General features: G+C 49.9%; 11 protein-coding genes and 1 long non-coding RNA gene across 27 annotated transcripts in view; 6 read left to right on the top strand and 6 right to left on the bottom strand.

The window, feature by feature from the left end:
* SCAMP4 (secretory carrier membrane protein 4) overlaps positions 1-8711 on the top strand; it is an 18534-nt gene extending 9823 nt beyond the window's left edge. For all 3 annotated transcript variants that reach the window (XM_068661363.1, XM_068661364.1, XM_068661365.1), the window contains 4 exons: positions 1-149; positions 3285-3386; positions 4419-4536; positions 5462-8711. The exon at positions 1-149 is cut by the window's left edge and continues 8 nt beyond it. In XM_068661363.1, the coding sequence (XP_068517464.1) occupies positions 1-149; positions 3285-3386; positions 4419-4536; positions 5462-5638 (546 nt within the window). In that variant the 3' untranslated portion in view covers positions 5639-8711. The remainder of the gene's footprint in view (positions 150-3284; positions 3387-4418; positions 4537-5461) is intronic.
* Positions 8712-12074: 3363 nt separating this feature from the next.
* Positions 12075-49054, top strand: CSNK1G2 (casein kinase 1 gamma 2). Of its 7 annotated transcripts, none has more exons than XM_068661373.1 (13): positions 12192-12352; positions 35960-36454; positions 41970-42010; positions 42553-42622; positions 43048-43196; positions 43599-43833; positions 44051-44136; positions 44526-44610; positions 44710-44858; positions 45200-45283; positions 46760-46864; positions 48319-48425; positions 48858-49054. In XM_068661373.1, the coding sequence occupies exons 2-13, from the start codon at positions 36268-36270 to the stop codon at positions 48910-48912; spliced, it is 1353 nt and encodes a 450-aa protein (XP_068517474.1). In that variant the 5' UTR covers positions 12192-12352; positions 35960-36267; the 3' UTR covers positions 48913-49054. The 7 variants fall into 7 exon arrangements, with proteins under 7 accessions (XP_068517471.1, XP_068517474.1, XP_068517468.1 ...); XM_068661369.1 differs by lacking the exon at positions 46760-46864 and adding an exon at positions 25312-25398 and having other exon boundaries at positions 12201-12352; XM_068661370.1 differs by lacking the exons at positions 12192-12352; positions 46760-46864 and adding an exon at positions 12075-12182.
* Positions 49055-51857: 2803 nt separating this feature from the next.
* BTBD2 (BTB domain containing 2) lies at positions 51858-77184 on the bottom strand. 2 transcript variants are annotated; one of them, XM_068661916.1, is made up of 9 exons: positions 76501-77183; positions 69951-70070; positions 66230-66386; positions 62369-62474; positions 61371-61568; positions 58347-58539; positions 56530-56617; positions 55341-55487; positions 51858-54781 (listed from the first exon to the last, which is right to left on the bottom strand). In XM_068661916.1, the coding sequence occupies exons 1-9, from the start codon at positions 77166-77168 to the stop codon at positions 54620-54622; spliced, it is 1839 nt and encodes a 612-aa protein (XP_068518017.1). In that variant the 5' UTR covers positions 77169-77183; the 3' UTR covers positions 51858-54619. The 2 variants fall into 2 exon arrangements, 1 of the variants encoding a protein (XP_068518017.1); XR_011090087.1 differs by having other exon boundaries at positions 54642-54781; positions 58391-58539; positions 76501-77184.
* Positions 76673-82751, top strand: LOC137845074 (uncharacterized). The gene is made up of 2 exons (XR_011090088.1): positions 76673-76809; positions 77731-82751. It is a non-coding gene; the product is annotated as an uncharacterized lncRNA (long non-coding RNA).
* Positions 82398-92712, bottom strand: MKNK2 (MAPK interacting serine/threonine kinase 2). Its single transcript, XM_068661917.1, has 14 exons — positions 92597-92712; positions 92290-92470; positions 90609-90690; positions 90384-90485; positions 90138-90235; positions 89252-89331; positions 88757-88830; positions 88561-88665; positions 88177-88232; positions 87991-88086; positions 86464-86658; positions 86194-86358; positions 86036-86079; positions 82398-85552 (listed from the first exon to the last, which is right to left on the bottom strand). The coding sequence occupies exons 2-14, from the start codon at positions 92335-92337 to the stop codon at positions 85291-85293; spliced, it is 1407 nt and encodes a 468-aa protein (XP_068518018.1). The 5' UTR covers positions 92338-92470; positions 92597-92712; the 3' UTR covers positions 82398-85290.
* A 5524-nt stretch (positions 92713-98236) lies between these two features.
* On the bottom strand, positions 98237-112734 carry MOB3A (MOB kinase activator 3A). The gene is made up of 5 exons (XM_068661970.1): positions 112643-112734; positions 106665-106747; positions 102577-103133; positions 100308-100510; positions 98237-99657 (listed from the first exon to the last, which is right to left on the bottom strand). Exons 3-5 carry the CDS (start codon positions 102992-102994, stop codon positions 99628-99630), a joined length of 651 nt encoding a protein of 216 aa, XP_068518071.1. The 5' UTR covers positions 102995-103133; positions 106665-106747; positions 112643-112734; the 3' UTR covers positions 98237-99627.
* A 4410-nt stretch (positions 112735-117144) lies between these two features.
* On the bottom strand, positions 117145-160983 carry AP3D1 (adaptor related protein complex 3 subunit delta 1). Of its 2 annotated transcripts, none has more exons than XM_068661967.1 (32): positions 160630-160983; positions 146918-147013; positions 146193-146273; positions 145377-145457; positions 144035-144142; positions 143538-143667; positions 142220-142359; positions 141882-141955; positions 140089-140138; positions 138158-138207; positions 137669-137717; positions 136695-136840; positions 135755-135903; positions 135433-135663; positions 134057-134288; positions 132715-132860; positions 132432-132573; positions 131428-131499; positions 130378-130492; positions 129456-129655; positions 128755-128828; positions 126242-126443; positions 125490-125552; positions 124766-124858; positions 124101-124247; positions 123916-123963; positions 123347-123536; positions 122140-122228; positions 121006-121091; positions 120447-120568; positions 119630-119709; positions 117145-119259 (listed from the first exon to the last, which is right to left on the bottom strand). In XM_068661967.1, the coding sequence occupies exons 1-32, from the start codon at positions 160723-160725 to the stop codon at positions 119164-119166; spliced, it is 3678 nt and encodes a 1225-aa protein (XP_068518068.1). In that variant the 5' UTR covers positions 160726-160983; the 3' UTR covers positions 117145-119163. The 2 variants fall into 2 exon arrangements, with proteins under 2 accessions (XP_068518068.1, XP_068518069.1); XM_068661968.1 differs by having other exon boundaries at positions 130378-130453.
* Positions 160984-167469: 6486 nt separating this feature from the next.
* DOT1L (DOT1 like histone lysine methyltransferase) lies at positions 167470-239331 on the top strand. 6 transcript variants are annotated; one of them, XM_068661520.1, is made up of 29 exons: positions 167470-167689; positions 183482-183525; positions 186020-186094; positions 188718-188781; positions 190313-190541; positions 193877-193971; positions 196550-196612; positions 204404-204459; positions 207113-207192; positions 208532-208600; positions 211372-211478; positions 212283-212324; positions 213666-213749; positions 214447-214681; positions 215074-215187; positions 216502-216593; positions 219536-219637; positions 220156-220293; positions 220947-221072; positions 221883-222364; positions 222616-222739; positions 223533-223679; positions 224760-224886; positions 226313-226926; positions 227633-227838; positions 228611-228675; positions 229167-230138; positions 231244-231868; positions 234011-239331. In XM_068661520.1, exons 1-28 carry the CDS (start codon positions 167609-167611, stop codon positions 231831-231833), a joined length of 5223 nt encoding a protein of 1740 aa, XP_068517621.1. In that variant the 5' UTR covers positions 167470-167608; the 3' UTR covers positions 231834-231868; positions 234011-239331. The 6 variants fall into 6 exon arrangements, with proteins under 6 accessions (XP_068517621.1, XP_068517623.1, XP_068517622.1 ...); XM_068661522.1 differs by having other exon boundaries at positions 226697-226926; positions 231244-239331; XM_068661521.1 differs by having other exon boundaries at positions 227717-227838; positions 231244-239331.
* A 3162-nt stretch (positions 239332-242493) lies between these two features.
* PLEKHJ1 (pleckstrin homology domain containing J1) lies at positions 242494-251141 on the bottom strand. Its single transcript, XM_068661528.1, has 6 exons — positions 250961-251141; positions 250088-250155; positions 248360-248426; positions 246512-246602; positions 246240-246303; positions 242494-245556 (listed from the first exon to the last, which is right to left on the bottom strand). The coding sequence occupies exons 1-6, from the start codon at positions 251052-251054 to the stop codon at positions 245491-245493; spliced, it is 450 nt and encodes a 149-aa protein (XP_068517629.1). The 5' UTR covers positions 251055-251141; the 3' UTR covers positions 242494-245490.
* Positions 251047-256145, top strand: SF3A2 (splicing factor 3a subunit 2). The gene is made up of 9 exons (XM_068661526.1): positions 251047-251201; positions 251563-251733; positions 252226-252297; positions 252602-252648; positions 253101-253210; positions 253859-253908; positions 254304-254444; positions 254952-255020; positions 255663-256145. The coding sequence occupies exons 2-9, from the start codon at positions 251608-251610 to the stop codon at positions 255993-255995; spliced, it is 948 nt and encodes a 315-aa protein (XP_068517627.1). The 5' UTR covers positions 251047-251201; positions 251563-251607; the 3' UTR covers positions 255996-256145.
* Positions 256146-258382: 2237 nt separating this feature from the next.
* AMH (anti-Mullerian hormone) lies at positions 258383-263619 on the top strand. Its single transcript, XM_068661525.1, has 5 exons — positions 258383-259136; positions 259731-259909; positions 260672-260795; positions 260891-261074; positions 261275-263619. The coding sequence occupies exons 1-5, from the start codon at positions 258527-258529 to the stop codon at positions 262188-262190; spliced, it is 2013 nt and encodes a 670-aa protein (XP_068517626.1). The 5' UTR covers positions 258383-258526; the 3' UTR covers positions 262191-263619.
* JSRP1 (junctional sarcoplasmic reticulum protein 1) lies at positions 263233-268670 on the bottom strand. Its single transcript, XM_068661527.1, has 6 exons — positions 268646-268670; positions 265889-266048; positions 265063-265215; positions 264890-264955; positions 264678-264811; positions 263233-264546 (listed from the first exon to the last, which is right to left on the bottom strand). The coding sequence occupies exons 2-6, from the start codon at positions 265980-265982 to the stop codon at positions 264052-264054; spliced, it is 942 nt and encodes a 313-aa protein (XP_068517628.1). The 5' UTR covers positions 265983-266048; positions 268646-268670; the 3' UTR covers positions 263233-264051.
* Between the last annotated feature and the right edge of the window lie 8840 nt (positions 268671-277510).

Raw genomic sequence — 277510 nt, 5'->3', positions numbered from 1 at the left:
ATCACGCTAGTAGTGAATATAATTGCGTGCCTGGCCTGGTGGATCGGAGGAGGCTCTGGGGTCAATTTTGGCTTGGCCATCCTCTGGCTTATTCTCTTCAGTCCCTGCGGTTACGTCTGCTGGTTCCGCCCGGCGTACAAAGCCTTTCGGTAAGTGAGAGCACACGAGGCAGTTTGCTTCCTCTGGGAGAGAGATGTGTTGTTGCTGAGGAGTGCCCCTCTGGAGAGCTGGATAAAGATGAAGGGTTTGATACCTGAACATCTCATTGTCTTCGGAATTGTTTTCAGCGAAGAATGTGGCGACTTTTAAGTAGTAGATGAAGGGCTGAGGGTCACCTGCCTCCTCGGATTGGAGGTGAGCAGCACCGAGTAGTCTGCCACTTCTGTGAGGATGAAATTCATATCTCACCCAAATATCTCAGGCTTAGCAGCACCCTCCTAGCAGTATAACATCAGGGTGGGTATTGATTTGGTAAAGCTTTGCTGTGGGCTGTTTTGGTGGAAGACTATTAAGTTATCAGGAGCCAAGTACTCTTCTGGATTTTGTCTCTAGACACCTGAGAACGTGGCTGCTTTGCTTTTTATAAAGAAGTGGTTCACTAGGGCGAGTCCTTCTGAAACTCCACAGGTCTTTAAAGCCATCCTGCATTTTTACTTTAATTAATAATTGTTTGCATTTGCTCGTGCTTCTCGTGTATCACAAGGCATTATTCAGACATTAATGCATAAAGCTCATCAGAGCTGTGAAGGTCCCAAGCATTTTCCAGTCTCGTGTAGGGAGGGGTGGCACAGAGGGGAGGTGACACGCAGTCTGACCACACTGTGGTCGTCAGCAGACCCCACACTGGAGTCAGGGATTTGGACTCTGAAGGGGAAGCTCCTTCTGGTTCCCCACTACCAGAATCCTCTGGATTTTGATCATTTACCAGATTCTGTGATGAGTTACTTTAGATAGCAGCAAAAGCAGCTGACAGATACGAGAGTTGGCAAACGGGGTCCTGTCTGTTTAACACATGCTAGGTTAGTTGCTTAAATGCTCTTCTGAATTTACACTTCGTGTACTAACAACACTGGGCAGCTAATGCACCCGAGGTGCTTAAATATCGGTGACTACATGGGGGAGTACAGGGGAGGATTATTTCTGACTGAAAGGGAAGGCCACTGCGTTGGATTCATCTGAAAGTTTTAAAAGATGTGGAAATACCAGCTCTGAACTCTTGCCCTCTGGGTCTGGGGTTTTGTCCCCATCTCTAGTTCAGAAGCCCGAGAGCCTCCAAGTGCCGACTGGAGCTCTGTTCAAAGAGCATTTTCCGTTCTGAAGTCTGGGAAAAATTACTCTTCTTCATTGACCTCCTCTGGGCTTACAAGGACCGTTTCTAATTATTTCTTTAATGTTGTTTGTATGTGTTTATGCAACTGAATACGGAAAGGTCCCTGAGGTTACTCTGTATAAAGACTTCCACAGTTTAAAAAAAGAATAAGCCCTAGAGACAGACTGGCAAGCCCAGAGATCGTCAACTTTGATGTCCGTCGTAGAAGAGGCTTGAAAAACACCGCAATGGGGCAGTGCGGGTAGTTTTGGGGCTGCAGGTAGTCCTGGTTCTGGAAAGCCAGGTCAGGTCTACTCGCTGTGGCGTTTGGGAAGACGCAGCCCTTCCACACTGGCATCGTGTGCTCTGAGGATGCTTTCGTAAAACCTTCGTCATACAGCTGCATCCAAAATTAAATTAGCTGCAGAGCTTTGGCGCTAGGGCAAAGCTGTTGCAAATCTGCACCAGAAAGCTGGATCAGAAATCACCTTTTCTGTGTATCCTCACTAATTCCCAGAGATCCTTTCAAGTGAAGACTCCTCCAGCCCTTTCAGGTCTTAGTTGCAAGAATCTGCTTGAAGGCTCAGCCTGGAGCCTAATCCTTTGTTAATTGGATTATGACAGGCACTACTGTGAACAGGCCATGTTTGAAGTATTTCTTCCACATTGCTGTACTCTGAGGTGCTGCTGTTTGAAAGGTAGGATCACGAGGATTCTCAGGGATGGTTTCATTCTCTCACAGCGTCTCTCTAGCCATCTCTTTGGGAGATGGAAGATAATGTTATCAGCACATGAGGAGCAGCCGGGCTCTGGCTGGAGGTTTTCCCACTTGTGTCAGAGTAGGCAGGGTTCGTGGCTTTGGCTTGGCCGGAGCCTGTTGTCCTGCCTCCCTCAGCTTTTGACATTATGGGCTAGAACTACGGAGACCATTATAATAGATGTACTTCCAGTGTTTGAGCAGGGGCTGGGAATGACTGAAGCTCTTTTGTCAAGTCCCTACTGCACCAAATTGCTGCTTTAGCTCCTGAAATGTTTTTGTAAACCTGTTCTGTAGATCATGGGCCCTTTGGGTTCCTGAGAGAGTGGGAATAGCTCATATCATAAAAAATGATAGGTCAGCTGGCTTGGAGGGTTTCAGAGCTGTGCCTGGGCTTACAGTGGAAGGCAGGCTCATCGACACAGCTGATTTAATAGGACAAAGATGTCCTGTGGCAGAACAGCGCTGTGCTCCAGTGTGCCCAGAGACCATGAACAGATCTGGGACCATTTTCCTATTTGGAATTATACTCACACTGCCTATTTCACCTGCATAAATCAAAAGGACCTCACATAGTCAGAACCCTCTCAGTGTACACATTCTGAAGATGTGGAGTCTGTGCAGATGCCAAAGCAAAGCACACTTCTGTGTTTCCCTAAGCAGCGTACCACCCTCTTCTCGTGTGGCTATTTTTCCTCCTGTTCTGTCCCAGTGCTGGGTTAGTAACTGTAGGCGTGTAAGCTTCACAACAAGCAGGCACTGAGACTTTCCCAGCTGGGCTCTCGTGCTCAGGGGTCACTTTTAGCACATGGGCAAACTGCCTCTGGTGTCTGGGCTCTCTTGTGCCTGCTTGCTGGTGGCCGAGCTGCGCAGGTATCCGGTAGCACTGACTTCAGACATTCGGTCAGAGAAATGATTTGGGCACTCTGTGTTCCGCAGGAGACTGCCTTTCCTCGTGTGTCATCATATATGTAATTACTTCGGTAGAGCAATTGCAGGAGCCAGGCTTATTGGAAGAGATTAGGCACTGATGATTCATGGATCTGTGCGCTTTCACTGCCAGGGAAAGAGGAGTTGTCCTCAAAGTTCATCGCTGTTGAGGGACTTTTCTGAGATAGCACGCTTGAACGTGTGTGTGTGTGATGGGGTCAAACGTTAACAAGAAGCAATGCAGGGTTCCGGTGTCCTCCTAACTGCCTCTTTCTCCTTCCTTTGCAGGTCAGACAGCTCGTTTAATTTTATGGCTTTTTTCTTCATCTTCGGCGCACAGTTTGTTCTCACGGTCCTGCAGGCAATCGGTTTCTCTGGATGGGGAGCTTGGTAAGCAGGACACACCTGGAGCCTTACAGCTGAGCCCTCAGCTCCAGTGCCTGAGAGTTTCAGCCTACGGGCTGTTTCCCTGAGCATTAGAGGAGCTGGTGGGAGTCTGTACAGGGTGGGGTGGAAGAAGCTTTCTGATTTCCTCTGTGGCATAATTATATCTGCTCTTGGAGTACACAATTCTGTCTATTCCCATTGCTGGCTATCGCAAAAGTTCCTGTATTGGCAGAAGTCAGATATCTTCACCTGCCTGTTTGTTGTTTGTTTGTTTTTTAGCACCTTCCTGTAACGTCCTTCCTTTCTGCTGTTTAACCAGAGAGTTTCAAGATTGATCTGATCCTCTCTTAGCATTGCCCTCAAAGTATTTGCAGCACATGTTGAACAGTGCGTGATGACTCACTGTTGGCCTATAGAGCAAGTATTGTGAGAGCTGTCCTAAAATAAATGGAAGCATTTTAGTGTCTGTCCCTGGTTATGTTATAATTATTTGGCATTTTAACTTTCTGTCTCTGGAGACTTGAGAGCAATTCCTGCTGAAGCTGCAAATAATAGAAAGTCCTAGACTCTGCACAGCATTTAGTTTTAACTGCTGATGCTCTCAAGTTGCCCTGTCTGGTTGTTGCCATCAAAGGGAATGGAGATGCATTACAGATGGGAGGACCCTGATGTTCCATGTTCCCAGGTCTGTTCTCTGGTTGCACAACCTCTGCACTGTCAAAAGCATCCTGGGAATAAATCTTCTCTCCCTGAAGCCTCACTGTGCAGCTGGCTGTCCCCTAAAGGTCTGAGACTGGATTAGCAAGGGATGCTGGCGAGTCAGATTTGAGATCTAGGGGAAATACCTGTCTGAGCTGCATTTAGCTCTGACCATCCTCTTCACTGTTTTTTTTTTTGTTTGTTTTTGTTTTTTTCTTCAATTTCGGAAGCTTTAAGGCTGCCTTGTAACTTCTGTGTGTGCGTAAACCATCTTTCTGGTAACAATTGTGCTTAAAAAAGAGAGCAGTAATGATACTGTTTCTTTGTTTCTTGCAGCGGGTGGTTGGCAGCAATTACTTTCTTTAGCACCAACGTTGCATCTGCTGTGTTCATGCTGTTTCCTGCCATTATGTTTACAATGTCAGCGGTCACAATGCTCATCTGCATTTTAAGGGTAGGTGCTTCAGGTGTCTCTCGGACTTGGAATATCGGTGTTTCGTATTGCAGTAACATGAACAGACAGCCACTGCGAACCATCACTGCCTCTAAAGGTTTTGTAGTGTAGTCGGTGTATCTCAGACTATTTAGAGGACTGGTGCAGATAATGCAGGACAGCTTGAGCTGGATGTGTTCCCCGTTCCATGTTCCTTTATGTCACTTAAGCCAAGGGACTGTAAAGGTGAAGCATCTCAAGACGTCTGCAGCAGGGACAGGGTGGCAGGATGGCAAGCGGTCCTCGGTTGTCTGCAGAACACTGGATTTGGATATAAGACCTTCTGGAAAGCTTCAGAAGACTGATGGCATAGGAGGACAGAAGATAGAAGGGAAAGAGGACAGGCAATTAGCCCAACAAAACCCTGTCTCAGAGTAGTTGCCATCATGGAGATTGCCACAGGTTCATGGCAGCGTTTTGCCCCCTGTCACCATGTTTAGTGCCACTGCCCTGTGCCGTCAGGCATTGCCTGGTGGTGTGACATTTAAACCAGGTCTTTAGTGCCCCTGGATTCCTGGTGTAGGTTTTTTCATGTGCCGCAGCTGAGTCCTTCAGCCTCAGCCCCACTGAAGCAGCAGTGACAGTTTTATGGGGTTTTCAGCCCACTAACCCGGGCTAACTGCCTTGCTGCATGGACTGTTGCTGTGGGATCCCCAGCCTAAATCCCAGGTGTATGGCTAAGACAAGTTCAAGCCTTGCATTGATACTATCCGTTTGCACCTCTTTTCATTATGTGATTATATTTTTTTGTGTTTTTTTTTTTTTCCCTTGGAAAAACAGCTGTTTGCAGAGAGAGAGAAACAAACAGTACCAAATGACAACAGGACTTCTCAGGAAGAGGTGTAGGTATCCACTGCTGATTTTTCCTCTTGTTTTACTCCGTTAGGTTCACAAGATCTACCGAGGGGCTGGTGGAAGCTTTCAGAAAGCTCAGGACGAGTGGAACAGCGGTGCATGGAGGAACCCCCCCAGCAGGGAGGCCCAGTACAGCAATTTTTCTGGGAACAGCCTGCCGGAGTATCCCACAGTGCCCAACTATCCCCCGGGAAACCAATGGCCTTAAGCAGCAACAGCTGCAAATTGCCTGGATTCTCTTCTTTTTTGGTCCTTTTATGATTGTTATTTGAAAAGATCATTTGCATTCCCCTACACGTACCCCAGTCTTCATGGGGACTTTCTTGTTTTTTTGTCTCCTCATCACTGCAGAAGATGTGTGCTGTCAGCCCACGCCACCTCAGGAGCTCTGCACGGCCTTATCAGGATAGTTTTTGTTTGTTTCTGTTGTTACCAGTATTTGCCTTGTTGCAGACTGAGGAACCAACCGTTCACTGCCCTTGCTTAAGGACTGCTCTCATGACCATATGTGCAGAAGGCTGGCTTCCCCGTGACGGTGAACACTACCAGAACTGCTCCTTCTCCTGCCTCCCCGCTTGGTTTTCATCACATGCACAGCACACCGCCAAATCGTCTGTAGTTGTAACAAACACAATCAGAGCATTAGTAGCACCTGGTGTTTGCTCTCCCGGATGAATGATCTGGAATTTTTCACTCTAAGGGAAATGCAACACCTGAATTATCTGGTACTAGTGATATTGAAGGTATTTGTAAAATCTACAGCTTCATTTGCTTGCGCTCTCTGGTGAAGAATCCTTTAGATAACAGCGCTTGCTGCGGGTGAGTGCTGTTCAGATACTAAGTCCATAAGAGTCCTCATTTGCCTGGCTATAGAACTATTGTTATGATAGAAGTCTTGCTTTCCCTGCCTCCAAAAGTTTTTGCTAGATCCGTGTGCTGCAGAGATGCAAATTCATCTCATTTTGTGAAACTGACTGCTCACTAAAAGCCTGATTCAAAGCCCACTGGAAACTATTGAAAAGCTGACTGCTGTTGGGCTTTGGACCTGGCTGCCTGGGTGACGTTCACCCCTTTCCAGGCAGGCAGCGCAAGATCTCTGTGCCATCTAAATTCCAGGTACGTGGCGTCAGGATTTTTGTGCTGACCCAATACATGCCGTACTGGACACGCCTTGTCCTGTTGGGACACCTTTTTTTTCTGGGCTCCTGGCCAGTAGCTGGGTGCCAGCTAACTATTGATCTCAGTGCTGGGGCCCCAGCGTGGTTTGGGAGTAATTCCATTACAACTGATAAATTGAATTCTGCCTTCTACCGACGCAGTTAAAATCCAACCGCTCTGCAGTGAGTTGTCTCAGAAAGCTCGTTAGTCCTCATAGCTGACGCTAGCTGTGCAGAGCTGGTACGTGGCTGCGTCGCCAGCAGTGATTTCCTTCCCTGTACGAGCAGGGGGAGAGAGGTTCTTGCCTTTCCCCAGGAATCAGCTGAAGAGAGGATAAAGCTGTTGGGAGGGGTTGTTTCCCCTGAGAGCTAGCATTAGTCTCATCGCTCATCTTCATCTCATGCATGTACATCAGGACTCCTGGAGCCTGAGCCATCCAATTCCCCTGTGTCCTAAAACGATCCAAGCAGCAAAGGCTGCAGTCTTTTCCTTTCCTTCAACAGCCTGCTATGAACTTTCTCAAACCTGTTAGAACTGGGAGCTCAGTTCCCAATATTTTAATAGGGAGTTGAGTGTTCAATGTTTGCAGCTCTGGGAATTTCAACGGACAGAGAAGGGCAGAGTGCTCCAGTTTGGAGACTTGAGAGGTGTGGGGCACCCTGAGAGTCAGGCCCAGAGCCTGGCCAGTTGTAGAAAGTGACGCCAGAGGTGTTACACTGGAAGTGGAGTCACTCCATGTCCACACTAAATAACTGGAAAGCAAAATTGGCTCCTGGAAAGGGGCAGGGAGGTTGTCCTTGGCTAGGTGGAACTGATTTGCAAGTGATCTTTTGAAAACTGTCTCTACATGTGCCTTATCTAATAAAATGTTAGTTCATGAAGGAGAACTTTTCCTTCCCCATCCCCCAGGCAAAACTTCCCATTCACTCTATTAACTTTTCCCGTGTCCTACTGTAAATACTAAGTGAAGTACAGCTTGGAGTCTGCATGACACCTTTGTTACTAGGGCCAAAGCAAAAGCAAACATTAATGGGAGGTCAGAGCCTCCTCGAACTTCAGTTTACAAGCAGCACTGACCCCCTGCTGCAGAGCCAGCCTTTTGCTGGCTCTGGCTCATGCTCCAAACACAAGGTTGTTTTTTTCTTGCGAGTGTGCAATGTGCTTGTAAGTACAAATGCTCGATGCCTTCATTAATAGAATACAACCCGGTCGTGTTGTCAAGCTTTTAGGTGCCTTTGTCTTGTGTCAAGTGAAATGTTAAGTGTTCTTTGTCGCTTGCCATCAGAGAGTGATAAAAGAACTGCCTGTCGAAGAACTCCCTGGAAATACGATTTCACTGCAGGGGAGCAAGGTGAGGTGAATGGGGCCGCACTCGAGGGTGGCCATGCTGGGGGCCCAGACATGGGGTGCCCGTGCAACGCGCTCCTCTGGCTCTGACCCCTGCCATCCTCAGCCTTTTGCCAAATTTTTTTCAGCAGTAGTTGTGGTCTTTTTTTTTTTTTTTTTTTTTTTTTTTTTTTTTTTTTTAGTGTTTCAGGTTGAAGATTTCAATTGAACCAAGAGGAGAAGCGTTGCCAGGGGGCTCTTGAGTCCAGCTTCTCTTTCTCCCCTTGGATAACCCGGGGGTCTCTTTTAAAGCACCCATCCTCACATCTCCAACCTTCTTGATGCAGTGAGGGGTGCGTACTTAGGAGCCTGCAAACCAAAATGGTTGGAGGCAGACACCAATGTCATGATCCATTAGCAAGCACTGCCTGAGATTTCTAAAGAGCTTAAATGAAACCTCCCAGGACGGGAGCTGCCATCTCCAAGCACATCGCCCCCCTCCATCCTCTTCGATGCCAGAAACTGTAATTCCAGAAAGTTGACTCAACACACTGCCTGAACTGCTGTGGCTTTTTTTTTTTTTCCAACTCCTCTGTATGTTTTTTAATGTTTACATTAGATTTCTAAGACTCTTTAACACCATTAACCTGGACCTGGCTCCTGGTTTCATTCGGCATCATGCGGCACGTACGTGTGTGATGTTTCGTGTCACTTGTGGGGCTCTGGTTTTTGTTTGTGTTTTTCTTCTGATCACAAGACAATAAATGCTCATCCTGTGCTTGATGAGAAGAACTGGCTGCATTAGAGAAGTGTGTCTGTTCCTAGGTAACCAGAGTTATCTGGCAGAGGGAAATGGCGAAATCTCTATTTTCTTCCAGTCTCCCACCACTTTTTTTTTTCCCCTTAAAAGAACAGCACGTTTATGGATGAGGCTTACCCTCGTGCTGGGGACCACCACAAGAGTTGGCGTGCTGTAGTTTGTGTTCTTGCAGATGCCTGACAAGTGTTTTACACCGATGTTACCATTGTTCTCATTTCCTAGCTATGGAGAAGTGCAGGTGATGGGGTGCGCCGGGGTTGAACCCTCCTTCCTGGCCTCTCCTTAGCAGCACACGTTCACGTTGGCCTTTTGCAGTGCTGGCCTCTGCCTTGTCTGGTTTGCTGCCTGGAAAGATCCTGTCATCCCTGGGGCAAACAAGCTGTCTGACAGCAAAGGTGAGTTGCATCGCTCTATTTAGTGTGCAGTTGGATTTACTGCCCCAAATTATGCTATCCTGGCTTCATACCCCAGCTCTGCTCCATAGCGGATTTGTAACCCTAGGAGAGCTGTTTTCATCTCAGCTGCTTGATCACGTATCTGCTAATCTCAATGTTTTCTTCATCTCCAAAGCCTTGTACCCCCTCTGCAGCCATTAGTATCTCACCTTCGCTGGCAGGAGACGGTGTAGTCCTCATGTTCACAAAAATCTCACAGCAGCACCTTTTCCCAGAGCTGTTTTGCTCCAAGCATTCCCGGGACAGGCAGGCATCACCTCCTGCAAATACCACCTGCTCTGCCCACGGCCAGGCTGTGCTGGGCTCTCAGAAAATTGATGGCATCTTTGTTGTATTGTCCTGAGCACGATTCAGCAAGGCAGCAGGGTCAGATGGAAAGCCCCAGGCACTGGTTTAGGTATTCAGTAGCATTTGGGGGGCTGCTGGTTGTCTGCACCCTGAATGTCTGTCTCTCCACTCCTGGCTGTGTTATGGAAGTATGAAATCAGGGATTTCCAACAGCTGCTTGCTGCTGTGTCCATCACGTGGTGAGTATGAGGATGAAACAGCTCTTACTCAAATTCTTGCTCCAAGCCCTCAAAATCTTTGCAGGAGGTGCAGGTTTGACCTCCTGCTGCTGCCACGAGTGGGGCAGGTCCCTGGTGCTTGGGTTTTCCTCTGCCGCACATCTTGGGCGAGAGCTGGAGCTCAGGGGCTTGGCAGGAGCAGGGGGCAAGGTTCAGCGGGGATGGGGCAGTGGCTGCACCACTGAGCTTGGGTGCACAAAAAGAGCTCCCCAAATGTCCCACAGACCCCTGCATTGGCGTGGGGGCTCTTCCCTTTGCACTCCTGCTCCTCCAGCTGGAGCCCTGTGGTTGTGTGGGATGGGATGCTGTGAATGGCCTATGGCTTTTTTTTTTTTTTTGTCTGATTCTTAATGGATTTCTATCGCTTTGGTGCCATTTCCTGGACCCTGAATGCAAATGCTTCGGGAGAAACACTACATTGCCTGCTCCGAGCAGCTTTTTCCTCTGTATGAGTTACAGCAGTGCTTTTTTTTTTGTGTTGCCTGCTTGTGAATTAGCCCTAATTAACTCGTGCCCTGGGGAAGAGGGCAGGGTTCAGAGCTGGATCCTTTCCCAACAGAAATTCCCTGGCTTTTCTCACTAACTCGCTGTGCTGAGCCGGTTCCATAGCATGAGTTGTAGAGGTCTCTGCAGACCACGCCTGGCACACTGTGTATTCCCTGCCAAGTTAAGGCATGCTGGAGATCCAACTTTGAATAAAATCAGAGCTATTTACTTTCTTGTTTCCTGCTCCAGAGGATGGATAAATTATCGAGCCAAATGTCTGGACAAATCCTGTAGTCTCAAAGTGCTGGAAATCACCTTGTTCCCCCCTTCCCTCCCACCCCCAGCACAGAGGGGTGCAGTATTAAAAGCCCCCAGACACTGTAGGATCACAGGCCAGGGCCACAGCAGGCTGGGAACCCGTCAGCTTCACCCCATGCTCAGCTCCTCGGGGCTGAGCCCAGGCTGCTCTCGACACACACACACCGTGTGCTGAGCGGTGCCAGGGCCCATCAGCACCGCTGCGGGGTGACGAGGTGAAGCGGGGCCGTGCTGGGCAGAGCTGTGTGTGACTGACACGGGCTCTCACGGTGTCACCAAAAGGGGCACAGAGGGGGAAAAAGGGGGATGCAGCGGTCTGGGATGGTGCAAAAGGAAAAGGGGAGGGCGGCTCTGCTGCTGGGGCACAGATAACGGCCCTGCTGTGCCCTCCTGTGACAGTCGGAATCCCTGCACTGGGGACGGAGCTGCCAAAGGGCAGGGCCCAGGGGTGGCAGGATCCCTGCCTGGCTCGTGGTGTAGCTTGTTCCCTGGTCCTAATTCCCTGATGTCACCGTTCTTCTAGAATCAAACACATGCAGGGAAAAAAATACTTCAGAGGAGTGGTTCGAGGCAGGAGGGGGGTTCATCGGCAGGAGCGCTCCCGTACAGCTGGGAGAGAATTGATTCAAGCAGCTGGGGCCGCTGAGCTGGGCCTTTGGGGTGACGGGGGAGCCTGAGGACCGGGTTCTCCCCAAACTGCCCCAATTCCTTCGCCAACTGTTTGGGGGTGAGGCTGCCCCGCGCCGTGACGCCGATGAGAGCAGCAGGACCCTGCGGGGAACCTGCTCCCCCTCAGCACCGGGGGCTCTCACAGAGGCTCCAGCAGGGACGGTGGCTGCGCTTTGTGGGGCGGCAGCGGCTCTGGCTGTGGGAGCAGTGTCCTGGGGCTGAATTATTTGAATAAACCCAAAATGGAGCAAAGTGACGGGCTGGGGGGGGGGGGGGGGGGGGGCAGTGGGGCTGAGCCCCCGCCTGTCCCTGCGTGTCCCTGAAGCACGGCCATGCCCTACAGCTGTGCACAACACCTTGGTTGAGATATATATGTGTGTGTGTATGTGTATATATGTATATATCTCCCTGGTATATGTATGTGTGTATATATCTCCCTCATATATGTCTGTTTTTATCTCCCTGTTCCTTAGCGTCCCTGAACTGGGGCCATCCCCTACAGCTGTGCCCTGCACCTTGATATCTGTTTATACCTATATCTATCCCTATATCTACACCTATACCTATATGCACGTATCTCCCTGGTGGCTGTACCCTATAGCTGACTGTGCCACAGGGGGGTTATGGGCAGCGGGGCCGCGTCCCCTATAGCGGGGCCTGTGCCCTCCAGGGGGCCGCGCCCCTCACGCAGCGCCGTGGGCAACAAGGGGTTAAAGGGAAGCCCCCGCCGGGAGCCGCCCGGCGCGGCGCTGCCGTAAAGCGCCGCGCACCGCTGTAAAGCGGCCGGAGCTCTCCGCAAGCCTCGCTATTCTCGATCTCGATTTACGCCAACGCAGCAGCGCTCCCCAACCTCCCTGCCGCTGCGCGTGCGCCGAGCTGCGCCGGGCCTCCCCGCTCCGGAGTTTGGTATTCACGAAAGGCGTTTGCGCCGGCGGCCTGGCGGGGGGCGCATGGGTGCGTGCGGAGCCTACGCCGGCGGCGTAGCCGTGTGGCTGGCTGGGCGCTGCTGAGGGAGGCGAGAGGCGGCGTGAGGGGAGCCGGGCAGGGCCGGGCCGGGGGCGCCGCCATGGGGAGGCGGCCGCGGGGCAGCGGCTGCGGGGCCCGGCGCTGAGGGAGCCGCCGAGGTAACGGCCGCCGAGGGGCGCCGGGGCCGGGCCGGGGCTGCCCCGGGGCTGCGGCACGGCCCGGGCGGGAGCGGGGCGCTGAGGAGGCCGAGGTGGGGGGCCGGGGGGGGTGGGGAGGGGCTGAAGGGGGGTTAAGGGGGCTAAAGGGGGGCTGGGGAGGGGTAAGGGGGGCTCTTGGGGGGCTGCGAGGGAATAAGGGGGGTTAAGGGGGTCGGGAGGGGGGACTCGGGGGGGCTGAGGGGGCTCTGAGGGCCCCAGGGGGCTCTGAGGGGCCTGGGGGGGTCCTGAGGGGCCCGGGGAGCTCCGAGGGCCCGGGGCCGCCTCGCTGCGGTTCCTCCCCGCGCCGCCTCCTTGGGAGCTGTGGGGAAGGGGCCTGGGTCCCCCCCGGCGTCGTGTGTCCATCCGCCTGTCTGTCCGTCTGTCTGTTCTCCCCCCCCAGATCAGCGCCGTGTGGGGCTGGGGCCGGTAGCGGGGCACCCCCGGGTGTGTCCCCCTGCCCCGCAGCCGGGGCCTCGCAGGATGTTGGCTCCTTTGTATGTGGCTTCCCTCCCTCCGGAGGGGCTGGGAGGTGTTTATTTGGGGAAGGGCCTGTGCCGAGGCTGGTATTTAAAATAGCTCCTTTCCTTTGGCAAAGCGGGTGCGGAGGGATGTGAGAAACAGGGAAAATAACCTGCCCTCCTTCTGCCCCGCCACAGCCGGGCTGACTCGGGCTGTGCCTACAGCACCCGGGGGAGGTTTGCAGCCAGGGAGCTGCTCTCCCCTGCCAGCCTGGCAAGCAGGGAGCTGCCACCAGAGGCCTGCGGCTCCTGGCTGGTGGCTGGCAGAGGGAACCCAGGGGTCCTCGGGCCGAGAGGGCAATAAGGAGGTGTCTGGGGGTTGTTGGGGAACGAGCCTTTGCTAAGGAGGCATGGCTTGTGATCTGAGCAGCACGGGGATCAGCCGTGTTAAGTGTGTTTCTGAAGTTAAAAATGAAGTTTGGTAAAGCTCTTTCAAGCTGCTGTGAAATTAGCTTGTTTTAAACAAGGTGGGGGTAACCGGGACCCCGGCCACGTTCTGTACAAACTGACTGCTGGCTGGGAAGTTGCCTCGTTGACTAATCCATTTGTTTTCCTGCCGTACAACAAGTGGTTGGGTAGCTGGGAATACGTTCTGAGGCGTGTGGAAGTTCACCTGGGCTGTCCTGTCGGCGTGCCCCCACCTCACCGCTGCCAGGTTTAAAAATCAGGCCTTATGTAACAGCGTGGAGGAGACGTTTGGTGTTTGCCAGTGCGTCTGACAAAGAATCGCTGTGAATTAGGGCAGGAGGCCTCCGTGGGGATCGTGTGGAGAGGCCTCCCGCGTGGCCGCTGTCACTTGCCAAAGCTTTGTTTGGTTTTGGTTGAATTTGGGGTGTCGCATTGAGGAGCAGTGTTCTGTGGTGGTTTACTCGCCGCTTGGTACCTTTGGGCCTCCGGACGGGTTGCAGTGTTGTGGTGTGGGCGGGATGCTCTGCCCCAAACGCGGCTCCCTCGGGTCTGTGGTGGCACAGTGCTGGGGTATCGTCTCGCCAGCTTGTAGGGACTGCCGCCCTCGTGTGCCAGTCTGCCCTGGGATTTGCCCTCCTGGTCACAGGGCAAAACCTGCAAGGCCTCAGGGATCCCTTCAGTGGTTTCTCTGTAAAACCAGCTGCCGCCCCGCGCCTGCACCGACATGGCCGGGGTGCAGTGGGTAGCAGCTTGCAGGGGAGAAGGCTCTCCTGTCAGCAGCAGCTTCTCAGGAGGCACTGGATGGAGCTCGGTGTCGCTGCCCTGGCAGCGTGGCTCGTGTTTGGGTTTCTTGTTGCAGCTCTCCTTGGAGCGAGCGGGGAGGAGGAAGTTGGCGCTGGCAGTTCAGCAGGTTTCCGAATTGTGCCCTGCGAGTGCTCCTCCGTGCCGCCGCCGGTACGGCGAGAGGCTTCGCATCGCCTCTTGCTTTGTATTCTGCTTCTGAGCTCCTGTGCAGCCCGAGTGTTGTCAAAACTGCTAATACGGGAGTGACTCAGCGGATCAATGGGAACGACAGGAGGGCTGCGCTTATGGACAGTCAGGATTTTCCCCCCACCCCCTCCAGCCCCACTGGGCTGGAAGAGATGATGTCCGAGAGAGCCACTGCCAATAAACATGTTTACTGGCCTCGGGCCTGATTGCCTTCTCTTCCCCCCCGTGGCTTTTCTAGCTCCCCTGGTGAGGAGAAGCCATGTGTGGGGAGCAGCGGTGCTTGGCTGCGCCCCCCCCATCAGTCTGAGGGCATCCGAGCGGCCGCAGGGACTGGCCCTGGGGTGTGTGAGCCGGGGAAGGGAGCAGCAGGGGACCTGCAGCCCCGCGGGCACCCAGAGGTGTCTGGGGTCACAGGGAAGCCTCGGCCAGCATCACCTCCTGCTGGAAGTCTGGAGGAAAGAGAGGGGCAGCCCTCGGGGCTGGAGGGGAGAGGAGAGGTGTCCCTTCTCTCCCAGCAGCGTGCTCAGCACCCTGCGGTGCCTCGCGCTGCCCCTGTCCTTTCCAGCTGCCTCTGGAGTTCCCCCCCCTTCCCTTGTGCTGCTGAGGGGCAGGGGACTTGTGCTGACGAGGAGCTTCCTCCGGGTGCTCTTTTCGGGGAGCAGCTCTGCCCTCAGCTCTGTGGGTGTAGCGAGGAGCCGCTGGGGCTGCTTGGTCCTGCTGTGCCTGGTGCCCTGGGAGGGGACGAAGGGGAAGGAGCCGCCTTGGTTCTGGAGTTCTGCCGGAGAACAAGTTCTCTTCCCGCTAGAAAAGCTGTGTGCTTATAAATAGTTTTGGTTTTTATTGGAATGGATGTTTGTACTTCCTACTGGCAGGCAGCATCTCCGGTAGGACCGTCGCTGCTGAGAAGCAGCAGGGCTCGGTTGTGGGGAAAGTAAAAGGTGACTTTCTGCTGGAGCAGCCCAACACCAAGCATTTGGGCTCCCCTCCTGGCTCCCAGGTCCCCACTGGCTGCTCTCCATCTCCTGGGGGATTCTCCTGAATCCCTGTTCTGGCTGCAGCACCTCCTGTTGCACAGCCCCCCGGCTGTTTCAGTGCTGCATTGCTCCTAGGAAGTGGTTTTAAAAAAAAAAACACACCGTGGAGCCCAGCACCCAGCTGGCTGAGGTGGTCCAGGGTTCCTCCTGCCAGCTGCTGGGCAGCTTTGGCAGCTGGGGTGAAACCTGGGCCAGCCCTTCCAAGGCTCGCCTCCACCCCGAGCTGTTCCCAGCTGGGATTTTCCCCCCTCACCCCCTCGCGGGTTCTGAGGGTGCTGCTGTGCTGGGGATGAAAAGTGGTGCAGCGAGAGCTGGGGGAAAGGCAGCCCGTGGAAAACCACACGTCTGTCTGTCTTCCGTTGGCTGCAGTGGCAGCGTTGCAGCAGAGCGGTGAGCTCGAGAAGCATCGAGGTGATCCCACGCCTTGTGATTTAGGAGATGGTTCCTCAGGGAGGCTGCAACTCAGAGGCAAAACTTCGCAGGGCGTTGGAAAATGCTGCACAGACCGAGATGCGCGTGCTTGCTTTCATGGCCCACGGAGAGGAGAGTTTGTTGGGCTCTCCTTGGCCTCCTGGGCCACGAGAGAGGCTGCGAGGCTGGAGGAAAGGAGCAGTAATTTTTTTTTGGTCATTCATTTTTACCCAGCTCCTAACCAGAGAGTGTCCTGCAGCCCTTTGTTATTTAATGTTATGCAATGCTTCGTGAGGGAGGCCTGGCTTTCACTTGCCAAATGGCAAATGAGATGCTTGGCAGGCGATGTGCAGGCTCTGCCCTCCTGAGGGGGATGTTAAGTTCATTAACACAGGTTAACGTTGGGCTTGGCCTCGGGTTCTGTGACGCTTCCTTCTGGAGGAGCTGCTCAGTCCCTGTGCACCGGGACCGGGGCCGGAGGGGGCCCTGCAAGCACCGGGGCTGGAAGGTGCCGGGAGCAGCGGCCGTGTCCCCGGTGCGCTGGGCAGGGCAAGGGGCTGGCTGCTGGGCTCCGGTGGCTGCGGCCGTGCAACCTGAAAGCAGAAGGCAGCGAAATGGCTCCGTGCTGCTCACAGCTCTGTGCTCCCAGCACCCGGCGGCTCCAGGTAGGAGATATCACTGCTGTTGGCTTTTGGGGTAGTGCGAGGTATAAACAACAATGCAAAAGAACCTTTTTCTCCTTTTTCTTCTCCTTTTTTTCTTGTGGACTGTTGGAAGTGACGAAGTTCGTGCTCTTGGTGCAGGGGAGGAAGGTGCTTTCCGGTACCTTCCGCGTGGAGTGCTTGCCTGGAGCACCCCCGGTCCGGCCAAGTTCACTGCTCTTCTCTTTGGTTTTTACTCAAAGCCTTGTTTTTGTGTTGCCCAGCACAGAGAACATCGAGGGTGCTGCTCAGAGCAAGCACTGGTGCTGCAGCCACGTTTTGCCTGCTGGAGGAGGCTGCAGCTGAGCAGCGCTCGCCTCTGGTGGGCGCAGGGTCAGCGGCGCTGACAGGTGCGGGCTCATCCCTGCCATGGGCTGTGGCGATTGCTGCACAAACCTGATCACCGGGGCTGATTGCTCCGTGGGTTTCCGTGGCTGGGGAAGGAAAAGCAAGTGCTCGGAGGGCTGCAGGGTCACTGCTTCCTCCAGGGTACCCTGCAGGTGGTTTGGTTTGAATCGTGTGCTGTTCCCATGGGGGTGTCTGCCTGGCCTGGGGATCCGGGGAGAGGAGCCCGCAGCAGGTTCCTGCAGTGCTGCAGGAGGAGTCTGAGCACGGGAAGACGAATTCCAGCCCAGCCAACCTCCACGGCTCCGTGCTGCCATGCTTGGGGCTGGGTGCGTGGCGGGGCCATGCCGAGGGGTGCCACAGGAGCAGTTCCCTCCCTGTCTGTCTGCCTGCAGTGGGGCAGCAGAGCCGGGTACCCCTTGCAGGCACCGAGTTCAGGAGAGTGAAAGGAGCTCGGATATCCCGCTAACATCGGCGAGCTGTAGGACACGAGTTGTTCTGCAGCACGCTGTCCGGGCACACCTGAGCTGTGTGCCAGCAAATGTCTCCAGCGACAGCTTTCTCTTGGGGAATTGGCCACAATTTTGACCGGGCATCGTGGGGCTGCTGTGGGAGAGGTGAGGCTGGCTCAGCAGTCCCGTCTGCTCCTGCCATCTCACTGACTTAGGCTTCTACCTTGCTGAGGGGTTTTCCTGCGAGAGCCTGTGCGGCTGGCAGGGAGCTGAGCTGCGCTGCGTGGTCTCAGCCCGGAGCACCTCCTGCAGCGGTGGGCTGGAAGGTGGCAGCCTTTGAGAAGAGGCAGCGCAGGCCGAGCAGGGGAACCAGCGTGTGTGAGCAGCTGGCTGTAGTCCTGGTGGCACCCGCAGCTCCCAGCAGGTTCCTCGGCTATCTCCATCTCAAAACAACGTGTGCGTGGCGTGGGGACACGCTGCAGCGGGCTCGGTGAGAGCAGACACCTGAAGCGTGCTAGTGCACAAGCAGGGCACGGTTCCTGCTGTGGCCCTGGTGGGGACAGCCCCAATTCCGCCTGCTCCTGGGACAGGAGTGCAGCGCTTGGTGCTTTGCTCCTCTTTCTGTTCAGAGCCAGAAACCAAAGTCCAGAGCGACGCTTCTCCAGCCAGAAGCGTTTAAAGGCACTTGCTGTTGTTTTCGGGCCAATGTTTAACTTGCTCCTGTGATGAGGAATGCCTGCTAGACTCTAAATATTTGCCTTGAGGAAGAAGTTGGAGAGAAGAACATCCGCTGCGGCGGCTCGAGGGGGGCAGGGGGCCGACAGGAAATGTGCTCACGTCTCCGCGCTCACAGGTCTGTAAAACCGCCCGCCTTCCCCACAGCCCAGCCGGGCAGGTACGGGGCGGCCCTGGCTGAGCTGCGGCGCAGGAGCAGCGGGGAGGAAATGTTTGTGTGCTCGGGCACGCGGCGCTGGGTGTGTCTGCGTGCACGGCCCCGCTCACGCTGCCGGGGGATTTCAAGGCGAGCATTCGGAGCTGCCTTCCAACGGGGCAGCGTCCGGCAGCGTGGGCAGCCAGGCTGAAGCGTGCGTAAACTTCCTGATAGAAGAATCTGAGCAGAAAAGAAACGCTCTGCTGCTTTTGCCGTAGTCTTTGGCAGCTGTGAAACCCTCCGCAGCGGATCCTGCTCACGGCAGGACTTCCTGTGCCCTGGACCCGCTCGATGAGGTGCTTGTGGCTTCTGCCCTCGCTCACCTCGCTGTGATCCCTCTTGCAGCACACCACGAGTGCACGGCTCCGGTAAGGCTGTAAGGGCGCTCGCTGCCGCTCGTCTGTGTGCAGTTTGTCCCCGTTTCTGGGCAGGGAGCAGCTCTGCAGAGATGCGCTGGGTGCCGGGGATGTACGTCAGGATCAGGCGGGGCGGTGCTGGCCTGCACACGAAGGAAAGCGTGGATTCACCGTGAGGAAGTGGGGGCGGGGAGGAACCTGCGGCTCTTCTCCCACCTTGCCATGGCTCAGGTGCCTCTGCAGGCAGGCCGAGTGGTGCTGGGGCTGGGCGTGAAGTCCGGCCTTCAGGGGCACGGCGAGTCTCTGCCCCAGCCGCACGTTCACTGCTCTTGGTTGTTCCTTTGTCCATCCCTGGCTGCTTTAGTGGAGCTTTGCATAGATGAAGAAGAGTGCGTTTACTCCTGAAGCAAAATCAAAGGCGCATGGTGTTAGCCAGGAGGGCTTTGCCCAGTTGGGAACTTCCTCCTTCCCATGGAGCAAAGGACCTGCAGGCAGCCCTGAATCACCACCTGAAGCTGCGATCCAGAGAGCAGAGTCCAGCTGGGGCAGCTCTGAGCGTGGCTTCAGCTTTTCCTGATGGGTTTGTCACTGGGGAGGCAAATGTTCTTCTCAGAGTGAATCTGAGCCCTGTCCAGCCTGGAAGCCGGCAGGGTGCTGGTGTTGGGAGGGGAGTGGGGATCGGGTGACTCTATAGGATGGTGGCAAACTGACTTTTTTCCTCGTTTTGCATGCTCTGCAAGCACCTGATAGCGTCTGGTGGTAACTGAGCTGTGTCCGGGCAGCCCAAGTGGCTGCGGCAGCGTGGAGCCCCTCGGGTGGAGCAGCCCAGGTGTAAAAGGTTTTGGAGGGGCTCGTGGTCCCGAGCAGGGCAAGCAAGCCCTGCTGAGCGTGCTGTAGGGCTGACCGCAGGTGGGCACTCAGCAGCACTGTGCTGCTCTGGGACATCTCGGTCTTCTGCTGTAATGTGTGGGTGGGTTTGGGGCCACAGATGGGCTGCATAAAGAATGGAGAGGCCAGGGGAGCTGAGTGCACTTTGCGGGGGCTGGAAGAGGTGACAGGAGCAAGAAACCTGAGTAATGGACTCACGGAAAGAGAAGAAAAGGTTTGGGTTTCAGGTTTGGGTTTCCCTTTTTTGGGAAGTGTGCTCTGGAGAAGGGCGAGCGTGTGTTGGCTGGGGTGTCTGGGACAAGTCGGGGAATTGCGAGCCCAGAACAGAGGGCGAAGGCTCGGGCTGTGCACACAAACAGTGCTGAGGGTGCTGAGAGCAGCGGGATGGACTGGGTGCTCCTGGGGGCGTCCTGTCTGCTGCTGCTTGCAGGTGATCCTCTGACGTTATGAATTAAGCCCTTTATTAGGGTCCAGAGAAGCAAATTGTGAGCAGGGAAGGCAAAGGGAGGAACCAGCAAGCTTGTACCAGCTGTACCTGCTGGAGGGACGGGTGGGTTTTGGCTGAACCCCTTGGGAAGTCTCCTCACGTAGCGGTTTGTACCCCGCCAGCAGCGGCTCTGGGAGCACCTTCCTGGCTGTAGCCACCCGGGTGGTGTTCCTGCTTCAGCCCTGGCCTTGGGATCTCGTAAAATGCTCCCAGATGGGGAGGGAGGGAAGGTGAGAAGCAGCCTTTGGAACATGCCCTTCTGATGTGGAGGTTGGTGGCAAACCACAGTGGGGCCTTCATCCACGGAGCTGTCAGGGCGCTCAGTACGGGGTTGTGAATCCGATTCCCTGGGTGAGAAACTGCGGGATGGAGGAGTGAAAAGATGCTGAACCATCTGCGGCACGTCCAGGAATGGGGTGCGGGTCTCTGACCCCTCTGCTTATCCCTCCCTGCGAGGCAGCAGCCGGGGGTGTCTGTCTGGGACTGAGGGCGATGCGCTGAAGGTTGGGGATCATCCTTCGCTGCCCCCTTTTTCTCGGCGAGATCAGCAACGCGTCAGAGTTTCGCACTGCTTCCCTTCCCCATCTGTGAAATAAGCAGGTCACTTGTGTACCTCAGAGAGAGGTTGCAAGGAAAAATGTGCAATGCACTGAGCTGCTTGGGCTTGTACCAGAGGGGGTGGGGAGAGAAATGCCTCCTGCACTGCTCCTCTGCAGACACCGTCAACGCTGGTGTGTGAGCTGGGGGTATTGTGCCAATTGTGCCACCGCGCACCCTTCTGCCCCCGGTACTTTGCAGTACAGGTGAATTGCACGGCTCCTCCTTGCTGCTCCTCCTTGCTGCTCCTTCTGCCCCTGGCCTGGGCTCTGGGCCCTGTTTGTGGCTGTCCCCATAGGGGCGGAGAGCTGGGAGCAGCACACGTAAGGCAGGGTGGCTCGTTTCCAGTGAGGAAGCGCTGCTGGCATCCCAGCGCGGGGAGCTCGACAGCTCAGGGGAGAGGTTTCCCTGTGAAACCACCCCCGACGCTTTCCCTTCCACCCTCCTGGCTCTTAAGGCTTGGCAGTAATTGGGGAGGAAATGTGTGGGGCTTCGAGCGGCCCGAGGAAGAGCACAGAGGGAGAAGCGGCGCCTGCTCGAATGTGGGACAGCTCCGCCCGACAGAGCCGCAGCTCTGCAGCCCAGGGATGGAAGCGGCCTTGTCACCGGTGAGTGACACCCCCTGTACCCTGCCTCCGGGGGTGACAGGGCTGGTTCCATTGCCTGTGCCATCCCCTCCTTCTGTGTGACCTCAGGGGAGCTGGGGAAGTTGCGATTAGCTGCACGTTGGTGACGGAAGAGCCTGGGCACCCCTTCGTCCCTGCCTCGTGTTGCACAAGGCCACCCCAGAGCTGCCGCTGCAGCTGCTTCCTAACCTGGTTCTGTCAAAAGGATGTGGGTGATGGGAAAAAATCCCAAACCTTTACCATTCAAAGTGCTTCTGCCACCCCAGCTCCTGCTGACAGCGGGGGTTTGGGAGCGATACGCACGACACCGGAGAGACGGTCCCAGATGGGCCGAGGAAGCCTCCTGGCACACATCTTGCTGTGCCCCAGCCTTTGGCAGTTGGCACACGGAGCCTGGCCGTACGTTTCCCGTCCACCCTCGGGGATCCCTTTTGCCATGGTGAAACATGGCTGGGGGTGACCCCTCTGGAAAGCCCTTCCCGCTGCAGGCCCCGCAGGGCTCAGCGTGCTCCTGTGCCCCATGGGATGAGAAACCATCCCGAATCGTGGAGGCAGCAGGCGCAGGGGGCTGTGGCCATCCTTCCCCCGGGGCTGCCTGGCTCTCATCGCTGCTGCTTGCCCCCCAGTCCTGTGAGTGGCCGGGGAGCCCTGCTGTTCACTGTGCCTCTGAGAAATGTTGGAGAAGGCTTTTGGAAAAAATCTGCCCGTTTTCTCCCCAGTTTCCAGGGCTGTCCCGTGCAGGGAAGGTCCCTGTGGCAGGGCCACGTGTGCAGGTGAGGTTAGGGGGCACGGCAGTGCTCAGGACCCGGCTTTCCTCCCGCTTGTGCTGCTGTTTCTGTGCAGCACCCAGCAGCTGCGTGCCTCGGTTCCCTCTTCTGTACCCACACTTCCCCAGCGAAGTACCTCAAGCTGCCTGCTGCAAAGAGTCGTGCAAGAGCCAAGGGACATCGAACGGCTGCGTCAGCCATCTGGAAAACCCCTGGAGCTTGTGTCTGGGAACACCGGGAAGACCCAAGGGGCGATGCTGCTGCTCTGATCCCTGCTCAGCTGGGAGGGGAGCTGCTGTGTGCCCAGCCCCTGGAGCTGCACGGTGTGGAAGCCAGCCTGGTGGAGAGGATGTCCCGTGGAGCGTCCCACGTGGTGCGATGGATCCGGGCCTTTGTACGTGTTTGGGGTGGTAAGGGCACGCTTGGAAAGAGCAGCGTCCCAGCCTGGGATTGTCTGCAGCTCCCCAGCGAGCTGGGCTCTGGTCAGACAGTTCTGGCAGTGTGGAGGGAACCATCAGAGGGGTTCTCTCACGTGTGGCCACTTGGGAAATTGGGGTCACAGACATGAAGAAAGCCTACCGTAGGCTCGGTGCTCAAATGTAGCGTGGGCAGCAGGGATGTCCTGGACTCCAGAGATGGTGGCTTTGAAGAGAAGCGAGCGTCACCTGCAGAGTGGGGTTGTGCCCTGGCACGTCAGCTGCAGGCTGCTGCTCAGGCTCCTGACTGCCCTGCACTGTCCCACCTTTCCCCTGCTTGCTCCCAGGGCTTGATCTCAGCGATGTGCTGCTGGATGTTGGTTTCCTGGTCCCTGGAAGCTGGGAGCAAGTGGAGAAGCCCTGAGCTGTTCAGTGATCCTGAGCCTGCTCCAGCTGTTTTTAAGCTCGCTGTGCTGCGGGACATCCATGGTGTGAGTGTCAGAGGGCTGCAGCTTCCAGCCTCCTCTGCCTGTGGGCTCCTGAGGTTATCTGGGAGCCTGTCCGAGTGCTGTGGGAAGGAGAAAGTGCCATGTTTGGGAGCCTGATGGCCCTTCCCTGCACTGTGTTCAGTCCTGCCAGGAAGAAATCTCCCCCGGGTGGATGAGAGGGCTGGAGCCTGCACCCAGCTTGGGCCTTAGGCCAGGAAAGGAAGGGAAGGGAGCTGTGCGCATCCAGGAATCGGCTTCTGTGATAGGAAAGGGTTTGGGAAATGCCTGCTCCTTTGGAGAACAGCTGTGGAGCTCTCATCCTGGTTGTAGCTGATCCCTCAGTGCCTGCAGGAAGCATGTGTGGGATCCGAGGCTGCAGGATCCAAGGGCATGATGTGGAGAGTGGGCTGGGGCCATGGGATATGCTCCCCTCGCCCTGCTTTGGTGGCAAGAGCAGACTGGGGCTCTGAGATCCTCAGGAGTTCGCTGCGCATCCATCTGACCTCACGCTGAGGCTTCAGCACACGTGTGCATTTAAAACCGCCTATCTTGAGGTCTCTTCCAACCTAGAAATTCTGTGATTCTGTGTGATTCTGTGTTTGGAGGAGCGAGGGGAGAACCCAAAGTTCTCAGCAGCCAGCAGCACGAAGCCCACGCCTCTGGGTGCGCTGGTGAAGTCTTTGTGTGCCCCACAGCCGTTGCCTTGTGCTGGGCAGGCACTGCAGCCTCTGCTGCCTGGCACGAGGCAGGGCAGCTCACTGCTGCCGCAGCACAAAGGTGCGGCACGTCTCTGGCTGCGGAGGAGGAGGGGAGGAAAGCCTTCCTCTCGTCTGGCTGCCTGTGAAACCGACGGCAACTTTGCTTTCACATCTGTTCCTGTCCGTGCTGCCTGATGCGCGCTAAGATGCCTTGTCAAGAGAAAGGCAAGCAGTGCTTGATATTGCTCTTATTTAAAAAAAGAAAAAGTGTTAGCTTTTGAGGACACGGGAGTATTCGGGGACAGTGCTGGGGAAGCAGCGTGCTGGTAGAGATGGTCTTAACCTTATTTCAGGCTGCAGTGGCACAGGAGGAGGTGTTCTGGCCTCAGACGTGAGATGTGAAATGGAAGCGGTTGTTCCAGGCTGCCGGGTGAGAACTGTGTATTTATCTAGAAACCTTCTTTTCGCCGCTGCTTGGTGACTGCTAAGCAGGCTGCGAGCCCCAGGAGTGGGCGGGAAGGCACTGGAAGGGGAATTTGCCTTGCTCGCAAACCTGCCATCAGAGCAAAATGGCAGAAAAAGTGACTCCTGCGCTGCTGGGAAGGGCAGCGAGGGCACGGTCGTGCCTGGGGCCGACTCTTATGCGGCTCACGTCCCGTGCCTGCGGGCACTTGTCTTCTGTGTCATGAGCCCAGGCAGCAGGAAGGGTGGCAGAGCCTTCAGGGTGGGTTTTGCCCTGCAGGTGAAGCAGAGGGGGTTAAAAAAGATCTGTGTCCAGCAGCAGGGGCTGACGTATGGAATAGGACTGCCCACCTTGAGCACGTTTCAGGCCCTGGCTCTGGAGTCATCTTCAGAGGCCTGTGCTTGGCAGCTGCTCGAGCAGTGGCTCTCCTTGCGCTTCTCCCTGCCTGGGGTACAGAAACACCGTGGTGGTTGGGGTGCAGACAGTTCTAGAGCTGATTTTGCGAGGGGATGACCAGGCTTGAATGCAAACCTCGGGCATCGCTCTAGGCGAGTGCTGGGGCCTGCAGCACGGGGCTGGGCCGAGGCAGATCCCCCGGGGTTGTTGGGCACTGGGGCTCCCTGGGGCAGACTCTGTCTCAAGGTGAGTGTGCTTGTGACAGCGAAACCAACGGGAGAGCTGGGCAGGAGGGGACTGCTCGGAGAAGCAGCAGGATCTGCTCTTTCCCCAGTCCCTGTGGATGTGGGGAGCGGGCGTGCAGGGTGCGGGGCTGGTGAGCAGCTCTTTGCTGGCCAATTGCTGCAGACTTGGGAAAGCAGCTGCTTCCTCTGCAGCTCTGCCTTCTAGCAGCAGCACGGATTTAATTAGCGTCTGGTGTCGAACCGGAGCTCGCCATGCTGGGGAGGCATTGTCTGGTTTCAATAAATACCCGCCGGCAGAGCCACAAAAGCCAGCGCATGCGAGGGACTCGCCGGCTGAGACCACTTGTTGGAGTGAGCGGCTGGGGTGTGAAGTGCCCCAGTGAATCCCGCGCTTGTGCTGAGCGGGAGCTTGAAAGGCATCGGCAGCGTCTTGGCCGGGGCGCCCGCGTGTGTCCCGTGGAGATGAAGAGCCGGGCGCTGGGCTCTGGCTGCTGTCCTTTGAGCCCCCCCAGTCAGAGGCTCCGTGCCGGCGGTAGTGAACTTCCTTTCTTCTAGCACTACCAAGTCTGCATGAGTAAAACCGAAACCACTTCAACGTCCTAATCAGTGGTTTTTTTTTTTTTTTTTTTTTTTTTTTGTGCTGAACGGCTAAGATGCGATAGATTCTGCAGAATTACAGCCTTGTGTAATTTACCTCCTGCAGGGGCAGAGGACGAGCCCGTGTCTTTTCCGCTGCTGTTCCGAAGAAGGGGTACGGCTCTGGTTACCCGCCTGCAGCCTCCTCCTTACGGTAACGGCGGAGCGAGTTGCACTTTCTAAGACAGAAATTGCTCCATCTGTGCACGGAACACCAGAGCCACGCTGTGCAGGTAGCGGAGCATCGGGCTGGAGCTGGTCCCTTGCTCTGCAGCCTTCCAGCAGCACAGCAAAACCTCTGCGGGCCCAGCAGCCGAGAGCAGAGCTGTCTGCAGGTGTAGGGAACAAGGAGATGCTGGCAGCATCTCAGAGCAGGGCTGTAGGGAAAGGTGGGCAGCCCCATGGACCTGTCTTGATTTTGGCTTCTCTCAGCACCTCGGTTTTGGTGTCCCCGATCCCCGCGGAGGTTTGGTGTTGCTGCTGTTCCCACACGCTGTGGTTCTGGCACTGGGACCATGCTCCAGGGGCCTGTGGGGTGTGTGTGGCTCGAGACCCAGGGGGTGCCTGCCCTGGGACTCGCTTGGGCCAATTGCTCATTCTTTTTGTGGGGTTTGTAAGAGTCAGCCACAGCGTTGTCACCATTCAGGCCTCTCTGATGAAGTTTCAGTGCTTTTTCTGCTAGATTTCATGAATTCTGTAGTTGGAAGCTAAGTTTGTGGCTGATGTGCCCAAAGAGATGGATGGACTTGACTGGGCACTTGGCTCTTGGGTGGATTTGTCTGAGTCGTGCTGTGTTTGATCTCTCCTGGTCTAGTTTTCAGATTTGATCTTATTTTAGCATGTGTATATTTACTGTTATTACTATTACTATATTTCCTAGAGAAGTATTTTTAGCTTTTTGCTTGGTTCCTGTGCTGCTGCTGAAATTTCAATCATGGTATTTCCGTCTCTTTGGTCAAGCACTGTTCATATTTTCCATCCAGGTGTAACTGCTTTGGATGGGGATCCAACGAAAAGAGTGAAATTCTATATTCAGCTGGAAGCAAACTGCAGAGCAGCGGAGAGATGCTGCAGGGAGTTTGCTTTGTTGCTGATTTTATTGAGGCACTCAGGTGTTGCCCTCGAAGAGCTGTTGCCTCTGCAAGCTTCTTTGTGTTTAAAAACATGAAGGATCCGTGTTCTGGATTCTGACTGTCCGAAGCACATCGATTTCCATTTCTGCTTCTGCAAGTGGGGAGCAAACAGGAATCAAAACTGTCCCACTTGTGTTGGTTAAAGACGGACCAGTTCCCTCATTGGATATTGTTAGGTGCCAGGTAGTTGCTGCCGAATGGACGTCAGAAAGCTGACTTCTGGTAAAGCTGCCGATACACACGCACATCCTCGCTTCGGGAGCTTGTGTCACCTGCCAGGGCTGTGCTCTGGCACAAGCTTTGTGCTCACCTCAGAGAGGAGCAGATGTCTTAAAGCCGTGGTAGCACAAGGAGCTCACGCTTTCGTGTGAGGCTGTATCACCCCTATTACCTTCAGAGCGTTGCCTTTGCACCCACCTGGGCTCTGTCACGAACTGAAAAATCCTATTTGGTGTTTTTCTCCAGTTTTGCCGCTCGTTCAATTCCGTTCTGTCTGGGCAGCAGCTAACGGGCTTCACTTGTGCCTCTCCGTTGAGTCGGGGTCTGTGCGGAGGGGACGCTGCGTGTGCAGCGAGAGCCTTGGGTGGTCGAGCCTCTTCTCCCCCGACCGCATCGTTAGCGGTGCTGCTTCTGCTGGAATGTGCAGAACAGCTGAGATTGGGCTTCTGAAGCAGTCGGATGGTTTTGAATGTCAGCTCGTAACCTCTACAGATCTCAATGAAATCATGCGTGAGTCATTATTGGTTTTGCATTGTGAGAACTCGGGGTAGCTGAGCGTTTGTCAGGCCGCCGAGCTGTGAAGCAGGACTCCCCGTCAATAGAGACCTTCTCTGCTGCGGTGTCGGGGCTCAACTTCCCTTGTTGTTTTCGAGGGAAAGATGTATTGCGCACCTCTTAAAGAAAAAACATTGGAGAGTTTGCTGTAACCCATTAAAAAAGATGTGAATGTTTGGAGGCTGGGAGAAAGTAAATGGGGAGAGATTTGGAGCGGGAGGTGAAGAAGTGACCAGAGCACAGTGCCGAAATGTCTGCCAGGGAAGGGAATGGCCAGCGAGGAGAGAGCTCCTCGGGCTCGGAGAGCAGCCTAGGTGTGGTGGCTGGAGGAGGAAGCCAGGCACTGCAAGGCAGGAAGAAAAACCCATCTTTTTCACAGCTCAGGAGGCTGGGGGGGAGGGGGTTAAAACATCAAATGCTTTATTATTCACTTCTTTAATCCTGATATTTTCATGGCTTGGATGTTCCTGGGATGTGGTTGGGAGCCACAGAGGGTTGCAGGGGTGGTACGCCAACAGAGCCCCGCGTGATAAATGCTTTAATCTCTAACACAAGCTCAAAGCATTCCTCCTCGGTCTTTTTTTATTATTGGTATTATTTATTCTGGGTTATACTCTGTAGCTGGAGGTGCTGGTCACTTGCTCTGCTGGTGGTTTTTTTCTGGAGCTGCCGTGAGTGCCCGGTGCTGCGGGGCTGAGCGCGTGCGGGTGGAGCCCTGTGTCCTCCTGCAGACACACCATGTCCTCACAGGGAGCTGGGAAGCCAGGAAGGGAGGGGAGGTTTGGAACGAGGATGCTCGGATCATGTTGGATTAAAAGCTTTGCTTCTACAGTTTAGGCTTTTTTTTTTTTTTTCCCCTTAAGACTAGAAGAAATTCTGGTAGAAACATTAGCCTTGGCTTTATTCCTGTTTTTTTTTCTTGTCGAGAAACAACCTGGATAAAGGGGGATTAAAAAAAAAAAAGGTTTTGGATAAAATTCCCTTGCAAATGTCCTCGTTGTACAAACATGGTGGGGCCAAAAGGGAAACCACGCTGCGCCAGCGGGCTGTGGGGGACCAGCTGTGGCTGATCGGTGTCGAGAGGGGACCGGAGCTGGGACCGGTGCTTGGGGCACTCCTGGCACAGTGACCGCGGTGTTGGGGCTGTGCCTCCCGGGCAGTGGGTGACACGGTCCTGCAGCAGCCTGCAGATGTGGACCGGTGTCGGTGTTTGTGCCCCCAGGGATGGAACCACCTGCGAGGAAGCCACCCGAAGGCCGGCTGTGGGCCTTCAGCTCCGGGCTGCTCGTGGGCACGGGCTGGCTGCTGACCTGGCAGCTACTGCAGCAGCTTTCGTGGCACGGTGCTGCTGGCCGAGGCAGGAGGTCTTCAGCCGGTTCTGGGGCTGTTCCCTGAAGGATGCTCTGAAGCAGGGGGAGGGAGAAAGTTGCTGAGGTCTCAGCGCTGCTCAAAAGTTGAGAAAGAGCCAAGCGTCTCCCCAGGGAGCTGGAATGGCCAAAGCAGATGCAGGGGGTTGTTATCCCAGCGTAACGGCTGGGATGTGGAGGGGCCGGGAAGCCGGAGCTGCGATCCCTGACATCCCAGCCCTGAGCCGGAGCTGCCAGGCTGCCCCATCTCCCGAAACACACTGCACTACGCCCGGCTTCCCCGACAGCTCTGTGTCGGCAGTGAAGTAATGAAGTATTTAACAAGAGCTTCCTGTTGTGCTGACACCACCGTGAACGCACAGAGGAGGAAACGGAGTAAACAGCGCTGCGCTGGTCCCGCCTGGCTGTGAGCAGGGAGAAGCCTCGGCAATTGCGAGGAGGCCCCAAGGCTGTCTCTGCTTAACCTGACCCCGCTGGGGCTGGGGGTGACGTTCTTGTGGCTGCAGAAACCACAAAGTGTCTCGCCTTGCTGGGAAAGCAGCTGCTTTCAGGACTTCCTGATTTTCAGGGATTCCCCCCCAAAAAGCCCTCCGCAGGGGCTGTCACCACGCAGCAGCCCTCTGGCACCGCTGGGCTGGCCCCGCTCTCCTGGGCAGGGTGCTCGCGCCTCAAGCTGGGTGCCCCGAGTTCCTCTCTCAAAGCACCACTCTTGCCTTGAGGAAGAAGGAGGAAATTGGGCCAGAGCACACTGATCTGCTGCTGAGTGGGTTTGTTCGAGCTGACTGGAGCAGGAGCTGGTGGAGATGTGGTGTGGGGCAGCTCGCGGTGCCGCACCATCCCCCTGGCTCCTCAGCCCACGTCGGAGCCTTCCCTAGAATGAGGAATGGGGACGGGTTTTCTCCCAGCTGCAAACTTCCCCTCCTCCTCGTGGGGAAGCAGCAGATGACAGCCCACGCTGCGGACCCACGTCTGCGCCGATCGCGCTCCTGCGGTGGGAAGGAGCGAGGCGCTGTGCGGCCCAGGGCTGCAGGAAGCTCAGCGGGTCCCTCGGGAGCATCGCTGAGCCTGGCAGCACAAGGCGGGGAGAGGAGCCTGCGCTTCCAGCTTACGACTTTCCTGTTGCCCAAGCCAAAGGTCAGCGTGAACTGCCCGAGTCCAAGTCTCGGAAGGACTCTCCACATAACAAAAGAACCTCCTACCAATTGTCTTGTTTCCTCGAAAATCCACTCGGCGCCCATCAGCACGAAGCCTTTGCGTTGCGGGGAGCTTGGCAGCACGCGATGCAGCGCGGTGCCACCCCGAGGCGAGGGCAGGAGCCTGCTCCTTGTGCCCTGTGCGCGGGCGGCTGTGCTTGGAGTCGTGCTGTGTGGGGCTGTCTCACTGGTGTGAGGGCAGAGGGGGAAGAGGGGGGTCTTAAACCCACATGGTGAAGTTGATGCTGAAGCTGTGGGAGCGCTCCTGTCCCTCTGTGAAGGTGCCTGTGCGTGTTCCTGACCGTCAGCTCACTGACGGGGCTGGGTTTGTGCGCAGGCAGGCTCCTGCCATGGCTCTGGGTGTGCCAAGCACCTTGGCTGTCCTGCAGGATGTGCTGGCGTTGGGCTCGGACAACCTTGGATTGCCTGTTGAATTCCCAGGGTATGAGAAGTGGGGTTTGCACCTTAAACTCCGCTGGATTTCCCTCTTGTGGCAGCTGTACAGGGTTTTTCTCGGAGCTCTCAGAGTACCGAAGTGAGGAGCTGCAGCCCAGGGGGTGACTCCTTGCGTCAGCCCTGGGGAGCGAGCACGGGGTGCTGCAGACCCAGCAGGAAGGATTTAGGACTTCAGAAGGTTTTCCTTTCCTCTTGGTCCAGGGCTGGGGTTCACAGACGGTGGCTTTGTGGCCAGCTCCCACCCTCTGAAGTAGCCGGTGTGGTCTGCGGCAAGCTGCAGCCTGGTGCCCTCTGTGCTCCTTGCCCCCATCAGCGCGTGGTGCTTGTGGCCGTGTGGCGAGCCTGCGTCTCAGGAGGGCCTTTTGTACCACTGCAGTTCCCAGCACCGGGTTGGAAACCTTTTTTTGCCCCTTTTCAGCTTCTGTTTTCATCCTGCAGCTCCGTGCACTCCCGGATGAGTTCTCCCCGTGAGTGCAGAGAGCTGCCCTTGCTGTGGGCGCCCTCGCTAGCCTGATGGGGAGATGGAGAGGTCGCAGCTCGATGGTTGGAGGTTGCCGTCACCCTCTTGCTGTTTATGTCACTCTCTTTGCTGCTTCAGTTTAAACTTCTTAATTTTATGAGCACACTTGGCTCCATTTGCAGCACCGGGGGCCTTTCCTGCTTTCTCAGACCCAGGAGATTCCCCAGCTGCTGTCCCCAGCATTTAACAAATCGGCCTCGTCTCCAGCCGGGGGCTTCCTACCCTCTGCCCCGCCACCGGCAGCGCTGCTTCCCTCAGGGGCAGCTGGGGAGCAGCGTCCCTGTGCTGAGAAGTGGCTGGCAGAGGGGATGAGCTCGCGGGGTGGTTTTGTGCTGGCACTGGACTGCAACCCAAGCGTCAGCCGACGCCAAAGAGCAGAGCTGCTGTGCAGGTGACAGCATGTCCTGGGGAAGCTCCGCAGGCCTTCCAGCTGCAGGTAGGTCACCGAAACGCGGTCTCGGGAGCCACTTTCCCAGGTCCCAGCCGCACGGTATCCCCACAGCACGCGACTGCGAGCCTCTGCAACTCTCTCCCCCTTCCGCTTGCCCTCTGTTTATTTTTGGCAGGGTGCAATTTCAGCCGACCGCACGGCTTTTCAGATTGCCAGGGGGCCCCAGCGAAGGAGCAGCGGGGGCTGGCAGCGCCGCGGTCGTGCCTGGAGGCTGGGTCTTGGTGTTCGCGCCTCTGCCGACTGCTCCAAAGCTGGAGGTGTCTGGCAGCACCTCATGGCTCGCTGTGCTTCTGGGTTGCTTCTGCTCAGAGCTGCCCCCAGTCCCTCTCTCACCTCCGCCTCTATCCTGCCCACTCACTGCGGGCTCCTGGGGGACAGATCGAGCTCTGGGGAAACCTGGTGGGGCTTTTTGAGAGCTCCGGGAAACCTCCCTATCGTGGTACAGCTCTTCCCCGTTCCGTCATGACCGGGGTTGGCTGCCGGCACCAAAGACTGGAACGCATTTTAACTACAAACCTTCCCAGACATCATCTGGGACTGTCTGCAGCTTATTTTAAACGCTCTGGATCTTCCTTTGTTTTAAGACTTTTGATCTCCATGTAAGCTAAGACTTCATCTGCTTCTTAAACTTTTAAGATTTATTGGGTTTTGGTTTCAGCTGTGTAAGGCCACCGGTTGCTTCTTGGTCTGGATTTCTATCTTGGAGCCAGCTGATGGGTTGTCCTTTGGGACATCAGGGTATTTGTGATTATTTTTAGCTTTTAATTGGCAGGGATCTGTGCTTTGAGCTGCGCAGTGTCAAGGGCTTTTCTTCCTTGTGCTCTCAAGAAGCTTTTCTCTCCCTTTCATCTGGAGGCAGCTGTGTTTCTCTGCCGCTCGCAAGGCGCAGAGTGCACGGGGAGACCGGCTCCGAGCCATGGTCCTGAGGACTTGCAGGGACCGGGGCTCATCTTGGCCGGGTCTCGGTGGCGAGGTGGCAGCGCCGCAGCGAGTGCCCAGCGGGACGTGGCCGGGCCGGGCCGCCCGTGCTGTGCCCCGAGGAGAGCTGCGGGCTCGCTCGGGGTGACCTTGGGCATCGCTTCCCTGCGCTGGGCCGCTATTTTTTCCCCTCCTCTTCCCCTCTTTTGTCTTGCCCTGCTTAATTGTAACCTCTTTGGGCCAGGAGCTCTGTGTGTATAAAGGGCCCAGAACAATATGCCCCAGATGTTATTGTACAAACCCTTCCTCATCAGCCACGAGGTTTCACAGGAAAGAAATTTTAAAAAAGACTTTTTCCAGCGTTTTCGTCTTGCATATGTGGTCGGGAGCCTCACTCTGAGTCCTGGGTCTCAGAGACAAGGGATAGCACCGGAAAATGCAGGGGGTTGTTTTGGGTTTTCTCTACGGAAGAAAAGAACCCCCCAGCCTCTTTTTCTCACCCTCGTGACTGCAGGGAATAGCTTGTAAATGTGACTGGGGCAGTCCTGGCAAGCTGAAATCCAGATGGCAAGTAAAAGAGAACCCAATACTTAAACAAAAGACCACCAACCCCTCCTCTGCCTTTCCGATGATCTCTGGGTGTTGTTTTGCCCCCTTTATGGTACTTTCAGTGTTTCTGCGGTTCTGCTCTGGGGAGGTGCTCAACTCACTTGCACTTGTCTGCAGCTTGTTTCAGTTTCAGGTTCCCTGGGTTGGAGCACTTTACATTGCAAACACTGCAGGGGAGTGCTTATTTGTTTTAAGACCACAGCTTGCTTTGGAATTTCTCCCATCAAACTTTAGGACATTTTTTTACTCTCCCCCCCCACCCCCAAAGAAAGAAAGAAGTTTTCTTAGTCTCATCTTGCGTCAGATTTGACACCAGGCCAACAAATGCGGCCTGGAAGGTGCTTCTCTGAGGCTTCTTGTCTGAGTGAGACCTGGGTGAGGATTCGTGGTGGAAATGCAAAAATGCCTGTTGGTTTTACCAGGACATGTTTTCCCCATGACGCAGCTACCCCTGGGGGACAGCGTGGGGCAGATCCCGATCCCTGTTTCTCATCCAGAGGTGGCTGTGCTGGACCAGTGCAGGTTTGGCTCTCTCAGGTCCGGCGGGGCTGTTTGCTCCAAAGCAACCAGAGTCCTGGGATTTTACCAAATGTTTCTAATTAGGTTATTCTCAATTCAAAGAGCCAGAGCTGGCTGTGCGGCACACAGTGGAAAGCCTGACCAGTCGCTGAAACCATGCAGAGAGGTGGGTCCTGCTTTCACGCTGAGGTGCGGGGAGGCCTCGCCTCTCCTCGGCGCTTCTCAGAGGCAAAAATAGATTCCCAACGCGGGGAGAAGCTGCGGGCCCTGCCCTCACTCACACGTCCGCCCTGCTTTGGGAACGGGGGGATCAGAGCATGGCAACCCGCTGGCACAGCCGGCCCCACAGCCCAAAATTGAGGCTCTGAGCTGGGCTCTTTTTGGAGGCTGCTCCCGGGGCCACGGTCGCGCTGCGCTGCTGCGGATGTTTGCCTCGGCCGGGGGAGGCAGCGCAGTTTCCACAAGTGCTCACAGGAAGCAGTATTTATTAAGGCTCGAAATGTATTTTTTCCCTTCTGTTAGGGCCCTGTCTCGCTCCATTGTCTGAAATTCCCATGCAAAGACTGGCCCGTAACGCAAAAAAAAATATAATAAAAAATCCTGAAAGCGGGGGCTGGAGCTCCCAGGGCTCTGGCTGTCGGCTGCCTGACTCTGTGCAAACAGTCTGGGCCTGAAATCCCCCAGGACTGAGCATAAAGGTCTGATTCAAACCGAAAACGGTGTGCGAAGCAGCTCGGCCCGCACGTTGCCGTCTGCCTCTCCTTTGCCAGGGCTGGGGGCTCCCGAAACGCCCTGCGGAGGAATCGCCTCCCTGGGGCCTGGAAGAGGTGGGAGACGGGCGGCAGGGCCGTGCCGTGCGCCGAACCGGGGCGGAAATTATCAGGGGAGCGAAGAATGAGCAGGATATCACGTGCCGGCCGTGTGCGCGCGGGGCTGGGGGAGAACAAAGCGCGGGGAAGCCCTGCTCCAACGCCGCTCCCACCCCGCTTCCTGCCCGCACGGGACGGAGCGGCCGGGGCAGGGAGCGTGGGGGCAGGAGGCAGCCCCCTGCTGCCTGCCAGGGCTCGGGGGGCTGCTGGGCTCTGCCTGCCTCAGTTTCCCCTGTCTGAGAGGTGCCGGGTGCCAGGGCACGGTGTGGCAGGGCTGTCTTTGCCCGTTGTAGGGTGTCCCTGTGGCAGTTGTGGGGTGGATGAAGCCTTGGGCATGCCTGCAGTCTGCAGCTGACGAAGGTGGTTGAAGGAAGGTCTGGGATGGGTGGGGAGAAGTGGGCTGGCACCGGGCGGGGGGGCCTGGCTGGGTGCCTGCTGTCGGTCTCCACTGGAGGTCTCAGCCCAGAGGTCGGAGCCTGCAGGGGAGGGGGCTCCCAGCCCGCAAGGAAGCCTTGCGGCCCCATGGGTGCACCCACAGCAGCCCCTGAGGCTCAGCGTGGGCCGGGGGCTGAGCACGGGGCAGTCCCGGGGCTCCACCACTGCTGCCCCTCGCTGAGCTCAGGCTGGCCTCCCTTCTTTCTCTTTTCCTCCATTCCTCTTAGACTCTGCCCTGCTTCCCCCTGTGCACCCTTTTAGCACAAGAACCCCCTTTTTTTAAAAAATTATTATTATTAATAGCTATTGAGAGCCAATAAAAAGCTTTATGGGCTTTGGCCGAGCCTCAGGGCTTGCAGTGTGCTCATTTCCTGGAGTCGGAGCGCTGAGGGGTGTGGGTTTGCTTGTTTAACCCTAGGTAATAGGGCCGCGGCCGTCGGTGGTGGCAACTGGAGCTGGAGAGGAGCAGGGGAAGGGGGGGGGCTGCCTCCCAGCGGGGCCTGGGAACAAAAGCCGGGGTGATTAGCACTGGTGGGGAGCGGGCTGTGCATGCGCGTGGCCGTCTGTCCGGCCGGCTCTCACGTGGCTTCCCGGCGTGCTCTCGGTCCTGCCTGGCCCTCTGCACGCTCAGCCCCGTGTTGAACAGCCCCGTGCCGCCGGGAGGGAACGCTGCAGCTCAGGGCAGGCAGGGAGCACCACTGCGCTCAGAGCTGAGCAGGGGGAGTTGTTGTCCCACCCCCCAAAAGGGGAGCAAGGGGTCGGTTTGGCTGTGAAGCTGGGCTGCCCGCAGGTCAGCAGCACGGTGGGGCTGTGCCGAACCCATGCCAGGTAGGCACGGGGCAAGGAGCTGGGGCAAGGAGCTGGCCCAAGGGCTGAGCCCTGCCATCCCTCAGAGCTTGCTGCACAAGCTCTGGTTTCGTGCTCTGGCTTCCTCTGCCCCGTGGTTTCCTCGCCCTCCGTGCCAGAGAGCGAGCAGGGGGCGGCTGCGATCCTTCAGAATCGCGGGTCTGACGGCTCTGCCTCCTGGCTGGCAGCACCCTGCTTGGAGCAGGACCTGGCTTCGTGTCCCACCTGGGCAGGGCGACAGCACAGTGTGCGCGTGTGCCCGGCTCTCAGTGAGGGTAACGGGGCCCAGCTGCAGCTGGCCTCGTGGCTGCTGTGCCCAGAGAAAGCCCCTCCTCACCCGCCAGCAGCCTGCTCCCTGGGGACGTCGTTCTCCCAAAGGAACTCTCCTGGCTCCGACTCACTGTTTTGCCTCCTGCTGTGGCCAGGCTTTATTCATTCATTTATGGCAGCATTTCCACAGCTGGACCCGCTGCACTGCTCCTGTTCCCCCAGCCCTCCGTTGCCGTGCCCTTGGTCATCACTAGTGGGCCGTGCTCCCTGGGAGATGGGATCGTGGCGCTGGGACTCCCTCTTGGCAGCTCCCTCCCCATCGCCTCGTGCTCATTTTCTCCCTCTCTTTCCGCAGCTCGCCGAGCAAGGAGCCGCGCCGGGAAGACCATCTCCGCAGGATGTTCTCTCCACCAAAGAGCTCCCTGTAACTGGCGACGATGACAATCCCGGCGGGACCTCGGAAAGCACTAACGTTTCCGTAGCCCAGCACCCGTGGGTGGCCGCTTCTCCCTCCTTCTCCACGCCCCTCCCTCCCATCGCACCGGGATGGTGTATTAACCAAGGAGAGCCCCGCTTCTTTTCTCCTCGCCCCTCAACTTTCGGCAGCTCTGGGATTTGTATGGCAGCAGCGTAACCGTGGAGAGGCCGGGGTATCACAAACTTATGGATTTTGATAAGAGAGGAGGGAAAGGGGAGCTGGAGGAAGGTAAAAGGATGTCCAAGACGGGTGGAGGAAGGAGCAGTCATGGAAGCCGGAGTGCTGGAACCAACTCGGGAGTCTTAATGGTGGGTCCCAACTTCCGCGTCGGCAAGAAGATTGGATGCGGCAATTTCGGGGAGCTCCGTCTAGGTGAGAAGGGCTTCTTCTGTCCTCGCTATGCCTGCTTGTGCCGTGATCGCTGCGTCGTCCTCCTGCAGCAGGAGGAGCTGGTGTGGGCACTAAGGATGCTGACCAGCCCCGCGGGTGCGGAGGCATCGTGTGCTGGGGTAACTCGCGCCCCCCTCGCGGGGTTTTCTTTCCCTCGGCACCTCCCCGCTGTGCTTCATCTCCCAAACCCCCTCTCAGAATTGACGGACCGATCGCGGAGACGTTTCTGTCTCTTTCCCATCCCTGTTGCTCTGGGGGTTCCTCATGGATCACGCTAAAGCTCAGTCCTGGTGGTCCTGGTGCAGGATCCCTCGGAGGATGACGTGTGCCAAGGTACCGCTGTGCTCCCAGAGCTCCCCATGCTGCCCTCCTGCTGCGCCCTCTGCCTCGGGAGGGCTGCGTGGTGCTGGGCTGCTGGGGAAGGGGCAGCGTGTCATTCTGGGGAAGTTCCCTGGTTGGTAAAACCGGCTCATTTCACATACCCTCCTGAAACTTTATGGAGGGGAGAGAAAAAGGGCTGAACAAAACCCCCAGATTCTCGCGGTCACTTTCAATTCTGAACCACATTTATCAGGGAAGGTTCAAAAGGAAACTCTTCCTCAGAGCGGGGTAAGGGGTGGGAGGTTGTTCTTTCCCAAGGAGGCAAAGTGCCCTAGGAGGTTTTCAGCAGGCTTTTAACTCCCCAGTGGGCATCGGGCAGCCGGGAGAGGCCGGGCAGGGCCGTGGTGCAGGCTGGCTGCCTCCAGGAATGCGCGCTGGATGCGTCGGCAGAGCCGGTGCCAGGCAGGGCGTCAGCCTTGGCTGCGCTGCGAGCGCTTTGGGAAAAGGGCTGTGCCGGAGGGAGCTGGCAGAGAGCCGCTCCCCAGAGAGGTTGGGGCTTCGTGCTGCCGTGGGACTCGTTGCGCCGTGTTCCAACCAGCGCCTTGTCGAGCCAAGTTCCGAGCAAAGCCTGCAGTCGGCGGGGTCTTGGTGGGCTCTTGGGGTTTGAAAGGAGCAGAGGTGGAGGCTGCCCCGAGCCGCCGGCAGCCCTTGCCCTGTTTCCTCACCTCGGCAAGCCGGCCCTGTGTGCGGGGAGGTAACGGTAGCTTGGTGTCAGCTCTTCCCAGCCCCACAGGCTGCCTGCTGCCAGCCTCAACCATCCTGCCCCCAACCTCCATGCTGGGATCACTGCTAAATTGCAGGACCCGTGGCTGAGGGTCCGTCCCTGGCAGCGGGCAGAGCTCTGCTCCTTCCTGCCTGTTCCAGGGGAGGGAGGCTCCCAGCAGTGTTGGGGTTTGGGCCCAGCAGCTGCTCCTTTCACCCATGCCTGGGACCGGGTCCCTCGGAGCCTGCGCCACCTCTTCCAGCCCTGCACGTCCTCTTAAGGTCCTGTTCTTGTGCCCTGCTTTATTTCGGACTTCTCCCCGAACTCTTGTAGTTGGAGGAGAACTGTGCAGAAAGCCAAAACAGCTGGGGCTGATCCTGCTGCTCAGCACCAAGGCCTGATTTGAGCTCCTTGTGTTCTGGGAATGGCAGCAGGGCAGTGCAGGACAGCTTCTGGGCCTTCTGTGCACTTTTCCTACCCCGTCCCACCCCACAGTGCCTACCCCTAATGCCGTCAGGGGCTGAGCACAAGACCTCACTGCAGCAGCATGAGCCACAGCTACGTGGCTCTTCTCCTAAAATCGCATCGCTCTTCCTTAGGTGTGCCTCTGAGCTGCCTCGGGGCCCAGGAATGCCCTTCAAACCTGACATTAAGTAGGGATTCCTCAAGAGGAGCTGCAGGGGTCAGGAGGGGTCCCTCTGTGCCATGGTGGTGGAAACAGGGATGCTCCCTGGCGTGCTGGGCACCCAGGCTTCCCCTGGGAAGGAAGCGTTCAGTCCTCAAAGCAGGCAGGTTGTGGAGGCCAAAGTGTAGCTCAGCACTTTAAAAAAAAGAAAAAAGAAAAAATTCTTTGTGCTTTTTCCTTAAAAAAAAAAAAAAAAGCCCAGAGATCTTGCAGAAACACGTTTGGAGGTAACTCCTCCATTCCCAGCAGCGGAGGATGGAGGGGGATGAAGTTGTCCTCCAGCAGGTGCCGCGTTGCCCGACTCCTCTGCGCCGGGAGGCAGGCACCGCACAGCCCCTGGCTGGGGACACACGTCCTCCGAGGTTTGGAGGTGTGCAAACTCAGGGGCTATTTGTTAAACATAATAAATAATTAATAAAAATAAACTTTTATTGGAGGTGTGGGGTGCTTGCGGGCAGCCAGAAGGGGAAGGACTTGGCCAGGGGTTCCTGCCTGCTGGAGCTATACGTGGATCTCCCCTTGGTGCCCACGCTGCCCTTGGCATCCTGCTCACCGCGCCTGGTGTAACGGTGCTGCTGGAGGAAGGAAACTCCAGAAGGGTCTGAGATTGGAGCCTGGAGCACCTGGGTGCTGTGCAGGCCTTCCGCCAGTGCCGGACTGCCCCAGAGCTGCCTCGGAGGCAGGAGCAGCCGTTTGTCCGTGCTGCCTTGGGGAGGTGGGGTGAGGATCTGGGGATCCGGCAGGAGCTGCTGCTTTTGGTCTTCTTACGCTCAACTTGTGGACGTTCGTTGTTTGCGGGGTTTTGTGCTTGCCTCTCTCCACCACCCCAGAGTGGAAATATGGCAGCTGTCTTTCTTCAAAGTTAGAAGATGGGAGTTAACTTCTCTTTACAAATTAAAACAGCATTGGGGAGGGAGAGGAAGACAGCAGTGGGTCCTCATGCAGCATGTGAGCCAGCAGCAGGTCGCTGGGGACATGTCCCTGCCCAGGGAACGCGTGAGCTGCTGGGGACGTTCCCAAGCCTGAGCTGTGGCTTTCACCCTCGGCCCGCAGGCTCCTGCTTGCCCATGGGCTGCTGCTGGGGGCACAAACGGTAACCTAGGAAAATCCAGGCAGTGGTCAGCGCTGCTATGGCTTCGGCTCTGCGGAGATGCACTCGCCCATCACGAAGGGCTCAGAGCAACCTCAGCTGGGTGCCACAACGGGTCCGAGCTGCAGCGCTGCCGGGCAGCTCCTGGGCAGCTGCGGGAGAGGAAAGGAAAGGAAAGGAAAGGAAAGGGAAGGAAAGGAAAGGAAAGGAAAGGGAAGGAAAGGGAAGGGAAGGAAAGGGAAGGGAAGGGAAGGGAAGGGAAGGGAAGGGAAGGGAAGGGAAGGGAAGGGAAGGGAAGGGAAGGGAAGGGAAGGGAAGGGAAGGGAAGGGAAGGGAAGGGAAGGGAAGGGAAGGGAAAGGGAAGGGAAAGGGAAGGGAAAGGGAAAGGAAAGGGAAAGGAAAGGAAAGCCCCCGGCCTGCTGCTGGGCAGCCGCTGGCCTCCCTCGCGGACAGCTCACGCTGGTTTTTCCCCTTGGTCTTTCGCAGCCTCCTGCAGAGGAAGGTCAGACTCTAAAATAACCTTTTTTTTTTTTTTTTTTCTTCCTTCCCTCTGATCTATTAAAAAGCACCACTCCGAGGAGCCTGTGCCGAGGCAGCTCGTGGCCACTGCTGGGAGCTTCTGTGCCATGGGGCTGCCTCGTACGGGGGCCACAGGAGCCCAGCGAGCCCCGGCGGTGCCGTTGCGCTGCTGCTGAGGGCAGGAGCTCGGTCTGGGGGCACGGCGCGGAGCCCAGCCCCTCTCTGGGCCGTGATGTGCAGGAGCAGGTGCCTGATCCCACCGCTGCCAAATCTGCCCTCGGGAGGGGGGCATGGGGGTGTTAAGAGAAAGCCAGAGCTGGCTTTTAAACGCGACGCGGTGCAGCCAGGCCCCCCCGGCTGCCCCCAACCCCGCGGCGTGGCGGTGAGCTGACGGGCAGCCCCGTGCAGGTGCTCGCAGCCCCATTTGGAGGTGCTGCCAGAGCTGAGCGGGGCAAAGGCCTCTGCAAGGGCAAATATTTGCTTGCTGCCTCCCGGCCTGCCACTTTTTTTTTTTTTCTTTTTTCCCCCCTTCCAAGCCCCCTTTGGTTCTGTGAGGCCAGCGGTGCTGCCTGCTCATGGGGCAGCCCCAGGACTCAGCAATTTTGGGGCATCCAAGCTGCCAGTGCTTTGCCCTGCTCCTCATTCCTAGCAGCTTTGTCCCAGCCCTCTGAGCACCATAGGAGGAGACAAACCACGGGGGTATGAAGTGATTTGGGGGCATCAAGTGATTTGGACTCGTTTCTTGGCCAGCTCCCTTACAGGCTGGTTTTAGTGTCCCACCAGCAGGGCTGCAGCTCTCCTGCCGTGTATTTGTTGATTTTTTTGCCCTATTAAGGCCCAGCCCAGCCTCAGGGAAAACCCTGCCATGGTTTTAGGGCTGCGTGTTACTGCCCCGAAGGCAGCAGTGAGTTTTTGGACCCAGCAGCGAGGCCCTGTGGCTAGGGCACGCGGGGGCCCAGCACCGTCCTGCCTCCCCCCATCCTAGCGGGAGCCGCTCTGTTAATGCCTCCCATTCATCCCTCCTCCCGTAATCCTGCCGCTGACTCTGGCGCTCAGCAGCTGGCTCTGATGTCACCCGGCGAGGATTTATTGCTGCTTCAGGTGGAGAGCAGCAGTCGGAGCAGATGAAATCTTATGCCAGGAGGAGCCTGTGCCCTGAGCAAATTGCTGCGAGGAAATCCGAGGAGACAGAGGCGGCTCCGAGCCTCAGCGGGGCGGCTGCTGGCCCTCGTGCTGTGGGAGGGGGCTGCCTGCGTGGCCCTGGTGGCCCGGGGAGCTCTGGCAGCAGGGGCTCTGAGCCATGTGCAAACCTCTCACCTTTTTCTTTGTGGACCTCGGGCAGAGGTGGTGCTGACGCTCCCCAGGTGCAGCACCTTCCTCCTGCCCTCCTGGCTGTGGCGCAGACGCCGTTGCTGAACCTTTCCGTAGCTGGGGGTGTGAATACCCTGCAGTGAAGGTGCTGAGCTCTGTAGGAAGCCATCAGTGGGGCTTTGGGGCAGTGGGGGAGCTCTTTCAGCTCTCCTGGACCCCCGAAGGCATTCCAGCCCTCCCGCAGCACATCGGTGCCTTCAGCTCCTCGCACAGCGCGGGGCCATGCGGGGCTGCTCCCAGCCAGGGGCACCTGAGGGCCTAAATCCCCCCTGCTGCAGGGCTCAGCACCGTTCCTCAGCTCCTCCCAGCCCCGCTGCCTCGCCTCCACCTAACGGAGGGACCCAAGGGGGGAGGTTGGGTGCTGGGTCCTGCAGCCGCGCTGCCCCTGCACCCCCGGGGGCCTCCCCTTCCTCCCGGCCCCGTCCCGGAGCAGGGCAGCTGCAGCAGCCCCCCGGGGAGGAACGGCGCGCGCAGGGAAGCTGCCCCCTCCCAGCCAGCTTGGCAGCGGCCCCCAGCAGCCGGGGGAGGAATGCGGGTGCCCCATCTGGGGGTAATTAGCAGGCGTGTTGCAACGCAGCGCAGTGGGCTCCGGCTCCTGCTCACGCCTCCAGGCCTGGTTCTGGGTTTGGGAGCTGCCGAACCTGTTGGGGATGTTGTGCAGTCCCCTGGGGACTGCAGCGGGTGTGTTGGGGGGGTAATGCAAAGGCTCGCTCACTTCCAATGCTTTTTTTTCTGTCTTTCCCTGCAGGAAAGAACCTCTACACCAACGAATACGTAGCTATCAAATTGGTGAGTCTTTTTGTGGTCCGAGGTGGTGGTGGGGAACGTTTGGGCAGCCTCAGAGAGCAATTGTTCTCCCTGCCCAGCCTGTTAAAGTGGGTCGGGACAGGCTGCGTAGGGGAGCTGCGCTCGCTGCTAGGAATCGAGGGCATGCAGGCAGCCAGCGTCACTCCAGGTGGGGTGATGCAGCCCTGGGGAGAACAGCTGGGGCTTTGCTTCACCAGGAGCTGGCTGTGGCCTGCTCTCAGCACCCCTTCAGCTGGTACCAGCGCAGAGAGCTCCTGGAGAGTGTGGTGCCACCAACACCAGCTCTGTGAACGCCTCCCCCAGCCCCTGGCTCTCTCTGGAGGGGTCGGATCAGGCTCCCGTGTGGGCTGGTTTCCTCTCCCCGTCCCCTGGGTCTTTGTCTTCGTTTTGCACTGTTGTTTCTCACCTCTGAATGCTGCCAGCCCCTGCTGCTGCCAACCTGTGAAGGAGGGGTCTGCCAGCCAGACCTCCTGAGCATCCCGCTCTGTGCCACAGCCTCACCTCTTCTCCTTCTCTCCTCCAAGGAACCCATAAAGTCCCGGGCCCCCCAGCTGCACCTGGAGTATCGGTTCTACAAGCAGCTTGGCAATGCAGGTACGGGGCTGGGGCTGAGCTGCTGCGGGCAGCCAGTGTCTGGGCGATGGGACCAGGGCAGGGAGAGGCTTCTCTAGAGGTGGCTGCAACTCCTGCAGCTTCGCTCCCCAGCCCGAGCCACTCCGTCCATCTGCTCAGCTGGGAGAGGCTGTCCTTACACAGCCACGTCTGATCTTTGATCCCTTTTTATTTAGTTCTTCTCCCCCGCCTCCCCTGCAACCGTCAGGGGTGCAGATGGAGCTGTCTCCCTCGTCCTTCTGCCAGGAGCAGAGCTGGGCTGCCTGCAGCCCGGGGGGAGGGCGTTGCGGTGACCCCCCACCAGCAGCCCCCGTGCTGGCTGCGGGAGCGGCGTGGCCGTGGCATCGTGGCCGCGTGCTGCTCGGCCCTGCTGCGACCACTGACAGCCCCCGCTCTGTCTCTTGCAGAAGGAATTCCTCAGGTTTACTACTTTGGCCCCTGCGGGAAGTACAACGCCATGGTGTTGGAGCTGCTCGGCCCCAGCCTGGAAGATCTCTTTGATCTGTGTGATCGCACCTTCACGCTCAAGACCGTCCTGATGATCGCAATCCAGCTGGTGAGCACCGCACCTCCCCGGGGGCTGCGTGGGGCCCCCAGCGCCGGGTGGGCCTCTCCCCATCCCTCGTGCTCTCCCTGATCCAGGAGGGACGAGGCACGGGGCCGTTCCCTGTGCCCAGCAGGGTGGGTCGTGCCGGGGGGCCCTGGCTGACCTGTGCTCTCCCTCGCCCTGCTCCAGGCACGGCCAGGTGTCTGTGACTGTGTCGGAGGTGCGGTTGGACCAGAGCTAAGGACTGACTCCGCCTGTCCTTTCGATGCAGTGTGAGGGGAGCCGGGCTGCTGGCTGGGTTGAGGCAGTCTGAGCAGATTAGGGCCCGAGGGAGGAGGGCACGGGGCGCTGTGTCCGTGGCTGCGGTTGGCGCGTCTCCACCGCGGTGCTGACCTCCCCTCCTGCCCCCAGATCACGCGGATGGAGTACGTCCACACCAAAAGCCTGATCTACAGAGACGTCAAGCCAGAGAACTTCCTGGTGGGGCGGCCGGGCAGCAAGCGGCAGCACACCATCCACATCATCGATTTTGGCCTGGCCAAAGAGTATATAGACCCCGAGACCAAAAAACACATCCCCTACCGAGAGCACAAGAGCCTGACGGGGACAGCACGCTACATGAGCATCAACACCCACCTGGGGAAAGGTGCGCGCTGTGCCGCCAGCCCTGCCTTGGCCAAAAGGGGGAGGGAAGGGGGCTGCGGGGCACGAGCTCCCCCCTGCTGGTGGTGGGGCTGGGGACAAACAGCCTCTGCTGCAGCCTTGGGGGTTGGCAGGGGACGTGGGGTGCTGTGGGAGCTGGTGGGGACGGGGAAGGGGGCTGTGGTGGGAATGTGCTTATGACTGCTTCTTGCCCCGCTCAGAACAAAGCCGCAGGGACGACTTGGAAGCGTTAGGACACATGTTTATGTACTTCCTCCGCGGGAGCCTTCCTTGGCAAGGCCTCAAGGTAATCGCCAGCTCCTGCTGTCCCCACGCGTGGCTGCCACGTGGCTCTGGCTCTGCCCCGGGCAGCAGCCAGGAATGGGGGAAGAAAGCTTTGGCCCCTGGGGTTGGTGCCTTGGTGGAGTCCAGGGCTGTTGCTCTGAGCTCTGTGCCTGACCCTGGCTGTGCTGAGTGTCTGCAGGGGCCCCCTCTTGGAGCCCCCCCTCTGTGGGTATCCCAGCCACCGTCCCAGTGGCTGTCCGGGTGCTGCGCTCACCCCCAGCCTGCCCCGGGCAGGTTCCCAGCAGTGAGCTCTCACTGCCACCGGGGCCAGGGGCACCAAGACCCCGCTGCCTGTCTGACAGCGCCCAGTGCCTCCCCCTCTCCTCCTCACCTGCTCCTTGTCCCTGCCAGGCCGACACGCTAAAGGAGAGGTATCAGAAGATCGGCGACACCAAAAGAGCCACTCCCGTGGAGGTGCTCTGTGAGAACTTCCCAGGTGAGGGCTCTGCGTGGCCTGTCCTTGTCCCCAGCCTGGCCCCTTGCTGGCCTGGCACCTTGTCCCCCTGCCCCAACTGAGCCCGCTCTGTCCCCGCAGAGGAGATGGCCACGTACTTGCGCTACGTGCGGCGGCTGGATTTCTTCGAGAAGCCCGACTATGACTACCTGCGGAAGCTCTTCACAGACTTGTTCGAGAGGAACGGTTACGTGTTCGACTACGAATACGACTGGGCAGGGAAACCGCTGGTGAGTGGGGAGGGAGCCGGGGGTGGTGCGGGGCACTGGCATGAAGGAGGGCCCCAAATCCAGCTCCGAGGGGCCCCAAATCCAGCTCCGAGCTGGGGAATTGGAGTTGTCACACAGGAGCTGGAGGCTCCTGGAGCTAAGGGGAACCCAGCGGCTGAGCTGGCGACTCGATTTCTGCCACGGGCACCCTCCGTGGGCTCAGTGCAGCCGCACACTGGGCGGGGTGGTGAAGGGGCTGGGGTCTGGCCCCGATTCCGAGCTGCTCTGTACGTTTGGAGCAGGCGGTGGTGGGTGGCGGGAGGGCCTCTGGGGCGCAGCTGACGTTGTGCTTGTGTCCCCAGCCCACCCCCATCGGCACGATGCACAGCGAGGTGCAGGTGCAGCCCCCGAACAGAGACAAAGCACAGCCACACACCAAACACCAGGTGAGCAGCGGCACGGCCCCGTCTGGGGCACAGCACTGAGGTCGCGTGTGACTCGGGCTTCTGATCCATGCAGCGCCCAGCAGGGGCTCTTCATGGAGCAGGGACAACGGCGTCCTTTTTCCCTGTGCTGGCTGTAGGAGGGTTTCCTCCCTGTGGGTCTGAGCTTGAGGCTTGTGGAGGACCCTGGGCAGTGTCTCCGGGTCCAGGTGGCTGGCAGAAGCCGGGGGGAAGCAGCTGCAGGAGGCTGGAGCACAGCTGGGAAATGCCAGGGCTGGGCTCCAGCTCCAGCTCCAGCTCCAGCTCCAGCTCCAGCGGGGTGTAGCACTGCTGGCTGTGAGCATGGGACACGCCGAGCCTCCGTGGTGCTAAGGGCGATGCCCCCGGTGCTGCATCCCCCCCAGGGCAACGCGCTGCTCTGTTTGCTGTGCCACTTCTCTTCACTGGGACAGAGACACGGGACGAGGGAGGGGCATTCTGGGAGGCTGTGTGGGGTGGCTCAGCAGCCTGTGGCCCCACACCGGGCACGTGGGGCCAAGCTGGGGGCAGCGCAGGGCAGAGCGATGGGCAGAGCTGCCAGCCATACTCTGGTGCTGTGGCTGTGCAGGGAGCATGGTCTGGGGACTGCTGCCAGCAAGAGCAAACCTCACACGTTTCCCCCAGCTCTCCTGTACGGACCCTGGTCTTGGTTTGAGCATCCAAGGGGAGCAGGTGGGCTGGAGCCGAGCACACAGCGCCCGTCCTCCCACAGCCACGCGTCAGCCCCGGGTGGCCGGTGACTGGGCAGCGTCCCTGGGGAGGCGCAACGTCTCCAGAGCGCATCTGGCTCCTTCCTGGGAACTTGCCCCCAGTGAGCTCTGCCCTCTGCCTCCAGCACCTGAGAAGGGCCGTGCTTGACTTCTCTCCTCGAGGGCTGTGGGGAAACCAGAGCATGAAACTCCCACAGCACTGAAGCAGTTTGGGACCTGGGGATCCGATGACCCCCAGCAGTGGTGCTGAGGGTTTGGCAGCGCGGTGCTGCATCGCTGGGGGAGCCCTTGAGGCACGGCACAGCTCGGTTCCTCGTGCTGTCACCACGAGGAGCTGCACCCGCCTCGGCAGAGTGGCTGCCAGCCCCACGCAGGGCGGCTGAGCTCCGTGGGGCAGGGTGGCCCCAGCTGCCCCATGCGGAGGGAAGAGCCCAGTTCTTTGTGGGGGCTGTGGTGTGAGCGTGGCAGGGAGGGTGCAGAGCCCCCCGTGTCCCAGCAGCGGTTTCAGGGAGGAGCCACCGGGACAGCGCAGGGCGAGCGCCCTCCACAACCACAAACTCGAGCTGCTCCGGTCATGGTTTTGCTTTTGCATGTCTTATTTTCTCGACTCCTTTTGCCACTCTTCTCCCCGCCCTTTCCCTCCACCTCTTCCCTTCTCTCCCCCATTCTTCTTCCTCTTTTCTTTTCTTTTGTTTCTTTTCATTCTGTTCCTCCTGCCTGGCGCGAGCAGCCGCCCGAGGGGACGGAGTTGTGGGATCCTCAGGCCGGTGGGCAGCCTGCCGAGGAGCCTTTGGGAGCTCACCTGGCAGCCGGCAGGCTCGGGGGGTCCGTCCAGGTACACGCAACCACGCGCCGAGGGCATGGGCGGGCTTGGGGGAAAGCAGAGCCAACCCGCGCCAGGCCCCAGGGTGCCTGCCGGCCGTGCCAGGCAGCAGCCCCAGGGCTGCGCACGCCGGGCTCTTGGCCAGGCTGCGACACGCCGGCACAGGGCTGTCCCCGTGTGATGCCCGGGGCCCTGCTCCCGGCTCGCAGCCGAGGCTGGCGCTGCTTCCCGGGGCTGCCGCTGGGACTCGGAGGGCAGCTGGAGACGGGCACAGCGCCGGCTCTGCTCCGTGTCTGTGCCGGACACGGCTGTACCCCCGGTGGGGACTTCCCTTCGCCTCCATCGCTCGAATGGAGCGGCGGCTTTGAGCCCGGCTTCTCCTCCCTTTCCCTGGGCAGCCCTCAGCCTCGGCTCCCTGCCTTGGTCCCATTCCTGCGCCGCCAGCCCCCTGCTCGCCGCCTCCTGCCCCTGCCTCGGGCTGGCCGGCTCCAGTCCGCACGGTTTGGGTGGGGGGCACCTGCACCAGGGGCCCCTCAGCCCCCCCCAGCCAGGCCTGTGCTGCTTACTCCGTCTCTGCTGCCGTCCCCGCCGCCGCTGCTCGTTCCTGCTGCTCCGTGACGATCTCCACAGCCGCTGGGTCCTGGGCTTTCGCTCAGCTCCCATCGTGAGGGCCAGGGCAGGCCGTGGGGACAGCTCAGCCTGCCCCGCTCCTCCAGCGTCCCCTCCCTGCCCCTGCGGCTGCTCCCTGCTCCTGCTCTGCCGGCCTCCCTCCCATCTCCGCCCGCGCCCGGCGCTGCAGGGGGTGCTGGTGGCTCACGGGTCCCCGGGCTGGTTTCAGGGGGCTGTCGCTTGAAGGAGCCCCGCTGGCTGGGCACGGTGGCTGTCGGCCGGCAGCTCTGTGAGCCAGCAAAGGGCCAAATGTCCTCATGGGACAAGCAGCTTGGCGATGCCTGCGCATCCCCCAGGGTACTCCTGGCTTTGCAGGAGCAGCAGAGGGGTTTTCAGGCAAGTCCCCGTTGCCTGTGCCAACCCCATCCCTGCCTCGGTGACCGGGTTTTCCTCTCGGCCCTGCTGCCTGTGAGCGGGCAGGGGCCCTGGGTGCTGGCAGGGCCCAGCAGTGCCAGGGCTTGGGGTCCAACGACGAGAGCTGTGTCTGGGTGCTTGGCTTGGCAGAAGGATGATGTGGGGCAGCGAGCAGCGTCACGGGGCCGCCAGCAACCCCTGTCCTGTGGGGGTGTGCAGGGGACCCGGGGTCATTGCAATCGGCTGTGCTCAGCACCGAGGCAGAGCAGTGCTGGCTGGGCGAGGGCACCGTCCTCTTGCCCCATGTGGGGACGCTGGTGCTCCTGGCTCTTGCAGGGCAGGGCTGGGGGGGGCAGGGGTCTGTGCCATGGGGCCGGGGACGAGGCTGAGGACCAGCCGGTGCCCCGCAGGATGCCCCCGCACTGACAGTCACTTCCCTGCAGGTGATGAGCTCCACCAACGGAGAGCTGAACACAGATGACCCGACTGCAGGACATTCGAACGCCCCCATCACAGCCCCCACCGAGGTGGAGGTGACAGACGATACAAAGTAAGGATGCGTCCCGGCCCTGTCCCCTGGGGCTGCTCAGGGCTGTGGTGCCTTGCCTTGCCCCCCTGAGGGAGGAACAGCCCAGCAAACATCTGCAGCTCCTCACAGGGACCCAACGAGTGGTGTCCCTGCAGGGCCACCACCCCCAGCCCCTTCCCAAACCCGGCACAGAGCCCATGCACACAGCTGGGGCCAGTCCCTCTCGGGGAGCCCCTGGCTCCAGCGGGGTGTTTGCCGTGGCTGTCATTGCGTGCCAGGGCCAGTGCCACCACGGTGAGCATCACTTGCTGCGGCCATCGCTGCGCTCTGCACCCGACCCAGGCCATGTGCTGGGGAAACTCTGCCCCGGGCGGGGCCCTCCAGGCTGCCAAAGGCTTTGTGTCCCCTGATCCCATCTGGGCCCGGACACTGACACGTCCCCTCTGTCCCCAGGTGCTGCTGTTTCTTCAAGAGAAGGAAGAGGAAAACCACCAAGCGTCGCAAGTGAGCTGCCGGGGCCGGGTGGAGCGGCGTGCGCGAGGGCTCCTCTCCCTCTGGCCGTGGCTGGATCTTGACCCGTGGAGCCGGCGGCGGCGGCCCCTCGGTTTGGACGGGGCTGGGGCCGAGCCAGCTGGCCTCCCCCGGCGCCCCACGCGCAGGCGGGGAGCGGGGCCTCCCCAAACTGCTTGTCCTTTCCTCCGCCACTCGCCCAGTGCGTGGCCGTTTACTCGAACCAAGCCCGACTTCGCTGAAGTTCCTGCGTCCGTCTAAAAGAAAAAAAGAAAAAAGAAACGGAAACAAATCCACAGCGTCACTTGCTTCTGAGTCTATACCTAGTTTGAAACGGGGATCAACTCTACAGACTCTAAAACGTCGCTGTCTTAGAAGAAGCAGAAGACAATTTCGAGAGCAGTGGGCTAAGGAGGAATTTTTTTTTTCTGTTGCTTCTTTGTCTCTTAAGTTAATTTAAAGTGAGTCTCGGTGCAGAGTGCTGAGTTGTCAGTCTTTGACCGTCATCTTCAGTGTTACCGAATTCTGCTCTTTCGTTAGGGCCCCTTGCCCCTGTCCCCCGTTAGGTTTCCCCTCCCCTTTCGTTAATGCCTGTGGTGACGAGCGCTGTGGTCTCTGGTACGGCGAGAAGTGCTGGGTGCGTGCGGGGCGGGGAGGGGGGAAAAATGCGTTTACACTTCTTTTTACGATGCACTTTTGCTAGCAATACAAGTGATGTTTGGTCTTGCCATGAACAGCCAGTGACTCCCGGGGGCAGGGGGCACCGGGACAGGACCGAGCCGGTGTCAGGCAGCACCAGAGGGACCCGTGAGAGCACATTTCAGAGCTTGGAAGGAAAAGCATCTCCTCTCTGACGCTGTGATGTCTTAGGGCTGGATTTGTTTCCTCAGCAGCTTTAGGTCTGTCAGGCAGCACAGGGCAGGTCCTGTGGCAGCGTTTTATTGGCCTTGATTTTACAGCCCCCGTGCCGTGTGTCCGAGCCTCTCGGGGTGACGGCAGGCACAGGGTGAGGGCGCAGGGCCTCATGCCAAGGTGGGCAGGGAGGCACTTGGCAACGGTGACTGGGTGGCGAAGGGCACCGGGACGGCCAGCGCTGCCACAGCCACCGGCCCGGCAGCCTCTGCCCGCTCCCCGCTGCCTCCCACAGTGGGGCCGGGTCCGATTCTGCCAGGGGAGTGGGGGGTAACGAGGGAGGGAGGGAGGGGACCGGGTTTTTTTTAGCCATCGTCTCACCCACACACGCAGACCCCCAGACACCCTGTTCCTCACCACCCCAGGGCCACTGCAGCTTTCCCACGTGAGTGACCCCGCGCTGTTGTGTGTATTGATCACCACACATTGGAGGGGGGGAGGGAGGGGCACGCTTATCTTTACCAAAACCCTGTTGTTCTACCCCGAGAGCGGGGCTGAGGCTGTGCTGAGGCTTCTGGGGAGGGTGGGGGTGGGGGAAAATGGGAACATCTGTGGCTGCTTTGAAGCATTTGTCCAAACCGAGCATCTCGGGAGGGAGGGGAGGCCCCAAATAGCACGAGGGGCTGCACCAGCCCACGGGGGTGCTCACCCTTCCTGCCCCAGCACCCATCAGGCACCTGCGGCCCCAAGGGAGGGCGCAGCACCACAGCCCCGCTTCTGCCTGAATTCAGGATTGAACCCAGCTTTGGCTTCTGGGCTGCAGCAGCCAGGGCAGCCCCAGCTGCTGCCGCATCCCCTGGCCGCGGTGGGGAACAATGTGCGGTGTTTGCCCTCACCTCCCCACCAAGGCAAAGAATCAAAACAAAACAAAACAAAAAAATCGCCTTAAATCTTCACTGGAAGCGGACCCTTCTCAGAGCATCGGCTCAGACAAACCCAAGCAGAGGCTGAAGAGGAGCCGCGGAGGGGCAGGGACACGGCCGAGGGTGTTTGCCTGACTCCAGCTGCTCACCCGCTGCCGCCAGCAGCTGCGAGGGGGGGCCAGGGCTGCAGCCCCCAGGACTCCCTGTCCTTCCAGCACGGAGTCCAAATACTGAGATTGTACGTGAGGGCGTTTGTTCCATTGCAAGTTTAGTTACTGCTTTAAAACAAAGTGTACAGAAATGGCATTTAAATTTCTCTGATGCTTCTTTGAAGCCATAGAACTTAGGGGCTTTTGTTTTTTTTTAATAAAAAATATAAAATAAAAATAATAATAAAAAAAATCTTTAAAACCCTCCACCTTTGTCTGTGTGTCAATGCGTGGCCCCAAGGGTGGGACAGGGATCTGCAGCCCCTTTTCCTCTGCAGCTCAACCAGCAGCATTTGCCCCATGCGGGAGCTGCCACGACCCCTCAGCCCCCAATATTCAGGTGCCGTTCCTGCCTCAGCCCCCAATATTCAGGTGCCGTTCCTGCTGCTAAACACTGCTGAGCTGCAGCCGCAGCCCCTTGGTTCTTTTTCATGTGAGCAGCAGGAGCAAAGGCACAGGGGGGTGCTCAGGGGAGCAGCAGTGATGTGATGGCTCCAGACAGGTCCCTGCGCAGCCCAGCTCTCCCGCAGGCTCCCCGGAGGTGGTTTAGGGCTGAGGCTGGAAGTCAATAGACACAGCTATCCCAGGACAGAGCTGTAGCTCAAGAAAGGAAAAGAGCAGGAAAGAAAAAAGCAGAAAAGAAAGAGCAAGAAAAGCCAGGATGGGGCCTCGTGCCTCCTCAAGGGCGGTGCTGCTTCAGTTGCAGGGTGGGAAGAGGCCAGGGGCCAGGCTGAGGGTTCCTGTGGGAGAGCAGCAGTGAGAGGTCTTGTGATTCTGGTTCATCCATCCCAACAAAGATGGGTTTGCCTGCACCATGCTCCGCCCAGGGCTGCAGCCTGGCTCAGGGCAGCCCCAGTGCAGGGCATCACCAGCACCAGGCTTTGGCACAGCCCCGAGGCGCTGAGCAAGGCGCAGCCGCTGCCTGCCCATAGCTCTCTTCAAATCAGGAAGGAACTCTGTAAAGACAACCTGAATGTCTTTATTGATTTCCTATTTACAAATCACAAAGCTGGCCAAAAGCAGAGTGTGAACACTGAACGAGAGCATTGGATACATTCATCAATATAGCACTGGAGTCAAGACAGTCCCAGCTCTGCTTGGAAGGTGACATGGTACAACAGAACATCTCATACTTTTGGAAACAGGCAAGTCCAACAATGAATTACATTCATCTATCTACAAAAGCCAGAATTGCATCAAACTGCATAAAAGCCGTAAGAACAGAAGTTGCTCGGGTGTAGTTCAGAGTCTGACTCCTCTCCCTCCCCAACAGGACAAGCAAACAGACCTACCTTGTGGCTTGAAAGCAGGAAAGGTGAATTTGGGAAAAGAAATTGCATAACAAAAGAGCAGTAAAAACAGATGCTTCAGGGACAAGCCAGCTAGGGCCCATCCTCCTCAGCTGAGCTAGGTTACAGCAAGGCCTGCCTTCAAGTCCTGCTCTTTCGATAGCCAAGTGTGCAGCTTTGCTTCTTTCAAATTCCAATTATTTCCACTATTGCCACCTATATACAGAAGTGCCCGAGGTGCCGCACCCACCGCAGCCAGCCCGGCGCGGGGCTCACGCAGGCCCCGAGGTGGCTCCGGGCAGGGAAGTGAAGCTGCTGCTGCCTGAGGGGAGCAGCGGAGGCAGAGCGCAAGCAGGGGTGCGTGCCCCAAAGGGCTGCCCCTCAGAGGGCAGAGCTCACCCGTCCTGCCGATCCGCCTCACGACACCGCTTGCATTGCACAGAGTCAGGTTCAATAACTAAGTCATGGACCCATCAGATTATTTTTTTTTTAAAGTACTGGCCATATTAAAAACATCCTACCTTGAAGCAGGCTTACAATATACACATCTTACAACGTCTTCCTAGAGAACGTAACACACTATCGACATCTCTAAAAGCTACTGGTTACGAGGTGTGGGGTGTTCCTGACCGTATTACTGCTGCGTGGCTGGCAAGGAGACACCCGGCCAGCCACAGGCTGAAGACAGAGCCCAACCAGAGAGAGCAAGGGGAAGAGATGCACCTTCCCCCGCAAGTGAGCAGGCATTCAGCCATCCGCATCAGCGAAGGGTGACCGGGTTTCAACTTCCAGCAGCTGAACAAGGTGGCAACTGCCGCCGGGCCAGTCTGGGCAGCCTCGTGCGCCCAGGGCAGAGCGAGAGGTTTGCAAAAGAGAACCTCAGTTTTGAGGCAGCACCACAACGTGCCAGCAAGTCCCACGCAGACTTTGGAGGGCTCTGGACACCCTGCCAAGATGTCCTTTAGTTACGGCTTCCTCTGCAGAGGAAGGGGAGGGAAAAACCCAGCCTCCAGTGGGCAGCGCCTCCCACCTCCTCCCCGCAGGGCACCTTTACCTACTGACTATGGCTGAACCTGCTGACGGTGAAAACAACCAGTCCTGAACAGGTAAGAAGGGAGCTTATTCATGAGTACTGAACTAACCAGCCCAAAGCCAGGTGATGTCTGGAAATATCGTATCTTCCTCCTGCACTTGTCCAAACAGGCAGACTGCAAATATACACTGGCAAACAGAAAATCTTTAATGTTTTCCTAAACTGTTCCATAAATCCTCGTCCATCTGCTGCATTATTAAGTAACAGGCGGTTGCACATCAAGCCTCTTCCTATTTTGCATCAGGGCAGCAGTGCTCTGAAGCAGCCTAGGAGTAGGTTAGCAATGCACAGAAACAAACAAAAAAATAGAAAATGCATTGAAACGTGCATGAGAACAGCAGCAATACACAGGAACACAGGGGCCAGGTGAGGCAAGTTCCCTTGCTTGCTCCAACTGACAAATCCCAGCACTATCTGCAAACAAAGGATTTGATTAGCACAGTAACAACTAGTACAGATTTCCCTGCTGCTAAATGCTGCACGGGGTTATCCGAGTATCACCCATCATTTTGAACACCATACGGAGTTTGGAAGAAGCACCACGGGACTCAGCACAGCAGCTGCCCCCAGGAGAGGGCAGAGCCTGCCCTGCCAGAGCCGCTGCCCCTTCCCAGCCCCGCAGGGGAGCTCACCTCACTGTCGCCAACTGCCCAAGGTAAAGGATTGTCACAAATTAGTGAGAGTAGCATGAAAACGCTGTAGTCTCTAGAGGCGCTCTAGTTTTGAGGTCTCCCTCAAGACCGTGTAGTGCTGAAACAGCAAGCCTCAGGGAAAAGGCCACTTTCTGTCACTTTTTGAAGGCGGCTGCACGTGCTGCAGCCAGCACGAGGGGATGCGCCAAGCGCAGGCTGGTCGAGCTCTGCCTTTGCAGTGGTGTTGCCGGCCAAGCACTGCAAACCGCTTCGCCTCAACTGCTGTGCTAGAGCAGAGGAGGAGGGGCCATACAGCCCCGGACTTTGTCTTTTTTCTTTTTGCAGGATTTGCTCCTCACAGCAAGTGTAACCACAACCAGAGCCACTCGTTTCCATGCTTCTGACTGGTGGAAAAGCATCTACATTCATTACAGTCAAAAAAATGCATGTTGTTAGATAGGATTAATCAGTAAAGTGAAAAATGACTAGCCACAGACAACCTACAAATGATACTGGTAAACCAGTTAGTCTGGTATGGGATAGCAGCAGAATCACTAGCACAAGGCAAAACATGAGCTTTGAAATGGTTTTACTGAGACCTTTGGCTAGTGTGGCTCCAATTGGTGTGGTCAAACTCAGCCAGAAATTTAGTTTGGAAGGTCACGGGGAAGAGAACAGAAAAGTCCAGAGCCAGCTCCACAGCTGCACTATGTGTAGAAGATGATCTCTGGGATTTGTCCATCCTCCACAGAAGTGCCGTTGTTATTCCCAGCCGCGTAGCAGAACGTAAAGCAGGTTTTGGCTCCTGTTGTTGGTGATTCATGGATCACTTTGCGCAGTCCTTTGGTTCCATAGTGGGAATCTGGACCCTGCAATGGTTACAGAAGACAAGAAGAACAGATCAAGACAGAGATCGCAGCCCTGCTGGACCCTGCAGCCCAGGTACGCTCCACCCAAAGCAATGAACTTTGGAAGTCTCAGCACCTCCCATTTCTTTCTGCTTCTTTAGGTATTTTGAGCAAAGTTCTCATTGCTATCAGAGCTCAACACTGCATTTAACCAGATCTCAACAGTTCAATAACAACTTTTTTTAAGCCAGTCCAGACGGGCGCTGTATTACAAGCATACAGAGCTGACAGTTTATCTGTGTGCACCAAGAAAAAAATCCCCTCACCTCATCACACATACAGCCTGTTAATTACAGTACACTTAATTACAGTACACTTGCTAGAGAAGTTAAAAACCAACTCTGAATGCTGATGGTCAGTGTGTACATTGTACCACCAGGTGAAGGTCTCCAAAGGAAGCCTTCAAAACTAAACTCACCTCACTGAAACACAGAGAGTAAGAACCACATTGCACTGAAAAAGCCTGCTTTCACCTCTACTTATAAGCCTCTCTTCTATCCATGCTGTCCCACTACAGTACCTTTAGAGTAGCACATGCTGTATAGTTGACGTTGGGTAAAATCTCAACAGGTTCCTTGAACATGACCCGGAAAGTGTTTGAAGATCCATCACAGCTGAACCCTGTGTCGTTTTGCCCCAGGACCGTGTTACTGTCTGTGTGGATGATCTGCAAGAGATGTGTTAAATTTTAATCCATACAGTTAGTCAGAAGCTGCCCTGCACATCAGAATTGGCACTAGTGCAGGCATGTCCCCTCTGAACCGCACTGGATCTGAGGGACTCGGTAGTTTGCCCAGTTCCACCACAGCTTCAGAGCCCTGTTGCAACTGCAACATCGTGTTGCTTGTGCCATCACATACTGAAAAACAGCACGCTTCCATCCCAGAAAGCCCAAGACAAAGACATTCCCCTCTTTACCCTGAAGCCTGGCGCAGCACTACAGGTGGCTGCTTGCTTAAACCTTCGCTTCCTTTTAGCCTCCAAGAGCTCAGAGGCACTAGACAGTGACCCTGGCTGTTCAGGAAGCACAAGACAGACTGTGCTTATCACATCAGCTGTGTTGGGGTAACTTTCCTGGGGGCAGTTGCTCAAGGGGTGCAGACTCAGGCAGGTTACTTATGTACATCCAGAACAATGTGCACAAGACTTTTATAAGACAAAGTCTTTCAAACAGCTGTTAATGGACTTCAGACAGGTGTGTCAAAAAACAAGCTCCCTAAGTCCTACTCGCCATCTCCAACAGGTGCACACTGGCACTGCACAGGCCCAGCGCACTCACAGCAATCGTTTTCTTCTCTTCCCTTGCTGAACTGTGACTGCTCCACTGCATTTGTACAGCCTGGAGCAAAAGTACCAATGGTAATGCAATACCTGACCACTGCTGCAGAATCAGCCTGCCTGCCTGATGTAGGAAAACATGCATGGCTTTTCTCAACCTGTTTCACTACTCTCCTGGATGTATTTTCAAAGGCTGTGAATAGACTTGGGGAGATACGGCATTGATGCGTGTAATGGGAGGCTGCATCAAATTGAGAGCAATAATCCCTCTTATCCCCAGTGCCCCATCTGGCCCACACTACATCTGCCAACCACCCTATCTATAAAACAAATGCAGTCTCTTCCAAGTTAAGATTCTGTTGCATACTCACTAAAACGTGTAAAGTAGTCCCTACAGTAGCAACTATTTTTGATGTAGTGCAGAGAATTACCTGTATATTTACTTGGTAATCCGTTGGCCCATGTATGGATCCGTATAATCCAAACCCAACTACAAATATCCTTTTGTTTACTGAGAACCTGCAGGAATAGATGACGAAAGTCAGATCAACTTACCACTCCTGTACTGAAACAGTACGATGATGAAGCGCAAGTATCTTCACTTACTTTAATTTCAGATCTACTATTTAATCAAGCACATACTGCAGTTTCAAGCGCAACTCATACTAATAACTGAAATCCTTCACAGAAACCCTAACTTGTAAGCTTACAAGTTAAGCTTGGTCCTAATGGGCCAGCAAGTAAATTTGTTTGCTCATGTAAAATGCAAAGCTGCATCAACCCATCATCGGGCTTCAGAGTCCAGCTCAGAAGCACCTTGAGGTTGCAGTATGATGTCAGCATCCAAAAACGCCAGCCAGGCAAAGGCAGGGTAGCCTGCAGAGAGTGGAATAGTGCCCACCTCACAGCAGCAACAGTCTTTCAAGCAAGGTAACAGCAAAGACCACTTAAAGTGTCATTAGGTATTTCACTGCTAAGCACTGGAGGAGAATTGTTAATGTGCTTTTGAGCATTGGCTGGGTATAGCTGCAGGGTAGCAGCTAGCTGCACTCAAGATTTACCCGAGAGTAGAAAATAAGAGTCAATAGCTCCTGAATGCAGGAATCCCTGCTGCCTAAGACATTAAGGGCAACGATATTCACCCCCCTGTTCAGCTCTATCTTCTCAGCTAGCAGAAAGCCTCAGTGGCTGCCAAACCGCCAGCATTATTTCTTCACCTGCCCACCAATTCTTTCAGCCCTGTGCATTCCAAGGACAAACACTGTGGCAAGCCAGAAGCCACTGTACTGCCCCCCCGCCCCCCAAATATTCAGTACTGACCCACACACAGGCCTGGCTGAAGATGGACCCTGATGCTGTCAGCAGCTGGACACAAAGCCAAATACAAGACCTCTGAATGCTAGATCTCAGAGCAGTACATGTTTGGAGGCAGCAGCTCTTCCAACTGGATCTCTGGGCCCATCTGGACCCTTCCAGAAAGCTGACAGCACTATTGATATGCAAGGGAACCACCAATGAAGAACCTTGAGGTTTTTAAAGAACTGTATTCATGCAAGTTCCCTTTTCCCCCAAGACAAGGAACAACCTGGAAACACCCAAGGCTTTCTGGATACTTCCTGTCTTGCTCTAACCACTTGGACACTCAAAGCTTGCAAACCACCACCACTTGCCATGCCATGCCACGTCTCTGTCACCACGGCTGGACTTCGCTATTTGTCTCCCAGCTTAGGTATAAACAAACTAGATGTCAGCAGAAAGGCAGGCACAGCAAGCATTTTCATTCTAATCCCTCCCTCAAACAGGCAAGATTAAGGGGCTCCACCAAACCACGTTTACACTTAGGATACAGCAAGGAACTGACCTGATGGAGCACTGGTTAGTCAACACACCCAGGCACAGGAGGAGGCTGTGAGCTGCCTGGTGACCAACTGCTATGTGCCCATACAGCTGCAGGAAGCCATTTGAAAAGGAGACAGATAAATCCACCAAGAGACCTGTGCTCAAGGGCCACAATTGCTGCAAACCTTTGCCAATACAGAAGCAAAGTGGCAGCCTGCAGCTGCACATGCAGGTTAATGCATCTGGTGAGGCTTCTGCCCAGCAAAACGCTTTCCCTTTGTGGTTTGGCATGAGGGTTCATGTGGCAGAGTTAGGGTCTAGCACGTAACCTTGCAGGTTTAGGTCTAGAGTAGGCTGAAAGCTCAGTAAACATCAATCTATCAGCAGCAGAATTAGCAGAGAAGCTGACCTTATCCTGTCACTAGTCCCACTGTACCCCCAGCGGCTCTCCACCTGCTGGAAACGGCTGATGCTGCACTCCTTCCCCCGCAGGCAGCAGCGTGGTCGGTCGATGAACTCCACCCGTGGCTTTGGGTTCACTGTGAAGTGGAGGAACAGGCTCACCACCTCCCGGTCCGTGAGGATTCCTGACTGGGCAGGCCCTGCAGAAGAGCAAGAAAACCATGAGGTGGTCAGCCCTCACAAGCTGAAAGGGATACTCGCGAGAGTTCAGGGGCAGGAGGCACATGTGACTTGCAAACGAGAGCATCGGAAACAGGATTTCAATGGCATATCCAGAAATTAAGCCTCAGACAGAAAGCACTGCCTGCCTTTTATTTGCAGGGTAGTTGTGGGCTGCGGAGCCTCTCTGCAGAGCACATACGTGACATAGCAATTAAGAGCACGACTCCACGGAGCCAATAGGCATTTGGCTAAAAGGGATGGTTTAAAAACAATCATTCAGCTAATCCTTCCTCCATACCCTCAGGATATGATAATACAGATAAGAGGGATTTTCATACATCTACACTGGTATTTTAGAATATTAATGTTAAGACACCATGGGATCCCATGAGGGGTAATGGGAAGGAACATCAGCTGGCCACCATCAACTTAGAAAGAGGAATATTTTTCAGTTGAGACAAAGGTGGTTCAGTTCCTGCACTGCTTTGACTCCCTCCCTTCCTGGGGCATTTGAACTCCATTTTTTTTTTTTTTTTTAAAAAGAAGATTCTTTGTCTGCTTTTGTAGAACCAAGAAAAAACACTAGGGATTTTTAGCATGAATTGAGACAGTCTCATCTTTGCTTCAGCAACTAGATGTTTATTCCAAAGAGATATTAGACTCAAGCTTTGGAAACAACTTCAAATACTTTCAGAAGTGGAAATGGGTAAAAATCAGTCAATATCTCAATTCCTGTAGCAAATAGTAAAAAGTTGCTCTGCACCTCTATTTGTGAGAGGCTTTCAACACAAAGACCACTGGTGCATGGTGAAGAACTGAGAGTTCTGTAACATGGAAAGCAAAGTCTAGCTACTTTTTGGTCCAATGTGATTTGTAGTTGATTAAATTCAGCCAGATGTTAAAACTGCCCAGCTGCATACTCCTGGATGGTAGACATAATGTGGTCCAAGACTGCAATAGGTACAGATGAAAAAATTTAAGGAAGTAGGCTGTTAACAGATGAATGAGCTTGTGGATACCTTGCTCAGCAAAAATTAACCATCACTGATCAAGTCTAAACGTATCCTGTGCTGCTGCAATGCAATTCTCAAATGTTTCAAATTACTTGCTTAAAGGGGGAGCGACACATTTGCAGTTAGAATGTCTTCATGCAGAACTCCACATTCAGTGCAGATTATACCATAAGTGGGTGAAACCACCACCCACACCATGCCTTTCCCTTCACCTCCCCTCTTGGGAGCGGGCGGCAGAGAGGAGCTGTTTCCCTCTCCTTCCTCTGCTGGGGTCACCAAGGAAGTCCCTCAAACACTAAGGATGAAGCTGAAGCAATCCCAAGGTAGGAACTTATTGAAGGGACAGCTGACCTGTGCAAGCACTCAGGTTTGGTGTATTGGAGTTTTGTTTGTTCATCTTTCAGATTAAAGTGGATGGAGAACACTTGAAAAGTTTCTCTCAAAGCAAGAAGACGGATCAAAGATCCCAGTCCAACAAACAGCTGTGACAGCCAGTATGGGGTGGGGGCATTGCCCACTCCAAGGCTTCAACCCAAATATGCCAGAACTAACACATTCCTCCCACTGAGAGGGATTTATGCAAGATCTGAAGGGAGGATTGAAACACAAAAATTCAGAGCTCAGTACACGTAGTTACCCTGCTTTAACACCATCCAGGAGGATGCTCTCTTCCATCAAGCCAGACTGCGAGGCTCTGACCCTGCTGTAAGCTGCTGTTTGGCACAACATGCAATTCAGGAACAGAACCTGCTATGTTTCACTGAGAGCCAACACAAAGGAAAAAGCTACTAACTTTGGATGAGCAGATCCCTATCTCCCTGGCCAAGCTGTTTCTGAAGAGATTCATGTCCCTAAATCCACACCACTGCTGTGACAGGCAAATAAAGTGGAGGCCAAGTTTTAATCACAAATTTACTAATATCCCTATTCATCTAGATGGATGAACATTAACTATCAATCAGCTGATGTCGTCTGCCTAAGGAAGAAATTCACAAAGAAAATGGCTTCACTGACTCCTTCTGCTTCTTTGTACAGGTAACTGTAGCATAAAAGAAGTTTCAGCTTTGAAAATGGTTCCATGGCGTCTTTTAGCATGAAAAAATGCTCGAGCCAATTGCCAGTTTTCAATCCCTAAAGAACCACCAGGGTATGAACAAGCAATGAAAACAAAACTCAAAAAAATCTTTAGTCAAAATTATTAAATGCTTTAGACATCTTTTAGACCAAGACCTTACCGTAAACCTGAAAAACAATTTGAGAAAAACTAAATACCACCACCCCTTCAGCTCAATGAACATTTAAAAAGTTTTTCTTGTTATGAGGCTCTGCTCTGAATGGTATCAGTAAAACATGGTCAACATCACCACTGGATTAGAGGCAACAGCAAACAGGTGAGGAAACATCCTCTTCTCTCTTGGGGAACAGGCTACAATCAACAACTATTTGCAACACCATTTGCTTTGTGTAGGTTATATGGTTGGAAACGAATGCATGTGAACGCATTTATATCTCAGCTGAATGAGAAAGCAACCATGTGAACATACTATGAAAACACATGAGGAGGTATGATCCTACTTGCACCTGAGGGAGCACCGTAGCCTTTTAAAAACCAGAGGATCATGGATGGAAACAGCATTTACACAGCAGATTCTGTAGGTCAGTGTGAATGGGGAATAATCTCAAGTTTGTAAGTTACTACAGAACACACAGCAAAAAATCCACTTTCATGTACTTAGTCCTCTGTAGTTCAGAGAAAGCAAAGACCAGGGCTGCCAGAAACGCCTTTGTTCAGTTACCTGCTGCAAACTCCTCAATAGTCATCAATGGGAAGCGGATAAGAGAAAGCGCTTTGCCCAGTACTTTCCGCTTGTTCTCTGGAATCACCTGAAGTTGCTGCCGTTGACACTCAGCCTCCGACCAGCGAACCACTGCATTAAACAAACGAACCTCCCGGATCCCCAAGGTATCCCTCTCCAGCACCGCGACCAGGGTGTCTGCAAGGCAGGACAGACAGGGACAACTTTAGGCACTAACCCAAATGATCCCATTTTACCTAGCCACAACTACCGCATGTACAGCCAAAACAAGTGAAAGAGAAGCAATTGAAAAAACAGCATCTCCCCAAAGTGCTGCCTGCAACCTATAAGGAAGATATATCTGCATATTCCATAAGCAAGGAACTCACCAGAGCAGCAAATAGTGCCCATTTATTTTGTATGTTAATGCAAGTGCAGTAGAATAAATTGCAACTTACTTGATGTGAAATTTGGATGAAGCAAGCAGCACACAAGCCAGAAGGTTACCTGTGTCTTACCTCCATATTCCATTTCATTAGAAGAAGGTTAAAGTCTGAATTTTAATGTCTATTAACTGTGCCCAGCAAGTTTGGCTACTGCATACGATAATTAAAATAACCAGTTCTTGCTTCCAAAAGCGCAACACCTTTTTAACTCCAAAACCTGACGAAGACTCAGGGAACACGGCCAACTCCACAAAAGAGGGCAAGTTACACCCACCCAAAACCTGCCAACATCAACAGAGGAAACAGGCTTTGTATCATGCCCAGAAAAATCAAGTTGCACCAAAGTAAGCAGATTCCAGGATATTTCTGCAAGTGAGCATGCTCTTTTGCAAATGCTTAGTCTCTAGCCACTTAGTGCCAGGGACTGTTCATTCAACAGATTAATCCAGAACAGCAAAGCTACAAAAGAAAAGCATCAAGTATTAACCTGTAATAACTTTAGAGCTTAGCTTTTTATGAAAGCCTGCAGAAGACAGAGGAAAAAACGCTTACCTAGATCAATGTCTGTAAATCCCTCTGCATTGATGGCATCTGATGTGTTCTTGTCTATGTTCTCTAGGCAAAGGCTGGCCAGCTGAGGCTCATCAAAAAGTCTTGCCTAGTAATGAAGAAGTAATCATTAACACAAAAGGCATTTTAAAATTTACACTGGTTAAGGACACTCCCCACTCCCCCAGAGCCCATCTTCATTAGCAGTACTTTGCCTGATTACATCACAATTTCACTGGGCTGCAGCAGTCTTTCACAAGCATTTAAGCATGACAAGGCAAACACTAGAAAAAAAAAATCTGCATTTGGCATCTGTTCTATTTTAGCCGTGCATGTCTTCAGGCACGTCTTTGTTTCAGTATCACATCAGTTAACATGACTGTAGTGCTTTCTAGCACCGTACTGGCCATGTCAGCTAACACGGGTAATTTTTACTACATCATTTTTATATTTAGAAGAAAGCTTTGCCCAATGACTCCAGGCCTGCTCACTCTAAGGATGTGAAGAGGTGGCTTATTCTGTAAGAACACAGTCATACTCATTTCGTGTATTAGCAAAATGCCTTAACAGGCACACAGCCCAGAGATGCACAAAACCCTGCAGGGTAGGCAGCCTACTTAGTGAATTTGCTTGTTCTTACACAGAAACATCCACTCCAATCTAGTTACCTTAAAGGACTCCCCCAAAAACAGGGTACTAGTCCAAACCAAATCTGTACACAGCTTGGAGAGTTGCTCAGGATCTCTGTACCCAAAGTCCTAATATTTCACTCCCCACCTCAGACCCCTCCTCTCTGAGACTGCACAGGCACGTTACCATCCCTGTGCCTAGCAGAAGCAAAAGGTGGGAACACACAAAAGGCACCAGGATGACTTGTTATCTCCAGAGCTTTGTCTTTGCTATTTAGGAAGGGACCATCTTTGCATGACACATAACATTACAGAGCCACAATATCCAGGGACTTGAACTGCCACAGGTAAGGTTTAAAATTGTGTTTTGGGCTGGAAATTCAGTCACTCACAGAGGTTCCGACTCTTGGACATCTTCTGCTTCACCCTTGTTCAAGGGCTGTAGAGTTCTGCAGAGTCCACCTTCGACACTGAGACCTCAAGCACAAAGCTGAAAAAGTTGTGATGGGCCAGGGAAGTCCCACCAGTCATCCCCTGCTCCTGGCGCTGGAGGCCTGCCAGCGCCTCGCACTCTTGGCATCCAAGAGCTGCGACTGACTCAGACTTTACTACTGGAGTGGCTCTCTTCTGACACGTGAAGGACTTACATTACAGTCACGCAGTTCTCCCCCAGAGCTCCTTCAGGCAAGCTACTACGTCTTGTTGATCAGAATGACATTTGCATGCACATCTGGCACGAACCGCACTGTGTTCACTGTGAGGCACCATCGATTTGGAAGGCTGTTTGTTACTTGTATTTCTGCCAGAGATTAGCAGTTGCTTGAAACACCATTGCTCTTGTAGTTGCCAACCCACAGGATACATGCAAAAAAGAGTTTTGGGGTCTTAGGCTCTACAATCAGCTGTCCACAATCTTAAGCCTGTTGGGAAGTGTTTTGTACAAGATCCATCTCAGATCTGTAATTGACAGATTTGTTGCAAGAAATAGAGGCTGATTTTCACACTGAAGGACCAGATCTCAGAGCTTCTTGACAGGCTCCTCACTCAGTGAGTCTGTTATCACTGAGGTAAGTTTCTGAAAGAATTCCAGCCTCAGACATTTAAGAGACTCGGAATATCGTGACAGCAAACATACACTGGATATGAATCATCAGAGATAATTAATCATAATGGATAAGCCCTAAGCTAATTTCACAGAGCAAAAGGAACCAGGAAGGCCTGTCCCCATCCAGCATTTCAGCTGCCCCAGCACAGCTGATGGCGCCAGGCAGTATCTTGGTTTTGATACATGAAAAACTAGGACCCCTTCTCCCTTTGCCAAAGGAACTTTGTGAATTGTAAAGAAGTTACTGCAAACCTAAATGCTCCCTTGAGACGTCAGGTTGTGGAGGGACACCACGACACAAAATCCCTACGTAAGGAATACCAAACAGTTTACATGTCTAATTCTCATCAGGTGATGGCAAGCACAGGATGCCTCTTCAAAACTTAAGTCAGTAGGAGAGATCGCTTCTCAGCTGTTGGATAACATATTCTGATCTTTCAGATTTCAGGCTGCAGAGCCCAAAAATCAAGACTGCTGCAGCCAAAGAGATACAATTGTCCCACGGTGAATCAGATGGGAGTGCGAATTTGGCTACCATGACCCAAGCAAGAACCTTTAAATCTTAAACCTTTCCCACAAAGTGGAATGCGGCTCCCCCAATATATCAGAGGCTGCCTCACCCATTTATGGCATGTGGAAGAGAGCCAAGTTTTTTTTTTGAAGAAAAGAAAACATTTGTTAGAAGAGACAGTATTTTACACTCAAGCATTAGACATTTAATGCAGCCAGAGCTGAATCCTCAGCAGCCAAGAGTATCTACAATGGCAGTGTAAAATAGAACTACTTTGAGAACCTGATCCAAATATTTAAACTCATAAAATCCCAGCCTAATCACAGCAAACAAGCAAAGAGCTCAGCTGCTCTGAGCCAACACTGTTTCAGGCTTTGCAAAAAAACTGCAGGGGGACACTGCTACTGATGCAGTAACCACAGTCACAGCCTGAAAGATGCTTCTACTCCTGACAAGGAGGAAAAGAGCCAGCAGCCATATACTGGGCAAGGGAGGACAACCTCTCAGAGCCAGACCACTTCAGTGCACTGGTTCCCAACTCAGGGCATCTGCCAAGACTCTTCTGCAGGGTTTCTTTAACATCAAAAATCACAGCAGCTTCCCTCAGCAGGCTGATCAGAACCAGTTCTCCAGAGCTAGTCAAAAGTATGTCGATTCCCTAAAGGAAAACTCAGTGTCCACAGTGCATGTTTGTTTCTTGTTCCTACAGCACCAAGAAGAAGATGTCCCTGGCAATGCGACAGACGCTGCAATGCACAGGTGATGACACAGCTACACCATGGAAGTCACTGGTATGTTACCAGCTGTTAGCAGAGGGTGACAGGGATCAGAAAGAAAAAAAAAATGAAGCCAAGGAACAGGAAGGATAGTGATGCTAGATTAATCAACCTGAGTGCAAACCTGATCTTCTCCAAAATAAGCAGAAGCAGTAAACACCAGCTTCCAGTTTGCTACTTTGAAGAGTCAAACGCAAAGAGACCAGTCCAACCCTCAGATAAGAGGGAAGGACACACAGACACGCAGTCAACCTGAGCCGAGAAACACGGCTGTACTGTGACTCCATGTCTGCATGCCTCCTGTACAGCAGCAGGGTTAGCTGGAGCAGACTAACAAAGAGATCATTTTGTCATCTCTAACAGGTAGTGGCCATTTCCTCTCCTACGAAAATTAGCCAACCAAAGAGCTCTTGAAGAAGTTGCATTGTCTTTTATCCCCCTTCTGGGGGAAACTATTACAAAACAGCCCTTCAAAGAACATTTGCCCAGTTAGATGAAGTAAGCTTTGCACGAAGAAAGTCCTGAACCTGAACAAGTGAAAATCCTCTCATTTCACTTTTCTTCTTGGCAGATGAAATTTTTCCATCCTGTTAATTTCTTCCCCAGCTCACACACTGGATGGAATCTCCTGCCACACCAAAACAAAAAGCAGAGCTGAAATGGCAGCAACACTTGCTGTATTTCATCATTCCTTATACAAACCTGCTCATCACCACCTGTAAGAAAAATCAAAAAGCACAAGACACAGAACTGCTCTGGTTTGGACAATCAACTCTCTAACCCTCATAAAACTTCTATTTTCTTATCACTCAAGAAATTTAATCCAAATGACTGCAAGCTCACCTGTGTTAACAGCATGAACGCATTGTCTGCTCGGAGGTTTTTTTTAAGAAATTCCACACAATGAGCTTCCAGGGCTGGAACTGCATATTTTTTAGCTGTGTAAAGTGTTGTCATAACAGTCTCTGGTCCAATCTGAACTTCGTCTGAATAAAGAAATCTGAAAGCATACAAACAAACATTGCTCTGATGTAGCCAGTAAGATAACAAGGTATAAAAAAATCCCTTGCAGTTCATAAAAACTTATTTGTGCTTCTGCACATCAGCCTGGCCCCATTTTTTGAGAGATGGAACAGTTTTTACATCCTTCTCACTGACTCTAGTTGTGTGTTTCTTTTTTTAAACAAGCAAACAAAAATGGCCTCAAGTTGTGCTCGGGAGGTTTAGGTTGGATATTAGGGGAAATGTCTTTACTGAAAGGGTTGTGCAGCACTGGAACAGGCTGCCCAGGAAAGTGGTTGAGCCACCATCCCCTGAGGTCTTCAAGAAACGTGGAGATGCAGAACTTTGCAGCGTGCTTTAGTGGTGGACTTGGCAGTACCAGGTTAAGGGTTGGACTGGAAGATCTTAGAGGTCTTCTCCAACCTGGCTGATTTCATGATTCTATGAAAAACCACTCCTTACGGCATAACTTTTAATGAATATAACAGGGTGAGTATCTGTTCTAGCAACTCAAACTGCCTCACATCCCACAGCCAGTGAGCTGCTGAGCCAGCCACTTACACCGGACTAGAACATTTTCTGGCCAAGTGCAGCCTGTGAATTAAAGTTTTCAGCTGTTCAGTTAAGACTAAGCAAGGACAAAAAATAAATTCTGCCTGCCTACTTCAGAAGAGAGGCTCTGTTCTTTTAGTTCCAATTCAAAAGTTATCAGGAGCAATGAAACATATACATCTACTGCAGATGAGAGATGTTTTACCCATGCACCACTTCCCCTCATCTCTCCACTTTATATGCTAAATCTTTGTTAAAACAGTTTTGTTCCATTATACAGGTGTTAAAATACAGCAAGAAATATAACAAGCATAAAGCAAGAGTTAATTACAATGAAGAACAAGGCCTGCCACGCTGCTAGCAAAGCATCAGCCTTCACTGTTAGGCCAAAACAAGGACGCACATTCATACTGCATGGAAAAACAAAGGTCGTCATAGGAAGCCTGCCCGAGCCTCCTCATACCCAAGCATGCTGATTAGAGACAACAGGAACTGGCAGGCTGAATTCAGTAAAAACAGTTACACATTTGATGTCAGTCCTAATCCCATGCGGAGTTTTTGTTTACTGTTTTTCCTTTAACCAGTCAAGCATTTGCCAATCAGGGTCTGAAAAGCACCAAGCAGGCTTTAAGCACAGAGACGTAGTATTAAGCCTGTTCCACAGGAGATTTTGGAAACTCCAGCTATTTCTTCTCCGGCATTTCTCCAGCGGCCGGGGGGGGCACAAGAGCACGTCGTGTTGCAGCTGGTCCTGGAGGCTTTGCGCAGCTACAGGGCTGCTCTCCTGCAGGGACTGGCTGCAGCACAGCCACACAGCTCCTGGTCCTCCAGCAACAGCGAGGGTCAGGATGCAGCTCAGGGATGCAGAAACAGAGGGATTCGGAGGACAGGGATTGCTCTCAGTGCCACCGAAAGCAGGTTTTTGTGTTGCTTTAACACATGCTTTAATAACAGCATCAAGCCACTGGCTCACACGTGTTTTGCACACATCCCTTCACCAGTTCTATTTTCACTACACAACCCTGTTTATTACAAGCTTGTAAGAACACAGTTGTGCAAAAAACAACTAGTTCCATTTACTGCAATGACTACATTAGTAACTATTTTTACTGTAATCTAAACTGTACGCTAAGAGAAGAGATGCCCAAACTGTGAAAAAGCGCAGCATTAGTTTAAAAGAAGATTCAGACTGTGACCTCAGAAAATCAAAATGGTTCTTCTGGTTACTATTTAAAAAAAAAAAGGGGGGGGGGGAGAAAAAAAAAAAAGATCTCTTTTGCAGTTACAGCAGACCTGTTAAATGCCCCTAGCCCACAAACACAACCTAGTGCCCAGAAGGGGCCTTATGCTGAGCATTCAGGATGGGCAGTTTGTCTCTTGATAAGCTCCTGATCCTGCAGCATTAGGTCATGATCCGGACCAAGTCCAGAGACATATATAAGGAGCAGCTTCAACTTCAGATCAGCATTTTGAGGGACTGGTAGAGCTTGGTAAGCTTCCTACAGGAACAACTCCCATGCCTCCTTTGTCACTTTTGAACAATGAGCTTAGTTCAGTTCTAGATTTAAGCACCTAAGGTATCACTGGACTACAGGCACAACTGCTGTAGCATTACTGCAAGCTTTAGTCGCTGTGGCAATCCACACAATATTTCTCTTTTACAAAATATAAACATTTCTGTCGAAATCCACTGAAACAGCTCATCTTAGTCCTTTCAGATGACTGTTCCCTTCCAAGATCATACTGTTCTTTTTATGTGACTGTTGAAATTTCAATACTGGCAGGGTAACAACCCGATTTTGCCTCTAATTCGCTCGGTATTTTAGCCTTGCTAAGTTTTAAAGACAGATGCTAACTCTGTACTCCACAGAGATGCTCAGAGACAAGCTGCTAAAGAGTCATATGCCAGTTGAAGGGATTCCCCATGTGCTGCTGTCTGGTTTAAAAAGAGCCAAAGGGGAGGGGGCTATGGGCTCCCTGTTATTTCTGGCCTATCATCCTACAAAGATCAATTCTAAAACCTTCTAAGATAGCACAGTCATGACCTAAGCACTTTCTGAAGGTAAAGCAAAAAGTGTGCCAAAGCTATATATAATTATAGTTCCCAATAGGAAGCAAGCAGGGAACATGTCAAGAGCACGGTCTTGGAAACCTGGGGAAGTAGGTTACAAAAATCCTATAGAAATGGGACAATGACTTTCCAGCATACATTCAGGATTGCTGCTGGATGTTATATGGCACCAGCCAAGCTTAAAGAAATCAGTGAATAGGACGTTACAGCCCCTTCCTCCTCCTTCCCCCAGCACGCAGACTGACAATACACGTTGGAAATGGAAATGCAAAACCGGCTCTCCAAAAGAGGAATAAAGCATGCTCAGAGGGAGATACCACACAGAGTGTCTGACACCGATTTCACACCCTCGCTTACCTGTTATAACTTGCTCATATGCCCATAAGCTGAGCTCCAAGTATTTGTAACTTTGGGAGTTCTAAAACGATTATTTTTCCCCACTTCTTTCAAACTGCGTTTGAATCAAATCAAACCAATTCATTTACAAAAAAAAAAAAAGTTGAGCCACTGTCTAAGCAGGTATCAACTTTACTGAAAGGGCCGGCATGTGAACTTTAGCCAACTGCCCATCAGAACCCCTCCCAATCACTGCATTTTCATGGCCGAACTATATTTAACTCCATATTTACGAAACTAAGTTTATTTTTGCCCATACTGCAGATCAGCAGCAGAAGGGCACAATCATTTAATGCTGGTAAACCTAAAGACGAAGCAAGTCAGATATTTTTGTGCAGCAGCTAATCTAGACTTTTACCCAGGACAAGGGAGATTTAGCACCAGCATTTAAACACCCTCAAACAGATCAACAAAGAGGCATTTTACTTAGAAGCGTAACGATCTCCACTTCACAAAATGGTTCACTGCTTTCATTGAAAATACCCTTCTCTACAATAAATCTGTTCATTCCGGTTACGCTGTGTGTTAGAAGAAGCAGCTTACTTCAGCAAAGCTAAGAAGGCAGCAGGCTCCACATCAGGCAGCTCAATCTCTGTAGACGTTGTGGCCATTCCACCATTAAACATTGCATCGAAGACTGCACTGCCCACAGCCAGCACAAATCTAAAATTAAAAAAAACAAACAAAAAGCTTATGTTAAATCATATTCACTTGCAAAAAAAAAAAAAAAAAAAAAGATCCCAGGCTAGTTGCTGTTCCCCAAGGCTTCCCCAGGGAGGGCAAATCGCTCACAGTGGTAAAGCAAAAATGTTTTGCAAGAGAAGGGAGCGTCAGACTTTCCTTCATTTACTGAGAAAACACCAAAGTTGCAAAGAACTTCATTCTGAGTCCAGTCGTGGTATACAAATTTGCAATGGTTCACCAAAGACAAGATTTTGTGCATCGTGGAACAGAATATACACAGCTGCTTTACAAAGCCCTTATAGGAGCCTACAGCCACTTACGAAGTTGAGAAATTAAGAAACAGCAACTTAAGGAATTCGAGTTCTTCCAGAGAACAGAGCCCAAGACTTGGTGTGGTTCCCCACAGTCATGGACAGAAAATATTTACAGAACACTTGTCACTGCACATTACCCACCTCCTCACGTCTCCCCAGAGAATCCTTGATGACAGCAGCGCACGCGGGGCCGCGGGCACCAAACCTGCTCCTTGCTCAGCCCAGAGGGCAAGCAGACCCCGAGGTGAAGCACAGCAGTGCCAGGAGGTGCCTGCAAACCCTTTACACGCTGCTGTGAGTTTGCACGGCGATTAACAGAGGAAGGCATTTTTATCAGCCCTAAAGAAATAGGAAGCGAGAATTCCCACAAAACAGATTTGAGACCAAAAATAATCTTTTGTCCCTCCCATGTAAACAAGATGATTTCCCTCACTGACGAACACCAACCCATGTTTCAGGAGGAGCCACGGAGCTGCGGAGAGGCCTGCGTATATCTAAGCTGCTGCCTCCACGCCTTAGAAAAGCACTTCTGAGAACTCCCCTTGTTTGAAAACTCAGAGACGAGCTTTTCCCAGGAAAACCAACTTGTTCCTGGTGGCTGCAACCACACAGCTCCCTGAAGTTAAATAAAGCAAGGGCCACCAAGGTCCACCTCAGCAGCCCCCGCCTGACCAATGAGCATGGGGACATGGAGCAGATGAGGGTGTAGAAGCGATGACACTGACCACTTCCACCTGTAAGGAAGAAAATTCAGCAGCTCTCGCTGCAGTGGAGTTTGAAGCACGCTTCAATGGAGAGAAGTATCTGGAACTGGGGGCAGAAAACCGTACGTGACAGAAGGCACGAGACAGAAACCTCCGGCACTCAGCCTCCAAGGAAAAGCCCATCACTACAGAGGAGCTTTGGTTAGATTTTACCATGGTAGGAAGTGACAGAAGCTCTTTTTCTTTTCCCCTCCCCACGTTTTATTTAATTTTTTTCATTTTCTCACTTTTCACTCTGCCCCGTTCAGAGGAGACCTTCTATAGACACAATAGGGAGAAGCGTTGTAGACGTGCCAGGCTTGTTTGCTGTGATGGGCTGCTTGGCTGACGAACTGGGTTGTATTGTTTCTAATTGGGTAAGAGAGCTAGGGACAAGCCATGGTGGTTAAAAAAAAATGCACATGCATATTTCTATCAAACAATTCTCAAGAAAAATGTCAAGAACAAATAAGAAAACTTGTTCACAATACTAGGATTGCCAGATGAAACAAAAATCCTTGTTTTTACAAAAGCAGTGACGGTGGCAAGATAGTTGCTGGCATTATTTGCTACCAAAAAAAATATTAATGTAAATAAATTGCACTCTAAAATTTTCATTTTCATAGCCAGCACAGTCGACATCCTCAATTAGCAGAGAGCCTTCAGAAGCACTCTGAAAAGGGCACTCATTTGAAAGAAGCTGTCCAACCCTTGCTTCCATTTCGCTCAGTGACAAGTCAACTTGATTTTTTTCACACTGCTGAACCCTAAAGGGATCCCAGTAGGTGCCAGAAAGATGCACAGCACTCTAAAAAACTGCAAGACTACAGATTTCGGAGTTTCCTTAAAACATCACAGGGACACAACTAAGGCAAGAAAATCCCTCTCTTCATGGCATCTCCTTACTCTTGCTAAAATGAACACTTAAACCTATTCTGAAGACACTCTAGGAACAGAAGGAACATGCAACATGTACACATTTGTTTCCCCAGCTGTGCAGGTCTGCAAAAGAGAGAGATGGTTTTGTTTTGGAGGGGAGAAACAATTATGCCAAGCTGGCAGAGTACTAGAGATGTAATAGTTTTTCTCCTATTGTCTGAAGCACTGTAGCAACAAGCGCACCACAGGGCTCTCCCCTGACCCTAAGGAACACTGCCCAATGCAATTATGCAACTCTCCAAAGGGAACTGCAGGTACCCTAAGCTCCCCATAGTGTCCCAGCTTTACCAGAGAAAGAATCCAAACACTGAGTGTTATTTTTAAACAAGTGTGGTAACAAAACAAAGTGAGCTGCTGAAAAGATGCAGAGAAATGAGCAGAAGCTGAGCAAAACAACTCAGAAAGCAACGTTTGATTCCTCATCATTTCCCCTGCATGTGTAAGAACCAAAGTAAACTGGCTTTCAGCAGTAAAAGCAGAGTCAGGGGAGCTTGGACAAGGTGAACAATTTGACCGTCTTCACGAAGATCCAAAGCTGACTCTGAAGACTTTTGGAAGCCTGCAAGAAAACATCTTCATTACTCTGTTTACAGCTTCCTACCCACCAGTTTTTGTACTGCTTCCTTGCTCACCTTGGTATCTCCACTCGTCACCTCCTTAACTCCTATACCCAGCAGTCCTGCCCCCTTTGCAGGCCATTACAATTCAAAATGAACCATTTGAGAACCATGACGACCCCACCACTGCGTAACACCTCCCTGCTCCACCCGCTCCACTGCAGAGAAATCTTAAAATATCTGTATCAGAAGAGCTGACACGGAAACAGAGCGACACATGATGTGAGGGAGCTCTGCAAAGCCGCAGGTGACAAGAAGCTGATGAACAACGATCGCTCGCTGCATCCTTCCAGAGCAAGGAGCAGAGCCACCAGGTAAAAATGAGGTCCAAAGACCCCAAGGAGAAGCCCTTCAAAACACACCTCCAGGAGCCGGGGTTAGCACACCCTGCCACGTGCCACCGCAGGCACAAGTTTATGCACATCCAAGAAAAGGCGGGACAAGCTCAGAAGGGAAATGCCTGAAAAAGCTTCCAAAAAACTCAGCCTGTCTCCGAGCTGCGATTCTCCCGGGCTGAAGCATACACAGGGGTACATCGCCGTACACTTGCCCCATTCCACTTCAGGCCATGTTTTCTGTCCAATTAACAAGAAAAGTACCCCATCCACGCAGCTCCTGGCCGACGAGGTTTAGATGTTTCTAATCTCATTGATGCTGTGCATGATGCAGCCAGTCTGGAAAAGGCCAAAAAAAATAAACTTCCGTCTTACTGTCGAGCATAATCAATGCATCAGTCTTGGTCATGTTGCCATCAAGTAGCATCAGAACAGCCTGCTCAGTCCAGTGTTTGTTAGCCTTGGAATCAAAAACCATCCTGCTGTTCTGCCTCCTTCACAGCTGATTCGGCAGCAAGAGGGAACAGGCTAATAGCGTGGAGACCAAGCCTGCTCCTGGGTATGCAAACAATTTCCACAGGGTCTGGAGCCTCCTGAAAAGAGGATGCCTGCTCTTCTCAGGGCTGTGGATGCTTCCCAGGACGGATGCTTGGATAGAAGACCCTTCAGCAAGCCCAGCACAGCCACTCATGCTCTCTGTCTGCAGAGACAGCTTTCAATTACAGCATCACCACTCGAGGACATTGCCACCCGTGACCACTCGGCATTATGCCACGCAGCTCCCCGCACCTACAGCCATCCCCACCCTTCTGAGGAGCCCAACAAGAGCAGAGCTGAGCTACCATCACGTCCAGCTCTTAGGGTACTTGCACTAACCAGGTTACTGCCAAAGCCGATGATTTGTAACACGCCGTATTAAAGACCACAAGTTTCAGGGTTCAAAATAAGATATTGCAGACCATTCCTCAAGGCATCACCAGCCACTGTTCAAGAACTCTATTTAGGGCGTGCTCCTACTCTAGCCACTCTTTATACCTGCCCTGGTCCGAAACCAGATTGCAGAAATACTTACCTGTTAATCGTGCACTATTTCAGGCACCTAGCACCAAAGTACATCATCTGCCCTCACTTGCTGAAGCAATACGGTGCCTCAATTTAAATTCGTTGTTGCTTTGCAACTCAATTCCAGCACAAAATATCTTCTGCTGTTAGGCTGCTGTGGGAGAGCTGAGCGCAGAAGGGGTCTGGGCGGTTTTATTTTAAGCCCTCTGTTTCTGAAATAACCACAGTACTTCATGAATCATCAGGATATCCCAACTGTAATATCATAGAGGCAAGTTTCACTAAAATCTATATAATCCGTAAGTGGGATGTCACGGCATGACACACTCTATTCTATCTTCACCACCCAGAGTTCCAGATGGATTTCAGAGCAATTAAGCAACGTTTCACTTTGGGGCCATTTTTTTTTCTTTAGCTTCATTTATTTTCCACTTATTTCTGGCTGAACATTGCCCCTCCCTATCTAGCAAGCCTAGTTCTCAGGACAGGAGCAAGCATACTTAAACACTAATTAAGCTCCAAATTATCAAGCGCAGAACTGACACCCTCAACATTCAAACTAGCCCAGAACAAGTGTGCTTCAAACAGAAAAAGAGAAAAAAGGGAAATCTGAAGGGAAAACTTCCAGGTGCACAAGCACATACGAGAAAAGTGATAGCCTGAGATTGCTTGGAGGGAGGCTCCCTTTGCCAAGCACCGCTTCTGAGCACACTGACAAGCCCTCCCCCATCCCCAATTAAAACAGGTCCTGCCCTCAAGTGAAAGACTCCTGCGTTTGCTGTTTGTACACCTGAGCAAACCCGAAGGTACCCCCTGAAGCAGGGATTGTGAGTGACATGCAGCAGTTCTGTTACGAAGGAGCTGCCCCAAGAAGCCGCTGAACGTCAATCAGCCATGTCCATTCTGCATTACCCAGGTGGGGACAATTCCCAGCTCTTCAGCAAGCTCCGAGCTGCAAATTCTGAAATGGCAGCTTGGCCTTAAGCATTTATGGACAGACAGGTTTCCTCCTGCCCAGATGTCATTTTCAGTACAGCTCTTTCAGAATCACAGGTTTGCTTTGTAGTGGTGGATTACCTTCCAAAATACAGGGCTTCAGCAACAACTCAATACTGTGCATTTTTAAAACCAAATTTCTGCCACATTTCCCTTCTCAAATCATTGCTCTCTCCCTTCCATTCTCACTGCTCTCACAAATCCCTTTTTCTGTTGACAAAACATTCCTCCTTTCCTCCATAACCCACACAAACAAGGACTGCTTCCGAGTGAAACCCAGGGGTCCGTTTGTCCCTGCTGCACCTCTCTCTGCCAACACACCTCTGTCCCACCTACCCTTCAGGGGAAAACAGAGCCGGACACCAGACCCTGTCCTCTGATGTGGCAAGCGTAGGAAGGAACACTAAATCAATCTGAAGGTTCACAGAGGTTTGATGCAACACCGGCCAGCCCAACCGAGGAGTAGTCACCTCTACGCACGGCCATGCAGCCAGGAACACGTGAAAGACCAGCGCACGGGGCCCACGGGTGGGATCTGGCACGCCACAGGCCTGGCGATGCCAGCTCCGTCTGGGGGCTGGTGCTGGGGGCTGCAGCGGCACAGAGCCAGGCCTGGCCACCGCAGCACCCCGGAGAACACGTCCCTGAGCTCACAGCTCCAACAAGGCAAACATGGGGAGCAGTTACCCGACCCCGTATTTGCTTTCCAGAAAGAGGATCCCTGGAAACCCCCCTCAAGACACATCGCTCCCCAAAAGGTGCCCCGGATGCTCCACAGCAACCCCAACCCGCCCCCCAGCAGGGCCCTCGATCCCTGAGCAGCCCCCTAGGGCCCCCAGCACAGGCTGCAGCACAGAGGAGGCCCCCACCCCAAAACCCATGCCTTGGCTGGGCCTCGTGGGGCCTGGGTGTCCCCCTCCAGAGCCTATTACCCTCCCCCAAAACCCTTCTAGGTCACCCGGGCCCCCTCCAGGGCCTACCTGTGTCGTTTCGTGTCCCGTCCCCCCCGCCCAAACCCTGCTGGGTCACCTGGGTCCCCTCCAGAGCCTATTACCCACCCCCTAACCCTGCTCTGTCACCTTCCTCACCCCCCGGGCCTATTATACCCCCCAATATGCTTCGGGAACACCTGGGTCCCCCTCCAGGGCTTACTACCCCCACCCCAAAAAAAAAAAACAACAACCTTACTGGGTCACCTGGGTCCCCCAAATGGCCTGCCTGCGTCCCCCAAACCCCTCTGGGTCACCTGGGTCCCCTCCAGAACCTATTATTCCTTCCCCAAAAACCCTGCTGGAACACCTGGGGCACCCTCTGTGGCTACGCGCCCCCCTCCCCAGGGCACACATCCCTCCCTCCCCCCCCCCTCCCCCCCACGGCCGGGCCCCCCGGCGCTGCCCCCCCACCTGTGTGCGGGGATGCGCTGCGAGCCGCGGCCCTTCCCCACCAGGAAGTGGACGTCGCTCAGCACCTCGTTGTTGAAGAGGAAGGCGAAGCGCTCCTGCACCGTCGGCTTGGTCGCCTGCCAGTTGTACACCGGCTCCCGCTGCAGCGCCCCGCCGGGGCCGCCCGCCCCCCCGGCTCCCCCGGCTCCCCCCACCGCAGCCGCCGCCGCGGCGGCCGCCGCCACCGGAGCCGCCGCCGCCGCCACCGCCGGGCCCCCCGCGCCGCCTCCGCCGCCCGCCGCCGGGTTGGCGGCGCCGCACTGGTTGTAGGTGAGGCCGGGCGGCGACGCCGGGGGGGCGCCGTTGGTGCAAGCGGCGGCGGCGGCGCCGTTGCCCGGCGGCGGCGGCGGCGGCTGCGGGCAGGAGGAGGAGAGGCCCCCGGGGCCCCCGCCGCTCCCACCGGCCGCCATTTTGTGCGGCGGAGGCGCAGCAGCGGGCGGCGCGGGGCGGCGCTGCAGCAGCACCAGCACCAGCAGCGGCGGGCGGGACACGGCGGCGGGCGGGAGGGGGGCGGCGATGGTGATGGCGGCGGCGGCGGGAGGGGGGCGGGAGGGGGCGGCGGCGGCGGTGGGGCCGGGGGTGCCGCGGCTGCTGCTGCTGATGCAGAGAGCCGGGCAGCAGCGGCGCATGGATGGGGCACGGCGCCGCCGCCGGCCGGGCCACCGGGGGTGCGGGGGGGGGAGCGGAGGCGGCGGCGTGGGGCGGGGAGAGGAGGGGAGGGGAGGGGAAGGGAGGGGAGGGGCCCGGGAGGGGGCTGGCGCTGAGGGGTGGGAGGGGAGGTGTGAGGGGGTAGTGCTGAGGGGGTGAGGGGGGGTTCTGAGGGGTCAGAAGGCAGATCTGGAGCGAGGGGGCAATTCTGAGGGGGTAGGGGGCAGCTCTGAGGGGTCGTGGGGCATTTCTAGAGCAGGGGGCAGTTCTGAGGGGCCAGGGGGCAGTTCTGGAGTGAGGGAGCGGTTCTGAGGGGTGTGATCCCCCCGGGGGGGCTTTCTGGGTCTCCAGCAGGGAATGAGGAATGGGGGCAGCCCCACGAGGGGGCAGTTCATGGAAGAGAAGGGTGTGGGGCTGAAGGAAGAGGCCCTGGGGGCAAGGGGGGATTTGGGATACACGGCAGGGGAAGTCAGGTGCAGTGAGGGGCTGCACAGAGGGGGTACAGAGAGGGCTGGGGGGCCATCTCCGTGCTCTTTCTACCAGGGCTCCCCACATCCCGAGGACACCGCTGATAACCCAGGATAATCAGCCCGGAGGAACAGGGCCGCTGCTGGCACCATGGCTGCTCCCCCAGCACTGCAGGCATTGTCCTGCTTGGGCAAGCAGCTCCTCTGCGACCGATCCCACCGCCTGGTCCCTCGTGTCTTGGTGTGCGACTGCCGTGACACCACGGCAATCCTGATCCCGCAGGGTCGGAGCTGCCTTTCCATGCCAGGCAGAGAGGCCAAAAGCACAATGGCTGGCACCTTCCTGGCCAGGAAGGGTCCTTATTTTGCCTCTGGGGTTCAAGAGGCAGCTCACTGCATCCTAGAGTGCCCTGGAAGGCCTCTAGGGCATCCTAGAGGAAATTGGAGGTCACTGGGAAGTTTTCTGGGGGAGCTAGAGGGCACTTGGTGGCCCTGATAGACCTGCGGGGGACCTAGAGGGCAGCAGAGGACCACAGGAGGCCTCCAGTGTGCTTGGGAGTGCACTAGAGAGCCCTGCGAGGCCTTCAGAAGCCACTATATTCCAGAAAGAGTCTTATTTTGCCTCTAGGGTGCAAGAGATGTCTCGTATGGCACCCTGAACTTCTCTAGGCCTGCTTCTGACCCACTAAGGGGCAACAGCAGGCTCATAGGACACTGTAGAATTCCCTAGAAGGCATCCTAGAGGAAAAAGGGGGTCACTGTGAGGCTGGATGCCCTCTGAGCCCCCTCTTGCACCCTAGAGGCATAATAAGCACTCTTACGGGAATCTAGAGGCCCCCAGAAGCCTCGCAGGACTCTAGGGCACTCCTGGGCACATCGGAGGCCTCCTGTGGTCCTCCCCTGCACTCTAGATGCGGTGTAGTTCTACCTGGGTCACTCAGTGCCCTCTAGCTCCCAAGTAAAACTTCTCAGTGACCTCCAGTTTCCTCTAGGATGCCCTAGAGGTCTCCCAGGCCACTGTAGGATGCCCTAGGAGCAACCTCTTGAATCCAAGAGGCAAAGTAAAGACTCTGCCTAAGATCTAGAAGCCTCTAGGGTGTCCTACAAGCCCGCTGTTGAACACTCGAGGCAAAGTACACATCCAGGTATCTAGTGGTCTAACACCAATTATGACACATACGTTGCCAGTTTCTCCCATCGAAAAGTGCTCCCAACAGAAGCTTTTGGGTACACCTGAACTCTCTTTGAGATCCTTTATGCAACCCCACACACAACACGTCTCTGCACCTTCTCTCTTTCCACACAACCCTAACCGGAACGCTGAGCCCAACCCTAATTAGGACCCTAAAAACATGCATGGCACCACTTTCTCCCATCAAAAAGTTCTCCCAACGGAAGCCTTTGGGTAGACTTGTGCTCCCTTTGGGAGCCTTTATGCAACCCTTCAGTGCCTTGAGGTGCGTGTGCATGTCAGAGCAAATGCATGGTCCTTGATTCAACATGCTTGGGAAGGCAGTGTGCTGTCTTCCCCTTCTGTTTTTCGTGCCTTTGCCATACCATTTTTGTTACTGCACAAAGACATGCTCGTTGCATTGCTTCAAAGCTTTGAGACCCTTGTATAGCTGAGGGACCTCCCAGATTAATCGCTGTGGCCAGTGCCATGGCACATCACTGCGGTATTGTTACATCACTAGTTTGGACTGAGAGCTTCCGACCTGGTTCTGTATCACATTATCGAATACCTATTTCTGCTGCATAACCTACCAGCAGGCTTGTGCTGCATTTGTTTTAAAGCTGTGTTACACTAAATGGGGAATCTCCCCTAACCACAGCTATGCTGGGGTTCAGAGCTGGGTGTCATAATTGTCCCTTCTGGCATCTAATCTGTGCATGCAGGAATGCATAGGAGACTTTAGAGGGACGTTGCTTTTTCTTGTGAAATATTTCTAGTATTACTGATAACTGAGCATTGCATACAGACTCTTTCAAAAACACCGCGTCGGTTTTGATTTCACACCATTTGCTCAGCACGTCACAGACTCACACCCCCTTGATGGCCGAGCTGCTTCCATGCAGTTCAGTGTTGCCTTTTTTTTTTTTTTTTTAATTCACAAATACAACGTCTGGATGCCTGGATGGTGCCTGCGCGAAGCCTGCTGGTTCCCGCTCCGTCCTGTTTGGGTTTCCTCTGCCTTGTACAGGCCATAAACATTAGAGGGAGCTGTAGACTGCTGCATGTCCCCGTGCGCAGCTGGAAGGTTGGACACTTCATGGTTGCATGGAGCCTCATCCAGGGCAGGTGGCACCAGCTGGTCCCCTGCCCACCATGCTGGCCATGCCGCAGCTAATTAGAGCTTATGTGTTTGGCACGTGATTAAATGAATGAAAAATGATTCATTTTGTGGTGGTAGCCTGAGGCTCAAATCCAGGCCAATGGAAAGAAAGCTATGACAGAAATAAGAAGGGATCATGTGGACAGCACAAAAGTGTGCTCAGGATGCTGTCACCTGGGCAGGGGTGCAGGAAGGCACCACGGGATGGGGCGAGGTGTTCGCTAGTCACCAAAGCAGCAGCAATCAGCAGCGTTATTAGACAAAGAAATACAGTCAAAAATAGTGCCATCTGGGAGAATTTAACTTCCCAGAAATAAAGCTGAGAATGAACGCTCCTAAAAATGGCAAAGCACCGTTATTTCTGGATCTGATAGCCAACAGATTTCTTCACAAATCAGGCACTCAGCAAAAGGCGGTACTATTTTAGACTGGGTTTTTAGGAAGTAATTGTAATGCAACAAAAAGGCTAACCACGGTAGTGATTCTTGGTGGAGGAATCAGTGAAACTCAGCTGATGCTGGAGGAAGGCTGGCCAAATAGAGACCTGGAAATAGGGGTCTGTCGCACAGGGGCCAGCTACAAGCAGTTGAAAGCCCGTGGTAGTGGAATCGGTGGGGCTGGAGCACTCGGCGATCAGGGACAGAGAACACCCATTGAGTCTGTACAATGTAGAGGCAAAAAAAAACACTTATATTTGCAATAAGCATTCCAAGCAAAAGACTGGCATAGCCAGAGAGGGCTGGCCAAACAGCTCGGTCAGACTGTGACAGGCTTTCAGGAGCACTGGAGAGGAGACCACGCGGCAAGACAAACCGCAGCGTGGGTGTTAGCAAGAGCAGGGCTAAAATGAGACTTGCTAAACCCCATGCTTGAGCAATGAGCGCTTATTTAAGCCTCTGGCCAGGTGAGCAGATGCGTCACCAGCCTGGTGGTGTGCTCTGGCCATGGCAGCAGTGGCTCTCCCACATTCAGGGAGCTTGGGCTGCTCTGCACTGTCCTGCTGCCACCGAGGGCTACATGATCCATCCAGTGCACTGGGTGCTGCTGGGGAGAACCTGCATGCCCACGGCACGGCTACAAACCAGCCACTAAAATGGTACATTCTACCCAAAAAAAAAAAACCACCTCTAATTGGTTTGTTTTGTTTGCCTGGACAGGTGCGGTAATCCACTGCAAAACACACAGGAGTTCTTTCCTTCCCTGCCTGTACTGTAAACCATTTTAAAAGCAGAAAAAGGAAAATTATTTTTTTTTTTGTCCAGTGCAAACCCTTCGTCCCTCGTTCTCTGCACACTCAGGGTGGTTCTGGGGCTGGTGACCACCAAGGAGCCCATGTCCCTTACAAAAGGCTTTGTCCAAGCAGGACAAGGTGTGGGTTGTCCACCGACACCAGCACAGCCATGCTTCGTCCCCCAAAAAACACTGACACCACTTGCAGTGTGGTGAGCCGACAAAACACCAACACCACTTCCAGCGACATGAGCTACTGCACCCCACAAGGCCACAGGCCCTGCCGTGTCACCTGGGTGCCACCAGGACAGCCAACGCTATCGCCTTTCCCCCTGCGGGATGTTTGTCACCGTGAAGCATCGCGGCCACATTAACAGCTCCCTCCTCTCAGCGTGAGCAACTATTTTGGGCCGATGCTGCAGCACCCAAGCAGCGCAGGTTATTTCAGCTCAGGGCATGGCTATTTTCAGCACTGCCCTTCCCTGCATGTGCTTTGCCCCAGTGTCCAACCACAGGGTGCTTTTTGGGGGCGGTGGAGAGGAAGGGGGACGTTGTGGGGGGGCACGGTTTGCCAAGGTTAATGCCCACAGCAGAAACCTTTGCCCCCATCCACCTGGATCCACCCAGCCTCTTAGGGGACAGACCATGAACAAAGGGAGTGTTTCTGGAGCAGAAAGCTGACAGTCCGAGGGCAGGAGAGACAACACAAGAGGGGAAGGAGAGTGATGGGGCTGGGAGAAGCATGAACAAGGTGGGAAGAGGAGGGCAGAGGGCTGGATGCTGCAGAAACGCCCAGGGTCACAGTGCAATGGCTCCAGAAAAACAGCTCAGCGGGATGGATGGGGCATCCCCTGCTCATCCCCATCCAGGGGCCTTCAGCTCTGGTGCCACCCAAGCACCCCTGGGAGAGGACACACAGCCCAGCCGTGCTGGACAAAACCCATAGCGCAGGAAGCAGGTGAACCATTTGTCAAGCAGCAAGCATGGATTCCTCCAGAGAGAGCAGCATCACTGAGGTTGACCCCACAAGCCCCAGGGAAGACACCGCCAGAGGGTGACACCAACCAGGCACTTTCTTCTGGCCAGTTTCCCCCTCCCACCACCCCACAGAGGAAGGCAGGCCAGTCTGGGAACACAGCGATCACAAAACAGAGCTGGGAGAAGTGACCCAGCTCTCCGGTAGGTCTCAATGCATTTTTATTAAATTCTTACAAAACAGAATACAAAATTCTGGCATCAACAATTGTTATAAAGGAAAACTTCAATTCAGCTGTATCAGTTCACCTGGTACATACAGTAAAGTGCTTGTTTTTTGTTTTTTATCCTTTTTAATTTTTTTTGTTTGTTTTCATTTTTATTTTCCAGCCAGCCCCCGAGCAGAGGCTGCCTGTGTACAAACCAACAGTGCGTTAACGTGACTCTTGTCGAACCAGCTTTGGCAGTCTTCATCAATTGTAAAGTGGAGAAAGTTTCTCCTATTCCGATAAAAAAAAAAAAAGTTAGCTTCACAGTAAAAGTTTCTAACCAGTCCTAAGTCGAGTTAGTTGGCTGAAGGGGAGGGGGCGAAGGGAGGAGGGAGAGCCAAAACGCTTAAAGTTTCCAGCTTTAAAAAAAAAAAAAAGTTGGTTTCCATGACAGATGCTCTATGGGGGAGGCTTTGCACGAGCAGGGGGGGGACCAAAGGGCTTTGGGGAACCGGGCAAGGAGCACAGCACAGGGAAGCATCTGCCTGGCACAAGCATCATGCCCAGCACCCATGGGTGCCCCGCTGCTGCCACCGAGCACCCACAGAGCTGGAGGTGCTCCAGAGGCATCCCCCCAGGCCTAGAGGCATCAAACATCCTTACAGACCCAGAGACCCTGCCACATGCTGCAACCATGCCACCAAACCGAACCCCGAGCCAAAACGCGCCGGCAAGCCTTCAGAAGAGTGCATGTACGTAAAAATACAGGTCTTGCACGTGGGAAGAAGGGGAAATGCTGTTTGCTAACAAAAGCACGGGGGGACAAAAATTTCAGAGCCATCCCCCACCATCCCCATCCCACGATTTTTTTTAAAAAAGACTGCAGCGTGCAGCATTAACAATAGCTTTCACAATACCAGCTCAAGGCATCGCGTACTGTACATCATTCAAGTATTTCTTAATATAAGACAACAAGGAATTATCTACAACTGATAAAACAAAATAAGCTATAAAAAGTAATGTACAATCAAGATGGATTTTTTTTTTTCCTTTAAAGGAGGCCTCTCCGGAGGGGTTCCCACCTGAGCGGTGGGACCGGGCAGCCGGGGGAGAGGGCGGATCAGGGGGCACAGTGGTTTTGGAGAAGGGGGCGGGCTGCTGCCCCTGGCCCACTGATGCTGCTCAGCAGAAGGGCCAGGGTGGGTGAGAAAAGCCGGTCCCTGCCCCAAATGCCACCGCCACCTCGATCGTCTCCCAAGATAACTCACACACACCTCCCTGAAACAAAAAACAACACGTATTGCATAGTATTGCTGTCAGCAGTCTTAAAACAAAAAGGATAACTTCCCCCTCACCCCCAGAGACAGCGACTGTCTTCAGCTAAAGACCCGGGAAAATCTCTTCCCTGGCTCAAAGCGAGCTCCCACAACCTTCACTGTGCACACGATGGGTCGAGGTTGCTTTTTTTACAATACAAAGCTGCAAGCATTGAGTTAGAGGGGGGAGACTGCAAACAAACGGGGCACCCTCCCTTCCTGTGCTCAGAGGGGAAGGGATGGGGGGTGGGGGGATACAGGGATGGCCACTGGCTGCAGGAGCTGGCTCTGACCCCGCACGTGGGCTTTTCGATCCAGCATCTCCCAGACCTCCCCCTGCCTGCACCCCTGCCTTCCCACAGCAGGGTCTGAGGGAGGCCCAGACGTGCGCCGTGACCACCACTGCACGCAGCCAGTTCTCTCCAGTTGCCCTGGAGACCCCACACCATTGTCACCCTGACCCCAAACCCTCTGGCAACCCTTTAGTGCTGCCGCCACCCCCAGGGCACCCCCTTCTGCCACCGCAGCCTCAGGGCCAGCCCGAAGCCAGGCTGGGTTGTGCTGCCCTGTAGCAGGTCCCTACATAAGGGGGGTTCCTGTTTGTATCCATGGAGCACCCTGTTATTCCCAAAGGGTTGTTTTCCTTTGGTTTTCCAGCTGCTCTGAAACCAGGGGTGCACAAACCCCCCCGGTGCAGGAGTACCACATCGGGACTGCTCTGAGCATCTCCCCACGCTCTGACCTTACCCCCAGGAGCTGCTTGCTGGAGCGAGGGTGGAAAGGAAGACATTTCTCCGTGCCCTGTAGAGAAGCACAGCTAGCAGTTTAAAACCAACAATAACAATTAAAAATTAAAAATTAAAAGGATAAAGTGAGTGAATAGCTTATTCTGGAAGCTGGCTGCCGGGGGGAGAGGGAGTAGGTTTGCAAGCTGGGGTTTCAGGCAGCAGGACGGGATGGGATGCTGCTCCCACACCAGCACCGTCCCCTCTGGCCACCACAGTTCCCTGCACCATGCCAGCGTGTCCCCGAAAGCGCAGCTGGGACAGGATGGGGCCCCCCTGCGTGCCCCCTCCCCAACATCAGGGGTAACCTGCAGCTCCAGAGGGAGCTGAGGTTAAAGTGCTGCTACTGTTGTTGGAAACGCGACCGAGGGGCTTTTGTTCACAGTATGAAATGAGCTGAAATAGTCAAAGCAGCTGCGGATAAAAAGAGTCCTTTGGTGTTGGGGCGGGGGGGGAGGGGGTGGGAAATGTCAGGGGAGAAACCAAGAGTCGAGAAACAAAAGTCCGTGTGTCTGTCAGATGTCCTTGAGTGTGCCCTGGGTGAAGCAACCTCACGCTTGATTTAATACCTTTAAAAAAAAAAAAAAAAAAAAGATCTTAAACAAACCCTCCCAGCCCCAGCCCTACAAGATCAGCAAAACCTTGGAAACCAGCCAACAGGACGAGTCCTGATCTTGTCACCAGCTAGAAACAGTGTTGGTTTTTGGGGAGGGGGGCTGGAAGGGGGGTGGGGAGAGAAGAAGAGGAGAGGCTGGGAAGGGCATGGACGCGGGGGAATGGCGCAGGGCTCAAGCCTGGTCGGCCACCAGGACCAGCGGGGCCACCAGGTGCTGCCCCGCGGCCACTGCCTTGGCCAGGCTGCTCTTCTGCCGCCGCTTGGCCAGCTTGGACTCGGAGGGGGGCGAGAGCTGCATGGCCCATGAGGTAGCTTTGATGATGATGGGTCGCGCCTCCTCCTCCTCCTCTTCGTCCTCGTCACGCTGTGTCAGCTGGCGGTTGACAGCGATGGCCTCAGCAGCAAAGGAGGTGAGCTCTTTGGCACTGCTGTTCCTAAGGGGCAGAGCGGGGGTTTAGGGGTGCAGGCAGAATGAGCTGAACCCATATTTTGGGGTCTTTCACCCCACATGCACATGGCACTGGGCCGGACAGTGACTCAAACCCAAATCACACATTGCAACCACTGTCCAGGGCACAAGAGCTGTGGCAGAACCCCTCAAAAAGCAGCATGAGCCAGGAGCCTACAATTCTACGGGCATTGGTTTTAAATTAAAAGTTGATTTAAATCCAATATTAGGAATAAATTCTTCCCCCTGAGGGCAGTGAGGCCCTGGCTGAGGCTGCCCCGAGGAGCTGTGGGTGCCCCATCCCTGGCAGTGCCCAAGGCCAGGCTGGATGGGGCTGGGGGCAGCCTGGGCTGCTGGGATCGTGCCTGTGGCAGGTGTGGGACAGGGTGGGCTTCGAGGTCCCTCCCAACCCAAATCATAGTTCTGTGATTCCAGGCCCCCCCCCCAGCACACGCACACCCCCGCTCACCTCTGCAGGATGATGGGGGTCGGCAGGGTGTTATCCGGGGCACACTGCAACGAGATGGAGCCGCTCAGAGCTGGGCATCCTGCAGCCCCCCCCCAGCTTTTGGGGGTGCTGCACTGAGGTGTATGTGTGTGTGTGGGGGGGGAACAGGCAGCACTCACCCCCTGCACCCAAGGGTGCTCCAGGACCTGGGCCGCACTGAGCCGCTTCTTCGCATCCCTCACCAGCAGCTTGGAAATGAGGTCTTTGGCTCCAAAGGAGATGTGCGCCCAGTCCTTGTCGGGAAACTCGTACTTGCCTTCCTGGATGCTCTCAAACAGCATGTTCTGGGGGAAGGGGGCAGAAATAAAGGAAAGAAACATCCAGACAAGCTGGGGGGCGGGGAGGGGGGGAGGGGGCTGTGGAGTGGGTTTGGGGGAGTTTGGGCGCACCTGGCAGGTGTGGCAGGCCTCGCCGCGGTCCCAGCCGCAGTCAGAGCCACAGTGGCCCACGAAGGGGGGGTACCCGCTGAGCATGATGTACAGGATGACCCCCAGGCTCCACAGGTCGCAGCGCTTGTCGTAGATGGACGCCTCCTCGTTAAAGGCTTCCACCACCTCCGGGGCCATGTACTCGGCTGAGCCACACTGCGGGGATAAACACGGGGTCCCCAAATCAGGTCCCCAAATCCCCTGCGCGGGGGAATGCTGCGGAACTGCCCCTCCCTCATGGGGCAGGTTGTCACCAAAGGGTCACCCCAAAAAACAAGCCCCAAGGGACACAGCCCCCCCCCCCAGCACCCCAATCTCTGAGAACAATCCCGCTCCTCCTCCTCCGCCGCGGCAGGAGTTAACAGCTGATGCCAGCAGGGACGCCTCCGAGGCCCCGCATCCCTTTTTGCCGTCCCCTCCCCGGGACTCTGGGGCTTTCCAGCGCACGTGACCGCGCCGGGCCTTGTGACGAGGGCAGAGAAAAGCTGCAGGCAGCAGATAATCGCCCCGGCCGCGCCAGCAGCTGATGCCGCAGCAGAAAAACACTCGCCGCCCTCCCTCCGGCACGCTGCCGCTGTGCAGCCTTAACCCTGCCGGGCCCGGGGCAGCCACACCCGCAGCGTCCCCCCCCCGGGGCTGAGAACGGGCAACTCGTGACACCCAGGAAATTCTGGTGCTGCCCTGGGAAGAGGGATAAGGCAGGAGGGAGAGGGGCTGGGGGAGGTGAGGGGAGCATTTGGGTGCTTTATGCCTGCCCCCCCACACACACACACACTGCTGCTGCATTGCATCAGCTGGGCTCTGCCGTCCCCTGCCCCGTGCCAATAAAACACCGGTGCCAAAAAAACACCGGTGACGCCCTGCGTGGGGCCTCGCTGCTGTGATAAGGGCAGCAGGGCTTCCCTCACCCCAGGGGGGGCACCAGCTTTGGAGGGGGGGGTGTCCTCATAACACACCGCCCCCCTCCAGTTTTTTAGGGTGCCCCCATTGCACCCAAGCAGCCTCCCGCAGCAGGGAGCCCCCAGTATAAGACCTAGATGAGGCGGGGGGAGGATATCACAGCGGCCTCCCCCCAGCCTCCACCCCTCCCCGCCAGCCTCCACGGCCGCCTCCGCCGGGGCTGGCTGTTGCTAAGGCTCGCGGCAGCCCGGGCTGCGTGCCAGCCCCCCCGCGCCGTGCAGGGCCCCCCCCTTGTGAACGCATTACGCAAGCCCGGCCTCGCCTGCCAGCATCAGCCCAGCGAGAAGCGGGGGGGTGGGGGGGGGTTGAGGCCGCGGTTACCCCCCAAGATCGCGCTCCCCACATTCGGTGCGGTGTCGGGGTAATGCTGCTCCCCACAACCCCAACAGAAAGCAAAAGGGGTGGGGAGCACAACAGCTGCTGAGAGCAGCCCCGGACCCATAACGTGGGGGCAAGGGGGGGGGGGGGGGTGTAGAGGGCATGGCGGGGGGGCTCGGGGCACCCAGGGGTGCAGGCTCGTGGCCTTACCGGGGTGAGCAGCTCGGGGGTGGAGATGGGGGAGCAGTCACCGTTCAGCTTGATGCCGCTCCCCAAGTCGAAGTCGCAGATCTTCACCGGGGACACCTGGGGGGGACAGGCAGCTGGTGACCCCTGGGGATGGGGATGAGACACCCCCCCCCGGCCACTACCCCCAGCTGGCTGCTCCCTGCTCACCTGGTCTGGGCTCTCACACAGAATATTTTCGGGTTTTAAATCCCTGTGTGCTATTCCTAGGGGGAGAGGAGACAAAATGGAGTCAACGAGGGGCCAAAATCACCCCAATCCCACTGTGGGGAGGGGCTCAGGTGCAACCACAGAGAGCCCCCCCCTCGTCCCTCCCCACCCCAAATCACCGCCTGTGTCATGGGGAAGGGCAGAAATTGCTGCTGGCCTCCAGTCAGCCTGACTGGAGGAACAGGTTCGGCACCACCAAACACCTCGTGATGGAGCTGGGCCTGACCCCGTGCTGTGACGGGGCGTCTCCAGGGCAGGGGGACATGGGGAGGTGCCCAGGTTCCCCCAACCCCACAAGGGTGAGGGCTGCAGGCCTGAGCTGACCTTTGTTGTGCAGAAAGTGAAGGGCGCTGGCGATATCCTGCACCACCACGCTGGCCTCCAGCTCATTGAAGTGGCGCCTCCGATGGATGTGGGTCAGGATGGAGCCTGCGGTGGGCGAGAGCAGAGTGGGGGCTCGGGGGTTGGCTCCATGCCACCTTTCCTGTGCCCCTCGGGGAGCCCCCAACGCTGTGCTCACCTCCTCTCATTTTCTCAAACACCAAGTAAAACCTCTCCTCCTCCTCAAAGAACTCAATCAGCTCCAGGACGTTCCTGCGGGGACAGCAGGATCAGCCCACAGTGCCACCCCCAAAACAGTTGGGGTCCCCCCCTGCCGCCACGAGCCCACCAACCCACTGCCAGCATCAGTCCCCCCAGGGGGCCACGCAGGACAGGCGCCAGCGGGGAATTGCATTGCAAGTGATTGAATCCAAACAGCCGAGGACCCCCCAGCCACATTCTGGGGATTTGGGATTGGGGGGAGGCTGATTTTGGGCACCGCATTCAGCCCTAATTGCTCGCAGACCTCTCCCGGCCGCACGCCCCTCGGCACGGGTCCAACCTGGCCCCCCGTTGCCATGGTGAAACATTTTTCGTGGCCCTGAGATGCTCGGGGCGAGGCCGAAGGGAGGGAGGGGAGGCCAGCAGAGGCCGAGGGGAGGCCAGCAGAGGCCCGAGGCTGGCCCCGCGGTACCTGTGTCCCTGGCACTGGTAGAGCATCTCCACCTCCCGGAAGACCCTGCTGCGGATGTGGCCCAGGCGCTTCTCGATGATCTGAAATGCAGAGAGGGGGTGGGGGGGGGCTCAGCGAGGGACCCCACGGACAGGGCAGAGGGCTCAGGGGGATCCCCAGGATGGGGGCTGGGGGGTGTGGGGCCGGGCTAACGGAGGCTGGGGGTGCCCGAAGGGGTTAAGGCAGCAGAACAGGCCGTTCCCGCAGCGCTGCCAAGTCGCTCCCTCCCACGGGGCCGCAGCCAAGGGCCCTGCACCGCCGCCAGCCCTGGTGCGGGCAGACAAGGGCTCGCATCCCTGCCACCGGCCAGGCAGAGATCCCGACACCACACACCCTCCGCGCTGCCTCAGTTTCCCCAGTGCATAATTACATGGGGCAGCCAAGTTCCTGCTGCATTTTGACTCTAACCCTCAAAAACTGGCAGCACTTTTTGGCCACGGGGCTACCCCTTGGCTTGGGGCTGCGAACTGCAGCAGCTGCTGCTCCCCCAAAACACGCTCCCCCCGAGGTCACAGCCTCCGGACCCCCCCCACAGGGCCTCCACCTCAGCCCCCATGGCCACAGTCCCGTGGGGAGGACACGCATGGGCCTGGAGCTCAGCAGCCGTGCAGCACCAGGCCCCTCCTCACTGCACGTCGCGGGCCGCGTTGGAAGCGTTAATTTAACCCCCCCCGCCCATGCTGCGAGACATGGCCGCCCTAATTTAGCAGGGAGAGGAGTGCAGCGAAGGGATGGGACCGTGGTCACAGGGCTGGGTGGTGGCAGGAGCTGGGTGGGACAGCAGGGGACACGGGGTGGGAAGGGAAACTGAGGCACGGGCAGAGCCAGGTACGCAGCCACGCGTTACCTTCACTGCATACTCCTTGTTGGTGATGAGGTTGACACAGGACTGGACTCTGGCATGGGCTCCTTCCCCGAGCACCTCCTCCTGCAGCTGGTAAACATCTGGCAGGGGAGAGGTCGCCTCAGCCTCCGGCAGGGAGGACGGAGTCCTCAGACCTCGTGGGACATTGTTGCTGTCCCTTCTCCCAGGCCTGTCGCCAGCCCTGGGAACAGCAGAAGGGACCCGCTCCTGCCCAAGCACGCCGCTCACCTTCGAACCTGCCGGAGAAGCTGTCGGTGGCTCTGCAGCGCTTCTTCTTCTTGTTCCTTTTCTTGGCATCAGGGATGTCGATGGGTTGACTTGAAGGCATGTCTGCACCAGGGCAAAGCCACCCGCGTCAGTCCCGCGGGGACAGCCCTGTCACCCGGCCCTCCCCAAAGCCTTCAGGGTGAGGCAAGGGGACAACGTCCTGGGACGCAGCCACGCACTGCTCACCGGGACGGGACGGGCACTCGAAGTTGAAGACAGGCTCCAGGTGGTTGGACTGGTCGAACTCCAGGTCGAAGGGGTTTTGTCCCTGCGGGCAATAGGAACATGAGCGAGGTCCCGGTACAGATGTGGCCTCCAACACACTCCTGGCTTCAGCACCCGTGCTGCTCACCCATTCCCACGGGACCCCAGCACACGGTGCTGCTGCCCAAGGGAGGAGAAGGAGGGCAGCAGGGTCTGACCATGGCTCCCAATGGAGATGGTGCTAGGGCCACGTGCACCACACCATCCCCAAATCTGGGGCAGCCAGCATTATACCCACAGGCACCTGTAACCCACGGCACAGGACCAGACCACAGCTGACCCCCCAGCCCAAAACCTGGTGCATGGCAGGGGAGAGGCTGCCTCCATGACCCTAAACCTATCACAGCACCCAGCCAAGATATCAGGACCCCAGTTCCCCACTGGGGCAGTGACAGCGGGGTGGCACCCAGCTGGCGAGGCGAAAAGGCAGCGGCCTCAGCGGGGTTACAAAACCTGCTCAGGCAGAGGGGGGCAGACAGCGCCTGGCTCCCAAACCCGCCCTGGTGCCAGCCCCGCGGGGAACACGACCACACTGCCAGAAAGGGCCAGCAGCAGCCTGCTGGCTCCTGCAGTGTCCTCCATGGGGGGGCCATGTGTACCCCCACACTGAAAATCCCAATCTGCAAAACGAAGCATCACCCTGGGCTGCCAGCCCCCCCTCGATGCCTTGTACCATGGCCTCAGCATCAGGGCCTCTGTGTGCACCCCCCCAGCCTTGCCAAGTGGCACCGTGGGCAGGATGAGGCCACCCGTGCCGGCTGCCGCAGCCTCGGCACACAAAGGTCTGGGGGATGGGGAGCGACCGCCGCGCACCAGCTCCATCGCACGGCCGAGGTGTCCCCCCCGCGGCCCTGGCCACGGGGCCGGGGGGGGGTGGTGGTGAGTGAAAACCCAGCCAAAAGCCTTAAAAGCAGGATTAGGTGTCAGCTAAAATAACCCGGGCAGGTTGCAGATGATCTCCCGGCATCCCTCGAAGCGCTCACAGCCAAACTAAACAAAGATCCCATGCAGCCCCAGCCCCGCGCCCAGACAAGAGGCAGCATTGAGAGCGGCGGGGGGGACGCAGGATCCATCCCCTCCTGCACACCCCGACCTTGACAGCGGCCGGGACGGACGCGGGGTCACCGCCGGGATGGGCGCGGGGGTAGGACGGTGCCCGGCCGCAGCCGTGCAAGCAGGGACGTGCGCTCCGTGCTGCCAGGATCCGGCCCTCGTGCAAGACTCTTGCACGACAGGTCCTGCCGCAGGGCCTGGTGGCTGCCACACTCCCACCTGTGTGCCCGGGGTGTCACAGCCCCGTGCCGCAGTTTGACACCCCCACCGGGCTCTGGGGCACAGAGGGGAGCGGGGACGCCAGCCCCACGCCCACCCCAGGAGCTGAGCTGCGCCCCGGCACCCCAGCAGGGCAGGATCCGTCCCCCTGCGGCTTTGGGGCAGTGGGACCGGGGCTTCTGCCTTCCTCCAGGTGCTTTTGGGGGCAGTGTGGGGGCGGCTCGGCCCCCCGGCAGGTGTCGGGGTGTCCCGCAGCGCACTGCAGCGAGCAGGATCCGGCCCTGCCCACCCCGGCCCCAGCATCTCGGCCCGGCCCCCCCCCCCGCGTTACCTTGAAGGAGCGGTGGAACCCCTGGATTTCCGACTTCTTCTGCACCATCTTGCTGCGGGGGGGGGCGGCGGGGGGCGGCGTTGCTGGTACAAAACGAGGGGACGAATAAAAACGGGGGGGGGGGGGGCGGGAAGGGGGAGGACGGGCAGAGCTGGAGAGGAGCCTGGGGGGTGGCTGAGACCTGCGGAGAAAGAAGGCCAAGGGGGGGGGGGGGGGGGCGGAGGGGGAGGAGAAAGGGGTCAGAAGGGTCTCACCCCCCCCTCTGCGTCCCCCCCATCCGACCCCGCAGCCCCCCCCCCCCGCTCACCGGCGCGGCCCCGCAGAGCCGCCGCTGCTGATGGTAGCGCAGCCCGCACCGCCGCCCGCTCCGCTCCGCTCCGCCGCCGGGGGGGGGACGCGGCGCCGCCGCCCCCGGCTCTTTTATAGCCCCGGCCCCGGCCCGCCCCCGGCCCCGCCCCCCCGGCCCGGCCCGCCCCCCCCCGCCGGGACCCCCCCGCGCTGCACCCGCGGAGCAAAATAGCCCCCCCCGGGCACCCCCTGCTGCACCAGGGGCGCCCCGCCGGCACCCCCCCTCCTGGGCACAGGGACTGAGCCCCCCCCCGGGCACCCTGCGCTGCTCCCCAGGGACAGGGAACACCCCCCAGCTGCAGGGCCCCCCCCCCAGGTGCAAGGACACCCCCACAGGGGCAGGAACCCCCCCCCCTGCAGCCCAGGACGGGGGCACTGCCACGGGGGACCCCAGGGATATGGGTGCCTCCTCCCCCACAGGGCCCCCCCCCTCATGCCACGAGTGGGGCCGTGCTCAGCACCAGACCTGCATGGGGGGAGGAACACGCACAGGGTCACGGCCCCCCCCCAGTCCCCACAGGCCACCAAGGCCCTTCAGTGGTGTGGGACGGGGGGGGGGCTCGCTAGCGGGGACCTCCCAACTCCACACTTGGTGGCACTACGGGAGGCCAGGGCTGCGTGTGTGTCCCCATGTATGTGTGCCCCCCCTGTGTCTGTGCCCCCCCCCTCCTTGCATGTGTGGCCCCCCCCCGCTGTGTGACGCCAGCTGGAGCTGAGAACAGACGCGCTCGTTGCGCCGAGCAGCAGCGCAGGGCCCAATGGCTGCGGCACCGCGGTGCATGACTTCACCGCCCGCGCCGCGCATTGGCTGCACGCCCGCCACCGCCGCCATTGCGCACCCAAGGGGCCCCCCCCGGCCCTGCGCTGCTGCCCCCCCAGCCCCGCAGCCCCCCGCCGTCATGCTCGCCCCCCACCCCGTTTCCTTCCTCCTCCTCCCCCTCGTCCCATTGGGGATGTTTTGCTGCAGCCCCAGTGCCACCGGTGCCGGCCCGGCTCGGGGCCACCATGGTGGGGTCACAGGGCCCCCACTACCCTGCCGTGGGCCCAGACCCTGCAAATCAGCAAAATTCCCAGGTTTTGGCAGGCCTGGGCTGCCCTTCCCGTGTCCCACCCTCCAGCAAAGCAGATGGGGTGAAGCAGACACCCTGGATCTCAGACCAGTGCCCTGCTAACAAGGGGTCCCCAATTAACCCAAGCTGGTGCGGGGAACAAGCAGGACTCGGGGGGATATGGGGGATTTGTGGGGTTTTGCCCTCGGAGGCTTGCAGAAGGGACAGGGGATGGAGCCACCAGGTGCGCTGGCTGCTGGCACCCGTCGGGCGGCTCCGGTGCAGGCAGAGGAGCCACATGCCTCCCAAATTGCTCACGCTGCCATGTAGGTCACCCGGCTGGTAATGACAGGGTGGCAGCGCTGGCACCCACAGCCCTAGCAGGGCCACCCGCGGGTGCCTGGTGCGGTGAGGACACCTGGGGACACCCAGGAGCTCGCCCAGCCCATGGGAACCCATTGTCATGGGGGGCAGGAGCAGTGTGTGTGTGCTGCGTGTGCTGCGTGTGCACGGCGTGCATGCTGTGCCCTGTGTGCGCCCTGTGTGCTGCATGTGCACGGTGTGATTAGTGAACATCACTGCATGCTCTTTGCATGCTCACTGCGTGCTCTGTGCATGTTTTGGTGCATGCTCTGTGTGCTTGTCACGTTGTGTGACCTCTGCTTGCTGCATGCTTGGTGCACACTGTGCTTACCATGCACTCACTGCACGCTCACTGCACACACCCGCCATGCTTGCTACACACACTGCATGCTCATTGTGCACTCCCTGCATGTTCCTGGGCTCACGGCGCAGTCACTGCATGCCTGCTGCATGCTTGCTGCACGCTCTGTGTGCTGTCTCCTGGATTCTACCTGACCCACCAAAGGCCCCAACCCACTCTGAGGCCTAGAGCGATTTGGGGCTTTGGCTTGGGGGCATCCCTGCACCCCTGCTCCCATGGCTGCAGCGCTCACAGGGGTCCAGCAGGAGTGGTGGGGGCAACGCCGGTGCCCTTTCAAACTGGAGCTGGGGTGGAAAGAAGCAGCAGAGTGCAAGGGACTGCTTCCTCCAGCTGTGGGCGAGATTTGCAGCCAGGCATGACGAGAGCATCGGGGCTGGGCTGCAGGGGCAGGGAGCAAGCAGCACCCACGGGCACGGGGGGCCAGAGGGGGGCGAGCAGGACCAGGGGTGCTGCCGTGTGCCCGTGCTTCCTGTGCTCCCTGCTGCAGCTTTGGTGCTGTCACCCAAGGGAGATGCACGCATGCTGCAGGCTGGCGTGTGCAAAAGCACAGGCATGTGTGTGCAAGGGCAATGCAGGAGGTGGGCAGAGCATCTCCCTGCCTGGGTACTTGCACACACACACACACACGCGTGTGCAGCTGGCACATACGTGCACGCACACAGGTGTGGCCTCTCCAGGTGCATCCCTGTGAGCTGCATGGCCACCCAAAGGCTCACGTGCACACCAACACATGTACATGCACACTCACACACGTGTAAATGCTGCAGTGGAGAAAACCCAAATTTTGATGCATTGGAGGCCTCGGACAGGGCTTGGTGCTGCTGGGGACTGGGCACACGCAGGCAGCAGAGCCGTGTTCTGCAATCGGCCAAGGGAAAACAGGAAAGCGAGCGGGGCCGTGCCGGAAACCAGCTATTGTTGGGAGTGAGGAGCGAAGGGAGCCTGAGTCACGGGGGAGGGACGCCGCGGCCACCCCAGCCTGCTGGGCCCCATCGGCTCCACTGGGGCCGCACGCTGCCGCCCGGTCCCGGCGTGGGCAGAAGCACCAGGAACCCTGCTCCTTGTGGGGCTTCCTCCTCCCCATGTCCCATTGCTCCGGGTTGGAAGACAAATCCATTTTCCCTGCGTTCTTTCCCTGGCGCAAGGAGGTTAGTCCAGATTTCCTCCCCTGAAAGCAGGAGGATTTCGAGCCTTGGCTGCGTTTCAAAATGAAAAATCTTGCAAAAAAAAAAAAAAAAAAAAAAAAAGGAATTTCCTGCCGGGCAGAAATCTGGAGGTTTGACTCTGCTGTTGCTGGTTCTGCTGTGGGGCAGGCAGGGAGGGGATGGGGACACACGCATGTATCCAGCACACATGCACAGGTACAGCCACAGCCGAGACATTTCCTGGCTGCTTCAGCTACCTGGGGACAAACCCCGCATTGGGCTTCCCGACTCCTGCTTTGCACCCACGCTTTGGGGCTGCCTCCCACGTAGGGACCCCACAGCCAGGGGCTCCCCAGCTATGGCAGAGGTTCTCCTTCCTGAAGACCCCTCACAGACCTGGCTCCGGGCTGGCACTTGGACTTGGGGAGGGGGACGAGGAACGGAGGCCATGCCTCAGTTTTTCCAGCTGGAAGAGGTGCCACGGGGTTGAGGAGAAGCCATAACCCACAGCCAGGCAGCACCACAGAATCACAGAATTTCTAGGTTGGAAGAGACCCCGAGGGAAGGCACAAATACCCACCAGAGAGGTTTCACCCCAAAAAGGTCTTCGAGCAGGGCTGCCAGCCTGTAGGGAGCGTTCCCATCCGGCAGCGTCCCCAGCTCCATCACATTGACCTGGTCAAAACTCATGGGACACGGAGGTGCTGACTGCCGGGCTGGCTCTGGCACAAGCGTCCTGTGGAAGATGGACGATCCCAGCTGGGCTGTGGTCGATCCCCAACCCCTGCGGGGACTGAAGAGGCTGGGCGCAGGCGATGCGGTGCAGTGCAGGAGGCACCGGAGGGAACGATGCTGGGGGGGGGCAGGGGCATTGCGCCTTGCAGGGCTCTGGGCAGCCTTGGGGTTTTCTTACTTCTCAAAGGAGTCCCTTGGGCTCTCTGCAGGGGTGCCCCCCAGCGCCATCCTCAGTATGCAGCAACCTCCGCGATCTGCTTGGGGTGGGGGTCAGCAATGTGCTTGCCTTGCAGCTCTGCCCTGGCAATGCTCCCAGTGCAGCTAAAGCACCACGGAGCAGCAGCAAATATCCCGCATTTCAGCCAGGGCCTGGCCGGTGCCGTGCCTCCCCCTGGGCTTCGCTGCATCGCCAGCAGCTGCTCCCAGAGGGGCTGAAGCGTTTCGGAGCCTGGCAGGACACTCTGCAGCACCTTCCCTTTGTGGAGCTGCTGCTTAGGGAGGCAGCGGTGGCCGGGAATGTTTCCCTGTCCTCATCCAGTGGGGACACGGCCTCCAGCACCCACCTGGGGTTTGTCTGGACCCCGTTTGTCTGGTGTCCCCTGAGCACGGGTTCAGATGCATTTGAGAGAACCCCAGACCCTGCTCCCCAGGAGCTGGTTTCTGAGGGCTTGTGCAATCCCTGTCTCTTATCACCAGCTTTGGAAACCAGGGGCCGATTTGGTTAAAACTGGAGAGGAGCTAGAAAGGAGGCCCTACTGCACTCCTGAGCTGCTGTGGGGACTGGAGGAGCTCTGGCTCAGGAAGGAGAGGGCACAGCAGGGGCACAGGGCAGCGGCCTTGTCCTGCTGCTCCCAGGACATGCCACGATCGTTTCTTCCAGACCAGTAGGTGATCCCATGCTGAGCCAGGGTTGTGAACCATTTCCCTTTGAACACACAACTACCGCAGACCCCTCCGCACTGTGGCCGGGCTGTGCTTGGCAAAGCAGCCCAGGGCCAGGCAGCCGTGCCTGCTGCAGCTCAGGGGCTGCTGCTGTCTGTGTTTATGGGAAGGGTCAGCCCCACTCAACCCACAAAGCCCACCCCTGCCACGGGGGAGAGCTGCAAATCTGCTCTTCTCTGGGCCCTCAAAGCATTCCCAACTCCTCTGCCTGCACCTCACCAGCACCAGGGAGACAAGTGATAAAATTACTGAGCCACCAAGGTCAAATTACTGAGCTCAGCCCTGGGCACACGCAGCCCCCGCGCCTGCAGGCCCAACCTGTTTGCACTGGGGCAGCTCCCGCGCACGAAGGGGTAAACACGAGGCCCCCGCAAGGCGAGATGAAAGCAGGGGAAAAGGCGGAGGCAGCAGCTGAGAAAGGGCTGTGCAGGCTGCCGCAGCTCTGCTGACTTGTCTGGGCAACATCCTGCGCCGCTGCACGCCGACGAGGACGGGCACGGCTGCAGTGGCATCGATGGCCCCAGCCACCAGCGCTGGGGGCTCCCAGTGGGTTTGTGCCACTTGGCTGCGGGACGAGGCCTCGCTTGGGTGCAGGCACTGGGGGGCTCAGCCCCACGCTGGGTCTGGCCACGGCCCCGCTGCCCCCTCTAGTGGCACCCAGCCTGGAGGGGACGAGCACAGCACCCACACTGCTGGAAGCGAGAGCCCCAAGCCTGAACAGACAGCCCTGGGGTACGGTGACACTGCACAGACACAGCAGGACCCCGCAGCCTCCTGGGGTAGCTGTGGCACCCACACACTTGGCCCCACAAATGAGCAGGGCTCGGAGCAGCTGGGATGCAACTGGAGGAATCAAACTTTGCAGCAGAACCAGGAACTGGCACCTGGGATCTTTTAGCAGCTCTGCACTGCACTTCCTGTGGAGTCCCAACACCCCGTGTTTGTTTTGCTGATAGAAAGCCTCTGATGAACATGCAATCATGAGACATTTAGCAATCAGAGCGTGCTATGTAAATACAGCATAATTTATTGGTTTCATGTCAGAGAACTATAGTGGTATTTGTACGCGTGTCCTAACGATAGCACAAGAAACAAGAGTCATGTATATACAGAGATTCCAGGACACAAAAAAAAACTTTCTAATGCAGAAGTGGTTAGTGGTAGTTTGGTCACTGTTCACAGAAACCTTTTCTCTCCCTGTAAACCCTGCTCCCTGCTCTCCCCTTGATCCTAGGTAGCCCAATCTACCTACCTCGGGGGACTGCCAGGCTCTGGCCAGGCAGCAGAGCTCTTGTGCAAGCAGGAGGCAAAGCCCCTGGCTCTGGCTGCCCATCAGACACTTTGGTTAAGAGGAGACATGTGGCAGAGCAAGGAAGCGCTGCTGAGGAAGAGAGAAGGTTTAGTACCCTAATGGAAAGCAGAAAGTGGTCCACATAGAGCCTGTAAGCAAGGCTGGAGAGCAAGCAGCCTGGTTCCTCAGTAGGGTCTGCGTACCGCGAGGAGAAAGGGAAGTGCAGGTGTTTGAGAAGCCAACTTCCCCATGCTGGTCCCAGCGCCTTCCCTCTGCTCATTCCCACCAGGCGCGGGTCCGCTTGTCCCAGTGCTGCCAGTGCTGATCCTGTCCCCACGGGGCGGTGCAGTGGGAGCAGCTCAGCTCAGAGCTGGTGCAAGAGGCAAGAGCAGATTCACAACAGGAGCGCTCCAGCACAGCACAGCTGCAGGATAGATCATCATCAGCAGAAGCAGCTCTGGTCTGGCCATGAAAAAAAACCAAGTCTGACTTCTTTCACAGAGAAAGAAAGGCAGGGCAGGCCTTGGGGACAGGATGCCAAGTGCAGGGTGAGCACAAAAGCAGCTCTGTCCAAAAACTGACCGCACAGCCAGCGGAAGAGGTGCCGGAACCAGACAGCTCCTTGTGGTGCCCCAGTGAATCTGTGTGCACCAGCACTTCTTCCCCAATGCCCACACGTAACCTCCCTTCACATTTAGGAGGTGGAGGTCCAGAGGAATGTACCGCTTCCATCCCAGCGCCAGCTCCATGGCATGGCTCTACCTGGCGCACCTGGCTCGGCTCCTGGTGCCACTGCAGTGAGGGGGCAGAGGAGAGGCAGCACAGGCTGGCTTCTCCCTCCTCAGAGGACGAACATTCCCACCAAGTGGCCAAAAATACTTCTTTTTTTTTTTATAGAAATAACTATAAAAAAAACTAGTTTATCTAGAGCATCTTTAAAAAAATATTCCTGCAATATCACAGTTTTACATTGAAACTCATTAAAAATATATAGATTTCTTTAAGAAAACGTCTCTGTTCTCCCCTTGATTCATGTCTCCAATGCAGGAGTGGGACTCTGCGTCCTCAGAAGAGATGCCGAGGTGAGAGCAGGACGGTCTGATCTCAGTGGCACATCCGGGAGGTCATTTCCTTCTGTCAAAGGGACATGACAAGGAACCGTGAACTAAGATCCAAACTGCCAGGTAAAGGTGTGGATGAAAAAATCTCACCTTTGTTCAGCTGGAAGTACCCTTCTCAGACACACGGTGACACTGTCACCGAGCACTCCAGGTGGGGCAGGGCTGTGCTCCCCCACCACTCCCAATCCCGGGGCAGGAGGGACACCTTCCACTGCCCCACAGCTCTTCAAATTCTACAGCCGTAAGCAGCTGAGCCAAATGTCACAGCTACCTCTTAGGTTTACCATGTCACACCCTCCATCCTGTAGGCTCCTTGTGGTGGTGGTGCCCTTGTTCTTCAGCATGGGCAGTAAGCACAGAGAGGGGACTTTTGCTCTTCCCTCCCCATCCTGGATGGTGAATGGGGCTGAGCTCAAACACCACGTGCAACAAGGCAAGCTGGCTGCCCGAAACACAAGGAGGTTGCTGGAGAACAAGTCATCTTCCCCCAGCTGATGCCCAAACAGCCCTGCTTAGCTCTACCTGCACATCCCGGCTCCCATCTTCCTGACTGCCAAACTGCGAGGCTGACCCATTGCCTCGATTCCAGCAGTGGGATTTGAGAGGGCAACTGTGACACCTCCACCCCCAGCCCACCCCTTCTGCACTCACTCCGAGACTCACCAGTGGTTCCAGCTCCTTGGTGTCTATTAGGTTGAACTCTTTCACAAAGTAGTAAAAGTGCTTGTAGCAGGTGTTCACGTGGGCTTCCGACCCCATCTGGGTGATCCTGTCAAAGTGGTGGATGTAGACATGGACAAAGACTCGGAAGAGCCTGGAGAGAATCTTCTTCACCACCGGGAGGAAGTTCTTGGGGAAGGGAGTACCTGGGAGGGGAGACAAAGCCATGAGAAGCTTCACAGAAGTAGGAATGGGTTCCTCAGGAATAAAATAAGTTCTTCTTGATAGAACAGGTAAATTTTGAGACAAAAGGGAGAGAGTTCTGTCCAAAGTAATTTCCAGTTCCCCTCTCCTTTTTCCTTTCCATTTTGGGTCAGATTTTTCAAAGCATCAATTTGTGACAGTCCTGCACACCATCAATTGCTGTGAGCAGCTGAGAGCTAAAAGCAGGGGATCACCATCAGATTCCCACCACCTGCTTCAGTCCGAGAGTTTTCTTCTACTCCTACTTGGCATGTTTACATAAACAGTGCAAAATATTACTAACTACTGCTTCTGGAGAAGAGTTCAATTTCCCCAAAGAAAGCGTCAGAGATATCCCCTCCAGTTATCTCACAATTTGATAGGTCTTTAGCTCTTCGGTTAAAAATTAAAGACATTTGGGTCCCCTGTAAAGGCACCAGAGGATAAGCCTGGTCTGAGTTCACTGGGATTTGTTTAGCCAGGGCCTGCAGCACAGCAGCCTGGCCAAGTGGCCAACTCACAGTATTAAAGTTCACACAGGTCCTTTCTGGAGGAACAAGGATTAGTGAAACCCTTTCAACACCCTGCAGGAACTGGTATCAGGTAAAAGCAAAGCTGAGGACAACAACTCCACAACCCTCCTGCTGCCGGAAACTTGTCTTGCCTCCCTGAACAAAAACACCCTATTTATAGTCCCCAGAGAGTTTTACAGAACAGTCCTAAATAAAGGCAATGCACCCTCCTGGGTGCCAGGAGGAACGGATGGGGAGGATTTCAGTGCTTCAGCTGCCTGAAGGACCAGCTCTTCACAGCCCTGCTTGCACACGGTTTAAGCAGTGCTTTGGCAGGAGTAGAAGAGCCCCGTGGATGCAGATGCATCCCAAACAGAGGCCAATCGCATCCTGCCAGAGTCCCGATGGCATAAATGTGGTGGCAGGAAGGAGGGAGCTGAGAAACGCCTCCTCCAGCCCTGCCTCTGCAGACACTCCGCCTGCCCCACGGGGGGAACAAGGCTGTGCTGTGACAGGGGCCGCATGCAGGGGCAGGAAGGCAGCTCCTGGAACCCCGCTTGCACCGGGGCTCCAGCATCACCCCAGGTCCCCAACGGCCATGCAGAAGAGCCTGGCAATAGCCCAGGGCTGCTCTGGGAAGGCAAGGAGCTGACCCTGCCGTGAAACACCCCAGGGCTAGCACTGGAGCAGTGACGTCCCCCCTGCCACCGTACACCTCTCTGCTGCATCTGGTCTTTGGCTTTCCAGAAAGTGGGAGTTCTCAGTGTCATCATTCATATTTACCTAATGCTTTGGATACCGAACTCACCACAAAAACAAACAAACAAGCAGCTTTTTTGTCCCAAAGTGAGTACATGAAACTGTATTTGGGATTGCAGATTCAGTTGTCTTTGGTCAAATTCTCCTTTCCATCACCCTGGCAATAGATAAAAACACCGCCCCTCCCTCCACGCACGTGTCAGCATCCCACCCAGCTGCAACAAACAACTGACTGCATGCCAGTAAGCACCGAGCTAGAAAGGGCAGAGTCAGCTAATGCCAGCCTGCAACAACAAAGAGGCTAATTAGGGAAACATGGCCACCATCACCAGGCCAACGCAGAGCACGTGCACTGAACCCACAGCAATCAGCTCAAAAAGAGCTGTCCTTCAGGAGACCACGTCCAGCAGGAACTGCTGACAGTCATGCCAGAGACTGGCTTTTTAAGAGCAGCCTCTTATTTTTGTTCCCTTCGTTTGGTTTGCCTTTGCTTTCCTCGAGGTATCCACAACTTCAAATGAGATCTCTACAGCTCTGGGTATTTTAGCACTCAAGAAGAGGCCTGAAGTTTCTATAAGCTTTGAAGAGCTTTTACACTGCCGGCCTCCAAGCAGCCCAAAAAGCAATAGCTGTACCACAATGGTGACCTGGGCAGCAGTGACCACGAACAGCATCTCCTGGACCAGGACCTGAGGGCTCAAAGGAGAAGGCTCTGCACTGGCCTCCCTCCCCACAGCTGCAAACAGAACCCAACTCACCGACGTTAGTGGGAAAGATGTCCTCGTTGTTGATCTGTACCTCAATCCAGTCCATCAGGAGGTTCATGTACTGGGGAGCAGACAGGGCCGTGGGCTTGCGGTACTTGTGCTCGTCCTGCCATCTGTACTCGTACTTGGGCCCCCCAGACATGACAGGGCAGGACTGCTCTGTGCAATAGTCACTGATGGTGCCGTAGATCAGGTTGATGCGGTTGAAGAAGTCCACCACGTGCACGGCCACCCAGTCGTTCTGCTCCTCTCCTGGTGGCAGCTGGACGGCCACCTTCAAGTCCAGGCCAGCGTTGAGCGAGGCTTGGGCTTTCTTGTGGAGCTCGAACCGCTGAGTCCCCGGCTCAAACTTGCGCTTGGGCCGGAAGGTTTTGTCTTTATTGAACACTTGCTTTAAAGCATGGGACATCTTTCTTCTCTTCTTCTTTTTTTTTCCAGGCCCGTAGCGATGACAGCTGCAGACACAGAGCTGCTGGGCCACTTCCTGGGGCAGGGCAGCGAGGACTCTGATCTTCACAGAAACCTCCTTCTGCTCATCTGGTCCTGATCTGCAATGCAGCACAGAAGGGCAGCGATTAGGAGCAGCTCTCTCAACAGGAAACCTGGTCTAAATCCCATAGGAAGAGATCTGGGATACCATCTGGGCCCTCGCCCCCGATCTGAGCAGAGCAGGGGCAGCCAGCGCCAGCTTTTCTTTTCTTTTCTCTCCTCCCCTCCCAGGAGAGTCCGGAGCAGAGGAACAGTCCGGCCATTGGGGGCGAGCTGGGCTGGGTCAGGAGCCCCCGCAAGCCCCTCTGTGTGCTCAGCATGGGGATAGGGAAGCCAGGAAATCCCCCACGAAAAGGGTGAGATGAGAACAAGACAGCAGAGAGGGACAGGGCCAGCGCAGGAGATCACATCAGCACAGCGAGACCCAAATCCTACCAAAAGGAGGAGAAACTCCAGCACCAGCTATTCAGGTGGAAAGTAGCAAAGGTTTAAGAAGGTTTAACGTTGAGTTAGGCCTCACTTGAATCAGATCCTTCACCTATGCTTTTCTCCCCCCTCTGCACACAAACCTACTCCAAAGGTAACTTGATGACATCCTACACCAGAGCCCAGCTCTGCTGCCAGACATATTCTAACCAAATACCAGTCTGACCAGGAGCTGCGTGCGCTGTCGCAGCACTAAGGACAAGATGAGAACAGGCTGAGAGAAATGAGAAGTTGATGCAGCTCAGGCACCCATACACTCAGTATCCTGAAATAGCACCAGCTTCAAAGACAGCCACAGGCTCTTCTGCAGGTGCAGAGAGCACAACTGTGCTCCTCCTTTCAGCTGAGCTCACTCCATGTTGAAGCCTGGTTGAAAGCTCCAGGACTGGGAAAGCTTGTCTTCCTCTTCCAGTCTATGAAAACGAATCGGCTCTGAGAGGCTGAGACACAAGTTAAGATCTTGAAAGGATGCTGACAAGAAACACAGCTCTGTTTATCTGTAGCTAATTATACCTCCTTTGTTCCCACATCCATTCCTTCACATAATTTGTGTCAAGCGGCTCTTTGATGGAAACTCAAGGCAGAAAATTGTACCAAAAATATTGTTTTGCATGTGTTGGACAGAGAAATAAAGCAACAGAAACTCAAGCTGATGGACTACAGAATGCGGCAAATAACAGTTTCCATAATTTTCTAAGAAAACAAGCAAACAAGTCCCTTCCACCAAGCAGAAAATCTCCTTAGCTGTAGCATTGTTTAAATAGGTAAATAACGCCCCCAAACTCTGACAAGAAAAATTTCAAATTCGAGTCAAAACTACCTTTCTGCAATCCAGCCCATCTTTAACAGATGCTGCATCATGCTTATCAGCATTTCTTCTCTGGAGAGAGATTAAAGGACTTAAACCAAAGCCTCTTGTTCTCTTAATGACAGTAAGGAAAAAAACCCAAACCACCCCAGCTTGCCCCATAAGAACACGCTTGCCTTTCCCTAGCCCTTCTTCTCCTGCAGGAAGGGGCTGAGCCAACTTTTCTGTACAGAGACCAAGCTCTGGCTGTGACACAGGCCGTGACCACAGCCACGACACGCACTGAGACAAACGGAAAATATTTTCTTGTGGTTCAGCAAGATTCACCCTGCGTCGAGTGAGCGTGACGGCGCCCACGCTGACGCCACAGGCTCCTTGCAAGAAGTGCTGCCGGAATGGCTGCTGCTGTGACCCTACCCAGCTATCACACCAGAATCAAAAAAAAAACAAACAAAAAAGAAGAAGAAAACCTCCAGAAAATGCGACCTCGAGAAGCCTCTGATTGCACCGCAGACTCAGTGAGAGGAAGTAGCAAAGGGGATGAAGAGAGATGTCTGAGCAAGGAGCTCCGGTTACCCAGAGCTGTGTCACAGCCTGGCCACATCCTGCAGCTCGGTGCGGAAGCGCCGGGGCTGCACCCACCCCACCATGCCCCAAAGGCGCCGATCAACCCGCACCAGCAATGTGGACAGCAGGTGCTGAGTGTGCAGCTACTTCCAGCAGGAAATCGGTTCCAGAGAAGCACTTGCACGCGATGATATCCTTACACTGGAGGTGGAGAAAGAAATATCCTTTAAACAAGCAGGCAGTAAAGATGGAGGAGCACTGCCTTTCATACAGCTCTCTGGAGGACTGGCAGCATCCTCAGTGTGGTACAACAGCTCTGTTCCTACTTGTTTAGGAACCGTCTTAAGAATTCCAGTGGTTCCCCTGGCATCCGTGCTGCAGCCACAGCCTGACCCGGGCTTGGAAAACCCATCCCTGTCCGGTGAAAGGGAGGGTGGGCTAAAACTGAACAGCAAAGCTGCAGAGGTAAAACAAAACAACAACAAAAAACCCCGCACATGTCAAGAAGCAAACATAGACCATTTTAGTCCATTTTCCAGAAGAAATGATCATTTGCACAGGGTGAAGAGAATTTTAATACGGCTTATGTGGTATCAAGGCAGCGTCTGCCCTACAAATACATGTAACTTCCTCTTCCTAAGAGACATCATTCTTGAGAGCTGTGGAGCTCGACACAGCAGCAATCATCTTGCAGACGATTCAGCATCTGTCTGAAGGCATTAGCAAAACTAGTAGCTAAGACTTCAAGCAGATTCAGCATATTTAATTACGGTTTTTGAGTGCAAATGAACTAAATGAAGCATTTGGCACTAGAAAAAAAGGAAGAAAAGACAGACCAAAAGCATCACTGACATTGCTTGAAGATGATATCACATGTACAACACCTTCCACAGGCAGGAGTCATTGCTCTGGCAGCACTAGAACACTGTCTTTATGAAGAGGAGAAAGGAAACAGTACAAACAATTAGCACATGGGACATGCAAAGCACCTGAGTGGGACTTGCAAGCTTCAAAGACGAGGAAAAAAATCCCAACACACAAACAAGCCTGCAGTACATTTTGTTTCCTCCTCTCTTCCAGCCAGCCAAGATTACGGCGGACGTCACCGGTGCAAGCAGACCTTGGCCATCCCTCCCACGAGATCAGAGCTGCTGCAAAGCCCTGCGCCGTGGCAGGCTGGCAGGAGCAAAACCACCCCGGCTTCCCCAGAGGAGCGGCGCTGCCGCTGCTTGCAGGAACTGCAGGGACGGGGCTGGGCTGCCCTGGCTGCTGCAGCCGCACAGCGTGGGGCCGGAGGCCTGGCCCTCTCCTCCCTTCCCAACCAGCTTTTATCCCCTTACCCTGCTCCTACAGCTCCAGCCCTAACACCCATTTCTGCCGATGGTGACCCAGGGCAGCGCCCTTCCTTCCCTCTGCCATCCCTCCTCCCTGCCGCTAGCAGCGGATCGCGCGGTGCTGCCTCATTGTAAAGGCTCGGGGCAGAGGGAGCCCCGGCTCTCCTCGCTTTCACACACAGCTCAGAGCAGGCACAAAACAAGGAAAAGAGCAGCCTGCGCCGCAGCCCCTGGAGGCGGCCTCCCTCGCACGCTGGCCTCCCAGCCGTGGTGCTGCCCCCGCTGCGGCCCCCCACCCACAAGCAGGGTCCCACGGCGGCTCCATCGCCTCCGAGCGCGCCTCGTGCTCCCCTCCACCACTAACAGCCTGCAGAGGCGCGTCGGGAAGCTCCTACCTTCGTTTTTACCCTCCTGAAATCGCTCTGCTCGTCTCTGCGACTCCTGCGAGCGCTTGCAGGCTCCGAGGCAGAGCTTCCTCCTTTTTGAAAGAGAGAAAAGTTTTGTTTCACGCTGCTGGCGGGGAGGGGCGAGGCTCGTGGCCACTTCCCTCCCAGTGACCCCAGCTCCAGGCAGCTCACATTTTGCTGCTGAGCCCTCGAGTAAATCCCAGTGAGCAACATATTTCTCAGAATAATTAATTCCTCTAATTTCCTTTTACAGAAGCCACGCTGCTGTACCGCAAGATGACACCAAGCAGTACCGATGCTAAACACTTACACGAAATCCTGCCAAAAGTCCCTTCGGGGGCAGCTTATATAACTGCAGCCCTTCAGTGGCGACCCTGTGCCCATCGCCCCCCTCTCTGCAGCCCCCCAGAAGCACGAGGTAAGCAGGGAGCAGGCCCCCCCCCCCCACCATCGCAGCTCACGCAGAGCTTCCAACGCAGGACACCAACTCCTGTGCCAGTTTGACAAAACAGCCACGGCACATCAGACACATCGAACACTTCCAGGCAAGACTGAAGTTACGGGGCGTGCCAGAGCAGCGAAGCTAGCAAGGTGGCCTCAGGGACCTTAAACAAAAAAGTAAAGACGCACACGCACATGGTTTTCATAACTTCCCCCCCACGCTTTCACAAATACCTTCCCACAGCCATTCTGCTCAGTTTCTCAGTAAAAGATGATCCTGGGTTTCTATGATCAAAGGAGAGGTTTTAATACAGAGAGCGAGGATCGGACCAATTACGGCCAGCAGGGCTGGACGGGCACTAATGATGGCAAGTTTCTGTGCCTCTAAAGCAAGTCTGGCAACAAGCAGGACAGCTCATCTTCACCGGATGAGGCTTTCAGCTGCTCTTTCGAACAGTTTTACAACACACGGACCAAAAGGTATGCCCCTGCGCTTACCTTGGTCACGGGCAGGAGAGCGAAGCACGCTGAGGACTATTTGGGGCAGAACACGAGGGTTTAGGCTCACGGCAGGCACGTCCGACCATTCATAACTCCTGTGAGACGGCGCTTCCACGTAGGCCGGCTTCCTGTCTGGCACGGCGGCCTTGTGGCTGGCCGAGGCAGCTGCCAATGTTTTTCCCAACGCTAATCACCCCCCTCCACACGCTCCGTAACACTGCCCCTGACGGCGCGGAGCTGCGCGCTCCCCAGCCGAGGAGACTCGTGCTGTTATTTGGAAAAGCCAAAATGGAAACCACGCTCCGGAGAGCTGAGCAGAGCCAGGACAGAGCAGTGCTTCTCCTCTGCGAGGAAACTAAAGGCTGCTGCATGAGGAGAGCCAAGAAGCTGCCCTGCACGTTTCCTTTTTCTTCCCATTTTCTCTCTGCTCGCTGCTGGCAACAAAGGCCAGGAGCTGCTTGGAAGGAGAGGGAGCACAGGGCAGAGCTGGCGCAGCCGCATCGATAACCCCAGCCTGGGTTGTGCACAAGCAACAAGTTCCCTCTGCTGCTCAGCAGGAAAATATCCAAATTTTCCTTCTGGAAACTGGTTTCATAGCGGCCTTTACAACACATGGGACAGGGCCACCTAGAAACGCACATTTCAGATGTTAGATTCCCAAGGCTTAGAGAAACAAAGAGCCCTCTATGCTTCACAACAAAGTCTGTTTTAAGAAAGTCCTGCTGGTCACCAGCCACCCCTATACCCTGCAGCTTAAAGCTGCTGCACAATTTGGGAACTCTGAGTAAAAACCATACAAACGCCATCTCCCAGGTACTTCCCGGAACCAGGCTTGCTCGGGGGCAGGACGGTCTCCTTGCACAACTTAAAGCCATGCAAACGTGGAGCCGAGCAGCATTTGCAAGTAGGTAAGAAAAGGAAACGGTATAAAAAGCACGAGAAATGTTCTGGGGGGCTTTCATTGGTATCTTCCTTTTCCCCTTAAAGGCTACGCATTCGGTCAATTTTAACCTCCCGTCAGTTGATAAATTAAAGGGGAAATCCCTGCTCAGCCCCACACGGGTTGGAAGACCCAAGCGAAGCAAGCACTCGTGGTGCCGAGCAGCCGGAGGCACGTATCTTCGGCCGCCACACGTGGGATGCAGGAGCAGGAGGCCAGCATCAGCTGCTCAGCTTGGCGTTTGGGATGCTCCAGCCCACAAAGACACAAGGGTGACAACAGGAGGGACGGCGTGGGCTTTGTGTGACAGGCTCACATCACAGGGAAACGCTCACGGAAGGAGCAGGGCCTGGAGGACGGCTTCTGGCAGGGCAGAGGGAAGGCTGCATCGCCCCGAACTTTGCCTGGGAGACGTCAGAGGCTCCAGCACCGCCTGTCCCCACCTGGCCAGCAGCCGCAGGTGGTTACAGAGCCACATGAGAAAGTCAGCTTCTAAGGTCACCACTTCTACTTTCCCTTCCCCAACAGGGTCAGAGAGCAGATTCTGCAATTTAAAATCTTCACTTAAAAGCCTAGGAATGACCACAGCACAACAGGAACGTCTCTTAGAACCTGCATAATTACCGATTTGGGGCCGATTTTCCTGCCTCTTACGTGCCATCTGTATCTCTTGCAATGTCAGAGGCATGGCTGTGTTGGAAGGCTTCCACGGATTGCACTTACACAGCTTCGGACAGATCACGGCTGCGTGTGGAGGCAGAGCTCATCTGCTGCTGGCTCCGCAGATGCTGCCTTGAGCCGACAAGCTGGGTCACGACTCCAGGAGACAGGTTAACTGCACAGACAAATATTTCTAGGATAAACCATACTCCGTGGGTGGCTGACGGCACACTCAGAACAGCTTTTTTCAAGGTCTGCAGGGCTGTATTTTGAAGGAGGCTCGTTCAGGAACACCTTTTGCTGTCTTTCAACCCAGTTCTGCCCCTCAGCAGGGGACTCATACGGGGCAGCGTGGTATTTATTGAGTCCAGGCCGTGAACTACACGTTTCTTCCTGCTTTCACGGGTTCTACATGATCATCCCCACTGAGCAGGGGCATTTTTGAACCAGCAGCGGTTTCCTCTAACTTTAGGATCTGCCCAAGCGGCAGGGGTGGCTGATTTGGAGCATGAATCTTGCCTTTGGGAGGTGTCACCCAGGGAAGGGGCCGGGGCATGAGCTGGCCACACGGCCAGCCTTCCCCGCGGCCAGGCCAGTCCCACGGACGAGCGCCGCTTCTCCCCACGTTAGCATGATGCTTTTATAAGAAAGCCGTATTGTTTCCTGCTGAAAGCGGGTGCCCACGAGGCCTGCTCCTCTCCTCCACGAGGAGATATGGCAGCGGCCCAGCACACTAACGTGTCTCCAGGCAGCAAAGGCAAGGAACAAGCCCACTGATGTGGAGTTAGAGATCACCTCAAGACAAACCACATCATAAGACCTCCTGCATACAGCGAGGAGGAAAAAAAAGAAAAAAAAAGGCCCAGACAGCAACCCCAACGTAAGCCTGCAGTTAAGATCAAGAACAATTACAGTGGCTTTCAGCTTAGTAACGGGTCTTACTCAGCTTCTGCTACCAACTGGAGCACGTATTGAATGGCTCCAGCTCATTTTCTGTTCCCCAGAAGCCAGAGCAGAGGCACACAGCCAGGGCCATCATTCACCCAAATCCAGCCCCTACCTGGGCTGGGGGTCTCCTGCAGCCACTGCATGGGTGCTGGTGGCAGGGAGCTGAGGGCAGGCTCCTGACCAGCCTTACGCTGCCCTGCAAGGAGATCTGCGCTGCCACGGGGTGGGAAGGCAGCCATGCAGTCCCCAAGAGGATGGGGGCAAACACCAAGCACAGTCACTGCAGGAGAGTTGAGCCCAGCAGCACTCAAACTCCAGCTGTGTGGGGCCAGCAGCACAAAGGGACACCCATCAGCACCACCATCCTCACCTCTTCTTGGAGAGACTAAGTAACGACAAAGCGTCTACTGACTCCACCTAGACTTCTACGAGAAGTCAAAGCCACCACAGCTGGACGGATGTGCACACTTACAAAGGTTTTCTTATGGCCTTCATCATCCTCATTCCCCCCCAGGGGGGTTATTGGGCTCCCTCCCCTCTGCTCCCCATGCACTTGGTGTTCTCAGAGCAGCAATTCACCCAGGAGCCCTCCATCATTTCCTCACGAGCTGAGCAGCACTATCAGCGCAGCATCAGCTCCAGAGGGAGCAAGAAGCAGACCAAGAGTCGCAGATAACGCTGCCTCCGAGGGGCATCTGGAGAAGGGCAGACGAATGTGCAGCCTAAGGTGCATTCTTCATTGGAAGCATTAGCTGGATATTACGCATTTCTAAAGATAATCTCCTAAACCTCCAGCAAAGCTGGTTATGGATCCACTTAGAGCTGCATTTATGGCTCAAGTATCACAAAATACCTTCCTGCCTTACAAGAAATTAAAACTCAGAAGTTGAATCTTCTCCCAGATCTGAACTCTTGTGGCCAGGACGGGTTAGGTTTTGCAATCTCTTCTCTGACCCCACATGCTTTCACTGCTGACAAGGGAAACATTCTTCCTTTGTGTACTGCGGCCATAGAGATCTCTGGCCCACGTACAGAGAAGCATTAGTTACAAAACACCGTTACGTCAACCCCCAGTCCAACCTCCACAAACAGAGCTAATCGCGCCACTTCGGTCTGGGTGGCACTTCACATCTCATCAATGGAAGGGCCGTGTTACAGCCAAACGTGGCCACGAAAGCATCTGGCAAGCAGCTCCGTGACAGAGGACAGCTAAGCCACAAAGAAGGACTTTGCTCGAGATGATGAGCATGCTTCAAGCTCGCTGAGCCCCAGCTGAAGGGACAGGAGAGCCCACTGTCCTTTTTGCCTGTGCCACAGTCAACTGTGCAACCTCAACAGGTCCCAAGAGAACCCCAGATCCTAAAAGTGAGCCAGGCACAGGGAAACTGCTCCCTGCTCAGCATCTGGGCCCAGATCCCCTGTGCAAACCAGGAGCATTAGTTTCTGCTTCCCCATCACCAACCTGGCGGGAACTCCCAGCGCTCCTCTCCTCTCTTTCTGGGAATTTAAAGAGGTTCTGAGCCTGCTCGCCCTCCTGGCCAAGTCAGCTTTGCAGGGACGCGACTAAGACAGAAACTGAATCTAAGACACGGAATACAGGATCTAAGAAACAACAAGAGATAAATGCAGAGGTGGACGTGAAGCCAAAGCTCTGTAAAAGAAGCAGAGTGCAAGGACAAAGCACTGAGGACGGCGATAAACAGGTGGCTGGGGAAACCTTGCATCTCCTAGCAAAAAAAAAAAAAAAACAAACAACTGCCCTGCAACTTAGCAGAGCAATTCCAGACTGGAAAGGGTTTTAAACAAAGGGATGGAAATGAGGGATGTGTGGCCACTCTTCGGGTCAGAAGAGCCCCCAAGGGAGAGCCCCCAAGGGAGGTTTCCCAACCACCTGCGACAGGCACCGAACACCTTCACAGCCCCCCTGCCCCCAGGGCTTCCTGCCCTGTCCTTCTCATCCCTCCTGGCGCACACACCAGATTTCTTTTAAACTGCAGACGGGGGGGATTGAGGTCGGAAATTCGGAGGAAGTTTTTCCCTCAGAGGGCGGCACTGGAGCGGGATGCCCTGGGTGGGGGGGGGCTGCGGCTGTCCCAGGCCTGGAGGCGGCTCCGGGCGGCCCTGCCCAGAGCAGGGGGGGGTGGAACCGGCTGAGCCCCGAGCTCCTTTTCAGCTCAGGGCACTGTAGGGACCCGTGACGGGATCCCGCGGCTCTCTGAGGGCAGAGGAGCCCAGGCGGGGCCCGGCTCCTGCGGCCCGCCCGCAGCAGGGGCGGCGGGGCCGGAGCGGGGAGGGCCGGGGGGGGGGGGGGCGGCGGCCCCTCAGCAGCAGCCCCCCGAGGCCCGGGGCCGGCCGGGAGGCCACGAGGCCGCCTTCCACGCGAGAAAATAAACAAATAAAAGAAACTCGGACCCAGCTCAGACCGCCAGCGGAGGCCCCCCCCCTCTCCCCGTGTCCCCCCCCGGCCCCCCCGCACCTGTCCGGCCGCTCTCAGCCCCCCGTGGCCGCCGCTCCCCGCGCTCCTCGGGCCCGCTCCCGGCGGCTGCCGGGACTCCAAGCTCTGAAAGGGGCCGCCCCCCGGCGCGGCGGGGAGGGGCCGGGAGGCCGCGTCCGTTTCGTTTTCTTCCTTTTATTATTTTTTTTCCTTTTCTTTTTCTTTTCTTCTCGTTTTATGGGACGGGAACCCTCAGGCCCCCAGAGGGAGAAGCAGGGGCAAACCACTGCTGCTGTTAATGATCCCTCCAGCTTTTATTATCCTTTTTTTTCCCTTTTTATCCTATTATCCTTTTTTCCATTTTTTTTCCTTTTTTTTTTTTTCTTTTTTAATCTACCTGTTTAAACTTGTGAGCAGAGGAAGCGTTCCCACCTCTGTCACACCTGGAAGCTGGAAAGCGGTAGCAGCCCAGCTGCGGTTCCCAGAGGAAATTCCCAAACCCCCATCGCCCCCAAATCCCCACCGCAGGGGCCGGGCTCTGACTGGGGCCAGCCCGGGCTCCCCAAACCCTTAAACCCCCTCCTGCAGCCCGGGTTTGGCCCTACAAGGTTTTAGGAGCAGCTCCTGAGGGCTGCGAGATGCTCACCTCACCGAGGGCACCTGCCCCCGACCCGCCTCAGCAGCGGTGTTTGTTTGGTACCAGGACAGGGCTGTGGGGTGCTGGGAGGAAGGGTCGCTCCCTGGGGAGCCTGAGGTGCCCACCCTTTGCCCCAGCTGGAGATTAAACGGCAGCCAAAGCTGAAGCAAAGCCCCCCAGTACCTGAGAGAAGGGCTTTGGGACCATAACACCATTGAAGTTCATAGGGGAGCACCAAGCGCCTGGGGCTCAGCCCAATCCCTCACCATGCTGCAGAATTTAAGCAACACTGTTCAGATCTTTTTCTTTATTTATTTTTCCCTCTCCCTAAAATAGGGTTAAGCCATGGCAGGTGGTGGGAATTCCTGCTCTGGCTACGAACACGTCCAAGCCAATACTTCTTTAATGATGCTTAATCGAGCCGTGGGTGCAGCCCCTGCCCTTCCTCCTGCTCCTGGTCACAGGCTGCCACAGCTTCCTAGCGCATGAAATATCCGCACTCCAGGGATTTCCTCTCGCCCCTGTGTGTACCTTGAAAGTTAATTCAAGGAACTCGAGCATCCTGTGAGGAAAACAGGTTGTTGTGGTTCCCTGCGCTGTTCAGAGCCGTTTCTTCCACTTGCCTTCCCTTCGAGTAGGTGTGACAGGAGCCCCGATTCCCTGGCAGCAGGAGGGATTCTCTCTTCACCTGGGCATTCATCCCCTCCGGCCTCGCAGCCCTCCTTGGCCAGCACAGAGCCTCAGAGCATCACCTCAGCTGAGCTTTGCCAGCGCTTATCGGGGACAGCTCTGATGTAATTCATACTTCTTTGTAATTAGCAAAAGCTGGTTATTCTTAGAAACCTTAATGGATTAAATTAGAGATGATATTGATGGAATGAGATGTTGACACAGCAAGCTAATGACATCCTGCTGCTAAACCACCTCTGAGGTGGAGCTGAGTCATGTGCAGAAAGCAGGGCGAAGCAAGCAGCACTCGCTGGCACCTGGCTCAGCCCCAGCCCTGTTTCAGCCCAGGGCCAGATCCGGACCATGAGAAAGCTCCGAGTCCCAGGTGGCTGCAGGCATGTGGTGTCACCCTCACAGCATTTCTCATATTTCTTCCAGCCTTCAGTCCCCTCCAGGGGACTGCAGTCCATGCTAGGCATCCTGCTGAGCACCTCGGTGAAATTACTTATTAAATTATTCATTAAAAAACAAGAAGTCTGGCTGCAGAGCACAGCGCATGACAAAAGCTCACTCACCCTGTTTGGTTCTGCAGTAGAAATGCTGATTCCTGGAGTCCAGGGAAGGTTTTCCTCATTTCTTAACACAGTTATCGTCTGTGTGGTGTGACAGAAAAGCAGCCCGAGGTGCCCTTTAAACACTGGCAAGGCTCAGAAATCAGAAGCAAAATTTTATAGTACCAATATTTAAACCAATGTTCATAATTTCCAGAAGAAAAGCCGTCCATGACCTACAGCTGTCTGCCTGGACAAGATAATGTCATCCCTGAAATAACATTCACCACCTGATTGACCTGATGAATTGAAAACAGGATTCACTGTTACTTTCTCAGCCATGGATAAACTCCCTGGAAGTGCAGTCAAGGTGTAGGAGGTGGATGGGATGTTGCAAGCAAATCCCTGCCCTGCAGGGAAGAGACAACAGTTCAGTTTCTCAGCTCGGTTCAGTTTCTCAGCTCAGCAGTTCGGCCTGCCGTGGCACAGCCTCCTCTTGGATTGGGTTTTCTGCACCCTTGTCACAGCAAAAGGGGAACAGAGAAGTGCAGAGCAAAGGGTTGAGCTCAGAAAATCCCCATGTCTGTCTGGTTTTCACAGAGCAGGTGCTGTGGTAAAAGGTCAGGGGAATGGTTGGGGCTGGTCATGAGCAAAAGGGAGAGAGGAAAGCTTTTCCCCTTGATTTTAGAGGGCAGCAGTGGTGAAAGAGAAACAAGGACAGGACGAGACTTGAGGCCTCAGCCACAGCAGCAAGATGTCGGCACAGATGACAGCACCTGGACAAGATCTCCAGCCCTCCACAGGGCTGGTGCAGGATTGTACTGGAATGGAAAATGTGCAGAAGGCACAGCCGCCCTTGGAGGCTTCCATTCTTCCAGAACAGTCCCACTTTCCCATCTCCCTCACTCCCCTTTTTTTAGGGCCAAAAGTGGAAGAGCTGTTTCTGCACTCTCATGCTTTGCTCTTAGCTCGGTTCAACTCGTGCTTGGTCAGGGACAGGTTGCTAGCAGTGATGTGGTCACAGGGGCAGCACACAGTTGAAGTTTCAAGTAAGAAGGAGAAGTAGCAGAAAACACAGCTGTCAGTTCAAAGGGAAGTTTTTACAAACATTAGAATGAAGGAAGTCAGAGCCAGGCGGTAAGTCCCTGGGAAGCCTAAAACCAAGCTGTGCTAAAAGCACAGCAGTTAGCCACAGCCCAGAGCCTGCAGGTGGATGGTGGGGAGAGCTTGCTCATGCCCTGCACTTAGAGCATTGTTCTACACTTCTGCCATTTTGCAAGCAAAAACAGGGGGATCTCAGTGCTCTCTGAAATAAGGTGCAGTTCCAGATGTCCCCATTTCTGCCCCAAACTGGCAGCCTTGACCTAAAGCTCATTTCCTATCATTGTTCTTGCAGAGATGCACACAGCACCAGGCTGTGAGCAGGGCCTCCTGCAGCTCCCAGCTGGTGCAGGGCAGCTTGGAGGTCGCTACAGAGCCCCTGATCCCACGCTGTGTCCAACAGCCACAGGTACAAGATCGCTGCTCCTCAAGGGAGGAGCCTCTGCAGCTGCAAGCCTGGGGGTTTGGAGCGTGCCACTCTGCTTGCACTGGAAGGATGGTGCTGAGCACCATTTCTTTTACATACTCATCCATAGTATAGTGTGAAAAACCACACTTAAATAGGGACTGATTTTCTGTATCCAGTTGCTCAATGAATGTTGACAGGATGTAAATGCAGAAAGCAGGATACAAGCCTGCCTTGCTGTTTGAAGCCAGAAGTGCACAGCAGCAGGTTCACTGGAAGCTCCAGCACTGGCCAGTTAAGGTCCTGCAGCTCATTAAATACTTGACATTTGTTCCAAGTGGTTCCTGTTGTTTTGTTGTTGTTTTTCTTCATGCAGACCCTCTCATTTGCAAAGAGACTGATGTTAACTGTTGTATTCATCCTGTCAGATTTGTGCAGTCCCACAATGCAGCATAGCAAGCAGGCAGCCTCCCTGCAGGCCAACATGGGAATAAAATACAGCGCTCACAGTGCATGCAGAAAGCAAATGACTTGGTGCTTCCTTCTGCAGCAGGAGCTTATCTCCAGGTAATAGGGCCAACAAGTTAATGCAAGCAATGGATTTTTCTCAGTGCAGAGCTGGAAGCTCCCAACAAAATGTAAAGTGTCAGCTCAGTTTAAAATACAAGAGATAAAGAACATCATCATTCCAGTTTAGCACACCAGAGATCCCTTTTCTGCTAAGGCATGACGTGCACTAGAGCTGTTGCTGCTGGGGGAGCAGGTATGTGACCAGCACCTGATAGGCACATCAGGGAGATGGCTGGCAGGACTCTTCTTCACTGCTGCAAATCCCTCCCCAGCTGATAAAAAAGCAAAAACACAAAACGCACCATCCCATACAATTCTCACATCTTTCACAGCTTTCAGAGATTCCCCTTACCCACCCCAAAGACACAAACCACAAAGACTCAGAGTTGGGGTACATCCAGGTCAAATAACGCTTGCACAACCCTTTCCCTTGATAAACATACAGCACTTGCACGTTATACAACAACTTCACAGTGGATAAATATGAAAAAAATCAATTCCAGAGTTAACTTGTATTACAGTGATGGGCACAACAGCCTTTTGATAAAATGTTTTTGGGTCCATACAAACTGGAAGAGTCTTATAAAATCACTATTTACAAAGCCAAAAATTTAACTTAGTTTTGAAAGTTTATTGGATCATCTTGACACAAAATCATTACAGCAGCTTGTGGTATGTTTTTTCTTTTTTTTTTTTTTTAAAGGGAATGTTGATAGCAAATAAATTTGTGAATGTAACACATCATACAGTTTCAAAATTCTAGAATCACTGCACAGGATTCCATAAGAGAAGATTCTACATGCTAAAGTGACAGCTTCCATCCATGAATTAAAAAAAAAAACACTAATTGAGGAACATTATCCTTTAAGACAATTTTAATATGTTCAGTTTCTAATACACAAACTGGCTAACCAAGGGAGGTTGACCAATACCAAAGACTAACACTTCACCAGCAGTGAAGCCTGCTGCAAATGAATTCCTGCAGCAAACAAGTGCTGTCAGAATACAAAGCTGGTCCTAGCAATAAAACCACAGTAGAGCCTTTTCAAGGATACCCTAATATGGGAAGAGTGTAAAGAGCACAATACACACTTAAAGTACAAGACATTAACCCTAAGGATAAGAGCGACACTTTATCCTGCTCCCTACATAGGGTTTTAGTTCAGTTCCACTGGGCATTGCTGATACCTGTTGGGGTGGTGCTGGGGAAGGGCAGACAAGCCCAACTCCTCCCTGGGGGCCTTTGGGTAATAGCAACCAATACTTTTTGGCTTGTGCCTCAAAGCAAAACCGTTCAAGCACGTTCTCCTTGCTGGGTATGGAACAGCAAGCAAGTAAAAGAACTGAAAAAAACAAAGATTTTGGAGAAGGACATCAATTAAGCGTATCTGCAAAGGACAGAACAACATCCCTTTCCAGTCAGTGATTCCATAAGATTTAGTACAGAATGGGCTTCACTCCATAGAGCCTTCCTTTCTTCCCTCAAGTAACCTCTAACAGACCTGTGCCACTCCTCACCAAGCCCTTCCCTCCTGCCACCCAGGCAGGGACAGTTCTGTTGCAGGAACCCAGCTACACTTGTGCTGCTAGATCTGTTCCCACTGCTGTGAAGGCAGGGCCAGATGATGCTACAGACCAATGAGAGCACAATGGTGCTGATCTCACAGCACAGAGGAAGGGAACAGGGCTGTATCTGCAAACTGGAGTACAAGGGATTAAACATGGGTGTTTCTCTAACCTGATATTGGTCAACCTCACCTGGTGAGCAAAATGGTACAAAAGCAGGAACAGACCCCTATGGATTTCCAGTTTCTTGCTACACCGTAACTTTTCAGGAATGTGAAATTGAAGTGGACTCAAAACGCATCAGCAGAGACTGCTCAGAGGTGAGAGGCATGAGAGACTCCATTTGCAGGGACAGTCAACAGGAGCAGATACCAAACAGTAACACTTCCAGCCTGTTTTATGTACTCACTCTCTACTCTTTCAACTGTCACTAAAAGAAGATTAAGGCTCAAGGCAACTACTATAAACAGAAACTCAAACATCCCAGTTCCAACAGCGCTCATTTGGATTAGCTCTAGGAGACAGGGGATGTTTATATGCTGATCACAATGGATCTTGAAATAATAAAAATAAATCACATTTATGAAAAAAGGCCTTCAGGTCCAGCACCAGCCTCTGCTAGAAATATACATCAACTACAGCAGCCCTGAAGACACTCCATGGCTAAGGATCAAATCAAACTTCCCGGGCAATAAGCACAAACAACAGACTCTGTGCTACTGTCGATACAATTCTGCTTAGTCCACCATCCCATGCAGATGGCAAGGGTTACAGGATCATTGTGAACTGCTGAATAAATAGCGCCCCTCCCTCCCTCCTCCAGTCATGTCACCAGGATCTCTTTGGGCTAGAAAGGGTTAACACCACAGTTTGTAAAAAGTTTTGAAATAAAAAGGTAACATACAGCCTTAAAATGTCTAAACTGCAAACAATGGTGGAGTTAACTGAAAAGCACGTGCCCCAGGATAGTACATGCGTACGAGGGAGAAATTTAACACTTGGGTCTGCTTGTCTTTACACATTAGGTGTGTTTCTTGCAGTTGGAGTATTTTGTAAGGAATATTCAGCACTTGGACAATGTCTCTTTCATTTCATCCAACAAGTTGCTAAGCAGGGTAGAATCACTACATTTCCCATCTATGGATACAGAGTTCTCTCCCTTGGAAAGAAAAAGAAAAAAATCCATTAGCTCCTCTTCTAACCACAGACAATTTTCTTCCCAGCCTAACACACCAGCAACAGCCAGTGGAGCCCGCACAAGAACAAAGCAGGCTTAGATGAGCAGTCAGATCAGGGAAGCCGTGTTAGTGCTGCTGCTACCCACCAGGTACATGCTGGGCAACAGGAAGCCCCCTGGAGGTACAAGTTGGGTAGCAGCACAGGGAAAACTGCTGGATGGGCCAGATCAATTATATTACCCATCATGTCCCTGGACATTTTAGGCAGGAGTATTTCCCTCTTTCCAGTAAGATAGAAAAGGCTAAAATTTATTCTCTTCAGGTCTTGTTTCAAGTGTTAGATGTACTCACCTTTTTTACCAGTAGGCAGACATGATGACCTTGGATAGAACGACTGTACATTGATGCACAAGAATCAACACGTTCCACAACTATAAAGAAAGCAGGAGTTCTCATTTAATGGGACAGCTTTTTAACACAGGATTTGCTTCTCATAAAAAGGAGTTACTGCTCTGTCTAGCTTCAAGGAATACATCTTCTACGAAAGGAAGATGTCAGGGTTAAGATGATGTACGTGCCTGTCTCCTCTTGGCTCCTATCTGGGATGTTTTGCAATAGTGAGGTTAATTACTTGTCTTCCAAACAAGCTGTAAAGGTTTTGTGGCAAAGACATCGATCAGGATGCAGATCTCTTCCCCAGAACGCTCTCAACAAGGTAGTGCCTAATGCACATGCGAGAACATGATGAAACAGCTATTTGGTTTTGCTTCACCCAGTATGTGTTTTAATTAATTTAGAAACTCTTATCAGTCCAAGCTTGAATAGCTCTCTCCCCTCCTTAGTGAAACAAAGCATTAGGGGAAAGAGGTATGATGAAGCACTAAGATCAAATACAACCTCCAGAGAACAGCTACAGCCCTAACTATAAGCAAGCTGCTCCCATGATACCTGCCATGAGCATTGCCAAACTGGAGGAAAGCCACAGGGACCCAAGGAGAGCTCACTTTGAAAAGCACAATATGCTTTGAGGATATTAATGAGTTATAGAACTGGCAGCAACTCCTCTCCCACTTCTATTTAATCTGGATATCAACTGCTTCTGCCATTGAGGCCATGGTGTGTTGCACTCATCAAGCACAACAGGAATTTCTGCATCCAAAAGACTCACCTGAAAAGTGATGATGAAAACAGATCTTTGCCAGTAGATGTTGGAAAGAAATGCTAATTCCATCTACTTTAATAGAACTCATGTGTAGATCTCCAGATTCTAGAAGCTTGGCAAAAGCATCACTGCAAAACAGGAAGGAAAGTAAATACTTGTGCTACAAAGTCAAGTGAGATCTGTTATTTAGCCCCATGCAGACCTCAAGACATCTCAGGATGAAGTAGTTTAAGTACCACAAAGCTCTAGGAAAATGGGTTTAGAACAAACATGGGAACCAGACTGCACTATGGTTGAGGCCATAAGATACTAGAGTTACTTCCACACAATCCGTCAGCCTACATTGCATATAGTTCCTTCTTCAGAATCACTTGAAACAAACCACTTGACCTATTTTAACAGTCAAACATTACAAAAGATAACTGAACTGTAACCAAATCAATCACAAGCAGCCAAAGTCAGAAGCATGCTGTGTATCTCGCAGATATAGCCTGCAGCCAAAGCTCAGCTTCACATGGGCAGCAAAAGCACCGATGTTGTGAGGTGCCCCCTAAATGGCACTTACCTATAGCAAGGCGTCGTGATCAAGTATGAAGCGCAACTGAAGTGCAATTTGAAATCTAGTTTTTCATGGGTTGAACCTTCATCATTCTGCAACAGGTCAAAGGAAAGGAGATGAATGGGAGCCTCAAGGCAGCAAGAGGAGGCACCACCCCCACCTACCAAACAGGCACAGATGAGACTTTTAAGACTCAATTCCCCTCGATATACCCTAGGGTGGGCCTCAAGGATCAGTCTGAGGATGACCATCACACTGCAGTATCAGGCCACTTAGAGACGTGATTTGGGCAGGTGGGTTAATACATATGCCTACAAAAGGTAACAGTCAACTGGACAGATCTGGCTCCATTTCCAGTTGTGCCCTGCTGAATGAAATTAACTGAGCAGACTGAATTTAAGCTAACACTTCAAGATATGGTTTCATTGTTCACAATTTGCCAAAAATAAACTATCATTTTCCAGATTTTTAGGTACTAAAAATAGAACTGGTATACCACTTTTTTTTTTTTTAAGAAATATATAAAATAGAAGTATACTCAGAAATGGCCACAGCTGTCTCCATTCACTTCCTTCAAGCTGTTCACACAGCTACTTCATAAACAATTTTATTGAAGAAAAAATTAGAAACCCAGATGATAACCTGCAGACCAGGCAGATATTTATTAAACAATGCCTTCACGTAACATCACTCTTGCTCTGGGTTTCTATCCTTATTAATCTCATCTAATTCTTCGTATTTTTCCTGCCTTGTGCCAGATAGCACTATCCAACTCATTTTTGGGTAGCTGATACCAGAAGAAACAGACCTGAGTTGTATCTCTCACTAGCTGGTTATCCTCCTCTCCCCTGGCAGATGCATCACTGCAGTGATTTTCTAGCTGACAATGTGGCAAATGTTTCAGGCTGCATTGCTCACACTGCCAGAAATGACAGTTTAGGACATGCTTATGCAGTATTCAGGACATTCTTCGCACAAGATGTCATGTAAAAATACTTCTCATAGAACAGAATGGGCTGGTGCAGCAGAGATGAAATGATGCCTAAGAAAAGCTCTAAAGCAGTGCTTTCCACCCAAGTCAAGCTCCCTTATGCAGTTCCAAAGGAAGCAGAAGCACAGAGTTTAAAAAGCTGCACTTACTTTGACTATAAAGGACAGTGTTCCTTTTAACTTCTGAGCCATAACAATACTCTGCAGTGTAAACACAAACTGGGCTTCATTAGAGATTCCTAGCATGAAGAAAGGAGAGGGAGAAGTCAGGTCAGAAAATGGCTTCCATATCTAAGTAATGTTTAGAATAAACTGATTGGTAGCAGATAAGCTTTATGCACTATTTTTGAACCAAGTCTGAAGTTTCCATGTAGTCAGAAGACTAAGCACAATTCCTTTTGTGAATTAGCAGTGTTACAGCAATTAACTCTTGGGTATCTGAGGAGCAACACTGATGACTGGCTTTTGGTTGAGGTTACAGAGAGTTCCTGGGCAAGATGTGTCACAGTGGCATTCTATTTAAACAATCTGTAACTGGAAGACTTACAGCTTGCCAAGTAGTTTTCAGAAATAACATTTTTGTGTTTTTCTTTTAATATACAAATCTGTCAAGAACTGACATAGAATCAAAAAGAAAAAAAAAAACCTTACTCCCTGCTGCTTTCCACTGGGGCCAGGGGAATCAAAACACATTCTAATGTCACTAAATCCCAGAGAACTTCTGTGAGCTGTTCCAGTACTCAAATTAACTCTTTGGGGAAGGAAGTGAAATTCAAAGAAGTGAGTCATAGTACTATTTATGAAGGTATTATCCCTAATCTCAGCAACTCCTATTTCTTTAGGGCTCAACTCCCTATCCAAAAAACGTAGGTACTTATAAACTTCACAAGCATATGGCCTGTACCATTAAAACAGTGGATCAACAGCTTCAGTATAAAGCCAGCATGGATTCTACTAGTTCAAGAACAAGCAGGAAAGAAAGAGGCCTATAGGGTTCTTTCATTTGAAATCTCATAGTAAATCCCTCATGAAGTTGGGATTCCTGCAGATGGCCATGCTGGCATGTTCAAAGTTGTACCAGCCTGCAGTCACCTGAGAAGAGGAACTTGGACAGCTGGACTCCCAGTCCTACGTTACAGGTTTTGCTCTTGCTGTACAGAAGCACCTGCACTTATAGCCTTACTGTAAGATGGCTTATTCTCTTCAGTGAATTGTGTGAAAGCCCAACAAAAACCCAGACAGAAAGATAAGCCTTTCTGGAAAACAGCAAGTACCAAGAAGTTCAAACAGTACTTTCCACAGGAGGGCAGTACAGGACCAGACATAATCCAAGAGCATTGTACAAAGCTGCACATACCAGGGGGTAGTTGGAAGGGCACAGGTATTCCATCATGTACTGATGATCCTTCTGGTCGGAGCATTTTAGTGTTGAGAGAGTCCAGGACATTTAGTTCCATGCTCTTAAGGAAGCTAGTGCTTTTGTTCTCAAAGATAACAGAGACAGTAACTTGACTATCATTCTGAAGGTTTCCTTGGATATCGTACGTCTGCAAATGAAGAAAACATCACAGGGAAGATTCAGAAGCTTCACACAGCAGAGCACCAGAACAGAACACACTATCAGAATATGGCAAACTTCGAATCAGTACAACTTCGAATTCAGTACAACTGTAGGATAATGAAAAGCATATTGGTGATCAGCTCCACAGAACTGCTAAGTAGTGGGAAAAGATACAACTGAAAAACTTGTCATTGGAGACAACCAAAAGAATGTGGATGGAGCCTTGTTAGCTTTCGACATCCTAGGCTTTAAATGGTTCTTTAATTACAGGTCTACAAAAGCTCACTATATTACCCTCAGAGTATTCCCTTCCCTTAGAAAACACCAAAGTAGTAATTATCTGAATATTAATGCCAAAAACTCACCATTTTAATGTATGGATTTTCAGCAAGAAGGCGGTAACTGGACATAGGCTGAAAAGAAAGAAGTCACAGTTACAATATACAGCAAAACTAATTTCATTGAAGAGAACTGATATTCTTTCCCCCAAGAAACAGTTTAGCTTCTGTCTTCTTCCCAAGGCAAGAGCTGCCAATGCATAGCTACTCACTGGTAGTGGTTCATCATCTAGTGTTCCATTCTGCACTGATTCTGTTGCTTCCTCTTCACTGTGATGCTTCTTTTTGGATTTCTTTTTATCCTTTGATTTCTCTTCTTTCTCTTTCTTGTGCTTTTTCTTCTTATGCTTAGAGGATTTCTACCAAGAATAAGAAGCTATAATAAATCCTTAAAGAAACCTCTGTATGCCCAGACATTACAACGTGACCCCCTACCAACCCTGCAACTCTTAACTTCCCCGTCTATGCAACCTTCCAGACAACTGCATAGTTTCCTACCACTGCAGAAACCTGAAATGGAGCCCTCATTCCTTACACCTCAATAACCATTCTGTGTTGAGTCCCAGTAAACCCTCGCTCCCAGCTTAGATACCAATGCCTTAGCCAAAACCAGCCTGGGATTAGTGGAAGGCCAAATATTTTTTTGGACTGTTTGAAAGCTCAGCTTTAGAACTGCTATCTGACCCTTCCTCAGGGAACAACCAAACCTCTTACTACGAAGTGTGTAGAACTCCTCAAGGGCATTAACATCCCACTGCACACTATTTGCAGATGAATACACTGAATAAAATGCTGTAATTCCTGTGTATTTATTTATGAGAAACAGAAGACACCAGGAGAATATAGTTAAGGGTGTCAGCCACTTAAGATTGTTTACCTTTCCTTCGTCTTCCTCCTGCTGCTCCTCCCTTTCTTCCTTTTTTACCTCTTCAGGTTCAGCCACAACAGCAGCACTCACTTCAGGCCCGCTCTGAGTAGATTATCAGAAGGATTATGACACTAATGGAACACAGTTGAAAGAGCTGAATCCCACAACAAGAGGAACCATAACAGTGACACCCATCCCCTTCCCCTCCAAAAAACTGTTACTTTGACAGTTACATTAGACTAACATGGTATAAAGGCTTTTGCTATGTCGCTGAAACCTAGAAAACATTTGAGGACAAGATACAAAAGAATTCCTCCAGGGAATCCGTCCCTTTATATTTCACATCTCTTCCTGTAAAATCTTCCATCAAAATTCATTAGTTTCTCTTTTAGACAAATGTCTCATCTCTAATAACATTGCTAGTGTCTAGTTTACACCAATAAATAAAACTACATATATTAAATATATTAAATAATATATTAATATATTAAAATCCACAAAGCCTGGCCCGCAGCTGCATCTGTATTTCTATCCATTGATCTGTGCAGAGTGAGCTTTAAACTTCCCATTACAGTGTCCAAAGTGAGGAGAAAAAGTTAAATGGATTCATGGCAGTATGCTGAGGAGATGAAAGGTATCCTTCCCTTCCTTCCTGCAGTATGACAAAATACTAATATCACAGCTAAGATGCAACTGTAAGAAACGTTTTCCTGTGACATGGTATGATGTCTACCTGTGGCTGTGTAGTGGAAACAGGTGGTGGAGCAGTGGAGAGCCAGAAATCCAAGTCTTCCCCCTGAATTTCAGAAAAAACATTATGGTGGTTTTGGTATCATTCTAAAATAAATAAATGTTAATACCTTAAATTTTCATTGAAATGCATCTCTCCATAATGCATGAAATATGTTGCAATATATTTAGAGCAAAGAATTCAAGGAACTTAACTTCACCTTTTAAATACATTTCTAAACCTGGCCATAGCTGATAGTAACCACAAGTTACAGAGAACACTGGCTGCATCTTACAGAAAACCTGCATTTCCGCGGAGTGGTTAGCACAGAGGATACTTCTGCATTCAGAAGAAATTGCAACCTATGTCAGGTTTTATAAATGAAGGATTAAGTATATGGGGACAGGATACAGAACGAAGGTGAGTTATAGATACTCTAAAGAAACTTCCCAATTTTAAGAACAAGGAAAATATCAGGTTTTGGAAAACGGCTTTCAGATTAGATCTGCAAGATCTCCTGCATATGCTACTGATTGCCGAATTCTTACTTAACTGTGTAAATTAAAGTTATTTTTATTAACAGAAGTCTTTAAATACATTCTTGCAAGGTTGTAGAACTTTATGGAGATAAAAGGTAAAAATGTTCAGCTGTTTGAACTGTCAAATGTGCCTGTTCCCAAGCAACAAACAAAACACAGCAGTAGACGTGGCCCATAACAACAGTTTCTGAAAGAATAGAAGTCTCAAAGAATTACCTTTTTCTCCTCTTTTTCCTCTACTACCTTTTTTTCCTTCTCTTTCTTCTTTCCTTTGTCTCTCTCCTTTTCTCTGTGTTTCTTTTCCTTCTTTTTGGGTTTCTTACTCTTCTCTACAGGTGGAGCTTCTGAGTCCGGTGACTTCAGGGTCTCAGCATTTCTATGTCTCTGCACTGGCAGCTTTTCACTGTCTGCTAAGGGCCTTAAAAATACAGAGAATATTATTAGCCTTCTGCAAAGATAATCTGAGTTAAGGAACCCTATCTGCTGAACTTTCAAGAAAAGCTTTATTTTGTTTAAAAAACAGATGGGCCCTGAAATCTAAATCAGCACATACACATATACCTTAAGTAAAGTTTATTTATGTAACTGCAGATACTGCTCTCACAGAATACAAGTTGACAAACACTTTCAAGGTGACTTGAGAGCCAAGCCCTTGCTAACGCCTGATCACTCCAACAGTAACTGTAGTCTCCCAGGCTGAGTAACACCTACAGAAGGATACATACACATAGCATTATGCTGCATTTTTGTGAATTCAGTCTTAAAGGAAGACCAAAGATTTGAAAGCAGGTGGAAAATTGAACATGGCTCAAGCAGCCCTTGAAGGGCATATTTTTTTTTTTGGTGTTATCTAAGAGATCACTCTGACTAGAAGTGACTTTTAAGCAGTAAATTATTTAAATTTGGATGTTTATGCTATGAATTTGTACTCTACCATTACACTCAAAAAAAGTTCCGTTTAACATCAGATATTTGTTTTTAAGAAGTACAGCTAGTAGCTCAGATTTACACTGCATCCAAAATTCATTACTTGGAAAAAAGCAACAGGAATTTGTCCATTCTTGCCAAACATTGTCCATAAATCAATGAAAAAAGAACTAATCAGCCAACTTTTTTTTCCTAGAGCTTTTGCTTAATGTTGTTTAATATTTGAGCAGCAAACACCAGTTCAAAAACATATCCAGTCTTATCTGTCTTAATCTTTTGATTATATGAAGAGCCAGGCCTGATCAATTTAAAACAAAAAAGAACTTTGAAACAGACTGTAGTAGCAAGAAGGACCCCCATTTGTTTGAACTGTAAGCAAATCTCATCTTTAAGCTATTTGACACAACTGTACAGGACCAGGGATCACTGCTGAAAGTCAACAAGGCACAGACCTGCACAAATTTGAGGGTCAAGGATTTCAATAGCTTCATGACCCCTCAAGCATTTATGCTGTCCACTGAATCAACCAACCTGACAAAGAAAGTCAAGCACTTAGCAGTAGTCTTACCTGGAAGGCTTCCCTGAAACCAGACTGCATGTGAGCGTGACACAGACATAGCAGTGCAAGCACAGAAAGAAAGAGAGAGGACAGAGACATGAGAAAACGTGACAGGAGAGCACAGTGACTCACATGAAATGGAGAGAGAATGGATGGAAACAATACAAAAGCCCTAGAATGCCTCCTAGAGCCTAGCATTCAGAAACTGCTCCGCTTAGATTTTTCCTATGCTGTTGAGGCTTCCCAAGCAAACACAAACTAATATCGCAAGTTAATTTTATACATTTGTCCTTTGCAGACTCAAAGGAGAATGTGACCAGGTGGTGAAAGAGTTCCTCATTAACTGCTTTTTCACTTTTTAAAAATGCTACATTCCCCCCTTCCTTTTCTTCCCCAAGAGTGCCATGGTACCAAACTCCTACAGGTTCCTACAGAACTGCAGAGAATGGCCAAGAGCTTCAAGTTGTTTAAGTATCATAAAGACAAAGAGGCAGACAGACTACACATTCACACATGTGTCCACAAAGCCTTCAAAGCATCATAGGAGGCATCCATGGACCTTAAAACAGCAATTATATTTAGCACTGTGATTCTGTAAGACAGCGACTAAAAAAGTCTCCATGTGCAATATTTAACAGACATCTTCTGGCTACCACACAGCCCGCAGGGTATCAGGGCCTGCTGCACTGCTGTTACTGTAAGCAACTCCAGTAGCCGCATAGGAACCAGACTCTGGTCCTAGTGGCATGCAATCCAGTAGTGGCACTACACTGAAGGTCCACAAGGCAACAGAGTTGCTACAAACTGGTTGTTAATGCTTGAATTATCACTACACAGTATACACGCTTATAAGTACATACATACAGCAGATCTGAGATGAACAGATGAATGTGGATCACATTCAATGCAAATGCACATTGAATCAAAGAGCTTGGTACACCCAAAAGCTCTAATTCACTTCTATCTGATTCTAGCGACACTTCCTGTGCTTTCACATTCTATTTGGTCACACAAAATGTTTTTTCACCCTTTTGAAACCTCTTTATTTGAGCATCTGAGGTTTTATCATCTATGCTTCATTGGAAACCCAAACCTGGATGGTCTGAGGTTACATTTAAGACATGGAGAGAAACTGAAGTCTTTCCACATTGCGGACTGTAGACAGTGTCTGTTTAGTGTCGGACTAGTCCTCATGCATTCTGGTTAGTAATTAAGTAAATTCACATACAGAACTGTCACTTACTTATCCAGATCTATATCAAGTGCCTTATATGGATCGTTGGGATCTTTGTCATCCTCATCACTGGGCAATGCATTCTGCAGGAAAGAGAAAGAGATCATCCACTGAAAAAGTGAGTGAACCCCAGGCAACTTCAAAACTACACCCCTTGGAGCAGTTTTTCAGATTGCTAACCATGGAATGGGCCAGCTTGCAGTCAGGCACAGTAAGTTATAAGAACAGTGGGTGTACTTTAATGCAACATGTAGTTATAAGATTAATTTAGAACAGAAAGTCATTCTTCACAAACTACAGGATCTGAATTGCTGCTGTTTGATTTTGATTAACATAAGTTTTAGGAACAAATACAGATTACATCACTAAGCATGTGCAATTAATTACAATCAGCTGCAAACCTGCTGACTAGACAGCAAGTTAATGTCAAAGTGGAGCAGCAGAGAATAATAAATGAAGTGACTATTTGGAGAGTGCTATTTTTATAGCAGAGATGCATCTTGGCTTTTTTAATTGCTTCAGTGGCAATTTTTGTCTTTTGTACACAAAAAGACAGTCATTTCTCCCCCTGGAAAGAACAGCTTACAACCATCTCAGTCATTTCTTAAGCAGCTTTGCAAGAAATCAGAGCTCTAACTGCAGCAACACAGACTGGCTGGCAATTCTTGGGAAAAAATCTCCTCAGAAGAGCACAAAGTTTATCAACTGACCTCTGGCATCTCCTCTGTGATGATATCTACATGGTGAGCTGGAGTGATATCCTCTTCACTCTCTGTGTGCAAAGAGTTATGGCGATGATGCTTTCCTCTCTTCTCCTTTTTCTGCTTTTTCTTCTTCTTGTCTTTCTCCAGTTTCTGCTTATGCCTTCGTTCTTCTTCCAGTTTCACATACTGGTCAGACATAGGCATTCCTGCAGAGGAAGACAAACTGCTTTCAATCCACATGAACACTGATCAGTCCATGAACCTTGCTTCTTAGTGTCTTAGAATTAGGACAATCAGCACTGCCTTATGCTTCGATATCTCATACAGCCCTTCTAGCAGCAACTTTTCTGCTGCACTCCATCTCTCTCCAAGAAATAGTAGAGCAGCATTCTGCTCTGATTCTTGTTTGTCTATGTTCAATGGATTACAAAGGGGGCTAAATATGCACACTTGAACTGGAATGGGTGTTATGGATATGCTAATACTGACAATTTCCCATACTTTCAGAATATGCTTTGCTATGTAAACTTCAAATATTTGCCCTTACAACTTAATGCTTTCAATTCACTGCACTTTAGCAACAGTATATCAAATTAGTTGTTTGAAGCTATTTTTGTTATTTTAAAAAGCACTAAAATTATATCTGTACCATTAGACTCCACTTAATGTCTCCTGATCACCTTCTGTCCTTTAAAGCATTCCCACGCTACAGACTTGGCTGTACAACATACTTAAATCATAGAATTACTTCTAATACTGTCTTAAGAGCAAGTGGACTCAGACCACAAAGTACTCTTTTCTAACAAATGTTAGTTAAGGAGAACCATTTAGGAGTCTAATCAAAGCATGCTCCTTGTACTTAATATTTAAAATCAATTACTTTTTTTTAAGCAAAAGTAACAACAACTTAATTTTTAACTGCACTTACCTGGAACTTTTAAGGGGACAGAGAGGTCAATCTGGACCACAGGTATATGTTCCACACCTGGAGTGTCTTGGTATCGCTGGGAAAATGAAAATTTATGTTCTGAGCATTGCCAGATCTATATAAATAGACATTACATTACAAAACAGCAAGCAGTTTAATCCTTTAAGTGAACATTTTAAGGATAGGAATGGAATAGCTCAGTACTAAATCCCATCTGGCAGGAGGATGCATTTTAGAGCTAACTGGTAACAACTGATTATAAAACATCCTGCTTCTAACTACAGAGCCTTAACCCTGCTACAGCCACAGAAAACGCTTGTTGCAACTCTGATGAAATTTTGGTTTATGCTTTACTGACAATAAGTTGCCACTTTAAAAGAAGTTTAGAGATCTAGGTTGAGGAAAATGGGGCAGTCCTTAGGATAGAGGGAATAAAACAGGCTCTTTCCCTGAAAAAGATGGCAAAAAAGCCACCTTTTGATCCATGAACACGCAGTGTGTTTTAAGGGGAACATGTTTTGGTGTGGATGTTAACTACTAACCTTAAAGTGTTTATTCACTCTCTCCAGCGCTCTTAATGAAGTGCCTGGTAATCTGAACCCTGAATCCATCAACCACAGTTGTGACAAACTACCTGCACAGGAATTTGTGACATAAGGGCAAAGAACAAAAGTTTCTTTGCATCTTTTAGAGTCTTGTTGCTGAAATCCAAACACCGGGCATTCCATGACAAGTTAAAAACTGTTACAAGCTTCTCTGCAATGGAAACTGTGAAAGTCACCATTTTATTTTTAACTTGAGGTCCACTGTAAATCCACAGAAAGCTGGCTGCTCTTGTGGTCTTTAGTCATTTGCAAGTTTTTCAACACAAATAAGGCCTATAAAAATAGATGTATGCAGTCACTCCAGTTGCTACACTAGTAAGCGACCCTAACTGCAGTAGAAATGATCAGAAGTGTCTCAATGGGAAACTGCAGCTCTTAGCATTCAGAGAGACTTCACACACTTATATGAGAGACCAACAGAAGATTTTCATTTGAACTCACTCACCTTCTGTGGGGAAGGAGAGCTTTTAATGTAAAATGGGTTGTTTGCCTGCTCTTGTTTCCGTGCTTCTCGACGCTAAAAGGAAGAGCTTAGTTAGAATGTTTGCTTACAAGCAAAGAGAACTAAGAAGCATCAGAATGCAAAAATGTGATCTCCCTTAATATTTGGAACATTGCTTAACTACTTGCAAAAATACTACAGCATAGTAGCTCGATTATGATAAACCATGAGTTAGGATACAACTTTAAGTACTATTATTACTGTAACTGATACTCCTTTCAAACTGTAACTGAAAACTTTCTTTGCCTTTTGATTCTAGACTAGAAAACTTCCTTAAGACCAGATCTGGGTGGCAATGCAAATATTTCTGTTCTCATTTTCACAGCTTGGAGGAAGAAGTGAAGATTCTTATCAAGAAAAAAGTATTCTCTAAGGAAATAGAAAATGTCCAAAGTAGGAAAGGTTGTATCACTACAGAGAACAGACACATTACAGTAGTTCACAGAAGCTGCTGAAGTCCATGAGCAAAGGCACTGCCTCCTTTTCCAATATAGAGCACACAGTAACACAAGCAACAAGTAATACAAGTACACCAACGAAGGAGATACGTAAGAACAAGTAGTTGCAAAGCTCAGGACAAGTAATCATCTTCAAGACTCTACTTCAAAGTGAACTGCATTACACAGTACAGTTCACAGGTCAGATTTTTACAAGAGCTCAAAATTTCTAACAAGGAATTTTTATATCTTCCTTCCATTTGGACAAAATAAGTAAGCCACACTTCTAGGAGCACCTGATATTGGATGTATTCTACAGTGACTACAGATACTTCTATTCAAACATGTGTTTTGTTCACATCAAATCATCAGATTTCCAGAGCTGTAGAAAGCAGTCTGCTTCTGACTACGAGGATAATCTATAACAGCAGTTACAACTGTTTTATTAACTCTGACAGTATTACTACTGAACTAAGTACCAAAAAAAAAAGCATATTAACATTCACTCACTCTGGCCAGTTCTTCTTCATCTATTTCTGGCTGTCTGTGCCTGGAATGCCTTTGTTCCTCATCATGAAAAATTGTTTTGGGCTTTTCATCTTCTGACTCGCTGTCTGATGGAGGCTCATTGATCCAGGCATCAAGGTCCAAGCTGGTAAGAATTGCAATAAACACAAATAGCTTGACTAAGTAAGTACCCTTAGCATTTCAGTTTTTCTAGTTATATGCTTATCTTTAGTATTTAAGATTTCAGAAGTTCAAATAAAGCACTACAAGCAAGAAAGAATCTTACCCCTCTGGAACTGGGACTTTCTTCTGTGCTTTAGGAGCGACAGGGTTCAGCTCACCAGCAAACAGGGCTATTACTTCCTCAGCTACAGGCACTTCCTTTATTTGTAGCTTCTGAATGTATTTTATTAGTTGCAAAATACAAGAAGCCTAAGAACAAATGCAAAAGTAATTTCAGAACTAATATTTAAAAACTGACCAAAAATAAACTCCAACTGAAGTCAGCTGAAGATAACTGTAGTGACTACTGCAATAAGGGAATTAAAAGAAGCACCATACTACTTCTAGCTATGTCTAATTTATTACCAATTTCAATAGACAAACCAAAATACAGCTGCTTCTCTCCATCATAGCATATAATGCTATTTACCTGGCTTTACAAAACACTTTCCTAGAACAAAGTATGTAACAGACTGGATTTTCAGAAGTGTTTTTTTTTTTTTTTTTTTTAGGTCCCCTTTCCCCTCAGAAAAAGAGCACATCAAAAACAAAGGTTTAGGCTTAAAAGGGAATAAGCAGCGGGGCTGGGTTGAAGAGCCTGCAGTCTTTTTCCCTGCTAAGCCTGTATGATTTATGGTTTAATGAACAAACTTGTGACATAGCACAGAAGCATATATTGCCTGCACAGATCCTCTCTTGCTCTCCATTTAGATCATGCCAGCACACAGCACTTTTTAAATCAATGAAAAAAAATGTGACTGTACTGCTGAATTTACCACATCTTACTATGAAGTAACCATTTGATCACTCTTAACCTTTATCACATGCAAAAATAAAGTTTTCCACGTAAGCAAATCACTGTAAAGCCTCAAATTCTGTAGCATTTTCTAAATACTACAGTTATTGGTCTTCATCTGTCACTTTCCACCTTATGATAGTTTCTGATAAAGGCAGGGGCAAGGTGCTTTAGAACACAACTACCTTGTGAATCCACTAGGAATTAATATGTATGGCAGCTCTTTTTGGTTCAAAGGGTACATCACAAAAATCACTGCAGTCATCTTGCAGCATTGTGAATTGTGATCTTGAACATGTTGTGAAGTGCATTTTCCAAGTCTTAGATCACAATTTTAAAACTAAATTGTTTTGAATTAAGTCCTTGCAAGCAGCCTTTGGAGGTGATTTTGATCTAGAATTAGATCTGGGCTCTGACACAGAATGTCGCCACTCTTACCACTCTTCTAGTTCCAAGGTGCCTTTTCACCGAGTTACAAAAAGTACAGAATACAAACATCACTCCGATAACAGTGGCTTGTATAAAATATGCATGTCCACACAAAATGAGATGTGATCCAATACAAATGAGTCTTTGTATGATAAATTCCAAGATAAGTTTGTTCTCTTACCCTCTCCTGAACTTCTAGATCTGCACTCTGTACAAACTGAGGCAAACGCTCAATCATCAGCTGTGTAATTTCCTGAGCTGCTTCCTTTTCCCCAGCTTGTTCTTTCTGCTGTAGGATGGATGCATAGAGCTTCACCATGTTCTGGACGTAAACTGCCTGGATGTGGCCTGGTAGAGTTGTAACTTTAGGCCTCAGCATTGCTTCTAAAGTTTGGTTCGCTTCCTCAAGGTGTCTAAAAAGACAGAGTAAACATATGAAAGACGGCAATTGAGCAACTTCAACATTTTGTCAGTCTTCATAGAGAGTTTTTCAAAAACCTCTGTTAAAGTACAAAGCGTTGCAGAAAGACAAGTGAGACTACAAATACATAATCATTTGCTCTCTGCATCTTTTCCCTTTTCAAATGACAGCAGTAACATGATACAGAGGCATCTACAACTTCATCATTTTAAAGAAGGGGGAAGGGGAGGGACACCTCAGCTTTCACCTCTACAGCTTCAGTATTTTCTCCATTAACTAAGCATTGCACATTATGTGCAACTGCACTGACAACCTGGGACTAGCAGCCCAGGTACCTTTCTGCCATTCTGTACTTCACCACTGCATCAGTGAGGTGGTTATTTCCAACCAGTTACTGAACAAAAATAAAATATGGATGCCCCATCTCTGGAAGTGCTCAAGGCCAGATTGGGTAGGGCCCAGTTAAGCTGATCAAACGAGTGGCATCCTTACCCATTGCAGGTAGCTGGAACTAGACGTTTAAGGTGCTTTCCAACTTAAGCCATTCTGTGATACAATACCATGGTATGTCCAATTTATCAAAATGAAGGCTAGGTAAAGCACGTGTGCACACACAACCAAGAGACGAATATATCTATTTAAGATAAAAGTTAACGTTGACACAACACTGAAGATTGTCCTACTGCTGGTAGGGACCGGTTTGGGACAGAAATACTTATTCTCGTGAAAAGCAAGCTCTGCAAAAACCTCTCAAAGGCAAAAGAGGAAGAAAAAATAAAAAAAACACATTTCAGTCAAACAGGCTCACTGGATATTTTCCCTATCATGTAAATAGAGTTAGACTTTAATTATTTAAGAGTTCAGTCACTGGTGGCTTAAGGTCTTGACTGCTTACATCCACAATCATGCATTACTGTATGAGTGGGCAGGAATACAGAGAAAAAAACAGATACTCAAAATGAAGCATCTGTTTTGAGTAGAGGAATCTCATGGCGTGAAGAAGGAAAGAAGCAATCCTTATTAGTAATAAGGGTGCACATTCTAAGCCATCCTTCTCTCAAAAAGTAGTTTTTAATGATCTGATTCTGTGTCCGAAAGAAGCTGTTCGAAGTGTCAGACTTCCCAATTGCACTTACTCAGAGAATTCTCCACATATCCACGCAGCAGCATAAAGCACCTCACAGATTCCGTTTCTCTGGGTGTTGCTGGCTATGAGATGTGCGTTGTCCAAAAGCATAGCCATTTGAGAAACTGCAAATTTACGAATAGCTTTAACTCTAATAGCTACATCTAACATCTGAGCTGCTATAAGATGCCCATGGCGTGTGCCTTCCAGTCGGGTCAGTTCCACCAAGATGCTTATGTACCTACAAAAAGGAAAAGGGACACAATTTTATTAATGGACAATCACACATTACCATTGCTGGCAATTTCAAATTTTGACAGAAAACCACTGACCATTCAAAGTTTGTGATATATTGGTAATTGGACTGACTACAAATATCTATGATTTTAGTCAGCAGCTCATCCCGGTACGTTGTCCCTTCTGCTTTATCCACATGAATCATCAATTTCTTCACTATCTCCATCAAGTTCTTCTTTGAAACCTGTTGAAGAGTTATCGAAAAGTTGAACCAAAAATAAGCTATTTCCTGTACTGACAAATTCTTCTAATTCCAGTAAAGCAACTGCTAAACTCTTTGACAGACCTATGTTACTGTGTTAACAAGAAATCAGAACCAAGGGCAAAGACCCCCCCAAATGAAAAGCACTTTATTACAAAACTTGTAAACAGTCGTTTCACCGATCAAGTGTTCTCACCACAAAGTTTCCCCTGTAGCCTATTCACTCTTTATAAACTGCTCTGCACAGCTGCAGAATGTGTGCACAAAGCTGGCAGCACACAAAAACAATCAGAATGAAATTCCATGTGTCATTAAGTCATAACAAAATTGAAAGGGCAAATTTGACAGAGAAGCAGCTTAAAGCTGCCTTTTTCAAGTGCTCCAGACTCTTTCCCATTCTTTGTATAACTTATGTCAACCCCAGCTGTTGTGTGCTGCAACATGGACTGCAATGCAGAAGAGCAATGACTTATCGCAGTATGTCCACAGCCACTTTTCACCTAGAGGAAGGAACAGCGAATTCTTAGGCCTTCTGGGTGACTTCCATAGTGCCTGAACTCAAAGTCTTTCCACAGTTGGAATGCATTTAAAGCCCTCGTATACCGTACCAGATCTTTTATTTGCAAGAAGTGCCAGAAAAAGCATGGCAGTTGTTATTACAATGCTACAGAGGATAGGAAGAGAAAGGTATGTGTTTTGGTTTTTAAACATTAGCCTCATAAACAAGGGGTCACATGGACTAGAAGGGAAAGGAAATAGGTGCGGAAACATACCATGCCATACAACAGATCTAAAGCTCTGAGACGGATAGACTCATCTTTGTCATCCAAACATTGGAGAATGAGATCCTTGTGAGACTGAACTGACTTTGGATGTGTTTTCAGGATTTTGGACATAGCTAACAATCCCAGGTATTTCACTGTGAAAGACAAAATAAAACTTCTTTCCAAATATAGAAATACTGTTGTGTTATGCATGAGAACTTAATATTGACTGCTTTTACTTACACCAACTTTTATATGTTCAAATAACCATCTCTGACGATGAGGACAATTTTTGAGAAAAAGCACATCGCAGATTTTCCTCCATTTTATAATCCCCCCCCAGTTCATGTAGTCATCACAGCCTTCTTGCACTTCAAGCTTTATCATTTTTAAAAATATTTAAAAATATATTTAACACATAGAACCTATGGGTTTTGAGAACAGGCATCCTAAGATGAACACAGCTTAAAAAGCACAAAGAAGATTGGTGTGTTAAGCAGGAGCCCTGTTCTCAATGAAAAAAAGGTCATGAAAAAAAGGTCAAGAAAAGCTTTTGCACAAAGAAGGTTTTTACGATGTTTTTTGTAGTCACTAAAACAGCAACCATTCCTACATTTTACCATTATGCTTTCACTACTGAATAGCCCTCACTACTCTGCGAGCAGGAAGTTTATAAAAAGGGATAGGAAGAGAAGTGTTTGAGATTTTCAAGGCCGCAAGCAGTAATAACTCGTTTTTTCCTTATGGGTCCCTTTCAATTCGGGATATTCTATGATTCTATGATATGTTTTTAAAAAGCTCCTTATAAGACATGCTCAACATCAAAAATTATTTCCACATTACAAAACTAACAGTTGCTTACAACATACCAGGCACTATAATGAGTAAGCTGTTTGGAGAAAACTCATTGCTCTAAGGCTGCTGGATTTTCTCCCCAGTGACTGGTTGCTAAAAGCTTCCATGCAGACAAGCAACATACTTACAGTTCTGGTCAGAATCTTCTATCAATATTCTTAACTTTTGTACACAAAGCTGTGGAAAAAAAAAAAAGACCGCGCTTATTACAAGCCTCAAAAGTCTAGATTAAACTGTTTGTAAAGTTTACTCAATACACAAGGATGGCTAGAGCACACAAGGAAGCATTCTAAGGAAGACTTGCAGCCTCTGGTAAGATAGCCTTGTTGGATTTACAGATTTCAAAACAAAAGGAACAGAGTTCTTATAATTGCATTGATACAAGATGAATAAAACAGAAAACCTTTAAAGGAGGGGAATTTGCATATTAAACAAAAGAAAATAATAGAATTTATATCGGAAATGCTTCAGTTTGTAGGATTCCACCCATGTGAGAGCTCTTCAGTGAGCTATTTATTGCTTTAACAAAGGAACATAATCCAATTTCTCCATAGCATCTGGTATTACACAGTAGAGTAGAACAAGTAACACCCACCAGAACCCAAACATCGTTATACCTGGATGCTAGCGCTGTGATTAGGCATCCCAGAGGATAGGGAGATCAAAACTGAAACAAACAGAGGTTTTGGTTACTACATTCTGAATAAATATAACAGAACAAAGATCAACAGCTAGCTCAGCTCACAAGGAAAGATAAGTTTTTATTGTTTATCTTTTCCGTGAGCTAGAGAGGAAAGAAGGTTGTAGTTCTTATACTTTATGAAAAGGAATAAATATCAGGGCAGGAAAAAATGTAAAGGCATGAACTGTTGAAACAGCCGGGTCAAAGCTGCTTTATATTAAACGTTAACGAAAGCAAAGTGTATTTTACTGATATCACACAGCAGTCACGGCTGTAAATATGTCACCAGCTACGGCACAGATGAATTTATATGTACACTTCCCTAATGTAATGAAATGCAGCAATGGATCCTAGAGTTTAATATATTTAAACTGGGGTTTTTCATCAAGCCAGCACGAGACTCAAGGCTAAATCAGCTCCTGCTGTTGATTACATCAGACATTTGTAAAGCACCGACATGTAACTCATGGCAGGAAAGGCAGTGGTATCTTGTTAACTACTGTTGTCACCTAGCACATCCATGCCAGCACAAGTGCAGTGGCATTTTACTCTCCATAATCCTGCAGAACTACATTTATGGGAAGGAGTGTGGACAGTAGCTTTTCAGGCCATGCAGGGAACTGGCAGGTGCAAGGTGCTGCTCTGATGCAGATACTCAGCTTCACATTCTCCAAATCCAGGTTTTACACTATGGTCCCTTAGCAGGCCCCCCGAGGTGATCTTAGTGAATGAATTTCTCTTTGAACCAGATTCAGGACAAAAGGGAATGGCCTCAAGTTGCACTATGAGAGGTTCAGGTTGGAAATTAGGAGACATTTCTATTCAGAAAAGGCAGTCAGGCATTGGAACGGTTTGCCCACATAGGTGGTGGAATCACCATTCCTGGAGATGTTTTAGGAAAGGTTGGACCTGATTCCACCTGGTTCACTCAAACCATATGGACCATGCACCATGGTTTAGTGGGTGATATTGGTGGTAGAGAGACGGTTGGACCAGATGATCTTGGAGGTTTTTTCTAACCTTAATGGTTCTGATTTACCCTAGTTTCTCTCAGGAAGACACCCTCTTATCCACAATGGAATTAGCCTCAGTGTTATTTTTTCCTCACCATTATAACTTCATCTTTCATTTCCCTGAATCAGTGAACATGAAGCAAGCGACAGGTCACCATTTCCTTGAACTGATCCAATACAGTACATTCCTGCATCATTATCCCTTGGAGAATCCCAAACTACATGAGACAGACTTACAGCCGAATGGTGGATATCAACAACCCTCTGCTTCCACGAGGGCAGGAATGTGCCAGGTCTCAGCTCCAATACCATGTTACCCCATTTTGCCAGTTTTTCTCCATCCCCAGTAGTGAGTTCACATCCCTTCCCCACTCAAAAATGAATGTAAACTACAGATTATTTCAGTGACTTCATTCAAGGAATCGCACCAAGTCTTCTTTATTTCTCCAATTCCACAGTTTAAGAAAAAAGCCTACTATTTTTCCTCACATAAGAAAATGTCGTCAAAGTTTCTATGAGGCATTAACCATGTTCTTCATTTTATTGCTGCTGGCATATTTCAGTTCTAACAACACTTTGGAGCTTGAATATAAATAACATAAATGATATAAAATATAATTACTCATTGTTAGTGCTTTGTTTTAGCCTTTAGCAAATAAAACAGCTGTAGTAACTTAGCCTCATCTACTGACAACAAAAGATTTGGGTTACAGTTACACAGTGAAAGAAATCACTGAAAGTTTGCCGAGTGATTTAATTTGGTTATAGAAATACATTAAGTTAAAAAACAGTCACAATTAATTGATGACAAAGTTCATCATGTTCCTTCTAGGTCACAAATTTCAGTTCTCACCTGCTATTACTGTGTTCACACATTCATATAAGAGAGACATGGCTGAGGTGCTGAAACAGAAATCAAGTATTTTAAATAGGGAATAAAACCATCACATTTTGAAGAGTTGTCAGCAATATCTTGGAGCTAGTTAACACCTTTAATTACACAGGAAACTGCCAGTATTCTGTTCCATATACCTCCAAACTAGAAGAAGTGATTCTCACTTAAAAATGGGAGGGAGGTGGTACAGCTAGCTTCTGAAAGTAAGGGGGGAAGCTGATGCTGCAGTCCTCTCCTTGACTTCCAAAACAGAAGGTAGTAGAGATGGATTAAGTCACTTCTTCTCTAAGAAGAGGCAAATAACAGTACTGTAACAGGAGGGATAAGGAAGGAAGTGGTTACTCAAAATCTCAGTCCCAGTTTCAGAGCACCGAACCAGTCTTGTCCAAGGATCGAATCAAGTCCTCTGCCCAAGATCAAAAATTTACGATAAGAAAAGCAGATGGACAACCTCCAGGTCTCTCTCTCCAGAGAGAATGAATCACACATTCCTACAAGCCAGCAATGTATTTTCATATGTCCTATTCCACTCCAAACATAACTTCAAGAAAATTGTCGGTTGAGCACTCGGTAAATACAGTGCGATTCGGAGGATTTCACTTAGAAAAACTGATTTACACAATGGAAACAAAGTGTCCCCCAGCCACACAGCAAAACTCACAAGTAACAAAGGACTGCTTCTGGAAAAGCAGGTCTGCAAAGGTCATGAGCAAACAGCTCTGGAGGCAGCAGTAACGAACTGCTCCTGTGAAGGTCACCTAGCACATGGTATCCATGACTCTGACATGCTCAGAACTGGGACAATCACTTTTGCTCTCTATGCATTTTGTGGTAGGTGGCAGGCTGGCATTATGCGTGTGTGATATGAGACCCAAGCTGACTGACAAAGGAAGCCAATCAGAACAGGGTTATGTCCTCGGAAATAATGAAACGCTGGGGAAGCTGGAGAGGACAGACAGGACTGAAGACATTCTGTCCATCTTGCTGCTTTTTCTAGTGAAGTACTGCTTCTCGTGAGTTAGTATGTATGCATCACTGTTGTAAAACTCTCCTTAACTGTTTGGATGCAAGCCTTCTGGCTGGTCTGCTCAGAGCCAGCCTTACAAGCAGCACTCTGAGGATGAAGAGAAATTGTTTGTCTGGAGCTCCCTCTCACTGCTACATATCTGTTTTAAACTCTCATTCATCCTCATGCTTTGCCACATTAAGAAAAACTGATCTTAACATTTGGTAACTCCAACATAGTATGACACTCTTTCTATAACTGGGAGTATTTATTTTATTCCTTCCTCCTTTCTGAGTTTAGTTCAGAATTAGATCCAAAACAATAACACAAACCAGCTTTAACAAGGCACAAGGATATCTTCATATTTCTTTACCTAACTGCACTTCCAAAAAAGTCAAGAGTCAAACGTGCAGAAGAACAGAAGAGGCAAATACACAGCTTTTTTTTTTTTTTAAAGCATAGGGTTTTTTTTTTGTATTTGTTTAAATATATGCACCAAAGCAATCCCTGGCTTAAAAATGAGCGAAATCAAAGCATGCAAGCTTCTGAGAAATTCAAGACAGCCGACACCCAAATGTTCTCATTAGGCTATTTTATCTCAGTCAAGTTTACTACTTTGATACTGAAACCAACACATTCAAGCTCAGGAAGAAGTTCAGAAATGCATCACTAGACTTGGCTACTGACCTACCTAACACACACTTCACTAATCCTGAATAAACAAAGTAGTATTTGTTATACATACCTGTGTATGAGGTTGGTCAGCGGCTCGATTAATTTCTTTCCCAGCCTAGGTTCTAATGGAGTAAGAGCACCAAACTATTTTCAGAAGTACAAACAAGAAACTGAATTAATAGCTGGTTTTAAGCAACATAAAAACATTATTTAAACTACATTTCATTACATTTAACTAAGCTTTATTAAAATATTTTTTACTCTAAGTTCACAAACACTAGGAGACTTCTGGTTCTTTTTTTAATTAGAATTAAAGGTAACTATAACTACAAGCAAGAAACCTATTTTCATACTTAACACAGTTTAATGAGGGTCCCAATCCTGTAAGTATAGGTAGAGAATACTTGCCAGTTTTATAATTTTAATGAGAACCCAATTATTGGTTGACGATGTCATCAACTTGAAAAAGAGTGGAGCAAGAGAAAGGTAGTTCTTGGGATTGCGTCGAGCCAGCTCACAAATAACATTTACTGCAGCAGACTGCACACCTGGGAAACAGAAGTGAGAAAAGCAGAATTCTCATAAATACTTTAATTGTAATTGAAGTTTCTGGTGCAGAACACCCAGAACAAAGGCAGTTAAACATTCGACTTGTACATTCCAAGAGGAACGGTTCAGCCTCATTACCAGTGATGGAAGTAGTGAACTAAACATAGGAATGCAAGACAAACTCAGAAAGGATATTATTTAATTTTGGCTGCTTTCTAATACATCAAACTATGTATCTGCTTTGTGTCCACTATCAGACAACAGGACACTGCCATTCTCCTCCCCTCCTTACTGTAGATAGCTTGTTTGAGGGACAGACAAAAATTAAAATCATTAACCTCATCTACCATAAAGTTTCCAAACACTGCTTCTTTAAAATGTATTTAGACATTTTTAATTAAACCAGAAAAAGAAAATCTTAAACAAGATGACTGAACAAGTTAATTCTAATTGCTCAGTCTCAAATTGATCTCAATTTGGAGTCTTCTAGTCTAGGTTTTATAGCATATAGTAGTTTTTTCCATAAAGCATCATAAATAGTTTCTTCCTTTGTAGGTGGTTTTGCAAGTGGCTTGTTTCTTTGTTTTTAAGAAATATTGTCCCTGAAAGATGCATCTTACATGCCCGTAACAAATCAGTCAAGCAAACATATCTACGTTTTCCTTCTACACACAGAAATCAACTGGAGTTTGTGAAACTACAATGCACACAGTCCTTGGAAAAGATATACAGCATTTTGGCATTGTGAAGGAAGACTAGTACCTTCCAGTAACACCAATTAGAAGAAAAAAGTCTACTGAATGTGACTATTTTAAGTGCATCTATTGCCAACAGACAATAGCTGCAGCTTTACAGAAGTGCACAAGAAACAAAAAGCTTGAAATCAACCAAAATATTTTCAACAGTCAAGTTAAGCAACAAGCCACAAATCACTATGCAGCTTTGTCCCATTAAAGTTTAATCCACCGATACAGTTTTAGTAACTTTAGCCTTGAAGAACGACAGAGAATGCGTTTTTAATACGGTAACATCTGTCAAAACTCTCATATGGCCATCTACCTGTTCAAACACTGTTTGTGCTCAGATATTTTTTCATTTTTCACTCCTCTCTACAAGCTCGAAAAGCATTTATACCTAGATGTTTTGGAGCAGAAGCAATTTACTAAAATCCACTCACCAGGATCTGGATCTTCAAGTTTTTCTTTAAGGCGAGGAAACGCAGGACGGAGGGACTCTGGGTATTTCAAGAAAACTTTGTACATGATTAACACTGCCTTCTTCCTGATATAAGGCTTCGTATGGGACATCTGTTAACGAAATAATTGGGATCAGGCTCTTAGCAAATTTACACTTCCAAAATTCTTCTCAAGGCCCCTGTGTCCACACCAGTCTCTCTCAAAAGTGTTTCATAAGAGACTTGACTACTTCAGGTTCCAAAAACTCAGCTTCTGACAGGTGAGCAAAATACCATCATTTATCACCCCAACTAACAGAAATAACCAACGCAATCCTACTGAGCCACAAAGGCTGTAAGAGGTCCCCAAAAGACTCAAAAGGAAAAAGTGTCAATTTTCATATGTAACAGTTCTAAATGTAACAGATATTTACTAGATTTGAACAATTTAACATTCTTTAATTATAGGAAAAAAACATTACTGAGTCTTATCAACTCACCAGTGTCATGATGTCATTTGCCAAGTCCCTGGCAAGATCTGGAGTAACAAAACAGGACAAGCCAGTCAGTGCAACTCCAGTATCATACTGGTTAGGGCTACTCAGATCCTAAAAAAGGAAAAAGAAGCTCAAAAATTTAAGATCACAAAGGATGTTGAGAAACTACTTTTTCAGACCAATTTCATTCACTCAACAGATATGAAGCAAAGCTTCTGTTCCATGGGAACGTTTATACCGGCTATTAAGAGGAATGTCCTCCAACACCTGCTAAAATACGGCTACCATGGGGATTAATAATTGGCACGAGGAATTTAAATTATAGATGGGTGACTGCAACATCAAAGCAACTAGAAACATCATACCCTAGTGGTATTTCAGAAGTGGCAAAAAATTAAAAAACTCAGACATGATCACAAATATATTTAAAACCCTAAAAAAAAAAAGGAATTAAATACTAACACTGTTAAATCAAAGTCAAGTTGTTATCAGCCTCACTGGGAACATGTACTCTTGATGAGTGCATAACAGTGTCCTAGCTTAATATATTAGAGAAATGAGACTGCTTTCCTTCCAAGCTGCTGGCAGCACCATGACTTTCAGTGCATAAAGACAGAACACAGGCTATGGTGTAGAACAAATATCATTTGTCAAGTTTCTTTGTACTTATTTGTAGTCAATGTAGTATAGTCTGAGATGTTTTTACTATTCTGACTCCTAAAAAATTAATACTATCTGAGCATGTTCACTTGCAGACTACAAAACCAGACCTCATGGAATACGGAGCATTACAGGATGAATCCTTAATTGCAGTTATTGGGAAACAAATTTGAAGTGAACTGCACAGAGCATCTGCAAACAAACTGAGAATTAACAGTCTGGATTCATTCGTACAAGACCACAATAGGAGAGCTAAACACAGGCCTTCAGGATTCTGTGTCATCTGCATCTCATTTTGATACCTCTTGTAGGTGGGACAAAATTAGATTCTACTTTGAGAATAGCTAAATTACTTCTTAAGGAGCAACAAAACTTTGCAACACATTCTGGCTTTAACGTATCTGCAGTCTTTAGGAAAGATACTGGATAACATCCCACTGATCTTTTTTAAGCAAGTAAATACAGACAGCTGGCATGAGACAGCACAAGGGAAGCCTATGGACAACTAAGCATTCCATTAATCCTTCAGATTGTATAATCAAAGCAGACGGTAAACCAAGTAAATAGAATTCTACAACTTCATATTCTTTAAAAGAAGTCGATCCTTAAAAAAGTTGTACAGTTTTCAAAACACAAATAGGGAGACAGGGCACAAAAATATTAAGAAATGAAATCAAGAGTTTACCTTTCGGATTTGATTAGTAGTCAACATAATTACATCAGTCCCTTCATGAAAGCACTGAGAGGCAGCTAGGTAACCAATTCTCTGTGAAAAGGCAAGGAGAATAAAAGCCACTTTTAAAAAGTAAGTTTAGACAATGTTTAGATGAACAACAACTGGTGGTTCTACTGCAATTTTGGTAGAACAAAAGCTACCAGCTTTTGCTTTCAGCAAAAGCAGAACAATTAGACAAGAGGTTTGCATAACAGGGTTCTCTATTTTTTCCTGACATAAACCCTTTTTAATTATCTCAGACAAGTAATCTTTAGATGTAATACATCTACCTTACGGGTATTAAAATTATCTTTATCTCCCTGTACTTTGTTAGAATGTACAGGTTCAGTGGCCAAGATGATGTAGAAAATAGGAGAGTCAGTAGGAGAAATGGGGAATATTTATTTTGTCCTTGTTGTACCTAAACCAAAACTCCTTAACTCCTGACTTTCAGGTATGAAAGACCAATCTGGAAGCCATTCTTTACAAAGTAATGTTCCATCCTATTTATCTGGTGAAAAAGAATAAGCACGAACAAAACCTTACAGAGGAAAAAAACACATCCACCCACACAGAACCGTGCACTTTTTTCCACAGAAGATTTAACAGCTGTTGTCAAATACCCAATAGAAGAAGCCTATAGTAGCAGGTCAAGTATTATATACTAGAAAATAAACAGTCTACTTCCTTTCCATACTGAAGAAATCAAACGATTATGTGCCAATATATTAAATACAATAATGAAACAGCTTGGTTAGTACAGCAGTAATTACACAGAAAACTCACTTTAAATGTAAACTTCGATGCACTCATGACTTCAATAATATTGAAAGCAGCCCAACTGATGTCGTAGCCCAGCATCTGTAACTGTAAGCAGAGAAGGCTAGATTACAAACTTCTGAAATACAAGACTCAAAAAATAAGTCAGAAAATTAAAGATAGAACAGGAGTCCAAAAATAATACTACAAGACACCTCAAGATTATGACCCACTGTTATGTTCTATGCCACCTGGAATAAGCTAAAGACATCCAGAAGTTCCACTAGAATCAAGTTTTAAACTCTGCATTGATTCCAGGTACTACATAGCAGTTTTATGTGCATCACTGTGGACAGTTTTTTTCCCTCTTAAAAAAATAAATCACTCTTTAACAGTGTTTTCCTGTTCTCTGCAAAGGACTGCACAAAGAAAAACTGCTCATGCAACTACCTAAGAAACAATCCAGATGAGAACTACTTTTTTTAATTGGATTAGTTTTAAACCAGATTAGCTTCCTGATCTAGCTCAATAAAATTGCACAAATACTAGTGCCAGCACAACGAATGGAATGGGAACATGCAGATTCTGATGTCAGAGATACGTGCGGGAGCATTTTTACCCGCAGCCTGCACTGCAAACAGTTAAAGCTAGCTGTGAAACCAGTCTAAGAAGAATAAGCAGGCTAGATCCTAGTCAACAAGGATGAAAAAATTAAAAGATGCAATCGTATTGTATCCCCACAAGGCACTTACATATGTAAGTTTGCAGACTGCATTTGATTTCACTGCAATGTTATCCTGCTTTAGCTCCTGCTTGATCTCATCGATGCACTGGGAGATGTATTTTGCCTGAGGGAAACAAAAAACATGCACACTCATTTACCATGGAACATTCACTTCTGTAGATTTCCAACACATTAATGGGAAGAAGGCAGCAGAACTCATCATTTGCAAGAACCAAATGCATCTTGCATGAAACGTTTAGGTGAGCACTTTACTCTGAAGGAACTGCTCATTAACAAGAAATATCATGCTTTATTACAAAACTGAAAGTACACTAAGTTGTTTCTTCACTTTATTTCCTGTCTTCTGCCTCCAACCCCACTGTTCAGCCTAGAGCTTTAGGATCAAAGACTTGCAGCCAAAAGCTGGTCAATGGAGATCGTGTGCCTAGTGGTAAGAACAAACACTTGAGTTTGTTCCTCTCCTAGAACATGTATTAGACCCTTACCTCAATGGAAAGCCAGAGATTACTGAGTCATTATGCCTAGAAATAACCACATAAAAGACTAAGTAGCCCACAAACTTAAGTTGTTTGATGAAAAGATGAGTCCTCTCTTCTTTTGGGCGTGCTGGATGCATACAGCACTGCGGATGTGCACTCAGAACAGTCCTCACACCTGAAGGAGCAGAGCACAAGTCTTTCACTAGGTAAAAGTACTTCTGGCTGGCACTTGCCATTCACTCCAGAATTGGCAAAGATGCCTACCCTCCCCAGCACAGGAATTAGCTAATTGATTTTGCTATTTACACATTTTGAAAAGCAACACCTAGTTATTTGTATGATTTTCTCAGCAGTACAGAGCCAAACGTCACAATGTTTACATTTAAATATTTGGCCCTTAGCTTCTTTCCAAACAATCACATCTGTGCTGGTGGGAGGGATATGGCAAATGCATGATCTAAAAATATCTGTGCAGATTTTACTTCATAAGTAGGCTTAACTCTGGGATTCTTTCAGTTCACAATTAATTATGATTTAAGTACTGAAGGCATCTGCTACAGAAGTCATGAAAACTTAAAAGCAGGGATGTAATCCCTCCTTAAAAAGCCACACATGCAGCAGTGCATTTATCATTCAATATAAATAAGTCAATTTCCGGAAGAACCGGGTCAGAAAACAATTACCTAGTTTCAAAGCAAAACTCCGCCTCCATACCATTACATTCCACCAAAAAGATATTTTCCACACAGAAGTCTATTGGTCTGCCTTTAACTAACACTTCTCTTTACACTAAATTTTATTATCCCAACTGTTCTTTTGCATTCTGCAATGTCCTAGAGCAATACGCATGCTTAATGTCATGAAATTTAGAAGCAGAGAATGTTATTTTTAATCAACAGGGGGTGGCAACAAAAGAACCATACAAGACCTGTAGGGCAATGAGATGCTGCAAGGATCCAGGTGAGGAAAAGTAGCAACTGAATTTTTACACTAGGACTTCAAGCTCCACGCAGCAGCCATCTAATGGCAATCCACACTGCTCTAATTTAGAGTGTAGTGATACCAAAGTTAGAATCCACCATCAGGATGCACAGTGCGCACACAGTTCAGTGCAGGAACAGTTCCATTGGGTTAACAGCCTTAACATAAACAGAGTAATTTGTCTGGCCTCTCTCTCAAATCTTGCACTTACGCAAGGATAAAAGGCAATGCCTTTGTAGCAATGCTAAGCTCTGATGGAAATGTGCTATTCCGAGAGATTTCTACTCGAAGTCTTTGTTGACCTTCCTGGAGTTCTCGTTTGTCCCACTCCTGCAGCCTATGGAGGTCCCTCAAACAGCAGCCCTGCCCTCCACACAACCCCACAGGCCTGATTAAACAAAGTAAGCAAGCAAATGAATTTACATAGGAATAACTTAAATTCATTGAAGTGCCTGTATTTGGGATAGAAATAATATCTTTGTATCAGAAGTCTTCATTTGAAGGGAAGGCAGGCCAAACAGCCCTTTCCTCTACAGACATTCCTCTGTCCTCCTGAATAGGAGTGGATCTCACCTGCCACGAAAGGATAGCACTGCCTGCAAATACTTGACTATATGGAGTCCAGGAGACTTCTCCTAGAAAATAGAAGATTTGGGATTCTAAACAGTCATGACGGTGATCTGAGTCCAGACAATTCCCATGGAAGAGTTTAAATTCACGTTTAAACTGAAAAACTTCTGATGGTAGGTAGGAAACATGTACTTGACCTGAGATGCTGAAAGAACGACTCACACAACATGCAACAAATCTACAAACACATTGTGCTGCTAGGGGAGCATAAAATATTCAAGGCTCAGTGCACCAGAGCGGTGTCACAGAGCCCTGTGCATGTATCTCGTTGCCATGGCCTGGGCAGGATCCAGCCCCTGCTGTCATGCAGAGTACTGCACTGCCCACACCCAGAAAGCATCACTCATTTCTCACAGCTCCTACCCAAACCTGCTTAAACATTAGCCTCGGTTTCCTAAAATCCTCTCAGGAGTTGAACCCAAACCACTGCATGACCAGAAGGGGGACAAAATAGCACAGAAGTTAAATACTGTCCAACTCCAGCACAGCCAAATGCAGACTCCTGAGCCTCCAGGCACACCCAGCAGCTTCAGCAACCTGCAGGCACACCCTTGCCAGTAACCTAGTCTAACAGAATGAGCAAATTCCTTAAAGGAGGACAGAAAAGCGTATTGGAGAACTCAATCATATTGGAAACTAAAACAAGGCCTTCTGAAGAGCAGAAAAGTCCTTCCAAACTAAACGTACACCAAATCCTAAAAGGCTACAAGGAATGAAAGCCTATATATAGAACGCTTTAAAGGCTCAGGGGTATTAACTTTTTGTTAATCTCTCTCGAGTAGCACTGCAGTAATGAGCAATATGAAGAAAACCACTCCGTTTAGGCTCCCGTTTAAATCTGAAACCCAACAAACAGCTCCCATCCCAAATTCCCTGCCCCATCTAACTAAACACAAAGCAAACAAGCACGTGTGTGTGTGTGTGTGTGTCTGTGTGTTGTGTGCAGCTCTTTAGAGCTCCTCCTGGCCCTGTGGCCAGCAGCACCCTGACCTTGCAAAGCGCCAGCCCAGCGTTGCTCCACCAAAGCAGCACCACGCCGCACAAGGTCCCCTGGCCCCACACAGCCTTTGAGCTGTGCAATTCAGCCAAAGCAGACAGTGAAAGGGGAGGAGGACCACGCGATGAAATGAAAAAAGTGTTTGGACATCTGTAGGCGTCGTGGACACCAAGCAAGGCCTAAATTTTTTTTTTTCTTGCAAATATTTAAGTACTGAAATAGACCAAAACTGGGTTAGTTTTCCCAGCACTGACTCACTGATAGTTTTTTGCATAAAGCTCTCGAGTATAGCAGTTCTCTAGTGTGGTAAAACAAATATTTCCCAAGGATGTAATTGGTTCAGTTTTTCCTTAAACACTTTTCAGATTCCATGAAGAAAGGAAAGCAAAAGGAAACACTTCAGAGTTCGTTTCTGCTCACAGCACTGAATCAATACGCAGTGATTCAATACCCAGTATCAGTACACATCTTAACTACTGACCCTGTCAGTCATACATGAAGCCTTCCTGGGATGCTACTCAATCGCTCGTACGTTTTGGCTGCTTGGCTGAGGAGCGCTTTTAAGTCCCAGTATTTATAGACCTTGAGCCATTCCCAGCCAGACTGCATTGAGCAAACAAGGCGATCACAAGGAAGCCTCTCACTCCGGCTGGAGGTAGGAACAAGCAGAGCCAGTGAGTGAAAGAACATCAGCAGGGCGATGGCAGCCCTGCCAAGGCCGCGACTCCACAGTCAAAAGCTGAAGAGCATACGGTAACATGGGGAAAATGCCAGAGCAGCCACTCAGGGCTTGCTTTTTCTTGTATCCTTCAGGAGGAGGAAGGTTACAGAATCACTCGGAGCAGCACAGCTAAAACCCAGGAAAAGCCTGCGGATATAAGAGCAATCCCTCAACAAAGCTGTGTGCACAGCATGAAATCGTAATGCCTTACTGTATTCCTCCAAACTGATGGGGCAAGCACTTCATACCCACTGACAAAATATGCAACATCATTTAATATAAGCCCAAATTCTTTAACGAATCCTTGACCTCAATCAGAAAACACATGTATTTAAGCCAGTGTGAGTGGCTACAGCAAGAATGAAGGTACCAAAAATCAAAAACAATCCCTCAGACAGAGGGAGGGAAGGAAGGAAAAGTGGGTCATGGTAAGAAGCCAGAACACCAGTTTATAGGATTCTTTTTATTTCCCAAGCCATGTTTTTTGAATTAAGTTTGAAAAATGTTCAAACTTTGTTCCAAGCTCTGCTCAAGACAAAACTTGGTCTTTGCTGATGATTTCAGAGATGTTTGCAAAAGATTAATTTTTCTTTTCTAGCAATACACAAACAAGGCTGGGAAATCGCTCCTCCAATGGAGCGATCACATTCCTAGGAAGCGTGATGCTCTGTGCTGCACTTCCATCAGCATTCAAACTTAGTATTTTACAGGAGATGAGAAGACAGTAGTGGTTAGACGTCACTGTAATAACTTCACATTAAAACCAATTGTGAATTATATGCGTTTCCAATAGTCTTGAAGAAGACGGACTCTTATCTGAACCAATGCATCAATCTCTGAAATCAAAAGAAAGCAAACTGCTTCTCACCCCTTAGGGTTACAGCCCAGCGAACAGAAGGCAGTGAATCCTTCAAGTCCTTAACAGGACCAGTCTCAACCCACTAGATCTGCTGCAGCTGATTTGGGACTCGTGCCTGCCGCTTATTGCAACAGCAACAGGCTTTCCACCCAGATGAACAGCAGGTATTGAAGACCAGCAGTCCCTGTTTGTACCACATCTTCAGGGTTAAATACAGTGTTTGAGAAAGGGATGATTAACAGTCTACACCAGAGGCACTGAGATACGAAATGAACGCATTACTACCATCGTAAAACAACGTTTGGAATAAGGCAATATTAAAGAAGTACAGAGCATGACACTTGTGTTGAGCACAGTAGCGCTTATCAGTTCTTTGTAACACTGAGACATGCTTGACATTAAGCCCCATGAAATTACACCGAGCACAAGCACGTGATGATCTCACATGAGCTGTGCTATGGCCACCGCACCAACTTCCAGGGAACCAGTAACAGCTGCCTGCCCCCACCTCTTGGTGGTTGTTTTGTAGAAGACCTTAATAAAGTACTACCTGCAGGATGCAAGCACATGACCGTGGTGCTCCACATACAAGGCAGTTACACCACAGACACCTCATGGAGGCAAAGCAACTTTCTAATTTGTTTATGCTTCAAGCAGAAGAGCCTGTTATGAGCACAGCACAGATCATCTGCCACCTCCTAACTTTGGAAGAAGGCTGAAAGAAACATATTGTTTGCCATCAAAACCCCCAAAAGCCCTTCATGGCAACAAACCCAAGTAACTGACTACAGTACCTGAAACACCAGCATCATACCTCAACAGCTCAACATAAATCAACTGAAGTAACAGCTGGTTTTTTTAAGCTCTTAGCTAGTTTTGCCTTCACTTGAACACAACATTAGAGATAAGCATAATAGTTGTTAACTTCTATCATAGATAAATAAAATTACTATAATATTTAAATACAGTAGAAGTAATAGGATCCCTCCTAAAGACTGCTTCATGGATGGCAAGGAGCAATTCCCAGTCACATGCTCCCACACATTATCTTACAACTAACTTCCCTAAAGCCGAATCCCAGGTAAAGTAGGCAAGAATACAAGCTACAACTGGGAAGTTGCACAGCATTCATTTAAGCAGGTTTGCAGCAGCCAAAATAAAATGATGTAAAAGGTGTTCAGATGCAATACGGAGTTCAGAAAACACGGAAAGGCATTGCAAAAGCCAAGCTTATCTTTCGCTGAACTGTTACAAGATGTTGCCACGTGTTTGAACACGACTTACTTCGCTCGCCTTTCCTACTCAGCTCTCCAGGGATTTATTCACTCATCCTGTAGGTGGTCTCAGGATCCTAGACCAGGGTATGGTCCCCATCAATGATAAATACAGTTGACTTGATGGCCAACCTTTGACATTTCATTTTGCAGTCATCTTCTCCTACGTTATTTGTTGGAAACGTGGTGCATTATCCACTATTCCTTTGTCTGTTACAACTGCTAGCAAGACAGCAAGGCTCCTTGGCCAGAAGACACTTATGGAGGAATGCAAAAATCAATTTACATACCCATACATGTATATGGTTGGTTGAAATCATACACACCAACTGAAATTTGGCATGGTGCATCCATCTACCCTGATCTGATTTACAAGTCAGTAAAAAAACACTGAAATATTGTTACAAAAATTCAGCTAGTTTTAAAAATCAGCAAGTATACCACTTGCTCAGCATGTCTACCTGTTGGAGTTGCTCAGTATTTGCTCTCCAAAGAGCAGCCCTGCAGTGCCACAGGGTGCTGTACGAACACACACCATCTTCCAAACAGGTCAGCAGAGGCCAGGGATGAGACGTGGCAGAAGAATCAGCTGGGGAGCTGCAGCCGAGCACCCAATGCGCCCCCCAGCCAGACGCAGGCCTAGGCTGGTGCAGGCACCCCAGGGCGACGCTGCCAGGGTCACGGAGCACTGCAGATCGGTCGGGTTTGTTCTTGACCAGCCCCTTTTTGGCAGTTTGGCCACAGATAATTGCAGTGTTTTATACAAAGAAACACCTACCTGGGGAGCTGCAGCACAGACATTAACCATCCTGGAGCATGTCCCCACCTGGGCTGTGCCAACAATTAAGTCAGTATTAGATAGCGAGACCTAAACAGTCCAACATATATCAGTAAGTAATGCACCTTCAGTAAGACTTCAGAGATGTCCCTTAATATAAAGGTCTCCAGTCTGATCACGGTATTTGTTAATTTAACTGCATAGCAATTAAAAAACCCTCAGGGGACATATCTGAGCAGACAGCTTTGAAGACCACAGAGAGGTGACAGCCAGAAATGCTTATTCCTGAGAACACAATAGGTACTTGACCTTTTATTTCCACATTACAATGCCAAGAGCTAGGCAAGTACCTTTACAGTATATTTTCCAACTTCTTAGTCAGTCCCAGGCATTTTCTGTGCAGAATTTCAGGCTTTGGTGAAGGTAAGCTCTATTACAAGGATGTATTGTTGTACGCATACGAAAAAGTCACTTAATAAGGAACTCAAGTATCTATTGTTTTCAAGAGTCGGCTGACTGGAATTAGTCTAGGGGGGAACATCAAGAGAAAGACGCTTAATAATACATTAACATAATATAAAAATGCAACACCAAAAATATTTCAAAGAGGTAACATTGATTTGTGGCATGAGAAGTTCTCAGGTATGGAAGAATAAGAAGGACAATGAAGAAAAAGATGGTCTGTAGCCATTACTCATTTCTTAAGTTCATAACAAACATTTGGTTAATTCAAGAAAACTTTTTCACATGCTTCTTGTTGTATAATCATACCACTTGCTCAAAATGAGCTTATATTCCTCAAGGCAGTGAAGCTCAGTCACACACTGCAATAGGTGGAAGCCCAAATTTGCTATGAAAACCCAGCCCACCTGAAGAAAGGTTCATCATACCCACATCTGTGCCTAATTCCCATTGCAAACATTTTCACAGATGAACCTCTCAGTAAAAGCTCACAGGTTGGACCATCTAGGCTATACAATCAATTATAAAAAGGAACAGCTAATACAAAATGCAACACTCAACTACACAGCCTACAAATTCAGTTCAATCAGTGCATGAGGACATAAGTCAGTGTGTCCCCAACATCCTTCCATAACCAGTGACACCTTCAAGGGGGCTTGTAAATATTGGCAGCTATTTTGAATGTATGCTTCTTGTTAAAAAAAACACTCAACTGCCTATACTACTACTAACCATGCTATTTGCAGAATCTTTTAGCTTAATCAAAAATCTTTTTACTTCCTGCCACCTGGATTTAAGCAGACTCCCTTTTCAATTATGAAACATATTTTTCAGGATCAGTTGTTTTATTTTAAGCAAGCTAAGGAACACAAATGCTTCTTTATAACTAGTCCCATGACTTGGTCTTTCTGATGCGCATTGTTTAAAGCTTCCCTTGCTGCTCTTTATATCCCACCAGAAATGGGACACGTCATCAAACAGCACTTCTAGATGAAAAATCTAAAGTTACTCTTTGCACCAAAACTATTCACTAACCACACTGCAGAGGAAGAGGTTTTTCACTAACTTCTCTTATTTCCTCTAACATGGTCAATGTCTGTAGAAGGACCCATTTTCTGCATTCAACACCTGGACAAAGATGGCTGCATCAGAAAGCATCAAACAAACAGCCCTGTGAAGACAACCACAGCACAGAAATACAGTTAGCTTGTAATTTTGTTTTTCTAGATGTTTTTCCCCTGGCCCTACAAGGGGTACAGTATGTCCCCAGGTACCAGGAAACCTTTTTTTTTTTCCCCCCCCTTGCACCTGCCTAGGCAGAACTTTTATTTACACGTGTGAGAAAGCAATTTGTCCAGAGCACTTCAAACCCTCAGAAGAGAGCCAGCTACAAAAGAATCCAGACAGGCAACAACGCTCTTAGCCCCACTCATGCCACAGACAATTAAATCATATTTAACACCCGAGAAAGCATGAAGCTAATGAAAGGCAGCACTAATGCAAAGCCTAAACTGCTCTCTGCTTGTAATCACCCAGGACAAAGCCCACATCTTGGCTATTGCTCCGAGGCTCCACGCCGGACCCCTCACTGTCCCCGATGCAGAAGGTCCAGCAGGACACTTACCCTGCTCCTTGCCACCTCTGGAGGCCACCACCAGCCTGCTTCCTTACTGCTTGGTGTGAGGCCCTTATCCAGTCTTCCGTGTATTGCTCCTATTTCTGATTGTCGTTTCCCAGCAATTCACACACGCCGCTGAGAATTAACAATGGCAACACTAGATCCACTCAAAAGTGGGTGGAATAATGAGCTCCCTTCGAAGATACAAACACACATATGATGAGCAGTAAGCGATCAAGCATCAGCGACTGAAAGAGCCGCCTGTCATCAATGAGCTGCACGCTGCCTATTATTTGCTATGAAAACCCAGCCCACCCGAAGAAAGTTTCAGCATACCTACATTTGTGCCTACTTCCCGCTATAAAGCTTCCCTGTATTTTCAGTCTTGGGCACCAACAAAATTTTCAGCATTCCTCAAAATTCCTGCCATGATCCACCCCCCCCTCCTTTACTATTAGGTATCAATAAAGGGACCAGATGCCAAGCTGCCAGAAGACCACTGCATTAGATGATCTTCAGCTTTGCTGGTGACACGGTATGCCCAGAAGTCTTGGGATTTTACAGGATTCCTCAAAACCCCTTACACCATGATTTCATGTGAAAGCATGTCAGAGAAGTAACTGGAATTGTGCAGTCAACCACAGCAGCACTTGATTTTAACAGAAAAGGTTTTTTTAAGCAACTCAAGCCTGTTTTCCTTAGGTAACAGTCCCTAGGAAGTGAGAACACAGCGGCAGCTCTGTAAGGCTAGTATTTGATCCGTTAGACACGTATTTCACAGCACATCACACAGAACACTCAATGTGTCCCTCATTTATCATTACAGATCAACCAGAATTAAGTTTTAGTTTTTCCAGCCAGAAATACTGGTCACCCTGTCTCTCCCCAGGCTGCTTCTGCGACATCATGTATGACAGTACTTGCATGCGAACCAGCGATGTGACACTTAGCACCAAGCATTACTCAGGGAAGAGCACAAGGTTTTTAATGTGCTTTTTCCTTAACTATCAACTACCAAAAATTTAAAGTGCTAATCCTTCACACAAGCAGCAGCTTCACTGACAGAAATGACAGTGACTTTCTTTAGTTAGGAGAGAAGTGCACAGAAATTTTGTGCAAGACTTTAAGCCCTTTCCCCTCCTTAAGTGTCCTCCAGTAAATCAAACGCACTCGAAACACAAAGGGCTATGGTCTGAACAGGACAAGGCGCCACTCATTTAACAGCCCCATTTCAGCTATTTTATCATCTCAGTTTTATAAAGGAGCCTCTCGCTATAGCATCTGACGGTACTTTCCTTGTTTGGGAACAAAGACGTTCTTCACCCCTAATACAAAACACTGTGCATGATCCAAAGAGCATCTAAGGATTATCTCTGCCTTGTATTTCAGGTTCAGGACAACATCCCTAAACAGAAGTCATTTCCTAGTTTGGAACATCTAGAAAAAAATCTATGATACTTTTAACATCCTGTGGCACAAGCCACTCCCCGTTAGCCTGCTGTGTAGCACATACATAAAAAGTAGGCACAAAGTAGAACTTATTCCACAGGGGACAAAACCCTGTCAGAACAGATCAAAGATTCACTGCTTTCACTATCAGGATTCATTTTCCAAACGAAAGAGAAAGGTATTAGAAGCAAAGGCCAGGGAAGAATGGCACAGGACATCACGTCTTCCTTGCAGACTTAGCACTAGGGAAGAGCACATGGATTAAAGCATTTGTGTCCAGCGTTGAAAAGTAAACACGACACGCTGAACTAGGAGGAGATCTAAAGCAGTTACACTGCCTCTTCACACTGTGTGTACTACCCAGTAGGATGATGCAACTCCAAATTTCCCCAAGACTGGAAAATGAACAGAACATCTGCACTAAGAAGTGCCTGCATGAACTGAAGGGCATCCTCCCCCTTACCTCCCATCCTCACAGAACACCACCACTTCAGTTCCAGTGTTTTAAACTCAAAATAAATGGGTCAGCTTTAGATAAAGATTGGAAACTAAAATTAAAATGGCCTCTCACAGGTAATTAAGCACTTTGCAGCAAAGATGTGAGCTGAAGTGCCAGTCAGCCTCCACTGCTCTCTCAATTCCTCTGCTGTGCTGAAGGGAACACTTAAAAATTATTGTCGAGGAGTTTGTGGCACTCCATCAACTTCACAACTAGGCTTGGGGTACAGCCCTAACACCCAGCAAGACAGGAGGCCATGCAACCATCAGGCAAGAATGCAGCACGCTGGGTGAAAAGCTGCGTTTGCAAAACCCACAGCTCCCACAGCCAGCCCTGGGTGACAACCACTCGGCACGCCCTGCGCTACAAACACATCCCTGAGGCGGCAGCAAAACGCTAGATCCAACAGCTTGGGACGGCACCTGCAGAGGAATTGGAATCTGTCATATTTAAGAACACTTTTGCTTCTGCAAAAAGCTTAATTAAATCAGAAGTCAATGCAATACTCATACCTCCAGTTCTTTAGCGTCACTTTATTTAACAACCTCTGTGCACCCTTTTCGGAGATCTCTTTCATAGATTAATCCTGCTGAGCTGAGATCCATCAGCTACTGGGCTGTCTGTTTGAAACACTTGGTCCTATTCAGGAATTTGTGTCTCTTGAGCTTAGACAGTTATCTGGAGACACACACAAGTCATTCAAACAACTACATTCAATATTTGAGCAATACTCAGTAGATAAAATCAACAATAGAAGCATTGTGGGAAAGGAAGATCTTTTTGCAACTACTTCCTCTAAAATATTGTACTGATCTTGCAACGTCACCTGAAAATCAGAAGACCATTCCCTGAGAAGCACTGAATCAGTGCCCAGCATTTTAGTTACGGTTCACAGTCCTCTTCAAGAGCTAAAAAAATAATAAAAAAAATGAACAACCCTGTGCAGTTTGCAGCCACCTTATGTAATTAAGCAAGATCTCTGAAGGATTCCAAAGCAGATCGTGTTACAGAAGACTCACACTTCATCAGGGAAATGGCTACTGTTCAGCTGAACACATCCTGAAGATCCGTTTTTCATTTCTGCTGTGCACATGAGGAATAAAAGAGGAACTATCCCTACAGATACCTATTTCACAATGTCAATAAATATTTCCAACTGAAAAGCTTCCATTGTTTAAAATACTACCATGCTACGATCCAACCCCTGCAACTGGCACCAGCCTCTTAGGGAAGGTAGTGCATTTGCTTTGACCTCGGTGAATCCTAGAGAGAGCGCACAAGACTGTAACAACAAACACACAGAGCCCTATGAAATTGTCCAAGTATTTTTTCCTAACTTCAAAGAACAGAGGAAATCAAAGCCAATACACTATTTTTTGTCATAGGCTAAGCAGGAACTCAGTCTGGCTTGTGACACACAGTAACTTGTTAGTTCTGACCGCAGAACAGTGGTTGTGCTCTTTACCCTCTGAATACATACAGAATCCTGGAAAAGGAGCTATTTGTCATGAAATTATCTTAGAAATTAAACAGTACATTTAATCTTCCTCAAAAAGGGCTGGAGCCACAAAGACCTGGACCTGCATCAGGGGAAACCTCAGAGCTCTGGCAGTTGAAGAAATTTTCTGGCCTATGCACAAAAGAATAAAGTATGCTTACTAAAAGCAAGACATCGTACAAACTGGGCTTAAGCATGCTGAGGTGAAGTTCTCTATGCATTCAGTTCACCTGTTCCAGCTTTAAGCATAACACTTTAAGTGTCCACATAAACATTTCTGTTCCCCTTCCTCCACAGCTTGCCACATTTGCAGGGCACCACACGCTTCTTAGCGCCCAGAAATCAAATCTAGAGTAAAATAAAAATGTAAGCTTCCCACACATCACTAGTGAACAAGGCCTTGTCCTGCACGCAATGACCTGCTTAAAAGCCATCAGCAAATGGTTCAGGAAGTGGTATTTCACATTTCAGTCCAACAATGTCTGTAATTAAGAAATTACTAGGAATCCCGATTAAATTAGCTTAAACATTTGATCTAGTAATACCAGTACAATTCTTTTTCAGATACCTTTCATAGCTGATACCATTCGGATATCCTACTTTAAGGAAGAGATATGGTAACATACGAATACTTTAATGTGTCACTAACTCTGCAGCAAATCACTTATATTCCAAAATATAATTGTTAGGCTGTAAGAAAGCTAAAGCCGTGACTACTTAGTTAAAGATTAACATAAATGCCACCCTTAGTGTCCGTTACATCCCAATTAACATGCAACACTTCAAATTCAATGTGGGAAGCCTCCTATAATGCGTTCTTGATGACTAATTATGCCACCTATACTAATTTCCTGATCACGTGCCTCTAATACAAGAGGGAATAACAGGCCAACACATCCAGCTGCTTTCTGCCTACGACAGCTTTGGAACGAGGAACTGGCATTTCAGCTGTAAGGTGTGCAGCATCGGGAACCTGACAGCTGAGCTGTGACCGTGCTCGGCCTCCCTGCCCATGGTGACAAACACCACACAGACACAGACACCGCTGCCCCGTGTGCAGGAGCCGCTCAGCCACGCACAGCGCTCACCTCCCCGCCGCAATCACTCGGGACGTGGAAGAGCAGCGCCCCGCAGGCCTCCGCCTCGCCCTCCTGCACATCGCCTCCCTTTCGCTTCCCTCTCCCCCCGCCTCCCCGCTCTGCCCCCACCCAGCGCCACCCTTCCTAGTTTTGATTCCTGCTCGCTCCTTCCCCACAGCAGCGGCTCCTTCCCGGGGCGCCGCAGGCCTCTGGGCCTCAGGGAGCCCGGGCTGCGGGCAGCGGGCAGGAGGCAGCGGGCTGGGGGCCGGGGGCCGCCTCCTGCCCCCCTCACCCCGCGGCGGAGCGGACCCCACCGGGAGGCGCGGCACAGGCGGGGGCGGCGCGGGGGACGAGGCGGTGCCACCCCGCGGGGCAGCCGGCGGCCCCTCGCTCACCTCGTCCTCCTTGTGGTTGCGGATGCCCCGCACCAGGTCCTGCAGGTTCTTGTCGAACATGCGGTCGATGCTGCCCTTCACCATCTTCAGCGCCATGGTGGCGGCGGCGGGGCCTGCGCTCGGGGCTGAGGGACCGGGCCCAGCCGGGGGCGCCGCCGCGGCTCCTGCACAAGCCGGGTGAGAGCAGCGGGCCCGAGCCGCTCACATGCCAGGCAGGGAGGCCGGAGGGGGGGAGCGGAGAGCGAGCGGCGCTGGCCCCGTGCGGGGCGGGCGGCGGGGGCGGCCCCAGCAGCCGCGAGCCCCCAGCTCCGGGCTGCGCTCGGCCTCCGAGCGCCTGACAAAATGGCGGCCGGTCAGCTGAGGGCTCGGCCCCGCCCCCGCTAGGCCCCGCCCATCCTGGGCAGACCACGCCCCCCACACGCCCCGGCCACGCCCCCCGCGCCTGCCCGCGCGTCCTCGAGCCGCAGCCGCGGCGCTGCTGCCGCTGACCCCGCCCCTTCCCCGCGTGGCCACGCCCCCAGGTCCCACGTGGCGGGGGGGGGCGGGGGGAGCGGCAGCAGCGCCGCGGTCGGGGCTCGAGGACGCGCGGGGCTGCGGCGCCTCCCGGCCCGGCCCGGCGGGCGCACAGCCCATAATGGCCCATTTCGGCCCTGTCCCCCGCGAGGAAGGAGCTCCACGGCCTGGTGCCACCACCACCGCCCTGCCCTGGGTGGCAGCGTGCTGTCACTAACGCTCGTGGCTCCTTCTGCAGCCTCTGCTCCACGGGTGATTCGTGCCAGTGCGGGCAGAGGCACCGTGTCCAGGTGGCGAGAGCGCCCAGCCAGGGGGATGTGGTGCCCGGTGGGGCACCCGCCCGTGTGTGCCGTGGCACCCTTCCCACGGGCAGCCCAGGCCCAGCTTGCCTTGTGCCCACGTGCCAGGCACCTGCCTGGTCGCTGTATGTGTGGCTTCCCAGACAGTGACATTTCTTGCCGAGGGTGGGTCGTGCTGTGGGGATGGAGAGAGAAAAGAAAACATGGAGCGCTTCCAGCCCACCAGCACCTCCAGAAGGGGTTCCGGCATTTGTGGAGGGAGAGCGAACGGGAAGGAGACCTGCTCAGCCCTCCAAGCCGCATTATGCCTGGGGAGGGACAGCGGTTTCTGTTTGCTTTTCTCCTTTGTTGTCTGCCTTCCGGTTCTGACTTACAGCTGTCTTGTTGGCCCCAGCAGAACGGAGCCCATGGGTTTGGTCTTGTTTTATTCAGAAATAGCTACAGGCGTGAGCCCCTACCTTTGGGTCTCCCAGCCTAAGGAACGAAGACCTCGGGGCATGGCCGGGACACAGGGAGCTGGCAGAACGTGGGGATGGGGAAGGGGCTGTGTACCGCGTGTTCCCAGTGCTGAGAGGGGACCTTGGGGCCTGCTTTTAACACGCTTTTCAGAAATAAGCCAAAAGGACACAACCTCCTCTGCTTTCTCCTGCTTAAGCAGGATGCTGGGGACAAGCTTGGGGGGAAAGCCCAGCACAGAGAGACCTGGGCACAGAGCACCATCTCCCCACGCTGACGCCCTAAGGGGTTTTCTGCCTGCTCCAGATGCTGCCAAGCAGCCTAAGTCAGTTCACCCTTAAAAATTTGGGGCAGTAATAAATTTTCCACACTCCAAACCACGAAGGGCTTGCAATTACAAGCAGCCTTAACGCGTGTCTCTAACCCTAAGCGTGGCTATCGGTAATATTTAAAGCCTTTAAAATTCCCAGCTCGTCGCCACCGCTGGCATCTGCAGCTCCGAGCTCCCTCCTCGAACACACACCGCCACCTCCTGGCTTTGGCTGTAATTTCGCAGCGGCTTTGCCGGTGAGGGAACCTCCCGGCCGCGGGCAGACGCCGCACCAAGGGGAAAGAGCCGAGGCCGGTGTCGCACCGCTGAGGGGGACAGGGCCCTGAGGGCGGTCCCGAAGCCCCCAAGCAGCGGCCCGGGGCCAGCGGTGCCGCTCTGCCCGCCTTGGGGCCGCCGCCGGCCCCGCTCCCCTCAGCCCCGAGGCTCGCCCGGCGCCGCCTCCATTTTGGCCCCGCTCCCGCCCGCGCAGCCGCCCGCAAGATGGCGCCGGCGGCGCGGGAGAGCGGCGGGGCTGAGGGGGGCGGCCGGAGCTGGGAGCCCCGGGCCGGGCGAGGCGGGCGGCAGGGCCCGGCCGGGGCCAGCGCCGCTCCCAGCCGCTGCAGGTCCCAGGCTGGGCAGCGAGAATCGTGCGGTCGCCTCAGGGCTCGCCAGGAGCCCCGCGTACAGCGGGTCGGTGCGGCCGTGCTTCGTCCTCCCTGTCCTCTTGCACGAGTCCCAGGGGTGGCGTGGACGCCGCGGCGCCGGATTCAAACTCCAGTAGCGCCTAAAAAAATGAGGAAATTGGAGCTGTTTTGCCCTGGCAGAGCTCTGATGGAAAACCCCTGAGTGGGGCTGGGGATCTGGGGCCGTGCCGCTCAGTGTCCCCACTGCCGGGGGCGTCGGGGCTGTGCGTGCCGTAGCGCCCCAAAACAGTGGCAGCCCCCAGCTTGTGGCTGCCTGCTGCCCTCCGGAGCACGGAAATCCCTCTGGGGCTTCAAACCGAGCCCAGCCACCTTTGGGCTTTCCCCAGCCGGCCGCTCTCCGCCTTGCTGCTGGGTGCTGCCGTGCGGTGACTCACTGGCACGTGGGCGGCCAGCGCCCTTTGCCCCTCGGCCCTCTCCCAGCGTGGAGGCGCAGCGCCCACGGGGGTTTGTAGGTGCCGGGGTGAGGTTTCCGTTCTCCCCCTCCTCCCGGCCCCCAGCCCAAGCTGGCAGCGAGCCCGTGATGGAGCAGGATTGCGGAGCTGCTGGGCAGCCGCCAAGGCCTTCCTCCCGGGAGCAGCAGAAAGGGAAAAGCTTGACGTGGTTGCTGCTGCTTGAGGGAACAGGGAAGGGGGAGCCTTTGGGGGGAACACATTTGGAGATGGGGTCGCTGCAGGGAAGGGCAGCTGGGAGGGATGGGCTTGGCGAAGCTGCCCCAGTGCCCTCATGGGACTTGGTGTTTGCTGTGTGGAGAGCTGGAAAGGGATCGTGTCCCATTAGCCACAGTGTCACCCCCCTGTGCTGGCTCCCCCCGGACACCCATGTAAGCCCTGCACACACCGAGCACCTCCTTGGGCCAAGAAGGGCAGAGACAGACCGGATTTTGAGGGGAAGGGGATGAGAGTACCCGCATTTCAGCTGGCCCAGGGAATAGAGTGGTGGAAGTGAAAGTCCTGGGGATGCTCATGACTGCAAAAGGCATCATCCCACCTGGATGTGCCGCCAGCACCAGCGCGACTGTGGCACCTTTTGCCTGCCCTGGTCCCCATTGTGCCCACAAGGCATTGATGCTGCTTGTGCATCCACCGGGGAAACTGTTGCCTCGTTTTGTTGTTGTGGCAACTGCAGCCGGAGCATCCCCAGTGCGGCTTTGCCCAGGGAGCTGCTGGGACAGATGGAAAGGACAGATGCTGCTCCTTCATGTGGAAGGGAAGTCCTCAGAGCAATGCAGGGTTGACCCTTGGTGATTAAAACAGGGCTTGGAAAATTGCACATGGCCCATTTTGCAAGGAAGGGAAGGGAAGCTTGGCACAGCAGGGTTTGTGTTCACGTTGTCTAGCGTCCTGCCTGTTTCACAAGGCTGTTGAAAGGCCAACAGGGGACTGGGATGTGCGATTGCAGCTAGAGTTAAAGAGCTTGACTGCTCTGTGACGCACGCCGTGCAACGGGAGCCATTTGCAGAGCCAGGGTTTTATTGGTCCTACTATGAAACGGTGAACAGAGCTCGGCCACGCTCCAGATTTCAGGGGAGAGAAGGAAAACCAGAAGCACTGCAAGCAGCACCAGGGACTGCATCAGGGGGAGCTGGAGTTACAGATGTGGGTATCTGCAGCACGGGGATGCTCTCGCAGGGTTGGCTTCACAGCAAAGAATCAAGGCCAGCCCCCAGGGCTGCACCCACCAGCATCCAGCCTGTGGGTAAACCACACAGGAATATTTAATCCGATGGGAACAGAGTAGCCTGCATTAGCCTGTTGTGTGATCTAACTTGTTATTGTCGACTAAATTGGGTCAATACTCTAGATGAGATGCTGCTGAAAAGCCAAGTTTCTGGATGAGCTGATGTGTGGCGATAGTGGTGAACATCTCCAGCCTTCCTGAACCCCTGCGCCCACCAGCTCCCACCTGCTGTGCACACACGCATGGATCTGGGACTCCAGGACCTGATCCCACAGTCCTGAGCCAAGGAACAGTGACAGCATGGGAATTAAGTCAGGAAAAGAGGCTTTGCATGTGGCTCATGCAGGGCATGCTCTGTGCATTGCTTGTGCAACACGTCCTTGGAGCATTGATGCCCTCCCTGTGCGCCCAGTGGCTGCATGGAAACCTCCCTTCCCCACGCCCCAGAAGCGCGGGCACATGCATGCAAGGAGCTGCAGTGTGCTTCCTGGTTCCTCCCCAAGTCCAACCTGTTCTACCTATTCACAGTAAAAAAAAACAAAACAAATCAAAACAAACAAACAAACAAAAAAAAAACAGGCACGTCTGGATTGCTCTAGCATGGAGCAAAGAGATGATCTCCAGTGGGAGATGCAGCAGAGCCAGCAAAGTCAGGGAGGAGGGAGACCAGCTCCTCTTCCCTGGCACATCTCCTTTTGCAGCAGCAAAATCCAGCAGCTTCCCATTTCAGGGCTGAGCCTGCAGGGCTGGAGCAGGCAATGCTGCAGGTCGGCACCTGATACCCCTGAAGGTCCGTAGCTAGCGCCAGCCTTGCAGAAGTTCCCCGCTCCTCTCCACCTGCCAGAGGGATGGGCCCATGCCAGCCCCCCCGCAGCACCCCTTACCTTGGAGCCTGCTTGGGCCACACAAGGACTTTGGCTGCAAACTGATTAAAGACCGACCTAACGAACTCAAAGAGAATTCTTTAAATGAAGCCTGCTGTGCCTTGGAGAACTCCTGCCATGTCTATTTATTTAAATTTAATGGAATTTTTGTGGTAAGCTAATTAGATATGAATTGATTATTTAAGAAGCAGTCAGAGCAGTTTAAGCACTGCTGACTTGATGATTTTAATGTTTTCTTTAGAAAAACGTTCCTAGTTATGTAGCTTTGCGCACGTACGGACATTTAAGGGGAAGAAGCGGGTGCAAAGAGCGAAGCTTGGAGCCATCCATGGTGGTTTCTGGCTGAGGCAGCCACTGCCACATGGGGAGCGGAGCGAGTCCTGTCCCCGCTGCACACCAGACTCCAGAAATGCCCACGGGCTTCAGCAAAAAGGCAGCGACCTGCCGAGAAACACGGGTGTCAAACGCCGCACCACAGAGCCTGGTGGGCAATGCCCAGCTGAAGCATGCATGGTGGCAGCCCCTGCCTGCCCCACGCTGGACACACTGGGGCCGTGGTGATGCCAGTTGTTCACCCAAATCGCTGACGGCTCTGTGTCCCGATGGGGGAGTGGGACCCCGGGTGCCTTTGCAGGAGTCCCAGCCAGAGGAGAGCTCAGGTCGGGGTATGGGAACAGCTCCGCCAGGAAAGGATCAGCTTCAGGAGCAGCTTCTCCTGGTTTCCTCTGGACCTTGTGCGTTTTTCTCCATTTTTTCACCCATTTTGTGAATGAAGCTTGCCTGCCCAGTGCGAGTGGCCCTGCCCAGTGCGCTGCACCAAGCAGGGGTGCACAAAGCGGCTCCACATCCAGCACCCCGAGACTCCCTGTTTGCCCGTTGGGATGCACTGGAGATGAACCGGCGGGGGGATGCAGCCAGGAGATGGACAGCAAAAGCCTCCTGCCACCGGGTGTTTCCCACCCTCTGGAAGCCTCGGGTGGCCCCAGCGAGGTGCCCTCTGCAGCATTTTGGCAACCCAGCAGCTCCGTCAGAGCAGACATCGCCTGTCCCCTGCCCCAGCGGACACTGGCAGCCCTGGCACCCTCACCCATGTGCATCGCGAAGCCCCGTACAATGTCACCCGTGTGTGAAGCCTTGCACGGTGCCCTCCTGGTGCCACGCAGAGCTCACGCTGTCACCTACCTGCAGCCTTTACTCCAGCAGCCATATGGCACTCGGGCTGTGCCATCACGCCCGGTGTGCCAGCCCTGCACGGCCACCCCGCCACACACCTTCCCGTCAGTGTGACACGCTGGCCTTGCAGTGTCACCTCCGTGTGACGAGCGGGCCTTGCACCCACACAGCTGAGCCTTGTGCTGCCCCCCCTGCATTGCCACCACGGCCTGGCAGTGTCACGCCGTGCCAGCCTCGCAGTGTCCCCCCGCAGTGTGCCACCGCGTGACAGCTCTGCACTGTCACCCTGCGTGCCACTGCAGCTCCTCGGTGTCACCCCGTGCCAGCCTGGCACCGGAACCCCCCTTCCCTTCCCTCCCCCAGTGCCACCGCAGCCCGGCTGTGCCGCCCCGTGCCAGCCCGGCACCGTCCCCAGGTGCCACCGCAGCCCGTGCCGTGCCGCCCCGCCACCGTGCCCCCCGTGCGTGTCCCCCGGTGCCCCCCTTGGCCCTGTCCCCCCCCGCTCGTGCACGCCGCGCGCACTCGCGAAGCCGGGAGGGGACGGGAGGGGAGGGGGGCGAGCGGCGCGGGGGCGCGCACGGCGGGGCGGAGCGGGCGGGGGCGCGCGGCGGGGAGGGCAGCTGAGGACAGGGGGAGGGAGCGCGGCCGCCCCCGCCCCCGAGCCTGGCGCGTCGGTGGGGCCCGGCCCGGCCCGGCCCCGGCGCCTCATTGTGCTCCGCTTCACGCCGGCCCAAGATGGCGGCGGCGCCGGAGAGCCCCGCGAGCCGCCGCCGACAATAGAGGGAGGCGAGGGGAGCGGCGCCCCCCCCGCCCTCCTGCGCCCCCCCCCCCCCCCCCCCCTTTCCCCGGCCGCCGCCGCCGCCGCCGCCCCTCGCTCCCGCCCCCGGCCGGGCCCGGCCGCCACACCCCGGCCGGCCCCCCTAGCATGGTGCGGGGCCGCCGCCCGCTCCTCCGGCTGCCGACATGGGCGAGAGGCTGGAGCTGCGGCTCAAGTCGCCGGTGGGAGCCGAGCCCGCCGTCTACCCCTGGCCGCTGCCCGTCTACGTGAGTACGGCCCGGCCGCGCACCTGCCCGCGCCCTGTCAGCGCCCGCCGCCCCTCGCCCCTTTCCCCCGTTTCCCCCCCCGGGTCCCCCCCCGGCCCGCGGCGGCCCCGGCCCGGCCCCGGCCCCCGGCTCGGGCGCAGCGCCCCGGGCGGCGGGCGAGGGGCGGCCCGGGGGCTGCCGCGGCTCCCCGGGCAGTCAAATTCCCCGTTTGTGCCTATAATTGGCTGCCCGGACTGCAGGGCGGGGAGGAGGAGGGCTGCTTAATGAAAACTTTTCGGCTTTTGCCCCAGCTCGGCTCGTGGAAGCGGGTAACAGCGGGAGCCGCTCCGAGCGGGGCCAAACGGCCGCGGTTCGGCGGTTTCGGTGGGGCCGGGGGGCCCGGGAGGAGCCCGGCGGGGGGCTTCGTGCCCGGCTGCCCTCACGCCAGCACCTGTCCTCGCAGCCCGGCTCCCGCCCGGGCTCCCGGTGCGGTTTGTCGGTTGCTGGCAGCTGCGACCCGCAGCTTTCAAATAAAATGTCACTCGGCCCCGCGTGGCTACGGGAGCCGCGGGCTGCACAACTTGCCCGGCTCTTTCCTGCCCCTTCCGAGTCCCTTCCGAGATGCGTGACCTTGATAGCAATGTCCGTGCCCGGTCTGAGCACCTCACGAGAGGCGAAAGGCTGGGGACGGTGTTTTTCTTCTGTCCCTGGCGCTTGTGTCGATCCTTGAACAATATTTCACCCCAAGCGTTTGTCTCGGCAGTGAGGACAGTTTTGTAAAAGGAGAAACCCCTGTGCGTGTAGATAGCTCTTGTGCTTGGCCTGCGTGCTGTTGATTATTCCTTGTGTTTCAGGGCTTGCTCTTGTGTGTGTGCTGCTTCGCAGGGAGAACGTGCTGGGACGCAGAGGCTGGGGCAGTTGATGCCGCCGATACCGCTCGCCTGGCAATCGCAACGTGCTTGTGTGTGAATGATTAGAAATGTATGGCTTGTGGCAGGGGAGATGGCTGTGCCTTCCTATCTGCCGCTGCCTTTCGGTGCTGTTGCTGTATCTGTGGTTTCCAAAACATCCTCCATGTATGCTGGCGTGCTATTTTCATCGGCTGCTCCCGGAGCTGGAGCCTCCAGCACACGCTGGTTAATGCAGCCTTTCCTGTTTGGGCAGCTCTGTCATTCGTGTGTGTGCGCGGGCGCGCGCTCTGCTTAAATTGTCAGAAACTGAAAGCATAATGCTGACCGGTTCGGTCTTCGTGCTGCCAAATATTAACTTGCGGTTCTAGGCTGTCTGATTGAAGTGTAGGTTAAAGATTACATAGGTTAGGGATTAATCTGGAAGGAAGGAGCGGTTTTGTGTGTATTTGCAGAACTTGCTAGGTTTTTCTTAAAAACAAAAATCCTCCAAACCTGCTCCCCCCACCGTGTGAATTTCAGTGCTGTTTTCTGCATGGGAAACAAGGGTTTAGTTAATTTAGGAAAACTTGAGCAGCAGGTTCTGAGGATGGCAGCGTGCATAGATTTTCTTTCCCAGTTAATCAGAAATGTGGTGGGCAGGGTGCTTATCCCCATGTGCTATCTGCGTATGTTAAGAAATGCCGCAAAACCCGAACATCCTGCCGTTAAACCGGCCTCTTGGCACTGCAGATTTTTCCACGGTAATTCAGAAGTGGATGGTTCATCTGGAGCCAATCAATGTTCTGTCCTGCAGTTTTGTTGAAAAGATCGTGCTGCATATTATGGGAGTGTACGCTTGTGTGCGTGGGTACGCATGCATACACACACGCACGCCGCTCACGGCTCTGGCCCTTGCGGCAGCAGATGAACTCTGGAGCTTTGGAAATAAATCCCGGTCTTTGTGCATGGCAGCGTTTGGCCTGCTAACATTGTACTCTGCTGAACTGCAGACTTTCTTTCCCTCGCTGGCTCAGCCTTCAGTTGGCAGCAGGGTATATGTACCGTTGTGGTTTTAGAGCTCGGCTCCGTTTGACGTAAGCAGAACATTTCTTAGTTTCACCGCTCTTTCTGCTGCAGGCTTCCTAGGAAGCAAGGTGGGATACCTGGGGAGGAACAGAAATGCCTCCAGTTGTGCTGGTTAGCAGCTTTCTTGCTGCTTCCTGATGTCAGATGTGTTTCCCAAAGAGAGTTGGGGAAAAAGGGGAAGGGGAAGCTCGTGGCCCCCGCTGATTACTTGGGGTGAAGGCACAGGGGTGGCAGGGATCGTCCTCCCCAAGATCGGGTTTTGGGAGATGGCTGAGACCTGCAGCCCGACGAGCACCGCAGTGTGATGTAACCCCCCCCATTAAGTCACTTGGCTATTTTTGTGTGCTTACCACGTCTGAAAGGAGCGGCGTTAGTATTGCTCTGTGTGCAGGGCTAAGGGTCCAGTCCCTTGTATCAATGGGTGCCTGGATTGATAAATGCCTGTTTATTTAAGGACTGCTGCTTATTTTGTGCCCATTAGGAAAAGTGGGGTCTCTTCAGACTGCTGAGCTTGCACAATAGCTCAGCTGACAAACTGAGGCTTGTTGGGATGCTAAAAGAGCCGAGGAGGGTGATGTGAAACACGTATTTCCCTACAAGTCTAATTAGGGCCGTGGGAGGAGAGAGCACTGGCGTTGCAGATACAGCCTCCCACTGGCTTACATACAAAACTGAAAGTATGACTCTTTCCCCCGCCTTCTGCTTTTCTCAAAGGAAAGGCCACGGTTTCCTAATGAATACATGGTGAGCAGTTCTGTCCATAGCACACTGTGATGAGTAAGTTGAATAGTGCATGGTGAGTAATCTCTCCTCATGACTCACAAAATATTTTCTGATGTTGACCTCTGTTTTTATGAGTGCCCTGCTTAATCAGAGCTGAAGTGAGTTTATTCTTTTGTATGCGGTTTAACTCCTTGACTCCCACATACCTGCCCCATTTGTTGCTTGCTTTAGCTTGTCAAAGACCAGTGATGCTGTGTTTAAAAACAAACAAAACAACAACAACAAAAACCAATAGTTTTGGTAGCATAAGAGGTACAGGCCTGGGTAAAGGAAGTTCCTTATTTGCCCAGCTGGGTGATTGAGTGGAATTAATGGATCTAGGTGGTCTTAAATAGGCTAATGCTGGCTGAGGGTGGCATTTGTAGGCAGCTTCCAGCATGGATATGCACAACGTGCTACTTGCTGCCTAGGGGTAGATCTGATGGATACAAGGGGTGAAATCCCCTTGTCATTCAAAGACTTGCAGATGGTTAGGTTTATTCCAGAGAACTGTCCTTAAACTCATTCATTCTCCTGTATTTGTCTCTGATTTCTACTCTAGTTACATCCAAGCATTCCTTAGGTTTGAATGGGGAGATTTCCCATACCGTGGTGGCTCTGCCTGATCTGTGAGGAGTCTGCAGTTGTCATCTCCCCTGCACAAGCGGCCCTGCCCTAGAGTTCAGCCTGTTGTGCATAGGGGAGAAAAAAAAGCATGTTTTTAGAAAAAATCTGTCTCAGTGCCACCATCTGATCTGGCACAGTCCTGCTCATACTATCCATGGCACCAGCGAGGGGTTACTTGCACGTGGAGCTGAGCAACAGGAGGCTTGGGAGCTGCTGAAGCTGTTTTTTGTCACCCAAATTGTCGTTAAACTGCACCCTAACACAGCATACAGGTTTGTGGGTATGAGCAAGCGCTTGTACCGGTAAGAGGGCAGTGTCTTATTGATCTCCTCTCCTCCATGCTGGCACTGGGCTGGTTTGTGACGTGGTGCAGGAAGCCGTGGTGGGGCGCAGCTGGGTGACATGGGGGGAGTTGGTTCCCTGGTGGCACGGAGACTTCGTCCTGATGGCTGCAGATGTCTTGTGCCCTGTCCTGCTAAAAAAAAACAACAAACAAAAACAAACAAAAAACCAGCCTACAAATCCTTGTCTATCTTGGGAGTCACATCTGCCTGTCTTGCCTGGATCTTTTCATCTCCAGGCCTTCCCATTGTTCTGCTGAATAGCGTTCCCCAAAAGCTCGCGGGGGGCCAGGGGGCCGTGCTGTGATGCCTGGGTGCCCCCCTGGTGGCCCCGGCCCCCTCTGTATGCTGGTGTTGCACCCAGGGTGTCTCTGACTGCTTTGGTTCCCATCTCCCAGCCTGGAAGTCTTGGGGCCTCGGCTCTGTCCCAGGAGGGGATGGTCCCACCTGTGCCACCATCAAAGGCTTATGAGGGTTTGGTGCCTCCGCTGTCAGCCCCTGAAGCTTGTGCCTTCACATCCGCAACTGTGAGGACAAGCCTGGCTTGAACAATTCATTGGTTAGTCTGCGTTCCTCCTCTTTGCTGCTGACTTTTGGCTGTAAAGGCACAAAAAATTACTGCTGGCTGCTTTGGTGTTGTGGGAGAGGCGTGCGTGTGCCTGATGCTGCGGAGTAACGGGATAGCAGCGTGGTGGTGATGGGTGGTGTTTGCACAGGTGGCAGGGCACATGGTGCTTTTCCTGTGTGGATTTTATCCTTGCTTTACCACCCTCCCCGCAGCCCCCCAAACCTGGCCGGGGAGACAGCTGCTGTCATCCTGTCACCGAAGTGCTGTGCGTTAAAAGCCCAAGGGCAGCCTGTGACAATGGAAATCACTGCCCGGCTGGGAGTGCACCTTTAAAATTAAAGATCAACCGTAGAGACGAACAACAAACCTTGCTTACAAATACTTGAATTTAATGCCTTCCTTCTTTTTTTTCCCCTCATTGTGTCGCTCAGCTTGAGTGGCAGTCGTTTTTCTGACAGCTGGCTTTGACTTCTCAGGAGCTGAAGCAGGCATGGGAGAGGCTGAAGCCGGGAGTGGGAATGGTGCTTGGGCTGGGGGGACCACGGAAGGGTCCTGGGGGTCCACTGTCCCCAGCACTGTCCCCCTGTCGCCATCCCTGTCCACGGCCCTATCCTCTTGCTGCTTCCCTGCCCAGTCCTCCTGTACTCCATTGGGACGAGCTGATGGTGAGCAGTTTCCCTTTGCATCACTTGGTGCTGGAGGCAGGGGGGGCACAACGGGGCCGTGTCTCGGCACGGTGCCAGGTCTCCGGTGCGGTGCGGGGCGGTGCTGTGAGCTGGAGGGCTGAAAATAGCTGGGCTGGAAAAAAAAAAATATATAAAAAGTTCCAGCGTTTTCCTGGCAGCCCCCTCCACCCTTGCTCCGTGCTGTGAGTCACGCTGCCTCTCGGCTGGGCTGGGGGCGGCCGTCGGGCTGCCTCTGCCCACGGAGCCTCCCCGCGCCCTGAGTAATCACCCAGAAATTCGGTGGCGGCGGCAGCAGGGGTTAGGGGATTTTCTCTGATTTCACAGATGCTGTTGATGCAGCTTGTTGGGAAGTGTTTGTGGGGATGACTCATTAATTAAAGAAACTTCTCTAGTGAAGAAAAGGTTTGAAAACTTTAGCAGACTTCCTATTTCTCAAACCCTCGCGCCCTCCCCGGTCCTCAAAGAATTTGGAGTGGCGGGAGTGAGCGGTAGAAAGCTGGCAAATAATTGACTCAGTCATTTCAAAAGCGCTTGGGTTTCTCAGCTACCCAGTGAATAAGCAGAAGCAAATGACAGAGCTGGCACAGCTATTTCATTTTTCGGTACTTTGCTCTTGAGAGCCCAGCAGCATGCCGCGAGGTGGCCTCGCTGATGGGAGGACCTCAGGCACGTGGGTGTTGCTGAACAGCAGCCGCCTTCTGGGCTCTGCCCCGCCAAGTCCAAGTTGCCAGGAGTGACGCCCGGTGCTCGTTTGGTTTTCCCTCTGGCTTTTGTTCAAGGCTCTGACCCGTTGGGTGCAATACAAAATCAGGAGTTGGGTTAACAAATGCTTTTCTCCTAATGTTGCTGTATATAAAGTAAAAATCATTCCCTTGCATCTCATCTTGAAACCGTGGTACTCCTTATGTCTCGTATAACTCAGTTATCTGAAAGGTAACTGGTGAAAGATGGAGTAGCTGTTCAGGGTGGTGCTTTTCTTTGCAGCAGATGAGTGAGGATTCATGTCCCTGTCCTGGCCAGGGCTCCAGCTCTGGTGATTCAAATTTATCTGCCTAAAACGCACCCATCAGTTATGGTCAGATGTGGTACTGAAAGCTTTCAGTGTGCCAAGGGAAATCCATGCCACCACATGCAACTTCAACTCTTGTCCTTCATGGCAGCCTAAATATATATGGAGATGATTATCCTTTCAAGCCTCAGCTATGTGAGTGAATTGTGTTTCTCTTGGGAGCTTAGGCAAAATATCTTACCTCTTGGTATGCAAGATTTATGGGAAATTTAATCACCCTTCTCCCCAGACATCCATATGTCTACTTTTGTACTCTTCTTTCTTTCTATTTTAGCTCTTTCTTACTGCCTCTCTCTCTTTTATTTTTGTGGCTGCTTTGAGTTAACCTTTGACTGGCTAATTAAAGCTTTTCACTGTAACGATCGAGGCAAGGACCCCCCCTGCACCCAGTGTATTATCACGGATTGATAATCCAGAAGTATCTCAATGTCTTTAAAATACTGTTGCTTAATTTATTTTCTGCTTCTAACAGAAGGATCCACAGAAGCAAAAGAAGTTCATATTAGGTGTCTGAACGCATTAGGACCGTGATATATTTTCTCTTGTAGTGATTATTAAAGATAAGACAAAACTTCCTCTGAAGAGGGGATCAAGTAATAAAATTGAATGTGCGATGCTTGCCACATGCTTCTATAGATACCGCATTCAGTAGGTACTATTTTTAGAGCATAGGAAGAAGGTGAGTATGTTTTACAGCAGGAAATGATGGCTTCACAGATATGAACGGATCTATGAATGACGAAAAAGTTTCTGTGCTGAGTATTTTGGTTTGTTTATCTAACGAGTGAATGAGAATTTCCGAAAAGTCTTCACTGAAAGATTTGCTTGGTGCCCTGTGAAAAATCTAAGGATTTTTATACTGAGGAGCTAAATGAAGCGTTGGAAAGTTTATCAGGAAAGAAAAATCAAGAAAACCTTCAGAAAATTCTGAATAAGTTTGTGTATAAAGATAAAAGGAGAGGGGGCTAATACTGTTACTTTCATTGAAAACTTTTCGGATACTTTTGGTGTGAAGGGCAGCTCCCTGAGTTTTTGGCATTACTGTGTCATTTACTTTTTAAACCTCAACAGTGGTAGTAGCTACTTCTAGAATCCTGAAAGATTTGGGCGTTAAAACCAGTTTTTTCATTTCTCTTTTGCCGCAGCTGGCTTGCTGTGGTGGTGCAGGTGATCCCTTCTGGCCTGCGGGTCCGCGGGCAGCCCCTGGAGTTGGGGCTGGAGCCACCGCTTGTCCTTTCTGCTTATGTGAAGAAACAGAAATCTGCAACATAAGATGAAAATACTGCAAAATTGCGGGGTTTAAACTATTTACAAGTCTTTAAAATTGAAGCTTTAAAGAATCGTTGGCACTTGGAAATTCATGTGCTGTTCCAAATCTGTACTGGGTGTAGCTTGTGTCATTGCTCCACAAGTTGAAGCTTACTGGGGAGAAACCGTAACTATTTGTATTCTTCCTTTGTACCTCCCAGTACATCTTTAGGAACTCAGTGGGCTTCAGAAGGAGCGCAAGGCTTTATCACTAACTTACGTTGTAGTATTCAAGCCTGGTAAGTAGGGGTAGAATTCCTGAGCTGTCCCAGATTGGAATATCTTTATGGGATATGACGTGGTTGTTCAAGGCATCCTTGTCCTGCCAGTGGCCTGAAAGATGCTTCTTTTTGGCCTGCCACTTTTCCTTGCAGGAGACGGGGATCAGCAAAACATCCCGTTGCTGGCCCAGCGAGGCTGTGCTCTGAGCTTCCTCCCAGCCTTGCCTGCCTCCACTGCAGAGGTTGGAAGTCAGCGGGATCGAGGAAGATGATAGCAGCTTTTCTGCTCTTCCTCCTTGCTCATCCAAGGAGGGGGATTGCCTTTGTCACGGCTTGGGGGTCTCCTTCGGTGCCTCGGCTGCCAGTCCTTCCAGGGGGGTATGTCAGAAGGGATGGTTGCTGGTGGGGAGAAGCAGGAAGGTCCCAAAGCTTTGATCCCTCTCTTGGGGCTTCTGTGCTATCTTAATTAAAGGTGATTAATGGGAAAAAATGGGTAGGGAAGCTGTAGTTTTTAAAGATAGTATTCAAAACAGGGGAAGAGAGTCTGCTTGGAGCTGGAAAAGTTCAGGCACTTAATGCAGCTCTGGGGCTGGGTATTAATTTCTACCAGCAATAACTCTGCTTAGATTTTACGTGCAGGTTTAAGTTCCTGGCAGTGTGGATGTGTATGGCTGTTTTCCTTTCCGCTCCCCCCACCTCTCCGGTTACTGCTGGATAGGATTGTTATTTCTTCATTAACGAGGGCTCTGGCCACAGGGCAGCTCAGCACTGGTGCTTCTGCGAGTTGCAGCAGCTGTTGCCAGCTCTGTCCGCTTGCTGGTGTGACCAGGCTGCCCTCGCCCTTACAGCGGTGTGTTTGCACGCTGGTGCGGTGAACTGGCCTGGTTGGAAGGGAGCTCAGCCAAAACACTAAAAAGGTTCATTTTCAGCTTTGCCCTTCCCTGACTTTGAGGCGTGCGTGTGCTGGCAGTGCTGCCCAAGAGCAGGAGCTGGCTTTTGGAGAGGTAATGGTGAGGTGCGTGGGCTTAAGGTGTTTGTGAAATGTTGGCGGGGCCTTCTTTGTTGTTGACTTGAGTGGAAGCCCAGCAGCCTGCTCTCTCCCAGAATAAGCAAACAGAGTCCTCTGCACGTACACGTGGTGCTGTTCTGCTGCTGGAAGAGCTGAGGCTTCAGCATGCTCCCTCCAGCTGTCGTATTGTGGGAACAGGCTATGACTGCAGTTACCAAAAGAGCAGCAGCATGTGCCAGTGCAAGGTGCTGCTTTACCAAAATAGTTGCATTCCCTTGTGTGCTCCGATATAAACGTCTTGGAATTTTTAACTAATTTATATTCTTTTGTAATAGAGCTGCTATTGGCAATGTCTGGCTTGTGACGCCTGAAGCCAGCGGGTCATCCTGGTGTAACAGTCCCACGTGGATGTTGCCACAGACGCTTCTGCAGAGAGATTGCATGTTAATGTATTTATACAGCCCCTCCTACACACTTTCATGGGAAGGATTCCCTCTTGCATTTGTGCAGTGTCCGTAGCAACAGTTGTAATTGCTATGTTGAAAGGCAAAACGGTTTTATTGTGGTTTAGGTAGCTGCAGTGAAAGTCAAGTGTGAGTGCCTGGTAGCATCCAGACCCACAGCTGTAAATACTGGATCGCTGGTACTCATGGTCTGTAATGATCACCCAGATGAGTTTGGATTTTCTTATCTAATCCCTTTTTCCTTCATTAACTTGGTCGTTTCGATATATACTGGAGCTTGACCCTTAAGGAGGCCATAATGCACTCCATGGTTTCCGTGGTGTTTTCTGTTTAGTTTTGTCAGACAATAAACTTACTAACTGCTGAAGCTGCAGCAAACTTGGCTGCTCTCTTGCTGTGTGGGAGATGGGTTTCAAAATGCAGTTGTGGTTGCTCTTGCTTCCCTTGCTGCTTCTCTGAGGCTGGGAGGAGAACAGATACAACCTGTTAGCAGCAGGAGGTGTCTTTCTGTACATACTGATGTGTGTGTATTTTTGTGAATGTCCTTAAATTTCCTTGATATAAGGGAACAACAATAATTGGATGCTTCAGAAAAGACTTCTGATCCTCATATCCCTTGGCAAGAAGATTTGTACTTCGGATTTTGCTGTGGAAACTGGATGACAGTATCTTGCTTTGGGATAAAATCTGATAATATAAAAAAAATAGTCTACGTATACAATGTGGAATATTGCATTGACCATACTTGCCCTTTTCGTTACTCCAAGTTTAACTGGTGTTTTAGCATGAAGCAAGACCTAAAAATGCAAAGTGGTTCAAGGCACTGACTGGATTTCAGAGCTTGCTGTTCATAGCAGCTGGAAGCGCTTAGGTTTTGCCTTTTCACAGACCCTTGTAGTTGCTGTTGGCTGTGGGTGTGCTGTGGACGTTGAAACTGTGCTGGTGAGCCTCCGTAGAGGGCGTAAATAAAGGTAAGCCCTGGAGGAGAAGCACCTTCTGCTGAAGGCACGGCCCTTTTGAGAGGGTGTCCAGGTGCCACGCAGAGCAGCACCACAGCAGCTTGCTTGGCCTTCCTCAGCCATTGTTGGCACCTAAACCCATCCTCTGCAGATGGAGGGAACCCAGCGCCATTAGAGGCGCTTGTCCTGCTAGTATTCTGCAAGATTGATTGGCTTTTCCTAATCTGTCTTTTTGATCTCTGCTAACCATCTTGTCTCCAGCTGTAACATCCTCTCCTTCAGATTTATGGACCACTGCTGCTACAGGCACCCAAGCTGTGTTTTAAACCCTGAGGCTAGCGAGACTGACCTCCCACGTCATGCAGGTTAAATAAGACCGTCTTCGGTGGTAGGTTAGAATTCGGTGATCCAAGTGACTTCTGCTGAAAACATGAGCGGATTCAGCATTTGGTAACTGGCAGTCAGTGTGATGTGGTTGAAGTGTGGGAAGTAGGACAGGATCTAATCATTAAAAAGTACACGAATCTTGCTCTTAATGCATTTTTAACTCCTTGTGTCAGGTTTTGGTGTTTGAGTTGTTTGGATTCATCTGGTGGGCGGTGAAAAGCTCATAGGAGATCTCTTTCCCCTGCTTTGTGAGTGCTTGACCACAACTTGCTTGCACGCTTCTGAAGAGCTACTTTGGCCACCCAGCCTGTTTTAGGAGGAGGAAATGTGGTCTAGTGAGTCAGACACTGAACCAGTTCTGCAAAGGTGAGAATTGCTTTTGCTGCAGGACAGTTCAGTCTTGGGCAGTCACTATGCACAGAATGTTCCTATCTGTGAAACGCAGATAAGGAATCTTCAAACCCTTTGTATGGTGCTTGGAGATCTACTGATAGAAAGGCACAGGCTTTTTTTTTTTTTTTTTAATTTCCCCAACACCACACCCAGGATTTCAAACCATTTGTTCTTCCAGGTTTGGGCTGTTTGCTGCATTTAGTGTGCAGTGCTGTGTAGGCTGATCAGATCTCGCTAGGCTCATGTTTCACATGTGGGGAAAATGAAGTGCAGAATAACAGTGCTTACCCACCAGGCCCCAGCAGGATAAGCATAGTTTCATATGCAGGACCTAAATATAGAAAAATGTGAATTTGGAAGGGCACTAGGATATTGTTCCTTGCTTCAGGCAATGTCAGCTGTCTGATGTAATTGAACATGTTCTGTGTGTTTGAGAAATAAATGTGTAGTCTTTAAATCTGTTGCTTTAGGTTAGGGATTCAGGTTAGAGCTGGAGTTGTTGCACTGTGAGATAACCAGTCCTCTACAAATGCACCTGAGAGACTAGGTTACAGAATTACATCAAAATAATGTCTGCGATCTCCTAAGGGATGAAGTTCACTTGACAAAATAATGTGACCAAAACAGCCACACCTTGTGCAAGAGTGGGTAGTGCTTTGTGTTCCTTGTGACCTTCCTTCACAGCAGTGAGCTTGCGTTCTGGCAAAAATAAATGGTTATGTTCACTCCCGTTTGCTCTCGTGGTGTTTAGCAAAAACTACTTTTTTTTATGAAAGAGTTGGTGCTTTGCAGAACAAAGTTATCTATAACTGAAATGTGTCTGGCACTGCTCGTATGATGCATAGTGTGATTGTTCTCTTTGTAGATGTTACATTAATAGTTGTGATAATTACTGAAAACTTAAAAGCTGTAGTCATACTGATGAGGTTTTTTAACTAGGGTTAAAAGTGTGTGATGATAGAAAATAGTGGTTACATGAAAATACGTACTTGGCAAGAGCTTTTGGACACTCCTATTTGTCCTTTTAAAAACACCTGCAGTGCTTCTCATCTGCAAGATACAAAATGTCTTTAGTAGCAAGAGGGCTGGCTGACTTCTGCACTGAAGCCTGCAGCAGCTTTCCTATGTTGTTTTTTTTCCTGTGATCAAGAGAGCTGAGCTGAAGCTACAGGAAAGAGTCCTCACTAGGAAAAATCAGGATGAGTAACTCTTAGGGAAGAGGTAAACAGAAAGATCAAGCTCTTCAATAATAACACTAGTAATAAATATATATAATTAAAAAATTGCTCCATGGCCTTATCTCTGTATGCCAAAGGGCAGACTGGCTTGTGCAGGAGCAGGAACGTGTGCTGGCAGGGCATCAGGACACTGATGTGCTCCAAGTCACAGTAGTGGATGTGGTTCTGGCCTTGGCCCTCAGACTCCTGACGTTAGAGTTGTAGGAACGTGGATGGGGAAATCTGGCCCAGTTGTGCTCCCTGAAACTTTCCTCTGCCGTTTTCCATACAAAACTGTGTTCTTGCAAGTGATTTTTGAAAAAGCGTCTGCTTTCTTTCCATCATTTTTCCTGTGAAACGTCTTGGCAAAAACTTGAATTTTATCTGGGAGATCATATTTCAGTTTTAGATCAAACGTTTAACTTGAAGACAAGAACCCTGTATTATAAATTTCAGTTAGAGAGAGTTGGCTGTAAATAACTACCAGTGTGTGTTTGTTTTTGTTTTTCACTTGTTATGAGTAGCTTCGAGTATTCTCAGTTCCTGTAGTCTGCAACTTTTTTAATGTGCCCAGGCCACATTAAAGTGTGGAAGTCTCCTGTCGTGAAACAGCTTCTGCTCGCGTGGCTCAGGAGGTTCTGGGGGCCTCTCGATCTGCACGAGGAGGCCGGGGGAGGGCTTGGGGCCGAGGCGCAGGATGACCGGGCCTCCTCTTGGCCTCAGCACCGAGGCGTCCTCCTGTGACCGCCCACAGAGCAGGTAGGCTTGTTTCTTGAGGCTTCTGCACAGTGTTTTCTGTGATTGATGGCCAGTCTGTCTGTAGGAGGCTCTTTACCAGCAAGTTTCGCTGATAAAGCATTGGGAGAGCAGATAGGGTGTGAGGCTGTGCTCTTACAGGCAGTGTTGTACGAGCGTGGCAATGTTGTACAGTTCTGGGTTACTGCTGCCTGAAAAGGGAAGGGGATTGAAAAAATTGAATTGGTGTCCGAGTTGCGCAGGCTTCTGTCTGCCTCCAAATGTGTGGTGCTGGCCGCTGCCTGTCCCTCCTGGTGCTGGCTTCATGGTCCTCTCAATGGGGTTGTGGAAAGAGCAGCTTAAAACTGCTGCACCAAGCACAGTTGTGTGTCCAGCCAAAAGCAGCCCATCTGCTTGTAAGGGGCTAGGCAGCTGCCAGAGCTGAGCCCAGGGAGGCTGCAGCTTTGCTTTGGTGAGTTTTCCATTCAGAAGCTCCACGAGCCGCTGAAGGCTCTCTCAGTGTCACGAACGCAGTTGGGATGAGTGGGGCTGGCTAACGTCTGTTCTTGTTAAATTTAACAACTGTAGCATTGAAACAGAGCTACAAGTGGTCCCTAAAGAAAGGGAAGCTGATTGGTATTTCCTTTAGATCTATTTTTTTCCCTCCTTTGCTCCTCTCTTTTCCGTGGCCTTTTATGCTTTGAAGAAATGCTAGATCATCTTTGATTTCATCTGCAAGGCTTGCAAGAGACCTTAGGAGCTTGTCTACCTGTACAAAGCATATTGGAGAGAATAGTAAACGTGGTGAGTGTTGCAACACAAGAAGTTTAGCTGCAGTAAACGTGGAGCTTTTTTGAACTCGGTTGCTGATAGATAAAGAGACAAACTGAGCTCTGAAAGGCCCCTTCTGGCAGGAGTTTCCAAATGGAGGCATGGGGTTGCATGAGCAAAACCACTTGCTTGAATTGAGTGGTCTGTAGCTGTCGACACGCATTGTGGTATTTATATATTTTTCACTTTTAACCCAAGACAAAGGAATCTGTTAAATAAGCAGTTTTGGATATTTGTAGGGGCATTGTCATGAAGACCTATAGGACAAAGGGTTTCTAATTGTGCTCTGCTAGCACTGAAAGTGTGAAGAATGTAACTTCTTCAGAGAAAAAGGTTATGCCCCTCTAAGTGTGAATTCACTTTTCCGGTATAATGTGCTTATGTTGATAAACCGTATTCTTACTATCCAGGAACACAGCTTACTGGAAGAGCCAGATCAGCCCAGGGGGTTTACAGCATGATAATTCTGCGTGTAGTGAAAGGTGAAAATTTACAGGGGATGTTTATGGATGAGCTGGCTGTCTTGGGTTATTTTCGTACTTCGCAGATAACAAATAAAAAGACAGGCGAGCCCTCCTCCTGTGTATGCCTTTTCTTCTTCATGCCTTTTCTTTCTTCATGTGCAATGAGAGTCAGGAGCGGATTCTTGTTCAACCACCTCCCTGTTTCCTAAGCCAAGGCTTACCAGTAGAATTATTTCCTGATGCTCCAAGCTGGTTCCTTGTTTATTGGTGCCGCTGGTTTGGGCTAAATGTCCTGACTGCTCTTGTGTTGGCAGCCTCTCCTTTCTGATAGCGCAACAGGAGCATTTCATTTTTCTCATGTGACTCCTTGATGAATGGAGTTAATTTTTGCTGTTCTGAAAATCAAAGCTTTTCCTTGTAAAATATTACTTTGTACCTTTACCATAACACACTTAAGAAATGCTTGCCTTGATTTCTGCCCCTCTCGGTCATGAGATTCTTTTTATCTGGATATTTATAGGGATGTGTGTGAGTTTCTGGAAAGAGAACTCTTACAGGTCTGATTGGTCCTGAGCATATGAACTGCTTACATAAGGGGGAATTCTGTTCCCTCATGCATATTTGAAAGCTGCAATGCTGATGGGAAAAGCTTCTATGTGACTTACAGCATGTGACTTGAAGAAGTAGAAATAATCCCCAGCCTTCAGGTCATCTGTCCATTAGTGTTTCTCTTCTTCCACTGCCTCCCTCCCCTGCCTCAGTCTTTTGCTTTCTGTTACCTGGCCCTGCACTTTGCTATAGCATTTCCCATGGTAACTCTATAGAAATTACACTTCTGCAGCAGAAGATGAGGGACAAGGGATTTATTTGAGAGCGCTAGCCTATATGCTTTTAACTCTGAAATGTCCTTAGATACTGGGCTCCTAATTAAAAGATCAAAGCCACTTTAAGAAACAAATGTCTAAATATAACCCAAACTGTGCAGATGGACTCTGCTAACCACGTCTTCACACGATGGATACAACAATATATATAGGAACACCTGTAACTTCCCCCAAATAGACTTTTTTTTTTTTTTGTAGCATGGTGCATATAGATGCAGCTACAAGGGCTTTATGGGTGTGTGCTTGGAATGGCTTGTTAAACACGCTTGTGCTCCTGAGTAAACTCTCAAATTAATGTCAACAAACATCTGTGTCTCACAGTCTAGTGTATACTTGTAGTGCGCTACTTTTAATGTGTTGTGTGGGTGGTTTTTGTTTTTCAGTTGATAAAGAGGTCTGTGTGTTCAGGTCTCTCTTCTTTTGTGCTGTGAGATTTTTACACTGATACCGCTCCTACTGCTCATTTGATGCTTTATTTTAGAAAGCCATTCTCTTTGCATTCATCTGACTGTCCACCTGGAGATGTGAGGGTGTACTGGCTACTAGGTCGATGAAAACAGCTGTTTGTTGTGCAGCTTGCAGTCATGTACCTTCTGCATACCAATAAAATTGTCAATGGTATCAGATACGCAGTTCCTGATTTCAGGCAATGACAAAGAAGGAAGTAGAATGATAGATCCTTCATATAAAGTGTATGCTAGTTCATAGAGGCTTGAAAAAAATATTTTCTTAAGCCTTATTTTTTTCTTAGAGGTCTAATTTTGATTAGTTTAATGGTGTGGGTGTCAATCAAAGACTCCTTCCTTAGTACACGTATCTTCTGTGTACTGAAAAAGACTGATTCCTGTAATCTTCTGAAGAACAGCATGTTTAATGTCTTTTTAAAAACATCTGTTTTTCCTCTTATTTCAGGACAAACACCATGATGCTGCTCATGAAATTATTGAGACAATTCGGTAAGTGTTCAATGCAGACATTGCTGGAACCCTTTCTTGTGCATTTCTGTGTCTTGGTGGATGGACATCTTGGGATATGAAGGAGGGCAGCAGTCAGAACTGCCTCTTAGCTTTAAATTACTTTTTGAGCTGAATTGATGTTTCTGCAACAAAAATCTTTAGCTTTTTCCTGTCAAACTTTAACTTTGTTTTAACTTGCTACATTCCATGTTCTTTTGAACAGGATTAAAAATAAATAGCGATGCTTAACGTTTGGTGCTGCTTATAGCAAAGGTTGCAATGCTTTGAGGAAACTCTGCTTCAGTAACCAGTGAAGGCAGTTTGTGTTCAACCTTTAGACGAGAAAAGTTAAACAAACAAAAAAACATCTTTGGCATGTGTTGAAAGTTGTGGTCCTGTTGAAAAATCAACAGCACATCCTTTTCCTCACCCTCTCCCTTTTCTCCTTGTTGTTGGAATGGTGCAGCATCCCTTTGGGATTGATGTCCCTGCTAGCATTCCTCTTGACCGCTGGTAGAGTTGGACCAATATTGGGGAAAAATTGGAGGCTAAAGGTGAAAGTCAAAGAAGTGTAAGAAGTCCGAGTGTTTCCAAACAGTATTAGGGTCAATACAACCTGTGGCTATGATATGGCTTGCTGTTGTTTCAGCAGGATTAGGAAGTGACTTGCTGTAGAGCTACCTTTATGATACTGACACAAACACCCCAAACATCTGAGGTCAGTATTATCCACTTTAGATTGTTTAAAAACTGTTTGTGTTAACTGTTTTAGAGCTTCACAGCACAGACTATCTGGGTTGGAGGGCTGTTTCCTGCAGTAGGTTCTCATGGCTGGATAGTGCAGGTAGAGACACAATGCAAAGAGCAGCGTCTCGGAGCCACCTGAGCTTGGAATCTGCTCAGTCCCAGATGGCCCAGGAAGCTGCTCCCAGTGTGAGTGGGAGAGCTAAGTAGCAGTGTTGATAATACCACTTACATAGATGAAATCAAAATATTTTACCATGGGCTGTGGTAGGAGGGAATGTGTAGTGGCTGTGCTGGAGGCTAGAGCTGAGACTTTGTTATTTTAAAAGAAATCTTCTTTTTCTGACTGTAAAAGCTTGGCATGAGATGCCCTGCCACTGCTGCTCCCAGTTCACTTGTGCTGGTGCTGAGAAGCTGCTGCTGAAAATGGTTACCAATCATCTGTGCTGGTGTTTTCAGTGCTATGCTACCTGAAAGCAAGAGGAAGGTTGCATTAGAAAGCAGTTTGGTCAAAGAAATGTTTCACAACTTCGTTTCAAACCTGATTGCAGTGAAAGCAGGCTTTCATACTGCCTTTGTCTGCCTTGTGCAAAGTAACCACAATGTGGTTATGTAAGTCTGATGTAGAAGAAGTCAAGAAGTATTTCTGTCTTCAAGATATAGAGGTGAGCAGCTGTTGGCTGCCCATTTGCCTAATTTAAGTGGAAAAAAAACACAAAGATCAAAGTTATAAAATGTTCAGGGGGATAATAGGTATTCACCAGAAGAGAGTCAGCCACGGTTGTGAAACTTTTATTTTTAATTGCATATATCTATTTATATAATAAGAGTGAATCAGCCAGAAGGAACCAGACCACTTCGATCTCTTGTCATTTTTCACCATTTCAAAATTGAAGCATGCATCAAGGTACATAAAGAAGAAACTGCCACTCCTGTTGGAATTCATCCTGTGCCTTTCTTGGAGGTTTCTTGATGGGGATGATAGTGCTTTCCTGTTTTGGTGTTTTTGGAAGAAAGTGTGCCCAAAGCCTATGTGGCTTTGAAGTTGTCTTTGAAAAGAATTAATCTTACTATTTTTCGAGAGTGAAGATCTCCTGTGAGATACCATTGTCAGATGCGCTGTAAGAGGGTGCAAGCTTTCCATTACCAATGACAACAACATATGGGGCTTTAATTCAGCATGAAAAAGGGGTCTTTTATTAAAATTGCTCTTGAAAATCGGTTTCAGGTTGGGTCATCTGAAGTGTAAAAGCAGATTAGAGCTCTACACAGAGGAGAATATCCTTGCAATGAATGACTGGCAGTGCTGTTCTGGGGTGCTGTAGGAAATGTCTTATCCACATTCAGCTTTGTCAAGCTTGTTATAGTATCGGTTTTGTTAAAAATCCTTTCAAAATCCTGCACTTCTGCATTACATTTTATGTTAGATTAGCATCATGTATGGCTTTGAATATTTTTAGATAAATTGAATATGTTTATCACCTGATTTTGAAGCCATTTCAAGAGCTTCATACTGCTGCCAATGTCTATGGGCACCTTACTGTTTATTAAACACAAAGATGAACTACTGCAGCTTTCCAATTAGCATTTTATGATTTCTGCCTTACTCCTGGTAATACTGTGAGCTTTCATGTCTGCTGCAGCATTCTCTTGTAATACATAGCAATGCCTGTTTAGAATTGAGACAGAGACTGCCTTGCTATACGTAATTGTATATGTTGTTTTTATTCTATTTCTTTTCTTCTTCCAGGTGGGTCTGTGAAGAAATCCCAGATCTCAAGCTTGCTATGGAAAACTATGTTTTAATTGACTATGACACAAAAAGGTGAGAGGAATACTTTTTCCCACCAGGAGGACAGGCCAGCATGGTTCATAGTGAATCAGTTTGTAACTAGTTATTCTTAGACACTACGAACCAAAGTTTTCTTTTAGAACTGGCTTCAGATTCTGCAGAGTTATTTTTGGTAGGAAATGTGTAACAGAAATATTGGCAAAGGCTGTTGGATTAAGGACATAATTGGAAACTCCACACAGCAGAAAGTTGAGCTCTGGTGTGTACGTTGGAATTACTCACTCTGAAACAATGATCGGTATCTGTGTGGTTGGACTGCATCCAGCGCGTTAGGAATCTGAATGGCACTGAGGTTTTTACTTTTGTAGTAACTAAGAATTCCTGTTTAGAAAGTTGCATGCCAGAACTGTCTGTCAGCACTGTGTCCTTCGCCTGCCATGCCTGTGGGAGGTTAACCTTCCCGTTCCTCCTTTGCTTAGCATGCGGTGCAAGTAGGACCCTGTTTGGGTGGAGGGATAAATTAAAAGGCAAAGAATTCATACTGCTCTTTTAGGCAGCTAGAAGTAATTTTAGGATGGTTGTGGCTACATGTGAAGGCCTATTCCACACACAGCTGAAAATGAATGTATAGTACGTGGCATTCACCTTGAGGCTGGGGGAGGCAGACCCTGGCCCTGCGTTGTCTCTGGAGAAGTCTGAGGTTCTGTGCAGTGACTTTTTTGTTCTGAGACTGGACAAAAAGATGACCCTCAAGCTGTAGCTTGCAAAAACAACCTTAATTGCTGTCATGGGAAAGACTGAATTTGTTCAAGTCCACAGCATGGCTAAACTTAGAATGAGAATTACAGATGAAAATCCATCCTTTTCTAAGTTATCACTGGCTATTGTCCTGAGCCCCATGCAGATACTTTTATCGCGATCTGCTTAAGGTATTGTTTCCTCCTCTCGGCATTTCATTTTAACTCTTTCACTGCAAGATGTTTTAGTCCCTCTCTTCTTCCTGGTGAATTCAGAAGGAGAAATCAGGATCCAGCATCCCTTGTCATTAAATCCATTATTTATGCACAGAGATTGCAGTGCTGTAACTTAAAATCGTAGAATCACGGAATCATTGAGGTTGGAGAATACCTCTTAAGATCATCCAGTCCAACCCTTAACCTAGTACTGCCAAGTCCACCACTAAACCACGCTGCTAAGTTCTACATCTCCACGTTTCTTGAAGACCTCTGGGGATGGTGGCTCAACCAGTTTCCTGGGCAGCCTGTTCCAGTGCTGCACAACCCTTTCAGTAAAGACATTTCCCCTAATATCCAACCTAAGCCTTCCTTGGCACAACTTGAGGCCATTTCTCCTTGTCTTATCATTTTATGCTTGGGAGAAGAGCCCAATCCACACCTTGCTAACTTCTGTGATTCTGGTGGCCTGGCTGGGCATGTCTAACTGGGTGGTGTCCGTGTTGCCAGCAGTGATACTGAATAAAAGAAACAACCCATCTATTCCCACAAGTCACACCTCGCTTATCTTTCTGCAACTTTTCAAGGAAGTCATAAACTTGTAATTTCAGTAATGATTTTAATTTATTTTGTTTTCTTGAAAAAAATGTCAGGAAAAATTACTTTTAGCAGATGGACTGACAGATGGATGTGAACAGAAAGTGGTGGATGATAGGAATGCAGGTACCGTGTGGACAGAAACTCATTTCATACTCCTGCCTTGCCTTAAGACTGAATTAAAGGTGTGCAGCTGAAAGCTTGAAGTGCAAGTCAGCAGTGCTCCTCAGTGGGGTGTCTTAGTCAGCACAGCAATAACATGGGGCTCATGAGAGGCCGAAGGGCCACCTTCTTTTCCTGTCCCCTGGTTTTCCATCTTCTTGATTTGGGGATGGCTGTGATTTAAATACCTTGCACTGTAACTCCTTGTATTTTTTCCCCTGTTGCTTTGTGGGATCTGCTTATGTAATGGCTGATGTTCCTAGCAATATCTTTTTTTCCCTGAAATGATTTTTTTAATCCTCTCAGCTTCTGTTATTAATGCATCTGGCTGAACCGACTGTAATCCTGACCAACCCACAAAGCAATCACTGTGCTTTTCTGATGGGTGTGCTGGTTCTGTCTGTTTTCAGGCACAAAGTTAGTTTCTGCTTGCCCTAGGACTAATTATCAAGGAGAGCTGGTGGAGCAAAGGAGAACAATTTACAAACGTCTTACATTTCTGTGCATCTGAGGACATGAAAAGAAAGTAATGGACTATGAGATTAGAAAACTTTCTAATAAATCATAGTTTAAGTTAAATTATTTTCCTGTTCACTAAGGGAACTAATATTATATTAATGTTCAGTTTCCAAAATTTAAGTGCCTTTTTTTCTTCCACTACACAAATAGGTTGTATTGTATTGCAGAACTTGTTGCTTATACATGTATATCATGTACTGCTAGTCAACTGGGATTTTTTTTGAAGGAAACTATGCAATGACCTAAAGCTGTGTAAGTAATTATATGCACTGCAAGAAACAAACCGTAATATGCACTGCAAGAAACAAACCGTAAATAGCCACCTACTTAGTTTCTATAAGGACAGAAAGGCTAAAGGTTGTACCTTCAAACCTGCCTTTTAAAGTTTCCTATCTAACTGACCCCACATTCTTTCTCCCCTGTAGCTTTGAAAGCATGCAGAGGCTTTGTGACAAGTACAACCGAGCCATTGACAGCATTCATCAGTTGGTATGTATTTACCTTTGTTATGCCACGATGTTTATCTCGCTGGTTTGAATTCACATACAGTAAATATCTGAAAGGTGTGACCGATTTAGGGCTGGATCATGTCTCAGTCTATTTGCATCACTTGTACTTCATTACTTCCATTTTTTGGGGGAGTTAATAAATCTTACATTAAACCTTGCTTTCTTGATCACACTAGGGCAGTCAAAGAGCTAGTATTTGAGGGCATTTCTTATTGGAAGAAAAACATAGTAACATTTTCCCCCAAACTGTAGATTTGTAAACTATCATGTTTTGTGCACACATTTAGCTCGATTGTTTTGGCACTTTGAAATAGCTGAGTTACCTTTGGTGGTGGGCTGTGTGGGGGGAAGGTTTCTGGTGTATTTAGCTTGTAATTGTTTCACAAGGATTTATCATATAGATTTACTTGTGCTTCTGGAAATCTGTGGCTTATGGGTACTTAAGTAATCCATATGAACCCTCCTGTGTATTGTGGCAGTGATCCATGGCTTAGGAATTTCCTTGCTTGCCATTCAGTTCAGCTGCTCTGTTCTTCAGGATCACTCCGATGGGGAAAGCTAGAATGTATTCTGTGTTCAGACAAATTTAACAAGGTGGTTTTTTTCCTTATTCCTTTAAAAGGCTGAATTGGAGGAAGTAAAACATGAGTAATGAGTTGATGTTAGTATTATATTTAATTTTGAAAGTAAGGCTGTTTTTTTCCCTCTCAAATGTGTTTGTATGAATTACTTGAAAAACACAAGGCAGTAAGACTTTTTCTGCCAGGTGTTTCTTCACTTTATGGGCATTCAGCTCCCTAAAATCTGCTCGTTTGGATTTAGGCTTCTTTCTTATGTTGTTTAATTGCTAAAAATTAATTTTCTTCTTTCCATCTGAATTTCAAATACAGGAATATATAGGCAGGATTCTGGAGTTGTCCTTTTTGTTTATTTTCCCTTATCAAAATGAAAGGTAAACATTTTTTAAACTAAAAACTTTGTTTAGGAGGGAGTGTTTTCTTTTTGAAGAAAAAAGAAAGCTTGATTGCCATCTCTTTCCTGCCACTCCCTGTTTGTGTACATATGATCCCTCCCATCCTACAATTCCTGATAAAAAACAAAACTGCTCTTACGTTGACAGTATGGTTAACATCAGCGACTGTACTATTCAGTGGTGATCAGTAAATAAAAAAGGGGTGAACAAACTTGCACTCCTACTCCGTATATGTTCAGAATTAAGCTTTCCATTGTCTGTTGATTTTTACATCTCTTTAATTTTCTTTTTACCACATATTTCTATCAGGCATATTTTAAATTACCTGTTAGTTGAGGTGAGACAAATAACCAATCACGATTGTGTATTTTTTTAGTGTCATTCACTGTTTTTGTATTTACAGAGCATCTTGGACCCAAGTGAGAGAGGGGATGGGAGGGAATTTCTCTCACTTCTGTGTTACACAAACGCAGCCTTGTTCTGGTGATGTTCTGTTGTGCTCACGTTGGGTTCATGTCTTCTTGCTTTCTATGTGTAGTGGAAGGGAACCACCCAACCGATGAAGCTGAACACACGTCCCTCCAACGGACTCCTCCGTCACATCCTGCAGCAAGTGTATAACCACTCGGTGACTGATCCTGAGAAACTCAACAACTATGAGCCCTTTTCCCCAGAGGTTTATGGAGAAACTTCCTTCGACTTAGTGGCCCAAATGATAGATGAAATTAAAATGACTGAGGATGATTTGTTTGTTGACCTGGGCAGTGGTGAGTGACCAGTAACTTAAGTTTTTTTTCCTTCTTTTTGCTCACTGTTGTTTCCTTTCTTATGAGCAGAGGAAAAAAAAGGCAAAACCTCACATTTGGAAAGTAAACCAGGACTAAGGATTGCATTATAGAATAAGCACCTTTGCTAGTTAATCCCCAGTGATGCTTCTGCTTTTCATGACAGGATTAAGTAGACCAAGCAGACATCCCAGACGTTCTTCCCTGTGGTGAAATGTCAGCCTACAAATGCAATAAACCCTTATTACAGAAAACTCTTGGTGTCTGTTGCTGTTGGTGAATACACTTACAAAGAAGAAACAATATTAAAAATGATGCTTTAAAAGATAATAACAGCAGTTTCATTTTTAAGGATTCATCCATTTTCTGTGAATTCAGTTTATGCCATTCATATATGAAAACATGATTTCCTGACTTCTCCCATGACAGCATGAAACACTTGGCATGTAATATGAAAATTAACCATATTTTTCCCCTCTGGTTTACTTTTCAGTGTATCAATAAAGGCTTTATGGTTAGCTTTAACTGCTGCATTGTGAGACCCCCACAAAATCTGTCAAGTAACCTGCAACTGCATTTTGTTGTTTAGGTTAGAGTTTTAAAGGGAGATGTTTTTATCTGGTAAAGAAACCAGATAGAACTCAAATGCATGTGGAACAGATATTATGAGCAAGGAGATGATGTTCTTATTGTTGCTAAAATCTGTTTAGAGCAGGAAAGTAGTAATAAGAATTTCCCCTTTCACTGGATTGGTTGTGAAGTTTTAAATGAAGTTACGTTTTGGTTTTGTTTTTGGTATGATGCAGGGCTTCTGGGGAAAATATTTAAAAAATATATTTAATCTGTTAAAAACCAAATCTAATTTAGATTTAAACACAAGCACGACTACCATCCTCCTCCCCACAACTTAGTATGTCTCCAGTCAGGGCTATCAGGGAAGGGTTGCCCCAACCCCTTCCTCCCTCTTTGGAATTTATATATTAGATTTCCTGGTTCGATGGCTTATGTTCAAACGAGACATTTAGAAAGGTATCAGATCTGATAAACTATTTTCCATCTGGAAGAAAAAAAATGTTGCCTTAGATACTTGCAATTGTTTGTTCAGGAAGGTTAAAGAAGATGATATCTGAAACCTTACAGTTCTGCTGATCATGTAACAAGATGAAGTGTGTGATCAAGGTCAAATGCTGGATATTTGTACCTAGTACCATCAGAATTGAAGTCAGGTATTTATTGCTAACCTTCTCCCCACTTTAATCTTGGAGGCTGATCAACAGTGTAAAAATTCAAGGTATAGGGAGTCACGTATTAGATATGGTTTAAATTCAGAAGTCTTTGACTTCCAATGTTTGGAGCACTGAACAATTGAAAACAGCATCGTTCCTGAGGTTATACTGAAGGGAGTAAACTTTTGTAAATTCTAAACAATGAAGTATTGAGTGTAGTGTAAATATGAACATTGTCATAGCATATTATTACTATTAATAATGTTAATGTCCTTCCAGTAGTTATGTGCATACAGCAGTGGCTAAACAGCAGGGCTAGACCCCAGGATGCTGTGGCCATTTTTGTTGTCTTTGTGATGCCAGAAACTTGTGGAAGTGGGAGGAATTTATGCAGGTATGCATCATCGTTAGGCAAATGGAGGTCACAATACAGTTAAATTCTGGTTTAAAAAAAAAAAAAGTTAAACAAAAACAAAACAAAAAAGGTTAGTAACTTGTTATGCTGTATTGTGATTTCTGTCAGTACAGTGTGTTCTTGATCTTCCCTTTAGTCTTTGTCCTCCTTGCTCTTTGGAAATAAGAAACAGGGAAATGTTTATTCTTCCGATCATGTTCTGCCCATACCCTGCAGAAATTTGTACATCTGTATTTGCATGTGTATAAAATCTGCATGTGTATGCAAAATGGGAATTAGGAAGGGAAAAAAAAAGTGAAACAACAAAAAACCCTGTCAGCACTAGAGTTCTCATTGTGCCAGACAGCATTATAGTGGTAATGGTTTAAAGGCAGGAGTTCCACCCCTTCAATTACCAGTGCCGCTTCCTGCCGGCAGCCAATGAAATGGAAAACAGCAATATGTTTTCTGTGTAAATGGGCTATCCTCTTAGATTCACTCTTGTTTCCCATGTGGTCATCCATGGAATGATTAAGTGCACTGGTGAGACAAGAACGCATTTTGTGTTAGTCATAGACAAAACGTGATGCATCAATGTACTATTGATGAATGTTGGATGTTTTCAGAATATTTTAAGTGAGCACTTTAACAAATGGAATGGTGTTGCTCTAGTGTGTGCAAAACGTGGATCTCACTTGTACAGGCAGAAATCTAACTGATTTTTTTCCCTTTTTCCTTTTTAACCTAAGCTGGGGTAGAGGAGGGGGAATGCATTCAACCAAGGTGTAGAAATGGCAGCTAATTACTGCTGGTAGCGTGCCTGATGCAAATAGATTTTGGGAAGGAAGTTCATGCATTTTTAAGTATTACGGAGTTGTGCCAGTGTAGTGTGGTCGCTTCTGAAATTTTGAGTGTTGAACCCTATCATGTTTTATGAAGTAGTATTCTAAACTAGTCCATATACTAATAAGCTCTATGTGTTCTCAGAATTTGTGTTGCGTTTCACAGTGAAAGCTAATAACGGTATTGCTAAACAAACATTTTAGTTAGTCTTCAAATTAATAGCTTAGGTATGTGACCAACAAGTATTTGTTTTGGGATGAGGTAGGGTTTGTCTAACCGTTCAATTAATTAAATAGTGAAATACAATTAAAAAATCTGTAGATTCAATTATAAAGTTTGTGGACAAAAATTGTAAATCCAGCTATTCATAAGCCTGTGTGAAATTCTAGAAGTGAGCCTCTATATTTAATAAAAGAAGCCATCAATGTTTATCAGTATAAGCAAGACTGTAAATGTTGTCTTACACTATTATAAAAGTGCTAAAGGTACTGAAGAATGTAAATGTCAAAACTGTAATGCCAATTTTTCTTTTTTTTTTTCCTATAAGTTCTAAAAGTTAAATTGCAGCACACACTTCCTAGCCAAGATGTAAATTCCTTTTACTGAAAAGTGGGTTCTCAGTACATAACATGTCTTGTAGGAAAATGGGACTTAATTTCAGTAATGCACATTGGTTTGAGTCTGCTTTAAATTTGAGGAATAGATGCTGGGAGCTGAGGCTGTACTCTGAAGCCTTGTCCCATACAATACCTGCATTTTTCGACTTGTCCTTTGCTCTAAAAGCTCTTATTGTCTCCCTTTGCAGTGGTTTTCTACGGAAACATATTCTCAGGTTTGTTTTTTCTCTTCTGCAGGTGTGGGTCAGGTGGTGCTTCAAGTAGCTGCAGCCACAAACTGCAAACATCACTATGGTGTGGAGAAAGCTGATATTCCAGCCAAATATGCTGAGGTGAGTTGCTTGAAGTGAGTTGCACGTATGTGTCTTTGTGAAGGCTACCTCACTAGTTCAGAATTACTGCTAACTGCTGGGAGTTCACAGGAAGAAAAAGCAGAGCGTCAGTCCTAGATGCTCTTGCTTCTCAGGTCATGAAGACCTGGAGCACAGTGTGCTTGGGGAAAGAGGAGTGGGCATAGTCATTTCCTAGCAGTGCTTGCTAAGTGCACAGGAGGAGTATTAGCATGTTCTTGAAGTGATTTCAGGACCAGGAGATGAAGCCGTTTAATAGTAATGGCGCAGGACCAATTCACAAGGAAATGTGGTGTAGGCTTCACCGAAGCACCTGCAGCCCTCTGTCAGAAATGGCTTTAACACAAGGCTTTCAGAAACGATATCACTAAACAAATCTGGGAATGAATTGAGTGAACAAATGATCCTTAAAGTTTTTAAAAGCTATCTTTCTGCTTATGTCAGTGCTGTCCCTTTCTGGTATCGCACAGCTGAAGTTCAGCTTGGTTATTGAACTGTTGTAGGCTAACTGATGAGGCTTGTGTTGGGTGTCTGGATAATAACCGCTTTGTAGGCACCCAGATGAAGTCTTACAAGAAGATGGTAATATTTAGTCAGGCAGGCAGTTTTCTTTACGCTTCTTTAATTCTGTGCCAATGGGGATGCACAAAGGTAATCAATTCCAAGGCAGACCTGGAAGCCAAATGAGCTACAAGCAAACAATAAAGTTTAGTCATGCCTTACCATAAGAAGTTTATTTTCTTCAGTAGACTCAACAGCAACTTAAGCCCTCCATGTTGTTAAAAATAAGCTGGCTGAGTCTGTACAAGCTAGAAAATTATACCTTATGAAGGGAAAAAAAAATCCTTGATCTGTGTTTTCACTGGTGAGCGCAAAAACGTATAAACAGCGGTGAAGAGAATCAAACAATGATCTAAAAATCCGTTTTGCTTCCCCTGCTATGACCCAGTGGAAGTTTCCAACTGGAGTACTCCTTACAGTTCTTCTGCACAAGCCTCTGGTTACTTACAGAAAGTAACTTGCAAGGCCTGAAGTCCTATCTGTGTTTAATAGTAAGCTTAGTTTAAAGGTGAGTGTTACAGAGGGAAAGTCAAATTCTCATTTGCACTTATACCCCTTCATATCGCTGTGCAAACATAAGGCCTTAGTGACAGTGGTTAGTGCACACAAAAAAAACAACACAAATTAAATATTAGTATTAACTAGTGGCTTACCTTCTCTTTCAGAAGTGCACCAGTATTTCATATTTTGCTGGATGAACAAAATGTACAGCATTAATCTTCTGGTTACAGGTGATGACCTGTCAGATTTAGCAACTAAAGAACTGCTGCCTGCGTGCAGCTAATCTGCCTTGTGCTGTGTCTAGTGGACCAGTCTTTCCAGCTCTGACAAACACTTGTGAAAGAGATTGAATTAAGTTTCTAGTTAAGATTGGCTGTGGCAACACATCTCTGGCTGCTATGATAATGACTGCAGATGGCTTTGAAAAGCTTCAGCGAAAGAGGAAGTGTCTTATGGGTTTGCTTTAGTGAAGTTTTAATTGAAAAGAAAGTTCTTAATAAGTTCATACAGCGTATGAAAAATTATTGTGAGTTGCCCTATTAAGCTTTGGGGTGCTTTTGAAGCAAAGAATTTTAAAATGTGTCTGTTACACACACTGGACATTGACCCGCTGATGGAGGTCTCCACAGCTCTGAGAACTCCTGCTCACTCCTCCTTATCTCCTTTCGATGCTACCTCCAAATTTGGGCCTTTCATTTGTGGAGTTAAATTCCTAAAAGTACATGAGATTTGCTGAGTCTTGCAAGACACTGGAATGTCATTTTAAAATGTGTTGTCTAGGTTTAGCTGGATCCTCACTGCCACTATAAAGAAGTCACCTGTGCTGCTTTTTGTCAGCTTACACGGTGGGGACAAGATTTTGTACACATGGAGGTGTTTATTTGTAAGGCACCATGCCATCTTGATGGTGCCAATGGAAAACCAGCGCCAGCTCTCCGGCTGGGCAGTGTAGCCTTCCATCCTCTGCAACTCTGATCAGTTTACATGTAGCTGGAAGCACTCCTTGTTGTTCTGGCAAGTGCAGCTCTCCTCCTATTTGCTGGTGCAGTTGCCCTGCGTGCCACTTTCTGCTTCCTCATTCACCCCAGCAGGCCTATCTTTATCCCGTTTGCTCCCTTGCTATCTGTTCTTAGACGGATGTGCATTCACTGCCTCCTCTGTGTGGGATTACGTGCCACAACACAGTAGCTACTTAAAGTTGTGCCATTTTTGGTGGTGAGCAGTGTCAACTCAGATTGCCTTGCTTAAAATGTGTAATGCTGCTGAAAAGGGTGAGGAAAAGAAGAAAATGGCAGCTTGGACTTGACACTGTTGCGAATGTTTTTTCTTATGGAAAAGAAACTGTAATAAATATCTATCTGTCTATCCTTTGAGTATTAATGGAAAAAAAAAAAGGCGAAAGGGTTAGTGAGCACTGTCGGAGCTGCATCTCTGTTTGCTGCAATGAAACATAATGAGATGTCCTAATTGTTGGCTTTGTTTTTCCTCCCTCTTCTAGACGATGGACAGAGAGTTCAGAAAGTGGATGAAATGGTATGGGAAAAAACATGCAGAATACACAGTGAGTGAAATTCAACTGAAAAACTTTGTGCTTCATGCTGATGTACGGAATTTACAAAGTCCTCTGCAGCCCTTCATCAGCCAAGCAGCAGTATGAGTCATGTCTGCTCCCTGGCTTTTGTCTTGGTCCTGAGGACAGTGTTCTCTGAGACATCCTCCCAGGACCCTCTCTCTGTCTCACTTGTCATTTGGTATGGTGTTACCGGGAGTACTTTCAGGGCTTTCCATAAGTTCTTGGAAGATTTACTCTTTCATAACCTGGTTGTTCATGATGCAAGGCTGCCATGTGTCTTCTCTGTATTAAAACCTTTTACTTTTTTTTCCTCCTTTTTTTTTTCTCCCTAATGGTGTGGGTCTTCTTCTGGGTAGACTGTTGGAAATGGCATCCCCCTGCTTGGGTTTCTGGAATCTTCTGCAAGGAACAAAAGCTGAAGCTTTGGTTCACAGGCAGGTGAAGGTGTGGTCAGCCGGGACAGGAGATGGAGGGGGTGGCAGGAGGTTAAAATTCTGGATATCAGCAGAAAACTCCATGCCCAACTAATAGGGCAGATGATTTGTAGCTGGAGATAGGGGGTGAGTTTGTGGTCTTAGGAATGATGGCAAGCGGTCAGCTCTGACTTGGAAAGGAGGTGCTTTGAGGGTGGAAATAGAGCAGGAGTAAACTGGTCATCACATCTGTCTATCTTGGGCTGGGGACAAATGCTGGAACAACTTTCCACTTCCTCTGAATAATACTTAATCATTGTGGATGTGTTTTTCACTCTGGAATTACACTTCTAAGCGTGTGTAGAACCATACACTGTTCTGTGCTGTTCCTTCCCTTTTTCCTTTTCTCTCTCTTCCTGTCATTAAAAAATTGCTCTCTAGCCAATCACTTGCCTGTGAGGACATGTACATAGTCATAGTGCAATAGTGACCCGCTAGGAGTTCTGAAAATACTTGTGTATATGCTTCTCCTGCTGCTTCCCTATGTTCAGGAAAAAGGTTGGATGGATCAGGGCTGTTCCCTCATCACTCAGAGACATTGGGGCACTCCTTCCTGCTCAGAAGTTGCTGCTAGCAATGTGTACTGCAGCTGAGGTGCATTCCTGCATTTGAGAAACAACTTCTCCATTTTCCTTTGTGCAGAGCCATTATTGCTGTGTATTCCGGTAATGGAATGGTTTCAACCACACGACTTTCAGAGCTCCAGCAGTGTGTGATCAAGTGGCAGGTTGTTGATGAGCGAGCCTTTATTTCACAGTCTTCTGTGGCTCTGCTGGGATCGTGAGCCCTTTTTAAAGGGCTTGTCGTGTGATGAAGGATGCTGCAACCCTCCCCTTGGGAAAGAGGCTGGTGAAGGTGACAGTGCCATCTGCCTCAGTGAGCTTTCTTCCAGAAATGCCTTCACTGTGTAGCATGAGCTTCTTCAGAAGGATGCTGGGCTTGCTGTGGGACTAGTTTGTAGCAGGATTGATATCAGGCTGCTAACTCTTTCCTGCTGTGGAAACACAGTGAATGCTTTACTTTTCATGAAGTGGCCATATGGCATTTTTCCATTGTGTCACCCAGCTGGCATTACATGAAAGGAACTGTTACTGAAGACACTCTGCTTATGAGCTGTGCAATTTAAAGAATAGGAGAACTTGGACTAAAATATTGAAAGCATATTGATTGCCTTAGGCAGCAAGCATTTCCATATTGTGCATTCCAAGTGACAGAATCTGGTACTATATGGAAACAAAGCTATTTATTTTTTGCTAGGTTCTTTGACTCTTATAACTCTTTTCTGAAAAATGTTTAGAATAAAATTTCTCTTTCCAGAAAAGCAGACTGCATACTCAAAGTGTTGGATTCTTGCAGCACTTTCTGACTTAATGAAGTTTGGTTTCCTATCACTTTGTCATAGTGATGCTTAAAGACAGATTTTGTCAAACATCTCAGGTTTACGTTTGTGTTTTCTTGCCAAACAGTATGTTTTTTTAATCAGTTCTTAGGCAGCATCTTCTTTAGGAGACTATTATTAAACAAAGAACAAACTTGTGTCATAATGCAGATAAAAGATAATAGGAGGTGTGGAATTAGAAGCCGGGTATCTTGATTTTTCCAGAAAGCAACTTCATCAGCTAAATGTTTAGTGGCGTCCCAAAATTCCAAATGTAGGAGACAGAATAAACACAGATTGAAATAGTCTGTGATCAGCAACATTTAACTCATTTAACTTGTGGATTCTACTCTAGTGTTTTAGGTAGTCATAAACATATATATATATATATATAAAAAAGAGAGAGAGGAATAAAGCTTGGAGGAGGAAAGCTTGGCAGAAGTTCAATGGGAAGAAGCCTCAGATCCCACCTGCTGCTTTGTCTGAATAATGTGGATGGTGATTTTGACTTCATGCATGTAACAGCTGTCTTGCTGTAAAAGTAAAAATTGTGGTACATAAGGCAGCAATAAATCCTGGACTTGGGCCTGTAGCTTTTTTTTTTTTAACAGCCAAAAGTCTAGATTATTTTAGGTTTCTAATGCAAATAGATTTTTTATTTATCTCTGAAAAGTGATCTGTTGATTGTCTTCAACAAGAAGACAACAAGTGTTGTCTTCTAACTAACATTGTTTTGGTGAGGTTATGGTTTGTTGCCCTTTATCAGATCTACAACCATTGCGTTCGCTTCCTTGTTTTCCCTCCTGGAATATGCTTGTTTGGATTTTGAGCTTGGACACATGAAGTCTGATGTGCAAGATCCAGTGATGATATTTAAAATAAACCCTGATTGTCAGTCTATATCTCCATTGTGTTTTGTCCACAATGGTAAATGTATGGTAGAAAAAAGTCTCTTTTGAGTCTTTCTACGTGCAATATGCAGAGTCATATATATGCAGATCTGTTGAGTTAAATAAATAAATAAATCCGTTTTGCATCATCACTTTCAGATGATAATTGCATGTTAAACTTGGCTACTGCCAAAGTGTCCTGAGGCGCGTTGGCTCCTGCTGAGCTACAGCTGCTATTAATAGGTTATCACTGCAGCTTTAGAGTGTGAATATCCATTCTGGGCAGGAGGCGTGGGGGAAAGATTGCTCATCATACATTGACTTGGGAAGTCTCCTGATCTCCAGCTAGTGTAGGTAATCATAGCTCATAATCCTGTTAGTAAATGGACTGAATTTCATTTTAAATGACAGGCTGTTCAGTCTCATTAACTAACTGGGGAAAAAAATAATTGGAGTAACTTTCTGCTAGGATTGTTTCTTTTTTCATTCAGTGTAAATGTTTCAACTTGCTATAAATATTTGCATCCTTGTGCTATTGTTTAGTTTCAGTTGCTCCTCTGCTTTCCTGATGTCTGATTCCTGATCAGTTAGAAATAATATTCTTTGCTGGTCTCTTCTGTCATATTTGGAGGGAATTTGTACTTTTGTGCATTATGCTGGTGTCCCACTTCAACACATTTCACTGTGTTTCAACTCCCCTTATCTTCTCATTTCTTTTCCCATGGTACTGAGAAGTTTCCAAGATTAGCTTCACCCCATTCTTTTCAAGAAAACTGTTGTGTGAAGGAAACCGGAGGTTTTTCGAAGGTCATTAGGCCTAGATAATTAGAGAGTCTGTCTTGGGGAATTTTTGCACATGTGCAGTCATCAAATTAAAAAGCGGTAGTGCAATTAAGAGACAGATGGGTTTTCATGGTTTCTAACTGTAAATATCCTCACGTGGATCCAAAATCAGAGCCATCTCCAGGTATCTGGGGCACAATGCTGATTGCTGCATAGCCAAGAGTGTTCTTCCCAGGGTACCCTTGAAGTAAGTCTTCAGTCTGTGTCCCTTAGTGCCCGCTGCACTGCTTTGCTGGTTATCAGAGCAGCTCAGGGCAAGCAAAGCTGGTGGTAGCTGCAGTCACACAGTGGACTCATCCTTCTGCTGAAGACAAGGACTTGTTTTGGTTTTGTTTACTGTGGGTTGTTACAACAGATTGCCTTCCCTTGTTTCACAAGAGTTTCTGTTAGTAGAAGATCATCTACTACTCTTCAAAATAAGCATAGGAAAACCTGGGTCAGCATTGCTAAAGCCTAGGATTTGGTTAGACTAGTACCTCTGAGACCATCTGAGGGAAAACCCCAGAAGCTCCTAATGCTGAAGATTCTCTGTGATTCAGCCCTGTGGTAAGAGGTAACGTTTGCTGTATGAAAGTGAGTAGAAGCTTGGCATCAGCAGACCTGCAGACTTCTCTCTGGTAGAGTTCAGGGTGCCCCGTCCTGCTTGGAAGTCTCTGTTCTGAGCAAAAGCAGAGGGATTTGTGCAAGAGTAGCATTGTCTCTTGTTGCCTGATACCAGCTGCTGGTTTCTGGGGATAAGTCACATCACCTGGACTTAAAAAATTCTGCTGCTTAGCAATGAGTTGCAGCTAAGGAGAAGGCAAGATAACTGATTGTCCCAGATGCTTCTGAATGCCCTATTTCAGTGGGAAACTTGATGTTTTGGTATTTGAAAAGCCCTCCAAACGTCCCCTGTGGCTTTGAAATGATGCCACATTTTGGAGGTTTGGATTCATGCCTCCAGTTATTTTTGAAAAGAACAGGAACCTAAAAATAACCATGTGTACTTTTCCAGGCAGAATTGACTGCTTTTTGTGAGCCAAGTGTTTGCACGGAGGCTGCTGGAATGAGGCGTTCTGTGTGTGAATTTATGGCTTTGTGTAGCCAGTCGGAGCGTTACCAGAGAGACTCCTGGCCTGGTGCTGGGTGAGAACGAAGCCCTCCTCCGTGGAAGAAGGGCTTGACCTCCATAAACTGCTGCTCTGCTACACGGGGAACACGAGCCCGCTGGAGCGTGCCTCCCGGCGCGCTGCCCTGCCGGTCATCTTTGAGTTACGGGAATCAGACACCGTTGAACGTCTTTCTGCAGTCTCTAGAGCAAATTTACCCATTTGAAAAACCTGAATATAAACCTGTTTCGGCTTCTAAATTTAGAAAGAATGCAGGCTGGCAGCTCTCTGAAGCGGATTTCAGTGAGCTAATTATCCTTTTAGATAAAGCACGTCTCCTGCATTGTCTAATCAGATGAAAATATCTGCATTACAGATGGTCTCTTCCATTCATTATTCACTAAGGAGATTAAGTTTCTCAGAGAGAGGAGGAACATGATGGGGGTGGGGACATTGGTGGGAAGAGATTGAGTGCATCCCCGTTGCTGCCTGTGCTGTGCCACATGGACGTGCCAGCCAGCCCCTACAGGCCCGTAATGGACCTGGCCATTCTTCTACCAGCGTAGTGAGTGCTGCGCTTGGTCAGGAGTGAGTTAGCTGAAATTTCCTTACCAGTTCCTGTTTCACTCTTAAAATTTTTGTAAGCCGCAGAGTTGAAAGGGATTTTGGGGGGAATTTTTGTTGGATTTCCTATACCAGTTTATACCAAGGGGCTTGGTTTCTTCCTTTTAGGCCATCATTTGTTGATCATTGCCCCCCAAGGACAGTAGGTAAAGAAACTGGTTGTCAGGAGTACTGAGTCAGAAAGCTCTTGTACTCTGTTTTGAATATAGTAGACCACTGACCCAGGAATCACTGTCTTGCTTCCAGAGGGGAAAAATAACCAATTTTCTCCCAACCACAATTGACCATCTGGTTATTTCTGTACTCCAGTATTTTTTCCTGGTGAGGTTTTTCCCTCAACTATTGGCTAAGTGTGAGCTAGGGTAGCATTACAATACAAAAATAGATTGGTTTAAACAGGGCTGTGGTTCATTTGAATTTTAACATCTCTGTATTTTGCAAAAGTGGAGGGGCAAAGCAGCTTCCAGATGTGTTCTATCAAGGTGAAGTGTGGAGATTTTGGTTACAACTGTTCCCTTCCAAACCACGTAGGTAAGAGAAATGTATAGTGTAATTGGATCCAAATAAAGTATTGCAACCACCTAGGTTAGATTTCAAGACCTTTATATGAAGCTTAGTATTTCAAAATAGTTTCGTGTTACTCTGGTTCTTTGTTCCCTTGCTAGCCTGTGGCTTTATAATCGCACCTCATTATTTCAGAAGTGATTTTCTTTCTCCTCTTAGTGTGTGAAAATCTTGTGTAGACATTAGAAACTGACTGTTTCATGGAAGACAGCAATGTAGAAGCTGGCTTGTAAAAAAAAAAAAAAAAATTGTTAAAAAATATAGTTACCTTGCATGTGGGTTTGCTACTGTCTTGGTTGCTCAACAAGGAAGTTATTTACTACAGGAACAGATAAGATTCTAAGACAATTATCCATTAAAAACAATCTAGAGATGGTGTTAATTTACAAGTAGGGCATACGGAGCCCCAGTAGTAATGTTTCGGTATATTAGGTGAGAAAAATAATACTCTTTAGAACTGTTCTGAGGTTGCAGTGAGTTTTTGCCTGAGATTTTGAAAATGTCTAGAAGCACCTTACTTTTACTGCTTGTAGTAGGTTGGATCTCTGAGTTAAGTCTCCAGCATGTGTTTTGCTTTCACTGTAGTGGGGATAGTAGAAAGTGCGTTTCCCCCTCAAGCAGATGTGATGATGCAGGTAGCCAGGTGGCAGGGAGCTCAGGCTCTTTGCAGAGTTCTCGATCTCTTCCCCAGAACCCTTGACGTGCACTTCTGTTGGCCCTCTGGTACAGTGTGTAGCAGCAGGGCACTGGGGCTTTTTTCCCCTCCTCTTTCCCTCTTGAGAAGCAGACCCAGTTCTGTTGGCAGTGATGGCTTTCTCCTTCACAGTGGGTCTGACAGGTTTGCCTCCATTTGTCATTGTTTCTGTGGCTCTGAGTCAGATTGCTTTGCTGGGGAGGGAAAGCAGCGGCAGAAGACAGCAGGCTCTGGCGCTTCATTCACCTGGGTCCCCTGGCTTAGCTGGCAAGGCTTGGAAGCAGCTTGAGTGAGCCTGCATTGCAGTGCAGGCACTTCTGTGTCAGATGCCAGATTTTATTCCAGTTTAGTGATAAGCAAAATGTTCACTTCTTTCCATACAAAGGAGTATGTGCAGAGAAATGATGCTAAGCAGTCACTGTCGTTGCTTTGATGTTCGTGAGGTTGAAATACAAGCCATCGTCTTACTTGCCCCTTCAAAGTATGTCCCAGTCATTAATTATGTAGCTGCATATTACTTTCTCTGTCCCTCTTATCTTCCTCCCCCAACCTCCACTCTGCCTTACTCGTGGCACAGCAGAGCAGCTTGTCCCATCAGATTCCTCTCTTGTTTCAAAAGTATAACCGCAAAAACGTTAACATGCAGAAAACCCGCGTAGCTGTGGGTATTAACCTGGGACTTGATGTGGTTCCATCAGCGAGGTGTTGTGTACGTCACTGAAGTGATAACGACAGTTCTTTTCAAATACTGCCTTTGCATTATCTGACTTCCAACTTGAATGTGTCAGAAGCATTCGAGGTGTGTGCTGAGCACCCCTGATGAGCCAGGTGCTCACATGCCAGTTGCAGCAAGAGCCTGACGCTGCTGTCAGTGTTCCCGGCCTCAGCTTCGGGTCCACCTTGCTCCTGATCTGTGGGGATCGGAGATGGTGTTGGCTGGCCATTGCTAGCACGGGGCTTTGCTGCCTTCTCCACATGGAGCATGGCGCTCGTGAGGCATCGCTGGTGCCTGGGGACCCTTCCCCAGTGGAGGGTGGGAGCGGAGAGCAGGCCATGGGAACTGTGTCCCCCGGCGCCTCCGCTGGGCTTCCTGAGGCCTTGCTTGCAGCAGTGCTGCTGGGCTAACGCAGTGTGCGTGCTTGGCCAAAAAGGGACGTGTAGCAGAAAGGAACAATGTTAACTCTCGTGTGTGTGGTTTTTGTGTTTCTGTCTTTTTTTTTTTAAGCTGGAAAGAGGTGACTTCCTCTCAGAAGAATGGAGAGAGAGAATTGCAAACACAAGGTACAGTACAGCAATTGAATGCCGCTTTATGAACTGAATATTTGGGAGTCTGGATAATGGAAATTGGGAGGCTGGCCAGCTTTTTATATAGAATTTCCATAGCAAATACCAAAAGCCTATCTGCCAACTCCTATACTGGCCTCTTTGGATACTGTTTTCTGACTTGAAGAATGGATTTAAATGTATGTCCCATGATATTACATACATGGGTGTATCCAAGATAAATTCCGGTTGTACAGAGAAGAATAGACCCCTGCTTGTTTTGCGTACCCTTCAAGTTTGATTTTAGAGTTCTGGCAAAATACTAGTTATTTTGGCTGTTGGTACACACAGCTAGGTTCACTTTCCATAAAAAAAAACAACAAAAGCCATGTGTGTCTGTTCCAGCTTAAACTGGGAATTCATTGAAGCTGATTGTCTTGAATATTTATTTCTGTGAAGATACATGTATGTATGGAGGGTTACACTCATTTTTGCTGGTAAAGAAAAGGGAATTTTTAAAGGCTTTATATTCTTTTCCACCTTATGGACAGAAAGAAGTCTTGTTTTAACGTGACCTTCCAGGCCATCCTATTATGTGGGGGTATGGAAGGCAGTTGTCAGCTCTCTGAAAGTCTTCAGGGTTGTGGCAATCTAGGGATTGCTTCCAAGACACTGCTTTAAGAGTGCTCCATCAAGAAGGCGTCTGCCAGACTGACTTCTGCATTATTATGTACCTCCATTAAACTTCTGGAGCTGCCTTTTAATTTGTGGACAGACTTTGTCCCAGCCTTGCAGCACAGTGTGGTTTTCCTTTGTTGTTCACTACTCCAAATGCATGCTCCTCTGGTCTCTGTGCAACTTTCCCTGGAAAAAAAATAAAATATTTTTTCCTTTATGTTTAGCTGAAGTGTAGGGAACTGCTGGTAGATGTTTATTTTGTCTGGTATGCGGCTAAATGTATGCATATTGATCCTCAGCCACGTTGCTGTCTGATACAGAAATTCAAGAAGTAGCTTTTTGCTCACAAACGTTAGGTGTTTGCGTTTGTCCCGAGAGTGCCAACTGTTCGGCATCTGCTCTCTAGCGAGGCTGCAGACTGATGCATTCAGACTGGAGCCATCCCATCTTGGTGAGCTGAGGACTGCCCTTCCCGTGAGCCAGTGGCTGGGCTCTGGAGGAAAGGATGCCCAGCTCCTCACTGCTGTGAGTGTTCAGTATTCCAGAAAATAACTGGGACTCAGCACTGTGTGCTGAAAAGAGGGCTGAAATCAAGGTGGACTGGGGCCTCCTGTGGTTCTGTCATGTGAGCACACAACATCGTGCCAGAATGAACATTAAGAAATATATCTGGAAAACTTTTTCCCTTCCTTTCCTGGATATTTTCTAGTCACATTAATATGCTTGGCTGTTCTGCAAGGCCTCTTTTTTGGCATGTGGTGGGAAGGAGGAGGAAGAAACCCCTGTGAGCCTTGACTTGCCAGGCAGGGTTTCCCAAGTTTCCAGGAGCAAGGAGTAGCAAGAGATTATATATATATTGGACATACATATATTTGAGTATATTTTTTTTTATCTGCAGTTTTTAGTAACTTTGGCTGCTGCTCTTAAACTCATTGTCCTTGGTGAGCATGTTTCATGTGTAGAGGCACTAAGAGGGGAGGGTTTCAAGCAGATCTCTGGCAAATAAATCGATTCTTCATGCTGGAACAACATGGCAGCACAGCCTTCACAGCGTATGCATGCAGGGTGCTCATGGCTTCTGGGGGATGTTGAGGACCCTTACCGCAGGCTGGTAGGGAGCAGGTATCAGGGACGTTTAGATCAAAGCCAGACTATGTGGCTCTCAAAAATAAGGTGTTTTTTTTTTTTAATTTTTCTTTTTTCTTTTTGAATCTGTGATGTGTTCTGCTTCTTTCCCAAATGCTGTTTGTATGATTCTACCTACGTGCAGGTGTCTGTGTTTCCATGTGAGTGATGTTTTCAGGAACACACACACACACACACGCACATTGGATTTCTTAACCCAGACACAAAAGTGCAACTCTTCTGTTGGGGCTTAGGGTGAAGTGCTGGGTTTAGGGCAGGGAAATTTGTGCTGGGAAATGTAAACCTCCCCTTTGCTTTATGGGAGAATTTAGAGCTAGAAGAGAAGCTGTGATGTTTTAGTGTGATATTTTAAATGCATATGAGTAAGTAATAAGATGAAATGTCTATTTGTTGTGCTGGAGGATTGTTTTCTATGTGTGGTGAATGTGTTGGTAGTTGTTGTGTTGATGTTTGCTCTCACCATGGGAGAGGAGTGAAAATATTTTGCACATTGTTTCTGTGTTGAAACTTGCTGATGTAATTAATAAGCTTGTGGTGCAAAAGCCAGCTGTATGCTGAGAGGAACTGTCAGAGCAGGCTGCCTTTACATTTTTTTTTAATGTAATTATTTGGTCAGTATTTGTGGGTGTTGAGGTTTAGGTACTGTTTTGTGTAATGATGCCAGGAGAAAACACTTCATTAGATGAAAGTAGCTGTATAGTCAGGAACATGCAGTGTGTTTTGGTTTCACAAGTGCCTGTAAATGCTGTAAGTGCCAGTGGCTAGCAGGCGGTGAGAGATAGTTGTGCATGTATGTTTGGATGCCATGTGCCTGTTCCTGTTTATTAACTACACCATTGTCTTGCAGTGTTATTTTTGTGAATAATTTTGCCTTTGGTCCTGAGGTGGATCACCAACTGAAGGAGCGATTTGCGAACATGAAGGAAGGTAACAAATCGAACTTCAAAACTTTTTCCCTTGGTTTCCTGCTGCTGTGGGAGCTGGTGGCAGTAACAGCTTAGTTATGGCCATCGGGAGCCAGGTTGGTGGTTTCGTTCTGTGCCGTATGGATGAACGTCTGCACTGTGATGGTGATTTTTTGGGCTTTTTATGTCCTATCTTCATATGAATCACCAATCTATGTGACTCCCTGAAGGTGGCTCTGCACATGAAGACCTTTTCCAGTGCTCTGTGTGGCAGGAGGAGCGACTGGTCCTTGCTCATCTGTTGTGGGGACCAACAAAGTTCCTGGCTGTGGGGCTCCTGTGTTCAGACACTTGGCACCAGTGGTGGGTAGAGGACACCCAGCCATGGAGACTGCAAAGCCACACAGGCTTGGCTTTGTGCATCCAGTTTCCATAATTGCATACTGAATTCAATTACTGGATTCTCCTATTTAAAATTGTCACACTTAGTACTGGGTATTAACTAATTAGCATTAAAATGGGGACAGTGTCACTGGTGATGTCTTGTGTGCTTCTTGAGAAGTTGCCTTGCAGGCACCAGTGACCGGGGATGTCCAGTAATGCCACTGCAGCCCTTAATGCCTGAGGTAGTTTAGAGTCTTTTTCTTTTCTCTTAACCACTTGGATGAGTAACAAATGTATTTGGTTATGGCAGAAGTTAGAAAAATAAATATTTCTTAAAAAAAAAAAAAGCGTGGAATGAACGAAGAAGCTGTGGCTTCCCATAGGACAGCTTTGTGCGGAAGTAAATAATGTGACTTTTGGGCTCCGATGAAAACCATAAAACCCCGAAACCTAATGTCTTATTTAACTTTAGTGACTTTTAAATTTTTGTTAAGCAGTAGTGGCTTGGGAAAAGTGGCAAGGTGGGGAACGTTCAAGATCTCTTCACAAAACTTAGAAACCCGAATCTTCTTCCTGGTTCTGTTTCAGCACATGCTCAGTCTGGTGCATTTGAATGAAAAAACAAACAATAAAAGTGTTCAGTCTTAGGTTTTACAGACTGTAACTGGAGTAAGATAACATTGTTCCTAACTGAATATTCTGTAGATTGCCACTGAGAAATAATGTGTTCCTTTTTTAAAGTGTTTTTAAGATCTATCACTTCTAAGTGACATGGCTACCTAACAGGACTATCATACTGACTTCTCTGGATGCTGTTAGTATGAGCTTTAAGTAACATTTTTTTCGGTAATGATACAGTAGTGATAGTTTCAGTAGAGCTGGTCTTTTGGACTCTATATTAATTTATATTTAAAAACTGGTCATTTTTAAAAAACAGTAGAAACTGACTTTGCTTTTTTTTTTTTTTCTTTTTCTAGGTGGGAGAATTGTGTCCTCAAAACCTTTTGCACCTCTAAATTTTAGAATTAACAGTCGAAACTTGAGCGGTAGGAATGCCCTTTTTATTATTGTTCACTACAATTATGCCATATTTGTTACCTGCACACGTGGGTTTTTGTTGCTTTTTAAAGAGTTAAGTAAGTAGAAAAATGCTGTATATTATCATAGCACATGTGCCAAAGCGAAATGTCTTTTAAGAAGAGCTCTATTTTATGAGGTTCATCCTGATAGCTTTAGGTGTCTCTCACATTGGTGTTTCCCCTCTTCCTGGGCTTTTGTAGCTGTCTTTTATAGCTGAAGAGAAATAAGGTGTTTCAAGGGTGTGATTCATTTCTTCATTAACTACAAAGAGCTACAGTGCCTAGCTTGCATGCAAGTTCCTTGTATCATATCTGTCTAAATTTGGACAGGTAAATCCCACCAGTTGTGATTTAAAAGTCTTAGATGCTGAACTGCTCAACTTTGGAATGCCTCATCCTCTGCTCTGTGAACTGGTCAAACAGACCCATCCCATAAAAGCCCAGTTGCTGTGTCTGTTTTACTGCCAACAGAGTTTGTTTTTTCTTTCCTTCTGATCATAGTAGACTTGATATTTGCCAATGCTATCCTCTGCAAGTATGTGAACTGCAATTTAATGAGGTTCTGAGATTACTAACACTCTGTATTGTTGGTTTTGCGTCTGACTTTTTTCAGTTTTTACTGTTGAAAGCTTTGCAAGCAGTAGAATGATCCAAGTCAGGTTTTACGTGCATTTACTGTGTCCAGAGCACAACATTTTCTAGATTTCAAAAACAATTTATTCCCCTCCTTGTACAAACACGGCCAGTAACGTACAGAGTTACAACTCTCAAGTTCTCTTTTCTGGTTTTGGCCTGACGCTTATGGTAAACTGCTTTTCAAGAACAGTAATTTGAAGACTGTCATTAAGACATTTAACTGAAATAGTGCCATTGTGAGTTATTTTTACTGAGCTTGAGTTGTTGTGAACGTCCTGAGCATTGGGCACCCAAAAGTGCCATTTTATTCCTCTTTGATAATCTTTTCTGTGGCATCTGGTTGTTTGGAACCTGACTAACCATTTGATCCTTGGTTGCCAATCTTTTGTAGATATGTACATGAAAATAAAACACAGCTGATGTGTGCTGCTGGAGGTCCTCAAACCTCCAGAGAGCTGAGATCCACCTGCCATTTTGCTAATAAGGCAAAGAGCACCTAAGCGAAGTCTGCTTCCTCTTTTATAGCACACTAGAACTAGGTGAAATAGGGGAAGGTACTTTGGTGGTTTCCCTTAGGAGATCTGCCCATGTAAATAATTTTTTTTTTCTTTGGCTTATCAAGCCTTTTCTTTTCTGGCTTCTGACCGTCTTATCTCCCTCTTTCATAGGTTTGGCAGACTGCAGTTATTAAAAGAGTAGTGAGGAGACTAAGTGGCCAATATACACCCCCCCCCCCCCCCGATAAACAGCCTAATTATGACTGTCAGTTGGGCCAGCTCCTTACTCTGTTTCAACCTTCATGATTGCTGAAGTTTTATATACTGTTACTTAATGCTTGATGTGAACATTGATACCAAAATTATATAGAAAGAGCTAATTAAGGTTTGTGTGTGTCAGATTGCTTAGCAAAAGAATAGGTAATAGCTTCTGCTAATAGGAAGCTCTGACAAGGATTCAAGAAAAAAAAATCTGAAAAGAAATTACCGATGTCTGTCCCAAACAATGGGGGAAAATAATGGAAATCAGTTTTAGATCCTAATCCCATTCTGTGGCTATACTTTATCTGGGAAATACCAATATCAAATGAATTTGCGTGGGCTGCTCTAGGCCTGGGGCTTGTTTCAGTCTTAATGGATTGTTGTAAATGATGCTTCCAGGGAAATGTCATCCACTTAGAGCTTGTGGCATAAAATGTGCATGTCCCTCACATGCAGAGAAGGTGATTCACTCTGCTGTGCTACCTTCATGCTGCTGCCTTAGAAGGCTTTCTGTAATACTTTAATTCAGCTTGTCTTTTTTTTTTTTGTGCCTGAGTGTGTCTCATGTTTTCATCTGATATATGAATAATTAAATAAATTTAAATATATAGTGGAAATGATAACCCTTGAGAAAGGAGTCAACCTTTTTTTATCAATATACCAATTTTGTCTTAGTTGTATCACCTGGAAAAAGAAATAGAAATGTGGGAAGAGTTGGACAAACAAAAGCAAGTATTAAAATGTGGTTAAAATAGCAACTGAAGTTGCTGAATCCTAAACCTTGCTTTTTGACTCCTCTGGGTAATTATTTTCCCTTTAATTAGAAATGTGCCATAATTTCTTGTAGTCATGCCACTTTAGTGTTCAGTGGTTATGGAAATACTTAGGCACATCCCATACCTATTAATTTTAGGGAACAAAACAAATACAGGCAAGAAAGCAAATTTAAAACATATTTGTCTTCAATCCAAATTTAGTGCAGTTACAGTTTACATGGGTTGGATCTAACAAGATTCTGAACTGGTCCTATCTAATTAAATCCTGCCTGTTATAACAGATGAAAATAGACACGGGAATGTCGCGTTGTTTAAAAAGTTGCACTAGCACATCATTTTACTCTAGAATGGCTATTCCTGAGCAAATAAAAACTAGATCAACAAGAGAACAAGGAACTGCTTTTTAAACTCACTGCAGCACTTTCTTTTAGGCCATTGCTTTCTGTATGTGAAGCTTAGAGTTTTGTTGTGAGCATGCTTTTACCATTGCAGGGCTACTTTCAGCTGGATAGAACTAAGTGGCAAACAGAGCAAGCTCAGGCTCCCTAACTTGACTTTCTTCCTCTAGATATTGGCACTATAATGAGAGTTGTGGAGCTATCACCACTGAAAGGGTCTGTGTCATGGACCGGGAAACCAGTTTCTTACTACCTGCATACTATTGACCGAACCATAGTGAGTATAACTACTGACCAGTTGATCTCTGGCTGCTTCGCCTGCTCTGGAATCAGCAAGGAAATTTCAGGCAGTACTATGGCAGTCTGTTAATTACTTGAGGGTGTATAAATTTACAGGTATAATTCTTTCTCGAGTTCCAGGATAGCATCTGTGCGTAGTGGTGGTCTTGCACTATAGCTTACACATTAAGTGAAGACTCTGGGGGTCTTTAACTCATCATTTTCCTTTGTGGTGTACAGACTGCCATAGTAATAATGCTCAGTTTTAATTGATCTTTCAGTTGATGTAGAACCAACCAAAGCTCAGTAACAATGCTGATGCGTTCACTGTTTATCTTTTCAGTTATAGAAAGCAAAACCAACCCTGTAGAAACAAACTTTTGTGGAAAAATACTTTATTCCTATGTAGAGTTTTTTGTGTGCAATATGATACAGTATTTTTTCTCAGTCTGCTTTAGTTCAACAGTGCTTTTGTTAAAGAATATACTAGAGTGCTGATAAATATTTTAGTGGAGTACAGGAGTGAAGTAGCTTCATTGAAAATAGCCTTCTGCTGAGTGGAGATATATTACACAAAGCTTTAAACCAAGGGTAGGCTGTGGTGGAGATGATAAAACCTTGTTGAGGCTTGGATTATGTCCTGTCACACAATGTGTTTGTCTCTAAAAAGAATGAATATAAATGGCTTCTTGATGTAGTTTAGCAGAAGAAAAACAGTTAATTTCTGCATTTGTCTTAAATTATTTTATTCTTATGTATTTTTCTGTCGTGACTTACAGAATGACTGTCTTTGTATTTGCAGCTTGAAAACTATTTTTCTAGTCTCAAAAATCCAAAACTCAGGGTAAGTTTCAGATATTTTTTGTACAAAATTCAAAATAATGGGGCAGCCAGTCTGAGGACCTTAGTCACTTGTTAAATGTACGGAATTGATAGCAAATTGAGTTTTCTTGATACATAAGGAACATGTGCATGGAGCTAATTGAAGCAAAGCATCATATGCCATCAAGCACTAATACAATAATGTTTAAGAGCTTTATAATAGGTAATTAACGGGCCAACCTCATGGTGTTTTTCCCTTGCCTTGGAGACCTTTAAAGAGCTATTTGTTCATTGAAGAAATGAAGCTTAAGAGGGAAAGGGTAATTTGAATCTGTCCCAGTGTTCAGCTGCATGAAAATGAAGCTGAAGTGCACTCTGAGCTTCAACTTTTGGGACTTGCTATTTGAGATGTGAAATGTGTTGTCAGTTGCTGCAGTCTGTACTATCACGTGTGGAATTAAAATGCCAGAGGATTTTTAAGACTGGGCTTTATCCATGTGAAATAACTGGTGCTGGTATTCTAAGTAATGGAAAGAAGCAAGGACATGCAATTCAAAACTTTAGGAGAAGATTAGTCTTAAAACTGACCAGTGGTACCTTAGGTACAGAATGGCATCCGTGTACTTTTGAACTACCCTGCTTTAAATGGTGAAGCTGTTTAAATCTGCCATTCATGCAATCTGGTTGATAAATTTCTCAAACTGAAGAGGTGTTGGAGTTGTCTGAATTTTTGTGGAAGTTTAACCTCACGTAGAAGGTACAAGACGCGCTTTTAGTGAGGTGTTTGAAATGTCCTGGCCTTAGTGGCTAGTAGAAAATTAAGCTTCAAAATTGCTTTTATGCTGTATTCTATGGACTTGGTTAAAGTTGAATTAGATGATGATTAATGGCTTTGCCATTAAAAAACTTATATGACTTGAAAAGTGATACATGAAATATTGGGGGTATAGGTAAAGATATTGTAATATTTAAAACTTGTGTTATTAAAAAAAACGTGAAATACTAGTGTATGATCTTGGGGGTAGACTTGGGAGGTGGGGCAGAATAAGGGAAGATGTTGGGGCTTAATATCCTTTCCTTTGTGGCCGCATGTTTGAAACCCATTATAGTAGGTAATGCAACGCAAAAGGATGACTTGCACTTAACTTCCTTTTCTGACTGACTGTAGCCTGGAGCAGGGTGAGTGTTTTTCCCCAGCTGGTAACAAAGTTGTTTTACTTTTTTTTTTTTTTTTAAATTTGGCTTTGTATGATATGAATACTTACACCTAGCTCTCTTAGAAGACTAAGTCAGGAAATGCAGGGATCTGTATTAGTGCAAAATCTAAGAACAAATTTTTAAATTGTGTAAAATATTTGTTCAGGAGGAACAAGAGGCAGCTAGACGTCGTCAACAACGAGAAAATAAGAGCAACACAACTACTCCAACGAAGGTTCAAGAAAATAAGGTGACTGTCCAGCATTTTTTGTAGAGTAAATACGTTTCTCTTGAGCTTTAAATGAATTCATAATCTGTCAGGAAAAGCCTGATTCTGTGGGAAGACTGTTTGTTCCGAGGATATAAACTGGTATTGCTGTTGCTGTGGACAAAAATATGATTGAGTGACACTTGGGAATTGCACCAATAATTCTGGAAAAAAAGTATTGCAAGATGAACAGAAGAGTTGGTTGACCACCCTCGCATTGGCTTGCAGAGCTTTCCCTGAGTCATAAGCCCTTGAATGGAATTCAGAGTGTGCTGAGTCTCTTGCAAAGGGTTCCTTTCTCCTTCAGTTGCATGGCACTGTTAGAGATGCAGCAACTGCTCATGCACAAAAACATAAAGCGTTGAATGTACTTTGACTTTTTAATTAAATTTAATTGAAGAATATAGTCAATAGAGAAGATATAATCAGCTTTTCTTAGACAACAGTTAGACTTCTTTCTCTGCAATGAGTAGGTCCAGAAAGGAATTAGCACAACTTGGGTGCTGGGGACAGCTCTAATCCCAAGCCAGTCTATTTCATTGGCAAGTTATTTAACTGCAATGCATTGGTTTACTTTAATAACTTTGTTTAATAGTTTTATAAGTGCATGCTTAAAGTAAAGGCTGCGTATGTAGGTAGAAAAGACTGAAGTGCTTTTGGCTTTTAAAAAATCTCTTAGGATTCTGGTGCTGAAGAAGAAAAAGCTGGGGCAAATTCTGTTAAAAAGCCATCTCCCTCGAAAGCAAGGAAGAAAAAGCTAAGTAAAAAAGGAAGGAAAATGGCAGGCAGGAAACGAGGACGTCCCAAGAAAATGAACACTGCAAATACAGAGCGCAAGACTAAGAAGAACCAAACTGCACTAGAACTTCTGCATGCTCAAACTGTTTCACAGACATCTTCATCCTCTCCTCAGGGTGAGTTCAAAGCAGGCGTTAGGAGAAGCCCTTCCCTGCCATGTGAGCACAGATAAGGATCTGAGGCTCTGAATGAATGCAGGGAGGTCATTCTTGCTTTAGTGCTGGGTTTAGTTTGGTTTTGTGCCATAACTTCTTCCTTACCACCAAAGCAAAATGCTCCTAGAGGGGGGTGGTGTGCCTCTGTGAGGTGATGGTGATTGAAACTGTCTGTAGGTATTTAACCAGGAGCTGGAGCTGTGCTGTGGTTGACAGCTTGTCTTTGTGACTCCTCTTCTAAAGATAAGCTGTAGATGCCCGTCCAAACATTTTAAATAACATGCCTTTGAATAATAAAGCCTTCTGTGCCCTTGCCAGAAACAATGAAAGGTTATCTTTTTGTCTCTCTTCAGATGCATACAAGTCACCTCATAGTCCGTATTACCAACTACCTCCTAAAGTGCAACGGCATTCATCTAACCAGCTACTGGTGACACCTACCCCCCCTGCACTACAAAAGCTGCTAGGTATGGCTGTAATATTGTCACAGTGTTCGTGATGGGGATTTTTCCTTTGACGTTTCTAAGCATACGCTAAATTGAATGGCTGTTAATAGACAGCCACTGTGGAAAGCTGCATATTGGGGGCCAACTTGCTGCTGAAGTTGATGTCTTGGTCTGTGTTTTTGACGTTATTTAGCTCTCATTTGGCACAAATGGGAAGAAATGGATTTAACAGGAATCCAAAATAACTTTAAATGGAAATGGCTAGTCCAGAAATAACTTCATTTTAAATGAAACCATTCTTTTATTCTTAAGCGATACAGTCTTGGACAACAGCACTCCATTTTCCCTGTGAAACTTACAGCAAAGTCAAACAGTAATGAGATTGTCAGAGTGGTTTTTTTTTTTTGGGGGGTGGGGAGGGCACAAAGGTGGTGTGATTGGAAAATATTTTCTATATACAAGAGTTGATTTAAAGAAAACCTTGGGTGTTGTTCCCCCTTGATCCTTTCTACTGTAATGTTTCCTTCTGTTGTACAGACCTAAGGCATCTGCGATGTCCTTAACTTCTGCTCTCTTCCTGCACTGTGTTATGGTTGTGAGTGACTTATTGTAGAGAAAGAGAGAAAAGGAGTGAGTTGGGTGTTTCCTGGGGAGCGGTGAGGGGAATTACACTTGTCTGGAGGAAACCTTGCTGCAACAGTCTGTATAATGTCTGTTGCATGTTCTGGTTGCCTGTGATTGCAGCAGACTGGACTTAGTCATGTGGTTGGCTTCATGATGAAAGGACCCCAGGAGGGCTGGGGAGAAAGAAGGTGTTGCACAATAGGAGTAAAAGGAGTGTGAGGGTGAGGAGCAAGTAATCCCTGGAGAGAGAATGAACGTGGGCATGGAGCTTGTCATCTCTGTGGGGGCAGGAGGAACACAGCAAACCCCGTCTTAGGATGCTGGGAGAATGAGTGCTGTGAGCTCAGTGCCCTTTTTGGCTGTTACAGCTAGTCTTGTATTGCTTTTACTGACAGTGCATTAAAAACTGTTCAACTCCTCTTTCCTTGTGCAAGCGCAGCATTAGCACCCGTCATCTTCCTCATTTTAGAATGCAGCGTCATGACTTTCACTGGATTACCTATTAAAGGTAGCTAATGGATTCAAGAGTTCAGCTTGCACCAGAAGACTTTTCCAGCATGCTTTAAATTGATCCTTAATGGCTTAGTTTGCCTGAGAATCCAAACAAAAAGGAAGTGAGAGCAAGGTTGGGAGGTCAAGGGAGCAAGCAGTCTTTTGGAGCATTGCACTTTCTCTCACTTGAAATATATCATCTCCTTGTTTCTTTTGCAGACTCTTTTAAGATCCAGTACATGCAGTTCATGGCATACATGAAAACTCCTCAGTATAAAGCAAGTCTGCAACAGTTACTGGAGCAGGAAAAGGTAGGTGTCTTTTGTCGTTTCTAAACAAAATTGCCAGCCAACCAGATACCTTAGCTGTGGGGGAAAAAAGGTGGAGATTGGAATTGTGTGCACTTGAACACCAGTACTGCACCAGGCCAATTATAGAGACTCTACCAAAGTAATAATTAGACTGAATGATTGTATGTAGAGATCTTATTGCTAACTTGGTCAGTCTTTACATGCTTGAATTTCCTATCTGCAGACTGGGAAAATGTATCATCTCTCTTCCCTATGGTGGCCCCCAACCTGAGAGGGCTCACTTCAGTGTTTCCATTTCTTCTATTTTGATGTGAAGCTGTGTGCATAAATGCAGGAAGCTGGTGTCTTGAACCCTCTCCTTTTCTCCTACTTGGGATTGGCAGCTGCTTTTCTTCTCTAAATGTCTCATGGGTCACAGGAGAAAGAGGTGGTGGTCAACTTTTCCAGCAGTATGCACTGCCTGAATACTCCTGCCCTCCCCTTAGATGAGCTTCCCTGCGTAGATGCATCCTGTGATTTGCCAGTAGAACTGCCCCGAGATAATTAAATTGTGCTTAATCTAGCTGAAGGTTGTAGCAGCTCTGTGTAAGGGCTGTTTTTTTTTTTTAAAAAAAAAAGGGGGGGGGGGAGGGCGGATGAGGGGGAGAAGAACCACAAACTAATTCTCTGAAGTTAAATTTTCTTGTTTTTGACAGCTTTGTCTTTTCCCACTGTAGGAAAGCCTAAAACAAAATCTGAATACTCTAGCATCAAGATGGTTCATTAGACTTGCAACAGATTGAAGTATGGGATTAAAAAATCTGTTGTATAAATGACTTAAGGATGCTTCAGTCCATTTATCAGTGTTGATAGTCTTAATACGCTAAGATTACATGGGTGGACAAAGTGTAAATGTACAAAAATGTGAGTTGAAGTACACGGAAAGGCAAAGGAAATACTGCAGCTGGGAAGTGTGTGGTGTTTTTCTTTGCTGTGGAGCCATCTCTCCAGCAGAGGGAGGAGATTTACTGCCTAAACACCTTTTCTTCTTGTATTGCCTTACCTCAGTTTTAATTGCTTTATAAATTAGTCCCAATGAAAGAGCCTATGCTTGCTACTTATGTGGAGGAACATTTCCCCATAGAGCTCAACTATAACCTTTAATATCTGGCCAATTCCTGCTTTTGGTAGCTCCCATGGAGGATTTCCTTGCCTGTGAGGGCTTTCTGAAAGTGCCAGCATAAAGCTGATTTGTTTTGTGGGATTTCCCGTAACGGGAACTCTTTTTCCAGATGAGAGAGCTTAACTTGTGCTACCTCATTCGTTACTAAGTATGGGCTGATGCTGGTGTGCTGTTCATGCAGCCTTTTTTTTCTTATGGTTGTTCCCATTTGTTTTCATAGTCAAACAGCACTTTGAATTTCCTTTTTTTTTTTTTCCTGAAATAACATTTTTTTTTTTACTACTGTGTTTGTTGTTGGAAAAGTCGGCATAAATTTGACTTAGCTTCTTGCACAGAAAATAGAATGAAGAATGATGGTGCACAAATATTGTGCTGTATGCTGGAAGCATAACTTGAGGGTGGAAAAGCAATCACCTCATAGTGGTGTCTGACAGCTGTTTCATACCTTGACATTGAAATGAGAAATTCAGTGTGAAAAGATTTTTTTAATGGAGTGTTATACTGAGCAAGGCTAGTTAAACTGCACAAAAGCAGAAGCAGAACTCTTCTGGATGAGGTGCTGTTGTATATGCTATTTAGTAACTCCCTCTAATGTGAGGTGTTTTTTAAGTACAATAAAAACGTTTAGATAATACAGTTTTAAAATAAACAAGATGCTGTGAGCTGCTAGTTCACTTGGAGTACCCTTAGATGGAGCTGTCAGCTCTTCCACTGCTTGTAAAGGATGAATGAAATGGCTGATGTTGAAAGCATAAACCACTTTTTCAGCATCACCTGTGACAGGCAGTTTAGCTTTGCAGTGACTCAGCTGTTTTCCCAAGTCATTGGCGTGAATAGCAATATGAGCTGTGTGGCAGGGCCACGGTGTTTTTCACATGTACTGGACCTGCCAGCACTGCAGCTTCACTTCATTAACTGACTGCTTGGAAGATCAAGGCATTTTTTTTTGCTCTTGTTATCAACTTTTTCTGGGGTGACAGCTCAGTTTTTTCATGGTTCCTGTTTGATTTCAGCAGCAAAAGTTGGAGAAAAATGTCATCTCCAGAACTTTTTATTCTCCCTTCACTCATCTTCCAGTTTGGAACTGAAAAAAATGACAGCCCAGTTCTTGCACTTTGCTGCCTGCATGGTGCGTGACCATGAAACGAGTAAGCAAGTATCTAGTTAAGGAATGTAATGGGCAGGAAATGTTCTGCCATTGGAAGGGCTGGGTGGCCTGCCGAAGTAATTTTGGCATTGGAAGAAGTACAAGTGGTTTGGTTTATTTATGACTTTCCTCCCACGTCCCTCACAGTGTATTTTCATTTACTGAGTGCCTTCCATGAGACATGGGTATTGTGTAAGAAAATCCTCAGTCGGGGCTCTGGAGATTCAGGTTCTGTTCCCATTTTAGTAACAGGTATCATACAGATAATCTTTTCCAGTTCCATTTCTGCTCTGTAGGATGTAATTATTACTATTTCTTTACAAGGATGTAATTATTACTACTGCTTTACAGTGTACTAGGAGGATAAAAATGAATTTAAGACTGTCCAGATTATATCTTACCATATAGCAAAATAAACTACCCAAAATCTCTTTTCAACCTACTAAGCTTCACCGAAGTGTTCAATACTAATAAAAACAGTGTCATAGAAGTCTGAGAGCTGGATTTTTTCATAGGTTTCTACTCTGAGCTCAGTCACACCCAACTTGCTGTACAAACTAGATGTAAACATCTTAACAAGAGGGATTGTGCTGCAGTTGATGCTAAATATATATTGTCTCTTCCCTCTTCCAGGAGAAGAATGCACAGCTACTGGGGACAGCACAGCAGTTATTCACCCACTGCCAGGCACAGAAAGAGGAAATTAAACGTCTTTTTCAACAGAAACTTGATGAGGTAGCAACCCTGGTTTGCTGGAAGTGTGTGCTTGTTCATCATCTGCAAGCAAATGCTTTTGATTAAAAATGAGCATGTCTAGAGTAGTCTCAAAGTAGTCTCCTTTTTGCAGTAGATCATGTTAAATCACACGGAATCTTTCAATATTTGATTAGGTTTCATTTTCATTGTTGAAATTGTTGTGTGATACTGTATCCAAGAGAAGGGGGTGACAGATCACAGCACTGTGGTATTTTATTAAAGGATGCACCCACAGCTAGTTGAACAAACTGTGTTACAAATACAAGTTTGAACTCATAGAAGGAAACATGGTAGCTCTACAAAAATACAGTTGTTCTGGCTGGCAAGAGCAACTTCTGTATCTCCTAGTGATGACGAAGTGCTTTGGAGAATGTTGGGGGGCGTTCTGGAAGCTGCAGAAGTTCTGCAGTCTTTCTTTTGAATGTGACAGTTGTCTGGAATTAGTGTGTCAAGACCTTACTGAATGATCTCTTTCCCTTTTACCCTCCATTTTGTAGTTGGGAGTTAAGGCGCTGACATACAATGACCTGATTCAGGCTCAGAAGGAAATCTCTGCTCACAATCAGCAACTGAAAGAACAGACGAAACAGCTGGAGAAGGATAACAGCGAACTCAGGAACCAGAGCTTACAGCTGGTGCGTACAGTGCTTGTATTTGAGTAGCATAGTGATGCTCTCATCCTTGTAAGGAGGACAGATCATGAGCTGAGGGCTGCCCCCCTCTCTAGGTATCTTAATGAATAATAATAATTAAAAAAAAAAAAAAAAAAAACACTCCAGCTGCTATAGCTTCTCTGTAACTGAGAAGAATTTCTGGAAAAGAATGCAGGTGGTACTTCTTCTTGGAAACCTTTTTTTAATCATAACCAGATGCTGAGGTAGCAGTTTGCTGGCCTCATCTGTGTCTCTTAAACAGCTGCACAGCTGTATGTGGGCTTGTCACTTTATCTGGATCTCTGGCAAAAAAAAAAGTGTGTACAGCACTTGCTTTGTAGTACCCATAACTTCTGTTTTTAATCTCAGTAACTCAAACTGTTAAGTTAGGCAAGGGAATGGAAGTTGTTAGTGAGGCTGGGTGCTAACAGTATATTAAGAAGGAACCAGGCCACCTCCTCCCCCATTAGACAGGGACTACAGGACCCTTTTGTGGTGGTATTTTGCTTAAGCTGAGAGGATAAGAAGTTGCTTGCAGATATCCAGCTGAAAGGTGCATGCCTTTCACCGTGTACCTTGAGTGGTGTGAAAAGTTGAAAGTTGTCTTTTGATCTGTTTATCTCATGTCTTTGCAGCTTAAAGCACGCTGTGAAGAACTGAAGCTGGATTGGTCAACATTGTCACTGGAGAACTTGCTGAAAGAGAAGCAGGCGCTGAAGAATCAGATTTCTGAGAAACAAAAGCACTGTTTGGAACTGCAGGTACAGAGCAAGAAACAACTCTAGAGTCACCAACACAGGGTAGCTCCTGGACAAGGGGCCATTTCAGAGTACTTGACTAAATAGGATACTAAGGGATAAGCTAGGTGGTTTTTTTTTTTTCTGGAGATCAATCCGTTTGTTGGGGGAGGGGAGTGTCTGTTAGTAAGCTTGAAGAATATGAACGTAGATGACTTTTAAGGAAAGCATATTCTATGACCTGATTCCCTGGTAATGCTGTGGAAGAAGGAATCATGATTTATCATTACACATTTAAAAAGCATGACTGGCTTTAAAAAAAAAAGTCTTGCTCATTAGCATAATATGTGGCTTCATGGTAATGTCACCTTTGTGCTCTGAATTCTCAGTTCAGGAATCAGATCCCACAGAATGACACCACAATGAAAAAGAAATGAAACTTCTGTGACTGAAGAACTTTTCCTTCCTTGTGAAGTTAGTTCTAAAGCTAATCCAGCCTTTTTACTGGATGCCTAGGCAGGGATTGACCTTTTCCATCAATGACTGACAATATTGAGTTACTCCATATTCTGTATAGACATTGAGGATATTTTACATTTGATTCCAAAATGAAAAAGGTGTTTTCTAAGCATGTGAGCCATTCCCCTTGCCTTCACGTTGTGGTCTTAAACTTGTAATAGCACATTGAAATTTGTTCCTCAAATTGTGGGTCACTTGTTTTTTATTCCCAGAAATGGGGTCAGTTGTTCTGATAAGCATATCAAGGCAAAACTCCATAATGTAATAGAATTGTTAAGTGTGGTCTTTAATCATTGTCCTTCTCTTTGTTTAAAGATCAGCATTGTGGAACTTGAGAAAAGTCAAAGACAGCAGGAGCTAATGCAGCTGAAATCGTACACGCCGTCTGATGAGTCATTGTCAGTACAGCTACGCAATAAAAACCATTTGAGCCGTGATCCTGAGGCTGATCACAACAGGTTCCAACTGGAGCTTGAATGCTCTAAATTTCCTATGCCCCCGATCAATGGCATGAGCCCTGAACTGTCCATGAATGGCCATGCTACTCCCTATGAAATCCATAACACTTTTAGCCGGCCGTCCTCCAAGCAGAACACCCCTCAGTACACGACTTCTCACCTGGACCAAGAAATAGTACCTTGTACCCCAAACCACAGCAGCAGACAGAAAGCAGACAAGATGACGAGCTTGTCCTTACCTGATTATACCAGGTTTTCCCCAGCTAAAATAGCACTAAGGAGACACTTGAATCAAGACCATGCAGTCAACGGAAAAGCAACAACTAATGAGATACAGAGGTGAGCACGATCATTTCCTAGGTTGGGAATGGAGGGGTTTGTTTATTTTAATAAGTGTTTTATTTGTATTGTGGAAAAATGTTTTTAAAAGTCGAGTTTTAAGTACTTAAAAGTTTTGTCTCAGCAAAACCTGCAGTGCTAGCTGATCAGGTAAATAAGGTGGTATGGTACCTGGAGTTTGGTATGGGAATTCCTGGCAAAACAAAAGTAGTTAGATTTGTATTCTAATGATCCTACATCTCTGTTCACAGAGCTGACCACGTCAAAGAGAATGGCCTTACGTATCCAAGCCCTGGTATTTCAAATGGCATAAAGCTGAGTCCTCAGGAAACTCGGCCCTCTTCCCCAGCGGCCTTACCAATTGCAGGCGAGAAGGTAAAAGATTTGCTTTTGCTTGAATTCAGAGACTTTACACCTTGTAGAACAAAAAGTTGGCCAGACTAGGAGAAGCAGATGTGCTTGGTCAACTTGGCATGGAAAATAATATAAATTACAGTAGGTGTGGTGCAATAAAAAAGAGGAACTGGCTAGAGGAAGAGAGAATACGGTGCTCGTGAAAGGCATGCTTACCTTTGAGTCACTGGTTTGCATGTGAACTGTGCAGTAATGCAGTAGGACTTCTTTTTGACCTGGTGTGAGTGTACTTTGACTTGAAAACTAAACTGTCTTTTGTATTAATAAATAAATAAATAAATAAATTGTCCACATTGGTTCTGCCCTGAATCCTATTGGTGCTCATTTCAGAGCAAGCAGGTGCCCTCCCACAGGAGGTTACCATGGAAAAATTTCTGGCTACTCCATCTTCTGTGTACAGAGGACCTCAAGATACAAACTCTGTTAGATGAGTGTTTTTCACAGAGCTGTAACAAAGACACTAGGAAATGAGCTCACCTCAGATATCTTTTTTCTTATGCTTAGGGGCAGTAGTAGCTTTAATTTATGTATTTCTGTGCCGTTGGATGTTGCTGTCCCAGTAGACTGATGTTGGTAACAAAGCTGCTCCATGCATGCCCTGTTTTTGCTATATAGTTGTCACTCTGAATCATGTAATTCTCAACATGAGGAAAAAAAAAGACAAAATCTAAATGAGCAAGTTACCATTAGTTTAGGATGTCTTTTCAGTAATAGTTTGCAGTTGAGAACATTACTTTCTCTTTTGCATTTACAGGGTTTAAGAGAGAGAACCTCTGTGAGTAATGGAGAAACTATCACCAGCCTACCTATCAGTATTCCTCTCAGCACAGTGCAGCCCAATAAACTCCCTGTTAGTATCCCTCTGGCCAGCGTAGTCCTACCTAGCCGTGTTGAGAAGGTGGTGAGTAAGGGATCATCAACACTTTCCATGCCTAACTAAAATCACATTGAGCAGTAATGGGGTGCTGTGCACCAGAATCCATAGTGGGCTGCTAACCTTGAATGTCTAGTGCTTCGGGGGAGGCTGCTGTTGGGATGCATCCTCTTGTGTCTTAGTCGTGCTCTAGATTTTTGCTCCTGTGTCTGTGGTGGTGTTTCAGCCAGGAAGGAAAATAAAGTGCATGCCTCTAGAGGTCATAGGCTGAATGTTTGGCTTGGTGGAAAAGGTGCAGCATCTGAGAGTTTATGGCGCCGGGAGCCAAGGATCCCATATGTCAACTTGTTCTTAGCCCTTGCCTTGTTGCATTACACTGGGAACCAAATTCTGCCTCAGCTTGGTCATTGATAAATTGTTGATCTTTTTGTGCTAACTGTGTGGGATGAACCTGAACAGTACCTTTATGTTGTAATTGCTACTGAGTGACTGCTCTGTAGCTGACTTCTCAGGTATTCAGTAGAGAACCTTTGGGGCCATCTCTCTGAAATCCTGATAAGCTCTACTTTCAGTGGCAGAGAAGTTTCAAAATGACTGGTCTGGTTTCTCACAAACGTTTGTCATTGTTTATTCAGCCTATCATTTCACAAACGTTGTGCCTGCTTTCAGGAAAACACCACCCTCAGACATTGTACCAAAGAACATAGTCTAATGTGTTTCATGTTCAGTTTGGGGTAGTTTGGAGCTTTGTGTGTATAGGCTTGGGGACGTGATACAAACATTTGTTTTCTTTCTGCCTGTAAACAGTGGGCTAAAGGCATTTGCTCTCTGATCACAGTGCAGTTGTGCATCTAAACCTTCTGGAACAATGAGTCTGTTCTCTAACTGGATGGTATCAGGCGTGTGCTAGATAACTATCACAGTGTAATCACTACTCAGTTTTGTCCCCTATGCTGATCTATGTTTTTTTGAAAACGAGATAAATCTAAGACATTTAGGAAGTAGAACCTCTAATCTCTAATCTATTAATGCGTGTGATTTTTTTTTTGTTCTAACTAGTGACTTTTGAGTATACTTGTACTAATATGCCTCTTTCTGTCCCCACAGAGAAGCACACCTAGCCCAGTTCATCAGAACAGAGACTCATCGACACTTGAAAAGCAGATTGGTGCTAGTTCTCATAATGGTGTAAGCAGTGCTGCTGGAAACAAGCCACTGGCTTTGGCTACCTCAGGTAACGGCCTCATCTATGTGAAGGTGTGCTGTCTCATCTTGACAGCATCCACAAATGCATGTGTCTGAGTTTTTTCTGAGCACTTCTCAGGTCATTCAGAACAGTAGAGTGCTACGTAAATGTGTGTTTTGTAATGAGAGCAAAGAATCAGAGGTGGTGATGTTCTGAGACCGTCAAAACTGTGCCTACAGCCTGGATACATTTTGGTACAGAGTATTAGTTTGACGTGTTTTTATCTGAACTGCAGCACCTTGCAGTTTAAGTAGGTAGTTGTTTTTGTAAACTCTTCTAAGTGGATTAAGAGATTCCTATCTCTACAGTGTTGCAAACCAGCAAAGTGCTTACCATACTATGAACTGATCTGGCTTTAAAAATTATATTTTGAAGGATGGTGGAGTTGTTTTTTTTTAATAGCAGAATTAATTTCTTTAAGCAAGTCACAATGGTGTCTCATGAGCATTTGTAAAGGCACGAGTATCTGGGTAGGAAGAAATGTCAATAAGGGAGAGAATAGGGGTACCTATAAGTACAAACATTGCTTCTGAACTCATTCATCTGTTGAAATTGTGGCTTTTAGCTGTTCAGAATATGGGAATGTTGTGGACTGGGAAAAGTAGGTTCTGGTATACAGAAGCTGTTCTACAGCTGATCCCTCATCAGAGTGCATTTGTTCTTAATGTTTCTCACCTTGAGGGTCTTCTGTTGTTTCTAGCATCTGTTTTGCAAAGAAGGGCTTGGCTGCAATTTTCTATAAAACAAAAGAAATGTTTAAAAAATAATACTTTTTAAAAAAAGTAAAATAGTACTGTATTCCCTTCCACCCCTTTCATTTAGGCAGCCCAGAGGCAAGGCCTTACTAGAGCACTAAACCCATTTATGATATGCCATGACAAATACCTTAATCCCCTTTCCAAGCTTCTTCCCATGTGGCATTCTTCTGCCACAATTTCTTTGAAGATCCCCTGTCGCTTCCTAAGCCACAGCCTTTTGTCTAATTTTGAGTAGGAGATGGGCTGTATAGATGACAATCCCTTCTTTTTTTGAGGAAGAAATGGACTGAAATTGCTGATCTTATTTCCTTGATGACAGGAAGGAGTTGAGAGTAGAGGAGCCCTGATTTCAGAAGGTGTAGAAATTCAAAAGAGACTTTGACATGAGTTCCGTTTAAATACCATATAACACATGAATTTTCCTGAATTGGGAAAAAAGAGTAGTGAAAATAATTAACACCTAACTGGAACCATCAGCACACAGAGCCATCTCAACTGCACAATGTAAAAAGCAGCTGCGCAGTTTCCCATGTAGTACACGGCTGCTGGCTGATCGAACACGGGTAGAGCTGAATCTACTCCCAGCCATCCCAGAAATCTAGCACTGTGAACTATCACTCAGCAGAAGCAATGATGTATACTTTCCCTTTCAACAGGTTTTTCTTACTCTTCTGGCTCCGTGGCAGTCAATGGAAATCTTACAAACAGCCCAGCCCATCTTAACCATAGTGTTGATCAGGCAGCTCTGGACGACTCTGGGAGTCTGTTTAACTCAGTAGGGTCTCGGAGTTCCACTCCACAACATCCTTTGCTAATGATGCAGTCAAGGAACTCTGGGCAAAACTCCCCTGCTCACCAGCACTCAACAAGCCCCAGGTTAAATGGCACCTCCCAGAGCCTGGTAGGGGTATTGCAATATGCAGATGCTCAGAAGATGTTTGCCGAAGGAACAAAGGGGGATCTTCAGTCTGATGCAGCGTTTTCAGATCCTGAGAACGAGGCCAAGAGAAGAATCATCTTTACAATCTCTCCTAATACAGGACATGTAAAACAATCCCCTTCCAACAAGCACAGTCCTCTGCCCGCGAGCGCTCGGCTGGACTGCGGCCAAGCACACGCGCAGGATGGGAAGAAGCGAGGCCGGCGGAAGAGATCCTCTACTGGGAATCTCAGCGGGAACTCCGGGGTCTCCCCTAAACGTAAATCCTTACCCACTATGTCTGGACTCTTTACTCAACCATCAGGTTCACCGCTGAATATCAACTCCATGGTAAGGAAAAAAGCGAAGAGCTTAAGCAAAAGAGAAGGGCCTGGGAAATCTCTTTGAATTAGAAATAAGCTTCCACTGCTTTATTATTTGGCATACCCTCAGGTTGTCACAGTGCTAGTAGCTAGAACTGGAGTGTAGACCCTTTGTGGAAATGGCCCATCTGGGAGGCAAGAGAATTGCTGAAAGCTGGTGAAGAATAGGTAGAACATCTCAGAGTTCTTTCTGTCAGAGCATTAAAAAATAGAAATAATTTATTCTCTTATGACAAAGTTTGTTTTCTCAATTAAGTTGATTTTTTTTTAGTCTGTAGATTAAATATTTTGAATATAGTTTAAGGTAAGATTGACTAAATAGTTTGAGTGCCAGAAGCGTATGGCATTCTCACGTTAGTAAGCCAGCTATACAAGTTGTGTTCATGTGATCCTGCAGTGGTAGTTTGAAAAGAAATGTGATTGTCCCATGTCTTCATTTCTGTGTTAAAACATAAAATCAAATAATGAGAGTATTTTTCCAAGTTACATTAAAGCTTTCATCCAGGGCGCTTTAGTGCAAGATGCTGGAGTATAACAATGGCAGCGCTAAACAAGCAGCTGTTGGCCTATCCTAAAGCTGAGCAAGTTAAGCCCACTCTTGATACCCTTAACAAGATGCCTTGTTTCTAAAGGGATGCTCTCATCCATAACTGCTTTCTTTCCTTCTTGCCCAGGTCAATAACATTAACCAGCCTTTAGAAATAACAGCCATTTCCTCTCCTGAAAACTCCCTGAAGAACTCTCCTGTTCCTTACCAGGACAATGACCAGCCCCCGGTATTGAAAAAGGAAAAGCCCCTCATTCAGACCAACGGCGTTCATTACTCTCCCCTAACATCAGATGAAGAGCAGGGATCTGAAGATGAGCACAATAGCACCAGGTGAATATGCAGGCACTGGTTTCAGGATGAGATTTCTTGGGAAGCCAGTAAAGGTGCAATAAACAGGAGAGGTGTGTTAAGCTGTCTTTGTTCCCTTTGCTTGGAGACTGATTCCATTATGCCAAGCCTCTTGTCAGACTGAAATTGTGAATAGGGAAGGTTTTTTGGCAGCAGTACTTGAATGTGGGAATCTATTCTTCTTGCTGTGTTTGCAAGGCTGACAGAGTCTGGCCTCTGAAAGAGTTATTGTAGAAACTTTCTTTTTACTGTGTTGCTTGCAGGAGTATTGAGGCCAAGTGTGTAATTTTAAACTAAGAATCCATCTCCCTCTCGCTCCCAGTTTCAGCTTGATTCAAAATTTTTTGCTCCCTACCCCAGACTGATAAGGCGTTACTCTGAAAGTGGAGTACTTGCCATTCTTTGCTGACCTGTGAGGTGCAATAATTTTGTTCTTGCTCGAGGTGCTGGAAAAACAACCGCTATACAAATGGGAGCAACAGCCAACGTCTTGTTGTGAAGGAGCAATAATGAAGTTCTCTGAACATGCACTAATCTTGGCAAAGAGCACAAATTCTGTAATAGCTTCTAGTTAGTTCTTGGTGGATTATTCTAGTGCTTTCAAGTCCCTTTAGTAACATGCAGTTTTCTAGGTGACTTGGCTTTATATACTTTAGTCCACTGTTAAGAAATGAACCTGAAGGAGATATTTAAGGGTAAACGTGCAACAAAAAGATTGCAGTGAGTGCTATAACCTTTTTATTTTCCCCACTAGAATCGAGAGGAAAATTGCAACAATATCATTGGAAAGCAAATCTCCACAGAAGACTGTTGAAAATGGTAAGTGTAGGGAATGTTAATTAGTTGTTTTAATGGTTGGGCTTGGGAATGGGTGTCTGCCGCTGACTGACATTGTTATCAATAGCAGGCCTTTCTGTGCTGTTGAGTAGAGTGCAGTTCTGCCAGGGCTTTGCATTGTAGTAATTAAGACAGGTGGCTGATAATTACAGATCTTGGGTCAGTCCTTTTTGGTTGTCGTAGGTCAGGAAAGATTTGACCAGTTTTTTTTTTTTTTTTTTTTTTTTTTTTTCACTAAATCAGGGATCTGTAGTGCAAAGGCGGAGGAAGGAGTAAATCTGCATTCTCAAACTTTTTCAGAGCATTAAGCTAAATTTGAAGGATTTTTAGGTGATTTGTCAAGTATTTCTGCCTTTGGATCAGAAAGAGAATTAAAGACTGAAAAATATGGGTGTTGAAGGAAAAACAAAACTGTTCTTACTGAGCAGATTCAGTGAAAGCTGCTTTTTGATATTTTAAACCTTTCTTTCTAGGTGGCAGCTTACCTGGGAGGAAACAAGCACAAACCAACGAGAACATGAACAGCAGTAAATGGAAATCTACTTTTTCACCAATATCTGACATCAACCTAACCAAAACTACAGACAGTCCCTTGCAGTCGGTTTCATCCCTGAGCCAGAATTCGTTGTTTGCCTTCAGGCCGTCCTCTGAGGACAGCCTCGCCATTGACGCCAAGATCACAGCACACGCGAGGAAAAGCATTGCCATGCCCTCGTCTGGGGCAGACGGGCTCAGCCCTAGTACAAACTCCACCAATGGATTCACATACAACGGTGGACTGTCAACTGACATTGGTTTACACAGCTTTATCGATGGTGCTTCTCTTCCGCACAAGGCTTCAGATGTGACGACTTCCAACTGCTCCCTGGGTTTTCAGTCGCAGCGAAGCAAAGATGTGGGGATATCGGAAACAAATCCGTTTTTGAACAAGAGGCAACTTGAAGGCCTCAGTGGCACGAAAGGAGAAGACTTAAATCGGTCAGGGGTCAAAAGCAAAGAGATAAGCGAAATAAGCATTCGTACTGGGGGTTCTTCAGAAAAAAACTCTTTGCAGCATAACGGAAAGGTCAGCAAAGGAAGGGACCGAGATGTGGAGTTTAAAAACGGCCACAACCTTTTCATTTCTGCTGCTGTTTCGTCTGGTGGCCTTCTGAATGGTAAAAGCCTTTCTACTGCTGTTTCTTCAGCAGGCAACCCAGCATCTTCTGTGCAGACGCACCATCCTTTCCTAAACACTTTGACCACTGGATCACAGTTTCCCCTTGGCCCCATGGCCTTGCAAGCAAACCTCAACTCGGTGACAAATTCCTCAGTATTGCAGTCCTTATTTAATTCGATGCCAGCTGCTGCCAGTCTGGTCCACGTGTCATCAGCTGCAACCAGACTGACTAATTCTCACACTATGGGGAACTTCTCTCCTGGGGTTACAGGTGGAACAGTTGGAGGTAGGCAGAACTCTTTCTCTGGTATAAGACAGGGCCTAAAGGAAAGTCTGACACTGCCTCTCCAGGGGTGAGACCCTTTCACTTCTGCAGGATGTGGAGCAAATCTCTCCCACATAACCCATCTCTCTTCTCTCTCGGAAATGCTAGGATGAGTTCATTTCCCCACAGTGAAATCCTATGAGCTTTGTCTACTAGATGATCTTGTTGTATCACCTTAATGAAAGAATACACCCAGACTTTGTGATTTCATAATGTATGCTTGTTCAGATGTTGCTGTGTTGGAACCAACTTAGGGTCCACCTGCAGGTAAAAGATTTAACTTGTTGTGTTACCAAGCTAAGGATCTCTAACTTGTCAACTTGAGAAAAGGTTGAGATTAGGCCTTGAATGGATTTAGTATGGTCCAGGAAGAGCAAAACATCACTGTCTCTTCAGAGGAAACGGTGTTGGGAATTGCGTAGCATTCTGGCTCTTGAACGGACACGAAGAGCATTTCTTTGCCTGGAAGGGCAATGCCATATGCAGCTTGCACTTCTGGGATTCTGCACAGGCTTGGCTTCTGTGGTCCAAACTGGAGACAAGCTGGCAGGACTAGAAGGTAGTCTGAACCTGCCATTACTAAATGTCAAAGGCAGTTTTTCTTACCTGTCCATAATCATTCAGGCACCATGTCGGGAAATCCTAACTCTCACATCTCTCAGCATGTAGATTTGCTGGAAATGCAGTCTCCCCTCTGCTGCCCTGTAAGTGGGAAAGCAGGAGGGCGGGGAGGGAAGAGCAGCAGTTTGAGTCTTCAGATAAACAACTCTAGAGACCACGTAATCTCATCAAAATCTGCCTGTGTGATATAGAACTGACAGTTCTTGGGTCTGACTGTTTGTCCTCGTGGCATTTAGAGGTTGGCAGTAGGAAAGGTAAGTGAAACCTTTTGTACCTCCTGGCCTGCACCATTATCTCTCATTGCTTGCTGCCTTCTCATGCTGCATATTTTTGTATGGGGCCATAACTACTATAATTTTGCTTTTTTTTGGTTTTTGTTTCTCTTGTCACTTGCGACTGTACAAAGCCCATCTGTTGAAGCTGAGTTTTTCTCTCCTGTTTGCAGGTATTTTTAACCATGCGGTGCCTTCTGCCTCCTCTCCTCATCAATTTGGAGCCAGTTTCAGCAGCAGTGCTGTCTCTAGCAGCACAGTGCTAAGCTTAAACCCTCTGCAGGCTGTTGCCAGCACGTCATCCTCATCCTTCCCACCCCCCTCCTCTAATTTAGTAACATCTAGTGAGAATAGATCTGCTCAGCACCTCAACAGAGCGCCAGTGCAATCTGTTTTCCATTCCCCCCCACCCCCTCCTAATGTTTCCTTGCCCCCACCTCCTCCATTACTTGCTTCTAACCCTGAGCCTGCGCTTCTGCAGAACCTGCCATCTCTCCCACCTGGCGATGCTTTTTTGCCTTCCTCTTCTGCTGCTTCTGTCCAATCTGCTAATGCTTCTTTGTCTATTAAGCTAGCCTCTCTCCAGCACAAAACCTCCCGCCCCTCCTTTACAGTCCATCACCCGCCTCTGCCCCGCTTGGCGCTGGCACAGTCCGCGCCCATGATCACGCAGTCCAACGCAGCTGGCACGTCCGCTATGTGGGTTACACTTGGCATGCAGTCTCCTTATGCTTCGCACCTTTCTGGGGTTAAGCCACGATAAAGAGCTTGCTTAGCTAACAGTTCTTATTTTGTAAGGTAAGGCTAGAGGGAAAAAAACAAACAAACAAAAAAAACAATCAGGAGTTTTGTGCAAGATGCTGAATGATGTTTCTTCCTTTTCAGAGACAGGGTGGGGATGGGCTCTGTGAAACAAACCTCTAAAATGTAGGAAGTAATTAATGTGATGTCAGAGGGTGAAGAGTCTCAATGCTCTCTGCTCTGGGAGTCAGGATTTCTCGACAAGGAGTGCTCACGGTGGTAACTCTGGTCTGTCTCATCTGACGTTAGGATTATGTTCAGGTTGGGATCACTTCTTGAAAATGTTTACTTCTAAAGATCAGTTGTCAGGAGGAAGTTCTATTTTTAAGTAAGGTTTTTATACAGTTATTGGCAGTGGTTGTTGCCGACTTTGATTCCCCCTTTTCCTCTTCTTGCCTTCCAACACAGACTGTTGCTTCTTCTACGAGTCCGTGTTCACATAGCGTTAGGTTGTGTGCTGCTGCTGCTTTGTGACTCTGGCAACGTGGTGGTCTTGTTTTCATTGTCAGTCAATAACAGCTGCTCTCAGTCATAAAGTTAAAAAATCTCCAGGTTACAAGCTGCAGCTTTGTCTTGGAGTGCAAATGCACTGGTCTTGCACTGCAATGTGCCCCCTGCATCACTGGAAAACACAATCACAGGTAGCAAAGCGTTATAATCTGAATTAGAATTAACCAAGAAGGCCTTGTTATCCGCACACTGCAGCATTATTGGACTTGACTGCTAGGGCTAAAAGTAACAGTCTCCATCAGATGCTGTATTTATGCTCACGTGGCAGTCACTTACTTTCTGGGTAGATGTGAATGAGGCGATAGGGAATATGCAGGGTTCACTGCAGTCTGTGCTTCATAAGGGCTGGGGCTGCAGAAGAGAGGAGGGTTTCTGGAGACTGTGCGTTTTTACCGAAGCAGTATTTAAATGCCTTTAGAGCAACTCCAGAATAAAGTGTACCACCACAGAGTTGGGTACTGTTGTTATGAAAATACTCTGTGGCATCGTGATGTAACAAGCTCGTGACCGCAAAGTTAAATCAGTATGTTAGGGCCCAGAGCTCGCTCCATGCTTTTCTTGTAGGTCTTTGATGTTGTTGCTGTTCACTGATACCAAAGCTACGTAAAATCTATGGTTGGATACTCTTTGCTGCTTATAAAACATATGCCTCAATTACAATATACCTGAGAGATTCTTTTGACTGTGCATTGTTTATAGTGTCTTCATCATGTAATTGCTTCACAGAAATGAATTTAGTCTCATTAGGCTTTTGTGAGGCAGGTAAGTATCCCCTCCGTCCTTCTATATGATGAGTGAGGGTGAGGAGGAGTTCAGTGATGTCCCTGTGTGCCTGCAGGGTGACAGGATGATGGGGTCACAGGGTGGGCTTGGAAGACCCTGGTTAGAAACAAGTTCGGGGCCAAGGCTAAGGATTAGGTGCGGGGCTTTGTACCCCTGAATGACTTGGGAGAGCGGTGTGGAAGTCTGCTGAAGCAAATGCCTTACCTGGAGTGGTGGTCATGCTGGGATGGACTCCTTGCCATCATACGTGGTGGGTCCTGCCACAGCAAGTCTGCTAGCAAAATAGGCAAGGCACAAAAGTGAAGTTCAGTGCAAGGCAGCTGGATGTCTAAAGCTGGACTGTGGAGCAGAGGGGCAGAAGTAATGCTCCTAGGAGATGGTTTGTGAGACAAATGTGTAATAGTTGGGGTCCTGTTCCGTGTGAAATATTTGAGCATTTTCATTGACCTTAATCTGAACATGTGTGCTCGAAGTCCTTCCAGAACTGAGGCTGAAATCTGGAACGGGACTAAAATAATCTGCTTTGTTTCTCCTAACATTTCTCCCCCAAGGTAGTAACAAATGCAAAGCGGATTAGTGTGTGCTAAAAAAGGTGAAGTCCTGAGTGGGACAACAAACGCTTTTTTTCCTCACTTGTTGAGGTCAGTCGCACAAGGACAGAGTTCAACATGTTTGAATGTTGGAAGCCTCCTGTCTGTCTGGTTGTGGTTGGGTCAAGACAAGAACTGTGCCTTCTTCACTGGCTGACGAGGTCTTGGAGCAGTGTAGAAATGATTGACGCATCTAACACACTGTAGATTTTGTCACTTATTTAGATGAGTCTCTTCCTCTCCTCCTGTTGTGCAGGTAACTAGGATTTCTACCTCAACCCAATGTGACCTATGCAAGGACAACGTGGACCAACTTCACTCGGCTTCCACTGAAAGGTGCTCACCTGGCCTGTGCAGGGGTTTCTACTCACTTACTACTGGACAAAACAAAAACCTAAAAAGACCTAAACAACAGAGAAAATATTTACTGTGAATCTGAGTAAAAAAGAAAAAAAGGAAGAAAAAAAAAAAGGCAAAATAAATGCCTAAGGCTCCAGTTTATATTGTTGATAGTTTAGGTAAAGTATTTATCTTTTTTTAAAGCAAAAACAGTTTTGATTTATTTTATTCCACCTAGAGTCATAAATACAATTTAGGATTAAATTCTCTAAATAATTAAGGACTGGCACACCAGCAGAGATGTAAAGAGCCTCCTCTCGGTGCTATTTCATCCGTCAGAACTGTGCCTCTAGTTTGAATCCTTGGTGCTGAATTTGGAGGGTTGACCAATGCCAAACCCAGTTCTCAGAAAGGTCTGCATTTTATTTATTCAACTTATTCTGTTCATATACCAAAATCCACTTGGTTTACAGCAGTGTGAGCTACAGAGAAACGGCAGTCTTTGATCTGGTGTTTTGCTCTAATGTGAACTGAGCCAGGCGCTCTGTTAACTGGGTGGTTTTTAATTGTGTTCATTACAAACGAGAACTCACTACTCCCCTCTGGAGTGGCAGCTAGATCACCTGGGGCAGCCCAGGTGAGCTCAGCCAAGGCAGGCACAGTTTGAACAGAAGAAATTCAAGTCCTGCCCCATTCAAACTACTTCACTGGGCCATTTGCAGTTGCTGGTGGCACTCAAGTCACTGTGAATTTTGGTAGCTAGTCTGGTAACTTGTTTTGGGATGTCATTGGCATATGAACAGGGTGCATAATCACTGGTATTGGTCAGGCCCTTTTTAATAACATTGGGAAGACTGAACATAGTGCTTCTGTACTGGTGCAGGTAGCAGATTATCTCAGCTTGTTTTTGTTCCAAGTACAATGTATTTTGTTAGTAGAGTTTTGATACTTGATTCAGAAATGGCTTAGATGTGTACATTTACTGACTAAGTGCATTTTGCTTTTGTATATCTTTGCTTTAAGTAGATCTAAATGGTAGTTCACAAAAACACCACAATCTAGCTTACCGTGCTGCCACACTATCAAACTGGTGCATTTAATTGTATTGTGACTTGGTGTTCTGTGTACAGAAAGTGCCGCTCTGAGCAGCGGCTGTATTTTATAGAGATGTGATGAAAATTTATAAATTTCATATACTTTATTTCATTTATTTTTAGACTGTACAGTGCACAGTGAACTTGTAAAAACTTATTTATTCAAGTGCACAAAATGAGGAGAAATACAATCCATTATATAGACATCACCCTGGTCTGTAGTTCAGACTGGACCAAGCACCAATAAAGGAAACTACAGTAACAGAAGGGGAATTGCAACAGCAAAATGACTAGAAGAAAAACACGTTTAGGCATTGGGAAACACCTGCCCAAGTGCTCTGGGGGCAGCATTGATGGCTCTGCCTGAAAGGCATTTGCTACCCTTAAATCCCTTCTAGGTCCCTGGTGCTCCTTAATGAGTCTCCAGCCTCCAGCAACTGGGCATTTGCCTTAGACTTGAGCCTGCCTCAGCAGGCAGCTGATGGAGGGTCCCGGGGTCACAAAAAGCTGGGCTGGGTGCATTGCCTTCCAACTTGTGCCTCTGCATGTGAAGGAGGTGAGGTAGCTCGGCCCTTGCGTGCTCTCCTGCTGTCTGATCTGTGAATGCCGTGCTGGCCATGCTTAAGGGAGCAGTGGGAAGAGGAGATAGAGCAGCTCCTGCCCTCTGCAAATTTCAGTTAGACCCTTTTCTCTGTACCTCGTCCCTGGCAATCTTAGTAGAAATTTAGTTCAAGCGTGGTTCTTTTGTTGTTTCTTATGTGTGTCTTCCCTAGGCAGCCTTTGTGCACAGAAACTATTGAGCTGATTTTGTTGCCTTACTCATTGGAAAGGGAAGGGATCGGTAGCCCTGGAAATGAGGGGCGTTTTGGAACTGTTTTCTGCTTTGCATGTGGAAGAGGACTTGACAGTGGTGCGCCCTGCTGTGTTATTAGCTGCAAGATGAGAACCTGGAAAAGGGCAAGAAAGCTCAGAAGGTGATGGCTGAGAAACATCCAGTAGCTTCTAGTAGAAGCTGTATAGAGTTAATGTCCTGGAATCCAGGAAGACAGTGTAACCCAGATGTTTTGCAGCTGGGAGTTTGGCAGCTCTAGCTTCATCCAGATCCTTGGCTAATTGAAAGCTGCAGAGCTGCCTTAGCATCCTCCCAGCAAATAGCAAGGTGCTCCGGTCTCGGAAGGTGGGTTGTGCATGAGCAACTGCTGGAGGGGCAGTAGCCTCAATTACCCCTCCTCCATTTTTATCCCAGATGTGAGAGATGAGGAAATACAAGAAGAAGCTTTAAACCCATCTGCTTTTTGTCAGATCCTTTTCCAAAAATGGACCAACCTGGTGTTCCTTAGACCTCTTATCCCTCCCCTTATCCTTTCATCTCAATCCAGCGAAGACATCCAGCAAGAGAACTCATTCTGTACAGGGAGGCTTCACATCAGTTCATACCTGAGATGCTCGCAGGATGCTGGCAGAGATGCCTGCTTGGAGGAGGAGCTGGCTCATGGTGGTCTGCCCACCTGGTGTGCTTCCTAACCCTGGACAGCTGCTTGGTGCACGCATCGCCCAGCTGGCTCCTGACACTCTCCTGCAGCTGAAGAGGGTTGGCCAGGTGCTTGCTGCAGGAACGATGTGCTTTGCATTCACAGTGTTTCAGAAATTAGTGTCTGGGAGCAAACAGAGCAAAGGCTAAGAGCAGAGTTTGTCATCTGCTTTCCTGTGCATGTTGGGGAAAAGCGAAATCCCCCTTTCCATCAGTGTCACTCCCCATAGTGGGTTGCCCTTTGGTCTGTGTTAGATGTGCTGGGTGCTCTGGCTCTAGATGGCCCGCTGTGCTCTGTGGCAGGGCTTGTTCGCAAGCACTCATTGGAAATCAGCAGCGTGAGCCTGCTCACTCCCATCACCTGGGAAGGATGAAACCAGAGGGGCACAGCCCACCCTGGACAGACCCAGGCACAAAGGCTGGATGGCCGAGCATCTGCTGCAGCCTCCAGGGGCCTGTGGAGGCCAGGCCTTCTGCCTCTGGGTCGCCTTGGTGCTGGCTTTCTCCATGACCTGACACTTCCATCTCAGCAGCCCGTGCTGCAGGAGCTCAGAGCTGCCCTGGCTTTGCCAGCATCTTCCACCCGCGCCTGGTGCCGCTGGCACCGTCACCTCATCATGCGCTGCATGGCTGTAGTGAGTTTCCCTCGTGTCCCAGTCTGGTCTAAGTCTTCATCATAATCCTTGCTAGGGTGTGCTTCCAGGAGAGTGTTGGATAAGCTACAGCGTGTTTGGAGAAGTGCGAGACAATGGAGGTTTTGGGCTGATGCCTTAATGCTGCTTTATTTGGGAGAAGTCACAGAGGTTGCTATGGGATTTGTTGTCTTCTCCACTCCCTGATCTCTTGCTGCTTGGCCATAACCTTGAGCAAGTTCAAATTGTTTCTCTTCTGTCTGCAAAATGGGGAGAGCATTTACCTGCTTGCAGGACTGCTGGAGGAATAGCTCTTTGAGATGCTGGGATCTGATCCATATGGCTACGAGAATGAGACCCTTGTGACCCTGATGTGTGAGTGCTGTGCCAGAGACTTGAAACCTGTTTTCAATAATTGGATATACTTCTGAGTCATCAAAGCCAAGCAGCCAGTTCCAGAAAGGAATTCCTTCTGTGTTACCACTTCCTGCCCAGGTCCAGCCGTTTTATGGCCGTCACAAATGTTCCTTCTCCTCCACACCGCTGCTGCCAGTGAGGGACTCAATCAGGAAGTCAAAATACTCTCGCAGCACATAATGTTGCCAAAAAAAAATAAAAAAAAATATCCTGAGCTTTGTGCTGAGCGAAATATGTGCCCCACTGCTAAATGTCAGGCTTGGAGAACGACCCTCATGTGTTCTTCCTACGGTGATTTGTTACCTCTGGCTCCTGCTTGCTGGTTCCAGCCCACTGAGACCCACCGTGCTGTGAGGCTGGGGGGGCTCCAAGAGCATTAAACCTAAACTCAAGTCTTTGCTGCACGTTTAGTCACTGAGCAACAATTCTTCCATTAGCCAGGGGTGTGTGAGGCACCTGCTGTCAGATTTCTCAGCTTTTCCTGTGGCTGAGGGAAAAGGTGGGAAAACATTGCTGGAGGATGTGGAGCCTTGGGTTGCTGGAACCAAGCTTGTGGGCAGGATCACGGGGGAGTTGAGCTGTCCCTGCATCGCCTCTTGTTTGGGTGCAGACAGGGCCATTCCCGTTAGCAGGGTGTGGATCGGTCTGGTCAAACTGATGGGATTGAGCTCCTCTTAGTTCAGGTTGCAAATGCAGTGGGAGAGAGGTGAAGGGAAACGTGCTTTTAGGGGAAGCTGCCAACACCAGGGAGCACATCGTGTCCTTGATGCTCATTACACTCGGAGGCAGATGTTAGAGCAGTGTCTCCAGCTGGTTTCTTTGATAGCAGGAACTCAGGGCTCCTTGGCCAGACAAACTCAGAAATCTCTTGTGCTTCCATCTCGTATCCTTCTTCCTAGTGGCCAGAGCTGTCTTGCCTTGTAGCACGCAGTTTGTGCTCACCACTGTTGGCTGGGCTTGGATGAGCTCTGAGCATGGGCTTGGCCTGGGTCCTGCCTGTGGCTGGAGGGGGGCAGGCGTGGTGGGGAGGAAGGCGAGTGTGTGAGGTCTGCGATCGCAGCTCTGGGTGCTGAAGTGCTGCGGGCAGCTTGCGGTGCCTGCTTGTGAGGGTCTCGGTGAGGCGCTGCTGTGAATCGGGAGGCTGCAGACCCCCAGGACTTGTCACTGCTTGGCCTGAACGTCACCCAACTCAAAGTATTGAGTAGCTTTTCTTTGTTATTATTCCCTAATCAAGCTTGAGCGAGTGACTTTCATTTGAAATCTGCTGCACAGATGGCGTTCAGGCTCTTCCCTTGCATCTCTGGCTCAAATGCTTCAAACCGGAGCGTTGTTTTGGGGCTGCGTGGGGTGGCCGCATGGCTGGGCCCGTGCTCAGCCCCTGCCTGCGTTTGCCCTGCCGGGGGGCAAGCTTCTCCTTCAGGGGGGAGTTTGCTGCTGTAACTGCAGACATCTGACCAGAGGCCTGTGGGGTGGTTGCTTTGCTGCGGAAAGCAAATGGGAGGGGAGCGAGCTGGGTGGGAGCCAGATCTGCCTCGCCGGCTGTTAACTGCAGTGCTGATAAAAACCAGAAGCAGCGGGGTTGCACCAGCGTTTGTGAGATGCTGCTGTGCTCAGCGGTGGCTTTGCTCCTGGTGGGGGTCAGGGCCCGTCTCGTCCCAACCTTTCCTAGCACCCTTCCTGCAGAGGAAGCTGGGATCTGGGCTTCCCCCTTTGGGGAGGTCTCGTACTCCAGAGTAACGAGGCCATGGCAGGGCCGTGGGGCTGCCTCTGGGGGCCTGAGTGGTTTGATTCTTCTGGGATTGTGTATTGAGAAGGCAGCATCTGCTCCCCAACACGTTATATTCCTACTTGGAAGAGTGCCCTTGTGTGACAACAGGGCAGGGAGAGCGTCAGTGGATGTGGGGCTGGCATCCACCCCTGGACAGGCGTAGCTTCATCCACGTGTTGTTTGTTTGTTTTGTGGGATGTGGAGTTGCTGTGGTCAGTTTGAGGGCCAGCACGAGCTTTGATCTTGTCTAGTTGGTGCAGGGGGCCCACCTCTTTGTGACTCCCATGGCTACATCCACAGGCCTGGCCCGGCAGTGCTGGGACCCTTGAGAAGCTCCTGCAGCAGGGGCTTGCTGCCCCGAGTCCTTCCCAAATGCACCGTAGCTGTGGAATGGGCTCCTCATGTCTCAGAGGCCTTGCACCCTAGAGTTCCCATAGTCAAGGTTTTGCCACGTTGCTGGAGGAGGAGGCTGCCAGCCCTGCAGCTTGGCCCTGAGCTGCCCGTCTGCTTGGGGCTCCCCTATGGCCCGCGTTGGTCCCGATCCCCTCCGAGCACCAGTGGGGACGTGCCAGGGCCGCTGGTGCTGATAGTTAGGGCTTGGTAGTTTGTCCCAGTACTGATGCAAGGTTGATTGAGTGTGACCCGTTTGCTTTTTGTGTTGAAACCGGTCTTTTTAATACAGGGTATGGAAACCTAAAGATTCTTGACAAATATTTTTTCTCAGAAGGAGTTGTCCCAATTCACCAGGTGGTTTTATTGAGAAGTTCTGCTTTTATTGTTTTGCCTGAGCCAAAAGCATTAGGAGGACTAAGCTTTGGGAGCTCCCAATGATGATTTCTTCAGTTAAGAAGTGGACATTGTACAGTGGACTGCAAACCAACAATAATGTGTTTCAAAATCATGATGTTTGGGGAGAAGAAACTAGACAGTGTTTTTGTGAACTATCTTTGCAGCACTGAGGAAAAATCACAAGAATTGGATTTTTTTGAAGCACAGATGTCTAGTAAGTGTACAAAAGTATTTGAAGTTTTATGGCTGTTAAGGTTTTTCCTCTGTTTGCTCCAACATTTCCATAGCGTGCATATGAGGTTTTCATTGAAAGATGAATTACCAGTTTTTAAAATTTTATTGTGCCATATTTTATTTATCCTTATGCATTATAAATATATAAATACCTATTTAGACTGAATATCACAGTAAAAGATGCTATTATTGTGAACTTCAGGGTTTAAACCCAAAGTAAAAAAAAATTGGAAATACTCCTCCACTGTATTTGCTGTTTGTGATCATCTTTCTGCAGATGTTTCTTAAGTTCTTAGAGTTCAAAAATGAAATAACTTCCTAAAATTCAAGGTTTTACAGTACTAACCCTGAAGTTCTCAAGTTTGTGATTTATTATTTTTAAGGTACATCTGGTTGCTTTTTCTGGTGCAGTCAAATCGTTCTTTAGAAAGGTCTTGTTTCTGGAGTTAATGAGGGAAAAAGGTGGAATGGGTTGATCCATCCTGCTTGGCTTTTTTAACCTATTAATCTTTTAAGTGATCAATCTCAAATTAAAAAATGATTTCTTAGGTCTCTGTTCTACTTAAACTTTTTAGGAGTGGGAGCCTGCCCTCGCTGAGTGGGACTTTGATGGGGAAAGCAGTAGATTATGAGGTTGCTGTTGCTCAGGAATTGATTAGTAAACTTTTAACTACTAATAAAAATCCATTTTTCAATGGATTTTTTAAAAAAACCCATTTTCTTAGAACAGTGATATGGGATGTTTCCTAGTGAATAGGAACTAGTTTATATAATTTAGCCTATTAAACTGAATTATTTAAAATTCAAACTTCCCCTAATTTATCTTTTTTTTTATACCAGTAAGTTGTCCTGTCATTCCTTTCATTCTTCCATAGAACTAGTGTGAATTCTTCTGGTGTGTATATATGTATGTATAATATATATATTTCCATCCTGCCTTTCTAATTTTCCACAATGTAAGAGTTAGTTTTTTCTCCCCTCCCTTCACTTAATTAATTTCTTGTGTCTTTACCTTGATTTGTAATTGAAACAATGCTTTGAAGTTTTGTCTTTATATTAAAGTGTATGTATTTTAATACACCGTTACTGTTGTGGAGTTTCACTGCTTCAGCAGGAGATGGCAGTTGGTGCTTGTCAGTGGAAGCAAAGCGCCGTGTCCTGGGCTGTGGCTCTGGGCAGGGGTCAGGGCAGTCAGACCCCTGCTCCTCCCGAACTGAGCAACACACTCAGCTCTGTTGAAGTCGAGGACAGTTAAGCTCACAGGATTTAACATACCAGTAATGTTCCTAGTAGCAAAACCATCCTAGTGAAATTCCCTTTTCATCCTTTCATCTGGTTATTTCACCAATGTAACGGAACTGAAATTAGGTTGGCAATGGATTTTTTTCACTTTGGAAGTGATGGCCATAAAACTGGCTGAGCTAATTTTCTGTAGGATTTTTAACATGAGATGAAGACCTTGATTCCCCTAACACAGTCTGTGCAATATGGATGCTGCTTAAATGTAATGGTCTAGATGAGTTTTTAGATGTCGAAAACAGGTTGCAGCAATGGTCTGAGAAAGCTCATCCTTTTTGTATGTTTGTCTCTGAAGCTACTGCAGAGGGGCTGGCTCTGTTAGCAGAAGGCACGTAAAAACCCTGTTGTTGGAGACATCAGCAGCTGGCCTGGGATCAGGCACCCTCGCTGCCAACCAGCAATACCGCACCGTTCCTTGGGATGGGCCTGCAGGCAGTCATCCTGCTATCTTTCATCCAGGATTGCTGCTGCTTCTGCCTCCTGCATCTCAGCAGTGATGGTGCCAGGGTTTTGAGCCCCTGCTCCTGGGAGAGAGCCCTGCGCCTGCAGCCAGGCTGTGCAGAAAGCCCAGGATCTTGCTGTAGTCACCTGCCCTAGCATGGGCTCGGGTTCCTTGCTGCAGCTCTGACTGCCATAATGATTAAAACAAGTTTTTATTGGAAATGTTCATTGTACAACAGATAAACAGCTTCAGTACACTGTCAAGGAGCCTGTACCCAATGAACAGTGGAGCAGGCCCCTGGAATACAAAAAGCATAGTGAACAGATTATGAAAAATGAACAGTTGTCTATAAATCAAGAGCAGCGGATGCGGATCTCTAAAGTGTCTGGAAGTACCATCTTCCCTTACTCCTGACATCTATCCCAGTGTCCTAGCACTACTCTAACCATTGATCTAGCTAATTAAGTTACAGGGCCTGCACAGGCCCATGCAGCTCTTCACAGCATTTGTCTTACATTCACTTAGGAAATGTCATTGTTGCCTCTTAAATAAGTGTTGGGATTATCACTTGTGCACCCAACTGTTCCCCAGAACATCTAAATAAAATGCCCATTTTTATGTACAGTGAAGATGGTGGGTGTCACATCTACCTTCTGCAAGGTGCGTGGAGAAACTAGTGATAGTCTGGGAAGGCACACGGTAGAGAAGTGTTAGCTACTGAGGGTGGCAGGCAGGAACAGTGAACCTCACAATAGCACTGGAATTGTTTGCTGTAAATGACTGAATGTTGGCAGAATTCCCAGCTTTTGTTTATACGACTGCTGACTTTGCATATCGAAGCATTCACTAATGCCGAACCTGGGGGGAAAATGAGCTCGGAAACCTCTCTTGCCTGCAGCCTGGGTCACTCCTGGTGACCTGAGGCTGAATCTGGAGAGCTGTGATACCTCCTCTGCTCTGCTCAGCCAGAGCTGCAGAGGGGACTCCAGGCTGCAGTGCAGCTCCAGCGTGTACATTGGCCTGTAGCAAGCGACCAGATGGACGAGGCTTTGCTATCACAGTAAGTAAGGCTGCTGTGTACCCCACCAGTGTGCCCCTGCGCTGAGGTAAAGCAAAGTAGGCTCATGAGGATGAAAATGCACTTCAAAGTCATCTGAGGACACTAATTCCCTAAAGCACAAGCTTGTTCCTGCTCTTAATCCCTTGCTGCTGCTTCCATGAGAGTTGCCATCTGTCTTCAAACCTGCCCTATTTTCTGCTTCTACCCTGTATGCCCTCAGCTTACTGAACAAGACAGCTGCCCACTGCATATTTTTGGTAATTGCTGGAGTTAGCACCTGGAACCAGTGCAGGGAAAGGGGATATCTGGGAAGGGAAAGGAAAACCTTGGGCTTGAGGTTAAAAATAAAGCATCAGTGACATCTGCCGCTCTCCTGGTACCCAGCAGCTTGAGGTAAAGAGGGAAGGCCAGGCTACTAAAGCTTTTAGTATTGGCTTTTGTGTCTGCATTAATTCCCAAAGAGACCCAAAACTTCCTACCAAACCTCACTCAGAGCACAGGCTGCTCTCTCCCTACCTCATTTACCATGTACTGTTTAATTGCAGAGAACTTTCCTGCTAGCCAGGTGGAAAAAAACGCCAAAACCTGCACACCCCTTGCGCTGTGCTACTGGAAACCTCTTACTGCATTTACCTGCCCCAGGGGTGAGTAAAGTTCCTTCTGTCATCAGCCATCTGAAAATGCTTGAGGGGACTTTCCATAGGGCCTTTCGTTGTGGGACTGTCCAGTGGAGCTGCTGCAGGAGCCACCTCGTAGAGTGGAGTGTGACGAAAGAGGGGTCTTGAAGCTCTGGGCACATGTGGCAAGCACCTTCTGGCCTCCACCTCTGGCTGCAGTTTTCATTTTTGCAGTCACGGTGCTGGCTGCAAGTGCAGAGCCTTGAGGAGAGATGTTCCTTACTGCTAAAGGGATCTTCATTACAGGAGTCCCTGCAGCAGCAGCCCTTGCTCCCTGGCAGCTTGCTGTGACCCTGGCAGGTGCAGTTGTTTGGATCTTTCCCTGTAGCAGCTCACAAAGGGGTGAAAAGCTGCAGCAGAGTGTCAGGGAATGGAGTGCTAATGTACAGCTGTCCTACACTCTCTGGGCTTACCTTCTGCATACCCTGAAGCTCAAACATGCAGCCAAAGTGCACGTAGCAGTTCTTGTCTTTACAAGTCTCTCCAGCTGCCTTTCCTCTTTGGGAAGCTGAGAAATGGCACAGCTTAGCCCAGCCCCCAGTACTGCAGAGGGAGACAGGATCATAACAGATATTTCTCAGCCCTGTTTTTGCTCCCTTGTGCTTTACAGCTTTGTTCTCCACCTCATTTGTGAGAGCACTGTAATTGTCTGTGCCATGGGCTTCATCAATCCTCTAGAAATTAGTACCACCTGGCTAGAGAAAGGACAAAAAGAACACAACCCCAAAAGGCAGGTGTTAGTGCCTGCAAACACTGCTGCCTTGACACAGGGGGTGGGTGCCCCTTCCCCATTAGCTGTTGCTGTTCCTGGGCTGCTCCCTGTGTAACTAGAAGGCTTCCCCCTCCCTGCTGAACTGAAATGGCTTTGCAGTGAGCAGAAGGAGGATAGCAGGGTTAACCCTGCAAGCACAGAAATGCAATCAGCTGGAGCATCCTGTTATGGTAAAATGATGAACAACTCCTGGTGGCTCCTTTGGAGACTGCGGGAAGATCCTGAGCCAGAAAAGCTGAGTAGCTCCCTGCAGGAGAGGGACAGGGAGGAGGCTAGAGAGGGCTCAGAGCCTGCTCCAGAAGCTCCTGGTGAGAGAGACGTGAGCCCTTGCTGGAGGAAGGCAAGTGCTCAAGCTCTCTGTTCAGTCCCTGCCCCCTCTGCTCCTGCTTGGAGCCATGGTGGTTTTACTCCCACCGCTGCAGCAGCAGCCAGCCCAAGGTCACAGTCTGCACTGAGAAGTTAGACTCTGCCTGCCTGTATGGCTTGGGCAGAGCAGGAGAGGTGGGATTGTGCAATGAATTATCTTAAAAAAAAAAAAATCATAAAAAAATATTTGGCTAATAAATTAAAAAGTCAGTTGGTCACCACCGAATGGAAGGGTTGATCTTCCTCCTGGGGGAGCTCGGGTTTGACTCTGCAGGGAGAGCCTGTGGCCAGAGCCAGTTCAGCCCAAGCGTGGGGTTTATTGCTTGCGTGTTGCCAGCTGGAAGCGGGCTTCCTCAGAGATCCCGTACTGCTCCAGGGGGTCCTGCAGCAAGAGCACAGGAAGGCAGCAGTCAGACACAGACAAGACGGGAGGTGAGCAGGACCCTCCTTTTGCCAGGCTGCAGTCTGGCAGGCAGCAGGGCTAGGTGCCAATTCCAGCTACATGCTGGATTTACCCCGGTCTGCTGTCTGTAAGCAGTCACAGTCCATGGAGAGGATGCAGCGGATAACCAAGGTTCATGGACTGTATTCAGTCTGCTCTGGCACAGGAGCATACGGGTGAGTCACAGCTACCTGTTACCTCCAGAAGGGATGGTCCAGGTATCCTGGCAGAGGTGCGAGCAGTGTCTCAACTGATGGACACTCTTGATTTTGCCAGGTCTGCTCCTCCAGAACCGGAGGAGTCAGGGTTAGCCCAGGCCCAGCCTGTCTGGCTGCACACCCCAGGCTGCTCTGTGCTGCTTGTAACACACCGCGCTCAGGAACAGTCTCACGCACACACCCCAGCTGGACGCAGGCTGCTTGGCAGAGGAAGATTCTCGGGTGGCTGGGCCTGACTGCCTGCTGAGCCCACGGCTTCAAGATCTGACTTAATATGGCTCTGTCATACACGCTGCAGCCACCAGCCTTGTGTAGGACAGCTGGCACCAAGGCCAGGGATCACCAAACCCTGCTCCTTGGACTGGAGAGGGTTACCACCTGAAAAGCCAACCTCAAAGGACTCACCTTCCCTGTCATTTTCTGGATCTCATTCCGGTAGAAAATCAAGCTTCTCCTCATGAACTCATAGCTGTAAGAAAGGAACAGACCATGCAATGGGTTGGACAGAAAAGGATGTGGGGAAGTTTCGGGTGCTATTTAGAGCTGAAAGGAAGCTTGCCTGGGAGGAGAGAATTGCTTTCCGCCCTGGGTTCACCACAAACTAGTCCCAGAAAACAGCACAGGGCTGCAGCGTACATACAGCACAGTGCAGACCTTGCTCTATTGGCTCAGCCTACCTGGCTCGCTTGAGTGCCTCAATCCACTCCTGACACTGCTCTTCGCTGTCACATTCAAAGCAGTACTTCCTCTCTGGCTCCTCAATGAAACCTGCCACGGATAAGGAAAAGACATAAGGAAGGTCCTGGCAGAGCTGCCTGCACTCCAATGTCTCCCTCCCCAGCAACCACCAGACTCTGCCAGGCTGCAGTTAGTACCTTTGTTCAACAAAGATGATCTGTGAACAAGCTAGTGAGACAGGCATCTGTTCCCTCTTATCTTACCCTGGATGGTTTGGGATCACGTTCTTTCCCTGTTTGCAAAGAACAATGGCCCAGCCAAGCTTGCCTCTACACACTTGAAATCCAGTCTGCTGTTAGAAAGGCACTGGGAAAAGCACACAAGGTGCTAAACCCACCCCTCAACTGCCCCAGTCCCTCCACTGCTGGGCTCCTTATACCTAAACACCTTTCCCCATATGATTATGGTAAGGCAGCATGGGAGCGATGGTGGCCAGAGGTGCCTCATACAGCTCAGAAGCCCTTCACACTGCTCTTGACTGGAAGAGGTGCTTCCAAAAGTAACACCAGTTCTGGAGGCACTTCTCTGCTGCGCTTCCCAGGTGGCCCCGAACAGCTGCCTACAGCAAATGTAAGCTTAGAGCAGCCAAAAACTTCAGAGAGGAAAAAGCAGCTTCTCAGAGTGACAGCTCAGACCGGACAAATACGACCAGACTCAGGACTAAAACACCCTGAGTCCTTGCAAGCAGTCACCGGAGATGCAGTAATTGAAGTAGAAAATGGCCTGGAGGAAGTGATTTTGATATACGTAGAGGGCAGCCATCTGAGGAATCAAATCACACTCAGAGAAGGTAGTGACCTGTCTTTGCTTGAGGCTTTTGGGAATTTGGTGCTGTGCACAGTGGAAAGCAGTTCCCTGTGCAATTCCAATTCTTCACCAAGACAGAATCAGGACATCTAATTAATTACATTGTCCCCAGAGCTCTGCTCTTTAGTACACAGTTCACAGAGATCTAGGCTGCTGCTGAGAAATAACTGGGTCAGGCTGCACCAAACCCCTCAGGGCTGCCGTGCAGGGAAACAACCTGATACCAAGGGCGATCAGTTTCAACACCTTTCTCAGGAATCATCAGTCACCGGGGTTCCTGACAAACTTAAAGCCCCAGAAATTCAGAGCGGGACACTCACTGGTATGCTCAGGCTGCTTCGGTGCCAGAACACCATCTCTCCCAGCTGAAAGAGGAGGCGAGACTCTGCACAGAAAAGCAGCTGTGCCTGACAGCCAGGCCAAAAGATATGGGGATGGCCTTGGAGAAACATCCTGTTATTTTTGCCACATACCTCTTTCACAATGATTAGTTGTTGGATGAAAGGCTGCTTATAAAGGATGACACACCACAAGCCAGCTGGAGCCGCAGCTATCGCCACAAGGACAAACAGCGTGGCGGGAGGACTGGTGCTAGATTAGCCCAACAGATGGTTTATCTAAGGCTCACTTTTTTGATAAAATGCAATAGCACAGAAGCAGCAATCTGTCAATACCAAGCCTTCCTAGAGAGGGATTTCTACAAGCACTAAGCCATGGTCAGTCTGTTTTTACTGCTTCCCTCCTCACAAGCAGCTGTGCAAATCACAGACCATTTCAGCCAGCACTGAAATGCCACGGTCCTGGAGCACGGCAGCTCCACGGAAACAACTGGCAACTGAGGAGGAGGGGGCTGAGGAACACTAACCCTGCTGTCACCAGAGAAAGAGGCAAAAGCAGGAACAAAGCAGCCAAGCACCTCCTTTTTCAAAGCACGGCTTGCCATAAGGGGGACACGAAGGGAGCGCGAGCATAGAACTCACTGATCGAGAAGACGTTCTCCTCTTCTTTAGTGATCCTGCAGTGCTCCAGCAGCAGAGCTCCAATGGGCTGGAAAAGACCCAGAAAGGGGGTTCAACACATGCTGCCTATCAGCACCATAGGAACCCTATCAGCAGTGTTCTGAATCCAGAGTTCTCCCAGTGTTTTTTAAATGAGCTTTATAAGCTGACGGTACTTTGAAGGTAATTCAGGCTAACTGAATGAACGTTCAGTGTTCTTTTGGTCTGCTGATACGCTTTGCTGTACCAGTCTTCCCCATAGCACTCTGTGCACGTTAGATAGAGGTTACAGACTTGCTAAGCTTCACTCTGGGCTCAAACATTCATTTCTGTTTTTCATTTAGCATCCGAAGACACTGATTAAGTTTACTTCCTTGCACAATAAATCAAGCAAAGATGAACTATTTGCAATGACACACAGAAAGGCTAACATTTCACTTTGTAAGGGCAGGCTCGAAGCTTTGCAGGAGGTTAAGAACAGTGTGTCGATGAACTAGAACAGCTCGGGGTAAACAGACAAATGAGAAGTACGGTTTGCTAGCTAGTGCACACTGGGCAAGGACACAAGAACCAACGGGTGATACAAGCCATAAACAAAAGCAATCCACAAGTGAATTCTCTTGTCCAAACTAAACAAAATACGAGAGGCAAATAAGGCAGCAACCAAGATACTCAAAAATCTGTTTTAGTATGTATTTCTGTCACAACAGCTTTATATTCGCACTCACCACAGACCTGTGGAACTATTTTTGATGTGTTTGGTAACATCTCCCTTGCACTAAGACACGAGTGCTTATAAGCAACAACCCTCAGGACAGCAAGCAGCCGAGTGCTGCGGGGCAGCACCCCTGGGGTCTCGCACCACGTGAACAGGGAGTTGCAGCTGAATCTCTGCAGGACAGCAACTGCTCAGCTTTTGACCCTACCCGGAGAATTACGATTGCAGCTCCAGTGAAGTAACGAAGAGCAACTGCAGTTCAGTAGAAAAGAGTGTTTCTTAAAGGAGGAGTTTTTCAGGCTGAAATATTCATTGTGGCCTAAGTCTAAAAATGCCACTAAAAGCTTTCCACTTCCTTGTGTCAGCAGGCACACGGCACCTTTCTTCACACCCATTCTAATGATTACTTTCAGATTGATTTTCCAATGAGAGAATCTTTAGCAACACTTACTGAGGAATGCACTAAAAATGAATGGATCTCAGTAGTGGCAAAGCCAGAAACAGAACCTAAGCCCATCCCTCTCGTTCTCTTTTTTTTGACCTAACCAAGGCCTCTGCATGTCAGAAGTAATGACACCAACAGAGTATAGCCATGACAATTTCCCATTAAAAGCGAGCACCCCTTGCAAGAAAAAGTCCTGGTGTCGCAAATAAATAATGCCAGTTCTTTTCCCAGGAGAGCAATATAAGCTCTCCTCACAGTTTCACATGATAAAGCACAGGCCTACAAATAAACGTTACAGAGTCCATCTTTGGCAGTCAAGGGGTAATGGTTACATTTGAAAGCCTCATTCCAAGCTCCCATATGAGCCATCTGGGCGTGGTGTAGCTGGCAGCGCTCCTCACCCCTACGAGCTTTCACTGTGTCGCTGGGATAGGAAGCGAGGGTGCCACATCCCAGTGCTGGCAGCCTGCTGTCGTACCGTTTCACAAAGCACATGCCATCAGTTCACAGAAAAAGAAAGTGTGTGTGAAGAAAAGAGGCTCCGTACCTCCGCTTCATCTGTCCGAAAGTAGAAGAGAAAGTTGACAACGAGCTTCACGAGGCGTTTCTTTAGCACTGCAAAGGGAAACAAGAGCGTTGAGGCGGCAAGCCCGCAGCACAAGGCAGAGGGAAGCACCTGTGACCTCTGCAATGTGCCGGTTCCCCACACTGAAGGGGAAGCTCCCTTGGGGTTTGGACTCCTGCTGTGTTTTACCAGGCACGCTTGGGGTGTCAGAAGAAGGGGGGCATTCATCCCCCTGCTGCCCTCACAGCTACCCACCCCCCGCCCCCAAACCCTCCCTCTGCTCCTGCCTGCAGCCAGCATCCTTCTCCCATCTCCTCCTCTTGTCCCTGTCCCCAGCTTCACCGCAGCCCCAGCACCTCCCCTCCTGCTTCCCACTCCTCCCAGTCTGCTCCCAGTGCTGCCCCCCAGTCCCCCCAGCTCCCAAATCCTGCTCCTGCCGTACTACCAGCACCCCCAGCTCTGCCTGTCCAGATTTCCCAGTGCCCCACTTCTCATCCCCAGTACCACCCAGTCCTGCCCGAGCCCTACCCCAGGACCCTCCCTCAGCCTCCCCAGCCCTCCCCACGCAGTCCCAACTCCCCCATTCTGTTGCCCCCGACTCCTACCCCAGGCCCCCCCATCCAGCCCCCCCAACCCTACCCCAACACCCCCAGCGCCACTCCCCACTCTCATCCCAGCCCCATCCCAGCACCCCCAACCCCCCCCAGCCCTACCAACGCCCCCCCAGCCCCACCCCAGTGCCCCCCTCAGCCCCATCCCAGCATCTCCAGTGCCCCCCCCAGTCCCCCCCCAGCCCCCCCAGCGCCCCCGGCCCCGCCTCATTCCCCCCCCTCCAGCCGCGCCGCAGCCCCTCACCGCTGCCCTTCTTGGGCACCCGCATCAGGACCTCGGCCGCCTTCTCCGCGGGCTGCCGGGCCAGGCTCAGCAGCTCCCGCTCGTTGTAGCGCATGGCGAGGGCCCCGCGGCCCCCGGCCCCCGGCCGCGCCCGGACCCGCACCCGGACCCGGAAGCGCCGCGCCGGAAGCCGGAAGTCGTGTGGCGGGGGGAGGGAGGGAGCAGCGCGCGTGCGCGGCGCGGGAGCGGGGGGCGCGCGCCGGTACGGGGGGGGGCGGGGGGGGAGGGGGGGGTCTGAGCCTCGCTGAGGGGATGGGGGGGGGGGGTGAGCCTCTGAGGGGGGCGCTGAGCCTCGGTGGGCCCAGCGGGACGTTTTGGGGAGGAATTCATCGATCCTCCCAGAGCCGGGGGGGGGCTGGGCGGGGGGGGGGGTGTCCCTGGGGGCTTGTCCGGGTCCTGGGGGGGGGGTTGCGGCTGCTCAGGGGCTCGGCGGCTCGAGGCCTGCGCGGCCCGGGGCTGTGGCACCCTGAGTGTGTCCTGAGGCCTTGCCTGGGGCTGGGGATGGAGCCCGGCTGAGGGGAAGCTCGGGTTGTGGCTCACTTGGCTTTCTTGCATTTTTCCAGGCCCTTTCTTTCTCCTGAAGTAGCTAAAGCAAAGAAGTCCCCATCATGGATTTCCAGCACCGTCCCGGAGGTAAAACTGGAAGCGGAGGCGTCGCCTCTGCCTCAGAAAGCAACAGAGACCGCAGGGAGAGGCTTCGGCAGCTGGCTTTGGAAACCATTGACATCAACAAGGTGAGCCTGGGCCTCTGCGTGCTCGGCAAGGGGAGGGCATGCGGTGCCAGCCCCACAAGCTACGTGTGGGTCAGTTCAGGGCTTCACATCAGTGAAGTGGCTTGGAGGGCAAGAGGTTCGGTGGGGAGCTGTGGATTGGAGCAAATACTTCTGTTTCTGTTAATGTGGGATTTAAACAAGAAACATTTGTGGAAGGGCTAACCAGAGAGAAGCCAGCACTCACGTATTCAGGTAGCTGTTGTCATGTTATTTCAGTCTGCTCAGGACTGGTTTGTGTTTTGTTGTTCCTTGACTGCAGTTGGGTGTGCTGTTACCAATAAAAAAACTGCTATTGTCTCTATGTTTTCATAGTCCTAAAGCAGTGGTGTGCTAATAATTTAAACCTGTGAACTCAGTTCTTCCAGTGCGGGAGAAGTTCTGTTTTACATATTTTATTATTCTGTTGTTCTGGCATGTATCTTGCTTGTAACTTTTTAATAATTCTCTTCCTAGGACCCCTATTTTATGAAAAATCACTTGGGTTCTTATGAATGCAAGCTTTGTCTGACTCTACATAACAATGAGGTGAGTTGAACAGCTGCCTGTCTTGATCTCCACTGCAACAGATATTTTAGAATAATACTGGCTTCAAGTGCTAGAACCTGGGATGTGCTTGATGACTGATTGCTGAAGAGTTGATGGGTGGGTAGTGGCTTGTGTGTGTTCAGCATGACAGTTTCTGACAGTTCAGCAGTTGTGAGCAATCTGCAATTTTTGAGTAAGATTTCTCTATGCTAGGGACTAAAATATCCTTGTCAACGTGAAATGTAGCTTCTCATCCATGTCAAGTATCCTGTCTTTATTTAACTTTCTTCTGTCTTTTTTTTAGGGAAGCTACTTAGCACATACCCAGGGGAAGAAGCATCAGACCAATTTGTAAGTTAATCCCCGTTGTAGCTTTGTTCTCCATTACCTAGGCACATTGAAATCATGATTGTGAACACTTGTAAATCTTGAACTTGGTAGCATGTTGGGCTTGAATATTCTTTGACTGTTTGTTTCCTAGTGAAGAGTTTTGGTTTAGATGACTAGTTTGTGGAGTTCTTTCCGTTTTTTACTTCAAGAAGTTGTCTCAGCTCCATCTGGAGATTGGCACAAAGGTCATCCTAGGGGTGGATAAGATAATTGAGATGACAGCTTTTGGTCAGGGGAAGGCGTAGATAAAACTGACCTGCAGTGATGCACATGGAAGAGGAACAGTTTCACCAATATGCTTTCTGTAAAGTACTAAAATATTCCGTGGCATGGGATTCACACTGCTTTCTAGCCTATCCTTCAGAAATAAGTGCTACTAACCTTTTAATTTTGTGAATTTCAAATGAATTCAGGGCCCGTCGAGCTGCCAAGGAAGCTAAGGAAGCTCCTGCCCAGCCTGCACCAGAAAAAGTCAAAGTGGAAGTGAAGAAATTTGTGAAAATTGGACGACCGGGTTATAAAGGTACATCAGTAATGCCTGTCACAGCAGATACCTAATGCCTGCTGGAGCTTACTTGAAGTGCAGTGCTATGGATATGAATTATTAACTACTCTTTTTAGTAGATCTGTCCATAAATAAGATATGGGCTTATCTCATGATGTCCTTTATTGTTTAAATTACCCATGGAACATCTCTTTATTGCTGACAGTCGAGTGAGAACCATTTTAATAATAGATTGGTATGTCTAAGTCTTCAGCTATTATAATACTTGTGCAGGAAATGAAGGCACTGCTTCAGACTCTGTTCTCCATTTGTTGTGCTGTACCATCTTTCACTAATACTCACGAGTCACTTATTGGATGTATAGCTCAGGTCTTTTTTCTGAACTCCCCATTGTTTTGTTTTGGCCTTCAGTATGAAACTCGGCTGCTTTATCTCCCAGCTTTGTCTGCAGTGCACAGTGTGTCAGTGTCTTTGCCCCACAGCAACTGAATCTCAGTAGAGACCCACAGTAACTTTGGTTAAAGACAGTGTGGCGATTTATTTGATAAATGGGAAACAAAATCTCATAATATTTGTTGGTTGGAGCCTTGTGTCTTTCCTAGGGCAGAAGTAATATTGTTCTGACCCTTTTCTGTTACATGCTGAGCTTTCTTATTTTCTTTACAGTCACCAAACAGAGAGATCCAGAAACAGGCCAGCAAAGCCTGCTCTTCCAGGTAAGGTCACTGCTAAATTTTTTTTCTCTGGGTTACCCAAGTAAAACACTGGTAAATGATCAGTTCTTCTCAGGACAATAAATAATAAAATAAAATAAAATAAAATAAAATAAAATAAAATAAAATAAAATAAAATAAAATAAAATAAAATCTTTACCTAGCTAGTTTTCTGCTGATGATTGTGTCAAGTAAATGGAAGAATCCATGATTGCCGTTGTCCAGATGTTTTCTTTTGGTAGCGCTAAGTTGGGTGTGTGGTTTTTTGTTTGTATGTTTTTTGTTTGTTTGTTTTGGAGCTTCTCTCTAGACTTCTTTCATAGTTGAGGATTTTGTTCTGTATGATGGGGTGGTGAAAAGGGAATATTCTCCTAAATGCTGCAATAACATCCCAACAGATTGATTATCCAGAGATTGCAGAAAGCATCATGCCTCGCCATCGGTTCATGTCCGCATATGAACAAAGGATTGAGCCTCCTGATAGACGCTGGCAGTACCTTCTGATGGCAGCCGAGCCCTACGAAACCATAGCTTTCAAGGTAAGGTTTGGGATTGACTGATTATAGAGTTCCCTTCCCACATTTTCCAAGACATTAATTCCCTGTGATTGTCGTTATAGACTTGTACTGTTCTGGCCTTTGGGGGGGTTAATGGAGTGGAAAGGAGGGTCAAGAAGACGTGGCTGGAAGTTGTTAAACTCTGCTGAGAATTAGTGGAGGACTCTGGCATGAAAACTCGGTTCTGTGTTGAGCTCTGGGGAGCCGTTGAATTCTTGGTGTCTGGCACAGGAAGGAGCCTTCTGGGCTTTGCTTCTCATCCTTTGTGCAGATGTTAAGGGAGGTTTTTTTGCCAGCATACTTATCCTTGACCGATAGGGAAGTAACTTAATTCTTTCCTGCCCCCATCTCTATCTAATAACATCCGAGATGAGCACATCTCACAAGGCCTGGAATAGCTGTGCTTATCTTGCAGGCTCTAAAGCTAAAAAGGACCACTGAGCTAATCTGGTGGTGCTAATAATAGCTCCTTATTCTTTTTTGTTGCAGGTGCCAAGCAGAGAAATCGACAAAGCAGAAGGAAAGTTTTGGACGCACTGGAACAGGGAAACCAAACAGGTAGCTGGAGCATTGCAGCATCTTTCTTGAGGGTTGAAGAGGGAAAGGAGGGCTGAGCAGCCTGTGGGGACAGGCAGTGCAGGGAGAGCACACATCAGTTATGTCCATTTTGGCTTTGATGCTAAAGTCTTCACTTGTTCAGTGCAACTATGTAGTGATTCCTCCTGACAGAAGGATCTTCCTGTGTTCTTTGTGAAAATTTGATCAGAGAGGCAGAATCTTCTGAGTGAAACTTGCTGTCAGCAGCAGCAGAACAGTGCATAAATACACAACACTGCGTCCTCCATGTGGGCTGCTCGGTGCAGGCTTCCCGCGCAGTTGTCTGTGATGGTGTGGACATGCTCACCAGCTGTTGTGTGGGAGGACAGGGGATGAGTGCACGCTGGGGGATCCTGACCCCATCACATAAAGCTGAGCACTTGGAACAAGTTTTGTAGGAGTGCAGGTACTGGGCAGGTTTGGTGCAAGTCCATGAACATTAAGTAGAAAGCCAGCCGTGATCGGTGACACAGTTCAGGAGAGAACTGCACTTTGCTCCTGGAGGCCATGAGTGTGGACAGAGCAGCTGTTGTGTGATGGCGCAGTGTTGTCTTGAGCGTTAATTGTTCCCTTCTCTTTGTTTTTCTCCCTTCCCCTCCCCAGTTCTTCCTTCAATTCCACTTCAAAATGGAGAAGCCCCCAGCTCCTCCGAACCTCCCTCCAGGCCCTCCGACCGTGAAGCGGCCTCCTCCGCCTCCGCTGATGAACGGCTTGCCCCCACGGCCACCTCTGCCGGACTCCATGCCACCTCCTCCTCCGGGAGGCATGACTCTGCCTCCTATGCCTCCCTCTGGACCGGTGCCACCACCTCCAGTGCCACCTCAGTTGCCACCAGCACCTGGTGTACCTCCCCCTGCTCCTCTGCCCCCCATGATGAGACCTCCTCTCCCCACGGAGGGGCCAGGCACTATCCCTCCTCCACCTCCCTCCAACTGAAGCCCCTCTGGGACTTGGTCCCACTGGACTCCTCTGCCTCATACCTTTTTATATGCAGGTTACAATTGAGTCAGATAAACTTTTGTTTTGTATGCCTGTGATTTTGAGTAAATCCTGTAGGTTCATTAAAAGATTTTCAATTTTCCGTTCTCTATGTCTTCCTGTGTATTAGTTAAAAATGTTGCTGTGTGTTCAGTTTCTTTAGCCCTTAAACGTATAAAATGTTCCCAGTCTGGTTATATTTTGGAAGTTATCCAAGAGGAGACAAAGGGCTGGAAATCTCTAGGCACCTCGCCTTCAGTCAGCTACTTCTGATTGAAATAGTTGCATCGACCTCAGCTCAGCTGTGCTAGCTTAACACATTTCCCCACCATAGACTGCTTGATGTGTATCATAAATTACTGCCAGTTAATCAGTTGCTATTCAACTGAAGTCCTTTATGAAGCAGTTCATCTGGTGATTGGGAGACTTGTCATAGACACACTTAAAGGGTTTTATTACTGCGTTGCCAGTAATCCCGTTGGTGGGCAGAATGGAGGGCCAGCAAAATTTTCTACATGCAATTTTTCATCTTCCTGCCGAATTGCAGTTACAAGCAGAAGAGCGTTGCTCATGCTGAATCCAGAAACATTTCTCCTCCAGGCACTGGAGCACTGTACAGGAGCTCAAGTGTTGCCAGCTAGAACCATAGAAATATGTCTCCTAAGGAAATCAGTTTGGACTGCTTGTCAGGGGTCCTTGAGAAGCCCTAGACAAGGTTCGTTGATGATTTTAAAAAAGACAATCCTTCCCCAAAGTGCAGCTGTCTAGCTCCTGCTTGTTAGACTGTTTATGCCAAATGGGGGTTCACAAACAAAGCATTGGTGCTCTCGTGTTTGACAATGGTAAAGGATTTCTGGGAATGTTTAGTCGGAAGAAATTACCAAAACTGCGGTTACATTAAGTCCAGGTTTGTTATTGTATTTCACTAAATGCTGTTTGTATCATTGTGAAGCACCTGCTGTCATTAAATATTTTTTTATTGTGCATGTCCTCCCACTAGCAGATTAGTTTTGGCAAGCTTTTATTTCCTCTGTGGTTTTATTTATACTACATGTTTCCTTCAAGCAATCACTCGGTTCAGATTAAAAACAGAAAATGCTCTAAGCTTTCTCCTCTCTGTCCTTTGCAGGATTCCCTTCCCCAGACGGGCGTTCCAGCAGGCGGGTGATAGCAGGGCCTCGGCAGGTGCAGGGTGAGAGCACCAGGCTTGTGTTGGCTCTGTCGGTGCCCGTCTCTTTCCACAGGCTGCCCGGGGAGGCTGAGCTCGTGTCCTGCACCGGCTGTGTGCCTGATGGGTGGAAGGAGGCCGGGTCTTCGCCTCTTCTGCTGGCCGGATGCAGATCCTACTGTGTGCCCGGCAGACGTGAGAGCCAGGCAGAGCGTGTCCAGCTCCCACCTGCTTTATTGCAGCGCCGGGAGCACTTTTTCTCAATCTGAGCTGGCCCAGTGCCTGGGACGACTCGTGTGAGTCTTCTCTCTGCCAGGTTCCTGTCCTTTGTCTCTGCTCCCATAGAAGAGAGGTCTGTGCTCACAAGGCCTTTGGTCTGTTGCCCTTTGTCCCTGTCTGGCTCGGGCGTGCAGTCAGTCAGGGTCAGCCCACTAATGATGTGCTGGAGCGATATCCCGAGCTTCAAACTGCAGCAGTCCTGAGAGCCCAGAGAAAGGTCTGACTGTGTTGGGAATGTTTTGCAGGTACATTGAGGCTGAGGAGATAACCTCTGGGAGGGCAGAGGTTTATTTGGAGTGTGTTAGGTGGTATTAGTAATTCCAAGTGAGCACTGGTATCAAACAGAAGTCTTTATAACACAGGCATTATGAGACTTTCCAAGACCTGATCTATTAAAGCCTGCAGTATTAAAATTCATTGGGCTGCTGCTGCACCCTGTGAGATTCTCCCTCACACGTCCTGGGAGCTTTGAGATGCAACCCAGAGCTCAGATGTGTTAAGAGCCTCTGCAAGGCGGCTCCTACACCACGGTACAGGAGGTACCAGCCAAGGGGGAGGCTTTCCAGCAAAGAGGGAGCTTTCTATACGTTTACTTAGTTTCTTCCCATTATCTGTCTTTATCCCCCTCCTCCAAGTCTAGCCAATTCTTGCCTCCTGGTGTTTCACTGCCAACAGGAGTAGTATGTGCCAGTCCCCATGCAGATTCGAGTCTAGACTTCTACCCTCCTTTAAAAAACATCTGAAGTCAAGGACGTGCATCCCTACAAGTAGGAGAAACAGCTTTAATTTATTTTTTTTTTTTTTACAATTTCAATACTGGATGCAAATCTAAAAATAGAACAGAAAAGTTTCTTTGAAATATCCCTCCCTCCTTTCCAGCGTGACAGTATTCGAGTTTCTCAAGGGAGGTGTGTTGTGCATTGTCAACTCAAGGCCATCAGCTTTTAAAAGGGAGATGCCGTCCTCCCCTTCCGCACAAATGTTTTGGGAGATGCGTTTGAGCGGCTCAAACAACTGCGTTTGGCATAGCTGAAGCAGGAACATGAAGCCTGCTCTTGGGGTACTTCTGCCGTGCCTGGCGCTGTTGCTCCCCTCTGCAGCGCTGCCAAGAAAAGGGAGCCCAGGGGAAAGGGTCTCCCCTGCTGGCACACAGGAGCTGAGCCTCTCAGAGGAGCTGGGACTTGAAGCAGAAGAGAGAAAAAGAGAAAATGCAAGCGTGCAGGCCAGAGTGGGACCCAGCTTGTTGGTGAGATCGAAGAGGGCCACTGCTACTCGCCTCTTCTCCAAGACAGAGCCAGGAGCAGGGTGCCTGCAGGCGATGCCTGTGGATGGGGGCATCGGCTGGGCTGGCTCCAGCCTCCACCCCTGGCCTCTGGGGGGGCTGGAGGGCCCGGTGTGCAGGATGAAGATGGACCAGGACCAGGACGGGGTCCCACCAAGCCACCTGGAAGTCATGGGTGTTCTCACCCACTATGAAAGCGGCTTCATCAAGCAGCTGAGGCAGCGCACTGGCTGGGACCGGAGCGACCTCACAACCTTCGGGCTGTGCCCGTCAGAGGACACGGGTGCTGCGCTCCGGCCCCTGCAGCGTATCCAGGAGCACCTGGCGGAGCCGGGGCAGGACCGGTTCCTCGTCCTGCGCCTGGAGGAAGGTGAGTGCCAAACCCGGGCTGGGACAGTGCTCAGGTAGGCAAATGCTACTTCTGGGCCTAAGTCAGAGATGCCGATGAAGAATTAAATTTGCAGGGCTGGATATGCCTTAAAATTAGTTAAGCAGTAAAATAGGATGTCTTCCCATATTCAATTTAAGAAGCTGTGTCTTTCATAGAGATCACAGCTTGTATGCAACAATGAGTCCTCGCTTGTGACTGATGCCCCAGTGCCACAGCATTGGTGGCTTCTGTACTGCTCGTGATCATTCTGGTTATAGGAGTGTTCCTCTCTTTCTGTCTCGATCACTGGGATTCAGACCCAGTACCAATTCTGTCTGACAGGGAAAAGAGAAGAGACAGACAAGTAGACCTGAGTGGTCCTCGGAGGGTCCACAGCAAGGGGGCCTTGCTGCTTTCAGTCATCTAAAGCACAAGCAATTTGCAGCATCCTTCCACCCTCCAGCTCCTGTTCCTGGTGCTCCGAGTGCCTTGCAGGAGCAGTGCCCGGCCCCAAAGCCCCTTCCTCGCCTGCTCCCGACCCAGTGCACTGCGTGCCCACAGGTTGTTTCACCCCCTTTTTGTTTTCCTTTGCAGTGAAGTGGGAAGCCCAGGCAAGGCTGTGGTTTAAGCTGGCTTTCCAGGCGGAGGTGGGACGGTCACTGGGTGAGCTGCAGTTTGCCCTGCTGCTCTTCTACCCGGGCAGCCGAGCAGGGAGAGGTGCTGGGAGCCACGAGGAGCTGCTGGCCGCGGGCACAGGGCTGGCACAGGAGCAGGTGGGTGGCCGTGCCGAGCCCCGCGGGGCCTGGTGCCAGCAGGAAAGGTGGGAGAGGGGGTGTCTTGCTCTGCTGGCCCAGCGCCTTCCCCATCCCTTCCCTGCACTTTCTCCATCCCCTCCCAGCGTTTCCCCATTCCTTCCCAGCACATTTTCCATCCCATCTCACCATCTGTCAAACCCTTCCCTTCCCTTCCCTTCCCTTCCCTTCCCTTCCCTTCCCTTCCCTTCCCTTCCCTTCCCTTCCCTTCCCTTCCCTTCCCTTCCCTTCCCTTCCCTTCCCTTCCCTTCCCTTCCCTTCCCTTCCCTTCCCTTCCCTTCCCTTCCCTTCCCTTCCCTTCCCTTCCCTTCCCTTCCCTTCCCTTCCCTTCCCTTCCCTTCCCTTCCCTTCCCTTCCCTTCCCTTCCCCTGGGGCTGGCGGGGCCGAGCCGTGCCTGAAGATGGTGCTGTTACCCTGTCCCCAAGCTGCTGGCGGGGACAAAGGGACGGCACCTTGGGGTGCACAGCGGCCCCCCATGCACGGCTCCCTCCCCTCCCAGCACTCTCCATCCTGGCTGGTTTTAGGGCCAGCAAATCCTCCAGTGTGAGGTGAGCCCACCCAGTGCTGCTCCCCTGGCTGCTCTCTGGGCTGCCTTAAGTGTCCATACCTTGGCCCTGGGCATCCAGAAAGCAGGGATCATAACGGGGTCTGGTGTTAGTGCTGCCCCCCCGTCATGCCTCCCCCAGGTTCTCAGGGGCTCCTGTGACTTCTGCCTCCCTGCAGAGCCTCTGCCTCACTAGGGACACCCAGTACCTGGTCCTTGGAGCCTCGGTAGCATCCGTGACCCACACCAGTGAGGAGCTCAGCTTCCAGGTGACCCTGGCCATCAGACATCGCGGTGATGGAGGTGGGGACTGTGGCAGCAGGGGACAGAGGTGCTGATGGCCCCTGTGCCCTGGCCGGGCACTGGGGACCTGGCTGCTGCACTGTCCCCACCTACAGGTGCCCTGCTGCCCCCCACGGAGACCCAGCAGCTCCTCTTCGGCTCGGATGACAAATGCTTCACCAGGATGACACCCGTGCTGCTCCTGCTGGCGAAGTCCTGGCGGGGGCACGATGCTTTGGCCTCTTCCTCCTACCTCTCCGCTGATGGAGTGGTGGACGTGGCTCCATACCCACAGCTCAGGTCTGTGCCTTTCATCACAGCCACAGAAAAACACGGGGTGGGAGGGGGGGGATAGGGGAAAAGCCCCTCTGTCCCACCCATGGGGATCAAGGCTGGGAAAATGCGGGGCACACCTGGGTGGGGCAGAGGTGCTGTGGCCCAGCCCATCACCCCCAAGGGTGCAAGGGGCCCCTGTGACCCTCTCTGTGCTCTCTTTGCAGCCCACCCCAGCATGAGACCATGGAACTGCTACCCTCCACTGCCCCCAGCCAGGCCAACACCTCATCCCTGGCCCCCGGGGATAGCGGGCAGTTCCTGGGCATGCTGACCCGCTTCATCCGCCGGGTGCTGAGCCCCTCCAGTGAGCCGCCCACCCAGCCCAGCTCCCACCACTGGCTGGACTTCCAGATGATGGAGACGCTCCCTCACCAGCTGCTCAACCTGTCTGAGACGGCAGCGCTGGAGCGGCTGGTGCAGTCGGAGGAGCCCTCGGTGCTGCTTTTCCCCCAGGAGGGCAGCGCCGGGCTGGAGCAGCATTTCGGGGACTGGCAGCCAGAGGGGACCGTGCTGCAGCTGCTGCTGGGCAAGCTGCAGGCAGTGATCCAGGAGCTGAGGGACATCCCGGCGTTCCAAGCCAACATGGGGCTTTTCCAGCACCTCCTGAGCTTCTGCTACTACCCACCAGGGCCAGGCACGGGCAGCGCGGGTGAGCGGCCGCCTGGCTCTGGGAAGCTGCACGCGCTGCTGCTGCTGAAGGCGCTGCAGACGGTGCGGGTGCACTGGCAGGAGAGGAGGAAAGTCCTGCGACAAAACCGCAGCGCCCGGCACCAGGCCCACTGCCGGCTGCAGGAGCTGACCATCGACCTGCACGACCGCAAGTTCATCGTCATGCCCACCGTGTACGCCGCCAACAACTGCGAGGGTCCCTGCAAGCTGCCCCTCTCCACACGTGTCCCCAGCTACTACTCGCACACGGTGCTGCTGCTGGGCATGCAGGAGCGGGGCTCGCCCCTGCAGCGCGCTCCCTGCTGCGTGCCCGTCCGCTACTCCGACCAGCTCATCATCAGCGTGTCCAGCCAGGGGCTGGAGGTGCGCAAGTTCCCCAACATGGTGGCAGAGGAGTGCGGCTGTCGGTAGAGGCTCCTGCCCATAGCCCTGGAGCGCCGCTGCAGCTTCGCTTCTCGCTGAGACGTGAGCACTCCTCCGCACGTCTTTTCCCATTGGTTTGCCTTGCTAGCGTTGTTCTGGTTCTGGGTTTGCAGCCGTGCTGCTCCCTGGAGGGCTGCCGGCCTCCTGGTGCTTCCCTGCTCCATCTGCAGAGGCTGGGGATGTCCGAGGTGCCCGGAGGCTCAGGCTGCGGTCTGGTTCTGACCCTCAGCAGGGTTTGGGCTGGGTACGGGACGTGCAGGGCATCAGAGACAGGGCAAGCCTGCTCTAGTTGGGGCCACATCTATTTATCCACTGCTGCTGTGGCTACTGCCCCTCAGCCTCCCTGCAGCCCCCCCTGGCTGTTCTGAGCCAGCCCATGCCCACCACTGACCCGCATCCCTCTCTGTGCTCTCAGGGGTAAAACAAGCAGCAACCCCCCTGTTCCCACCAGCTTCAGCTCTGCCTTTCCCCGGGGACCCATCTCCAGACTTGGCAAAAGCCACGGTGTGGGAGTCCCTGCTGGGTGACCCCGGCATCGTGCCCCTGCTGTCACCGCTGCCTGGGGCATGGCAGAGGGAGGGGAAAGCTCTGGGGTGGGGACGATCCCATTACATGTCCTGCCCTTAGCGGGTGCAAACCGCAGCTGCCCATTGGCAGCACGTCCCCTTCCCGGCGGCTGCCCAAGCACCTGCTGCATGTCCCCGCTGGTGGCAGCGCACAGGGCCTGGCCCCCCTGGGTCATCTTGCAGCTGAGCCTGGTGCTCTGTGGGATGCACTGGGGTGCTGCTGTGGGGCCCGAGCCCCCCAAAAAGCAGTGCTTGGGCTCACCCCCAGCACAGGGGATGGCTCTGGTTTGCAGTGTCCCCGCACCAACCAGGGGCTGGTGGGTGCCTCCTGACACCAGTGGGGACCTCAGTGAGCCCCTGACAGCTGGGACGGGGAGGCCCAGCCCCAGTGCTGTTTTTTCTCCCTTTCCTTTTGAAAAAACACAAGCATATCCAGGGCTGTGATTTTTTTCTCTCTCTCTCTCTTCTTTTTTTTTTTTTAACATTCAATTTAATACCTTATTAAAAATGAAAATAGTTTATTTTAACCTCTATTGGTTTAGCAAATACTCAAACCCACTGTGGTTTGGGGCTGTGAACGTCTCTTGTAGTTGCTACAGCGCTGCATGATATTGCACTTGTGCTTTGTTCCTAAAAGCGACTCTGGGAAGGCAGGTTCAAGGGGAGCCCCAGCGATGGCGCTGCCAGTGGGGTTTTGCTCTGGGCAAGCTTCGTGTCTCCATGCGGTGGCGGTGGGGCCGGGTTCTGTTCCTTGTTGTCCCTTCAAGGCTGGCAGCAGCCTGGCTTCTTTAACCCAGAACACACTTCTCTCTTTGATTTGCTTTCAATAAAACCAGTAACTGAATTCAAGAGCTACGCGGTCTGGAGACACCCTCTGTTCGCTGGGCTGCGCTGTGCCCACGCCGCAGTTGCAGCGCAGAGCACGGGTGAGCTGCAGGAGCGCTGTCTGTTGGGGATGGAGCGAGGCACGAAGCCCAGGTGGAGAGGAGCTCGTTTCCCTGCTCCCTTTCGGGTTGCCTTTGTGCAGCTCATCCAAGGGGGCCCAAAGTCCTCACAAAGGCTCATGCTTGGCCAGGTGGCATGGGCGGGTGGCACAGCAGGACCCTGATGTCCCCAAACCGTGCTCTGACCACACCAGCCCCTGGCTCCTCTCCAGCCACAGCAGGGCTGTGGCCGCAGGGGCTCAGCAGACAGAGAGTCCATGCATCCACAGCCCTTGCCGGGGGTGGTGGCAAGATTGGGCCCTCCCGAGGCAGCGCCGCCGAGCCCCTCTTGTCCCAGCCTCAGTCGCGCCGCCTGCCCTCCCGGGGCCTGGCTGTGCCGTCCTTCCCTGCCTGCTCCCAGGGCTTCTTGCTCCTCTGCTCGCCCCGCAGCTGCCGCCAGTCTCGCCGGGTGCTTTCCTGGTGCTCAGCCCTGCCGGGGCGGCTCTTGCCTCCGTCCCTCCGCGGCTCGTCCCGCTCCCGCCGGCTCTCCTTCCCCTCCCGGCCCCGCTTCTTGTGTGGCTGCTGCTCCTGCTCCTTGGGCGCCCTGGGGGCTCTGATGGGCTTGTCCTCAGAGGTCCTCTCCTTGGGGCGTGGATCCTGCCGGCCGCTCCTCTCTGCCGGGGCTGCGCGGCTGTCCTTTGCCTTCTCCTCCTTCTTCTCTGGGGCTCGGGGCTTTTCCCGTCCCTTCCTCACCTCCACCTTGGCTGGCGGCTCCTCAGGTTCCTCTGCGGGCTCTTCCTCCTCATCCTTCGGCTCTGAGCGGCCAAACCACTTCTTGAAGATCCAGGGCTCAGCCTGGGGGACGGAGGTGTCACACAGCCCAGCCCTTGTGCCTGGGACCCCTCCTCAGCCCTCCCACAAGTGCTCCTCCACACTGGAGGAGCATCCCACCCTGGGATGCTGTTGCCCCCGCCTCAGCCCCATACCAGGTTGCTGTCAGCCTCGTTGCTGTTGTCATCATCACCGTCATCATCGCTGTTGTCATCCTCCATGCTGCTTTCAGGCTGGATGGGCGGGGGAGCCTCCACTTCTGGGGCCTCCTCCTTGGTGATGGTGACCTCTGGGGATGGAGAGGGATGAGCTGGTGTGCGAGGCCCCCGGCACCCACCCCACCGTGCCCGCCCAGCTCTGAACCCACCAGGGATGGGAGGTGCTGGAGGTTCCTGCCTGCTGCTGCTGACACCGTCCCTGGAGCATGGCGGTGCTGGAGGAGAGGAGGGAAGAGAGGGCAGAAGGATGGAGGTGATGAAGGTAGGTTTTGGCCACCCTGGCACCGGGGGACCCTGTGCCTGGGACCAGTCCCCATCTCACCTTGGAGCACCTGGAAGCTGACGCTGAGCAGGGCGACGATGGAGGCCACCAGGATGCACTTGTTGAGGGTGAGCCCTTCCCAGATGAGCGGCTCCTCCGCGGGGTCCAGGCTTTGGGGCTCCACCTTTGTCTTCACAGGGAGGCTCTTGGGGACTGGGGAGCCCAAAGGGAACCAGGGTTACTGGGGGGGTAGGGAGGCACCAAAGGGCTCCATGCTGGGACAAAAGAGCCCATAGCCCCCCCCTGCACCCCCTCCTACCCCAGCCCTGCCCTGCCCCAGACAGCACTGGGGGAGGTCATACTGTAGAAGGGATGTGGGGGAAGAAGGTCTTGGGGTGTCAGCCAGAGATGTTTGGACTGTGTGCAGCACCCCAGGGCTCCAGCAGGGATGAGCCCTCTGTGTGCTCCTGGTTCTGCTGCTCCCCCCCTGGCCGCAGATCCCAGAAGGACAGGGAGCGGGGGTGGGATGTGGCAGGTGGAGGGGAAGCCCCACACCATGCTGTGCCACCCCACCCCACCCCACCCCACCCCACCCCACCCCACCCCACCCCATCCCACCCCACCCCACCCCACCCCATCCCATCCCATCCCATCCCATCCCATCCCACCCCACCCCACCCCACCCCACCCCATCCCATCCCATCCCATCCCATCCCATCCCACCCCACCCCACCCCACCCCACCCCACCCCATCCCATCCCAACCAGTTCCTGGGGGTTTTGGCAAGCAGATCTGGTCCCATCACCGCCCTGTGGCCAGACAGTGCAAGGGGTGCAGGACAGGGTGGCTGTTTTGGGGTAGATGAGGCTTTTCCATGCACACCTACCTGCAGGCACTGTGGTGCCTTTTGCTCCCACCTTCTCCACACGCTTCTTCTCCGCTGCTCTCTTGTCCGCGCTGAGCGCTGCCGGCTCGGGCATGCTCGGCTCGGGTGTGTCCGGATCCTGCTCAGGGACACCCGGCCGGGTCCCCACCTCCTCTAGGCCCTGCGCAGAGGGGAGGGAGCGTGGGTGTGCGAGCATCGCGGCGCAGCATGGCCGGGTGGGACAGGGGCTCGGCTGCACCCCCCCTCCCAGATAAGGGGCACTGGATGCAGGGGGGATGCCAGGGTGGGCAGACGGAGCCTGGTCCCCTGTGGTTTTGCAGCTGGCAGGCAGAGCCCTAGTGTTTAACAGGGCTGGGCGGCTGCTGCTGCAGACGCTGGCCAGGCTCGTCACCGGCTCTTCCAGGAGCTACTCCCTGATGCCTGTGTTTGTATCAGAAAGCACGTTGGGATTTTTTTTTTTTTTTTTTTAATCTGCTAAGATTGATGCAGCCACTAGCTGGCCCCATGCTGCAGGCAGGCTCTCGGGTGCGGCTCCTGTGTTGGGCTGCCTTTGAGCAAGCCCAGCCCTGGGTGTCCCCGTTCGTGGGAGCTGCCAGGATGGGACCCCACTGTGGGCACATTGCAGGGGGCTCTGGGCTCGGTCCTGGGGCACGGTTTGGTGGCCCAGCTGCCTCCTGGCCTGTGTCAGCGGCGCTGGATTCATGCCACGAGTGAGAGTTACCCGCCGGCACGGCTCAGTGACAGCAACAGCTGAACGAGCCAGGCTGTGGCCCCCTGGGACAGACGTGGGGTGAACCCCACAGAGCCCCCCCCCAGACCCTATTCCCGGCTGAATGTTGTGGTGGGAGGCAGCCCTCTGCCCCCTGACCTGAAAACCTCACCCAGGGCTGCACCTGAGCATGGCTGAAACCACAGGCACCAGGGCAGGATGCAGTCCCCTGCCCACCGCCACCACCAGTCCCCTGCTCTGCCAACACGAAACTGGAGCCCCTGCGGGGAGACACACTCCTGTGTCAGGCGGGCTGGTTTACACGGTGCCACAGGTCACACACCCCAGCCCTAACCGGGCACAGGGTCCAGGCTCCTCATCCCTGGGTCAGGGGCTCTTTTTACACCTCCACCGGTGCAGTGGAGAACAAAGCTGTGTCTGTGCTGTCCTCCTTTCCCCTCCACCCCCAGGACCCATCCCCAGGACCCCTCATGAGCCCCTATCCCAGCTCTTTCCTGGAAGGGAAGGGCCCAAACCCGTTGGGTTGTAAGGTAGAAGCCACGCATGCTTGGGGCCCAACCCAGCCCTGCAGCGAGGTTAAGTACTGAAATCCCCACAGCCTCTGTCACCAGCTCATGCAAGAGGGACCTCAGACACTGCATCCCCTGCCCCAGTGGCAGACCCACCTTCACCAGCACACTCACATGGGAATCTCCTGCTCTCCCTGCTGCTGCTCACCGGCACCTGGCAGAGACAAGCAGAGCGCAGCCTGTTAGGGGTGAGGGGGGGATGTGTGGGGTGCTGTGGAGCGGAGCAAGCCCAGGTTTGGCACCCCAGAACCATGCGGTGTTTCCCATGGTCACGGCATGGCCACAGCCTCTCCTGCGGTTTCAGAAGTTGGCAGAAGCCACTGGCATCACGGCAGCAGCTCGAGAGGCTGTGGTGTAAGAGTGGGGTGAAAATGGTACCCAGTGGATGGGGTTTGGGGCTGCTGAGGCCCCAGGTGTCACCTGCCTGCATGTCCTGGGCAAGCTGAAGCTGAGAGGGGACGGTGACGACCCTGCCACAGCACACGTGGGGACAAACAGCCCAAGGAGCACAAGAACACCCTGAAAACACCATCCCAAGGCTGTGGGCTCAGCTCTCCCAGCATCTGTGAGCTTAGCACCTGCTCATCTGGGATCTGCACATCCCATCTGCACAAGCCCTCACCAGGAGGAGGAATTTCTGCCCCATCTGCACCAGATTTAGTTTATTTTTCCCCAGGGGAACAATGAATGCTGAGAAAAAAATACCAATTCCCAGGCTACAATCCAAAACATGACATTGGAAACAAAACAAATAGCTACAAGGAAACCTTTTGGCTGAGGAACAATGGCCTGAAGGAGCTTTGCATTCAACACGAAACCAAACCAAGTCTTTGGTTTTCATTTTAGCTACCCCAGCAATGGCAACCTGGTCGTATCTCCCCTGGGATGTGGAGCAGCTACCACAAGGACTTGGATTTTGGGGGTCCCTCCCCACCCTCCTGGCTGTCCTCGCTTCTCCATGGTGAGGTGACAGCCAGGCAGTCCCTGGGGTGGTGGGATGGGCTGCTCACCCATGGGAGCAGCTTTCATGGGTGTTTCCCTGTCGGGCCATCTCCACAGCCGATGCACCAAGCACACACGACTGCCCAGCACGGCCGCATGGCAGGGACGGGCACCGAGGCAAGGGCTGGCCACCCATGGCAGGGATGGTCACAAAAGCACGTAGCCTTGGCCACTAATGAAAACCAGCTCTGTTTTGCTGTCTGTGGGACTTTTCCTGAACCAGCCCAGGTTGCGGGAGCCTGAGGCTGCCTCCACTGCTGACTCACATCAAAGAAACTGCCAGAAATAGCCCCTTGCCTGCCCTCCCTTCCCTGTGCATGCTCGCATGGCCGCATCGGGACAGGCCCCATGGCCCCCAGCGTGCCAATTGCTGCTGCAGCACCGCATTCCCCTGTGCTGTGCCACGAACTGCTCCCCAGTTTGATTAAAAGGGTGAAAATCGACACAAAACCATACCTCGGGCTTGAGCGCTGCCACCTTGCCTTCGCCTGCGGGCTGGCGCGGACTGGCCAGGGTAATATACAGCAACAGCTGCCGGCCACGCCGAGCAAAATAGCACCCAATCACCGGGAGCTGCAGCACCCGAGCTCCCACCCCAGAAAAGGCAGCGCGGCACCAGGCTGCCCCCGAAATTGGGGCTGCTGCAGGGGTACAGCCCCGCGGGGCGGTCGGGATGTGGCTCTGCTCCCCGCGAGCATCCTGGCAGTGGGACGGTGAAGGGATGAAGTATTTCTGGTTTTGGGGAGTTGGAGAGGAAAACCAGCCTCTGGGGTTGTGTTTCTGCAGGCAGGTGCAACCTCGGGAAGGAGCCTGTCCTGTCCCCGGCCAGGTGGCACAGCCTGGCACATCCCAGCCGTGTCCTGCCTCAGGGACATCTCTTACGGTCTGACAGCATTAGGTCTGACAACCTGAAGCTGTGACACGTCGCTTTTGCAGTGCTGACATTTGCCTTTAGCGCAGGTTTGATATTTCATCCATTGCAGGATCCAAGGGAGGGATAAAGCAGGCACTGGCATCCCAGAAGGGACTTTGGTTTCCTACAGAGCCGGGGGCAGTGGGAGCTAAAGGCAGCTGATCACCAAAAATGGCCACTCACTGCCCCTGGGCGCTGCAGCCAGTTTCAAGCAGTGCTGTCTGTTTCCTATTATCAGCATTAAAAACAAGTTACAGAGCATTTTTTCCCCCTAACATCACTTCAGCTTGACGCAGCCTTATTTTCCTGACACCTCGATGATGGATGGCACTGGCTGGCCTGTGTCCAAGCTTGGAGGGCTCCCAGGGTTTTACAAACAGATCCCAGGGCACTGGGACATGGAGGGAACATGCATAGCGCCAGGGCCTCACAGCCCAGCAGAAAAGCTCACCTTCCTCATCCTCCAGCAGGGAACCTCCTGAGCCCCGAGCAGGATCCCAGGCATCCTCCTGCCCACCTGCATCCCGCAGGCTGCTCGAGCCCCTTGCACCTTTGGCCAGCAAGACACCAGGCCGCTGTCCCGCTTTAGGACCACGCAGCAAAGGAGCTTGAGAGCAGCCGTCTGCTTTCCAGGGCAGGGATTTCCCCTCTTTGGCAGAGGCAGGACTGAGCATGCAGTGAACCCTGCTGCGGTATAAATAACATGCTGCAGAAGCTGAGCCCAGATGGAGAAAGAGCTGGAGCTGTAAACAAAGCCCTCCTCACTGCGCCAGGGCTGCAGGCTCGCGTGCCAAGGGTATTTTTCTCAGTTTTATTCCCACTCCAATAAGGTCAGGGCAGTTAGCTGGCAAGGCACGCTTTATAGGGACATAATGAAAGCAGAACATCATCAACAAGCCAAATAAAAATCCCTTGTGCTCCCAGTTAACCCTGTTTCATTCCATGCTCTCAGGTCCAGCACCTTGCTTGCATCTTCTGCCGGAGAGCTCATGCCCCCTGGGAAGGCAAGGAGCTGAGTGCGCAGACAGAGCCCAAGCAAAGCTTCTTCCCACTTGTCCTCATGTGGGGCCATGGGATGGAAACTCCCCCATGCTTCTGGGGACCTCTCAGCATTTCCTGAGGTGGGAAGGGACCAGGAGCAATTTTGTCCCTGCGTGTTTGGCTCTGAGCAGTTCTCTGCTGAGCTGCAAAGCCTCCATCTCCATTTCAGGAGCTAACCCAGGCAGATGGAGGAAGGAGAATCCCCGAGGCAAAATCTTTCCTAATCCCTTGGCCTCTCCCAGATCCTGGCCTCTCTCTTGTCCTGAGACTGAAAAAAGTGTCTCTCCCCTGTGGCTTCAGGGCTGGCACCCAAGTGCCAGGATTCATGGTCCATCAGGACCCAGCTGTGCTGCAGCATCCCTGCGCTTCTATGGCAACACTCCCTTATCCTCCCACTGGGACATAATCTTCTTTTTCCCCATCTTTAATAACTTGCAGTTAAAAGGCAGTTGTAAAGGCATGGAGTTAGTCACCGCTTATTTTCAGCACAGGTTCGTTCTGCTGCTGGATTTTCCTGCCCTCCACACAGCTCAGCTTCTCTCCCAAGCCCTGGCTGCTGCAGCATCCCCAGCCTGGCCCTGTCTCCTGCACCCACAGAGGGGAGGAGATGCTCCAGCTGGGCACAAGCTGGGTTTTCCACTGTCCTACTTCATAGCCTGGGCACACTGCAGGTCCTTCCCCCACTGGCTGCATGCTGGATTTCATCTCTGGCTGCACCAGCCCCATACGGCTGGATTCCCACAGCCTGGCAATCTGTAATATTCCCCCAGCCCTCAGAGCACGCAGCCTCCAGCCCCTCACACAAGCAGGGTTGGGCTCTTGACCTGGTTTTAAGGACAGGAATTTCAACCGTGTCTGCTAAGCTGGTGCTCAGCCTGGTCCATGAGTCCAGCCAGCTCCATGCCAGCATCGCCCCAGCACCATCTCCGTGTGCAGCCACGGTGCAGAGCGATGCCAGGGAGTGTTGTGCAGCCAATGGCACCAAACAAACTGCAGGAGATGCACGTAGTGCTCAGGCCAGGCGTTGCATGAGCTCGCCACATGTACTTGGCATCTCAGAGCTCTCCATGCTTCTGTTAGATGTGGCTGGGCTCAGAAGTGGTCAGAGAGGTGCTGGCAGATGGAGGGGAGGATCACAGAAGCACGGTTTCTCGGGGAAATCAGGTGAAAGAGCATCCTGATCCCTCACACCATCAAAAACCTACAGGCACAGGTGTCCCCATGGCAACCTGGCTACATCCCAGTGCTGACAACAACATGCTGTTGACCTAAAATTCCTCTTTTGGTTGGATGCAGCACACATCAGCTCTTGCCATCCTGAAGGCTTGTGCAACATCTGTGAGCTAAAACCCAGCCACTGCCACCCAGCCCCAAGGTAGCAGCCAGCAGAGTCAGCCACGGAAATTACATGTATTCCTCTGGGTGATTGCGGGAACCACAGACCTTTACGAGCACTGTCGTTATTAGGGAGCACTCTGGAAGTTACAGGAAGCGAAGAGACATTTTCTCTCTGCCAGCTGTACTTCTGTCAAATCACCGATCTCTCTTCACAGAAGATTTGAGATCCATTGCACTGAGCAATCTGTGGTGGTGCAGTTAATTGAAAGCCTAGAGCGTTTGGGAAGCTGGATGTTCCTGTGGCTCTGTGCCATCAGGCATTACCGTGAGGTTGGGTAACGCTTCCTGACACAGAGGCATCCAGAGAGAAATGGAGCATCCTTTACCCATGGCTGGTACCTGAATGGGCTCCGCCATCCTGGTGATGCCCTCCCTGGTTGCTCTTGGGTCACAGTCTGGGTCTTCTTGGCAGACAGCTGACAGAAAGTCCTGCAAGGACCCAGAGCTGGGCTCTGCCCCCTAGTTTTGGTATTGCAGCGATTTGGCCAGCTGGGGCCCTGTCTGCTCTCTTGGGGTGAGGATTTGCTGATATCGGGGAACAGGATGGGGAGAGGATGAAGCACTGTGGGATGGGCGCTGCCCTGGGCCTGCTTTGCTAAGTCACAGCTTGCAGCATCTTTGAGGCCTCCTCCTACCCACATCTTCTGGCTGTGGGCAGAAAGCCAGAAACTGGGGGGGCTTCATGTGGAGGTGGCCAGGATACAGCACGTGGGGTCTTGCAGCATGATGCTGCAGGCTGAGCACCAGCTGAGCCACCTGTGGGCATGCAGATCCAGCCAAGGACAGCACAGGTGACCACATCAACCAGAGAAACCCTCTCCATGGCATGTCTGTCCTCCCAGCACCAAGCTACAGCCAGCCTCTCACCCAGGGACAAAGTGGTGCTGCGCGGTGCCCGGCAGCAGCAGCCTGGGAGCCTTCAGGTCTCAGTCCTGGTGGTGATGGCTGGATCAGGGGACAGACCCTGCTGGCAGCAAGGTGTCACGGGTTGCCTTCCCCTGCTTTGTCCACTGGGATAGGAAGGAAGAGCCCGGCCGTTGACTGGCCCAGCGGAACGGGGACGGTCGCTGGGGCCAGCGCTCACCCTGCTGCCGGTGGTGTGCTCTCAGACGAACCAAGTTCACTTGGTCTCTGCTCCAAGCCGAAGGACAAGCAGTGCCCACAGCGACTGTGTGGCATGGGGGCCCTGACGCACCTCAGCAGCTCACAGCGAGCCTGTGATCGTGCCCAAAGTCCTGGAAAGCATTGATTCCTCAGCATACTGTGTGATCTATACATACCCAGAGCAGCTCTGCATTAAAGCCAGTCTGATCACACTCTAATCCACGTGTGACCTAAATACCCTGATTTACGAATCCCAGAGGTTTTCACTCTCTTTGCCTGGCAGAACAAGCAGCATTCAGGTCAGCTGGAACAGAAGATGCTGGATCCCATTAAATGCTACTTTTAGTCTCAGCTGCTTTCAGTAATTGTTCCATTATATGTTTTCTCACAGCCCAGTGCTGCTTAGGGCTAATCATTATTCTCTTTTAAGACTTAAAGCCATTAGTACCTCTGAGGAGAACACAAGCAAGTGTGAACACGGTATCTCAAACAAACAGTCCTTAGAACCATACTGCTGGGGGATAGGGAAAGGTTCCACAGGAGGCCTCATCCTGCCTGTGGTCCTACCTTCCTGCAGGGTGAGGAGGGTCGTACAGGGACAACTACACCCCAAGGGCAGCAGAGTGTGCTTCAGTGGCAGCAGAAATCACAGGAACTTCCTAACCACCAGCAGACATTGGCTGAATGTTTCCCAGCACCTCCTGCCCTACAGCTCCCCATTTCTCTATTATCAGGCAACAAATTCCCAAGTTAAAATTCATCACACTGCAGGAACCACATGTAAAACCTACACACCAGGCTTGCCTGTGCTCTCCTGTCTCACTATTTATTTATTTGTTTCTCAGTGATAGTAAATGAAAGCTCAAAGGTTCAGTATCTGCTTTCTTAAAAAAGAATTTCCCCCTTGATATCACCAGGGCTGTCCACTCGGGTGTTTTCTGGCTCTGTAAGGAGTTTTCTGGGACCCTCATGGGTGCATTTATTACCTCGCTGAGGTTGGGAAACTTTGATGATGGCTTTCCTTCTCCAAAGTTCAGCCAGATTCTGTATTACTCTGTTAATTACGAGCAAAGCAGAGAAGGTTGGGACATCAGGACAAGCTTTCTGAGAGCAGTTCCCTTCTGCTCTTGTCTTTCACTCCTCTCACTTGGACAAAGCAATGCCAATGAAATATGTTCTGTAATAGAAACAAGCAAGAACCAAACCAGCTGGGTCTTAAAATAGCATTAAACTCCCTTTCCCAAAGCTGCATTCTTAATTATTCAGCTTTCTCTCCTTTTTGCCCAGCACCATTAGAATAATTTGTCCAGTGCAGGCAATGCCACTGCAGCAAAGCAAACAAATAACTGTTTGCATCATGCCCTGCTTGGAGCACTGTACAGATCACACCCTCCTAGGTTGAATTAAAAACCATCAAATCTCAGAACTAAATGTTTTCTAGTCTTTTTCCATAATACCCCTGCTGACCCTTTGTTTCTAAACCATGTCCTGTTTAAACAGCCCAGAGAGAGATTTGTATTTAAAATGAGGTCTGAGCCTACCAGCCGAGCAAGGAATGGTATTGTCCCCACAGTATCAGCTCTGAAGCCTCCCCACAGCATCGCTCTGCTTTATCACCTACACGGGGATGTCCTGCTCATAGCTTACCACTGGCACCCACTGCCTGCAGCAGCTTTGGGGTCGAGACCTTGGTTTGCAGGCCAGGAGGAGTCCTGCTGGTGTAAGTCCAAGGCAGCTTCTCTGAGTCAGTGGGGCTGTGCTAAGTTTACAAGGAAATCATGGAGCTGTATTTCAGGATCAAAAAAGGCACATCCTTCTGACTGATGTTTGTTCACAGCTCGTTGCCATCACCAGAAGAAGGCAAAAATCCTGGCAAAGCAAGGCTGCAACAGCAAACTTGCCATGGTTAATGCAAGCTTGAGAAGAATTATTTTTGTTAATTGATGGAGCAGAAGATGCAAGAGTGAAACTTCAGTGAAGGCAGCCTCTGTCCCATATGGCTGGCTGTCTCTGAAGGGACCTGGACAAGCACCTCCAGCCAAGTGAAGTGATCGGTCAGTTAGAAGCACTGCACTGGCTTCTGTGCTGATTCTCACCCACACAGCACGGGGGTGTGATTAGAAAGGTTTACTCAGACTGACCCTTCTCCTTTCTCCCCTGGAGAAGCCAAACGACCTCATTGTCACTCCCGTTTCAGCAGCTTGTGCTTTATTTTGGGGCCTTTACTCTGGATGGCAAGAACAGAGCTCAGCCTGGACCGAGCTGGTTCCTGTGATCGCCTGCCCCGCTGGCCTGCTTCTTCTGCCCAGAAAGGCACCGAGCGCCGTGCAGCACCCCAGGATGGGGCAGGCAGGAGCAGAGGCACGTAGGGCACGGCAGTACACCGGAATCTGCCTGGGTACACAGCCAGTGAGGACGTGAGTCAGGAGCCTGCGGGCTGTGGTAGTAACAGCTATTTAAAGTGGTGATGGAGCAATTAAAGAATGGCAACACAGTCATGTGAGTGGGCAGAACAGGAGGAGGTGAGCTCCTGCACAGCCCCATCGTAGCAGGGAGGTGCTCGGCATCCCCTTGGCCAGGGACTCCAGCCCACTGGAGACGCCATGCCCGTTGTTGCACCTCCCAACCAAAGGAGCGGGGACCTGGATCCTGCTGCAGGCTCCATCCCGGGAAGAAAACCCAAGGCACAGCAGCCAGGAGGGGGGTTTGGGCAGGGGCAGGACCTCAAGGTCCCAAGCCAAGGAGAACGGCTGCATCAAGCCCTTCCCAGCTGGATGATCCCCAGCAGCACTTCCAAACAGTTCCTGGTCCTGGTCCCGTTCAGCCCAGCTCTAGATGGAGAGCAGTGCACAAGAGCCAGAGGCCCCGTGCAACCAGGGCAGGTGGAATTTGCCTCCTTTCCAGGGCAGTCGCTTTCTTTTGAAACGTGGCTGCCCTCGAGTGGTGTCTCAGGGCCACAAATGAGGCCCGTTAGAGGATGCGCACTTGCAACATAGCTGCAGGACAGAAATGCAAAAACTGCTGTCCCCTGCTCCATCACTTCTGTCCCTGCTCCTTGCTCCTGCATGCCCAGCCTGCTGGGAGGCTTGAAAGCACACGTAACTGAGTCTTTTTGCTATTTTTTTTGTTGTCGTTTTTATTGTTCTTGTGAAATACAAACAGCAGCCTGAAAGAATTTCTTCCTCAAAACCCGAGTTATTTCCCAAATTAGCCAGTTGAAATGGCAAGGGTTTTCTTTCCATAGGAAGTGCCATGGGAGCACTGGGCATCAGTGGTCTCCGTCTCCGAGCACTGCATTTGCCAGCCTCGAGCCTCTGCATCTCGGGAAGGATGAGCTCAGCGGAGCTCAGCCTCCAGGGCAGCTTCAGGTCTCTACCACCATGAGACTGATGTCTCACTCTAGAAATTCAGGGATTTTAACAGTAAAAGCGAGATGAGCACGCAGCACTTTCCCTTTGATCACCTCTGTTCCTCCAGAGAGTGGGGTGAGCACCTCCCCAGGCCCACCCTCAGTCTCTTGCAGCACAAGAAGCCACCTGAAAGCCAAGTGACAATGCATGCCTCCACTGGGCTGCTGATCCTTTCTGCCTCTGCACCCACATAAAACGGTGCTGGGTGCTATAGGAACGCTGAGCAGGGAGCTGCAGCTCCCACCCTTAATACATGCAGCAGCTGTCCCCTGCTGGGGCACAAACTGCTCCCAAACCGTTCCATTGCCACCGCTGGACTGTTTTACAGCCAGCAGGACAAGAAACAGACGTGGTAGCCCAGCACGTACTAAGCAAAAGAATGAAAGAGTTTGCCTTCAGAAGCAGTCAGCCCATGCCAAAACACCGCTCGGTGTGTTTTGTACTCAGGTGAATGAGCTCATTGGAGAAAAATCAAAGGCAGCAAACCACTTTTGCAGGTGAATGAGCAACACAGCCAGGCTGGGAATTACAGGACAAGACGAGGCAGATCGCAGTGCGGGGCAGAGCCTGGTTTGGCCGCGGGGAAGTGAGCAGTCCTGTGCTGCCCCGTGGGAATTTCTTTTAATGTCATGCTGGGGTGGAGCGCTGGTGAGTAACTGCTCCATGGCAGGTCCAAGAAGTGAATAATTTTCCAGGAATAAAAACTAAAAGCCTAGGTACTCTGTGGAAGGGCACCCTATAAATAGGACTAACAAGTGGGAATAGCAGATGGGAAGTTTCTTGTCCCCATCCCCACCACTTCTGTGTGCCCCTCTCTGGTCCCCCGGTCCCAGTTTCTGTGCATGAGCTGGTGGGAAGACAAAATCCCACTGTGTCTGCTGGTGCAGGTCCTGGGTACGGGACTCTGCTGACTGCCCAGACATGTACCTGCTCAACCACACCTCCCTCTGGCACCTGAGCACCCTGGTGACATCTGTGCCACCTTCCAGTTTCAGCAGCTCTTGGTCAGTGCTTTCTACAGGTATTAGAAAGAGGAGTGGGGTGACAGGGTAATCACCTACGCTTGCTTTTTTTTTTTTTTTTTTTTTTTTTTTTTTTTTAAATAAAGCAGTACTCCCCCCAGGAACCCATATGCAATAGGCTATAAACGAGCCAGCACCACAAAGAGGTCTTAGAGCCACTGTGGATGTAACTGCAAATGTCAGCTCAGGGATTATAACAGCCAAAACGCATCCTAGGGAATTGCTGAAAATGGTGCGTAGATGTTGCTAGAAAAACCCATGATGTGCCTGCAAAAATCCCCTGTGAACCCACACCTCGAATGCTGCCAGCAGTGCTGGCCACCTCATGTCAGAAAAGATGCAGATATGTGCCAAAAAGGGCCGGGTTGGGTGCAGGAGCAGACTGGGCGTACGGCAGAACTTCCACACAAGGAAAGGCTGAACAGAGTGAAAC

Source organism: Anas acuta, chromosome 26 (assembly GCF_963932015.1).
Source record: "Anas acuta chromosome 26, bAnaAcu1.1, whole genome shotgun sequence".
NCBI lineage: Eukaryota > Metazoa > Chordata > Aves > Anseriformes > Anatidae > Anas > Anas acuta.
Note: the sequence above shows the minus strand (reverse complement) of the source record. Positions and strands in the feature narration are given on the sequence as shown.

Excerpts from the sequence above, each read along its gene's own strand:
- CSNK1G2 (XM_068661373.1), top strand. The coding sequence starts at position 36,268 with ATGGATTTTGATAAGAGAGGAGGGAAAGGGGAGCTGGAGGAAGGTAAA. Across the intron at positions 42,011-42,552 it reads AATACGTAGCTATCAAATTG|GAACCCATAAAGTCCCGGGC; the intron begins GTGAGTCTTTTT and ends CTCTCCTCCAAG. Across the intron at positions 44,859-45,199 it reads ACTGGGCAGGGAAACCGCTG|CCCACCCCCATCGGCACGAT; the intron begins GTGAGTGGGGAG and ends TTGTGTCCCCAG.
- BTBD2 (XM_068661916.1), bottom strand. The coding sequence starts at position 77,168 with ATGCGCCGCTGCTGCCCGGCTCTCTGCATCAGCAGCAGCAGCCGCGGC. Across the intron at positions 61,569-62,368 it reads ATTTACAGACATTGATCTAG|ACACCCTGGTCGCGGTGCTG; the intron begins GTAAGCGTTTTT and ends CCTGCCTTGCAG. Across the intron at positions 55,488-56,529 it reads ATTACCAAGTAAATATACAG|ATCATCCACACAGACAGTAA; the intron begins GTAATTCTCTGC and ends CATCTCTTGCAG.
- MKNK2 (XM_068661917.1), bottom strand. The coding sequence starts at position 92,337 with ATGGTGCAGAAGAAGTCGGAAATCCAGGGGTTCCACCGCTCCTTCAAG. Across the intron at positions 89,332-90,137 it reads ACAAGGAGTATGCAGTGAAG|ATCATCGAGAAGCGCCTGGG; the intron begins GTAACGCGTGGC and ends TCTGCATTTCAG. Across the intron at positions 88,087-88,176 it reads TGTGTGAGAGCCCAGACCAG|GTGTCCCCGGTGAAGATCTG; the intron begins GTGAGCAGGGAG and ends TGTCCCCCCCAG.
- MOB3A (XM_068661970.1), bottom strand. The coding sequence starts at position 102,994 with ATGTCCCATGCTTTAAAGCAAGTGTTCAATAAAGACAAAACCTTCCGG. Across the intron at positions 100,511-102,576 it reads CATCTTTCCCACTAACGTCG|GTACTCCCTTCCCCAAGAAC; the intron begins GTGAGTTGGGTT and ends CTCCCCTCCCAG. Across the intron at positions 99,658-100,307 it reads CCAAGGAGCTGGAACCACTG|AAGGAAATGACCTCCCGGAT; the intron begins GTGAGTCTCGGA and ends TCCCTTTGACAG.
- AP3D1 (XM_068661967.1), bottom strand. The coding sequence starts at position 160,725 with ATGGCGCTGAAGATGGTGAAGGGCAGCATCGACCGCATGTTCGACAAG. Across the intron at positions 123,537-123,915 it reads AAAATCCATACATTAAAATG|ACGTACGATATCCAAGGAAA; the intron begins GTGAGTTTTTGG and ends CTTCATTTGCAG. Across the intron at positions 122,229-123,346 it reads GCCCTTCCAACTACCCCCTG|GAATCTCTAATGAAGCCCAG; the intron begins GTATGTGCAGCT and ends TCTTCATGCTAG.
- DOT1L (XM_068661520.1), top strand. The coding sequence starts at position 167,609 with ATGGGCGAGAGGCTGGAGCTGCGGCTCAAGTCGCCGGTGGGAGCCGAG. Across the intron at positions 213,750-214,446 it reads CGAAGGTTCAAGAAAATAAG|GATTCTGGTGCTGAAGAAGA; the intron begins GTGACTGTCCAG and ends AAAATCTCTTAG. Across the intron at positions 220,294-220,946 it reads GGAACCAGAGCTTACAGCTG|CTTAAAGCACGCTGTGAAGA; the intron begins GTGCGTACAGTG and ends ATGTCTTTGCAG.
- PLEKHJ1 (XM_068661528.1), bottom strand. The coding sequence starts at position 251,054 with ATGCGCTACAACGAGCGGGAGCTGCTGAGCCTGGCCCGGCAGCCCGCG. Across the intron at positions 246,304-246,511 it reads GAGGCACTCAAGCGAGCCAG|CTATGAGTTCATGAGGAGAA; the intron begins GTAGGCTGAGCC and ends CCTTTCTTACAG. Across the intron at positions 245,557-246,239 it reads TCCAGAAAATGACAGGGAAG|GACCCCCTGGAGCAGTACGG; the intron begins GTGAGTCCTTTG and ends CTCTTGCTGCAG.
- SF3A2 (XM_068661526.1), top strand. The coding sequence starts at position 251,608 with ATGGATTTCCAGCACCGTCCCGGAGGTAAAACTGGAAGCGGAGGCGTC. Across the intron at positions 252,298-252,601 it reads TGACTCTACATAACAATGAG|GGAAGCTACTTAGCACATAC; the intron begins GTGAGTTGAACA and ends TCTTTTTTTTAG. Across the intron at positions 254,445-254,951 it reads ACGAAACCATAGCTTTCAAG|GTGCCAAGCAGAGAAATCGA; the intron begins GTAAGGTTTGGG and ends TTTTTGTTGCAG.
- AMH (XM_068661525.1), top strand. The coding sequence starts at position 258,527 with ATGAAGCCTGCTCTTGGGGTACTTCTGCCGTGCCTGGCGCTGTTGCTC. Across the intron at positions 260,796-260,890 it reads CAGACATCGCGGTGATGGAG|GTGCCCTGCTGCCCCCCACG; the intron begins GTGGGGACTGTG and ends CCCCACCTACAG. Across the intron at positions 261,075-261,274 it reads GCTCCATACCCACAGCTCAG|CCCACCCCAGCATGAGACCA; the intron begins GTCTGTGCCTTT and ends CTCTCTTTGCAG.
- JSRP1 (XM_068661527.1), bottom strand. The coding sequence starts at position 265,982 with ATGCCCGAGCCGGCAGCGCTCAGCGCGGACAAGAGAGCAGCGGAGAAG. Across the intron at positions 265,216-265,888 it reads AGGCACCACAGTGCCTGCAG|TCCCCAAGAGCCTCCCTGTG; the intron begins GTAGGTGTGCAT and ends TGGGCTCCCCAG. Across the intron at positions 264,547-264,677 it reads ACGAGGCTGACAGCAACCTG|GCTGAGCCCTGGATCTTCAA; the intron begins GTATGGGGCTGA and ends TCCGTCCCCCAG.